Source organism: Aotus nancymaae, unplaced genomic scaffold, assembly GCF_030222135.1.
Source record: "Aotus nancymaae isolate 86718 unplaced genomic scaffold, 86718_ANA_hifiasm-v0.15.2.pri h1tg000040l, whole genome shotgun sequence".
In the NCBI taxonomy this organism is placed as follows: domain Eukaryota; kingdom Metazoa; phylum Chordata; class Mammalia; order Primates; family Aotidae; genus Aotus; species Aotus nancymaae.
The window spans coordinates 125,307,182-125,591,099 of NW_026988454.1; the positions used below are offsets into that span (position 1 = coordinate 125,307,182).

Genomic DNA, 283,918 nt, shown 5'->3' on the forward strand with positions numbered 1-283,918 from the left:
TGCTTCCCTTTTTGAAAGCATTTGTGATCTGTTTAAGATCAAAGAAGAGAAGGGAGGGAATTTGTGTTTGGGAAACTCATGAGGTGCCAGGTACTTTCTCGTATTATTCCATGAATCCACTCTGAAGAGCTGCGGACAGGGCATCACAGTGCCCATCTCATAAATGAGTCCATTTCATAGATGGAGGTACCGCATCTGCTGGTGAGCCTTGGCAGGGCTGAGCTAGGAGTCTGCTCTCTCCCCCTGTTGTACTCTTAATTCACACAGGGATGGTTTCCCTACCATTCTTTTTTCCCTCCTCCCTCCAGCTGAAAAAATATGGAAACTGGTTTTCAAGCCAGGACGAGTCACTGTGTGACTTTGGTGACTTCCTTTTCTGAGCCTTCGTTTTTCCATCTGTAGAATGAGAGGGCCAGACTTCTCATTCTAACTCCATCTAGTTTAAACCTCTAAGATTTTATGATGGTATTTTTCTCCCAGGGAGCTCCGAGCACATCCTCATCTAATTGGAATCTCATACCAACTCTGGAAGGAATGGTAATATGGTTATATTATTATCCCCATTTTTAAGCTGGAGGAAGAGACCAGAGAACCTGGCACTCTGTTGCAAACCTCCCCCTCCCCTGCCAACAGCCGGCCCCTTCAGCAGGCCAGCTGCCTCCAAGGGGCTGTCAGCTCCCGAAGCCTGACACCTGAGCCTCACTGGACTCCTGACAGAATTATCAGAGAACTGGGGAACAAATACTTCCCGTAATCGGGGCAATGGTGCTTAGCCAGAGGTGGAGGAAGCAAGATGTGAAGTGTGTCTGATGAGCTCCTCTCCCAGTGTAGGGTCAGAACTAATAAAACGCAAGGAAATCACAGCGGGCTGCTGGAGATGTGAGCCGGCGAGCCCTGGGGGCAGGGCCACCGGGACTTAAGCTTCCACAAGAAGCCAGGCTTGTGGCATTTTCTGCACGTTTCAGTTACCTTTGGCAGCCAGGCAGGCAAATACAAGCAGCTTGGCATGAAAATGAATTTAGAGCTTAAAAGAAAAAAAGTGTTTCACCCTTGGTGCCTTCTCAGGCTGCCCCGGTACAGGTACAGCCAGGGGAGGCAGGTGCCAAGGAACAGTGGTGACCAAGAATCTCAGGGCTAGAGTGAAATGTCAGCCCCATTCCCCTCCCACACACTGGCCTCAGGGAGGGAAGGGCAGAGTCCTGCAGCCTGAGCCGACCCTCACAGCCGCTGGAGCAGGAGAGAAAGGAGAGGCCGCCCACGTGAAAATCAGCTGCTCCATCTCTCGCCCTCGATGACAATCAGGAAGTCATCAAGCGCTGGGAGGCTGAGACTTCAGGGTGGACCTAGTTTGCTTTTAAGTGTCCGAAGAAATGTGAGGATTCATTTTCCATTTTCTAAGATGCTCAAACAAGAGGAAATGGGTTTACAATGAATGGAGAGAGAGAGTTCAGGAGGCCTAAGAGTAGACTGGCTGGCTGGGAGGGTGATGTACTTAAATGAAATTAAACCCAACACAAAGAAAGAGAAAGGGGCTGAGGCTGAGGCTGGGAAAGGCCAGGCTGTGGAGAACCAGGGTAAGAAGGCCCAGTCCCTCCCTCCAGGGCACATCCCCTGCCAAGGGAGAAAGGAGAAACGGACCCACCAAAGTTAAGTGTTTGGGTGTTCAGTGGAAAAAGAAACTCAGTAGGACGGGGAGAATCCAGGCTAGCTTCTTGGAAGAGATGGTACCTGAAAGATGGGTAGGACTTGGGCCAGGCAGAGAGGAAACGGCAGGAGGAAAGGCCCAGGAGCAACCAAATGGGGCCGGTTCCAGTTGGATATGCCCTGTAGTGTGGGTGGGGCAGTGAAACGTCACTTTGGTCTTCCTTGTGCCAAATGACACAGATGGCACATCTCTGCTTATCAATCAACAGGAAGTTAAGGCAACCCATCCCCCCTTGAAGGAGCTGAGGTGAAGGAAGAAAAGATCCAGGAGACTGATTCTAATCAGTGTGCCTCTGAGCTCTTGGGTCTAATTGCTGCTTATGGGCAAAACAACCTTGAGTGAATTTCTTGCCTTCTCTAGGCCTCAGTTCCCAGATCTGTAAAATCTGGGTGAGTTGGATTATCTTTTAAAGTCCTTTGCAGGACGGAGGCCTCTAATCCTGTGACTGACAATATTAAGCTAAATATTGGGTTAAATGTGTATGAGGGTAGGGGGTGGGGGAGGTTACACACTGGGATGTCTACTCTTGGACATAGTGAAGAGTGGCAGGGTCAAGGCCTGGGCACAGATCCTGTGGTGCTGGGCTAGGCACCGCAGACATGTGAGGGGCTCAGACCTGGGCCTGGGCCGTGCAGAGGCTGAGGCTCTTGGACAGGCCCCTGAGCCAGGCCGGGGAGCAGAGGCACTGCCTAAAGGAGCAAAGACAGCAGCTTTGGACACGCATAGCTCGAGGTTTACATCTGTCTCTGCCACTGACCTGTGTGAACTTGGGCAAATTAAATCACTGAACTACTTTGGGCTTTAATTTCCTTATCTGAGAGATGGAGCAAATCATTTCCTAGAACATAAACTCGAAATTCACGCAGTAACCCCATTGGACTGAGCTTCTAAGGAGACTGCATCTCCCTCATCTCTCTGTCTCTCCTGGTGACCTATGCACAGCACATGGTATAGAGGAATATTGTTTTGTTAAGTCGGACAGTGAGCTTATTGTGAAGATTAAATATGTGATGAAGGCCAGGCGCAGTGGTTCACACCTGTAATCCCAGCACTTTGGGAGGCAGAGGCAGGAGGACTGCTTGAGGCCAGGAGTATAAGACCAACCTGTGAGACTTTGTCTTTAAAACATTAAATTGAATTTTTTTTTTTGAGTTGGAGTTTTGCTCTTGTTGCCCACACTGGAGTGCTATGGCACGATCCTGACTCACTGCAACCTCCGCGTCCCAGGTTCAAGCAATTCTCCTGCCTCAACCTCCTGAGTAGCTGGGATTACAGCATGTGCTACCATGACCAGCTAATTTTTTTGTATTTTTAGTAGAGACAGGGTTTCACCAGGTTAGCCAGGCTGGTCCTGAACTCCTGACCTCAGGCGATCCACCTGCCTCGGTCTCTCAAAGTGTTGGGATTACAGGTGTGAACCACCGCACCTGGCCAACATTAAATTAAATTTAAAAAATAAAAAATAAATGTGTGACGGATATTAAATTCTTACATGTTTATTAGATGGTGGATCCTCAGTAAACACGTAAGAATCCCTTCCCTTCTCTGTGGTATTGGCCAAGGGGCCCAGAAAATCACAATGTGATAGTTGTCAAACAACAACTGAACAGCTGAATTTATGACAGATGCCGAACAAATGTTTGCTGGGTGGGGGATAGATAAGATGCATGTGGTGGAGGAGATTCAGGCCCTGTCTGAGACTGACACGTGGTCACCAGACTGACACGTGGACGGAGTCAGTGTTTCGGAGGCCAGTGGTGAACTTGGACTCAGTCATCTCACAAACTGGGCACCTACCATGTGTCAGGCCCTGCCCTAAGGGCTTGGGATGCAACAGTGAACAAGACAAAGTCCTTGCCTGTAGAAAGTTTCTATCCTAGTGAGGGAAACAGACAAGGATCATGCTACGAAGAAAAATAAAGGAACATAAGGGGAATGAGACCAACAAGGTTCTATGTTGGGTAGAGTGGCCAGGAAAGCCTCCTCAAGGAGAGGGCATTGAGGCAGAGACCTGAGGGGTCCGAGGGACCCGGGGCGAGCGCTCCAGGCTGAGGGAGTAGCAAGTAGAAAGACCCTGATTCAGGTGTCCACAGGGCCAGTGAGGGGCCAGTGTGGCTGGAGTGGAGTCAGTAGAGGGAGAGAGGAGATGAAGTCAGAGAGGTCATGGGGCAGGCTAGGGACCAGAGCCCGAAGCTCAGCAAGTCCTTTTCCACAGAGTGAGATGGGAGCCAGGGGAGGGTCTTAAGCAGAGGAGCGACACGGCCTGACCTTGGTTTAAAGTGGGTCCCCTGGTTGCTGTGAAGGTTCTGGTCTCTAGACTAAGCGCAGGGGACCTCCCTCACTTGGAGAAGCAGGAGTGACTGGAAGGAAGAGGAGGGCAAGAGAAGTGAGCAGTGAGCCTCAGCCCACCAGGTTGCAGACAGATGCCAGGGCCGGGCAGCGTGGAGGGGTGGGTCCTGAGGGCAGAAAGGGCTACTGGGCTGGCTGCAGGAGGGCCCTGGGGCTTCTTCCCCAAATGGAACATGGACTGAGCTAGCCGGCGCTGTGACACGGGGTGAGGTGGAAGGGATGGGCAGCATGGGCTCTGGCTGGGATGGTGGGGCATTAAGCAGGGAGGCTGCCCCCCTTCCAGCAGGAATGAGGGACTGGCGACATGGAGAGTCCCATGGCTGGCTTCTCGCCTCTTCCTCTACCCCAACAGAACATAGTCTCTTGCCATGCCTTTGGAGACAGGTCCTCATTGCTCTTGGGTACCTGGCCTCACTGTTATTCATGGAGCTTCTTTTCAAGGGAAGTCAGATGACCTTGAGTCCGTCACTCCTCCTCTTTAAGCTTTTCAGTAAAAGAAGGGGTTTAACCTGGATGTTCTCCAACCAAGCCCCTTCTAGGATTTCTATTAGTGGATGGAATCAGACACTGCATCTCCCCTGCCTCTCTACTGCTGTGACGGTTTCAAGTTCCCGCCATGCCGTAGTGGCGCACGGTGTTTAGTGCACAAGGGCACCCAGCCGAGGGCGTGAGTGGGGCTCAGTCCAGCCCACATTCTTCCCAGCAAACCGTGTGCCCTGCCTCACTTAAAGTTGCATTTACCCAGAGTAAAGAATCCTTTTTCTAGTTTGTTCTAGGTGCAGTACGCAGCCCCACTTGCATGTTCCATGCATAAGCGAGCTTCAGCTCTTCTGTGCCCTTTTCTCTCACCATCCCCAGCCTCACACAGGGGAGAGGAGGGCAGCATTTACAAGTAGTGCTTCGGGAGGGGTGAGGGGACAGCAGCTGTCTCTTCTGTGAGGAGCTCTGCCTCCTAAGGCCGGCTTCCTCTCCTTATCGATGCTGTGAGTTGCCTCTCAAAATTGCTCTGCCGTCATTAACACCGTGGATTAGGTCAGAAGAGAGCATGTTTGCAGCCTTGGATGGCAAAGGCAAAACGCTGATGCCGGTTATTCCAGATCTTCTGGGCATGGCCCATTCCGTGCTTTACGTTCTTAATCAGAGGGACGAGCGGTAGTTACGTGGTGGGTGAGCTGGGGCCATGGTTGTTTCTAATCTGGCTGCCAGGCGCAGACAGCACGTCTACAGCACGTCTACAGCACCTGCCAGCTCACCCACTGACTTGCCTGGACATCACAAGTGACCGGGGTTACTCGGCACTGACACATCTCTCAAAGGAGAAACAACTCCTCCAGCAGCAGCATCTGCGGGGCTGCTTTTGAACCATCAGCAATTCATCTGAGCAAGGGCTGGGAGCATTTTTCCCCTGGGCTTGATCAGTAAGTTGCTTTTTGTTGGTGGTGGTGGTGGTTATTGAGACGGAGTCTCGCTCTGTTGCCCAGGCTGGAGTACACTGGTGCAATCTCAGCTCACTGCAACCTCTGCCTCCCAGGTTCAAGTGATTCTCCTTCTTCAGCCTCCTGAGTACCTTGGATTGCAGGCCTGTGCCACCATGCCTGGCTAATTTTCTTGTATTTTTAGTAGAGACGGGATTTCACCACATTGGCCAGGCTGGTCTCAAACTCCTAACCTCAGGTGATCCGCCCAACTCAGCCTCCTAAAGTGCTGGGATTACAGATGTGAGGCACTGAGCCCAGCTCCTGATCAGTGTTTTATGTTCTGGTTGGCCATGCAGTGGGAGAGTGTCCTTCAGACCACCCCTCGTCCAGTGTCCCCTTCTGAAAAGGCTCTGTGTCCAGCGGAGGCTGTGGCCTTCTATCATGGCCCCTTGCCTCCTGGCCTCATATTCTACCTCCACCAACCCTGACACTGTGCTCCAGTCACACTACAGTCCCCTACCATAGATCTTTGGCCCTTCCTCATGCTAGTCCTCTGCCAGGAATGCCTGTGCAGCTTTGTCCTCCAGGCAGAAGTTCACCATCTGTAGCAGCCACTGCCTTGCCAGTGCCCACGCAGCCCCTCACTTTTCCCACTTCAGTGTGCTCCAGTCCCAGGCCCGACTGCATTTCTTTGCCCAAGGCTTTCTCTGGCTTCTGGAACTTGCATTGCCTCTCTGTGCTGTTTAGGCCAGAAGTGCCAGGAAATTAATATCTTCCAGAAGCAGCCCTCAGCCACTGAGCCAATGACTGGCAGAAGTTGGTATCAACATATCCCAGGCTGAGTGGCTCATGCCTATAATCCCAGCACTTGGGAGGCCAAGGCAGATGGATCACCTGAGGTCAGGAGTTCTAGACCAGCCTGACCAACATGGTGAAACGTCGACTCTACTAAAATATGAAAATTAGCCAGGTGTGGTGGCGTGTACCTGTAAGCCTAGCTACTCAGGAGGCTGAGTCAGGAGAATCACTTGAACCCGGGAGGCAGAGGTTGCAGTGAGCTGAGATTGCACCACTGCACTCCAGCCTGGGCAACAGAACAAGATTCTGTCTCAAAAAAAACAAAACAAATCAAAACAAAACAAAACACATATCCTAGCTTCCTCACCCCTCTGTCACCCTAAGTTTGAAGTGCATTCTACGATCTCCCAGAGTTCTGCAGCAGGACTATACCCTCGTTGCCTATAGCGATGACTGGCTTGACAAAGCACCTTTTATTGTCTACCTTCCCTTCCCCATCTCACCCCTGCCCACAGAATGGATTAATGACCTTGTGAAAGGCATTACCTCTGAGCTAGGCCCCTTTTTGCCCTTCTGCCTTCCATCACGTGAGGACACAGTATGTGCTCGTCTGGAGGACACAGCAACAAGGACCATCTTGGAAGCAGAGACCTGGCCTTCACCAGACACCATACCTGCTGGCACCTTGATCTTGAACTTCTCAGCCTCTAGAACTGTGTGAAATACATTTGTACTATTTATAAATTACCCAGGCTGAAGTATTATGTTATAGCAGCAGGAACAGACCAAGACACCTCCCACTCACATACAAATCTTTGTCTCAGGGTTCTTCTAGGTGAAGCAAACTTCTAAGACATCACCTCAATCTCAATGTCCATCTTAGTATCACTTCCTTTTTGCATTTTCCCCTGACCCTCCCTTCCCATTCCTGGGGCAGAACTGTTGATCACTCTTCTCTCTTCCCACAGCCCTTTTACTTACTTATTTTGAGACAGAGTCTCGTTCTGTTGCCCAGGCTGGAATGCAGTGGCATGATCTTGGCTCGCTGCAACCTCTGCCTCCCGGGTTCAAGCAATTCTCCTGCCTCAGCCTCCCGAGTAGCTGGTATTACAGATGCCTGCCACCACGCCTGGCTAATTTTTTTATATTTTTGGTAGAGACGGGGTTTCACCATGTTGGCCAGGCTGGTCTCGAACTCCTGACCTCAAGTGATCCTCCCGCCCCGGCCTCCCAAAGTGCTGGGATTACAGACACGAGCCATCACACGCGGCCTCCCAGAGCCCTTTCTACCTACCTCAACAGCATTCTTCATACCGCACTGTGGTTTAGCTGTCTGCATATCCTGGGGCCCCCACTAGCCTGGGAACTCTTTGGTGATAGATATTATGTCTTTGCCTTTTTATTCTCTGAGCCTAGGACTGCACCTAGCACACAGCACGTATCCTATATATACATTTTTTTTCTTTTCGTTTTCTCTTTTTTTTTTCTTTGTCAAATAGCCAGCAGTGAAAGGGTAATAACTAAAAGGGAATGGAGTGACACAGACAAGTGTCTACATTTTTCTAGAAAGAGACCCTGGAACTGCTACTCCAAATGCTGTCACTTTGCAAGCTTACTGGGTAGAACTTCAATCTTACTGCTCACCTGCTCAACAACCTGCAATGGCTCCCTATTGTTGCTTTTCCCAACAAGGCCTCATTTCACAGATGGCTTTCCATCATCTGGCCCTATCCTAAGAGAGAGTGAAGCCTCTTGCTCAGAGTCAGCCTTTGGTCTCAACTACCTTGTTTCACATTCTCACTCTGCCAGTCCCCAGCTGGGTGATGATGAGTAAGTTACTTAGCCTCTCTGGGCACTGACTTCCTTACTTATTAAATGTAGATGATACTAGGTTGGTGCAAAGTAACTGCAGTTTTTCCCATTAAAAGTAATAATATCTCGCTCACATAATTATTTTGAGATTTTAAAATCATGAGTGGTCCCTGTGAATATGCTACAAAGCACTATAAAATGGTAATTTTATAGTATGTGACTAATATCTCAGAAAAAATATATATAAGCATGGTGTCTGGTCCAGATCTTTGAAAATGAAATGATGCTAATTATTGTTATGAACAAGGTTTCCTAAGGGCTCTAGCACTGGGTCAGGCACACAGTAGATGATCAGCAAATACTCATGGAATTAATGGAGAACATATTCCACAAGTATGATTTGGGCATTGTCTATGCCAGGTATGTGGGGAATGGGGAACACAGAGATTCCGAGTTCAGTTTTGCATCCTCAGAAAGGGAGGACAGAATTATTCTCTGTGGAGTGGGGCCTCCGGACCCAGCTGTGCCTGGCTGTTCAGGGGAATTACAGCTTCTGCCCCTTGCTGCTTGTTTCAGGAGGCAGAACCGAGTCCAGCTGATTCTGAGCCAAGGGTAAATTGTCCCAGGCGGAGGAATGTGTTCTTCTTGTATTTATCTCTGACTGACAGTATCTGATGTTCTGGGAATTGACTTCAAACAGAATCCGGAGGAGCCCCTTATCGTCCCGCTGCCACAGGCAAGGCCCAGAAGGCGCAGCTCCGCCCAGCCCAGCACCAGGTTTTTGGCTTCCCCACCCACCCGAGGCACGGCGGCTTCGATGTGCCAGGCGGTGGGTAAGGAAGTGGAGGCTCTAGCTCGGCACAGCTTAGGCTGAGGCTGAGGAGGGGCTAGAGTCAAGTCTACGTGTGCAGTCTCACTCAGGGAGACGCCTCTGCGCTGCAACCTCAGGCCCGGAAGGGCAAGGCTGGGCTAGGGTGGGGGGTCGTAGGGGGCTTGGCTGAGGAGAGGACTGCAGGAGAGGTGTCCCAACTCTCCTCTCGCTCCCCAGGCACACAGCACGCGCCTACTTGGTGATGGTTGCAGAGAAACCCAGGGAACTCGGGCCGATCTCCCAGTCTGGTTGCCACCAGAATGGGTGGCAGGAGCTTCTAGACCCGGAGGCTGGCTCAGTCGGGTGGTCACGACGGGCGGGGGAGTGGAAGGGCGCTGGCGCGTGGTTTCGGCAGCCGACTTGGCGAGGCCACGGCTGGCGGGAACCGCAGGCTGGGGGAGGCGCCCATGCACGACCCTACGTGAGCCACTGGGAAACCGAAGTGCTCCCTCCTGGCACTGGGGTCCCCCACACACTTCCCCAGAAGGACGTGTAGGATCTGTTTCTGGACTGAGACCTGCCCCCGAGTTGGGCGCACACTTAGCAGAGATCCTCCTTCCCAAACCCCTGGGAGGGGATCTTTTATGCACATCTCTCTCCCACTTGTGCCCCCTCTCCGCCCTGCATGGACCCTTCTCAAACAGGGGCCCCTTGGTTCCCATAACCCTCTCTCTCCCCAGGATGGAGACCCCTGATGCGAGATAAGGGTGGTGAGTGGGGGCGGGCGCACAGGAAGACGCGCGCGACCAGGACCACCTCCTGCTGTCACCCGCCGCGTCCCCAGCATCTGGACCGCGTCCCCCAGCCCGCCACGCAAGCACGCGCACACACACACACACACACACACACACACACACACACACACACACGCTCACACTCACCCAGCGCGCAGACCCCGCCCGCGGCCCCGCCCCGGCCCCTGCGGGCGCCCCCTCTGGCGCTCCTGGGTGGCGGGAGGCTGCGGCTTCGGGCAGATTTGATTTTCCCGCAGCCGGGGCGCCCCGGAGCCGAAGCCCGAGCCGAGGAGGTGGCGCTGGCAGCCGCGTCCCAGCCCCGTCGCCGCCGGCGCCGAGACCCAGGGAGAGGCGGCGCAGACCCGGCGCTCCGGGCTCCGCGCTGCCCGCGCCCCGCCACCCCCGCCGGCAGCGCCCCATCCGGCGCCTTCCGCCCCCTACGCCCCTCTCCCTGTCTCCTGCATCCCCTCTACCCCTGCCCACAGACGCGCGTCTGTCTCCCGTTGCCCCTCTCCACGACTCCGCGCTTCCCTCCCGGCGCCCTCTCCCCGCGCCCCTCTCCCCGCACCTCTCTCCCCGCGCCCCTCTCCGCCTTCCCCGCTGTGTCCCCTCTCCCTGGGCTCCTCGCGCTTCCCCGCTGGGCCCCTAGCCTCCTCGCGGCGTCACCCGAGCCCCCTCCTCGATCCGCGGCCCCCGCTCCCTCCGCCCTCTTCCCTCTCTCACTTCCCACGCCCCCACTTCGCGCTCCTCTCTCCTCCCCTTGCCGCCCAGCCCTGGCTCTGGAGTTGGGGGAGAGCCCAGGGCTCCAGTCGCTCCGGAGGAGGCTTGAATCGCGCAGGGATTGACTAATTTGGGGTGGGGGTGCGGTGGGCGATGGAGCAGCCTGAGGACATGGCGTCGCTGAGCGAGTTCGACTCCTTGGCGGGCAGCATCCCGGCCACCAAGGTGGAGATCACCGTGTCCTGCAGGTGAGCCTCCCGCTGGCCGGGTCCCCTTGCCCCGGCCCTGGACGCAGAGTCCCGCGGACCCTGCCGCTTCGATACTAAACCTCCGCGCGCCCCCTTCCCAGAGTGTCCTGGTCTCCAGGACGCGCCCCAGCTGATCTGCCAAAAGCCCCTGTCCAGCTGTGGGTGGCGACTGCAGAATAGGAAGCCAGGCTGGGGTCATATCCCAGAAAGTTTGCGCTCCAGGCTGTTGCTTCGAGGAGATATGAAGACACAAGAACAGGGGTCCAGGCACCCAAGAGGGGAGAGGGAGTTGGTAAAAGGCTATACTACAGTCTCTGCTCAAGCTGTCTCTGATCACACCATCCCCAAATCACGAAGTGAGCGATTTGCCCACATCCCTCCCAGGCTTGTCCAGCCTCTCCCTTCTGTGCCCTCCTCTCTTCTCTCTTTGCCTCTTCTCTGCCCCAGCATCCTGATCCTCCACTCCCCACTCTCCCCCTACCCCACCGTCATAGAACCCAGGATTTTAAAGCCTTCCTTCATTTCCAACAACAACGAAATCGACTCCTGGAAAAGGATCAGATTGACTCATTCATACTGAGGTGTGGATACATGATAACAACTTAAAGTGGCACCATTAAAAAATAACTTGGGTCAAAAATCTTAAGCCAAAGGAATAGAATACTGTGAAATTGTAGAATCCAACAGAAGAGGAGGGGGAATTTTTTTTTGGGCTACCACGCCCCAATCTTTATTCATGTCACACAGTGTTTAGGGGTAGCTTCTCTGTCTAAGAGCTGGGTCTGCCCCAGGTTCTCCTAGCTCAGGGAAGCTTGCCTCAGGCGGTAAGAGGGTACGGGTGGCAAGGGGGGATTTTCCCCCAGTGCAGTCTCTCTGTGGCTGGCCGGAGATCATGTGCCACAGCGCAAGCATCACCCACTTTGAGGTTCCCCCACAGATGCCATGCCCCCTGCCCCAAATAACCGACCTCATTTCTGGAGCCCTTACTGTGCCCTTGTTCCAAATCACCCATTTCATCCTCTTCCAGGTGGTTCTTTGGTCAGACCCTTCCTGAGAGGTGACCTTGTGGCCCCTCAAGCCCTGTATTACAAAGTTGTGGGATTGGTGAGGTGTAGGTAGAGCCAGAGAGGCTGGGCAGGGACTTGAAAGAGGGAGGGATTCAGGGCAACTTTCTCTTGAAGACTTGGGGGTAAGTGGGAGTGAAAGCGGTCTGGTTGAACATAGCCGCCCCCCGAGCCAGGCCCTCTGAGGGCTCCTGTGATTTTCCCAGGTCCCACACACCATGTTGTCAAGATAAGCTCCCAACGCCATTTACATCTTGTCATTACTCTGCTGGGAGCTTCCTGATGGCCCGTTAGTTCCAGTCTCACCTCCTCAGCCATCAGAAGCAACATGGCCTCCCCTCCCTTCTGCATGCACGTCCCTGCGCCTGGCGCTCCCTCCCAGCCTTCAATCATGCCTGTCGTCTTTAGTTGTCTTGGGATCCTTCCCACCTCCAAGCCTCTGAACAGACCATTCCCCATTCAGATTCCACTCCTTCTTTATCTCTGCAAGTTCGTGGGCCCCTGCTCCTGAAAAGCCTGGCCTCATGCTCCCCACTTCTAGGCATCCTCTCACCCAGGAGACACACAGCTGAGATCACTGTCTTCTGTGTTCGCTGGGCCCTGGGTACTCAGCCTGGGCCACAGGGTCACTCACATACTGAGGATGAAACCTCTTGAGACATCTCAGGTGTGTAGATGTCCTCCCTCCCCTCTCAAAGCAACTGTGTAAGCATTTGAGGGCAGGGATTCCCACCCCGAGTCAGACCCACGCACCCTCTACTCCAGTGGAGAGGAAAGGAGATGAAGGGCAGATATGGTCGCTTTGGAGTCAGACACCTTGAAATAGAATCTCTGCTTCACCACTTGGGGCAAACTTGAAGCCTCAGTTTCCCCCACCTGTCAGGTACAAACAATGAGCAGCATGTACTCACAAAAACCTGTTCACCAAGGTAGCTCATGTGCTTGGAACAGTGCCTGGCACTTGCCAAATACCGTAAGAGGAATTAACTTGCAGGAGTGGAGGAGCATGAAGCACCTAGCGTGCTACTTTGCACAGGCTTGGCGCACAGTAGGTGCTCAATAAGCTACAATGATCACCCTAAGGCAGCAGCATCTGGTCCCTCAGGACTCAAACCCTCTTGCATAAGAGGCCTTCCTGGGGGATGTGGTTCTGGGACTGACCCTGGGTCAGTTCCCTCTCAGAGGACATGATCCATGAGCTGAGGAAGGCCTGACTTAGGCCCTGCTCCTGTTCTCCAGAAAACCAGAGGTGGGGGGAGTGGGTTTGCTGGGGAGGGATAAGGAGGGAGCAGTCACTTAGAACAGAAGGAAGGTGAGAAAACAGTCTGGGTGGCCTTGAAATTGTAGATGCATCTCTTTGCCTTAGCCAGGCCCAACTATTCAGGTTCTAGAACACAGAGAGAGAGAGAGGAGGAGGAAAAGGAGGAGGAGAGGAGCACAGGGAGGAGGAAGAGACGCAAAGAGTGGCTTTCTCCAGCATGTTCTTCACTCCATGGTCACCAGTTAGAGTCAAGTCTCTCCCCTCTGCACCCAGTGCTCAGCAATGTCTGGGCTGAGGAGAGGAGGCTACGGCATGCCCTGCCCTGGGCATCTAAGAGACACCTGCTGGTGGGCACAGAACAGTGGGGCAGGCAGAGGGGCTGGCAAGGTGAGAACTCCAGAGGGTCTCAGGATGGGCAGCTGGGGTAGAGGGGCCAGTGCTTCAGGGAAGATTATGAGTTGCCGCCTCTGGCTCCCAGAAACACTTGTTTCCACTTGCCTTTCACCTCACGAGGGGGCCTACCACTCCCTGCAGCCCCAGGACCCTTCTGCTCTGTGCCTAGCAGGTGATCTGACATGCTCATCCTAGGGCTCAGCTAGCTAAGCAAAGCTGCCTGGCGGAGGGGCACATCTGAGTCAGGGCACATCTGAATCAGAGCACAGGGCCACCATGGGGCTGAGTCTCTGCTGAAGGCAAATGACACTGTGGGATGGATAGGTTCAGGCCCCTGCTTCAGGCAGAGTATACTATGCTCCCAAGTAATTATTTTTACAAAGCCTTTGGTTATTTGGCACAGTGGTTATGAATGTGAGCTCTGGCATCTGTCTCCTTGGTTTCAAATCCCAGCTCTGTTCCTGTGACTTTGGGTAAGCTACTTAACCGATCTGTGCCTCAGTTTCCTCATCTGTAAAGGAAGTATAATGATCTTTATCCATTATGAGGCTTAAATGAACTAATCCATGAATAGCAGTTGATGTTGGTGCTTATTTAACATCTGGAAGTTAATAAAAATCTGCCTCTATAACTGGCTCCCAGGGTCTGCGTGTGTCCTGGAGATTTGATCAATCTAGAGATTCTTTTTTTTTTTTTTGAGACAGAGTTTTTGTTCTGTTGCCCAGGCTGGAATGCTAGAGTGCAATGGCGTGATCTTAGCTCATTGCAACCTCCGCCTTTGGGGTTCAAGCAATTCTTCTGCCTTAGCTGGGATTACAGGTGCCTGCCTCTACACAGGGCCAATTTTTATATTTTTATTAGACACAAGGTTTCACCACGTTGGCCAGGCTGGTCTCAAACTCTTGACCTCAGGCGATCCACCCGCCTGGGCCTCCCAAAGTGCTAGGATTACAGGCACAAGCCACTGTGCCCAGCTAATCTGGAGATTCTTAAGGGTTGTTTTGGGAGTGAGTAGGGCAGATGGTTTGTGGAACTAGATACCAGTAGACATTGTGACAAATGTGACTTTAAAGACTCTCCTTCCTTCAGGCAAGAGCTCTTCCTTCCTCTGATGGCCTGTTCTAGACCCTTCCTGATTCTGTGAGCCACCCTGCAGAACCAATCAAAACTTACCTGTCTGATGTTCCATTCTCCAAAGGCCCCACTATTTTTCAGGTCTCTATGCAGGGATCTGGTCCAGCATCTTGGTTAGAAAGAATGATTTGCATTTTTTACATAACAGGAAACCTTTGCACTTGCGCAGGGTCCTGCTGGAGAAGCGATGCACAGTTCCAAATGGTGGGCTCCCAAGATCCAGGGAAGATGGGGTGGGACCAGTCTGGAAGCAGCCAATTGGTCCTGCTGGCTACCCTCTCCCCACCAGCTGGTATGGGGCTGGTGGGCAGTTGTTGTTCTGCCCCAGAGATATTGTTTTCTGCTGTCTGTTCGGGTTGGTGTTTTGCTGCCCTGGAGCCCAAGACGCAGCCCAGCTCAGGAGCTGTGCCCTGGGCCTCTCAGAAGGGGTGTGAACAGCTCTGAGTGCTCTCTTCTGACAGGCAGGGAGAGGGTGGTTTGGGGGAGGGAGGAGCCTGGAGGAGGGTGGCAGCTGTCAAAGCCAGTGCTGGGAAAAGATGTCCATTTAACCATTGAATACACCAAGGTACTCAGGTGAGTGGAGCTAGGGGAATAAACAGTGGTATTTACTGAGTGCCTACTGCATGCTAGGCACTTTACATCCGTATTAGGATGAACCATGTACAATTCCTATACTCAACTTTTTTTTTTTTTTTTTAGACGGAGTCTTAGTCACCTGGGCTGAAGTGCAGTGGCATGATCTCAGTTCACTGCAACCTCTGCCTCCTGGGTTCAAGTGATTCTCCTGCCTTAGCCTCCCAAGTACCTGGGATTACAGGCATGCACCATCATGCCAGGCTGATTTTTGTATTTTTACTGGAGATGGGGTTTCACCATGTGGCCAGGCTGGTCTCAAACTGCTGACCTGAGGTGATCCGCCCACTTTGGCCTCCCAAAGTGCTGAGATTATAGGCATGAGCCACCACACCCACCCAGCCCATCTGTTTTTAACCTATTCAAATAAATAACACTTTTTCTTTTTCTTGTATTTTCTTTCCTTCTTTCTTTCTTTCCTCCTTTTTATCTCTCTTTCTTTCCTTCCTTCCTATTTTTTTTTTTTTTTTTGAGATAGAGTCTCTCTCTGTCGCCTAGGCTGGAGTGCAGTGGCAGTCATAGCTCAATGCAGCCTCCAACTCTTGGGCTCAAGCAATCCTCCTGCCTTAGCCTCCTGAGTTGCTAGGACTACAGGCACACACACCACCACACCTAGCTAATTTTTCTATTATTTATTTTTTTTTGGTAGAGATGGGGTCTTACTTGGTTGCCCAGGCTGATTGTCTGATCTCAAACTCCTCCAGCCTGTGCCTCTCAAAGTACTGGGATTACAGGTGTGAGCTACCTGGCCTCCCATAATACTTTTATATGATTCAAACTAAGATTATTGTATTAGTTCTCAATTGCTGTGTGACAAATTACCACGACCCTAGCAGCTTCAAACTACAGCCATTTCTCATTTCCTAGTGTCTGTAGGTCAGAAGTCCACGCATGACATAAACTGACTTTTCTGCTCAGGGCCTCACTAGACTGGAATCAGGGTGTTGGCAGGTCTGTGGTCTTATCCGAGGCTCTGAGTCCTCTTCTAAGCTCGCTGGTGGGTGGCAGACTTCAATTTCTTGCAGCAGAGAGATTAAAGTTCTGTTTTCTTGCTGGTTATTTGACCAGAGTGACTCTCAGCTCCTAGAGGCTGTTCCCAGGCCCTAGCCACGTGGCCCCCTCACAGCACGGCAGCTCACTTCTTAAAGGCCAGGAGGAGATTCTCTCTCCAATCTGCTATGACAGAGTATTATGTAAAGTAACTATAATCACAAGAGTGAATATCTAATTGCCTTTGTCATACATCATAACCTAATCGCGTGAGTGACTAACCTATCGTAGTCTCAGGTCCCGCCCACTCTCAAGGGGAGAGGATTATACAGATGTGTAAGGCAGGAGGCTGGAATCTTGAAGGCCATCTTATATTTCTGCCAATCACAATTACTATGTCTTTTAAACTGAGATAGATAGTAGTATTTTCTCTTTTTGCTGATTAGGAAATTGAGGCTCAGAAATGTTAAGGGACCTCCCCAAGGTTACACAGTGAGTACATTTTGGAGACAGGTATCCAAATTCTATTCCCTCAGACTTCAAGGCCTTGAGGGCTTCTTGAGATTGGAGGTTGGGTTCTCCAGGAGGATAGTGATAGAGGCCTAAGTACCAACTATGGTAAGTGTGACCAAAATGTAGGCCATCTCTCCCCAGGGATGGGAGAGGCCTTCCTTGCTAAGGAATGCCACTGGTTCTAAGCAGCAAACCCAGAACTAGAAGCTGGCCTTCTATGCCATCTGGACCATATAATAGTAGCTTGCCATACCTCTTCTCCCAGCTCACAGTTCACCCTGTGCAGACTCAAGGCAATCACTGGAGATGCCCTACCCTTGGGAAGAAAGGCTAGGGAGGAGGCCGGGGATTAGGCTGGAACGCTCTGGGGCAGGGAGGAGTCAGGTTTGGGTAGGAATGATTCAGCTGTAGGTAACAGAAAATCTGACTGGTGATGGCTTAAACCTGAAATGCATTTATTTTTCTCAGATCACAGTGAGTCTGAAGGTAGGTTATCTCAGGGCTACTTTGTCAGCTCACTTTATCATCAAGGACCCAGTTGTCTTTCTACTTTGCTATCATCTTAGCAGTAGGCCTCGTTGTTACAAAATGGCTGCCCCTGCTTCAGGCATCACAACCGAATCCAAAGACAGGAAGCTAGGCATGAGGCCAGAGGCCTCTCTTTAAAAAGTTCTTTTCACCAGAAAAGTACAATCCTTTCCAAAATTCTCTCAGTAACTTTCCTTTCTATTTCAGGGGCCAAAGATGGGTCTCATGTGCACTCCTAGACTAGGGACAGGGGGCCACCTTCCCTGATTTCAGGGAGTCATCATCAGATCCGAACAATGTGGATTCTGTCAGCAGGAAGAGAGTGGGAGGGTAATGCTTGCTGGATGGGCAGCCATGGAGTCTATGGGGCCATTTGGAAAGCAAGGAGGCTTTCCAAGAGCCTAGAATTTGCATCTCTGAGGCCTGCTCCTCAGATTTTCCTGCAGTCAGTGGACAGCCAGTGTTAGGTGACTGATTCTCCAAGCACAGCTTGGTTGGACCCCTAACTGCCTCTCTTTCTGCCGGTTTGCCAGCCAAGAATATGAAGGCTTAGTGTGGCCAGGTGAGGTGGCTCATGCCTGTAATCCCAGCACTTTGGGAGTCCAAGGGGGGGTGGACCCCTAGGACAGGAGTTCAAGACCAGCCTGGCCAAGATGGCAGACTTCCCATTTTAGTAGAGACAACCCTGTCTCTACTAAAAATGCAAAATTTAGCTGGGAGTGGTGATAGGTGCCTGTAATCCCAGCTACTAGGGAGGCTGAGGCAGGAGAATCACTTGAACCCAGGAGTCAGAGATTGCAGTGAGACAAGATCGTGCCACTGCACTCCAGCCTGGGCAACAGAGCGAGACTCCATCTCAAAAAGAAAAAAAGGCTTAGTGTGATTTCAAAACACTGAAAGGTGCTTCAGTCCCCAAAGGTCTCTTCTGCTGGCCTCGCACAGATCTCACAGTAACAACAGGACAGCTTTACACCTTTGGATACGGAAGAATGCTGGGCAGGACACTGAAAGTCAGTGGCACTCCTGGCTTATCGTCTCTGGGACCCTGTCCAGATTGTTTAAGTTCTCCAATCTCAGTTTCTCCATTTGTAAACCGGTGGAAAATACTGGTCCTGTCCACATCCTCTGTCTTCGTTGTTCTGAAGAGATTAAGTCTGTGACATTCCATATAAACTGCAATGTGCTAAATCGACTTAATCATGGTAATAGGTACTAATAACTGAACACGACTGACACATTCAATTATTTGATAACTGATATTGATCTTCATTTGCTATTGAGAGGCTTTTTTGGGGGAGTAGGGGATGGAGTCTCACTCTGTCACCCAGACTGGAATGCAGTGGCGTGATCTTGGCTCACCGCAACCTCCGCCTCCTGGATTCAAGCGATTCTCCTGCCTCAGCCTCCCAAGTAGCTGGGATTGCAGGTGTGTACCATCACGCTCAGCTAATTTTTGTATTTTTAGTAGAGACAGGGTTTCACTATGTTGGCCAGGCTGGACTCGAACTCCTGACTTCAAGTGATCCACCGCCTTGGCCTCCCAAAATTCTGGGATTGCAGGCGTGAGCCACCATGCCCAGCTGAGACGTTTTTCTGTGCTGGGCACAGTTCTAAGTGCTAGGGATATAGTGGTGAACAAGGCAGACAAACTCTTCCCTCATTGAACCTACATGGGAGTGCGGGTGGAATATAGATAAATAGACACATTTTTAATCAAGCAAGTAATGTCTGATAGGAATAAGTGCTCTGTAAATAAGTTTGTGGCTGTTGGGGATGCTTTAGGTCCAAAGGGAGGATGTGGAAGGAGGGTGATTAAGATAGAACAGCAAGTGCAAAGGCCCTGTGGTAAAAGGCCTTGGTATGCTTGCAAGACTGCAGGGAGACCCGCGTGGCTGGAGCGTGTGGGAGATGAGGAGGGGAGGAGGGTGAGGCCAGAGAGGAAATGGGGGCTGCAGGTCACGGCTTTGTCGACCGTGCTAAGGAGTTTGATTCTAATGGCAGTTGGGGGCCCTGGTGTTAAACAGGAGTTCTGATTGAAGCTTTAAAAATAATTCTGGGCTGAGTGCAGTGGCTCAAGCCTGTAATCCCAGCACTTTGGGAGGCCGAGGCAGGTGGATAACCTGAGGTCAGGAGTTTGACACCAGCCTGGTCAACATGGTGAAACCCCGTTTCTACTAAAAATAGAAAAATTAGCCAGGCGTGGTGGCAGGTGCTTGTAATCCCAGCTACTCAGGAGGCTGAGGCAGGAGAATCACTTGAACTCAGGAGGCGGAAGTTGCAGTGAGCTGAGTTCGCACCACTGCACTCCAGCCTAGGCAATAGAGAGAGACCCCATCTCAAAATAATAATAATAATAATAATAATAATAAAGAAAATAAAAAGAATTCTTGTCACCATGAAGAGAAGGGACTGGTGAGGGTGGAGGGAGGCAGGCATGGAAGCACATTGCTAGACAGAAGGCCACTGAGACCCCCAAGTGAGAGGATACTGGTGGTGTCATTCAGAGGAATGGACAGATTTTGAGTGTATTTTGAAGGAGAAACATTTAAGATTTGATGAATGGGACAGGAGGGGGAATAAGGGAAAGAGAGGAATTGAGTGTGCTTCCTACATTTTTGTTTGAAGCTGGTGACTTCACAGCAACTACACAGGCAGTATGTGACCCCATGCCCAGATGAGGAAGCTGAGGTGAAGTGGCTTGTCTAGGCCACATGTGGCCATGTGGGGACTCCAGCATCTGAGGCCAGAGCTCCTGCTCTCTTCCCTTGGCCACATAGCATGGGAGGGACAATTATTACAATAATTAATAACAATAAAAATGCAAATTGCCCCAGGAAGGAGAGCTCTTTAAGCCATGTGAAAATTGCTTTTTAGACCTCAGTGAGGTTGCTTGGCAGGGAGACAGGGAATGCGGGTAAGGAACAGGATCTGAAAGGGGAGATGGGCATGTGCCAGGGGCTGGGTGCCAAGGTCCCTCTCCTCCTAGCTCCCGCCCTGCTTTCCTCGGATTGCTTCTGCCTGTTAGGTCTGGAGCCGGGCAGGAGGAGATGGGAAACCCTCCGGTCCTTCTCTCCAGTCATTTGTTTGGGAGCAGCTCCGAGAGGCTGAGGATGGGAAATAGGAGAGTGAGGAAAAGAGGTAGCAATGCTGGCCCAGATGAGGCTTTGGGACACCTTGGCTTTGGTAGCACAAGCACTCCCCAGGGCACCTTTAAATGAGCATGAACTCCAGAGTTCAAATCTCTGCATACTTCTTGGCAAGCGGGTGACGCCAGGCACATCACTCAGCCTCAGTGGCCTTGCCTGTAGAATGGGAGCAAAGTCTACTTTCTGGCATTGATATGGAGGGTAAATGGAGTGTCACAGGCTAAGTACATAACAAAGGACTTGGCACAGATCTTATACTTGATGTATGTCACCTCTCTCCCACCCCACTTGCCAGATGTTTGTGTTGAATTCCTCCATACAGAAATGGAGGGATGCTGGTCGGTACCTCAGGGGCTTCTGTGGGACCATCAGGATTCCTGTTTCCTTTTTTTTTTTTTTTTTGCAATTCCTACACTCAACTTTTTTTTTTTTTCTCTGTCGCCCAGCCTGGAATGCAGTGGTGCAATCTTGGCTCACTGCAACCTCTGCTTCCCAGGTTCAAGCAATTCTCCTGTCTCAGCCTCCTGAGTAGCTGGGACTACAGGCACCCACCACCATGCCCAACTAATTTTTGTAGTTTTAGTAGAGACACGGTGTCACCATATTGGTCAAGCTGGTCTTGAACTCCTGACCTCAGATGATCCACCCACCTCGGCCTTCCAAAGTGCTGGGATTACAGGCATGAGCCACTGCGCCCAGCCTCCTGTTTCCTTTATTTATGTATGTATTTATTTTTGAGATAGAGTCTCGCTCTGTCACCCAGGCTGGAGTGCAGTGGTGTGATCATGGCTCACTGCAGCCTCGACCTCCTGGGCTCAAGTGATCTTCCCACCCCAGCCTCTCGAGTAGCTGGGACTACAGAGGCACACCACCACACCCAGCTAATTTCATTTATTTTTTGTAGAGACAGGGTCTCCCTATGTTGCCCATGCTGATCTCAAACTCCTGGCCTCAAGCTATCCTCCTGTCTCAGCCTCCCAAAGTGTTGGGATTATAGGTGTGAGCCACCGGGCCCACTCTGGATTCCTGTTTCTACCTGACCTTGGCTTTCCTGTCCCCACTCTCTCCTCGAGGAAGGATGTATAACCAGTGGGCAGTGGTGAGAAAGGGCATGTAGGGCTTGGGTCCTGCTAAAGCCAAGCTTTAGGGAGCAGAGCGGGGAGAAGGTGGAGCAGTCCTAGGTGCCATTTCATTCTCCACAGGCCTTTACTGAGCACTTATTATATGCCAGGCACTGCATTGCAACTTACTATGTGCCAGGCACTGCTCTAACTGCTTTGTATACGTGAACTCTAGTCATCTCAGGAAACTTCTGGGAGGGTGGGGCTGTTATTACCCCTTCTTTACAAATGGGAATACTGATGCACGGAGAAGCTAAGTGACATGCCAGAGGTCATACAGTAAGTAAGGGACACAGCTGCGTGTCAGATCCAGAGATGAAGCTCCACGTCTACACTCTCAACGTCCCCATTTTTCACCCAAGGTTGGAGGGATGCTTAGGGCAAGTTGTTGGGAAGAAGATAAGCCATCTTTTCTTGACCTTTTTAGCCTCATGAATGTCTTTGGGTATCTAATGAGAGCTCTCCAAAAGAATGTATCCATATATGTGGTATCTATCTATACCAATATGCCATACTTTGCTTACAGTTTTGGGGCTCCACGACCTCCATTATGGGTCCTGCTCCAGGAACATGTGTTTCTTTCTGTGCTGCAGCCAAAGCCTTTGCCCAGTGCATTGATGCAGCATTTATGGGCTTTGTTTAGAGACAACCAGGGATGTGTGATGGTCAGTTCACCCAGCATCTCAGCTCAGGAGCAACAGGTCTCCTTTCTGACTGAGGATTCCTGGAGGCAGAGGCTGTGTCTCCTGGTCAGCCAGGGCTCCCTGAGGGCAGGGTTGTGTCTCCCTCTCAGACTGCTACACATGAGCCTCTACCCACACCTCACGTTTTTGTTTTGGTCTGTGTTGTTGTTGTTTTAGAGATGGGATCTCACTATGTTGCCCAGGCTAGACGCGAACTCCTGAGCTCAAGCGATCCTCCCTCCTTGGCCTCCCGAGTAGCTAGGACTACATGTGCCCAGCTTCTTTCTTAAGCCCCCCAGATGGCAGGTGTTACCCTGTGGTCCCTCCTTTAGCACCTGCCAGGGGCTCTCATTTTGCCCTTCCAGGGATTTCTGTCCTTGCTGGGGCCTTGGAGACTTCTGACCTCCCAGCCCAGTGAATGACCATTTTCTCACTGCCACTGGATTGGAAATGCTTCCTCAAGGGTAAGCAGGGAGGAAGTGGGGCTCTTGGCTCTGCTTCCTTGGCCTTGATTTAAGGAACAAAAGAAGCCAAGCTCCAGGCTGCTGTGCAGACAGCGAAAGGGTTGTATGCTTTTTTTGAAAAAAAAAAAAAAAAAAAAGAATATGTATTTCCTGTTTAAAAAAAAAAAAAAGATTTCTCTTTGTGCTCTCCAAAGACAGAAAGCAGAGAAAAAGTACTTGTGGTCTGGTCTCGTCTGTACGCTCGTGGCTCGGGCCCTTCTTCAGGGCAGGAGACCCGGTTTCCTCCCTAGGCTTTTGTCTGTATGCCTGTGGGCAAGTGACTCACTGCCCCCGAGCCTGGAAGTCCTCAGTGGGTCAGGGTGAGGATCAATGGGGAAGGCGCTTTACCTTGAAGAACCTGCTGGTGCTGCATGTGTGTGTGTTGTTGTCTGTGACTTTACAGTGGGGGAAACTGAGGCCCTAAGAGATGATGTCTCAATATGCGGTATTTGGACAGCTGCCATCAGAGACATAATGGGGGACATCTCGGGGGCACTTGTTTAGACACGGCTTCTGGAGCCCTGCTTCAGACCTACACAACCAGACTCTGGGAACAGCCCAAGGGACTGCCATTTTACACCCAGGGGCAGGAGTGAGCCCCAGAAGTGCACAGCCCATTGTTCATAGGGTGAAGCCACCCCTCCAAAGCCAAGAGAGGAGGCTTACCAGGCCCTGAGGCTTCTGTTTAGACAGGTTGTTAGGGAGAGGGATGGATGGAGGCAAGTGTGGACAAGGTGAGGGATCAGAGAGGGTGTATGGCGCAGGGACCTAGGCGAGGGACAGAGGGTCCTCAAGGCTGAGAGGGGGAATGGAAGGGAGACTGATGAGGGCTGAGCTGGGGAAGGGATTCAGAAGGGAACCCTGGGAGTATGGTGGGGGTAGGCTTCTCCCTTGGACCTGAAAGGGTGGGGGGCTTGTGCTGTGCTTGTCACCAAGTGCTCTGAGCATCCACTGAGAGAGTGACGGCTCTGCTCAGTCCCGGGCCTAGGACAGCTGACCTTTCTGACAAGGCTGACTAGTCCCAGGGGCTCCACATATCGAATCTCCACAGCAACCCTGAACTATTTTTACCCTCACTTTACAGATGGGGAGACTGAGGCACAAGGAGGGCAAGCCACCCTCTCAGAGTCAGGATGTGAACTTAGCTTGTCTGACCGCAGAGCCCATGCACTTAACTACTACACGCCACAGCTGAGAGCAAGTGCAAGGGGCTGTTCCTGGGCTTGACTGTGCACCACCCAGGTGGGGAGACGCAGGCTGCACTCCCCCATCTGGCCATTCTTTCATCCATCCAGCTTGCCAGGCCACTGCTCTGACTCAGGTGCTAGGCTGGTCTGTGGCAGCGGGGGAACCCTGCCGTGGAGGCACGTACAGCCATTGTGAGAGACAGATACACCCATGATTTTGCAACCGAGCATGTACAGAGTATGTAACGGAGTCCTCCAAATCAGAGGCTTGCACACTCAGGGGAGAGGAGAGGAAGTAGCTGTCCATCAGTGTTCAGGAAAGGCAAAACTGAGGAAGGACAGAATGATCTGGAAGGATGGCAAGAATAATTTCAGCAGAGTGGAGGAGAGAGGGTTTGCTTTATCCTTGGGTGCTACTTGTCAGGGTGACCCATGTTTTAGGACTCAGTGAGGGTCCTGAGGTCACTGGGCAAGGAGTCAAGTGGTTAGAATCTATTTCTTAGTCTAGCTGTGTGCCTCTAGCCCAGCTGGGAAGTGGGCAGGGTCAGGAAAAGACTCGTCTACTTGTCTTTGAGGATAAGACCTCTCCCTCCCACCACCCGTAACGCACGTGCACACACACACACACACACACAAAAAAAACGTATCTAGACTGAAATCCAGGGTCTCACTCTCTTTCTCCCTAACTTGGATATGACCAGACCCAAGATCTAGAGCCACACTTGGAGGAGACCCAGACCTTGGAGGGGTCAAATGTTGCTCCTCCGCGTCTCACATTCCTGATTGGTAAAGGATTTGGAAAAGGTGACTCTGAGGTCCTTTCAAGCTTGAATATTGGAGGATTTTATGGAATTCCTGAATTTCATGACAGAATTCAAAGATAAACGTAAAGCGCTTGCTTCAGTAGAGAAGTCCCCTCCTCCTGATCACTTTTAGCTCCTCGCTGTGCCTCAGGTTCCACCACTGTAGAGTCATCTTTGGTGTTAAGACATTTGTCCTTTGTTTAAATCGAGATAGACACTCCTACCCCCAAACTTAGCACACTTCAGGATGAGAAAGTCACCCAGGGATGTCAGCCCACCTGGGTGTGAATGATCATATGTAGAAGTGGTGTCTTATGTAGCCCCTGCTGCCTACTTTCCAGAGCTGCCTTGTGGGTCATTTCATCTGATGCTGTCTGTGGAGGGCTGGGAGGTTTATCAGATGGTTTCCAAAGTGACAGCTGGCTGGGACTGGGTCTGGTCTGGTGGAGGGGCTGGTGGAGGCCGGGAGAGGGGTGGTTGCCTGTGGGGCAAGGGAGGGCCAGCTAGGGGTGGCTGCCTTTGGGGAGTGTCCCCTGGATGTAGAGACTGGAGTCGGGAGGGGTGACAGTTCTCCAGGGACTGGTTTCCTGAAGCTGTTTGGAAATGCCTCTCTTGGGGGCATCTCTGGGAATCTACTCAGGGACTGGAGCTGTGGGGATTCATGAATGCGACGTTCTGTGTATCTTTGTCGGGTTTTGGTATCAGAATAATGCTGGCCTCATAGAATAAGTTGGGGAGAAATCTCTTATCCCCAATTTTTTGGAGTTGTTTCTGTCAAAATGGTACCAGCTCTGCATGATACTTCCGGTAGAATTTGGCTGTGAATCCGTCTGAGCCTTGGCTTCCCCAGGCACCGCAGGACGCACGTGTGGGCCTCAGGCTGCTCGTCTGCCTGTTGGTTGATCTTTGGCTCCCACCTTAGGGTGCGGGGCATGGGTGGTAGGGTTGATTATGGGGTCAAGTTGCCTGACAGGCTGTCACTGCTGAGGGCTTTGATGACAGTGACTCAGGGTAAGGCCTCCTTCTAGACCTTTCTGTCTCTACCACTGCTTGCTGTGGGCCACGGCTGCCCTTCGCCTCTCCCTGGTCTTTCGTCTCCCCGTCATGGAGGAGAAAGAAGAACAGATCCTCCTCAGGGCCTCATTTAGCTCTGACATTTGTTCTGTTCTGTTTTGTTGTTGCTGTTGCTGCTGCTGTTTTGAGAAAGACTGGAGTGCAGTGGCGCGATCTCAGCTCACTGCAACCTCGGCCTCCCTGGTTCAAGTGATCCTCCTGCCTCGGGCTCCCAAGCAGTTGGGATTACAGGTGCACACCACCATGCTGGGATAATTTTCGTATTTTTAATAGAGATGGGTTTCACCATGTTGGCCAAGCTGGTCTCGAACTCCTGACCTCAAGTGATCCACCCACCTCGGCCTCCCAAAGTGCTGAGATTATAGGCCTGGCCTAGCTCTGACATTTGAAGTTGACTTTCAGGAAGCAACACAGACCCGTGTTGACTGTTTCTTTTCTCTGGAAAAGCAGTTCAAGGGGCAGAGGCACCTGTGGGGGTTTGTGGGAGTGGAGAAGGAAGGTGACAAGATCCCTTGGGACCTCTGGGCAGGAAGTGGGACAAGGCTGAGATGGTTGGGAAAAGAACCAAGACTTGAGGGCAGTGTTGACAGGGGCGGTGCACAGGCGGGAAGGGCTTGCCTGGCAGCTCGCCGGGGGAGCAGGAGGGAAGACCTGGTCAGCACGGGATGCGGTCATGGGTAGGTCTCCTGGTGACCCCTGGGACTCAGTCCCACTGGGACTTCTGAGAGACTGTAGAGCAGAGCTGTCCCAGGGTGAGTGAAGAAGCTGAGCAGTTAGCCCCCCAGCCCCTTCCTGTGGGTTAAGTGCCGCCCTTGGGTGCATAAACTTTCTGGCACTTGCAGACGGCCTGACCTGCCTGAGAATGCCCTCAGGAGAGAAACAGACGCAAGAGGAAACCATGGGTGTGTACAGGAACTGTGAGGGCTGAGGGGATACAGGCAGGGCATCAACAGCCTTCAAGACTGGTACTACCATTGTACAGATAAGGAAGCAGAGACTCAGAGAGGTTGAATCACTTCCCAGCCAGAGACTGAGTTTCCCCTGGACTGTGTGGCTTCCTGATGGTGGGAGATCACTGTGGAATGAGGAATACCAGATGTGCAGGACGTAGCCTGCCCATCCTTCCCATCTCTCCCCTCCACTTCCACATCTGTGCCCAAGACCAAACTTGCAGGGCAGCATGAGAATCGGGAGCTCATATTTGTAAAACGGCACACCACCTGACCCATCACCAGGGTTCGATGAGTGGGAGCCTTCATTGCATGGAGGTAGGGCAAAGGGAGCTTAGCACCTGTTGAAAGACCATTCTGGGCTGGACTTACGCCTGTAATCCCAGCACTTTGGGAGGCCGAGGCGGGCGAATCACAATGTCAGGAGTTCAAGACCAGCCTGGCCAACATGGTGAAACCCATCTCTACTAAAAATACAAAAAATTAGCCGGGCGTGGTGGCAGGCGCCTGTAATCCCAGCTACTCAGGAGGCTGAGGCAGGAGAATCGCTTGAGCCCAGGAGGTGGTGGTTGCAGTGAACCAAGATCACGCCACTGCACTCCAGCCCTGGCAACAGAGCGAGACTCTGCCTCAAAAAAAAAAAAAAAAAAGGAAAAGAAGAAAGATCATTCTGTCCCGAAATGTTGCGTCCATCATCTTGCTGCAGTGCCTTCCAGTCTGATTATCAGGACCATGTGTTAGCCCTGGTCTTGACCGCAGATGGGCCTTGTCCAAATGAGTCTTCTTCCCCTGGGAGGTGTCATTCAATAATCCATCAGCACAGATGAGGCCATCGAATAAACTGGCTGGAAGTAGAGCCTTAAGAAAATGGGAGACTAGATGGATATGCTTTGATTGCTTTATTTTGTTTTCTTGAGATGCAGAGAAGTGATCAAACGAGAGCTTCTAGAAAGGGCTAAGATATTGGGCAGTTTGGGAAATTGCCCGATGGTGAGTGGCTGCGTAACACAGGGCACCAGGGCACCTTCCCGGAGTGGGAGAGCTCGTGGTGATGGTGGGGGTGGGAGGTAGGGAGCTCTACACACCTTAGGCAAGTGAGCTGAAGAACCTCCAGGGCCTGCCCAATGCCTGGCTTTTAATGAAGCCTAATAAATGATTGTGGAACTGTTTTGCCTGAGGCCAGGCCAAAGGCAGCCTCCTGGTCTCAGTAACAGCCTGAATCCCCTGAGGTCGCCTCCTCTCAGCTGGCTGTACTAACCCCTCCTTTCTCTCCCTGTTTCAGGAACCTTTTGGACAAAGACATGTTTTCCAAGTCCGACCCACGTAAGTCCTGCTCTGACAATAAGAACGGTAACAATAACAGCGACAACACTGTGATTAATTATGGCAGCAATGCTTGAGCCCTTACTGAGCGCTAACCATGTGCCAGGCGCCGTTCCAAGTGTGTCAAGCCTGTTTAATGTTTCACCCATAGTGTCTGAGAAAGATAACCGCGGGGGTTTGACCCTTCCCAGCCCACATGCTTGTGAAGCCTTGACACAACTGAGCAGTTTGGGAGGGGTTGGGGGTCTGGGGCCACAGGGTCGCAGATAAACCAGTATACCTAAGAGCTCCAACTGGCTGTAATCTGGTGGGATGAACACTGATTTTGGAGTCCAGGTTCTAGCCTCGAGCAGTGCCACTCAAGTGTGTAACCTGGATGGATCTTTGGCCTCCTCTGAGCCTCAGTTTTCCCATCTGTAAATGGGGCTGATGATAATCAGAGGCTTCAAGAGACTGCTTTGGGCTGTAAAAGCAAAGCGGGTTTCTGATGCTCTACCCCACTACACCTCCACCTGTCCTCCGTCACGCCCACCTGTCTACCTGTCTCACACTTCTGACCCTTGCTGTGGCCTAGAAGCGAATGGTCCTGACCGTCCTCCTAAAGGTTGCCCCTTCCAGGCACACCTAGTCTCCCTTCTCCAAGGTAACCCCTCTGAATTGGTGCATCTAGAACACTGTCTGAGCTTGGGGGGCCAGATTCCTAGACTCACTCACCAAGATCTCAGCCACCCCAGGAGACCCCCTCTACCCCTATCAGATCCAACAGTGCCACCCAGGCCAGATCCGCTGAGGCGCCTGCCCATCCAGGACCCTTTCCATCTGGGACCCCTCCTTCCTCTTGGCTGGAGGTATTAATCCATTGTTTCTCCTCTCCCTGCAGTGTGCGTCATGTATACCCAAGGGATGGAGAACAAGCAGTGGCGGGAGGTAGGTGCAGCCCCTTCCCACACCAGAAACACCAGCCTGTTCCTGTCTGTCTGCCTGTCTCTAATTCTGGGGCAGTTTCCCTGACATGATTCTAACTGCAGCATCTAAGCCCCACTGAAGGCTAGCAAGGTGTGCAAAGCATGCAGCCCTATCCCTGTTGTTGGATGAAGAGATTGAAGATGGAGGGGATGGTTCTTGCCCTCGGGGAACCCCAGTCTGGGGAGAGACATGGCCCCATCCTCAGGGAGCCCCAGTCCCAGGGAGATGCAGAAGGAGTCCAGGCCCATTGAGACCGTGTCTGCGGGCTGGAGGCATGAGTGCAGCTTGTAGAACCGTGCCTCCTCCACCGCCACCTTCCCTCCCGGGGTTTCTGACTAAGGTGAGCATGGCTTCAGTTAGGCGGTTTCCCTGCTCAGAAAACTTTGTTGACTCCCTTCTGCATTGAATCAATTCCCAGCTCCAAAACCGCCCTGGCTTCCAAAACCCACCCCAACCCAGGATGACGCCCTTTTCCAGCCTCATCTCATTTCCAATCCCAATCCCTCCCCACCCCCACTCCACGTGCCTTTTGTCCCTTGTAATAGGGAGTAGGAGGAGAGGGCTGACTTGAAGGGCCATTTCCAAGAATGGCAGGGACATTATAAGTGAATGGGATCTCCTAGATACCCTCACTCTATTCCCCACCCTGCCGCCAGAGGGATCCTGGTAAAACCCAGGTCAAATTCTGTCTCTTTTCTGCTCAGAGCCCTCCTGTGGCTCCCATCGTGCAAAAGCACTTTCCCTTTATGGACCCCTCCAGGCTCCACATGTTGTGACTTCCTTTCCCTGTTGACCTATTCTGCTGCTGGGCCCCTCCCCACCCACTCCAGTCACTCGACCCCTCCTGCCTCAGGGCCTTTTCACCTGTTCTTCTTCCTGGAATGCTCTTTTCCCCATGGCTTTGTGGCCCTTCCATGCCTCCCTAAGGTTTTAACTCAGATGTCACCCTGCGGAGGCCTCCTCTGGGCACCCTGTCTGGCATTCCAACCTTCCCACACTTCTTATTCCCCTTAACTGCTTTTTATTTTCTCCCTATCACTTTTTCTCATTTCCCACACTCTGGTTTACTTATTATATATATATATATATTTTTTTTTTTTTTTTTTCTCTGAGACAAGGTCTTGCTCTGTCGCCCAGGCTGGAGTGCAATGGTGTGATCACGACTCACTGCAGCCTCAAACTCCTGGTCTCAAACGATCCTCCTGCTTCCGCTTGGGTAGTTAGGACTGCAGGCACGCTCAGCCATGCCTGGCTAATTAAAAAAAAATTTTTTTTTTTTTGTAGAGATGAGGTGTCAGTATGTGTCTAGGCTGGTCTGGAACTCCTGGGCTCAAGCAATCCTCCTGCCTTTGCCTCCGAAAGTGCTGGGATTACAGGCACATGCCAACATGCCAGGCTACTTATTTATCTTGTTTGTCATGTGTCAGCTCCATGAGGGCAGAGATTTTCATCTGCTTTATTCACTATGACATTCTGAGCACCTAGAACAGTCCAGCACACAGCAAGTGCTTAATACATGGTTGTTTGAAAAATGAATGGATTTGGAAAAGGAGCTGGGCCTACAGAGGCTGACTAGGCCGTGGTGGCTGTTGCCACATTGCTCCCTCTGCCTCCTCCCTCCCTCTCTGAGCTCTTGTGGGAGAATGTTTTCAGGTGGAAAGAGGAAAGGGGGGAACTGGGTCAGGGTGAGGGGTCCTGGGAGCCTCTAGCTCCTGTCTGAACAACAAAAGAAGTTATCCCTCCTTTCTCTTGGAGAAGAGGGTCTGGCTGAGCAAGGACAAGGTGAAAGTCCAGGAGGTGAGGAGCCAAGGGAGGAATGTTGTTTTCTTCCATGGTGGGGAGGTGGGGCGTGCTTGCTGGGCAGCAGAGCCAAAGCTGGCTTCCCGGAGCCTTCATGGCTGCCTGAGCTGGCTGGAGATTGTGCTTGCTCTGGGTGATCAGAAGAGGCACCAGACTGGTGGGAGAGGGGGATTTGCCCAAAGCTGTGGCCCTATTGGCCTTGGCAGCCCCACCCCATGCCTGTCTCCACTGAAACCTGGGAGGGAGGCTGGTGGGCTCTGGTTAGAGACTCCGCTTGGGGTCTCCACCTAAAAAGGGGTTGGAGGCAGCTGTGAAGAGCAGAAGGATGCAGGTTTGTCCCCAGGGTCCAAGGAAAGGGGAAGGGAGGGGGACAGTGCACAAAATGACCGATGCCGAGAGCCTGAGGGTGAGGAGGCCTTCCTGGACTTAATGAAGATGTAATAAAGTCGGAGTTACACTTCCGTAACCCAGACTTCATTAGTGAATTTCGCTTCCTCGTTGTTGGTGGACTGGCCGAAGCCATCGCCCTCTGTCCGCAGTCCCCAGACTTGCTGGAACCAAGAGGCTGAAGGGGGTGAATTTTATTCATGAAACGTGGGAAATTCATCTGTAAAACAAAGAAAAAGAAAGAAAGAAAACATATGTCGGCCAGGCTCAGTGGCTTATGCCTGTAATCCCAGCACTTTGGGAGGCCAAGGCAAGCGGATCACTTGAGCTCAGGAGTTTGAGACCAGTCTGGACAACATGGAGAAACCCTGTCTCTGCTAAAAATACAAAAATTAGCCTGGCATGGTGGTGCACGCTTATAGTTCCAGCTACTTGGGAGGCTGAGGCAGGAGAATCACTCGAATCCAGGAGGTGGAGGTTGCAGTGAGCCAAGATTGCGTCACTGTACTCTAGCCTGGGTGACAGAGCGAGACCCTGTCTCAGAAAAAAACAAAAACAAAAACAAAAAAACATGTGGGAAATATTTCCACAGGGGCTGGGCTAAAGTTTACTAGTCCACCCTGCCCAAGAGTCTAAGCCCATTCAAGCGTAAACCAGATTGCTAGGGAAATGTTTAGTCTGCTTAAGTGAACGAATTACTTTTGAGGCCTTTTGGCTATGCTTCACAGAAACCGGGAACGTGTTAATGTCTTCGTGATTCATGAAGGAAAGTCTGGAAGGGCTCTTCAGAAGGGCACTGCTTGGCAGGCCATTAATTACATTCTGTAATTGAGTGTTGTCTCCATTTGGTTGAGGGTTCCTGATTGTCCAAGTCACCTCTTGTTGCTACATCCACCTCCGGGTGGAGTAGAGGGAAGACAGGTGGCCTTGGTGTGGAATACACCTGTGTTGCTCCTGGCTCCAGCCCTTTCTGGAGTGGGACCTAGAGCAAGTTACTTAACCTCTCTGCACCTCGGTTTCCCCATCTGACATCTGGGGGTAACTCCTACCTTGTAGGTGAGGGTGAAAGGAGATGACGGAAGTATAAAGTGCCTTGGTTCATGGTCAGTGCTTAGTAAATATTCACTATACAGCATCATCCAAAGTGTTTGGGGCCTTGTTGGCCACTCTTCCCATCTCAGTTAATATTTGCAACAGGAAGCACTTAGAAGTGCCAGGCAATGTACCGGGGGCTGGGGAAGAAAGGGAGATGGGTCGAAAGAACAGAGCATCGCCAAATGTATAAACTAGAACTAGATTTGCAGCCTGGGAGGGGATGTGCATGTGCATGAACAATCCTAACAAGAAACAAAGAGAAGAGAAATATGAATGGAAGAAAATGGAAGTTCAGGGGAGGGAAAGTTGCAGCTGGAAGGCCACCTTCAACTAAAGCATGTTGACAGGTCATTTGGAATTTTAAAATGGAATTTGAGGCCAAACACAAGCCATTTGCCTGGGGTGCATGATATGGAGCGGAGGATTTGTGGGTTGGAAGAAGCTTTCAAGATCATCTGGCTCAACCTCCTCCTCCTACAGAGCAGGGCAGGACTGGCCTCAGCTTGTGGAGTAGCTGAGTTGCGCTGGATTTCAGGTTTCAGTGATGTGGGAAGACATAACCGGGGGCCCAGTAGCGTCCTGCATTGTTGAGGGATGTAATAAAGAGGTGGATGGGGTTCAATGAAATCAATGAAGGATGGTGAGTCTCAAGGGTAGCAATAGGAGGGAGCCATTAATACTCCAGGCCTGGGGCTGAAGGGGAGTCCTGGTTTCTGGAACCCGGAGAGACTTCCAAACAGGACCAGGAGCCCCAGTGGAGGGACATGCTCAACTCAGGCAACCTCACTCTCTTCCCACTCTCCCATCTCCTGCTGGTGCCTCCCACTGGTGGAACCTCATAGGAGACCTAGGGCCAACAGACCATTGGGGAAGTCCATCCAGGTCAGCCTCTCTGTGCACAGAGCAGTGTGGGGAAGGACTGGGAGTGAGACCAGAGGGGCCAACGGAGGCCGTCCAGCACAGACAGAGGAGCATGGCTGCTGTTCAGGATGTGAGGCTGGCAGGATACAGGAAGAGTCAATACAGGGACATCAGGCTGAGGACAGCTGCAGTTGTAGAGTGAGAATGTCAGAGCAGGAGGGTCCAGAGAGATCAAGGAGGCTGACCTCATTTATGAGAGGTGAGCAGGACCAGTGCCCAGACTCCAGGAGTGAAGATGGCAGAGCTCACCCACACGGGGCACCCCTAGGGCACGTGCTATTTCACACAACTTTTTCTGGAGAAAGGAAGATGCATTTAAACATACTGGGGATGGCCTGCCCAACATGTGAAACCCCGTCTCTACTGAAAATACAATAATTAGCCTGGCATGATGGTGCACACCTGTGGTCCCAGCTACTTGGGAGGCTGAGGCAGGAGAATCGCTTGAACCCAGGAGACAGAGGTTGCAGCGAGCCTAGATTGCGCCACTGAACTCCAGCCTGGGCAACAAAGCAAGACCCTGTCTGGAAAACAAACAAACATACCGGGGATGGGAGAGGGGCTGTACTTCCTTGCCTGATTCTCTGTGTGGCCCACAGAGAAAAGTATCAGGAATGGAGATTAAAGAAGAATCCAGATTGTCTCTATGGAACTGCCCCTGGGATAGAAGACTGCTCTTGCAAGCAAACAGGAGCCAATTCCCATCACTCCTCCATCTAGTTCATTGCCCTTCAGGAACAAATCACCTCTCTGTTACCAGAATCTTGGCCGAGAAATAATAATCCTGTGATGAGGGGGAGTCAAGTGCAGGCACAGCACTCTCTCCGGACGTGGGGTTTGCACAAGGCTGCAGATGAGCCAATCCAGGGAGGGATGAAATCTGCTCTTGTGGCCCCCAGCTGCCGGCTTTCAGCTGGTTTTAACCATTTTGGTCATTGTTATGCCTTCTGAGAAAGCTCCATCTTCCCAGCACCTAAATCTGTCACCACATTTCATGAAAATTGACTCGAGATGTAATTTTAGCCCAGAAAATCAAGCACTGTTTGCATCAAGGCCTGCCAGGGCCTTCTGCATGTCCTAGGGAAGGCAGGATGGCCAGGTGAGAAGAGTCCCAGAAATGCTGTCACTGGGAAGAGGGACATGATAGGGAACCCCTCTAGGTTCCCTATTTGAAAAGTGGGTGTGGAGATCCTGCCTGTCTCTTCCCTCACCAGGCAGCTGTCTTGGCTGAAGGCCTCTTGGAAAGGGATGAGAATCTCAGAATCTTAGGGTGTCCAGGAGATCGCCACATACCACTGCAGGCACGTGGCCCCAGCCACCACGCCACATGTCCCTGCCAAAGCGCTCAGTCTGTTTTTTGAGCAACCTTAGCCTATTTAACATTTTACCAGCAGCTGAGACTGATGGTTCATCTCTAAATATTCTGAATGATCTTCCTCGGGGCAACTTGACACGTGAGCATGTGTTGGGCTCTGTCTGAGTCTGTTCAGGCTGCTATGACAAAAATACCATAAACTGGGTGGCTTATAACCAACAGAAATTTATTTCACACAGTTCTCGAGGTCAGGAAGTCCAACATGAAGACACCAGCAAATTCAGTGTCTGGTGAGGGCCAGTTCCATCTTGCTGTGTCCTCACATGCCGGGAGGGATGAACACTCTCTAATCCCATTCATGAGAGCTCTGCCCTCCTGACCTACGCACCTCCCCAAAGCCTCACCTCTAAATACCATCACAGTGGGACAAGAATTTCAACATGAATTTCGGAGGGACACAGCGGACACCTACAATGTGCTGCGGGATGAATGCTGGGGATGCAAAGGGGGACCAGACACTGCATACAACCAGAGGACCTCACTTTCAGCTCAGGGAGGTGATAGCAAAAGCAGTAACGATAATAGCAAACACATGACAGTAATGTGCCAGACACTATTCTTTTTTTTTTTTTTTTTTTGAGACAGAGTGCTCGCTAGCCCAGGCTGAGTCTAGCCCAGGCTGGAGTGCAATGGTACAATCTTGGCTCACTGCAAAGTTCGCCTCCCAGGTTCAAGGGATTCTCCTAACTTAGCCTCCCAAGTTGCTGAGATTACAGGGATGCACCACCATACCCGACTAATTTGTATTTTTAGTAGAGACAGGATTTCACCATGTTGGTCAGGCTAATCTTGAACTCCTGACCTCAAGTGATCCACCCACCTTGGCCTCCCATAGTGCTGGGATTACAAGCATGAGCCACCATGCCCGGCCATAGACGCTTTTCTAAATACTTTACATGTACTAACTCAATTAATCCTCACAACAATCTGATGAAGGAGGTATTTTTACTATTGGTTGCATTTGACAGAGGAGGAAACTGAGGCTTTTTACATCACTGTTTCCTGTCTCTTTACCAACCCGAGCAACTCCTCCGGGACAGCACGTGTCCGCATCATCCCCTTCGGCAGCCCAGAGCATCACGGGCTGGCTCTCTCCACACAGGGGCTTGCACTAGATCATCACGCTTCTCCCTGCTGGCCTCTGCATTCTGTGTGTCTGCTTCTGAGGATTACACATCTAGCGACATTCTCTAGTATCCCACTGATCTTTTGGCAGGTGTTTTGACTTAATTCATATTGAATTTGGGGATTTCTGTGTCTTTCTCCATGAGCTGCTGTCCAAAGAGCAGTGCCAAGTTCCCCACCTCGGTCTTGGCAGAGTTTTTGAACCTAAATCTGTGATTTCACATTTATCGCCATCACGCGTCATTCGTTGGATTCAGGCTGTTGTTACAGTTTATGGTGATCATGTTGAATTACGATTGTACATTCAGCATATTGGTTATGCCTCCTGGTCCTGGGTCAGCTGCAGTCCTCATCCACACAGGTGACAAGGAGTTGAATGGGATGGAGTGCTGTGTTCCTCCACTAGAGACCTTTTCCCAGATTGACCTCGGTTTTTTTTTTTTTTTTTTTTTTTTTTTGTGAGATGGAGTTTCACTCTTGTTACCCAGGCTGGAGTGCAATGGCGCGATCTCGGCTCACCTCAACCTCCGCCTCCTGGGTTCAAGTAATTCTCCTGCCTCAGCCTCCTGAGTAGCTGGGATTACAGGCACGCGCCACCATTCCCAGCTAATTTTTTGTATTTTTGGTAGAGACGGGGTTTCACCATGTTGACCAGGATGGTCTCGATTTCTTGACCTCGTGATCCACCCGTCTCAGCCTCCCAAAGTGCTGGGATTACAGGCGTTTTTTTAATTGACCTTTGGCGTAGGCCGTTCAGCCACCTATGCTCTGTATTTTCCCATCTGGTCCCTAAAGATATCATGAATAACAGTCAAATGCATTGTCAGATAAGACCTGAACTTGATGTCCAAAACCCTGGGTTTTCATGCCAGCTCTATATTTACTAACTGAGTGACCTAGGTAAGTTATGTATCCTCTTGAATCTCAGCTTACTAATCTATAAAATGGAGCTAAGAGACCTTCATGGGTCAACTAACTAAGGTAATGCTTGTGAAAATGCCCAGAAATATTAATTGCGATCTACCATTGGCCCGGGCTCTCCATCACAGTGGGAAGGGCCACCTTTGGAGATGCTGTGAACTAAGCCAGTCTTGGTTGTACTGGAGCTGAGTCCTGAGTGGTGCCATGCATCATTTTGGGGGGCATGGTGTTCCAGATAGAGGGAACAGCAAGTGCAAAGGCCCTGAGGGGGGAACAAGCTTACTGCATTTCAAGGACAAAAAGAAGGCTGGTGTAGGTTGAGTGGTGTGAACAATGAAGACAGTGGGCAATACGGTCACAGAAGTCATCAGGTTCAATCCCTTAGGGCTTCAGAGGCCATATAAAGAATTCGATACTGATCTAAGTGTGATGCGAAGCTCTATGAAGGTTTTATTTTGTTTTGTTTGAGATGGAGTTTTGCTCTGTCACCCAGGCTGAAGTGCAGTGGCTCGATCTCGGCTCACTGAAACCTCTGCCTCCTAGGTTCAAGCAGTTCTCCTGCCTCAGCCTCCCAAGTAGCTGGGACTACAGGCGTGCCACCATGCCAGGCTAATTTTTGTATTTTTAGTAGAGGCAGGGTTTTACCATGTTGGCCAGGCTGGTCTCGAACTCCTGACCTCAAGTGATCCTCATGCCTTGGTCTCCCAAAGTGCTGGGATTACAGGTGTAAGCCACCATGCCGGGCTTATTTGAGGAGGGGAGTGATGCAGCCTGGTTTATGTTTCAGAAAAACAGCCCTGGCCACCATGTGCAGAGTGGACTGCAGGGAATTTGCAGCCTTGTGGAGGTTTTGGAATGAGACTGTGGTGGGCAAGGACACTGGGGATCCAGTTGGTTCAATGCTAAGAGTTTACATCTGAAATCAGATAACCCTCTGCCTGCCAGGCCTTGAGCCCAATTTAGGATCCCTGGTGACCTGGCCTTGGTTATTCCACATAGACAGTTACCTAAAGATATAAAGGAATGAGTGGACCCTTTGTATCGCTAAAGCACAAAGCGGAAAGCAGTCCTCTCTAAGAGGTAGACTGCAAGGCAAGCTTGGGGTTGGCTTTCTGGACTCTCCCTTTTTGCAGAGAAGAGTCTGCCTCTGCAAAGAGAGGTCCCTCCTGAGCCTTAGGTCACTTGGAAAGCCTTTAGTAGCCTTTGCTCTTGTCATGCAGCTGAATTTCCAGGGCTCTGACTCCCTGTGATCAGGGGTAGGCAGCTCTGGACTATAGCTTTACTTTGGGGACCAGATGAGTCTATGGGCACCTACTCACAGTCAACCTGCTTTGGCAAGTGAGGTGCTATCAGGGATGTCCCTTCGAATCCTGACTGCCACTTTCCTTAACCTCTCTGAGCCTTAGTTTCTTTCATCAGTAAAATGGGATCCCAATGTCTGCTTAGTGGACTGTGGTAGGGACCACATGGCAGAATCACTTAGCAGTGTCTGCCTGTGCTCAGAACTTGTAAATATTATTTTTATCATTATACAGTACCATCAGGCAAGCTGTGAAGAGGCTCTATCCCCTTTCCTGCCCCCGCTTAAACAAGAGGGTGATTGACATGCCTCCTACCCTGTACAGTCTCCACGTCAGCAGCACCCCATTTTCTCCCTTGGCCCTCACCACACCCAGATGAGGAAGCAGAGGTCAGAGGGATCCTGGCTTCGCCCAGCAACTCAGTTGGAAAGTGGCAGAGCCAGGACGTGCATGTGGTTTTCTGAGTCTGGGTCCCTGGTCTTCTCCTCTTGCCTAGGCCACTGACTTTCAAAGTGACCTTTTCTTGTTTGTCTGTTTATTTGTTTGTTTTTGAGACGGAGTCTTCCTCTGTTGCCCAGGCTGGAGTACAGTACCACTATCTGGGCTCACTGCAACCTCCACCTCCCAGGTTCAAGCAATTTTTTTGCCTCAGCCTCCTGAGTAGCTGGGATTACAGGTGCACGCCACCACCCCCAGCTAATTTTTGAATTTTTAGTAGAGATGGGGTTTCACCATGTTGGCCAGGATGGTCTCAAACTCCTGAGCTCAAGTGATCCGCTAGCCTCAGCCTTCCAAAGTGCTGGAATTACAGACATGAGCCACCACGCCCAGCCCAAAGTGCACCTTTCTATCCCCAGGATTTGAGGGTGGTAGCTCAAGGACCAACTGTGAATGTGTGTGTAGCTCCTGCCTCCCTTTCCTCTTCAAGCAGAGGTGTTTAATGTATTGCAGTTATTTCTGTGTAATACATTAGACACAAGCCTGAGATTTCATTTGAAGAAAGGAGTTGGCTTTTCTAGTAAACCCTGAGTTCTAGGCCAGGTCCCCTGGTGGCTGCTGGATCTATTTGCTTTTCAGTGTTAGTGTCCAGGTGCACTTTACAGTTGTGGCTGAGCTGTTGAAAGTGTGCACTCCAAAGTCAAGTTTAAAAATGGGCCCACCACTTGCCCAGTTGCGGAATCTTGGGTGAGTGCTTAGGCTCACAAGCCTGCTGTGAGGAGTAAATGAGCTTTCAAGCAAAGTGCCTGGCCCGCAGAAAAAGCTCAATAATGCCTCTTCTTATGAGAAGCCCTAAGTGAGAAACTTATGCTTTATCTGGAGGAAGGAACCATTGACAGTATCATCTCAGACATCATGATGCCATTTGGCAGGAGCTGTCAATGTTTTGGGGTGGCCTGGGGGACAAGTGGTCCCAGGCCCCCTTGATGATGCTTAGCTTCCTTTAGGGTGGGGCCTGCTCAGGTGGGAGGCAGGCGGTGGAGAGTGTTTTGCTGGCAGCTTGGCATCCAGGGCTTATCTGTAAAGGCCATTCCCCCAGGAGCCGGGATGATTTAACAGATTATCTAGAACAATGACTAATTAGGAACTAAGCTTTCTGGCAGGAAGTCTTTCATTATAAGTTTGGCAAAGTTTCATAGCCTGCGCTGGTCTCTGGGCTCGATAGGGAGGCTTCTCCGTCCAGGCCTGAGAACGGGGAGGCCTTCTGAGCCTAGGCTCCCCTAACTTAGGCCCCCATCTCCACCTCTGCCCTGCCTCACCTGGAAGACTTAACAAAACAGGCAGCCATTTGGGAGGTCACCAGGCCAAAGAAACCAAAGGTAACAAGGTCCTGGCTCATTCCTGTGATTTTAGGCAAGCCCCATCTCTCTCTGGGCCTGGTTTTCCTCACCGCAACAAGGAGGAGTGGCCACAGAATTCTAGACTCCTTCAGTGACAGAACCAGAGAGAACTTTCCAGACCCAAGATGGTAGCAGATGGTACGGCCAGATCCTCCGTTCCCCTCCGGATCCCCAGGCTCTCCTTTCCTGTGCGGAGATCTCAGGCTGCTCTTCCCAGCCACCGGGCGCCCACCTGGCTCCTGTTCCCAGGGCCAGCCTTGGAAAGCACATTCACCCTTTCCATTTCTTTTCTTTTCTTTCTTTTCTTTTTTTCTTTTTTTTTTTTTTTTTGATACCCAGGCTGGAGTGCAATGGCGCGATCTCGGCTCACCGCGACTTCCGCCTCCTGGGTTCAGGCAATTCTCCTGCCTCAGCCTCCTCAGTAGCTGGGATCACAGGCATGCGCCACCATGCCCAGCTAATTTTTTTTGTATTTTTAGTAGAGACGGGGTTTCACCATGTTGACCAGGATGGTCTCGATCTCTTGACCTCGTGATCCACCCGCCTCGGCCTCCCAAAGTGCTGGGATTACAAGCGTGAGCCACCGCGCCCAGTCCCACTTTCCATTTCTATTTGAATCAGGTAGCTTTCTGGCCTCTAATTTTAATGCATGACACTGGTGAACATGAGTCACGAGGGGTCAGGGCTGGGCTCTGCAGCGAGGCTTTTAGAATACCCAGTTAAGGAGCCATCAGTAAAATATGAAAAGCACAGGGGGAGCTACGGCTGGGGAAGGTGAGCAGCTTGTGAGGTTGAGAGCAGTCTGTCAGCTCCAAACTCCAGTCCCACCGGCACAGCCCTTGGGGCGTTGCAGCTGGGGGACGGCTCGGAAGCTCCATCCAGCTATAATTTGTAAAAAGGCAAGAGCTGCCTAAATCCAGGGCCGTGAAGATTGTTCAGGCTTCGAGAGCTGCCCACTCATGCCTGAGGTCGGGGCCGCAGACGCTCTGCCTTCTTCACTCCTGGGAGTCCTGGCTCTTCCTCGCCCTTCCTCGCTCCCAGGGCTTGCCTCTGGGAGAGCTCCTCTGGCCTCCAAGAGCTCCATGGCTTCATCGGTAAAGTGGGGGTGATCATAATTTCATCACCACGGGGTCATTGGAGGGGTTAAATGAGATCGTGGATGTGCGGAAGTGTTTTGAAGATGAGAAGCCAGGATGCCAATTGGAAGGAGGAGGAGGATCCGGTGGAAGAAAGAAACCTGAGTAGGGGCGTCCACAGGCTTCTGGGTGGACCAGGGCTCCACTCAGCGCTGGGAGCTCCACCTGACTGGGGTACCCGTCAGCATCTGTTTCCTAATTAGCTATGCAATCGTGGTCAGAACAGCCCCCCTCCCACCTTCTCTGCCTTTGTTTTCTCGTTGGTTAATGGAGAAGATTTGGTTCCTTCCAGCTCTAAAATCAGGTCCTAGATCAGTGTGAGTTTTTTTGGTTGTTATTTTGGGTTTTTGTTGTGGATGTTGTTTGTTTTTGAGACAGGGTCTGGCTCTGTCGCCCAGGCTGGAGTACAGTGGCATGATCACCGCTCACTACAGCCTCAGCCTCCTGGGCTCAGTCCACCCTTCTGCCTCAGCCTCCCGATTAGCTGGGACTACAGATGTGTGCTTCCACGCTTGGCTAATTTTCTTGTATTTTGTAGGGATGGGGTCTCACTATGTTGCTCAGGTTGATCTTGAACTCCTAGGTTCAAACGATCCTCCTGCCTCACAAAGTGCTGGCCCAACTTGTTAATCAACATTTTTAAAAGGAAATCACGGGAGAGTCGAGGACTCTCTATCTCTTTCTCTTTCTCTCTCTCTCTCCTTCCCTCCCTCTCTCTCCTCTCTCTATGTGTGTAGGGGCTGCAAGGGAAAAGGATAGAGGCTGGGCAGGGTGTCACGTCAGGGATACTCACTTTTTGACCTAATCTACAGGTCCACTCAGACCTGCCGGAAGTGTTCACAAGGGAGCAGGCACAGTGAGCCTGGAAGTTCAGTGACTGTGCTGGGGAGTAGAGAAACTACAGGAATGAAAACTGGGTCAGACCTAGTCCCGGCCTCCATTTGCAGTATAAGCTTCTTACTGATTAGTAACTATATCAACTTCTTATTGATTTGAAGCCAGCCTGCCTGGGTTTGAATCCTGTTCCTGTCACCTACTAGCTGTGTGACCTTGGGCAAGTCTCTCAGTCTCTCTGACGCTTATCTTAATTTACCTAACTGTAAAGTGGGGATAATAACAGTTCTGCCTCAGAGGTTGTTGTGAAGCTTAAACGAATGACTAGATGGATAATGACACTTCGTGCCTGGCACGCAGTAGGGCTCCGTGAGGGTTACTATCGGTGTTGAAGACCACTCTGCAGCAAACCTTGCCTGCAATGCTTCCTGCATGTCCCTTCCATCTTCCCCCTGGAGGAAGGAATGATTTACTGTTTTAGCAACAGGGAGGTGCATCCTCTCAGGAGTGTCTCAGGCAGATGGGCCCACGCTGGCCCTGGGCCCCAGTGTCCTGCAGCCATGGGCATTTGTGGGGAGCTGACCCAGGTGCTGGGAGGTGTCCTTGTGCTGTCTGTGGTCGCTGCCTCCCAGCTGGTGGGTGATGAGGAGGAAGAAGGGGCCCAGATTTTAGAAATCTGGAAGCAACTGAGAGAGCGCCTCTTCCTGGGCTGCCTTTCTGCACATCCTAGTCCATGAGCAGGGCTGAGCAGGCGGACCTCTCTCCCTTACTTCCACCACGTGGCTCCCATGTCCAAGGGCTCCTCCTGCGTTCCACTTCCTTCCCTGCGGGTGGCCACGGTGAGTTTCTTCTCTAGGCCCCAGGTCTCTAAGAAATCTTAGGTTTTCTGCTGCCTTTTTTCTAACAGAGGCCTGGGGTACTAAGGACCCTGGTGTTGGGGGAAGCCTGTCAGGAGGGTAGGACCTGGATCTTGATGGAGAAGTTGGTTTGTTCAAGCAAAGGGCCAGCCCTGCATTTGCCTCCTATCTCACCCCACATGCAGAAGATATCTAGAGAGGAACCACGGAGAGCTGGGGCTTTCGGGAGACCCCTTTAGATGGAGGACAGAAACCCTCTCAGGTGTGGAAGGTGAGCAGGGAAGAGTGGGAACTGAATAGGAAATGTTAGTGGTAGGACTGGGAGCATCTTAGAGATAAAGCTGAGATTCAAAGCTTGGGAGATGAACACACTTCCTGGGTGGCTGGACCAGAGTTAGGGATGTAGAAAGAACCGGAGGGTGGGATTGCTCATGTACAGAGCATGTTTTATGTCCCAGGCTCTCATATTATGTAAATCAAATCATTTAGGCCTCCAACAACCCCATAACATGTAGATAAATTGCCATTCCCATTTTACAGAAGAGGCAACTGAGGCACGGGGAGGTAAAGGCATGTATTTGCCCAAGATCATATAACCAGGGAGTAGCAAAGCCAAAATTTGAACCCAGAAGCCTGGCTGCAGACTCTGCACTATTAACTACTTCAGTTTACTGCTTTATGTGGGAAACCTAAGATCTGTCTTCAAAGCTAGTACCAGTGATTTTTTTTTTTTTTTTTTTTTTGAGAGAAAGTCTCGCGCTGTCGCCAGGCTGGAGTGCAGTGGCACGATCTCAGCTCACTGCAACTTCTGCCTCCCGGGTTCAACGATTCTCCTGCCTCAGCCTCCCACGTAACTGGGACTACAGGCACGTGCCACCACGCCTGGCTAATTTTTTGTGTGTGTATTTTTATTAGAGATGCAGTTTCACCATGTTGGCCAAAATAGTCTCGATCTCCTGACCTCATGATTTGCCTGCCTTGGCCTCCCAAAGTGCTAGGATTACAGGCATCAGCCACAGTGCCCAGCCAAGGACCAGTGATTCTTAAAGTTTTTGAAGACATACTTCTCTTTGAGAAACTGATATAAACCTTGGCTGTTCTCCACAGAAAATGCAGACATGTACAGACATTTGCATTCAATTTCAGGATGTCACAAACCCACATAAAGCCCAGGTTAGGAGCCTCAAACCCTGACTCTAATTTAGGAATTTTTCTTCCATGGCACCTCACTCTGGCACCTTTGTGGATGCGGCCAGGATGGCCACTTTCTACAATGTGGAGGAGGCTGAGGTGGGGGGGCCAAGGCCCCTGAGAGCCCCCACTGAGGCTCGTCAGTGGGACAGCAGTGCTGAGACCCCTCATCCCAAAGAGCTGGCACAGGACATTGGTATCTTGTCTGTGTGATCAGGAGTCATGCACTTTCTTGGTGGCATGAATGTCACACAGTGGAGTCTGAGCAGAATAGGGTGGGGGCAGGGGCTGTCTTGATTTGTGTTCAGTTGAGTTGGAAATTGTATGTGTGTGAATGTGTTTGTGAGAAATAAATTATATCAGTGAGGGTTCCAGCAGGAAAGCGAAACTCAGAGGGCTTAACTGGAGAGATTTTACTGGAGGGATTTCTCTCAAAGGTGTGGATGAGCTTGGGGAAATCCACAAGGAATAGAGCACCACCTGGAAACTTGCAACAGCAGGGAGCTGATTCCGCCCGGGCTGGCCACGGTGGTGGGGGAGGCAATGCTGTTTTCCGAGTGGGAGATGGAGGGCCTGCCTGGTGGGGGCTGTGGTCCTGGAGGGAAGCAGACCCTCCTGGAACCATGGTGCTGAGGCTGGGCAGGAGTGGGAAGAAATACCCCAACCTTTGTCTCTTCCCAGCTCCCATCTGCCAGTGTCTCCCACTGGCCAAACCCCACTGGAAGCCCCTGGGTGAGGAAACGATACTGAGGCTGTTCAAAGGGAACCGATCTCCTGTAGGATGAAGATTGGAGCTAGGGCGGGCAGCAGGCAGCAGCAGGAGACTCCCCAGCCTCCAAATCAGCCCAGGCCCAACCACCAACCCCAAGAGCCCCCTCCAGGCTGGGAGGCCCGTGTCTTGACAGAGGCTGGCCCCTCCTGGCCTCGTAGTTGGATGTGGGGCAGGAAGACCTTGCTTGCCCAGCCTGGGCTCCCAACCTCAGCCCTGCTCTGGGCTTCGTCCCTCTAAGGGCAGTTTGGCGACACTGCTGCCCACCTGCCCCATACATCCCGGCTCTCCTGTGTAGCGGAGCCCCAGGGAGTCACCTAATTTAGTCCCCAAAGAAGTTTCAAGTCTGCCCCCACTTAGAGGGTCTCGCTGGAACTGATGGTATGTAATTAATGCTGCTTGATTGATATTCATGGAGCTTAGTCATGGAGGTTTTAGCAGCCCTTGGGAGCATCTTTTGGGGCATGTCAGAAGCTTTTTCCACTGGGTTTTGTTGCCAGGGAGAGAGCCTTTCAGAAGGCAAATTCCCTCATTTCCAGGCTTCCTTCTCATTTGTACTTTTTCTTTCCTTCTGCTCAGTAGGAGGCCATCTCAGCCCGGGGGTCAGGGACGTCCCCTGTCACCTTCCCTGTCACTCAGCCTCCTGCCCAATTTTCATCCCCCAGCCTCCCCAGTGCACACTTGCCCACCTTTCCTAGCAATTCTCTAGGGCTCTGTGCACCCCGTCCTGCACGCAGGTTTCTGGGCATTCTTCAGCCTTTGTTCATCAGAATTCCCATGCTTAGTGTTTGGTGGTCCATGCCTCAGGCTGTGAGCAGTGTGAGGATCCCCCACTCCCAGCATCCTCAGAGGCCAAAGTGTGGACAGAGGGGCTCAGAATGGCTTGGAAGCATGGACAGGCACGCCTCAGGAGCTGGCCGAATGAACAGGGCTGGCGGCACTCCGTATTACGGGTGGCGAGGGGTTAACCCCCGCTGCTCCTTCCCTACGCAGGATTTGCTGCACAGCAGCTAGATTGCATGCCTTCCTGTGGTTCCCAGTGCTCGGGTGCTAACATCTCATCTCTCCAAGTCCCTTCTGGCTTGAAAACTCTGTAAGTCTATGTAGAATGAAATACAGCAGCCAAATTGATTTTTTTCCCCAACGTCTCTTCAGTTGTGTTCCTGCCATCATTAATGGGGTGTAAATTGGGTCTGACAGGACCTGGTGGCTTCTCAGACTTTAAAACCCAAGTTTTAGCATTTTTCCCCCTTTGTTATTCGTTCAAGTAATGAAGGCCATAAAACATCTTCAGTAAGTCCCCAGATTGGGGATTTTGCGGTTGTTTGTGATCTGCATGCCTTAACTACCTCTGAGTCTTAGTAATCTGTCACTGACCATGCGCCCCCTTTCCTGCTCTAGGAGATATTGGGGGTGGGCTTGGAGTTCCCCTCCATGTCTTGTTTCCAGGGGAACTCCATTTTCTTCTTAGGCAGAATAAATCTCTAGGGTATTCCCCTCTATTGAAGCTTCAAGTGCCATTTTAAAAGCAGCCTTGTCATCTCCCTTAATGGGTGTTTTCCTTGGAGCCTATGCTGGGGGTGGGGCGGGGTGGGGAGGGAAGCTGTAGAAAGAATGCCTGCTCCTGGCCTGGGGTTTATCTAAAATCCTGCAAGAGGGATGCTTGGAGGTTGTTCAAGGAGGAGGGCAATGTATTGAGAGGAAGGAAGGAAGTCCCTTCCTTAAGGGAGGATTTTTCTCAAACCTGGGTGTTTACCTGGAATATTTGGCAGGAAAGCCATTAAGAGACATGTTCCTTTTGTCTGAAGGAAGGAGATATGAATTAAGAATTCGAGCAGGAGAGGAGAATGCAGGAACTCTTTCAGAATACGGGTTATGCGTTGTAAAATTGTTATTGAATTTAGGGGGCGGGACGGGAACCCAGTCTCATTCAATTTGCTGTCCTCTCTGTTGCTTGACGCATACTGGGACTGGTATAAATGCCTGTGAAGTAAACTTCATCTTTATTTGATTTTCATAATGCTTGATGACTCCTCGCATTTAGATGCAGTACAAATATAATGGGCTTTGGAATTAGATATACCTGGGTTTAGGTCCCAGCTCTGCCTTGCTGTGTGATTTTGGGCAAGTTACTTAATCTCTCTGATTCTCAGTTTCCTCATTTGTACAATGGGTAATAACTCGCAGGATTTTTGTGAGAATTGAATGAGACAACATAACGATCCACTTAACCTACTGAGCATTCAGTAGGGGCTCAGTAAATGTTAGTTTTCTTCCTTCCTCCTGCTGTAGTCTCATTCATTAGTGGTTCTCAACTCCATCTGCACATTACAGTCACCTAGGGAACTTTCAAAAAGCACAGTTGTTCAGGCCCTATCCGCTGGGATTTGGATTTAATTGGTCTGTGGTGTGGCTTGAGCATGGGTATTTTTAAAAGGCACCTGTTCAAGTGTATATTTTTTAAAACGGTAAAATCATGACTGCCATACAAGTATAAAATTGGCATGACAAATATTGATTATCAAAGCTTGCTAATTAATGAGGAAACCAGTAAGATGTTACAACCAGTCCAAATAATTCAAACAACATGCACATATAGGCGATCAGGAATGCTAAAATGAATTTACACATGGATGCAAAGTTGGTCAGTATCCATACGGCACAAAATGTCTAAAACCGCTCCTGGTGCATTGTGTGTGTTCAATAAACAGTAGCTGTGATGATCTAAGCCTGCGACTGTGTATTAAACACTGTGTTAAGTCCTGGGCTGCAAAGATGTGGAGAGCTTGAATTCTCCTGCTGCTCGAGAAGCTCACAGGCTAGAGGGGTAGAAGGAGACTCAGTAGATCGTGCTCAGGCCACGCAGTAAGTGAAGCCTTAGAGATGCACAAGGACTACGGGCACACACAGGAGGGGCAAGGGATTGGAGAACAGGATGTCCAGGGAGCTGAGGCTCCAAGCATTGGGAATTGGTACATGTTGCGGGGCCATTCGGAGGCTGCCTTGGTAGTCGAGGTGAGAAAGTGATGAGGCCGGATCAAGGCCACAGCAGAGGAAGAGATTTAGCAGATGAGATTGATTGGAGCATGAGACTGACTCGCCAAGGGAGTGACGGACAAGAAGATGCCAAATCTAGTGCTCTTCAGATGATTCCTCTCCTGCTCAAATTTGAGCAGGAGAGGAGAATGCAGGAACTCTCCAGTGAGTCGGAGTCTTTCTCTGTCACCCAGGCTGGAGTGCAGTGGTGTCATCTCAGCTCTCTGCAAACTCCACCTCCTGGGTTTAAGCGATTCTTCTGCCTTAGCCTCCTGAATATCTGGGACTATAGGTATGTGCCATCACGCCCAGCTCATTTTTTGTATTTTTTTTAGTAGAGATGGGGTTTCACCATGTTGGCCAGGGTGGTCTCAAACTCCTGACTTCGCTCTGCTGCCTCAGCCTCCCAAAGTGCTGGGATTACAGACGTGAGCCACCGTGCCTGGCTGCATCATAACCATTTTTAAGTGTATACAGTTCAGTAGAGTTACAAATGTATTTGTATTGTTGTGAAACAGGTCTCTAGAAAGTTTTCATCTTGCAAAACTGAAACCTTATACCCATTAAACAATTCCCCTAAGCCCCTCCACCTTGCCCCTGGGCACTGCCAATCTACTTTCTGCGTCAATGAATTTGTCCACTTTAGATACCTCCTATAAGTGGACTCATACATGATCTGTCCTACTGTGACTGGCTGATTTCACTTAACATAATGTCCTCAAGGTTCATCCGTGTTGTAGCACATGACAGGATTTCCTTCCTTTTCTTCAGGCTGAATGATAGTCTATTGCAAATGCAGTGGTTTTAAACTTCACCTCTTAGCCCCTAGCCCCTTTCTGAAACAAAAATTTTGCTCCACATGTCTACTGTATGGAGCAGATATAAAAGAGAGCTGCTTGATGGGATGGTTGGCCTGCAATCATGCCCACTCTGCCCTCCTCTATGGCCTATGGAGCCTCCGAGGAACTTGGATTCCAGTGGATCACCGCCCAGTCCAGTGCTTCTCAAAGTGGAGTCCCCAGACCCACAGCATCAGCATCACCCAAGAACTTTTAAAATGCACAGTCACAGGCTCCACTCTAGACCTACTGAGTCAGAGCCTCTGGAGTGAGGCCCTCCACAATCTGTATTTTACTGAGTCTTCTAGGTGATTCTGATGCCCAAAGATGGGGAGTGACTTAGCCTAAAGTCATTTGCAAAGTTGACTGAGATTCAATTATTGAGTGCCTATTATGTACAAAACTCTAGAATATCAGCTCTAAGGGAAACCAAGACAATTAAGTCTCCGAATTAGTTAGCTATTGCTGAGGAACAAATAACCCCAGGGTTTAGTGGTTTAAACAGCAGGCAGGAATCTGAGTGCAGCTTTGCTGGGTCCTCTGGTTTAGGGTTTCTCACAAGGTCACAATGAGGGTGTTGTCTGGCTTTTCAATCATCTCAACGTTCTACTGGGCTAGATTTGCTTGCAAACTCACCCAGTGGTCGTTGGCAGGATTTAATTCTTATGGATGGGTGGACTGACAGCCACTGCTCATCACGGGTGTTAGCCCTCCTTTCCTTGCCACCCTCTTCATCAGGCAGCTCACAACAGGGCAACTGGTTTTATCAAAGTGGGCAAGCAAGACAGAGCAAGAGAGGGTGCCCAGACAGAAGTCATACTTGTTTATAACATAACCTAGGAAGTGACATCCTATGACTTGTGTGATATTCTGTTCAGTACAAGAGTGTCACTAGATCCAGCCCATGTTCAAGAGGAGGTGATCACAAAGCCTATGAATACCAAAAGGTGGGGATCTTTTAGGAGGTGGCCTCCTACAGTTCCTGCCTCTGCCCTTGTGTTCGCAATTGGAGAATTGAATAAGTACACCCCTAATTATGGAATCAGTTCTCAGAACGGTGGTCATGGAGTGGGCACAAGTTCGGTGGGGGCTCAGAGAAATAAAACTCTCTGGTTGGAGGAATCAAGAAGGCTTCCTGGAGGAGGTGGCATTTACGCTAGGCCTTAAAGGAATGAGGATATGCCACTGGCAGAGACGGGGAGGCCAGGTGAAGGAAAGGGCCCGCTCAGGTCAGCTTGCATGGATGTGGGGAGAAGTCGTGTGGGTTGGAGCCATCCTGAACATGGCTTCCACTGTCAGATGGAAGAACTCATGCCTTGATTGGGAGGGGATGGAGGTCAGGAGTCCGGAGAGGCAGAGCTTTCATAATTGCAGGAACCAGGACTAAGGGGCCCTGAGCTCAGTGCTCTCCCCTGCCCCACCAGTCCTACCCCACCGGCCCCACCCTGAGGTTCACACTCCATCTTCTCTTGCAGTTCGGGCGCACTGAAGTCATCGACAACACGCTCAATCCCGACTTCGTGCGCAAGTTCATTGTGGATTACTTCTTCGAGGAGAAGCAGAACCTCCGTTTTGATCTGTAAGTGGAAGATGGTGCTGAAGATGCAGCCACGTGGGAAGGAAGGCTGCTGGGAGGGGGGACCACAGGCCTGCGGTTGAGGGAGGTGGGAGGAGCTGAGATAGTAGCAGGAGCCCAGGGTTGGCCTGGGATAGAAGTGATAATTAGCTGAAGTCCATCTGCACCCTTACCAGGAGAGATGGAAAGGGGGAGGAGGAGAGAGAACAATGACCCTCACCCCAGTTTGTCTCAGTTAAGTTGGCCGTTGGGCAAGCTGCTTGGTGCTGGGGGATGTCCGTTGAAGAAAGATCCTGAAGGCAACTCTTGGCTGGGCCTCTGGGAGCCCTTTTCTCCCCTAGTAACCGGGAGGTACCCACTGACTGCTTCCTCTGTCCAAGCGTGTTCTGGGAGATGGTCCCCTGCAGCCTCCCCTCCTGCTGAGGTGGCCTGACTGATGGGGCTCAGGCATCTGGCGTCCATCAGAAAATGAGAGTCCCCTTCTCCTGACACTGAAGATCAGGGTGGGATTTCAGGCTTGGTGAACAGGCAGGGGAGTTTGTGGTGGTGTTTTTATGGGGTATGGAATGGTTTAAAAAGCCTTTGCCCCACAGAAGAGTGGTCAGAGTAGGAAAGAAGGGGCTTTGGGACCTTAGGGAACAAAGGAAAGAACGCAGTGGAAGGAAATGGCTTTGGAGGGGGTGATGGGAGGCCTTGAGGCTGAGGAGAGTCAACACAGCCCATTGTAGAGAAGTCACCTGGTGACATTTTGGAGAGGGCTGATAAGAGAGTGACCAAGCCTCAGCAGGAGTCATCTGGGCCTGGCATGGCTGTTTGGCTGTGGAGCTGCCAGTGGGTGGGTGGGAGATGCTGGGGGAAGGTTGCAGGTGAGCAGGCCCCAGGTGAGGGGAGGAGCCCAGCTGCAGCATCACCCTACCTACAGCCAGCTGACGGCGTTAATGCCTCCCTCCTTCTTGAGTGACCAAGCCCAAGGGCAAGCTGGGCAGGCCTGGGTAAGGTGAGGCCGTAAGGGAAGGTCAGAAGCCAGGTATTAGCTAGAGCAAAGATGGGGAACTCTGCAAGTGAAAGGAGTGAAAGGTAAGGTGGCTCGGCCACCTGTGACCCAGCCAGGGTGACAGAGCTCACTGATTTAATTTTTTTCCATTTTTAATGAGGTATAACATATATACAATGAAGTGCGTAAATTTTAGTGCCTACTCCATGATCCATTTTTACATCCATTTCCACCCCTCTGCCCATCACCCAGACCAAGGACAGAACATGTCCAGCACCCAGAAGGCTCCCTTTCATGCCCTCCAACCATTACTCCTAGTAATAGTCACTGTGTTGGGACCTGTGTTTTGGGGGACAGGGGCCCTGACTCAACTTGAGAATGTAGGCAGGGTTGGGAGGAACACCTGCAGCTGCCTTCATCATTTCTCTGTGTTCCCTGCAGATACGACGTTGACTCTAAGAGTCCTGATTTATCCAAACACGTGAGTTCTGCCAGTGACTGTTCAGCGATTCCATCGTTTCTGAAGTGCTGTCCTCTGGCTAGGCCAGGGGCTTTGCTGTGATGGAACGTTTGTCTGATGCTGTGTCCTGTCATTTTGGGGCCCTCACGCTTCCAGGGGTTGGGCATTGGGGGAGGTGGGGTAGCTGTGAGCAGAGCGAGTGACACTGGTCTCTTTTGTTCACTGGATATGCAGGATTTCCTGGGCCAGGCCTTCTGCACGCTTGGAGAGATTGTGGGGTCCCCTGGGAGCCGCCTGGAGAAGCCTCTCACGTGAGTGTCTGGGTTGCTTTCCCAGTGGTAGACCAACTTCCTGCCCACTCTGCTGGGGGCTGACTCAGGGTGAGGGCTGACTATGACTGGCATCTGCAGGGTTGTTAGGAATAAAGAGACCCCATGCCTCCTGCTCTCACCATGGGGCTTCTAACCCAGGTATTTCAGGGGAACCCAGGCTAGGTTATTAGACCCCATCCTCCTGGGAAGGCCCAAGGCACCATCTAGTCTATTCCCACACTGACCCCATCATAGTGCCCAGACAGGGGAAGTGACTTGCCCAAGGACACACAGCTAGAAGTGGGAGAGCTGGTATTTGAACCCAGGGCTCTACTCACATAGCATATTCCTAAAATTGTTCACAGCTTGTAGGCCAGAGCTGGGTACAGTGAGGCCCCTCCCATCTTATCCTGTCCCTGACAGTCTGCATTATAGGACCTTAATTTGCTTTTAGGGAAAGGCTGTCACTCTGAAGCAGACTCTGGAATGAGGAATCCTAAGGCTTCACACTATGGAGCCTGAGGGTATCTTCAGGGGTCAGCTACGGCTGGCTAGGTGTTGAGGGTGGCCTCTCTTGTCCCTATTTCTCAGGAAGTCCCAGAGGCAGGACCCTTGCCCTTGCCTGTATAAACGATTCTCACCTTTCCCTACACTGGGGAACACTGGTCACCATTCTTTGATGTCCATGTTTCTCTGGATGGCCACCCTCGCACTTTGCATTTGAATAAACTAATTTAACTGGATCCTGAGCCTTTTGATTATTTTAGATTGACACTCATGGGCAGGACCCAGGAAAGAGAGGCCTGCAGACTGGGACAGGCATCCCGGCCATAGGGCAGAGAGGCCAGAAAAGGGAGCTCACTAGTCCCTTGATTGCTTCTGCCAAGTTCCCACTGGACGCTGTCCCCTCACCATGACCAATTACTGCAGTGTAAACCGGGCACGGTGGCTCAGGCCTGTAATCCCAACACTTTGGGGGAGGCCAAGGCGGGCAGATTGCCTGAGCTCAGGAGTTCAAGACCGGCCTGGCCAACACGGTGAAACCCTGTCTCTACTAAAAATACAAAAAAAAAACAGCCATGTGTGGTGGTGCACACCTGTAGTCCCAGCAACTTGGGAGGCTGAGGCATGAGAATCACGTGAACCCAGGAGGTTGCAATGAGCTGAGATTGCACTACTGTACTCCAGCCTGGGCAACAGAGCGAGACTGTCTAGTAATAATAGTAATAACTGCAGGGTGTGTGTGTGACTGTGTGTGTGTGTATGTGTGATCTCTCTTCCAGATCCTTGCCCGTGACCTCCCAGTAACTCGTGGTAACTTCAGGGCCCTTGGAAATGTCTCCTTGCCCCCCAAAAGGTCTCATTTCTGGGTTCCTAGAAAATAATGAAAATAGCTGTCATTCATTGAGAACAAGGGGAAAATCCCTGTTTGGGGGTCCTCTGTAGCTGATAGAATTTGAGGGCCTCTTGAAAAAAAGTTTACAAAATTTACATTCATATTTGCTAGGCCCCTCCCTCTTAGGACATATTTCTAACACTTTTCATTTGTCATTTTATATTCTTTCTCTAGGAACATCTGCCTCTATGCCCACTTCAGTGTTAACCACGTGCTAAGTACGGCACACCCATTAGCATCCGCTCTTTCCAGCAGCACCCCCACCCATGGCTTTACCTGAATTGCCAGGTTGGAGATGCCCTGAGAGGAAAGTGTCTGTGCTTCCCACTTCCCAGATGCCTGGGTCTAAAGCCACTAGTCATTTTGGTCTGTTTCCTGACTGCTGTCACCTGCTCCGCCGTTGGTGACAGGGAACACCTTCTAGGCTTGGGGGAGTACTGAGAGAGATTCCCTATGGCAATGGCTTTTGAAACTGAGCCTTAAAGGACAAGCAAGATCTAAAATACAGAGGTTGGCAGAACATGGTGGCTCGCGCCTGTAATCCCAGCACTTTGGGAGGCCGAAGTGGGCAGATCACCTGAGGTCAGGAGTTGTTTGAGACCAGCCTGGCCAACATGGCGAAAACCCATCTCTACTAAAAATACAAAAATTAATCTGGCATGGTGGTGCATGCCTGTAGTCCCAGCTACTAGGGAAGCTGAGGCAGGACAATCGCTTGAACCTGGGAGGTGGAGGTTGCAGTGAGCTGAGATCACACCAATGCACTCTAGCCTGGGTGACAGAACCAGACTCCATCTCAAAAATTAAATTAAATTAAATTAAATACAGAGGTTGATGGCAATGTTGGAGGAGGAGGTGGATCTTTTACCCGCATCGAAGGTTTCATGTGTCTAAGTGTAGCTGCCTTCCTGACTAAACCCTGTGAGCAGCTCCTGTTTATTGAGCATCTATTTTGGGCCAGGCATGAGGGCCAGTGGTGTTTTGCTTGTGCTAGTTTGCTGGGGCCATTGTGGCAAATACCACAAATTGAGTGGCTTAAATAACAGAAATTTATTTTCTCACAATTCTGGAGACTAGGCGTCGAAGATTAAGATGTCAGCAGAGTTCGTTTCTTCTGAGGAAGTCTGTCTTCTTTCTCGTCCCTGTGTCTTCACGTTGTCGTCTCTCTGTGCACGTCTGTGTCCTCATCACCTCTTCTTATAAGGAGACCAGTCATTGGATTAGGGCCCACTGCCGTAACCTCCTTTTACCTTTTTTTTTTTTTGGAGATGGAGTCTTGCTCTGTTGCCCAGGCTGGAGTGCATGGCACAATCTCAGCTCACCGCAACCTCCGCCTCCTGGGTTCAAGCAATTCTCCTGCCTCAGCTTCCCGAGTAGCTGGGATTACAGGCACCTGCCACCATGCCCAGCTAATTTTGTGTTTTTAGTAGAGATGGAGTTTCTCCATGTTGGTCATGCTGGTTTCGAACTCCCTACCTCAGGTGATCTGCCCGCCTCGGCTTCCCAAAGTGCTGGGATTACAGGCGTGAGCCACTGCACCCGGCCTCATTTTACCTTAATTACCTCCTTAAAGACCCTATCTCCAAATACCGTCACCTTCTGAGGTCCTGGAGATTAAGATTTCAATACACGTATTTTGGGGGACACAGTTCAGCCCATACCATGATCTCATGTGATTCTTCCAGCAGTCTCCCCATCTCACAGTCTGGATGGGGAAGCTGGAAAGGGAGAGCCGGGGTTCCCAAAGTGCAGCAGGCACCAGTGTCACCACAGATTGCTGGGCTCCACCCTGCAGAGTGTCTGCTCCCGTGGGTATGTGGGTCCGGGCTGGGCCTGAGAATTTACATTCCCATTAGTAACACATTCCCAGGACATGCTGGTGCTGCTGGTCTGGGCATCCCACCTTGAGAACCACTGAGGGAGAGGAACTTGCCCAGAAGAAGGACTGCACTTGCTCTGGCAGGTGGCTTTGATCCTGTTTGAATGACTTCCGGAGCAGCCGCTTGTCTCCAAGCATCCAGATGCCAAGTGCTCTGGCCTGTCTGCATGGGGGTGCCCAGCTCATGGCATGCTCTCTCTGCCCCTCTCTCTCCGCAGGATAGGCGCATTCAGCCTGAATTCCAGGACGGGCAAACCCATGCCAGCCGTGTCCAATGGGTAGGTCACCAGATATCTCTGCCCTGGAGTCCTTAGACATTCAGCCAGCTCTGCAAAGGGGGCTTCAGAGTCTGGGCCTCATCCCTGCTCCCACCACTGTGAATTTTACCCCAATCCGGGGATATAGAGTCCTGGATTCCTCCTTAGGCACCCAGGTGCTTTGGGCACTGGACAGAGCTCCCCACTCAGCAGCTGGCCCCTCCCCCATCCCAGTTAGAGCTTGGGCATCTCAAGCCCCAGTGCCTCCTGGGACTTCAGGGAGCAGGGTGAGCCTTACAGGTGGGGGATGTTTTCTAGGAATCAGCGGGGCTGGGCACTCTCCGTTCCCTTCCTCTTTCCCTGGCCTGGCTTCTCTCAGCCCCAACCCCCACCCTTCTCTCCCCCTCTTTCCTCCCCTCTCTTTATCCACGCCCCTCTGTTCCCCTCCCTTGTTTTGGCTGCTGGATGTCCGCCTCCTCCTCACCGCAGAGCAGATCCAGCTGAATCCCCACTTTTCACGCTTGCTCGTTTGCTCGCCAGCTGTGGTGGGCCAGCCTCGCTCCGCCACCCTGAGCATCTGGTTTCGGTTGCCCTCATGCAAATGTGGGCAACGCAGATCCTCCCCCTCCTTCTCTCTCCTTTCCTGGTTGGGGAGTTCCCACCCTGGCTTCTTTCTCACGCCCACTCGCCCACTTGGGCTGGGGGCGGGGGAATGCAGGGCAGGGGGCCTCTGCAGAAGGGCATTTTGTTGGGGTCCGCAGAGCTCCCCTGGCCTTCCCTGAGGGCTCTCAGGAATTGCGGCTGCAGCCGCTGGATATGCCCCTGCACCAGCTGCAGGTGGGGAAGGGGCCTGCAGGGGGCCCGGGAGAGTGTGGATGCTAATTCACCGGGAGAGTAGAGAAGCAGCAACTGGGGAGGCAGCCGGAGTCAGACAGAGATGCAGAGACAGGGAGGGAGAAAGAGAAAGGGAGGCCAAGCAGGTGGGAGCAGGTTGGGGCTGGAGAGGAGGGAAAGAAGGATCGGAAATAGAAGAAGGACTCAGAGGCAAAGAGAGGAACAGATGGAGAAGCACAGGGCGGAGGAGGCCAGCGTGGAGGATTCTGTCTCCTGGGCAAACAAATCATGTCTTTACTACCATGGAGGACCAGACCAGGGGGTGGGGAAAAGCTTTGAGGTACTCAGCTCAGCTGCCCAAGTCTAGGGGGACAAGCTGGCAGGCACTGTCCCTGTCCCCTGTGCATGGCAGCAGATGCCCCAGATGTGGCCCCTGCTCTGCTCACCTCATTTGGAGAGATCTGGGCTGTCCCGTCAGTTCCCCAGGGCCGGCTCCCCTTCCTCCCCTGCCTCCTCTGTTTGAGAGCCTCTCCCTCCAAGAGCTGGTGCTGGGAAGAGCTCCATCAGTGGTTCTCAAAGTGTGTTCCACAGACAGAATGTTGGTGGCCCTGGGGCTGGACTGAGGTGTGAGGCTGGATTTTACCAGCATTGCACAATTGTGAAGCAAAGGGTGTGGCAGGGGGATGCTGCTCACTGCAGGCCTTCTCTGTGCCAAGCGCTGTATGTGTATATTAGTAAAGTGGATGCTACAGTCACACTCATACAGGGGTGAAAACTGAGGCTCAGAGAGGTACAGGAATGAGCCCAAAGTCACAGAGCTGCTGGACAACCGATTTTCCTCTCCCTCCCGGTGGCCCCTGGCTACCCTGGGACTCCCCCACCTCCGGCTTAGTCCCGAACATCAGAGTGGGCCGGGCTGGTGCCTGAAGGAGGGGGTCCCATCTAACCAGGGGAAGAGGTGATTTACGTCCCCTGGGTGGAGCCGCAGCCCAGAATCTTGCCCTCCCGGAGGGGTGTGTGCTGGGGTGGACTGACTTCACGGACCTTGACCTGGTTGCCCATTTCGCTGGGGAGCTGTACAGTCGGCTGGGATCTCTCACCCCAAGGGAGACCCCAGCCAAGGCATTCAAGGGGAGGTAGCCATGGGAGAGAGCCTGGGCAAGCTGCCAGTGAGGGTCCACCAGCCCTCCTGCCTTCCTCCTTCCCGTGACGTATCAGAGTGGCTCAGAGCTGCACTGTCCCGGGGCTCTGGGGGTCAGCCGTGTGTGAAGTGGGGTGGCTAGCCCATGAGGTTTTTTGCCCACAGAAGTGGTCTTTGGATGGAAAGTTTGAGAACCACTGGTCTGGAAGCCTCCGGGTGAGTCTGGATGCTTTTCCGATTCTAGGACTTTCACTGCAGGCACAACCCTTCCTGGTGGGCTCTCGGGGAGCAGGGGGTGGGGCAGCTCCAGGCCTGGGGACCCGGCCCCAGGAAGCAGTGCACGAGGCCACACTGCCACAAGGATTTCAGGAGACTCTGTCTTCTCAGGGACTTTGGGGCAGGTCTGCTGGATGGTAGGGGGAGGGGGTGGATGGGCAGTGGGCTGATTGAGGGAGTGTTCAGGTTTATGGCTCTGTCTTTGTCTGGCTTTCCATTCTTTCATCTTCTCCTCTCCCAGTGGAGTCCCAGGGAAGAAATGTGGCACCATCGTCCTGTCCGCTGAGGAGCTCAGCAACTGTAGGGTGAGTGGCAGAGGACTCAGGCACAGGATGAGGTCGAAGTGGGCGGTGATGGCGGTGACAGAGTGCAAGCTGGCCTCCCTGAGACCCTGGAGGGAACTGAGGATAGACAGGGCTCCTGATGCTGACCTGGCTGTCACAGAATTCTACAACATCAGAGCTAGTGGGTGTTTTCCCTTTTTATAGCTGAGCAGACTGAGGCCCAGAGAGGAGAAGGAACTCACCCACAGTCAGCAGCAGAGCCCAGCTGAGCCCGGTCCCCTGGCTCCCATGCCAGGCCTCCCTCCCTCCCCCCCATCACAGCCTCCACTCACGTGTCCTTCAGCCAAGACCGCCTTGGCATCAACACTGTGGCAGCAAAGGGACCTTTTCAGCCTTGAAGGGAGCCTGGGTGCTTGACATTTAACTGTCATTTTTCACTTTCATCTCTGGAGTCCGCTGACGCCATGCACGGAGTGGATGGAGTGTGTGTGTGCGTGCGCGTGCATGTGTTGGAAGAAGTCTGCAGTCCCAGGCAGCCCTTGGTTTGCTTCTTCTGTAGGAATGTGGGGGCGCAGGAGATGGGGACAGCTGAGCACACCAAGAAGGGGCTCAGGAGACCTCATGGTCAATCATAATGATAAAGGATCATAATGGTGATGATCAGTATTTGTCAAATAATGGGCGCTTTATGTAAGTTATCACTGCTCCTGACAATCATCCTGAGAGGTGGGTACTAAAATGTTACTCCCATTCTATGGCTGAGGAAATTGAGGCTCAGAGAGGCAACATACCCTGCTCAAGGATGATAAGCAGCAGAGTCGTGATTCTAATCCAGGTCAGCCTGATTCTAAGATCTGGGCTCAGCCCCGAAACCACCACTATCTAACCTAAGAGTGACTCTTAGGTTAAATGGGGGATACAGCGGGGAAAGTGGTGGGGCTTGGGGAGGAGAGGAGGAGGCTGGGACAGATGCAGGGACGGGCAGGGTGCAAGCGTAAACAGAGCCTGGGCTACAGCTTCCCATGGGGCTGGGAGGGGTGACCAGGAGAAACAAGATTTTCCTACCTTCCTGGGAAGTCAGTGCTATGGATCAGCTATTGATCAATATTTACCATACTAGAAATTGAAACAGAATTTTTTAAAATGTATTTATTAATTCCTTTGATAATAACAATAGTTGAACCCATTATGGGTCAACATAAATCACAGCTATTTTAAAAAACAATAACTCACAATAGTCATTTGGTGAGAAGAGTGGCCTTGTTTTACATTTTTGCAAATCTCTTTAATGTGTGACTTCATGGAAGACATCTGGATTCTCATAGCTGCTTCTGTAGTCAATCTGTTGTGAAATCTCTGTCAGATAACCTCCGGAAAACTCTTCATCTTAGCGTCATGATGAAAACAGTTTTGGCCGGGCATGGTGGCTCACGCCTGTAATCCTAGCACTTTGGGAGGCCGAGGCAGGTGGATCACGAGGTCAGGACTTCAAGACCAGCCTGGCCAAGATGGTGAAACCCCATCTCAACTAAAAATACAAAAAAAAATTAGCTGGGTATGGTGGCACATGCCTGTAATCCCAGATACTTGGGAGGTGGAGGCAGAGAATTACTTGAACCCAGGAGGCGGAGGTTGCAGTGAGCCGAGATCGAGCCACTGCACTTCAGCCTGGGTGACAGAGAGAGACTGTCTCAAAAAAAAAAAAGAAAGAAAAGAAAATAGTTTTGAGCCCTACAAATCCCCTGGGGCTCCGGGTCCATACTTTGAGAACTGCAGGTATAGAGATATAACAGTGTTAGAGAACATTAATTGAGTCATTATTTTGGTCCGTACACTGTGCTAAGTGGCTTACATGTATTGACTTATTTATCCGATGTATTATAATATATAATGTAGTATGATGTGTTATAATAGCTGATGAATTACGGTCCCCATTAATTTTCCTCACTTTTATAGATAAGGAAACTGAGGCACAGAGAGGTTAAGTGACCTGTACAGGGTCACACAGTCACTGAGTAGAAGAGATTTAACACTGGGCAATTTGGTTCTAAGAACCAAGGTCTTCCACCAGTGGGCTGTGGTGTTACAAACTCTGTTTTCAAGAGCTTCCAGTGGAAGAATAAGACACGTGAACACAGACTCGATAGGACAGGGCAGCATAGAGATGACCAGAGGAATTCATATGCAACTGCTCATTCTGGCTGCTCTGCTCATCTACATATCTCAGTGGATCTGAAGGCACTTGACGGCGGGATTGAACCCCACCCACTGTGCACGCCCAGGGCAGGACTCAGGGTGCAGGAGGTGCTCCGAGGACCTACCACGAATAGGTGACTGAATGTGTAGGAAGCACAGACCGAGTGTTCAGCACCAGGTGATGAAGAAAACCACACATGGGTTGGCTGAGGATCTGGACGCCACTGGGGTTCAGACAAGGGAGGGAAGTCAGTTGCCCCGTGGAATAGAGCTGGTGCGGTCCCCAGAGCCTCATTTTCCACCTGTAGCTTGGCGCTGATAGGGTGGCGGTGAGAATTAAAGGAGTTCATGAACATGAGTGTGGCCAACAGATGCCTAGGAAAGGGTGCATCTGAATTCCTTGAACCTAAATTCAGTGTTTCCCCAAGCTTCTAGCCCAGCTGGTGACTTCCCCCCTAGTTTATAACTAAATAAAGTCATATAAGTGAAAGTGCTTTGAAAATTCTAACAATCTAGACAATGCTGATGGCCATTACTGGTCTAGCATTCCGGCGGTTGGTAAGCAGTCCTCTTGTTTAATACCTATCAGGTGTTAAACCCTCCCTCTTCCTCCTTCTTCCCCAACCCTCCCTACTCCTTCACCCAGGGATGGCAGCAGTTTCCTTGATTTAAGCTGTTCCAGCACCAGGGGTCTATGTCGGGGGCGGACAGCGCCCTCCCTTCCTCCTGAGATTGTCAGCTCCTTTTCTTCTGGGGCATCTTTAGCTGAGTTCTGTCTCTCCCTAGAATCCTTGCGAGGAAAAGAGACTAATTCCCAGCATCTGGCTGAATTAAAATAATTACATCAGAACAGCTTTGCTTCGTCTTTCCAGCTCAGCATTCAGTGGGAGGATCAAAGGAAGAGGGTGGGGTCTGAGAACTGATTTTTCACCAGAGCAGGGCTTCCTGCTCAAATGAATACATTTTGCGAAGTAGACAAACCCTCTCTCCATCCATGGGGACAGTGTGGGCTGGTGGGAACCGGCAAAGGATTAGAGTGGACTCCAGCCTATCACCAGCATAGTGTGACAGGTTATGGAAAAGCCTGGTTCATCTGGAATTTAAATGCCAAGGAAGTTCCCACAATCAGAGTTTGATCCAAATACTATCGGATGGTACTTGATGTTGACCGTGATGAGGTTGGTCTCCCGAAGGGCCTTCTGAATCACTCAAGATTCAGTTCTGCTCAGCAGTAAAACGATTGTTCCTGCCGGGAACACTGGCCAACATTTGTTTACCAAGACTCTCTTATTTAGACTTATTTAATTCTGACCGCAGGGCTTGGGGGCTGGGGAACTGGGTAGGTGTGAGTGACCCTGTTTTACAGATGTGGAGAAATTAGTGGCCTGCCTAAGATTGCTGGGATTCTATCTCAGGCCTTGGACTCCTCATCCTCAGAGTCTTTCCCTCACCCATGGAGTCTCGGGCCCTCACGGTGCAGGGAACAGTCACCGACCTTCTATTCCTCGTGGGGCCCAGTTGCCCTCAGCAGGCAGGCTGGCTTTGAGCAGTGGAGGCTGGGGTTCACGCCTGCAATCTCAGCACTTTGAGAGGCTGAGCAAGGCATGAGAATAGCTTGAACTCAAGAGTTGAGACCAGCCTGGACATCACAGAGAGACCCCCCCACACCCCACGACCATCTCTACAAAAAAATTTTTTTTTGAGACAGAGTCTTGCTCTGTCATCCAGGCTGGAGTGCAGTGGTGAGATCTAGGCTCACTGCAGCTTCTACCTCCTGGGTTCAAACAATTCAACTGTCTCAACCTCCTGACTAGCTGGGATTACAGGCACCTGCCACCACACCCAGCTAATTTTTGTATTTTTAGTAGAGACGGGGTTTCACCATGTTGGCCAGGATGGTCTCAAACTCTTGAACTCAGGTGATCCTCCCGCCTCAGCCTCCCAAAGTGTTAGGATTATAGACATGAGCCACCGCGCCCAGCTGTACAAAAATATTTTAAAATTTAGTAGGGCAGGGTGGTACGTGTCTGTGGTCCCAGCTACTCAGGAGGCTGGGGCAAGAGAATCACTTGAGCTTGGGAGGTCAAGGCTGCAGTGAGCCATGATTGGATCACTGCACTGAAGCCTGGGGGACAGAGTGAGACCGTGTCTCAAAAAAAAAGAAAAAGAAAAAAAGAAAAAGAAAAGTAGAGGCTGTCGTCGATACAGAGGGTTAGATAACTCTTTGCCCTCCACTTCCCAGCCCCTTGTGTCCCCCTAGACCTGTCAGCCACCAGACCGCCTTGCTCTGGAGTCCAACTTCCCCGCTCAGGATAGTACGTCCTTCCCACCTCCTAGTCAGGTCCCTCCACACGACTGGCTGGCCAAGCCAGGATGGTGGTGGTGGTCATGGAGGAGGCAATGATGAAGGAGGAAGGGTGTGCCTCATCTCTCTTAAGCAAAGAGAGTTGGAACTTCACACCATGACTGGCCCTGGGGCCCTCCCCACCCCTTAGATGTCACCAGCTGGCTCATGTATTCATTCATTTCAGTTCAGAAAATGTGCTTTGACTGAGTCCCTGCTCTCTCAGAATTTTTTTTTCTTGAGATAGAGTCTCGCTTGTTGCCCAGGCTGGAGTGCAGTGGCTCAATCTCAGCTCACTGCAACCTCTGCCTCCTGGGTTCAAGCAATTCTCCTGCCTCAGCCTCCCAAATGGCTGGGACTACAGACACCCACCACCACACCCGGCTAATTTTTATATTTTTAGTAGAGACAGGGTTTCACCATTTTGGCCTGGCTGGTCTCAAACTCCTGACTTTGGAATCCACCTGCCTCAGCCTCCCAAAGTGCTGGGATTACAGGTGTCAGCCATCATGCCCAGCCTCTCGCCCAGAATTTTTAATTTAGTGTGAGAGATGGAAATGCCAGCCAGCAATCACGCTACAGCAGCAGTCCTCAGCCCTGTCAGATGCAGTGCCTCTTCTTACAACAACTCTTTTATCACACTTTTGACTATCCTGAAGGAAAATGTGTAGATACTATGTAATATGCCACTATATACAGACAGGTGGCAGAATGAGCTCTTGTAGTTACCTGGGGAAGATTAGTCCAGGCAGAGAAAACAGCCTGTGCAAAGGCCCTGGGGCAGGAGGGAGTGATGGATGATGAGTCGGAAAGATGAGACTGTAGGTAGCGATGGTGAGAGTCGGGACCAGATTGTATGGGATCTCATAGCAGGAGAACAAAGCAGCCTTGACCCCAACACAATCGAAACTTTCATTGTTCTAAAGGCAAGAGGGAAGAGCCATGGGAGGGAGGGAGAAGGAAGAGTCAAGTGAAGTGGCAGAGGTGGTGAAGGTTTTCTGAGACTTGGAAGGATGCAGGTTAATAGGCAGGAAAGATGCGTGTTGTGGCTGAGACTGATATGAGCATACTGTGTTACCAGCATTCAAGCATCACCCTTCCTTAAGGTTAGTTTGAAATTTTTTGGTCTTAGAAATAATTTATCTTGCTTTAAAAAGCCAAAACGGAACAAACGCATTTTTCCTAATGCTAAAAAAATTAACATGTTCATTATGGACAAGTTGGAAAATACAGAAAAATATAAATAGCATGGAAAAAATCACCCAGAGATCATCGCTATTGACATTTTGATGTGTTCCCTCCAAGGCTTTCTTTCTGAGTGTCCATGTACATAATTTTTCTTATAATTGATAAAGTATGGTATCCAGTTTTACAGGCTGCCTTTCCGATATCATTATACACTTTTAGAAAACATGTATTTAATGGCTGTGTGTTATTTCTCTATTGTATGGATGGGCTATAATTGATCGAAGCTGTTCTTTTATAGGAAACAATGTAAACAATACTGTAGTGAACATCCTCGTATGCAAATTGTTCTGTTTTTCTTTGGAACTTCAGTTGATGGATTTTGGTTAGTAGCCCAGAAACACAAGCTCAATGAGTGGGAGGGGAAACGGTCAGTCTGGGGTTTTCAGCCTCTGAATGACCAAATCAACAGATGCACAACTGATTGGATTGTTTGGGAAGTCGGTCATTAAGACAACAAAGAAAAGCCAGCTTGGCCTCACCGTGGTTATTAGAATCTATGCAGAAAGACAGGCCCAGTCTCTCAGACCAGCTTCTGTACCCACCATCTGTGTATGAATAACCTCCGGCCTGTGGGGTCTTCGCTGACATCAGGGGTCTCCTGCTTCTGCCATCCCATCCCATGAGCCCAGCTCCAGCCTCCTCTTCCTAAAGGCCCTCCTCACAGAATCACCCCCAGCTCCAGGTGTGTTTCCTCCAGCTGGAGTGCTGAATTTCAGAGTTGGGGCTAATGATTCCTTTTCTTTTTCATCGATGTCTTCTTTTTTTCTAACTAAAAAAGACAATATGTGAGATCTAGGAGATTTGGAAAATCCAGTGCATTTTAAGGAGAAGACAATTAAAGTGCCATGGCTCTACCATCTATCTAAAAGTGCTTCTTTTTATTTCTTATTTTTGAGACGGCCCTGTCACCCAGGCTGGAGTACAGTGGCATGGTTTCGGCTTCCTGCAACCTCCACTTCCGGGTTCAAGCGATTCTCCTGCCCTCAACCTCCTGAGTAGCTGGGATTACAGGTGTGCACCACCACGCCTGTATTTTCAGTAGAGATGGGATTTCACCAATTTTGTATTTTTAGTAGTGATGGGGTTTCACCAATTTGGCCAGGCTGGTTTTGAACTCCTGACCTCAAGTGATCTGCCCGCCTCGGTCTCCCAAAATGCTGAGATTGCAGCCATGAGCCACAGTTCCTGACCTAAATTTTTTAAATTGTTATTTTTTTTAGAGATAGAGGGGACCTCACTATGTTGTCCAGGCTGGTCTTGAACTCCTGGCCTCAAGCAATCCTCCTGCCTCAGCCTTCTGAGTAGCTGGGATTCCAGGTGTGAGCCATTGTTCCTGGCTTTAAAAGTGCTTCTTAAGGCATGTAAGTGGTAGGGCACGGTAGTTAAGAACTTGGGCTCAGGATCCAGACCAAAAGCCATTGCTTACCAGCTATGTGGCCCGGGACAAGTTACTTTTCTGTGCCTCTGCTTTATTTAAAATTGTCATATCCTGTTTATTACAGCTTCTGCATTGATCTTGATTTTTCAAATGTCACATTAAAAATTTTTTTGATCACTGAGATTTGGGGCTCCCTTTAAATTTTGCACTCCCCTCTTGTTCTGAATCTGGAAGCTGCCAGTGAGACCCAACAGCCTTTTTCTGTTCTCCCCCTACTGGGGGTTGCTTCCCAGTCCCCGGCCTTCAGCCCACCTGCTGACCTCTGGGTCTGACCTCTAACCTTCCTTCATAGCCCCCTTCAGGGCAAGGAGGGCTGAGCTGCCAGAGCAGGCCAGGCCACCCTGGAGAGCAAGGCTGTTCGCTGTAGTCTCCCCAGCGGCCCCATTAACATGTGGAGGGATGCAAATGGAGGCAGTCTTGATGTTTTAGAAGAACTTAATATGTTTTTTAAAAAGATAGGGTGAAAGACAGAAATTGCAGGAAATTATATATTGTAGGAGCTGCTTTATCTTCTCCGTGATTGATTCCAGTGATGCTTCTGGTGGGAATGGCATTTCTTTTTTTCTTAACCCTCTCTCTCTCTCTCTTTTTTTTTTTTGTTGAGATGGAGTTGCCCAGGCTGGAGTGCAGTGGCATGATCATGGCTCACTGCAACCTCCATGTCACGGGCTCAATCCTTCCACCTCAGCCTCCTGAGTAGCTGGGACTACAGGCACGTACCACCACACCTGGTTATTTTTATGTATTTTTAGTAGATAAGGGGTTTCACCATGTTGTCCAGGCTGGTCTCGAACTCCTGAGCTCAAGCAGTCCTCCCACCTCGACCTCCCAAAGTGCTGAAATTACAGGTGTGTGCCACCATGCCTGGCCAAGGGAACGGCATTTTATGTGCTCAGAGAGCACTGCTCTGAGGCTGAGGCTGTCAAACAGCTGAATCTCTGACCCTCAGCCAGAATTTGCTGCTCTGTTACCCTGCTGGCCTTGTCCATCTTACTGCCTCTTTCCCCAGCCTCTTCTTGGGTTCACAAATATATCAAGGGGTTGAACTATTCACAAGCTCCCACTTGTTCCTCTGACTGTAAACAAAAGGCAGAGACCTTCCGAAGCACAGCCCCCAGGCGGTTAGTTACACACTCTTTGTCTCAAGGACTTCCCTGTGGCATGGATACCCATTAGGGAGGAACCTTGCCTTCGCTTCAACCTAGAAATTTCTCTGAAGGTCTGTTTTATCCCCCTCGGATTCTGCAATGGTGCAACAATACAGATAATCACAATGGGCTTTTGGCGAATGTTCCTGGGTCTAGATTGTGTTAGGGAGGGCGGATAAGGCTAAGGAACAAAATCAGCCACCAACCCCAGCAATGCTTCACTTATCTGCCATCAGGGTTGCAGGGAGGAAGTGTCACACACTGGCGGATTTTTACAGTTAGCTGAATTTCAGAGCCAGTCTTCTTTTTTTTTTTTTTTTTTTTTTTAATTTTAACTAGTTTGCACAGAGGCCTTTCTTAAATGGACTTCACACTTCTCTGACTCCTCAAACTGAGGTTAGAACGTAATTAAACTTATCTTGATGATTTGAGGTCATCATTTGGAATCTCAGTTAATAATCTTTGGAGCCAGACTGTCTTGTTCTCATCTCAGCTCCTCTTACTAGCTGTGTGACTTCAGGCAAGGGTGTCAACCTCTCTGTGCTTTGGTTTCCTCATCTTTAAAATGGAATAATAGCCAGGTGTGGTGGCTCACGTCTGTAATTCCAGCACTTTGGGAGGCTGAGGTGGGCAGATTGCTTGAGCTCAGGTGTTCAAGACCAGCCTGGGCAACAAAATTTAAAAATTAAAAACCTAGCTGTCATGGGTTTAAAATTTTTTTTAATTAAAAAAAATTAAAAACCTAGCTGGGCATGGGGCATGGTGGCACACACCTGTGGTCTCAGCTTTTCAGTAGGCTGAGGTGGGAAGATCGCTTGAGTCCAGGAGGTTGAGGCTGCAGTGAGTGGAAATCGCACCACTGCACTCCAACCTGGGTGACAGAGAGAGAGAGAAAAAAAAACCCTGTATCAAAAACAAAAAAGGAATCATAACAGTGCCTCCCTAATAGGGTTGTTGAAAAGATTCAATAAATTAACACATATGACATTATATCTACCTACTACAGCAGTTACAAGGTAGAACCATATATATTTTTTTTGCTTTTAGTGTAAGTTTATGGGTATATGCACAGGTTTGTTACATAGGTTAACTTGTGTTAGGGAGGTTCGTTGTACAGATTATTTCATCACCCAGGTATTAAGCCTAGAACCCATTAGTTATTTTTCCTGATCCTCTCCCTCCTCCCACCCTCCACCCCCTACCCTCCGATAGACCCCAGTATGTGTTTCCCTCTATATGTCCTTGTGGGTAGAACCATATTATATTGTCATTTTCATAGGCAAACAACAGCTGATTAATGGCAATTTCATATGATTCACCCCAGTGCAGGTGGCACTCTGCAAGGGTTACCTCCTGCTCTGTGTGAGGCACTGTGGACCTGGATGTAACATAGGCCATCTCCTTTTGCCTTCTCCACAGGCTCACAAGGGGGCGCTATCTTCTACGTTACCCAGCCTCAGAGAGGTTAAGTTACCCACCTGGGGCCACTCAGCAGGGAGGTGGCAGAGCTAGGATTCCAACCAAGTCATGCTTGGCTCCTTTGTGCCCTTTGTTTTTTCTCTCTGTGTTTTGTTTTCGGTTTTTGTTTATATTATTATTATTTTTAAAGACAGAGTCTCGCTTTTGCCACCTAGGCTGGAGTGCAGTGGCGCAATCTCGGCTCACTGCAACCTCTGCCTTCCAGGTTCTAGCATTTCTCCTGCCTCAGCCTCCTGAGTAGCTGGGATTACAGGCATGAGCCACCATGTCCGGCTAATTTTGTATTTTTAGAAGAGATGGGGTTTTGTCGTGTTGGTCAGGTTGGTTTTGAACCCCTGAACTCAGGTGATCCACCCACCTCGACCTCCCAAAGTGCTGGGATTACAGGTGTGAGCCCCATGCCCGGCCCTTTGTGCTGTTTATTGCTGTCGGGTGCTGGGTTGAGGCAGCAGCCCTCCCAGGGGAGCACTGAATGTCCCTGGAACTTATGACCTGTCAAGTTCTTTTATTTTTTTTTCTAATATTTCTCCCCATTCCTGATCTCACAGGGCCCAAGGGGTTACTGGGAAGCAAAGCTAAGAGCTGTTGCCTCTGGACTTCGTGGCCTCTGTTTTGGTTGTTTCAAGTGTGTGCGTTTTATAGTCAATCAGTGCAGGCTGAGCAGGTCCTGGGTGGCTTGCCTGTGTTAATTCAGATGAGAGTGTCACTCGGGCGACCTCCAGATTCGGGCGAAGTCATGATGATGACAACCAAACCCTGGCTGGGGCTGGGAAGGCTGGGGGGGGGTCTTGGCTTTCCACACTGTCCCCTGAGTGCCAGCGCTCCCCACAAGAGATGGCTATTTCAGTGTTCCCCATGTGGCATTGACTGCTCAGCTTAAAAGGACTGTGGTGGTCATCCCATTCAGCGCTCCGCAGACAAGGAAGCTGAGGCTCCGAGAGCTCCAGGGACCTGCTCGAGGCTATGCAGAGCCAGGACTGGAGCCGTGAGTTCTGAGTTCCCTGCTGGGGCCATCCCTGCTGCTCTCCTGGGCAGAGTCTGGGCCTCTCTTGGTGGTTTTCTGATGCCACTGTGGGTCACCTCTGTGGGAAGGAGACAGGGCCGGCTTCCCCGGTATGTGGTCTGTGTAGTCACACAGGGACCTGTGCTTGGTTTAATGCTCTGCCGTCACTATCTTGAATCTCCTGATTGTTTTTGAACAGAGGGCCCCACGTTTTCCCTTTGCACTGGGCCTCCCCAATGTATAGAGCCAGATGGTAGCCCATCAAGTCCTGGGCCACGTCCCTTTCCCAGGCCATGGATGGGAGTCCCTAGGGGGCATTTAAAGTGCTCCTTCTGGCCGGGTGCAGTGGCTCACGCCTGTAATCCCAGCACTTTGGGAGGTTGAGGTCGGTGGATCACCTGAGGTCAGGAGTTCAAGACCAGCCTGACCAAAGGGTGAAACCTTGTCTCTACTAAAAATACAAAAATTGGCCGGGCGCGGTGGCTCACGCCTATAATCCCAGCACTTTGGGAGGCCGAGGTGGGTGGATCACGAGGTCAAGAGATCGAGACCATCCTGGTCAACAAGGTGAAACCCCATCTCTACTAAAAGTACAAAAATTAGCTGGGCATGGTGGCATGCACCTATAGTCCCAGCTACTCGGGAGGCTGAGGCAGGAGAATTGCTTGAACCCAGGAGGCGGAGGTTGCAGTGAGCCAAGATCGCGCCATTGCACTCCAGTCTGGGTAACAACAGCAAAAAACTCCCTCTCAAAAAAAAAAAAAAAAAATACAAAAATTAGCTGGGCGTGGTGGTGGGCACCTGTATTCCCAGGAGGCTAGGGCAGGAAAATTGCTCAAACCTGGGAGGCAGAGGTTGCAGTGAGCCAAGATCAAGCCATTGCACTCCAACCTGGGCAACAAGAGCGAAACTCCGTCTCAAAAACAAAAAAGCCATTATTACCTGGGCACCTCCTTATGCAGGTCATTCTGTTTCTAGCACTGCCCATCCTTAGAGCCTCTTCCCTATCCCAGGGTAACCAGAATGCAGCCCCTCCCTGCCCATGCAGGCCCAGAGTCTGAACAAATCAGCCGATTCTAAAGAAAACAGGGAAGTGGAGAAATGTAATTTGCTCTCTCTCAGCGGGGCAGAGTGGTATACTGGAAGAGGCATGACTTTGAAATTAGTTTATTTATGTGTGAATTTCTGCTCTGCCAGTTACCAGCTGGTGATCTCAGGCAGGTCACCTAACTTCTCTGACCTCCAGCTTCCTCGTTTGTAAAAAGTAACAAAGGATTATTTTGAGGACTAAATATGATAAGGGGTGTAAAGTGCTGAGCTCAGTGACTGTCCCGCTCAGATGGCATCCAATAAATGTTGAATGAATGAGCGAGTGAATGAATGAAGGGAGGCTGTGTTTGTTGTCATCAGATGTCCCCAAGGGAAGGCATGTGGGGTGTTGGATGTGGGTGTGGGACAGGGACAGAGGTCACACACACTGTGGCTGGGTGGGGAAACAGGTGTTCACATATGATAATAGCTCACATGCACACAGCGCTCTACGCCTGTTAACTCACTTTATCCTCACAAGCCTGTGAGGTTGGCACTGCCATTACCCCCATTTCACAGGTAGGAAAACTGAGCACACGGAGGGTGAATCACTTGTCCTAGGTCATGCAGCTAAGGAGGGATGGGACTGAAGCAGGCAGCCTGATTCCAGCAGCCATATTCCTAACCATTATACCACCGTAGCCACCGCTCAGCCTTTTCACTGAGTCCTTTGGCCTCTTGGGATTTCTGTCGTCTTCTCTGCCACCGTTTGGTCCTCAGTGGGCTGTGGGTGACTCATCTCAAGACACTAAGAGGAAGTAGGCTGTGTGAGGGAGCGGAGTGACCCCAAAAGCAGGGCAAGTCCTGGGGTCTGGACAACAGAGCCCTGAGCTCAGCCGCTTTGAAGCTGATTTGTCCGGATGCAGAGCTTTCAAGCTGCAGAGGCCACACGGGAGGGGTGAAGAGGATGATGGGGACATCTCTGCCCAGTGCCGCGTTGGCCCCAGCAGGCTGAGGGGCTGAGGGGTCCAGAGATCCTCACCAGGGCCTAGACACCTTCTCTGTACTCACTGTGTGTTGGGTCAGCTGGGGCAGGGAGCAGGGCAGGGGAGTCAGCAGGTGGGCTCTGCTTGGTGAACTTGGGGAAGCCATTCCCTCTTCTGAGCCTTTGGCTTCTTAGCTGTGAAATGGTCCACAGTCCCCACTGTATCCACCTGAGAATGTTGGGTGAGCCTCTCATGAGTTGGTGGGTGTGAAAATGATGCTGAATCTGAAACTTTAGGAACCACACATAGGTGTGAGGGACTAAGGCAATGAGGCCAGAGAGAGGGCTTTGGGGCTCACAGATCAAGCTCAGAGTGGCCTTGGGTTTGCTATGTCACCTTTTGGAGGCACTCAGCGAAAGTGTAATGAAATCACGTGTGTTCACATCCAGCAGGGCATTGCCACGTGCCTCGCTCTGCTGAGCACGTCACACCCTTGATCTTACTTAGTCCTCATGACAACCCCACAGATGTGTGCTGTCATCAGCCCCATGTTCTGGAGGGGAAACTGAGGCTCCAAGAGGTCACCTACCTTGCCCAAGTTCACACAGAGAAAGTGTCAGAGCTAGGATTCAAACTGGGGCAGCTGTAGACTCCGCCTGCTTCCCACCCAACTGGTCTGCTAGACCATTTGGGGGTGGGGGGGCTGTTTGAGGAAGGAATACGGGCCTGGGGCTCAGTCAGTGCTTTCCAGCCAGGGCTACACCTGGACCCCTCATGCCTGTCAGGGTCCGGAGCTGCGCTGTCACCTTCTCCTGCCTCATGCTCTGTTCTCCCTCCCTCCCACCAGGATGTCGCCACCATGCAGTTCTGTGCCAATAAGCTGGACAAGAAAGACTTCTTTGGGAAATCTGACCCCTTCTTGGTATTCTACAGAAGCAACGAGGATGGAACGTGAGTTTTCTGGTGGCACTTGTGCACTGCACCTTCTGATCCCTTCTGGAGTCAAGGATGGATGGGTTGTGGTGACTTGCCGGGCAGGGTGGGCTTGGGTCCATCTCCTTCTGCTCTAGAGAGGGCAAGGGCGCTGGGTGGAAGTCTGGGGCCCCTAGGTAGTGCCCTGGCCACCTAGGTGTGGTCAGTGGGAGGCAGGGGCAGCCTCTAAGCCGGCGGTGCCATTCTGTGGGTCTCAGTGATGGTACTGAGTGGTGGGGGCTAGGCATGTGGAGGGTGGGGGAAGTAAGCAAAAACAGGGCTAGGGCAGGAATAGGGGGCCAGTCCCTCAGGGATACCTCTGGAAACTCCTTCATTCTACACAAATCAGCCCTGTCTCCAAGCCCAGTCCCCTATCCCCACAGCCCTGTCAGCATCCCCTGGCCTGGCCCCTACTGCTGCCCACACGACAGGGCCCAATCTGGACCTTATCCCCTGCCTGGCCCCGCACTCTGCCGTAGGCTTCATCTGAAACTGCAGACTGAAGCCTCTATTTCCTCCTCTCTTCTCCCCAGTCTAGAAGCCAGCCGCAGTAAGATGGAAGCATACACAACACGCTGGCAAATGTAGGTCAGCAATCTATGCAGGGAGACAGGTTCTGGGCGGGACGTCTGGGCACCTAGGTCCTCCCCAGCAGCCTCTTGTGTGACCCGGGGCAAGTGAAGCCCCCTCTCTGGGCCTGTTTTCTCATCCATAAAATGAACCAGTTGGATTGCGTGGTCTTCACGGTCTCTTTAAGCACCACAGTTCTGGGAGGCTGTGGCCACTTACAGGCTGGGATTCTGCAGAATGAGAAAGTGATGGGGCCACGGAGGTTAATTAGAGAAGCGCTGCTGGAGAAGGGGAACTTGGGCTTTGATGGAGAGGAAGAAGATGGGTCCCTGCGGTGGGGGTGGGGGAGCAGGGAAGAATGAAGGGCTGGAGAAGGGAGAAACGTTTGGGCAAAGCAAGAGTGCCCAGAAGGCAGAAGGACCTTCCCCCAATTCCCTTTGAAAGAGTGTGTGTGTGTGTGTGTGTGTGTGTGTGTGTGTGTGTTGGGGGGCAGGGGAGTAGCGAGGAGGAGGTGTGTTTCAGTTCAAGGGATAAGTGATTTTTAAATCACGTACAAAACAAGGGAAATTAGGTATGATCATTTGCATGACAAAAGGATTCTTTGTCTCACCAAAGGACTCCCAGAAGGATTTCTTTAAATAATTTTTGTTGACTTTGACTTGACTTGATGTCGGGGAGGAAAAGACCTGAATATTGTTCCCTGGGTGTCCACGCAGGCCCCCTCCAGAGAGGCAGAGCCAGGGTCAAGCTAAGCTGGGCTTGTCTGGCTGGGGCCCACTGGGAGGAGAGGGATCTGGGAGCAGGAGAGGGGTGCGCTGTAAAAGGTGTTTGGGAAAGATTGCTCTTGCCTAGCCAGCAAGCGAGCAAGCATTGTGTAGGATGGGCGGGGAGGGTGTGGGGAGAGGGAGAGCCTCGTGACTGACGCGATGAACAGGTGGGAGGTGCCACCAGCTCCCACCCTGGAGCTGTGCCGTGGAGATGCAGGGGGAGGAAGTGGGGAGGGGAGAAAGGGGGCAAAAGGACAATGAGGGGACCTCACTCAGCAGGACTTGGATGGGGACCGAAGTCAGAGCCCTCTCCCTGGCAGTGGAGCCAAGAGAACCCAGAGTGTTTGCAGAGCAGCTGGGGAGCTGGTCCGATCAGACCAGAGAGGTCGTGGGAGTTTATTTGGGGGCAAGTTTCATTCGAAGTACGAGCCAGAGCATCCTGGGGGCAAGGAGACACTGATCCCTCATAGGGGATCCCATGGGGCACTGGAGAAACTGATCCGGAGGCCCCCCTAGAGGTGGGCCAGTATCTGGCCCCTGTGAAAGGGCAATGGCTGTGCTGGTAAGAACAGGGTGGTCACCTGAGGTTTGGGGGAAAAGACTGGAAGGCTTGGGGAGATACCTCCAGTTAAGAGGAAGGTTAGTGAGGCAGCCAGGAGAGGGAACTGTCACACCAGCCACTGGAGGAGGAACAAGGAAAGGAGGCACCTGCCGTGCCCCTGGAGCTGCACCTGATCACTTAGAACACCTGGTCATGCTTGGCTCTCACTCGAGAGGAGGGAAAGGGAGAAGTCAGTGGTTTCAGAGGTGGGAGGCTGCAGAGGGTCCACAGGGGTCTGTGTGACTGTGGGGGGGTGGTCTTTGGAGCCCAGCAGGGCTTCTGCACACTATCACCCTCCCTCCCTCCGGGACAACCCATTCCCTACTCCTTGTGGTCCCTCTAGCTCCCCTTCCCCCACTGCCCCAGCCTCCTCTTCCTGCCCCACCTTCCTGCCCCAGCCATGGGCAGCTGTGGCCCCTCCTGCCCCCATCCCCATTCCGGTCCTCGCCACCAGCTCTGGGGTGTGTGAGGAGGTCTCCCACATGCATCTCCACACTCCAGTGGGTGGGCGAGAAGGAGCAGAGAAGAGAAACACTAAGCCATGGTGACAGAATGACATTTTGACTTGAAAATTGCCAGAGAAGAAATGACACCGGCTGTGTGGGTATGGGCGGAGCCCAGGCACTTATTCTGGTGACCTTTCCAAGCAGGGATGTAGCTGGGGCGGTGGTGGGAGATCTCAGAGAGACGCCTCTGCCCCCAGCTCAGCCCTGCTAGTGGCCGCCCGTCCATGTGGCAGGGCTGGCTTCCAGGATGGGGCCAGCCAGGCATGGTGTGGGGCATGGGCAGGGACACCAGATTAGGGCCCATCCGGAATAAGTCAATTTTGTACTTTTAGTTTGCAAAGCAGGTTCATGGATTCAGACTGGAAAAGCAGAAAGGGTCTTAGAGATCATCTAAGTCAGGGGCTTTAATTTCATTGGATTGACATTCCAGTGAAAGCCATGGAAAGTCACCCCCAAGAAATACATTGATTCATTTAAAAAGAATTATTGAATACCTGTGAAGTGCCAGGCACTGTTCTAGGCACTAGGGATGTGCCAGTGATTAAAAAAAGACAAAAATCCTTGCTCTTATGGAACTTACGTTTTAGTGACAGATCATGAGCAGAATAAATAAGGAAAAAAATAGACTATATCAAAATGTCAAATGGTGACAAATGAAATAGGGAAAAAAAAGTCTGGGAGGAGTCTAGGGGATGTGCGAGGCAGGAGACCAGGCAGTTGTCAATTTTAGATATGGTAGTCAGGGGAGGTTTCATGGAGATGGCGTTCGAAGGTAGTGAGGAGTGAGTCATAAAGATGGAAATGGGGGAGAGAATATTCCAGGCCAGGGGAGCAGCAGCACAAACAACCCATACACCAAATTTCTCCCACTGTTTCAGGGGTTCATAGACCCCTGAAGTTCATCCATTCATCCTTCTGTGGATTGCAGATGGAGAATCTTTGATAGAGGGTAACTGCCTGGGTTTACAGGTGAGGAGCTGGAGGCCGAGAGAGGGAAGAGCTTGCTCAGGGTCGCACAGCGAGACGGCCCCAGAGCAGGGGCTAGAACCCAGGGCTCCTGACACCCTGGGACTTGTCCCCACTACCGGGTCCTCGCCCGCTACAGGAACCCTTTCTGCAGCGTCACCAGCAAATGACCGTCTAGTATTAGCTTGGCTGCTGTTAGCGACGGACAGCTCATCACCTTTTGAAGGCATCGTTTCCATTGTCTGGGAACCAGAGATGTGAACCAGCTGACTCCTCTGTTGACCTGCACCGCCTCCCGTGGGTTTGGGCCTGACACCCTTTCCCTTTCTTCTTCTTCACCAGGTTCACCATTTGCCACAAGACCGAGGTCATGAAGAACACCCTAAACCCAGTCTGGCAAACTTTCTCCATTCCCGTGAGAGCCCTCTGCAACGGCGACTATGATCGGTGAGATAAGAAAATGTCCTTTCTTCTTTCCTTCTGCTCCTGGGCCCTCCCCAAGCACAGGTGAGGGAGGCCCCATTCATATTGACTCGGTCAGTCCCATCAATAGGAACGAGGCCTTCTGGAGTTGTGCAGTGGGGTGTGCTGCACAGGTAAGCCTCCCCACTCTTCCCCTGCTGTACCCTGCAATGTCTGCCTCTTCACCGCCTCACACCCTCCCCTCCCCACCTGCCCCACCTCTCTCCTCTCTGTCTGGCATCCCCACTGGTGGGAAACTCTCAAGAGGATGGGAAGTGCCCAGGATTCCAGGGAAACCCAGATGGGTGTCCCGGGTGCCCAAACCTGGAGCTCAGCAGCTTGTCGTTTCATTGTTCCCAGTGGAGGAGCAGATGGCAGCAGGGAAGTGGGGTGTTGACGCAGGCAGAGGCAGCTGGTCCCGACTCCTGGCCAACGGACTCTGGGGAGTCAAAATCCTGGGGACACATCCTGCCAGCCTAGTTACCGTAAACAAATGGGGTAGGCGTGGGGTGCAAAGAGCTTCTGGGATTTCTTTCTATTTTTTTTTTTTTAGACAGGGTCTCGCTCAGTCACCCAGGCTGGAGTGCAGTGGCAGTGGCGCCATCACAGCTCACTGCAGCCCGGACCTCCCAGGCTCAAGTGGTCCTCTCACCCCCACCTCCTGAGTAGCTGGGACTACAAGCACCTACCACCACACCCAGCTAATTTTTTTTTTGTTTTGAGACAGAGTCTTATTCTGTGGCCCAGACTGGACTGCAGTGGCACGATTCCAGTTCACTGCAGCCTCTGTCTCCTGGGCTCAAGCAATCCTCCTGCCTCAGCCTCCCAAGTAGCTGGTACCATAACCATGCACCAACACGCCCAGCTAATTTTTCGTGTTTTTGGTGGAGATGGGGTTTCACCACGTTGCCCAGCTAAATTTTTTGCTTCAGCATATGCCTGCTTTTATTACATGTTAGCTATCATCATCATCATTTGAGTGTAGATTGTTGAGTGCAGATACCAGATATCTGGTTGCTAATCCTGACTCTGTGACCAAAAAGCATCATCCATCTGGGCAGTCTTTGACCTGTCTGAGCCTGAGTTTCCTTATCTGTAAAATGGGAGTTAAAATGTCTGCTCGCTATACAGGACTGCATTGATGCTTACAGGACACAGCCTGTATAACGAGGCTCTGGTGTGCATAAAATACCAAATTTGGTGGGGCGAAGGGCTCACACCTGTAATCCCAGTGCTTTGGGAGGCCAAGGTGGGCAGATCACAATGTCAGGAGTTCGAGACCAGCGGTGAAACCCCATCTCTACCAAAAATACAAAAATTAGCCAGATGTGGTGTGTCCTTATAGTCCCAGCTACTTAGGAGGCTGAGGCAGGAGACTTACTGGAACCCAGGAGGTGGAGGGTGCAGTGAGCCGAGATTGTGCCACAAAAACACAAACAAATGAAAAACAAATTCAGCATCTCATTCACAAATATTTAGGGAACCCCTGTCATGTACCAGCCACTGTGCTAGATGCTAGGAAATTAGCAGGGAACAAACCTGTGATCTTCACTCTCCACCTAACCTCATGGAGTTTACAGGCCAGTAGGGGAGGCAGACATTAATCCAACAATCACACAAGGAAACATGTAATGATACATCGTAGCAAGTGCCGGGGGAGAGTGGGGCCACCCAAAATGGGAACTGGGAGACTGTGTTGGTCTCTGTTGAGTCAGGAGAACCCACCCCCGTCTCCTGGTGATTGCTGTAGCTCAGGTGGGTGAGGTGGTGGGGGACTCATGGGCAGGGCTCTCTGGACAGCCAAGAAAGCTGGGCCTCTTCTGGCTGCTTCGACAGGAGCACTGGGGTGTCGAAACAGACACCTCGAGTCAGGCGTGGTGGCTCACGCCTGCAATCCCAACGCTGGGAGGCTGAGATGGACTTGAATCCAGGAGTTCAAGACCAGCCTGGGTAATATAGCAAGACCCCCATCTGTACAAAAAAATTAAAAATTAAATTAAAAAAATTAAAACATTAAAAAAAATTAGCTGGGCATGATGGCATACATGTGTGGACCCAGCTACTCGGGCGGCTGAAGTGAAAGGATCACTTGAGCCCACAAGTTCAAGGCTGCAGTGGGCTGTGATCACACCACTGCACTCCAGCCTGGGATGCTGTCTCAAAAAAAGAAAAAGAGAAAACCTTGAAAAACAAGCAAAAAGAACAGAACCCTTGGGGCAGCTAGAAGCCTGACCAGGCATGTTGGGGGCATGACAAGCAGATGAAAGGCCTCCCGCCCCCCGTTTCCCTTCAAAGAAACCCCCAGGCTGCCAGTTTGAGACATGAGCTTGCTCTTTTTCCTGCGTCTTGGCTGGGACAGAAAAGCCACAATCTGTTCCACAGGTGGTCATTGAGCGCCTCCTGTGTCCCAGCGTGGCGCCTCTGACTGTGTGGCATTTAAGCCAAGGGAGTCTCGTTCCCATCTTTAGGGAGCCTGTAATCTGACCACAGGGAACGCAGATGTCCACATGTATTTTAGACAGATAAATAAGTGTGCAAAACAAGCCTGGGAACAAAGACTGTCTCAGTGCTCCAGTCAAGCAAGCCTCTGTTACATGTCCAGCTGGCTCCTTGGGCTTCGAGCATGGGTGAGGAGATGCGAGGACAGGCTGCTTGGAGCAGTGAGTTCTAAGAAGGCCCAGGAAAGGCTGGAAAGTCCAGGTGGAGGCGGGGGGTATCCTGAGGACAGGGCATGGGAATAAAGAGAGGTAGAGACAAAGTAAGAGGAAATTGAAGGTAGGGGGATGGGAGAGTGTAGCAATTGAAGTCTCACAGGGCAGAAGGAATTGGGGATCCCTGGCACAACTGCCCTGAAGTTGCTGGGGGCCCAACTGACTCCCCATAACCCTGTATCTCTAGGGAGGGGCTCCCAGGGTTGTGGAAGCCAGCTTTGTCAGGGACAGTGAAAGGGGCAACAGGGCTCAGAGGCCATTGGGCCATTGGAGGAGGTGGGTATTTATTTGGTGGTGGGGGCAGGCTCCCACCTCCCCCTCTGAGGGAGAGCCTAGCCCCATCTCCCTCCAGGATGGCTCTTCCCCGTGTCCAGGAACAGATCTGCCATGACATGACTGACAATAGTGTTAATCAAGGAGGCCAGGCGTGTCATTCTGGCTCCGTGAGCGATCAGGCCTCTCCCCCACACGCCCCCAGCCCTAGTGAAACCCATGTACTCAACAGCCTCTCAGGAGTGCCAGCATCGGAAGGCCCTCCAGGGCAGGCAGGGGAAGGTCCTGTGCAGGAAAATGAGGCCACTGTCCCCTCCTTCCAAGACACCTCTGGGAGCTTCACAGAACATAGACAGTTTAATCCAGCGGCCATGTCTTCTAAGCCAGTCAGGCCCCAGGCGCTGTGTTGGGTGCTGTGGGGGCCTATTGAGCCTCCCTCTTAGGTTGCTCCCAGGCCAGTGGGGAGACAGACAGGTCATAATAACAGTGAAGACTCCTGTAGCACTTAACCACGGGCCAGGCCCTGTTCTAAATGCTTTATGTATAGGAGCTAATTTAATCCTCCCAACAATCAGCTCGTCGGAAAGAGGTACTGATGCTACCCACATTGTACAGGTGAGGAGACAGAGAGAGGCCCTGAGAAAGTAACTTTTCAGTGTCTTGCTGCCCGCCGATGGTAAAACCAGGATTTGGACCCCTGGAGGCAGGCTCCAATTCTGTGTTGTTAATCCCTATGCTCTGATGCCAAATAGCCAAGACACGGCATGACAGGGCTGTGACCAGGGTACCTCTGGGGGAGGCTTACTAATGAGTGCCTGCTTCAGGGGTCTGGGGCAGGTCTGCCTTCTGATTAAAGTGGGGAAACTGGGTTGGTTTTAGTCCTCAAAGCATTAAAGGTCCTTCTGGCTTTAATACCAGGTAACTCAAGAGGGGAGAGGAGAGGGGAATAGCAAGAAGGAAGAGGGAGACCCAAAAGGCCTTGACACCTGCCTGGTAAGGAGTGAGAGAAAGGAAGGGATAACGGTTCCGCGTCTGAGGGCAGGAAGAGGTGGCACCACAGACAGAAATGGGCAGTGTGATCCGGAGCCAGATTCTTACACACCCAGATTTGTGTTAGGCAGTTCTTTTCACAGCCTACCCGCAACCCCGTTCAAAAAAAAGTTATCCTTCTTAAGTTGTAAAGATTATGTTTGCTGTTTGAAGCTGAGTTGCTGCCGTTGAGAGGTTGGGGAAAGAGAGGTAAACATGGCTTTAGCCACATTGAGAGGAGGCAGCTGTGGACCAGGCGCAGCTAAAGCGGGAGGGGGACAGCAGTCTGCGGGTCCCCAGGAGGGGAGTGGCCAGAGATCTGGTGCCCTGGGTGGCCCTGTGGGGGATGCCAGAGGCCAGGAGCAAGAAAGAAGAAGAGATGGTCAGAGGGAGAGGAGGGAACTAAGGAGGGCAGCACGGTCAGGGAGCATCCCCACTCCTGTAGAGAGAAGAGGTATAGGAGGGTGAGAACAGAGGGGCCTGACGAGAAGGGCAGTGTTCTTGGAATGATGGGTGTCGAAGCCAGGTAATATGATTACAATTACTGAGGACTTAGGACATGGACCAAGTTGTATTCTAATTGGTTTAAATACATTATCTTATTTTCTGAATTTAAATTTCCACAATAACCCTAGGAGCTAGGTACAAGTGCTGTGCCCATTTTATGAGGGAAATAGAGGAGAAGATACTATATAACTTGCCAGAGCAAGGAGAAGCCACGTTTCCTTTCTGTTGAAATTGCCTCTGGCCTGGCCCTCTGGCCTGGAGTCTCCCTGCCTTTGCTGTGTGTCCAGTCCACACAAGGCCAAACCTGAGTGAGCCAGCTGAGCAGAGCTGAAGTCACAGCAAGTAGCATCAGGGTCAGAGCCAATCCAGCCTTCCAGTGGGGTAAAGTGGGGTGACGACAAGAAGCCCTTCCCCTGCCTTCCTGGAATCTGCCCTACTGTCTTAATCGTTCTGTGACTTGAGGATGTGTCCCTGTTAAAACCGTAGTGGTCTGGGTCAGTCTGCCGTCACTCACACCCTGAGGCCGAATGAGTGGATTTTAAGAGGGTGTTAAGTGTGTGGAGTCCTCACCTGGAGAGAGGAGAGGAGTCGCCGCAGCTTGCCACTTCTGCCTGGCACCCTTGATGTGTGAGTTGCTTCTCTTTTGCATCCGGCCACAGATGAGCTCCCAGGAGGGCCAGGCACCCTACCAGGCACCTCTGCAGATGGCCTTGATGAGGGGCGTCTCCCCATTCTCGGTTTGCACACGCGGAAGCTGAGGCTCAGACAGGAGGCACAGTCACTGCGGCACTGCCTGATGCACAGTGCAAGCTGGGGGCCGAGGTAGTTGCCAGTCTCCCTGCCAGCCTCAGCTGAGGCCCTGAAGCTCCATTTCCTGAAGAGTTGAGGGTTGGACTGACTGAGTCCATTTAAGGCAAAACCCCTCAGGGCCTGTCAGCCCTCGAGACTTGTAAGCAGCAGGGAAACTTTCCCCCTGCCAGGCAGAGGCTCATTAGGAGGCAGACCTTGCAACTCAGCTTGGAGGAGACTATAGATAGAGCTGGTTGGTGTGCAGTGGGGGCAGCCTGGCATTTTGGCTGGTGACCTTCATCCCTGCTGGCTTGACCAGGCTCATACACATCTGGCTCTGTCATTGCAGCCCTGGGTGTCCAGAGGCCCAGGTCACTGACTCCTGGCATCACCACTGACCAGCTGTGTGACTCCGGGAAAGCCACATACTCTGGGCCTTCTTTTGTGATTTGGTAGGATGAAGGTTTTGTTACCTGCACAGCCCATTTGGTAAAGTTGTTAGGAGCTCTGAGTCAGCCGACAAATATGTATACAGCACCTGATAGAGGCTAGGTGCTATTCTGGAAGCAGAAGGTACAGCAGTAAACAAACAAAAAGCCCTGCCCTCATGGAGCTGATCTTTTCAAGAAGCATGGGAATTATTTGGGAGACAGGAGCTTGGATAAAGGAATTGAGTGTTTTAGACAGAAACAGAGCAACGTGTATCCAGTGCTGACTGCATTTGAATATAGTTTACTTCCACAGCAACTCCAAAGTGGGTGTGATTTTTCTCAATTTGGAAAGGACTGGGGTGTCCAAGGGTTAAGCCAGTTGCTCAGGGCAATAGACCTAGTACCTGGAAAAGCTGGGACGGCCACCCAGGCTGCTCACCCCAGAGCTGAAGGCCTCCCCTGTCCAACTTGCTGCCTCCTAGATTAGGCCTCTGTGTTCTGAGCCTTTTTATGCCAGATAAGATGTTCATTTTGTGGGCTGCAGAAGCCCATTTCCTTTTCCCCCACCCCAATAAGCCTGTTCTCTTGGGTGCTGGCCCTAGAAGTCACAGTCAGCCTGACCGCAGCTTTGGTTGGCCCTGTGCTAAGGGATTGGGAGCCAAGGCCAGCAGGTGGCAAGTGGCATCTGCAGTGACTTCGGGCAGCCCAGCCAGGGTGGACAGGCACAGAGCTGTGAATATGGCTGGGCACAGTGGCTCATGCCTGTAATCCCAGCATTTTCAGAGGCCAAGATGGACGGATCACTTGAGGTCAGGAGTTTGAGAACAGTCTGGCCACCATGGTGAAACCCAGTCTCTACTAAAAATACAAAAATTAGCTAGATGTGGTGGCATGCACCTGTAATCCCAACTGCTCAGGAGACTGAGGCAGGAGAATCACTTGAACCCAGGAGGCAGAGGTTGCAGTGAGCTGAGATCGTGCCACTGCACTCCAGCTTGGGTGATAAAGTGACTCCATCTCAAAAAAATAAGAACCGTGAATAGAGTAGTGAAAGCCCTATTTGTCTTCTCCCCATGACCTTCCCCATGTCTCTGGGCAATATTTCTCTCACTTTCTTCTCTCCCAAGGCTGGAGTTGCAGCCCCTGAGCTAATCCGACCCCTAGGCTGCTGCAGTCCCTGGGGCCTTGATGGAGGCCAGGCTGAGTTTGCACAGGCATCTCACACTCAGTGGTCTCAACCTGGGCTGCAAGTTCAAATCCCCTGGGGAGCTTTTCACAATCCGCATGCCCAGGTTGTACTCCACACCAACCGATCATGAATCTCTTGAGTGAAACATCGGTGTCAGTACTTCTAAAGCTTCTCGAGGGGATTCCAAAGTGCAACCAAGTTTGAAAACTAGTGCTGTCCTCTAGAGAAGGTCAGTGGCTCTGCCTGCACGTTAGAATCCATTAGAGAACTTTTCAAAACTACCCAGGCCTGAGTCTTATCCAGACCAATTAAATCAGACCCTCTGGCCTATGATTAAACATTTCCCAGCCGGGCGTGGTGGCTCATGCCTATAATCCCAGCACTTTGCTAGGCCAAGGCAGGCAGATCACAAGGTCAGGAGTTCGAGACCAGCCTGGCCAACATGGTGAAACCCCATGTGTACTAAAAATACAAAAATTAGCTGAGTGTGGCAGTGGGTGCCTGTGATCCCAGCTACTCGGGAGGCTGAGGCAAGAGAATCACTTGAACCCGGCAGGTGGAGGTTACAGTGAGCTGAGATTGTGCCATTGCACACCAACCTGGGTGACAGAGCAAGACTCCGCCTCAAAAAAAAAAAATTTCCCCAGTGATTTTGTGGCTATCCAGGGCTGTCACCACGACTGGGGTCCTTCTCCAGCTTCTGAGCATGTGGCTGTCACCAATCTAGTCACCTAGTGTTGGTAGTCAGAGGAGAGATATTTCTTGCTGGGATCTCTGAAGGTCCCCTGCAGAGCTTAAGGATCTGGGGAAGGACTGGGAGGCCACTAGGCAGGGGTAGAGAGACTTCAGCCTTGTGGGGCCATGACTGGAATCCTGGACTGGGAGTCAGGGACTTGGTCTTGTTTTGGCTCAGACCTTCAGCTGGGTGACTCTGGGCAGGTCACTGGAGGCCCTTAAGGCTCAATTTTCCCATCTGACAGTGGGGTGGAGGTCATCACTCCAGAACACACACAGCAGTCACTAGGGAAGCCTTGAAAACAGATTCCTGCGTCTTGCCCAGAGCTGGGCCCCGGATTCTGTGTCTGGAAAGCTGCCACTGATTTGGCCAGGTGGTCAGGCTTGAATCAGGAGTTGCAGAGCCCAAGTACCTAGGAGCAAGTGTCCCCTGATTTAAGTAAATTTCATATGAAAAACTATGGGGGGGGGGGCGTGGTGGCTCACGCCCATAATCCCAGCACTTTGGGAGGCTGAGGCGGTCGGATCATCTGAGGTCGGGAGTTCAAGATCAGCCTTGCCAACATGGTGAAACCCCGTCTCTACTAAAAATACGAATATTAGCCAGGGTGGTGGTGCGTGCCTGTAGTCCCAGCTACTCGGGAGGGTGAGGCAGGAGAAACACTTGAACCTGGGAGGTGGAGCGTGCAGTGAGCCAAGATGGCACCATTTGCACTCCAGCCTGGGCAACAGAGCAAGACTCCATCTCAAAAAAGAAAGAAAGAAAGAAAGAAAGAAACAACCTATCAGAGCTCAGCCACATGATGAAGTAGAGAAGGAGGTGTTTTTGTAGAGACCCTCCCGTGTGGCCGGCAGGCTTTACTAACTTGTTCTTGCAGCTGTTCTGCAAGGCCATTATTACCCCTCCTTTCAGTGGTGGTTTATGGCTCAGGGAGATTCAGTCACATCTCCAGGTCCCCTAGCAAGGGGCCCAGGTCCAAGCCTAGGGCCGTCCTGGTCTTTCCAGCTCATCAGCCCACCTTCAGGGGCTTAGCTGTTTTTTCCCTTTCCACAGTAATTCACCTCAAAGAGACATAGTTTTTTGTTCTTCACAAGAATTTAAAGGAATCCTTTAAATGGTGGGCTTCTATGCCTGCCCCATTGTACAGGAGTTCTGGCTTACAGAAATCCAGCCTGTGCACAACCTACTGGGTATTCCGTTATTCGGAACAGTTTCTGCCCTGCCGTAGATTCGCCCCCTACCCCGATCCCGAGGAGGCTCATCTGAAAGGAGACAGCGCCTCCTCCTGGGGGGCCATAGAAGCCTAAGGCTGACTCCTGGCAGGACTGAGATGGGCGAAGTGGTGGGATGTGAACAGAGACAGGCCCAGGTAGCTGCCTCTGTGCGCCCCACTAAGAACTGAAGGCTGGAGACCCCAGCTCCCAGGCCCTTCCCACCTCCCCAGACCTGACCCTGCTGTGGGTCCCTGGCAGCTCCCCTGTCCCTGGGCATCCCTGGAGGACCGAGCAGCTGGCACCAAGAGTTAACCACAACCCTCCACCTCCCTCCTCCCAGCTCTGGTCCGCTAGCCTGTTGCCATGGGAACGTGGCTAAAAATAAAATGGGCTCTCAAAGCCCATCCGCATGCATAGGAGTCAAAACAAGCTAATTAAAGCAGCCAGGCTAGAATATGAGGATAATTACACCCTCACTCAGGAGCCAGTCGTGGGGACGGAAAAGCTCAGCAGGCCATCCCCGAGCCAGGGCCCTGGGCTCACCCCTGACACGCAGGGCTGGCTCCCACCCCAAAGCCCTCAGACCCTCCCCAAGCAGTTCTGTTCCCCTCCTCTCCGCCCTGCCAAGACCTGAGATCCAGGGAGTGTCACACTCCTGCTCTCCCGGCGCCTCCACCCCTGGTAAATCCACAGCATGGCTCCATGCTGGCTGGGGCTTATGCCTCTTCTGCAGGGGCCAAGAAGAAGGTGGGGTGAGCTGAAGTCTGCAGCTGTTTTTCCCACATCCTCCTTGAAATTCTGGGAGGTCCCTACACAGCCCTAGCTGGCTGGTTCCTAAGGCCTTTCCTAAAAGGCCTCAAGAGCGATCCTTGTCTTCAGGCCACTGCCTCCCCACCCAGGCCCCAGAGGGAGTCCTGGCCTCCCCTTCTGGTCCAGGAACATGGAGAGGGCCCCATCCTCAGCCATGTGGGTGTGGGGTTGGGCCCATCCGAGCAAGGGCCTTTGTTTTGCAGGACCATCAAGGTGGAGGTGTACGACTGGGATCGGGACGGCAGGTAAGCGGGCAGGAGGGCAGGGCGAGAAGGTGAGTGGTGATGGGGACAGCCACTGGGAAGGGGGTTGGGCCCTCCCTCCCATGGGGAGAGCTGTGACCAGGCTCCCACCTACAGCTCTGTGGGTGACGGAGCCTGGGTTTGTGTGTCGAGGGAGGGGTCTTCTGCCGCAGTAGCTCCTCCCTATCCAGCTCCATGGAGGCACCAGAGGACCTCTGGCCTGCAGGATACAGTGCCAGGGGCATCAGAGGCCTCTTTGCTCCCAAATAGCTGCCCAGGGACCAGCCAGTACCCGCAATCTCCCCACGTGGGGCAGAATTTAGGGCTTTCTGAAGAGCGCATGTTCTAGGGCACAGACACCAGTGGCCCTCAACATTCATGGACACATTTTCTGTGTGAAGCTTCGGGCTAAGCATTGTGGGGTGGCCGAGGCGCAGAGGAGAGAGGAGCCCAGCCCTGAGAGACTCCCCACAATCTATCGGGGAGGCCAGTTGTACCCCTACAGCCCTCAGCTCATCGGAGGAGCTGTTTGCAGAGAGCCAGGACTGAGGGAATGGGCTGTAGGGGGTGAGCTAGGAGCGTGCGTGGACTCAGGGGCCGTGAGACAGTGCCTGCGTAGGGCTGTGCCTGGCTGCTGGGAGCGTGCTTCCCACTCAGGGTCTCTGGGAGGCCAGAACTGCTGGAAATCCATAGACAGGACAAGAGCCAACCTCTCGGAGCTTCAGTCCAGAACCCTCCCTGGCTTCTACGTGTCGGTTGAGCCAAATCCAAATATGTCAACCTGACTTTTGTGACCTCTCCTTTCTGTGGCACTATCAAGGAGTGACTTAGGAGGACTTCACAGTTCCCCAGTGTCCGCTGGTACCTTCCAAGACTGTGACTGGGACAGGGGGTTTGTCTCATCGTATGTTAAGTGCTATGCAAATGCAGCTCCAGGTGAGGCCCATGCCCCCTTCCAAGGAACTCGCCTTCCCCTGAGACCAACCATCCTGCAAGAAACTCCAGAGCTGCTCTGCCCTCCCTTCCTTGCCTCTCAGCGACCTCACAGTCAGCTTCATGTTTCCACCTGTAATTTGCCTCGTCTTACCCTGTGTTCCTGTATTTCTTTGCTTGGAATAGTCTCCTCTTCTGTGCCAGTTGAGGACAGTCACCAGATGCCACTGGGTCCCACCATGAAGTTGCTCACAGTCAGAATGCTGAGAGCTGTAAATATGTAGACATGATACAGTGTAGGCTCACAGAGGAGGGGGAGGGCCCCAGGGACACCTCTTGGGCATCAGTCTCTGGCTGGATGCCCCAGGCCAGCACACTGACCACGGCCCTCTGACAGTGACCTGGAAAGTTAAAGGAGGCAACCCCGGGGTCAGTGAAAGTTCTGCTTTGTACCAGTCTTGGCCGTGTTGGACGTAAACACTCCAGAAGGTGTGGGCACTGCAGAAAACACTTCCAGCTGCCCAGCTGGACATCGCTCTCATTGTGTTTTTAAAAGCATCTTGTTAGAGAAGGGTTTAATGAACACCTTTAAGCCCATTACCTGAATTTAACATTTGTTACATTTTATATTTGCTTCATCTATGTTTTGCTAATATAGCTTAAATTATAGACATCATGGCACTTTACCGCTAAATACTTCATTGGAAATGTCTAAAAAATAAGGGCACTTGGGAGGCTGAGGCGGGTTGATCACGAGATCAAGAGATCGAGACCATCCTGGTCAACATGGTGAAACCCCGTCTCTAGTAAAAATACAAAAAAAATTAGCTGGGCGTGGTGGCGCGTGCCTGTAATCCCAGCTACTCAGGAGGCTGAGGCAGGAGAATTGCCTGAACCCAGGAGGCGGAGGTTGCAGTGAGCCAAGATCGCGCCATTGCACTCCAGCCTGGGTAACAAGAGCGAAACTCTGTCTCAAAAATAATAATAATAATAATAATAATAAGGGCATTTTCCCACTTTACCACAAATGCCATTATCATACAGGACACGTTGAACTATATTCTTTTTTTTTTTTTGAGGTGGAGTCTCGCTCTGTCGCCCAGGCTGGAATACAGTGGCATGATCTCAGCTCATTGCAACCTCCACCTCCTGGGTTCAGGCGATTCTCCTGCCTCAGCCTCCAGAGTAGCTGGGATAATAGGCGTGCGACACCACACCTGGTTAATTGTATTTTAAATAGGGACCAGGTTTCACCTTATTGGCCAGGCTGGTCTCGAACTCCTGACCTCAGTCAGTCCGCCCGCCTTGGCCTTCCAAAGTGCTGGGATTATAGGCATGAGCCTCCGTGCCTGGCTACAATATTCTTAAATACCACTCACTATTCATTTCATATTCAAATTTCCCCAGTTGTCCCCCAAATACCCTTGTTCAAACAGGGATCCAAGTAGAAGTGGGCGTTGCTCTTCTAGGGCTCTTTTCTTTATTGGGTGAAAATTGGGTTTCTTGTTCTGTGTGCAACACTGGGCTCTCTTCCCAGGGACCCATCCTGTCTGCTGGCGTGTGACCCTGGAGTGGAGTCCTGGGTAGAACTGGGAGCCAGAGAAATGGATGAGTGCAAGGCTGGGGCAGGGCAGGGCAGAGCACAGCCTGGCCTTGGTCTCAGCTGCAGTCTTCCCTTGCAGTCATGACTTCATTGGAGAGTTCACCACTAGTTACCGGGAGCTGGCCCGTGGGCAGAGCCAATTCAACATCTATGAGGTGAGGTGGGCACCCGAAATCTGGGGTTTGCGCTGCTAAGTGGCCCAGTCACTGAGACCTATAGTGAGCCATGTACTGGGCTGGGGGCTTTGCGTGTTTTCCTGTGAGGTAGGTGTTATTGTCCCATTCTACCGTTAAGGAGACCAAGTCTTGGAGAAGTATGAGAACTTGCCCGAAGTTCCACTGTTCCGTACATTGCAAAATCAAGACACAAACAACCCAGACTTGGCTGATTCCAAATTGTTGAGTTATAGTGCCTCCATAAAGAGCATTTCCCACAAGCGAGAGAGATAGGCGCACGGGGGACCAGTATAAGAAGGTTCTGGCTTGAGACCTGAGGTCCTGAGTTCAAGGTGGCCCTCTGCTTTCAATCAGAACAGTTTCAGGGCCTGCTGAGTATCTTACCTGTTTCAGAATGAAAACTTCAGGAGAATGAGGTCTGGATACCTTCCTTGCTCCAGCCCCAGAGCTGGAGAGCCTTGGACAAGGCACCTCTAGAGATACAATAGTAGCATTTGCCCTCAAGGGACAATCTCTGTTGCTGAACTTTTGTGAGTGTGTGTGAGTGTGTGTGTGTATGTGTCTGTGTGTTCTCCTTTTTGTTTGAGACAGGGTCTCACTCTGTTGCCCTGGCTCACTGCAGCCCGATCTCCCAGGCTCCCACCTCAGCCTCCCAAGTAGCTGGGGCCACAAGCGTGCACCACCATGCCCGACTAATGTTTTAAATTTCTTAAAGAGATGGGATCTCGCTATGTTGCCCAGGCTGTTCTTGACCTCCTGGGCTCCGGTGATCCTCCTGCCGTGGCCTCCCAAAGTGCTGGGATTACAGGCATGAGCCACCACGTCGCACCGTGAGCTCTCCCTCTTGCAGTTCCCTCCCCACCTTCCACATCTAGCTAAGTCCTGCTCTTCTGGGAGGGCTTCCCAGCCACTCTCGTCCCTGTGCTTTCTTTCTCATCTGAACTTCCACAGATGTCATGGTTCACGCCAAACCCACTTAAGGGTAGATACTTATAACCCAAATAACTGCCTGGGTTCATATCCTGACTCTACCACTTACTAGCTATGTGACTTTGGCTAAGTCCCTGAACCAATCTGTGCCATGCAAACTGAAAATTAAATAAGTTACTGGAGCAATGCCTGGCCCAGAGGTCAGCACTGTCTTCTGTCATCATCTGCTGAGCACCGTGTGCCCAGAGACTCACATTTTACAACCATCCTACCATCCTGGCGCCGTCCTCACTCTAGCAGCCACTCAGCCAGCCAAGTTGAAGAGCTGGCTTTGAGTTCCATCACTGAATCCAAATCCCATGTTACCTCCACTCCCTTGCCCTGTATCTTGGTTCTGAGTGGGCAGGTCTTGTGTCCCAAGTAGACTTCCCAAGGGCCCTTTCTGTTGCCTCCTCTCACTGGCCAGGGCACTGCCAGGCACACCTTAGGTGCCTGTTACACATTCGCATGCTGAATGAGATTGAACATGGCTATTGTGAAGACGGAGTGTGGATTAATTTATTTGAAAAGGCTTTAATACAGTATATTGCTTCGTTTTCTGCATCTGCAAAGAGAGAAGCTGTCTTTGTCCCCCCTCCCCCACCCCACCCCAGGCAACTCCACCGTTCTCTGGCCTCCTTTGAAGAGGTTTTAGGGAGGTGAAGGGAAGGGGTCAGATTGCCTGGAGCTTGGCTTCTAAAGGTGCTTGACAGGCCCAGGAGGAGCTGTTTCTCTCAGGCTATGAGCAGAAAGCATTCGATTGACTTGTTTTCTCAGTTGTTGATCTCTGCTTCTTTGTAATCAACAAGAGAAACTGCCACACTGGGAGGCAGAAGCACTGTCTTCACACATCGGAAGGCCATCAGGTGGACAGGAGCTCGGCTCTGGCAGTCCCAGGAGGAGGCCAGTTTGGGGCAGGAAGGCCTTGCTAGAATCAGAACTGCCGGAAGAGGGAAGAGGCTTCAGCTAGTTAAGACCCATGCCTCGGGCCCTGGCGTCGCTCTGGTGTCACACTCCCATGTCCAGCTGTCTGCTGGCCCCTCCTGGGGCTCAACCTTCCAAAACTGAATGCCTTGGCTCAACCTCCCTCAGCACTCCCCTCCTCCTGGCAGCCAGGCTTCATCTCGAATATTCCCATCACGGGGGCTCAGGGCACCTTGGGAGTCGTACCTCGGAAGTCCCCATCCCTCACTCCATATCCAGTCCACAACCGAACACTGCCCTTCTACCACCTACGTTTTCCGGCATCGTTCCCTTCATCTCAGTGCCCCACCACCAAGCTTATCATCTCCCCAGCATGGGGCTTTGCCACAGCCTCCTCACAGCTTCCTTGCTTCCTTCTGTCCCTTGCCCAGTAACCAGAGTACTCCACCAAAATGGTGATCTGACCACATCGCTCCCCTGCTTAAAACCTGTCTCGGGCATTCCACCCACCACCTCAGCCTGGTTCACTCACGGGAGGTGGGGGGAGATATCAAAAGATGCTCCCACCCCAGCTGAGATCCACTGACCCTCAGGGTGAAGTCCAAGCTCTTTCATTCAGGATGCTGTTTCCCCAGCCAGCCACCTGCAATCTGTGTGTGCATGTTTTTTGTTTGCTTGGTTTTTTTGAGGTGGAGTCTCATTCTCACCCAGGCTGGAGTGCAGTGGCATAATCTCGGCTCACTGCAACCTCCGCCTCCACCTCCGCCTCCGGGCTCTAGCTATCCTCCCACCTCAGTCTCCCAAGTGGCTGGGACCACAGGCACACATCACCACCCTGGCTAATTTCTTTGTATTTTTGGTAGAGACAGGGTTTTGCCATGTTACCCAGGCTGGCCTCCGACTCCTGAGCTCAGGCGAGCCACCCGCCTCCGCTTCCCAAAGCCCTGGGATTTTAGGGGTGAGCTGTGCATATAAATAGAAACACACATCACATGCCTTTGGGGGCCCCTGGAGCTGGCCCCTGCCCCTTCCCTCTGCCAGTTCCCACTTTCAGCCCGTTCTGCCACCTGAAGCTCTCTGAACCTCCGTGCTGTCTCAACCTCCAGCTCGATTCACATGGGTGCCTTCACCTGGAACTCCCTCCTGTCTTCTCCTGGGTAGGAGCTGTTGGTCCGCGGAGCCTCCATGTGGCTGTTCCCCTCCAGGAAGTTGTGTCCACCTGCACACTCGCTCCATCCCAGAACCTGGGGCAACACTTCTCAGTGCTCCTGGGGTCCCCTCTGGCTATTTCCTGTTTGTGACACTACCCACCCCCTCAAAGACCCTGAGGTCCTCAGGGTGGGGGCTGTGTTGCACTCGCTGCTGCATCCTCAGAGCCAGCACGGCTCCTGGGCCCTAAAAGCCCCTCATTTCTTCCCACTATCCCACTGTGCACAGGAGGGCGGACTCCAGAACTGTTCTGTTCCTGCTTCACCATGAAGGAGAGGGAAGGGAGGTGGCTTAGCGACGGCGCGGCTTCTGGGCTGGCCCCTAGGTGGCACTGGCCCCCTGCATGGGACTCACCATGGCAGGGCGGGAGAGGCTGACGCTGGGGGCATGAAACCTCAGGGATCTGAGAACAGAGCATTGCTTTAACACTAAAGTAGTTATATTGGAGAGTGGAAATGTGGAATACAGGCCAATTTAAAGATAACATAGAAGGCTTAGAAGAAACGTGCTTGTAGCCAAATCTTTGGTTACACTCAGGACTCCGGGTTCCTTCTCCTCAGCTGGGAGAGCTGGAGCAAAAGTTTGAGATGCTCTCCATTCCCATAGTTCAACACACTCAAGGGACAGATTGGGAAACTGAGGCACTGTGCAGCACTGGGCCTGCCATTTTGCCTTCATCTTAACAACTTGCCTAGTAAGCTGTTTTTCCATGAACGTGTCTGTGAGCACCGCACCATCGGGGTAGCCCCATGGAGGGGGCGTCCTCCAGTACTGAAGAGAGTGCTCTCGTCTCTCCCAGGCTCTTTCACCATCTCACCCAGGCCCTCGGTTTCTACCTGCACAGCTTGCCAGCTCCCCCACGTGAACTTCCCACCTGTGCCCCAAACCCAGCTCCTGCTTCCTTCTGTGTCTACCTGGTCACCCCAATCCCTCCCTCTCTCAAACCACTGTAGCCACCCCCAGGGCCCAAGAGGCATGGTCACTTCTTGACAGTGCTGTTCTCACCGTAGCTGAGCGCCTGTCCCAATATCCCCAAGTCCTCATGCCTCTCAGATGGACTAGTGGTAGCAGTGATGATAGTAGTAGCAATTTTTAAAAACAATGACTGAGACTGCATGTGGTGGCTGCACCTCCCAGCACTCGGGGAGGCTGAGGCAGGAGGATCACTTGAGCCCAAGAGTTTAAGACCAGCCTGGGTAACATGGTAAAAGCCTATCTCTACCAAAAAAAAAAAAAATAGCCAGGCATGGTGGCATGTGCCTGTGGTCCCAGCTACCTGGGAGGATTGCTTGAGCCCAGGAGGTCAAGGCTGCAATGAGCTATGATCCCACCAGTGCACTCCAGCCTGGGCAATAGAGCAAGACCCTGTTTAAGAAAAAAGCAACAGATTCTTTGACCCTGTTTAAGAAAAAAGCAACAGACTCTTTTAGATAATACTTACTATGTTGCTCATATAGGCCCATTTAATCCTCAAACCTTTCTGGGAGGCAGGTACTTTTAATTCCCATTTTACAGATGAGGAGACTGAGGCACACTGAGGCTAAGTAACCTGCCTGAGGTCACACAGCAATTATTAGGTGACAGAACCAGGCAAATATTTCCTGGATGTGCCTCCTCCTCCCCTCATACTCACCTCTACCAGGCCCCAGCATCCTAGATCCTGCTCTGATTTTGTCTCCTACCAGCTTGGGGGTCATCAGAGTTCCCTGCAGGCCTCTGGGTGACATTTATACATTTTTCACTGGGCATTCAAAGCTTTCCTCCAGCCCGCCCAACTTACTCTTCCACCCTTTGGTTCTGCCATCAAACTGGGTCTGGGTTCTGTGCATTTTTCCCACAGCATTTTCTCTGACATCCATCTTTCCCTGCCCAGAGCCTTCCTGTCCCTCTAAGTCTGCCTTCAAGACTGCCCGCTCCAGGGAGCCTTTGCTGACACTCCCACCTAGAGCGGTCTTTCCTTCCTCCAACTCCCCTGATACTTCCGTGATCCCCCTTTTTCCATGGCCCTTGTCACTTTTTGCTCTGAGGACGTATCTTCTCTCTCCAACAGAAGTGATGATTCCAAGGGAGAAGAAATATGTGTTTCCACCCACTCCATAACTATGTTTCGAAGGGATGTGTTTGTATCTGTTATCAAGGTGGCACCCAAGTATGCACCACTGGCCTGGGGGCAGGAAACCAGGTTTCTAATCCTGTCACTACCCAGATGGCTGTGTGACCTTAGGCAAATCACTTGTCTCTGTGCTTTAGTTTCCTTCTTTCAGGAAATAGATAGCGATACTCAGACAGAAGGGACCACAGTAAAGATTGGCTGACGGGCTCTGCGGGAGCAAAGACAGGGAAAAGGGAAATGAGTTCACCAGAAACTGACAGGCCGCACAGGAGGTGTGAAAATTGCCTCACTTTGTTTGATGGGACATTAGGGAAAAGTGCCTAGACTCCCCTTGTTAAAAACAAAACAGGCCGGGCGCGGTGGCTCACACCTGTAATCCCAACACTTTGGGAGGCTGAGGCGGGTGGATCACGAGGTCAAGAGATCGAGACCATCCTGGTCAACATGGTGAAACCCCGTCTCTACTAAAAATACAAAAAATTAGCTGGGCATGGTGGCGCGTGCCTGTAATCCCACCTACTCAAGAGGCTGAGGCAGGAGAATTGCCTGAACCCAGGAGGCGGAGGTTGCGGTGAGCCGAGATCGCGCCATTGCACTCCAGCCTGGGTAACAAGAGTGAAACTCCGTCTCAAAAAAAAAAAAACAAAGAAAAAGTGAGGAGGGTCAAATGAAAATACAAATACAGTAAGTGCAGAAGTCTCGTGGGGGTGCCTGGGGGCCGGGCGGCTCTCGTCACTCAGCCCACTCTCGGCCTTGACTCTACTGGCATTTGGGACTGTACCACTCTGTGCTGTGGGAGGCTGTCCTGTATACTGTGGGGTTTTTAGCAGCATCCCTGGCCTCTATCCACTCCCTCAGTTGGGAAAACCAAAACTGTCTCCAGACGTTACCAAATGTTGCTGGGGGTAAAATCGCCCCTGACTGAGACCGCCGAGTTAGCCACGAACAAGCCCATTCTGAGCACCTACTCTGAGCTATCTGACCCAGGTCTGGTTTGGAAGTTTAAGTTTATACTCCAAGAATAGCTAAGGAGGTTCTTGCTGCTAAGTAAGAGGGGTGGTGATAGACAGGGAGCCTCAGAGGCCCCTGGAAGCCCTTGGTTGATGGTGGGACCCTGGGTCTGATCGGAGAATCCAGTTGTGTAAACCAGACTCAATACCAGTCTCCCACAAAACCTCCCTAAACCCTACTGTCCTGGCCGCTGTGGCCTTCACACCCACACTCTAATGGGGCTGGGCTAGGACCACACCCAGGGGTGAGTGGAAGCCCTCAGGACCCAGCCCTGACTCCCTGGAAGCACACCTTACCTGGTAACTGGTTTTTCCTGCAGGTGGTAAACCCAAAAAAGAAAATGAAGAAAAAGAAATACGTGAATTCTGGCACAGTGAGTAGCCACCCCCTCTCTGCTGCCAGGTGTAGACATTCTGAGCCCCAAGCTAGGTCTGGTATCAGGGAGGCCCGTGCGTCTGTGTGTGTGCACGGCCAGAGTATGGGAATCAGACGTGGAAGAAGGATGGATGGGGTGGGGAGGGGTGGGGCAGATGGAGCAACAGCCGGGGGAGGGAGTTGACTTGGAGACCACACAACAGGCACTGGCTGCATCTAGCATGAGGAATCACAGAAACACCCACGGGACTTCCTGCAGGAAGGAAGAGGAAGGGAAGGCGTATTTATTGGGCCCCTCCTTTGGGAAATTCCCCATGTAGGTGCTTTTCACAGGTTGTTGCCCTGAGAGGCAGATATTATCATCCCCTAGTCATGAAAGAGGAAACCAAGGCTGCAAGCAGGAAGGTGACTCAGCCAAGGTCACACAGCTAGAAGGTGGAGGAGCTGGGAGTCAGCATGACATCTCACTCCAGAGCTGGCAGCTGCTACGGGCACTGCCCCTGCTCAACCGTGACCTTCCAGGGATGACACACTGGCCCAGTGGCTTCTGGCGATTGGTCCTCAGAACATTCATACGTTTATTCAACAAATATTTACTGAGTGCTGCTTTGTGCCAGGCACTTATTTTCAGATACAGCTGGAAAGAAGACAGACCCAAATCCCTGGTGCTTATACTCTAGTGGGGGGAGACAGAGAACACACACACACACACACAGAGACACCTGTGCGTGTCAGTTGATTATGCATGCTATGCGAAAAGTATAAAGGGTAAAGGGACAGGCAATGGAGGAAGTACTGAGGCTACTAGGGAAAGGGAATTCCAGCATTCCTGCTGTAGAGAATAACATGTGCAAAGGCCCTGGGGTGGAGCTCACAGTGCATTTCTAATACGAGCCACTGTCTTTTTGGGGGCAGACACACCCAAGTTCATCCTCTCTGTGTTCCTTCCTCACTCTAGAGGCCCATGGCTAGTGCAGCCAAGTCTAGTCATTTGAGTCAGGCAGACTGCATCTCCAGACCTAGACGAGGTCTTCAGGAGCTCTGGGGTTCCTTTGAAGAGCCTCATTTTCTCTGTCTGTCAAGTGGGACTAATAAATCATTCTTACCTTGTCACTGCACAGGGTGGCTGTGACAGACACATGGGAGATGCAGGCTTGTGAACTGTGAAATGACTCTGCTCATTCAAGGGGAACTGAACACCACCTTTTTTGATTTGATTGTAACCGCTTAGCACATTGGGGCTTGGAGTCATATTTCCTTTGTCCAAGGCTGCGGTGTTTCTTAGTGGGGATGCTGTCAGCATTTGGGAGGAAAATTCTTCACGTCGCAGGATGTTTCGCACCCCTGGCCGCTGCCCATAGCTACCAGTAGAGCCCCCAGTCATTATGAGAACCCCCCAAACTCTCCCACACTTTCCCAAATTCCTCTAGGGAAGGTAGCACCTTCCCCAGCTGGGAATAAGAAGATTCAAAAACCACTAATCTCATCCAGCCTTCTTACTTTAGAGATGAAGGAGCTGTGACCTAAAGAGGGCATGCGATTTGTCCCAGGTCACACAGTGAGTTAGAGACACAGCGGGCCTAGGCCCAAGTCTCCTGACTTTTCTCCAACATTTCCTCATCTTCACCACTAACAAATCACCCAGGATGCAAGAAAGCTTATTAAAATACAGATGTCCAGGCCAGTTCCCTGGGATTCCACTTTAGGAGGCCCAGGAATCTGTGTTTAGTGCTTTTTTTTTCTTTTTGAGATGGAGTTTCCTTCTTGTTGTCCAGGCTGGAGTGCAATGGTGCAACCTCGGCTCCCTGCAACCTCCATCTCCCGGGTTCAATCGATTCTCCTGCCTCAGTCTCCCTAGTAGCTGGGATTACAGGCAGATGCCACGACGCCAAGCTAATTTTTGTATTTTTAGTAGAGACGAGTTTTCACCATGTTGGTCAAGACTGGTTTCAAACTCCTGACCTCAGGTGATCCGCCCATCTCGGCCTCCCAAAGTGCTGGGATTACAGGCGTGAGGCCACTTCACCCAGCCTGTTTAGTGCTTTTCATAACTTACTTATGGTGCACAGAATCCTCTGGGGATCTGTTGAAATGCCAACAATCTGCATTTCTGCATTTCTGCCTGGCATCAACGTGATGCTGATGCTGCTAGTCTAGGGACACTATACGTTGAGTAGGGGAAAGTCTGCTTTCACCCTGCAAGTCCCTGGGTGAATCACATCGTCAGGGCAGTTAGGGCATTGCTTCATTCTGGGGGTTAGAATGGGGAGTGGTCAACTTGGCTGCAGATTAGACTTACGTGAAAAGCTAACAAAAGATCTCTGAAACTTTCATGAAGCCCCAGAAACTCTGCTATTATGGGTCTGGGCTGCAGGATGATCTAAGAGCTCCCCAGGGCATCTCATGATCATCAGTCAGGGTTGAAGCCACGCCATGGTCCACGCCTAGTGAATCTGAGCTGCCACACTTGGAAGGAAGCCCATGGTTCATCCAGCTGCCTAACACCTTAACCACAGTAGGTGGGTGTCTTACTGCCAAGTAAGGGTGGTGGTCTCACCTGGCCCTCCCAGTGAGCCTATAAAAATGGCTGAATCTGCAGGAATCAGGGGCTCCCAAACTACTAGAGAGGAGTTGTTGTCTTACACAGGTAAAAGGTCAGGTCCTCTGCCCTAATTGCCTCATTTAATTGCTTTAGGATGTCAGGCTTTCATTTGTCTCCTTGATTCTAAATTGTTATGATAATGAGCTGCCAGGTACCTGCTTGTCTTGGTAAAGCCAATGCTAACATTGCCAGGGTATAGGTGAAAAGGCTCTGCTTGGGGGAGGGCGCCTGGGGTGGTCAGTTACCTCTGGGGAAAGGATGGACTGTTTACAAGGGAAGGTCTTGGGTCTGAGAGGGATGAGGTGGGACCAGTAAGATTTAAGATAAGCACAGCCCAAAGAGGCACATTTCAGGACCAGTAGCTCAAGGCACAGGGAAGCGTGAAGCTTGTAGGCATTGGGAGGTTGTTAGGCCTGTGTTGAGGGGGGGGCCCTTGCCCTCCACACCCCACCCTAGGGCCCTGGGGCTGGAGAGTCACTGCCCACTTAGAGGAAACTAATGCCTTTGGCTTGGAGCCCTGCTCCACTGACAGAGATGGGACCTTTCCATTAAGGTTAAGCGTGTGCAGGCTCTGAAGTCTGACACACCCTGGTTTCAGATCTCTCTGCCCTGGCAGTGTCCTTGGGCACATTGCATCACCTCTTTGAGTTTCAGTTCCCTTGGCTATAAAGTGGGGATAAGAATAGTACTTCGTGGGGTGGTGTGGGCAGAGCATGCAATGATGCATGCAAAACTGCACGTGCAGAGGGTTCTGTCTCCGCTGGCCCCACGCTCCCCACTGACCAAGCTCCCTTTTGTTTTCAAGGTCACCCTGCTTTCCTTTGCTGTGGAGTCAGAATGCACCTTCCTTGACTACATCAAAGGAGGGTGAGAAGAGATACAGACAATTTCGTGGGCCTTGGGGAGAGGGCAAGGGCCCCACACACTGACAGGACCAGCTCTGGCCCCACGCTGGCCTCCTTGAAGGCCTGGTTGAAGGCTGTGGTGCTGAGCTCTGAGCAAACCCTGGTGTCTGGGCTGAGACAACTCGCCCAGAGCCCTGCATGTCCCCAGATCCCAAGCAGCTTGGAGGGAACTCCTGAGCCAAGGAGGCTGGCCTGGGTCATGTCAGGTCTCCATGCAGACACACGACCTGAAGCTGATGGGGACTCCCTGGCAGAGAGCCAAGGGTTTGGGGAGGTGGAAAGAACCCTGGAATAGGAGTCAGGAGGCGCAGGCTCTAGGCCTCTCTTGGCCATTAATTTTCTGGATTCCTTTGGGCAAGTCCTTTTCCCTCTCTGGGTATCAGTTTCCTCCTCTGTACACAAAGAGAACGGAGTAGGTAAGTGTTAAGGTTCCTTCCAGCTCGGAGCTTCCGACACCTCTGATCTGTCTGGTTGGGGGAGGGGACAGTGATTAACCTGCTCACTGTCATCAGGGCCCTGTAAGGGCAGCAGGATTGGGAATAAGCCAGGGGTTGGTTCTGGGGCCAGCAGATGGTCAAACACGAGTTTAAGGAGCAGAAGGAACCAGCAGGGACAGTGTCTAGGCCCAGACAGATAGGGGAGCCAGGAGGCCCCAGCCAGCAGCTCATGGAAAGAGCCTGACTGTAAGGGTAGAGCCTGCCCAGCGTGCTCCCTGCCAGGATAGGTGCCAGGTCAGGGCGTGGGCAGCCAGGAGCCCTCAGGTGAGTGACTGCACCTGTCTGGAAAGGAGACAAGCAGGAGCAGCTGCCAAAGGTTCATCCCAGCCAAGCGGGCCCTCGGCTTCTCCCTCTGCCCTGGAGAACCAGGGGCCTGGGAAGCCACACTCACTTTCCCATGACACCACTCCCTGCTGCCTTGAAATTTCAGTCTCAAGGCCGCAAGCTCTCCTCCTGCCCGCTGAGCACACGCCCTGCCTCCAGTCACCCAGGGGCTCCTCTGCCCCTAGCTGCCCCTCCTCTGAGCCAACGCCAGACCCCGCCCTTGTACTCTTCCCCCATCAAAACTGCTTCTCTCTCGGTCCCATTAAGCAGCCACCCCTTACAGTCCATAGCACCTGGTAACTCTCCTGTCTTACTGCCTGGAGTCCTCTGCATGCTCTGCCCCCAGCCAGCAGAAGATGGGAAAGAGGGTGGGGATGACTGTCTGTGGCCAGCAGTCATCCTGTTTATTTTTATTTTTTTGAGACAGAGTCTCACTGTGTCACCCAGGCTGGAGTGCAGTGGTGCAGTCTCGGCTCACTGCAACCTCCGCCTCCCAGGTTCAAGCAATTCTCCTGCCTCAGCCTCCCAAGTAGAGTAGCTGGGGCTACAGGCAGGTGCCACCATGCCCGGCTAATTTTTGTATTTTTAGTACAGATAGGCTTTCACCATGTTGGCCAGGATGGTCTCGAACTCCTGACCTCAGCTGATCTGCCTGCCTCGGCCTCCCAAAGTGCTGGGATTACAGGCGTGAGCCACCACGCCCGGCCCATCGTATTTATTTTTCTCATTTGCTTAGTGCCCCCAACTTACAGAACACAGTGGGTAGGATCAGGACAGTTATCCCCATTTTACAGAACGTGCCTGAAGCCACACGCCTAGATGGGGCAGGGTTCCTTCCTTCATAACATGCTGCATTTCAATCTGTAGTAATGAATCACTCTAGCCTGCCTGACTTGCTGTTAGCAGGTGGGGTGGGATAAAAATGGAGACCGATGAGTTAAAGGACTAGGTGCTGTGAGGTTTCATCGAAAAGGAGCCCCCAGAGGTTGAGCAAAGCTGGCAAAGCTGATGCTGCTGGTACTGGGCAGGTTACAGCCCCAGAGCCAGCCCTCTCTTTAAACTCTCCAGAAGGCTGGGCGTGGTGGCTCATGCCTGTAATCCCAGCACTTTGGGAGGCCGAGGCAGGTGGATCATGAGGTCAAGAGATCGAGACCATCCTGGCCAACATGGAGAAACCCCGTCTCTACTAAAAATAGCAAAATTAGCTGGGAGTGATGGCGCATGCCTGTAGTCCCAGCTGCTCGGGAGACTGAGGCAGGAGAATCACTTGCACCCGAGGCAGAGGTTGCAGTGAACCAAGATCGCAACACTGCATTCCAGTCTGGTGACAGAGTGAGACTCTGTTTCAGAAAAACAAACAAACAAAAAAACAAATCTCTGGAGAGCCTGAGTGAGGCAGCTGGCTCCAGGGACTGAAAGCCTGGCATGCATGCCCAGGCAGAAGCTGATGTCTAGGGACCCTCTCCTCCCTGGCCTCCCTCATCTGCCCACCTGGACCCAAGAGGAAGGGTATGAGTACCTTGGCCCCACTGTCAAGAGGAGGAGCTGATTGCTCAGCAGCCTGTGTTGTACCCTTAAGCAGAAGAGACTGGCTGCTGTGAGTAATTTCCCCACAAGAGTATCTGCTGCCCAGTTGCTTCCTTTCCTGAGGCTTTTCAGAACCCAGAGCAGGGGAGGACTAGTTAGAGTAAGGTCTGCCTTTCCTCTCATCCTGTATTTGGAAGAGCCAGTCCAACAATGCCCCTCAGGTATAGTCCGGCAGGCCAGAATCATCTTCCCAAGAGTGGCCCTGGGAGCAGGACTTTGACCCTCCAAATGTCTCCCTACTTCTAACAAAGACGTGCGTTTTGTATTCCACACTGAAGGATGACAGTGAACAGGAGATGAATATGGTAGATCAACTGCTGTAATACATAATTCCCTAAACTCAAGCCTTAATACAAATAAGGGTCTTTTTTCATCTATGGGTTGGTTGGCAGGGTTGGGTGGGGAGATGATCCACACAGTCATTCAGGGACCCAGGCTCTTGCTAGCTCGTGGCTCCTTCTATCCTACTGCCTAGAGTCCTCTGGATGCTCTGCCCGCAGCCAGCAGAAGAGGAAAAGAGGGTGGGGATGGCTGTCTGTGGCCAACAGACCTTGGCTTGGGTCTCCTGCTAACCATGTCCTTGACATTTTCCTTGGGGTGAGTGTTCCATAAGCAGCAGCTCAGCTGTGACCAGGTGGTTTCTGATAGGGACCTACTGCTAAATGCACGTGAGGTGAGGCCTACCTCATCTTACATCATGCACAGCCCCAACTGAGAATTACTAGAACAGAGTTTCCCTGAGTGTGCTTCCAGCCTCCTGTCCTCAGAATCCCTGGATGAAGGCAATGGACGTTTGTTCAAGAGGCAGATTCTGGGTGCCACTCCAGAGCAACTCAATTCGCATTTCTGGGGTAGAGCCTGGAATCTTCTTAAGCAAGCACCTGTGGTGATTCTATGCTCACTGCTGCATGAGAACTGTAAGATTAGACTTTATCAGGTAGTCGTGTCTGTGAGCTTTGCTCTGTCTGGACCTGACACAGAACCTAGAACAAGCCCTCAGAGAATCTTAACCCTGAATCTGAATCCTCAAAACCTTTTTATTATAGAAAATTTCAAACATGTGCAAATGTGGAGAAAAGGTATAATCAATCCCCCAAGTACCCTTCACCCAACTTCAGCCATCACCACGTCATAGCCAATCTTGTTTTATGCCCTCTCCCCTTCATCCAGTCATTTATTATTCTTTGTTATTTTAGTGGGTTTTTTTTTCAAGGTCTCACTATATTGTTCAGGGTGGCCTTGAACTCCTAGGCTCAATCGATACTCCCACCTCAGCCTCCCAATATCTGATTTGAAGCAAATCCCAGCTATCATATTTATCCCCAAATGCTGTAGCATGTCTCTCTAAAACATAAGGACTATCTCTCTGTAAAACATGACCGCAATACCATAACCACACCTAAAAAATGAACAGTTCCTTAATACAAAATATCTAGTGAGTGTTCACATCTCCCCAATTATCTTATAAAGTTTTAAAATTCGTTTGTTTGAATTAGAAATCCAGGCAAGAGCTATATGCTGTGATTGGTGGGTTGGTCTCTTAATTCTCTTTTCATCTGTTCATTCCCCCAACCACCTGAATGGCTTGCTAACACAGATTCCTGTACCCCACCAAGAAAGTAATATTTAGTCAGATATGGTGACTCACACCTGTAATCCCAGCACTTTGGGAGGCTGAGGCAGGAGGATTGCTTTTGCCCAGTGGGGCCAGGGTGGCAGCCAGAGCCCAGCACTGTCCCCCATCCCACAGCACTGCCTCCCTCCAGGTGACTCCCCTGCTGTTCTCCCTCTTCTAGGACCCAGATCAACTTCACTGTGGCCATTGATTTCACCGCCTCCAATGGTGAGTTGGGGGATGGGCAGAGGAGCAGGGTGGGAGGAGAGGGCTTTTAAGGGTTGTGGTGTCTAGCACTGGCTGAGAGCCACGATCCTCATACTCTCTGGCCTCTTCCTCACCAAAGAGGAGGTATCTAGGTCTGGAGGACGAAAGATACAACCAAGATGGCAAAGGTAATCCCACATTGGACCACTGACATAAATCTGGGCTCTGAACCACAGCCCCGCCCTTGAGGAACACCCAGTCTCCCGGGGGATGGGATTGTGGGATTTTGTGTACTCTGGGTCTATGGAGAGCCCTGGAGGAGAGATGTTTCCCTGGGTTCAAATCCCAGCTCCTCTGTGCAGTCCACTCCACAGGCTGGAGTGAGAACCAGAGCCAAGACGGAGCCCTGTGGTCCTCAGGGAGGCAGGATCCAGCCCAGGGACCCCAGTCTTTATCTGGCTGGACTTATCTGTCCTGGCTTCCTTCCTTCCCAATTTCTCCAGTGTCAGCCTGTGGCTGAGTCACTAGGAGCAATCACAATGCCAGATTTTACACGATTAGAAACATCACAACCTTCCTTGGGCTCTGGACTCTATTAGGGGTGCTCAATGCTCATTTTTGTGCCAACCAAAAATGCACAGGTCTTGCCCTCCACAGGTGCCAGGAACCCGTCTTATGGCTGTAGGCACCAGCATCGTAGAGCACTGGGCGGTCAGAGCTGGGAGGGGCCTTAGCAACAGTTAACACTGAGGGTAGTGATCATAATAGCGGTAGCACCTGTGTAATACTCACATCAATCCTATGAAATGGGAACGATTATTGCTCTGATTTTACAGGTGAAGAGACTAAGGCTAAGATTAAGGAACTTACCCAGGATCACACAGCTAGAAGGAGGTAGACGGGATCGGTACCTTGGCAATCTGTGCTGCTGCCTCCCATCAATGAACAAATAAGTTAAATACAGACTATATTAGGCTGGGCATGGTGGCTCACGCCTGTAATCCCAGAACTTTGGGAGGCTGAGGCGGGTGGATCATGAGGTCAGAAGTTCAAGACCAGCCTGGCCAAGATGGTGAACCCTTGTCTCTACTAAAAACATAAAAATTAGCCAGGCACGGTGGCAGGTGCCTGTAGTCCCAGCTACTCAGGAGGCTGAGGCAGGAGAATCACTTGAACCCAGGTGGCAGAGGTTGCAGTGAGCGAGATCACGCCACTGCACTCCAGCCTGGGCAATAGAGTGAGACTCCGTTTCAAAAAAGAAAAAAAAATACAGACTCTATTAGCAGCAATGAGGGCTCTGGGGGAAAATCAAGCCAGGAAGAAGGATAGGAAGGGTTGGGGGAGGCTGTAATTTTTAACAGGCTGCTTGGAGAAGATGACACTTGAGCAGAGACCTGAAGAGGCAAGGGAGCCTCTGGGTCATGTGGGCACCTGGGGAAAAGTGTCCCAGGGGGAGGGCACAGCCATCGCCAAGGTCCTGAGGTGGGAGTGGCGAGGGGCTGGTAAGGCTGAGACTGGCGAGTGACAGGGAGGAGGTCGATGACCTGGAGGCCAGATCATGCGTGCGTTGCAGGCTCTCGTGAGGACTGTGGGCTTCATTTTGGGGGAGGCAGAAGCCTTGAGCGTTTTGGGCAGAGGAGAGGCATGATCTCTCTGAGGCTGACAGGCTCAGTCACTGCTGTGCTGGGTATGAGCTGTAGGCACAAGGGCGGAAGGAAGCGGGGAGATCAGTCAGGAGACTGCTGCGTCCTATAAGCAAGAGGGTGGTGGTGTGGGAAGGGGAGAGGAGCAGGAGGGATTCTGGATCTGTTTTGCTGAGGGATTGAATCTGGGGTATGAGAAAAAGAGAGGCGTCAAGGATTAATAAAGTTAGGGGTGCCCTTGGACACCCCCTTCTTCATTCTGAACCCGGGGTGGCTTGGAGGGTCCAGATGAGCAAAGGTTCCCATGTCCTGTGTTACAGGGAACCCCTCGCAGTCCACGTCCCTGCACTACATGAGCCCCTACCAGCTGAACGCCTACGCGCTGGCGCTCACCGCCGTCGGAGAGATCATCCAGCACTATGACAGCGACAAGATGTTCCCGGCCCTGGGCTTTGGGGCCAAGCTGCCCCCGGACGGCAGGGTGTCCCACGAGTTCCCGCTGGTAGGAGGTCCAGCTGGTGGGAAAGAGGACTGACCAGGCTGGGGGTGTGGTGACAATCTGGGGGTGGGGTACATTTCCCTTCTTCTGAGCCCAGGGACTTAAGGCTCAGCCTCTGTGGTGGTAGACTGCCTGCTGTGTGTAGGGGGGCTCCAGAAACCCACTCCCTGCCCTACTCACAGATGCTGCCCCTCCACATCAGAAGCTGCCTGCCCACAGCTGACTCTGGCCTCCTCATTCCTGACAAGACGAAGGTGGAGGTGGAGGCGAGCTGTGGCTGACCTAACCCTCAGGGCCCCAGAAAAGCGGACAAGGGGGTTTGGGTTGGGTGTGAGCAACTTCAGGGACTCCCCAAAGCTCCCTGAGTCAGGGCTGAGATGGGATGAGGTGGATCCCCGGGGCGATGTGGAGCGTGCCGTCATCTGGGCATCCCGTGTGGAGATGACTGCGCAGGCCGCCCCTTTCCCAGGCTCCCATGAACTGGAGACACTCAGGCACAGCAGACGTCCCTCCCATGCCTGGGGGTGCAAGGCACTGTGCTGGGTCCAGTATGCATGTGATGGATCAGCCACAGGACCTTCCTGAGGTGCTCAGACCCAGTAGTCATTTTAGTGCAGAGTGGGTTTGCCTGAGGTTCCCTGAGGGAAGGAGCCAGGGATCTCGGGGCATCTCTGAACAGGTACAGGGAGCGGGGCACGGTGCAGGCTTGGACCGAGTTCACCCGAAGCATGCACCGCTTCAGGATTGGCCCTGGGACCTCCCTCCCCTGCCTGCCACCCCACACCAGAGAAGAGCTGGGGGAGCCCAGGCCTGCTGGCCTCCCCACCTGTGCTCTGTTCCCACACATATTGTACCCTAGTCCCTTCCTGGGCTCAGCCTCCCCGCCCTCTGTCCCTTAGAATGGCAACCAGGAGAACCCCTCGTGCTGTGGCATCGACGGCATCCTGGAGGCCTACCACCGCAGCCTGCGCACTGTGCAGCTCTACGGCCCCACCAACTTCGCCCCCGTGGTCACCCACGTGGCCAGGTGAGTGCCACTGCCACCACCTCCAGGCGCTCACAAGGCTCTGTTCTATACTGCCTGCCTCTGGGTGACGGGAAGGAGTGTCTCTTTCCACACACTTGCCTTTCGGGGAGGCCTGACCCTGAAGAGATTCCCCTCTGAGCTGTCACCCCCCACAAAGTGTTCAGGGTCCTTGTTTAGGGGGGAATGTGCCCAGAGACCCCTCGGACAGACCTCAGCCTGCACTGCCCCACCCAGGAACGCGGCGGCGGTGCAGGATGGCTCCCAGTACTCCGTGCTGCTCATCATCACCGACGGGGTCATCTCGGACATGGCGCAGACCAAGGAGGCCATCGTCAACGTAAGCAAGGAGTGTGCAGTGGGGGGGGCAGTTGGAGGGGTGTCTTCCTCCCCCTTAGGGGGATCCTGGGGGTGTGCCCACCTCCTTAACTTTAGGGAAATGCTTGGTGGTGACTTGGGTGTGGCTTCTCCTTTCCCTCCCTCACTGGGCCCCACTGTCCTCACCCACCTCCTGGCTTCTGGCTGCAGAGCCCAGTGCTGGATAGTGGATTCTGGAGGGTGGAAGGGGTGCCTGGATCATGAGAGACATAATCATGGGAGAAGGAGCTCTGTTCCCACCTTGTAGTAGTCACACTGCGTCATCTACTCCCTCTAGACCCGGAGCGCTCCCTCATTAACTCATCTCTAGGGCTGACTCCCCCTTCCCCAGGCCACCTGGCCAGGTGGAGGGAGTGGGAGGGGAGTTGGGGAAGCGCAGGAACATGGCTCCCCGAGCCGGTGGTCTCCCTGTAAGAGGGGAGGGGGTGACTCACTAAAGCAGACCTATGACCCATTCCCCCGCCACCCTCCCTCCCTCCTCCAGGCCACCGCAGCCTAGATTCCCTCCTCTTTATTTCTGAGTGCCCCTCCCTCTCCCTCCCCCTTTTCTGTGTTCCTCTGTCTCTCCATGTTCACTCTCATTTCTTTCCTGCTCCCCACCCCTTGTTGTCCTTCCCCTGATCTCTCCTTCCTTTTAACTGGGTTCCAAATGGGTCCAACCTTCCCCTACCCTCCATGCTGTCTCCCAGGCTGCCAAGCTCCCCATGTCCATCATTATCGTCGGCGTGGGCCAGGCAGAGTTCGATGGTGAGTCCAGCCGCGGCCCTCCCCTTCTTTCCTACGCTAGCCATCCTCCCCACCCCACACTAGATGTTTCCCCAGAGGCTCCAGGCCCCTGGGAATGACCCCTCCCAAAAGAGTGAGAGCTGCCGCCTGGGGGTGTCTGGGTGAGTGTGCAGAGCGTGGGGTGTGTTTGTTTGCACAGGGAGGGGTGTGTCGGGTCAGGGTGTGCACCCACACCCACATCCCAAGGCTGTGGGGAGGAGGCTTCAAGTCACTCCTTTCTACTCCCGGCCTGGGAGTCTGGGGAGGGTAGGGAGCTGAGGCACTGGGCTCGAAGTCAGAGGCTCACCTGATAGGGCTCCTCCTGGCTCCTGGCCTCATTTCCTCATCTCTTACACGGGGCAAGAGCCAACGGTCTCCGCCCCAGATTGGCCTGGGATGGAAGGACAAGTTCGCTGTTCTGTCAGCCCCAGAGGTCCACAGTTAATCTCATCCTCCCCCCATGACACCCCTCCTCTCACAGCCATGGTGGAGCTGGATGGCGACGACGTGCGGATCTCCTCCCGGGGCAAGCTGGCTGAACGCGACATTGTCCAGGTGAAGCCCAGGCCCTGCCTGCCCCACAGGGAATTCAGGAGCCCCTCTAGCCAGGTGGACCTCACAGCCCCTTGGGGGCTTCCTTGGGGAAGGGCCAGGAGGGAGGCACTGGGAGCCCCAAATGGCCCGGCCACCACGGAAGGGAGCAGGAGTCAGTCCTCGGCCTTGCTGCACTCCTGGCTGGGTCCCTCCCTGTCATGTCTGGGATACACATCTAACATTGTGGTGCCCAGCCAAAGGCCAGAACCCTCTGCCAGCCCTTCCTCGGCCCCCAGATTTCTGTGGTCAGCCTCGTTCTGTTTTTTTCCTGCCCCTTTTGAAGCGCAAGGCAGTGTCTTCAGCGTTGCTGCATCCTTCTCCACGAATGGGCACTGCTTGGTTAACTGATCAATGCTAGGATCTCCATGAAGGATGCAAATATAATGAGCAGAAAGATCTTTGTCCTTAGGGAATTCCCATGCAGTCACGTGGAAGAGCACACCCTCCAAAAGCACTTCCCCCCTCGTCCCCTGCAGATGAGGCCTTAGTGCTTAGGAGATGAAGAAGACAAAGCTGACATCCTCCATACCCCCTTGGTTTAAAAATTGGGGACCAGTATCCCAGGTGTGGAGACCAAACATAGGGGGCTGGAAACCGGAGCAAGGACAGCCTGGGAGGTGGGACCGACCCGTGCCAAGGTCTGGAGGCAGGGGTGAGCCGGAGGCACTCAGGATGGAGGGCACTCCCTGGGAAGAAGCCCGATGGGCCTGGCATTAGGTGTTGGCCTGATTAGCCCCAGAGAGAAAAGGGATGAAGAGAGGCCAGAGAGAGAGGGCCCTGCTGGACAGGTGGAAGGAGACCCAGGAGGCGCGTGCCCCAGAAGTCAGGGGATTCAGTTGGCGTTTCAGAAGCAGCTGCTCCGTGCCTGTGCTTAGTGCCGAGGTGGAGGAATCTTGCTCAGTGGTGTATCCTGGCGTGGAACAGGGCTCAGTATTTGTCGAGTGAATGAAAGAATAGTGACTATGACTATAGTCACTCGCAAATGCAGGGAGCTGGGGAATACAGGCCCTCACGTAATTCACAAAGGCGGGGGATTGAGTGAAGTGGGCAGAGGCTGGGAGGAGGGTGGGAATGCAACCCCAGGCCTGGAGATTTTGGGGGCCAGGGTCCCGCAGGAGGCACCACCTGACCCTGCCCTCCCGATTACCAGTTCGTGCCCTTCCGGGACTACGTGGACCGCACAGGCAACCACGTGCTGAGCATGGCCCGCCTGGCCCGAGACGTGCTGGCAGAGATCCCCGACCAGCTGGTGTCCTACATGAAGGCACAGGGCATCCGCCCTCGCCCCCCACCCGCCGCACCAACCCACTCGCCCACACAGTCCCCAGCCCGCACGCCCCCTGCTTCCCCTCTGCACACGCACATCTGAACCTGGTCTCAGCAGGCAGGTGGCTGGGGCCTGTGAGAGACCAGACCAACAGGAGGCCTGGCCCCCAGACTCCTGCAGTTGGCCTGCCCGGCCTTTGGGACATCTGTGTGCCTGGGAGACTGCCATGGGGTGGGGCTTCTGGAGACCCCTCCTCAATTTCCTGGCCTCGCTTACTGCCCAAACCCAGGGAAATCCTGGGTATGGGTGACAGAGGGGTCCACAGGGTTCAGGGACCCAGCTCTTCTCTTCTTCCCCAGTACCTGGCTTTAACTCAGCCAGGAAGGTGTAAACAATCAGGGTGATTGGGGTCCCTATCACCCACCCCTGGCCATCCTATTTGCTTACCTGTCACCTTGAAGCCTGGGCTCGACCTCCTCCAGCCCCCCATCTACGTCCCATCCTCCCATGGCGTCTCCTCCAATCCCTGACCCCTGCCCTGTGGTCTACCTGTGCCCGATTTCCAGCGAACCCTAGGAGGCTGATGACGGGTTTGCAGGAAGGCCTGAACATGTGCCCCCTCCCAGGGACAATGGATGCATCAGGAGCCCCGGGGACCTATGGGGTGCTGTAGTCATGGACCATAGGCCACGTGATGGGCCTGAAGTGGAGGCTGCTCAGCACAGAGCCCTTTCTGGTCCTCTTGAGCTCAGTACGATGCAGGTTCTAGACACACAGATCCACGGGCCTTTCCCTGGTGTGGGCCCACAGGCACTTCCATGGTTGACTCCTAGCTTCAGGAATCCCCTCCTCCCTGCAGAGGCTTCCCAGGGCCCTGGGTGCCCACACCTCTGCCCACCTGGAGGCCTGGGCAAGGAGTGGCTCACTATGAGGCTAGTGAGACAGGAGTCCTGTCTCGTGAGGCTATCCCATGAGGCTAGGAGACAATGGTCGCGGGTTGGAGCCCTGCCTCCCTCCACTGCCTAATGTGGGAACCCAAGCAAGGCCCTTCTACCTTTTGGGCCTCAGTTTCCATGTTTGTATAACAAGAGGATTGACCAGATGGCCCCAGGTTTTCTTTTAGGTCTGACATCCTGAGGGTCATTCATCCCATGCCCACGTCCCCCCATCCCACTCCTAACCGATGCAACCCTTTACCCGAGGCCACCTTGGCTTTTGGGTCACCCTGTTCCATCCCATCACCCCAAATGCACCCTAGTCCTTCAGCCTTGGGCTCTGGCATCTGAGCCCAAGCTCCTGCCCCTGCTATGGGAAAGATGGGCAAGAAGGGGCTTTCCCTCCTGGGCCCACCCAGCCGCCCAGCCTTTGCCCACTCGGGTAGCAGGTCATGCATGCCAGTCCCCGTTGCTGCATGGAGCTCCTCAGCCCTCTGCCCTCTCCACGCCCGGTGGAGACGAGGCCCCCGTCTTCCGCCTGCCTCCGCTTTCCCCTGTCACGCATGGTGGTGGTGTTCCTATGGTGTCTGGTTCTGTGCCCGTCTCTGAGACAGTCTCTGTGTGGAATTTGCCTTAAACTAAAGCAAATTTGGTTCTTTTAGTAAAGCACAATGTGTTTCTTCTCTGAAAAATAGCACGGATGCTGCTGTTAGACAGAGTCCAGGTTCTCCTCTGTGGCTTCCTTCGATTCTGTGGTTCAGCGGGATTTACAAGCAAAGGCCACGTGCCACACTCTGTGCTAGGCATGGAGGATGCAGCCGTGAACAAAACACAGGCCCTGTCCCTGCATGGAGCTTACAACACACGCATAAATAATATGGGAGAAACACAGTGGACATATAAACAAATAGGCTAATCACATAATTTCAGGTGGCGGCAAGAGTTCTAAAGAGACATTGGGCTGGGTATGGTGGCTTACGCCTGTAATCCCAGCACTTTGGGAGGCCGAGGTGGCTGGATTACAAGGTCAAGAGATCGAGACATCCTGACCAACATGGTGAATCCCTGTCTCTAATAAAAATAGAAAAATTAGCCAGGTGTGGTGGGAGGCACCTGTAGTCCCAGCTACTTGGGAGGCTGAGGCAGGAGAATAGCTTGAACCCAGGAGGCGGAGGTTGCAGTGAGCTGAGATCATACCACTGCACTCTAGCCTGGGCGACAGAGCAAGACTATCTCAAAAAAAAAAAAAGAGAGAGAGACGTGAGGGAGAAGGAGGGTGATATTTTAGATAAGGTGGTGGGAGAGGGCCTCTCTGAGGAGATCATGGTTGAGGTGAGCCCCCAGGAAGTGAGACAGGGAGCCCCGCTGATAATCTGGGGGAATGGGGCTCTAAGTAGAGGGACCAGCAGGTGCAAAGGCCCTGTGGTGGGAGCATGCCCAATGGTGTGTTTGCAGGAGGGCGAGGCCAGTGTGACTGGAGCTGAGGGCAGGAAGTGAAAGTGCTAGAGATAGGGTTGGAGAGTGAAGAAGCCAGAATCCATGGGCCGTTAGGCCATGATGAGGCCTTTGGCATTTACTGAGTGAAATGAGAAGCCATTGAGGAGGTGAGAGAAGTCATCAGAATCTCCTCTAAAATAAATGGATTGCTTTATTGCATTTGATCGCTCGTTCACTCATCCCCCAACAAGTATTCACCAAATATCAGTGCCAGGCCCCACTCAAGTATCGGAGACGAGGCTGGAGACGCGCACACAGAACTGCACTCTTGGGGGTGCCCCTGCTCAGGGGCAGTGAGCGAGGAAAGCCTACAACAATTGGGCACTGATGCCAAGCCATCAGGAGGGGCTGAGTGATCTGTGGCCACCAGAGTAACTGTGCCATGAGGAGTCCTGCAGCCCCTGCACAATGGGGTCGTCACCACCACCCCTGCCCTTGCAGGGTCATCGCTTGACCAGAGTGATGAGTACAGATGGTTGCACGTGACGGATGTGACATACACCCAGGACCCACTGCATCGTAGGTGCCCAAGAAACACTGCTTTCCTCTTGTCCCTCTTCACGTATCAATCCCTGTGGCCTTCAGGGACCAGGATCACAGCAAAAGGGGATTTCTCCCTTCTCCGGGCAGGTTTGTTCCCAGATTAGCCCTCCAGGCGGCCATTCCCACCCTGGACATCACATGAAATTTAGAACTAATTAGACCGAAGTTTGGGACCTGTCTCCTCCTGATGATTTTGTAGTAAATGGGTGCTGATTCACGGCTGTCCCTATAATTACATGCCCCTGTGACTTACATTCTGATACGCTTTGAGTGGGAACAGGGTGGGGTCACAGCTTGGAAGGAGGGAAGTTCCCATAACCGGCAGCTCCTGTCACCTCACCACAGGCGCCGTGGGAAAGTGTCAGGAGAGGGTGCCTGCCCGGCAGGGGGACTGAGGCATAGAGCCACTGCCAGGGGCAGGATGGGACACCAAGAGCATCTTTCCCGTGCCTGGCACTGCTGCATCTAGGTGTGTGCCACAGATCGCTGGTTCCCTGGCATGGAGTTAGGGAACCTGCCTGCCGTGAGCCCCTCTCTGAGAGTCTCAGTGGCCTTTTGGGTATTCAAGTCTCTGATAAGTCCTACAGCAAAGAGACCAGTTTGATTTGGTTCAACCCAATGTTTCCTCAAGCTTTGTACCACAGAGTAGGACGGGGGGTGTGTGTGTGTGTTTCACTGGTAACACCATCACCAACAAAACACATCACCAAGCAAAACACACACCAAGTTGTCTTGGGAATTTCAGTAGAGACAATCTCCCAGGTTTCCAGGCCAACACAGAAGCCTGAGGCCTTCCCTGAGCAGGCCGGAGGGAGGGCATGGAGGGTGGGAAAGATGGGACCTCGAATTGGGCTCTGGGGAGAAGAAAAGCCCCTCTGCCCTCCTCTTGTCCACTCACCTCAAATGCCCCTGAATAAAAATAATAATAGTAGCAATGACCAGCATGCATATGCACTTACTAAGCATCCTTCTAAGACATGTGTTTAGCAAATTCATCTTCATAACAACCCTGTGAGAAAAGTACGTACTCTCATCATCCCATTTTCCAGATGAGAACACTGAGACAGCGCATAAGGGCTTTCCTTGCTCAAGATCACACAATTAGAGAGCAGTGGAGCCTACAGGTGTCTGAGCCTGAAGGTGGAATTGGAAGATCCACCCAGTTACCTAGAGATGTGAGCTCTAGCTGAGCCATTTCGTTGCTTTGTGACCTTGGTTGGGCCATCTGCCCTCTGGATCTCAGTCTCTCCACTGATAAAATAGAGGGGGTGGGCTCTCAGGTCCCTAAGGGTCTTCTCATCTCCCTTGAATCTCAGCCCCTCTATTAGCCTATACTCTTAGACCCCCCCCCTCAGTCCCCACGGGCCTCCTGGGGCCCTGTCATGGCCAGGCTGGACAGTCGCCATAACTGAGGCCACCACTCCCACACCTCTGGGCTGCCTGGCCATCATCAGCCTGCAGAAGAGGTCCCTGAGTCGTGCCCGGAAGGGGCAGGAGAGGTAGAAGTAGAGGATAGGGCTGACAGCGCAATTGGAGTAGGCCAGGATGGTGCAGAGGCTGGAGGCCACAAAGGCAGCTGGTGAGGCAGGCAGGTGGTCCATGGGTGCCACGTAGCCCAGCACCCACATCAGCAGGGCCCCCACATCAGCACAAAAACCACCAGCACCACAAGGATGAGCCCTGTGTTCTCTTGGTGCTCCTGGATGCTCTCCCGCACAGGGCCTCAGGGCTGTGTCCACAGGAGCCAGCCCACGTGGCTGAAAGAGCAGCCCAGCCCCAGCATGCATGGCAGGAAGGCCAGGGCTCCCAGCAGGCTGAAGTAGCAGGAGGTCCCAGCAGGGCTCAGGAGCAAGAGGCAGGCCCAGGTCTCAGGAGCCCCCGCTGTCTCCTCCTCCACTGCCACCTGCTGGAACAGCCAGTTGGGCAGGGATGCAGTAAGGCCCAGGGCCCACACGGCCCCACAGAGCAGTAAGCGGGTGCCCCAGCTGGCTGGGAAGGCCACGTTAGGCCGGGCCACAGCCATGTGGCACAGAAGAGCTGTGGCCACCATGCTGTAGAAGGTGCAGAACATGGTGGCTGTCTTGGTGGCCTGGCTAATGCAGATGGCAGGGCCCAGCCACCAGTCGTGCTGCAGGAAGCTCAGCAGCAGCACGGGCACCACACAGGCCACGAAGAGCAGGTCAGAGAGTGTGATGTTCATCATGAGGCTGTGGGTCAGGGCGTGGAGCGGGTGGGGGATGCCCGGGCCCCAGTCCACCGCCAGCAGCATGAGCCCATTAGCTGCCAGCCCCACCAGCAGGACAGGGCCACAGACCCCAGCAAAGATGAGTCAGAGCAGTCACTCAGGGGTGGCCGTGAGCTGGGTGATGAACGTGGCATTTGGCTGCATTCTCCTGTTTCAGATACACAAGGGCAAAGTAGAAACCAGCCAATACCAAAGGCCGCCTTCCCCGTTCCTGCTGAGCCTCCTGTTTTCACAGACCCCTGCATGTAGTGGGCCCGGATACGTGCTTAACCTCGGCACACACTAGTCCCTGCAAACCTCATTTGAACCCAGGACACGGACTCCATCTGTACCCTGGGTTCAAATCCTGCCTCTGCTACTTACTAGCTTCAGTACCGGGAGAGCTATTTATTTATTTATTTATTTATTTATTTATTTAGAGATGGAGTCTCATTCTATCACCCAGGCTAGGGCATGATCGTGACTCACTGCAACCTCCACCTCCCGGGTTCAAGCAATTCTCATGCCTCGGCCTCCCAAAGTGCTGGGATTACAGGCGTGACCCACTGCATCTGGCCCCTGGGAGAGTTACTTAATGTTTCTCTACCTCAATTTCCTCAGCTGTAAGAAAGCAAGGAAATAAAAGAAATAAAACAGATGTCAATAGTAACTGTCATAAGTGGTAAGACTCGGGTAATTTTCATTTTCTTCTTTAAAATTTATTTCAAAATTTCTGCAAGGAATACACATTATGCTTTCATAATCTGATAAATATATATGTACATACACACATATGTATCTAGTTTTTGGCAAAACCCTGCCCTGTGAAACAAGCAGGTTTAATGTGAGGTTCAAATGGGAAAGTGGGTCTGAAAGGGCTTTGAGAAGGTGTGAATCCCCTCCTAGTGGTTCCCAAGCTTCTTGGGACCACCTGGGGAGTTTCACAAATACGGAAGCCCGGGTCCCATCCCCAGAGACATGATGCAGTTGGTCTGGGCTTTGGCATTTTTGAAAGATCCCAGATAGACTGGGTGCAGTGGCCCAGGCCTGTAATCCCAGCACTTTGGGAGGCCGAGGCGGGCAGATCACGAGGTCAAGAGATCGAGATTATTATGGCCAACATGATTAAATCCCGTCTCTACTAAAAATACAAAAATTATCTGGGCATGGTGGTGCGCACCTGTAGTCCCAGCTACTCGGGAGGCTGAGGCAGGAGAATCGCTTGAACCTGGGGGCGGAGATTGCAGTGAGTCGAGAGTGCGCCACCATACTCCAACCTGGCCACAGAGTGAGACTCCATCTCAAAAGAAAAAAAAATTTAAAAGGAAAGATCCCAGATAATTCTAAGAGCAAACCAGCTTGGGAATCACTGCCCTCTAGGTTGCGCTGTGCAGGCCCCTGGCAGGGTCGGGGGAGTCTGCACCCAGCAGTCAGACCTTTCTCCTCATCCCCACTCTGTCGCACATGTCAAGGTCAGAGTCCTCCCAAGAGTCTGACTGGGAGGACTCTGGCTGGAAGATGGGATGTAGACATCCTAGAGTCAGCCCAGTGGCTGACGTCACCACTGGCCACCCTGTAGGCCAGGCCAAGGCCCCAGAACTTTAGCTGGAGAGAGGCTTGCCTGCCAACTCAGTACATATTTCCTGAGCATTTGCTTTGGACCAGATTCTGGGAATCCAGCAGCAAACAAGACACGGCAGAGGAGTTCTCATTGGAGTTATCCCCGACTTTTCTCCCACACTGCGGTGGGGGCTGAAGACACCTTTCTCCTGCAGGCTCAAAGCCAGCTTTGAAGGAGTCTCTGAGTCCTTCCTGCAGAGCCCCAGCCTGGGGGACTTAGCTTGGTCTCTGGGGTCCCAGGGCAGCAGCATGCCTGAGGGCAGCTGGGGAGCGACTGGAGAGGGGGCCGCTGTGAATTCTGATGCCGGCCACCCTCCCGGTCCCACCAGCTCCAGGGACTGCAGGAGGAGGGGAAATGAAGGACCTGTCCAAACACCCCAGCTGCCCTGGATGAAAGCTGTCATCCAGCCACTTTCCTGGCATTTGTCACTGCCTTTTCGTCTCTTTTTCCTGGTCCACACCCACCAATGATGTGGACTATTACTGGAGAGGAATTGGCAGGGAGCAATACAAGGCTTGAGGGACCTGGCCCCTGCCCCTGATTCCCTGAAGCATCCACATCTTCCTGTAAGCAGTTGCATAACTTCAGGGTTAAGTCTGCGGGTATCGGGAGCTTGGGTTTAACACCGGCTCCAGCACTTACTCGCTACGTGACTGTGGACAAGCTACTCAGCCTCCCTATGCAGTACTCTCCTCTTCTGTAAGATGGGGAGAACACACCCGATGGTGTGAGGACTAAATGAAATAACACGAGCTAAGCGCTCAGAACGGTGCCTGGCGCACAGTAGGCACTGGGTAAAGGAGGGCTGTCATTCTGCCCCTGATCACCCTCAGTTCCAGCAAGCTCTCTTCTCTTAGAGCTTCTGCCCAACCTTCATTCTATCTCCCTGCCCTCCCTTCTCATTCCACAGCCTGAGTCTCGTCAGCCCACTCCTTTTCTTAAGGGTGGCTCTTTTTCTTAATCAGACTCTGGCTAAGCCTAAGCCAGAGCCGCCTTGGCTGACATGCCCCAAGAATTCACCACTTGCCTGGAAGTTCACTCTGAAGTCTACCTGGAGTTTCTCCTGCTGCTGTCATTGCCTGCTTTGTGCTGCTCTGAGGTTCCTGGGTCCTGTTCCCCAGCTTGTGAGCCCTTTGGCAGTAGGAAAGGCTGCTGGTTCTTGCACTGCTGTGCCCTGCCCAGCAGGTGGATCCGACCCGAGAAAGCTGAGAGGGTTCTGGGCAGTGTGAAGTCTCTCCCAGAGCTCCATCTCCTGGGAGCCTGAGCTGCCTGAGGCCAGAGCAGTACTGAGATGAGAGGGGGAAGCCTGGGGGCCACTCCGGTACTGGGCCCCCAAAGGACAGGGGCTATGTCTTATGTCTGCTGGACTGCCTCTCCCAGGAATCACACCCTGCCTACCTGCCTCATTAACTCCCTGGCCCACAGACAGAGATGTTGGTGCTTGCCCCAGAGAAAGAGCCATTAGCAACTTCAGGACCTGTTTCCCATCCTCACCCAGGGCCAGCATCACTCACTCCAGCCCACACCCCTCTCTCTCTCTCTCTCTCTGAGCATGCCACTGCCCAGAAACTGCTCAGTTCAGGGGTAAAACTGTGGGCTGCGGGAGAGGGCCCGAGACAGGAGAAGACGTTGGGGTAAAGAAGGATCAGCGAAGGGCCCAGTAAAAGAATCAGCTGGACCAGGCCAGGTGTGGTGGCCCACGCCTGTAATCCCAGCACTTTGGGAGGCCAAGGCATGTGGATCACGAGGTCAGCATGACCAACATGGTGAAACCCCATCTCTACTAAAAATACAGAAGTTAGCTGGGCATGGTGCCATGTGCCTGTAATCTCCACTACTCAGGAGGCTGAGGCAGGAGAATCACTTGAACCTGGGAGGCGGAGGTTGCAGTGAGCTGAGATTGCACCATTGTACTCCAGCCTGGGCAACAGAGCGAGGCTCTGTCTCAAAAAAAAAAAAAAAAAAAATCAGCTGGACCATGGGAATCGTCCACATGGAGTCTGGAGGTTGGATGGGGTCCCTTGAGGGCATCTAATCTAACCTTGGTGGCTTCGGATGCTAGGATCTTCTTCCTCATCTTTTGCCAGGCATCACCTGGCTTCTGCTTGTGCGCCTCTGGTGATGGAAGGCTCACTGCTGCTGAGACATTCCTTGCAGAACTGAGAAGAGGGATTGGGGCCAGGTCCTAAGACTGTGTGATTCAACAGCCCCTTGTCACTTCCTCTTTCTCCTTCGTTCTCTCTCTCTCTCTGTATCTCTATTCCTTGTACTGTCTTTGCTTGTCCCTCTATGAAAAAGGGGTTTCTGTTGATTCAGCCAGGAAATTCCCCAGTACCTGAAGGATTACAAAATACCAAACTCAGGCTGGGCACAGTGGCTCACGTCTGTCATCCCAGCACTTTGGGAGGCTAAGGAGAGAGGATCCCTTGAGCTCAGGAGTTTGAGACCAGCCTAGGCAACATAGCAAGACCTTGTCTTTGCAAATAACTAAAAAGCTAGCCAGGTGTGGTGGCGTGTGCCTGTGGTCCCAGCTACTTGGGAGACTGAGGTGGGAGGATAGCTTGAGCCCAGACAGTGAGGCTGCAGTGGACGGTGATCGCGCCAGTGCACTCCAGCCTGGGCAACAGAGAAAGACCGTGTTTCAAAAAACAGACAAACAAACTCAGCACCTGGCACATGTTGTACATTCAATTCGTGGTGATGGGAAGATGTGACAGACATACAAACAGACCACGGACGATGGGTCGGCAGTCTCTCTAAGACTCTAAGGCAAGCTCTCTGAGGGCACTGGAAACCCCAGTCTAGCTGATAAGGTGTATCCACCATTCAGAAGGTGACTATTATGGAATTCTGGAAACTTCTGCAAATGCTCCAAAGAGGAGTGTGTGAATGATTCTGAGTCTAGGTTCCCCAGCTGCCTGGAGCCCCCAGCCACACCCTAGCTGCCCCTCAAATGCATCGAGAGACTGACAACTGAGGGTAAAGTCCTGTGCTTGGGGACACCGTGGCATTAGAGCAGGGGCCAGGACACCTGAATGTGACCCCTGGGAGATGTGATTTGGATCATGGGAAAAGGGAGTGAGGTTGGGGCTCTGGAAGACAGGAGGGCATCAGGGCATAGCAGGGGCCTTCGGAACATTATTCAGGGACTAAAGATGAATGCGAGTCCTGCCTTCCTCGAGGCAGCTTATAGTCTTACATTGAAGTTTTTGCCACCTCGGCCTGCTTTCTGGTTCTCTTTTCTATCAAACTTTGGCCACTCCCACTAAGTCCCACAGATGATTCACCACAGCTCTACTCAAATGCGACATATGAGGGCATCGATGCTAAAGATTCACCTTGAGCCCCAAGAATTGTCTATATTCCTTTCTAGGGCAAAAGGGTAAACTCCTTGTCCCCATATACAATTTACTGTCAGGTCCTCAAGGTATACCTTCAGCGAAGTTGATCACCTTCCTTTCTTCCCATGACAATTACTGCTGTGAAGTTATTTAAGTTGGGAATGAATTACAAACAGAAGTCACAGGAGTCTAGTAATCCAGGCAAGGAACCAAGGGAGTTGTCCTAAGGAACTCTAAAGGTAAGGAATCCTAACACACCCTTAGCACTCCCCATGCCATGTATCTCCACCTTGCCATCTGCCTTGCTCCTTTCCTTTCCACAATGCCACCTCAAGTGCCACCTCTTATTAAAGGTCCCATCCAACTCAGAGGGAAGAGCTGGAGAGGTACTTCCATGTACCAATGAACAGAATTGTTCAGGAAATGCCCAGAGGCCCAGAAACAAGTAGCCTGAGAGCAAGGCTGGGCAAGGAGAAGAGAGGAGCCCTCTGCCCCCAACCATAAGCCCAGCACTGGTAACTAGCACAGCTGTCTACTGCTACAGAGGGCCGGAGCATGGAGAAACCTTCTCGCACAGGCATAGAGGGCCAGTTGAGATGGACGGGAACGAAGAGGAAAAAAACCCTCTGGCACCATAGGCACAAAAGGCAGATGCATGGGAAAAACTGGAAGCAATTAAAGTACCAGCAGCATCAAAAAGCCACCAGCCAATTCAGCATCTGACTAGACTGACTCACCACCCCACGCCTCTATACATATGGTAGCCCACTTGCAAGTATTTCATTCTATTTTGTTCATAATAGCTGGTGCACAAAAGTTAACAGAAAGCCTATCGTAAAGAGATAGATCAACTCAGGGATCCCTCAGATGCTGCAAACTGGCAGGGACTTTGAAATTAAAAAATTACCACAAACAGTGGACAACATGCATCGATAGGGAATTCAGAGAAATGAAAACTAAGTTGGAAAAGCGGAAGAGCTAGAAGAGATGCTATCAAAAGAAGTCTTCAAGTGTCTCAACACTGGACATAGCTGAGAAGCTCATCAGTAAACCTGAAGATCAATAGAAATCCAAACCTAAAAGAAAAATAGAATTAAAAGAAATGCTACAAACCAGAATTGATGAGGTATAGAACGGTATGTACAATGGTATCTCATGATTTAACATTACTGGGGCCCAAGAAGGAAGAGCAAAGAGGCAAGAGATATTTGATAGAAAGGCAAAGGTGGGGGGGGGGGGGGGTTCTGCTTTCTGCTCAGTTTTGCTGTAAGCCAAAACTTCTCTAAAGAAAAGATGTATATGAAGAGATAGAAAGGCTGAGAACTACCAAAACTAAAACCTCTCTGATCCTATAACCCTCAACACCACAAGCAGACACTCAATCTTATAAATTTAGCATGATCCCGAACTCCAAGTGCTTTTTCCTAGAAATTAATGAGTTGGCTTTAAAGTTTATGAGGAAAATTGCAGGGACAAAGCCAGCTAATGCCCTGAACAGTGAGTTAAAGGCATGTGCTACCCGATCAAGACTTACTTAGTAATCGAGACTCCCAAGACAGAATGAAGAACCCAGGGTAGACTCGAATATCAAGTTTGAAATAGTTGCCCTAGCAAAGCAGGGCAAGGGTAGGAGGGAGGTGAGGACAGGAATGCTCAGATGAGTAAGGCAGGCCACTATTCATATGGGGTGAAACCTTGAGTACGGATTCTGCCTCTCACTGTGTACAATGTGTGTATCAACGCCAGATTAAAGGTTTAGATGTAGAACCAGCTCACTCTATGTTGTCTTTTATTTTACATTTGGGTAAATAAAGCCAAAATGTGCCTTTGACAAATTGAGCTAAAGGCAATTAAGATACAGGGAACTTTGTCCTGCTTTTAGGACCAGGTGGCAGGCAGAGATTTGTGCAGTCAGAAGGTCTTTCCACCCTTTCCCCTATGTCCACTTGAAGATAAGATGGTAGTCTCCGTTTACAGCAGACATCAGCTCACACTATGCCAGCAAGATTTGAAAACAGACTTTACTCCTTCCCAGTTTTCCTGCCTTTGGCAGCCTGGCACTGCTTCTCATTGTCTTGCCACTTCTAAAATTTACTGTTCATGGAAGATTTTCATCAGTCAGGACTCTAAGACACCACTTGAGTCACTTTTTAACTGACGTTTGTTCCATGTGATGTACACTGCACGTGTTAAACTTCTCTTACTAATCTGTCTTGTTACACACGTTTGACCCAGTCACAAACTTATGAGGGTGAAGAAGATTATGCTTTTTCTCCTTTAGGGGAGAAGAAATCTTTTGTTAGGTAAAAAGCATACATTTAAAGGCGTAATTGATTACCACTAAAAGAGCATGTTGATTTGGGAGACGGCATACACTATTCTTGGCTTTTTAATCCCATTTTAATGAGTGCAAAGTTGAATGTACCAGCCTCAGGAGTGTTGCCTTAATGGATTTCTTGGGTCCTTGAAATTGTCAGTTTCAAGTGGGGCCCAAAGAAATAAAGTAGTAAGAGCTATGCTGTATTACAAAATTCAGGCCATATTAACAAATTAGAGGTATCAAGGGCAGATAACCTTTTTTTTTTGGTCTTTGGTAAGCCCCAATAGACTTGGCAGCACATGTCTCTAAGGTTCTGAGTAAGATTATACCATCTACAACAGAAAAGCAGTCCCTGGGTTGCTACTGGGTCCTTGCAGAGTCTGAGTACTGATTACAGAGTATTGGAAGCCTGGAGCTACCAGGCAAGGAATTGATCACACCCATTGAGTCATGAAGCTGGGTGACTACAGCAGCTTTCTACCTTGTAATGCTAACAGACCACTTGAGAGCACCCAAGCAAGTCTGGAGGGCATGTTATTTCTTTTAATCTCCAAAGTGGAGAGAGGTGGGGAATAGAGGAAATATAAATCTGTTCTCCCCATCATGTGGAGCTCAGCTAGATTTGATAGCTATCTGGGATTTAGAGTTGTTTATCTCTGCGTCTACTTGTCACTAAACCAAGTTTCTAGGGCTTTATCTTCCTACAACGGATCTAAGTGGTATTGCCCTTGAGAACTCAAGCTTATCCTCCAATAGCAAGCTCCTCCTATAGCCAACCTTCCTGTCCCGAAAGCCTCAAACTCCTTAGAGGCAGGATACATTGCCACCATTCCAACTCTAGCAGAAGAGCCTTTGGAGTTTGGTGGCTTGAGCTGCAGTTTTCTAACATGGCACATCAAGGATATCAACGCAATACTTAGAAGCATCAACGGCTCGTTAGATGCCCTTCTATGCAGAGCATTAACAGGCTAGAAAGTGGTCCTAAAGGAAGAAGGAAGAAAAGTACATTTAAGTGCCTATTTACAAGAAGTAAATTCAAGTGGTCCTATCCCTTAACAGCTCTTCTAGTCACTGAAAGCAGTCAAGAAAGTTATTGGTATTTCCATTTGACCCAGCCATCCCATTACTGGGTATATACCCAAAGGATTATAAATTCTGCTATAAAGACACATGCACATGTATGTTTATTGCAGCACTATTCACAATAGCAAAGACTTGGAACCAACCCCAAAGCCCATCAATGATAGACTGAATAAAGAAAATGTGGCACATGTACACCATGGAATACTATGCAACCATAACAGGGATGTTTTCATGTTCTTTGCAGGGATGTGGATGAAGCTGGAAACCATTCTCAGAAAGCTAACGCAGGAACTAACACAGGAAGAGAAAGCCAAATACCGCATGTTCTCACTCCTAAGTGGGAGTTGAACAATAAAAACATAGGCACAGGGAGGGCAACATCACATACTGGGGCCTGTCAGAAGGTAGGGGCAAGGGGAGGAAAAGCATTAGGGTAAATACCTAATGTAGATGACAGGTTGATGGGTGAAGCCACCATAGCACATGTATACCTATGTAACGAAACCTGCATGTTCTGCCCATGTATCCCAGAACTTGAAGTATGAAAAAGTGATAGTGGTGTGTATAGGCATCTTTAAAGATGGCACCAGACTCTAGATTCCCCACAGTATAAAATGTGGGCCTTTAACACAGGGCAGGGTGATTAACGCAAGTGTGACAGGCTCTATCTATGACCAACTTGGACTTCTACCTGGGGCTCAGTTAAACGAATGCATTTACTCCGGAAGTCCGAGCATACTAACTTCCTGCTAAACTTTGGCCATCTTGTTCGTGACAGCTGAAATGAAAGCTCATTTTGATGCAGCTTCCATGTTAGGCTTTTTCTTTACCTGCAGAGCTAAGCAGAATATTCTGGACTCCGAATGCTTCAGCCATTAGTCCCTTTGTCTCGGGTTTTGGTGGTGCTGTCTCTACCACATGGAGAGCCAATTTGCCATGTGTGAAACCTGCTTTTGCAAGGCTCTTTCGTGAGGAAAGCAATCCAAGCATCATATCTTAAGTTCATCATATTTGGAACAAGCATGGCTTTCCTGAGAGTTTCATGAAGCATAAAAACATGTATGTCAGGTTTGTCCAGGAACTTTTAATATGTATTATATATAGATAACAGGACAACCAGCCTGACAGTGAAAATTGTGATTTAGTAATATGCCACCACTAGACTATGCTTAAACCCTGTTTTTATTTTCTTCATTTTAAAGTCTAAGTACTTTCATGAAACACATGGACAGTTGTTATATACTATTCATGTTTTCCAAGTCAGCATTTGTGTTCTATTCTAATTGTGTAAATTATAACTGGTATATATACACCTCTTCACGTTACACTTTTCAACCAAGTTTTTATGGTTAATGTTCTACCTACAGGCTATACTGTGATTTATTCAATAGAAGAATATTTAGTATCTTGTTTTTCTAAGCTATAGGTACAACTTAATAGCTTTCTTATATTTGGTTATTATAGCTAAATAAGTAAATAAATAAATAAACGGAATACTGTATTCAAAAGATAAAGGAAGAACTCAAGCCAAAAGAAAAAGAACTCATGGAACAGAAGACTATTTCTATGAGGGCTTTGCACTACAGAAAGATGTAACATATTTTTCTGATGGGCTTTCTGGATGCTGTTTTACTAGTCCTGAGTCTGGGGAGTGTAATACCCTCCACCCCCACATCTCACAGATGGAGCAGCCACCCAGTTATCAATGCTCCCCTTGTGTCTGAACCTATTTCCCATCTCCACCAATCCCAAGCAGTGTAATCCCGCATTGTGTGTGCTGCCGTCTTTCAGGTGGGGGCAACTCTTGGGGGCCAACCCCTGTGGCTGCAGTTGGTTCACTTTTATCTTGTTGGCGACCACTGGATGCACAGAGAGGATGGGAACCTCTATGGGCTTGTGCCAGTCCTCACTCTCCTCCCGACTAGAGCTCTCCACGGGGTCCCAGGATGGCTTAGTCATGAAAGCGCTGACTCATTGATGCGGCAGCTGACAACTCTTCAAACGGGCTGCCTGACAAGCCAGGGTTTGTAGAATTTGTATATTCTATTAAAAAACCTTCAGCTTACAGATGATAAGACACAGATTGAGTTGAAAGGGCAGACTGTAAAGCTATCTTATCTTGTATTTTAACTAAGAATGAAATCAAGACTTAAACAATGCCATACAAATTTAAGGGTTAGAATACTAGATAGACTGGCTGAAGACCAAATTTCTGGTGGTGTCTTGAAATCCCTACTATTTTTATTTTTAACAAATTAAAAGAGGACAGGCACTGTGGTTCACACATGGAATTCCAGCACTTTGGAAGGTCGAGGCAGGTGGACTTGTCCTTTTTTAAGTGTTGTGTCACATGATGTTCAGTAATTTTTTTAAAATAAAAATAATTGGGGCCAGGTTGGTGGCTCATATCTGTAATCCCAGCACTGTGGGAGGCCAAGGCAGGAGGCTCACTTGAGGCCAGGAGTTCAAAACCAGCCTGGTCAACATAATGAGACTCTGTCTCTACAACAACAAAATAATTGTTTTTAATTAGCTGGGCATGGTGGCATGTACCTGTAGTCCCAGTTATTCAGGAAGCTGAGGTGGGAGGATTACTTGAGCTTGTGATGTCAAGACTGCTGTGAGCTGTGATGGCACTACTGCACTCCAACCTAAGTGACAGAGTGAGACTCTGTCTCAAAAGAATAAAATAAAATTAAAAAAAATAAATAAAAATAAAAATTTACTGAGCGTGCTGATGCATGCCTGTAGTTCCAGCTACTCAGGCTGAGGTGAGAGGATCTCTTAAGCCCAAAAGTTGAAGGCTGCAGTGAGTCGTGATCATGCCACTGCACTCCAGCTTCAGTAACAGAGCAAGACCCTATCTCAAAAAAATAAATAAGTGAATAATAGGACCTGATGATGCTTGTAATGACTTTTCTTTTTCTTTTATATCTATCATCTTGTCTCTGATTTTTTTTTCCTTGGGGATATTCACACTTTCCACTAAGCCCTGGTTTTGAACTCCTGGCCTCAAGCTCAGGATTTCAAGACCAGCCTGGGCAACGCAGTGAGACCTTGTCTCTACTAAAAATAAAAAAATTAGCCAGGCATGGTGGCATGTGCCTGTAGTCCCAGGTAATTGGGAGGTTAAGGAGGGAGGATCACTTGAGCCAAGGAGGTCAAGATAGCAGTGAGCCATGATTATGCCACCGCACTCCAGCTTGGGCAACAGAGCAAGACCTTGTCTCAGGGAAAAAAAGAAAAGACTTAAAAATATCTTTCCACACTTCATTAACTATATTTTTGTTTCCTTATTCTTTTTTCTTATTAGTTGAGAGTTTTTTTAATTGATACATGACATCTGTACATATGTATGGGGTGCATGTGATGTTCTGATGCTTGCATACAATGTATAGTGATCAATCATGGTAACTGGGATATTCCTTACCTCAGACATTTATAATTTCTTTTTTTCTCCCTGTTTAGTACTTCCTTCAGTAGCTCTTGTAAGGCACGAACATTTGTAATTTCTTTGTGTTGAGAACGTTTCAGATCTTCTCTGCTAGCTATTTTAAAATATATAATAAATTATTTTTAACTATAGCAACCCTACTGTGCTATTGAACACTAGAACTTATTCTTTCTATCTAACTGCATGTTTGTACCCATTACAAACAGATATCTCTTCGGTATACTGATTTTCTTTTCTTTGGATAGGTACGCAGTAGTGGGGTTGCTGGGTTGTGTGGCAGTTCTATTTTTAGCTCTTTGAGAAACTTCCATACAGTTTTCCATAATGGCTGTCCTAATTTATATTCCCACTCTCAGTGCACAAGTTTCCTTTTCTCTGCATCTTGGCCAGCATTTATCTTTTGTCTTTTTGATAGCAGTGATTCTAACTGGGGTAAGATGATAGCTCATTGGGGTTTTGATTTGCATTTTCCAGATGATTAGTAATGTTGAGCATTTTTTCATATACCTGCTTGTTTCTTAGATTTAATTGATTACTTTTTTTTCTTTTGAGACAGGGTCTCTCTGTTGCCCAGGCTGGAGTGCAGTGGTGTGATCACGGCTCACTGCGGCCTTGTCCTCCAGGGCTCAAGTGGTCCTCCCATATCAGCTTCCCAAGTGCTAGGACTACAGAAATGCACCACCACACTTGGCTAATGTTTTATTTTATTGTAGAGACAGGATTTGGCCATGTTGCCCAGGCTGGTCTTGAACTCTTGGCCTCAAATGATCCTCCTGCCTCTGCCTCTCAAGTGCTGGGGTTACAGGCATGCGCCACAGCACCCAGCCTACTTTGTAACATAACTTATTTCTACTGTTTTTTAGCAGTGCTTTAGGTGGCTAATACCTTAATACTTATTTTGACATTATTATGAAAACAAGTTGAGTTTCAAGCAATCATTTTATTAGTGAACACATAAATACACTGGGAATTTTCCGAATGGTATTCTTTTTTTTTTTTTTTTTAAGGCGAGTCTCACTCTGTCCCCCAGCCTGGAGTGTAGTGGCACAATCTCTGCACATTGTAACCTCCACCTCACAAGTTCAAGCGATTCTCCTGCCTCAGCCTCCTGAGTAGCTGGGACTACAGGTGCGCACCACCATGCCTGGCTAAGTTTTTTTTTTGTATTTCACCATGTTGGTCAGGCTGGTCTTGAATTCCCAACCTCAGGTGATCCGCCCACCTTGGCCTCCAAAGTGCTTGGATTACAGGCATGAACCACCATGCCCGGCCATAGCCAGGCCTAATTTACACTCCTCCCAACAGTGTGAAAGCATCCTCTCTAGCATCTGCGATTCCTCAAGGATCTAGAACTAGAAATACCATTTGACCCAGCAATCCCACTACTAGGTATAATACCCAAAGGATTATAAATTATTCTACTATAGAGACACATGCACACTTATGTTTATTGCAGCACTGTTTGCAATAGCAAAGATTTGGAACCAATCCAAATGCCCATTGATGATAGACTGGATAAAGAAAATGTGGCACATATATACAATGGAATACTATGCAGCTATTAAAAAAGGATGAGTTTATGTCCTTTGCAGGGACATGGATTAACCTAAAAACCACCATTCTCAGCAAAAGAACACAAGAACCGAAAACCAAACACTGCATGTTCTCACTCATAAGTGGGTGTTGAACAATGAGAACACATGGATACAGGGAGGGGAACATCACACACTGGGGCCTGTCAGTGGGGGTGGGGGTCTGGGGAGGGATAGCATTAGAAGAAATACCTAATGTAGATGACAGGTTGATGGGTGCAGCAAACCACCATGGCATGTGTATACCCATGTAAGAAACCTGCACATTCTGCACATGTACCCCAGAACATAAAATATAATAATAATAAAATAATAATAAAAAGGCTGGGTGGAGTGGCTCACACCTGTAATCCCAACACTTTGGAAGGCTGAGGCGGATGGATCATGAGGTCAGGAGTTCAAGACCAGCCTGACCAACATGGTGAAACCTCATCTTTCCTAAAAATACAAAAATTGTCCAGGCAAGGTGGCACGCGCCTGTAGTCCCAGCTACTTTGGCTGAGGCCAAAGAATCACTTGAACCCAGGAGGTGGAGGTTGCAGTGAGTCAAGATCATGCCACTGCACTCTAGCCTGGGTGACAGAGTGAGACTCCATCTCAAAAAAGAAATTAACTCCCTGTCTGGGAGAGTTGTGTTGGGGTCACATTTAATGTAAAGCTAATGAAGCTTACACTTTAGGCCCCTCCTTTGCATGGGACCTATCAAAATAAATAATCAAATCATGAAAAAAAAATTAGCCTGGCCTGTTAGTGCATGCCTGTAATCCCAGCTACTCAGGAGGTTGAGGCACGAGAATCGCTTGCACCCTGTAGGTGGAGGTTGCAGTGAACCAAGATCGTGCCACTTCACTCTAGCCTGGGCGAGAGCAAAAGCTCTATCTCAAAAAAAAAAAAAAAAAAAATCCGATATCATCAATAAAGGAGGGTAACTTCTATGGTGGGTGCTGGGCACTAGATGTATTTTACAGGAAAATAAATGTCAAGAAAAGGGCACCATAAGATATAAAAAGAAGAGAACATAGAGGGAAACTGGAGTTTGTGATTCTGACATCTGTCCCATTTCAACTGCTCAAATCTGATCATGGTGAATTTGAAAGCATTATCTTTTTTCTGATGCTTGAACATTTCACTGCAATGGTGCCTGCTAAAAGGCGCCAGGCGCGCGCGCCAGTCGGGCGTGCTGGGGCGCGCGGCGCGAGCGCGGGGAGGCGGAGGGAGGCCGAGGGGTGGAAGCCGGCGGCGGCCGAGCGGGGTCAGTTCTCTGTAGTGTTTGCCAATGTTGGAGCCGTCTGCAAAGTGTCCCCGGCAAGAAGGTAAATACCCCTCATCTGGGGCGCCCGGGAGACCCCGACTTCTGCCCCGCCGGCGGAGGAGGCACAGGGCGCTGGGGGGGCCCTGCAGGTCCGCAGCGCGGCGAACCCGGAGAACAGCGGCCCCCTGCCCTCCCTCCCCCGGCTCTCTCGGGGCAGCAGCGGGAGGGGAGACCGGCGGGGGAGGGAGGACCGGGAGGCGAAGCAGTTGGGGTGGGGGGCATATGTGGCGGAGGGCGTGGGACGACAAGGTGTCCTGAGGGGAGGAGCCGGGAAGAAGGCGAGGAGGCCGGGCAAAATGGGGGTGCAGAGGTGGGGGAGGCAGGAGCGCGGCTGCGGGCGCGCGGGGCCGGGGGTCTTGGGGACTAGGGCGGTTACGGCCGGAAGAGGGGACGGCGAGTGCAGCCGCGGTGTGGCCGTTAGGGAGGGGGAGCACCTGGGGGAGGACCGGGGAGGGCGACCCGGGAAGGATCTGCGGGGAATGGACCTGGGGGTGCTGGAGGCGGAGCGACGGGGCTGGGGCGCGCCGGGGGGTGGCGGCGGCGGCTATTTCTGTAGAATGGGTGAGTGGTAAAGACGTAACTTTCGGAAATGGAGAAGGTAGGTGGGGCCGAGGGGACAAAATATATCCTGTGACGGGCAAGTTCTGCTGTGGTTCTTACGAACTTTTCAACAAATAATATGAATATAAAAAAAATCTGAGATAGTCATCAAGCTTTTAAATATACAGACAATCCAGAAATTGAGGATTACTGTTTAGGTTCTAGAAGATACAGTCTGCCAAATGGTTTTTGTTTTCTTTTTCCTTTGTGCCTACCCTTCTCTTTACTCCTATTATCTCCTTTTGTTTTAGACACGTTCGGTGCTGGGTATCTGATCATTTATGTGTACAGATCATAGTAGAGGGAAAACTCTAGATATTGCAAAATTGAATTCTCTATTAGATTGCATAGTTTGAGACATGCACAGTGTGATTATTCACACTTAAATATATTTGTGTCCCTTATAGGACACAAAAGCCCTTGACTTTTTACAGGAAAAATAAGAAGGCAAATATTTTATTTTTCACAACGCTGATGCTTAAAAAATTAAAAAAAAAAAAGGCAGGTCTTTTATAATTTGGTATATAGTGAAGAAAATAGGACTTTGAGCCAGAGTGAACTGGGTTTTAATCCTAGCAGTGTGACTGTAGGCAAATAACCAAACCTGTAGAAAAATGGAGATAATGCCTCCATCCCAAGATGATGAGAATTAAATGAGTTAGTGTAAAAATGGCAAAATGTGGTACCTCACATATAAAATTGGTGTCTGATGTTAGTTTCCTTTTTTTTTTTTCCTGGCCTGTGGCGTTTATTTCCACTAGAATAGTTTGTGGAGTAAGACTTAATGTTTTCCTTACATAAAAGCAGTGTTTTGGGGTACCTACTTTAAAAAATCAAAATGAAAAACACTTTAAAAAGCTCTTTAAGGGACCCTATGACCTTTTTAGAGTAAGAAGCATTGAATTGATAGTTTTGTAGCAGTTTGTAGTCTAAGAATAGGGATAGTTTATTTTGTTTTGCTTTTCATGTTTTCAAATAAGGCATTTAAGTGAGAATTGCCTATCAACTGTAGGATGGGTGCTGATATAAAAAAATTATAAATGTTAGTTTAATAACTGCAATTTTATAAAGCAGTTTCATTATGGGGGATTAAATAGATTTTTTTGTACAGCTTTTAATTTCTCAGATGGGCAAAATGTAATTCATATTTAAAGTACGACTTATATCAGCAGTACATTGCAGTTACAGGTTGGATCATTAATTCTTCATGAGGATCACATCTTCCCCAGTTTGTAGTGCCCTCTCCCCGTAAACTGCCCTGCCTCTTTTCATTTAGTAGTTTGGAATCTGGTATTGCCTGTCCTAATATGCCTGACCAGATCACTGTAGGGCATTTTTGGGACACATGGATACATTTCTCTGAAAGTACTTAGTTGTCATTGGAATCAACTGTAGCTGGAAACTTTTTTCATAGAGGAAGTAGCTTTTTATTATTATTGTTTTTTAATTTTTTTTTTTTTTTTTTTGAGACGGAGTTTCGCTTTTGTTACCCAGGCTGGAGTGCAATGGCGCATTCTCGGCTCACCGCAACCTCCGCCTCCTGGGTTCAGGCAATTCTCCTGCCTCAGCCTCCTGAGTAGCTGGGATTACAGGCACGTGCCACCATGCCCAGCTAATTTTTTGTATTTTTAGTAGAGACGGGGTTTCACCATGTTGGCCAGGCTGGCCTCGAACTCCTGACCTCAGGTGATCCACCCACCTTCACCTCCCAAAGTGCTGGGATTACAGGTGTGAGCCACCATACCTGGCCAAGGAGATGGATTTTAGCCATAGGTATTATAAAACTGCTCTACAGTTTTTTGATATGTCTTGATATTTTATCAAATTGTTTAAAATATATGACAGTAGACCGGGCATGTCTTTAAAGTAGAAACAGAGTCTTTCAGATGTACCATTGTGGGCATTCTGAATTGTCCATGGTATTATTACAAATTACAATTTCTAAATTGATATAAATCTAATATAACTGGTTTGATTAAAAAAGTATAATTTTCAGAATGTTAACCAGTTATGGAGTGCTGCGGTAGACATATGAGTTTCATGTGTTTTAATTTATACAGCTCTTTATATTGTAAAGGAAAGCTTTACAGAATATTTAAAGTGTATGGTCAATTCTATGTTCATAAAGTTTTCGTTTCTGTTACTTCATGGAATATCTTCTATATATCAGAAGATTAGAAATTTCAGGCCGGGCCTGTTGGCTCACGCCTGTAATCCTGGCACTTTGGGAGGCCCAGGCAGGCGGATCACCTGAGGTCAGGAGTTTGAGACCAGCCTGGCCAACATGGTGAAACCCCATCTCTACTAAAAATACAAAAATTAGCTGGGCCTGGTGGTGTGCACCTATATTCCCAGCTACTTGGGAGGCCGAGGCAGGAGAATCGCTTGAGCCTGGGAGGTGGGGGTTGCAGTGAGCTGAGATTGAGCCGTTGCACCCCAGCCTGGGTAACAAGGTGAGACTCTGTCTCAAAAAATAAACAGAAGATTAGAACTTTCAAAAAGGTACCCCAGTATCTTGCTGTGCTTACTTCTTGGAATCAGCCACCAGTGTTAGCAGCCTCTAATACTGAATAAATACATACAAGTGTGTAGATAAGCACTTGTAACTTTAAAAGCTTATATACTAATAAAGACAAAAGGGAGTTTTTCAAAGTTGGTGAGTACCTAATTAATAATGATAAATGCTATTTTTTTTTTTGAAACAGAGTCTTGCTCCGACACTCAGGCTGGAGTGCAGTGGCACCATTTCAGCTTGCTACAACCTTGGCCTCTCAGGTTCAAGTGATTCTCCAAACTCAGCCTCCTGAGGAGCTGGGATTACAGGCATGCGTTGCCATACCCAGATAATATTTGTATTTTTAGTAGAGACAGGGTTTCACCATGTTGGCCAGGCTGATCTCGAACTCCTGACCTTGTGATCTGCCTCCAGAGTGCTGAGATTACAAGTGTGAGCCACTGTACTCAACCAGTGATGTTAAATTCTGGAAAGCAAGGGACACTAAATCACTGAGATGCTTTTAGTGGTCGTTCACACTTTACCTTTCAAATGAACTGTTTTCAGTTAAAAAAAGATGATTGGTTGTGTTTGTATTTTTAGTTATAGTTAGTGTTTTTAATGAGATGCTCCATTCCTATTGAAAACGTGTATTTTAACACCACATGACGAATGCTACACTTTTTAAAACCTCATTTTTTGAATTGAAAATGTAACTGTTTTAAGTTTTATAATTTGCCACTTTGAAGTTCTAATGTTACTCATTTGCTTATGTTGAACAGGGATTTTTTTTTTTTTTTTTTTTTTTTTTTCCTATCCAAATGTAAATTGGTATCTAAAGCACCGTAGGAGTATTGAATGATAGAGTTGGATAGGATTGTCTTATTTATTGTTGCATAACACACTGCACCAGAATTTAAGGACATTATCTTACAGTTACTGTGAGCTAGAAATCGGGGTGCAGGTTAGCTGGGTGCCTGTAGCTTATAAAAGAGGTGGTAGTCAAGCTGTCAGTTGAGGCTGCAGTTGCATCTGGAGGCTTTACTGGTGGAAGAGCTGTTTCCAAACTAATTCATGTGGCTCTTGTAGGGTTGAGTTTCTTGGGGCTCCTGGACTGAAGAAATCAATTTTGGATAGCTATTGGCCAGAGGCTTTTCTCAGTTCTTTGCCATGAGGGCCTCTCCAAAGGGCACCACAATTTAGCATCTGCTTCGCTCTGAGCCAATGAGTGAGAGAAGGTGATACCCAAGAATTTTTATAACCTAATCTTGGAAGTGGCATCTCATTATTTCTGCTGTGTTATATTTGTTAGAGGCTGACTACCACAAGGACTTTAGCTTACTTTTTAAAGATTCAAGAAAAAAAAGACAGAAAAAGAAGAACTCAAAAGATACACAAAGTAATTTGACCAAGGCTCAGAAGGTAATCTCCTGAAGAACTTTGACTAAAACTGAAATTCACCAGTACCCAGGCCTTGTGCTCTTTATACAGCATCCCATTCTTATAGGAAATGTGAAAGTAATTAGAAAAGAAATAAAAATTGATGCAGATACTGAGGACACTATTGTAAGAAAAATATTAAAGTTTTGAAAGTCATTTTGAATTGACTCCAGTTTGTCATCTTGAAAAAGTGGTAGCCAAATAGTGTGTGTTTGTGTATGTGTGTGTGTACTTACAAAACATTTGCTTCTAAGAGAAAGTTCAGCATTAAAATTTAACAGCATAAAAGTTTCTACACAAGTGATTAGGTGTAGCCCTTGTGCTGTGTATCACAACTGTGTTGTTGCTTTGTAGATAATTTTTTGGGGAGAGGTCTGTACATAATTTATGTTTTATATAAACGTTTTTTTCATTATAAGATCCCATGATATATTTGTTTATAATTTGGACTTTCCTTCCTGTCATTGGTGTCTGTTTTTAAATTACATGTAAAAGAGATTCACCATGTAAAAGAAATATAACCAAGGAAAAGGGTTCAGGCCCAGAAGGAAGTAAACTCAAATGTACCAATAGTCATGATGGTGACTTTTTCAGAAAATTTTATGTGAAAATTTTTTTGAGATGGAGTCTTACTCTGTAGCCCATGCTGGAGTGCAGAGGTTGGATCTTGGCTCACTGCAACATCCACCTCCTGGGTTCAAGCGATTCTCTTGCCTCAGCCTCCAGAGTACCTGGGATTACAGGCGGGCACCACCCATGCCTGGCTAATTTTTGTATTTTTAGTAGAGGCAGGGTTTTCACTATGTTGGCCAGGCTGGTCTCAAACTCCTGACCTCAAATAATCCACCCACCTCAGCCTCCCAAAGTGCTGGGATTACAGGTGTGAGCCACCATGCCTGACCTGAAATTTTAATATGCGTACTATTTTTATACCAATGATAACAGACAAAATGACAGAGAAAAAAATATTCAGCAAGATGATTGTACTATATGCTTGTTTCCATACCATCTAAGAGAATACTTGTGGTGTTGCATCTTCTTTAGGATTAATTTATCATATAGAAGATGAGAAGAAAGCTGTTTAAAACATGGCTGCAAAAAGGGGTGTATACGTTAAATATTAAATTTCAGATTTGTTTTTTAACAGCTTCACTTTGGTTGGGATTGTCTTAGAAGTCTAGAAGCAGAAGGGGCTTTGTTCAGATCTGTACTGTCCAGTATGGTGGCCACTAGTGACATGTGCTTATTTAAGTTAACATAAAAGAAAAACATGTATTTTCTTGATTGCTCTGGCCACATTTCAAGTGCTCAGTAGCCACATGTGGCTAATGACTACCAGATTGGACAGTGCAAGTATAGAACATTTTTATCGTCATAGAAAGTTCTATGCAGATCTGGATAAATTACTTTTATACTTGATTTTGATCAAGGGCATGTGTTTAAAATACCAGTCATTGAGATTATCAACTAAGTTGAACTTTCTTTCTTTCTTTTCGTTTTCCAGTTATTGGAGCCGTGAGGGATACAGCAGTTTGGTCAATATTGTCTCAACATGCTTCAAATAAATCGGGTGAGTTTGTGTTAAGGCATTTTTCATGCTTACATGGTGCTTTGGCCATAAATTATGGAACATTTTAACTCAGCTTTTCTTTTCTGTAACTGTAACTTGACTCATCACTTTTTAAAGCAGTTACGTACTATATAATCATCATTGGAAGCTGTGTAGGGCAGGTTGTTTAAGGATTAGAATGATTTTCTGAAAGTTGATAACTTCTGGGTGTGCAAGGTAGAAGGTTTGTCTGTTCTTGATGTCACATCCCTTTAGGACTTGTTGATGTGTTCAGAATGCTTATGATCATGATATAGCTTCAGTAGGTGGCAGTTCTGCAGACTCAAAGGATTTTTAGTGACGAATCTTGTGAAGTAGTTGTATCTGTGTTAAAAAAAAAGAAAAGGTTCATTTTCCAGGTCACTGAAAAATGCTAGAAGGAATTGCTCTGATAAACTACAGCATGTAATACCTGAGGCTCCCTGAAAGAAGTGTTTTTCCTAGTTCTTGGTGTTTCTCCAAGAACTTTATATATTTAATTTTACCTTTCCCATTGAATAGAACATTGTATTGTAACTATAGTGTTAGAAAATACTTTTGGCCAGGCTGGGTGGCTCACACCTATAGTCCCAGCACTTTGGGAGGTGAGGTGGGAGGATCTCTTGAGCCCAGGAGTTTGAGCCAGACTGGGCACATAGCGAGATCCTCTCCCCGCTAAAAAAAACAAAAAAACAAGGAAGCAGACGAAATGCTTTATTTCTTTTGAGTGCAAATCCAGAGAGAAGTAATTAAAAAATTTTTTTTCTATGATTAAGCAAGTAATCTCGGCTGGGTGTGGTGGCTCATGCCTGTATTCCCAGCATTTTGGGAGACCGAGGTGGGTGGATCACCTGAGGTCAGGAGTTCAAGACCAGCCTGGCCAACATGGTGAAACCCTGTCTCTATTAAAAATACAAACAAATCAGCCGGTCATGGAGGTGCACGCCTGTAATCCCAGCTACTTAGGAGGCTAAGGTAGGAGAATTGCTTGAACGCAGGAGGTGGAGGTTGAAATGAGCTGAGATTGCACCAGTGTACTCCAGCCTGGGTTACAGAGTAAGACTCTGTAAACAGCATCCCATGCTATTTCTAAGCTAATGGTTTCTAAGCTTATACTTCTGAGTTCCAAACTCATGTAGCATTTACTATCTCGATCTCTTGGATGTCTTTATACATCTTAGACTTGATGTGTGCCCAAGAAATAATCTTAGTGCTTCAGTTATACTAGACCGTTTCATTTCCTAGATTGGGTAAGGTTCCAGCTGCAGGGCTTTGCACAGATTTCCTCTGCCTGGACCTCTCTTCCCCTTCCCTGTGTTTGGCTTACTTGACTGCAGTCCTACTATATGCTCTCATAGCACCCTGCCCTTTTGTTTAATAACATAATGACGTTTGCAGTTGTAGTCAAATATGTAATTATTTGTTTTAACATGTGTCTCCCTTGCTAGACAGTATGTTTCATGAAGACAGACAGTGACTATGCTTGTTTACGCTTGCATCCCCAGGTCCTAGAATAAACAATGTAAATAGTTTTCATGTATTTATTTGTTGGGTGTATGAGCGTATGAATGGTGCTAGAGTTGTCACTAAAGCAAGGAGATATTTTCAACAGTACCTACGAAATGATGTTGTCAGTTTTGGTATTGTATGCTGCTTGTGTTACACAAATGCAACTAACTCTCCCTCATGTAAAGTTGTTAACTTAGTTTTCTCCTCTACTGGAAACTTTCCTTATGCAACAAAAATTGCTTTCATCAAAAGTGTTACTAATTAAAGAAATTGTAGAGCTGTCCTGTGCTTAATGCTTCCTGTTTCCTCACAGCTGCTATCAAATCCCAGTGGAGGCATTATGAGACTTGATTCGCAAACTGTTATAGGTGTGAATTTGCCATTAAATAACTTTCCACGGATACCTGCTATTAATTATTTGGTTGCAGTTAAATAATTTTTCATATTCTGCCACAGACATTGGAAATGATCATTCATTTTATGCCAGCTAACTTCATTGAAAATTATAGTTTGTGGATTAATCCTAATGAGGATTTACTAACTGGCTGTGTTGCAGGTCATGTTGAAATAGGCATTGCAGACAGTTCCTGGGTAATGTTCTACATGGCCATAAGCAATTCCCTGGATATTGGCTAGAAATTGTACCCAGTGCCTGGGGATATACATTCTTAGCTTGTACAGGTTTTGTATAACTTATCCAAAATGCTTGGGACTAGAAGTGTTTTGGATTTCAGATTTTTTTTTTTTGACTTTGGAATTTTGCCTACTGGCTGAGTATCCCTAATCCAAAAATTCCATATTCAAAATGCTCCAATGAGCATTTCCTTTGCGCATTATGTTGGTACTCAAGAACTTTGAAATCTTGAAGATTTTGGATTTCAGATTTTTGGATTTGAGATGCTCAACCTGTAGCAGATGTGTAGTCCTAGAAAAACTTAAGAGACCCCCTCTTGTTATTGACTCTCAATTGTCATCCCCCAAATTGTTCAAGTCTGAGATAACGAGTTTCTCTTCAGCTAAACATAGAGTTGAATTCTTAAACTCATGAGTGATTTTTAAATCTTACTTTCTCAGCAGCCGCTTTCTCATAACAGTGAGGGTTTTCAAGGTAAATGTATAAAAGAGCCAGGTGTGGTGGCTCATGCCTGTAATCCCAACACTTTGGGAGGCTGAGGCAAGAGGATTGCTTGAACCCAAGATTTTGAGACCAACTTGGGCAACATAGTAGGACCCTATCTCTACAAAAAAAAAAAAAAAAAAAAAAAATTTAGATATGGTGGCACATACCTGTAGTCTCAGCTACTTGGAAGGCTGAGGTGGGAGGATCACTTGAGCCTGGGAGGCTGAGGCTGCAGTGAACTGTGATAGTGCCACTGTGGCACTCCAGCCTGGGTAACAGAATGAGACCCTAGGCATGCAAAGGGGGTTTAAGTTGATACTCAACTTGAAACAGTTGAGATTTTTACTATGTGATTTTTCAACATCGTCTGTAGGATTAGTACTACATTTTTATTTGGGAAGTCTTTTGTTTTGTTAAAATACCTGAATTACGTGCTTTTTTAGTCATAACAGATTCTTCCATATGTATTACTAAAACTAATTAAAAACTAGGCTATTGAATACTAAGTTATCTGATATTAACTTTGCCTGACTTTAGTATTATCATGGAACATGGACGTTCCGTGCTCTAATAGTGTCACTGTTCCGCCTTTAAATTGTGATCTTAGTTGTTGTTTTGCCTTTTAAGAATGTGTGTTATTATTATCTATGTGCAACCTGTGCTTACTGTAGAAAATTAGGTGTGATAGATAAGAAAAAAAAGAAAAAAATCGCAAAAACTTCCACTTCTTTTACAGAGATGTTACCGTTAACAAAATGTTACCGTTAACATTTTGGGGTGTATACTTCTAGATTTTTTTTCTATGCAGGTATGTTTTTATGTGAATATGTTATTTCTTAAAAACTAGGATTATACAGTATGTACTGTTTTTGAAGTGATTTAATAATTATTAGTTTGGATGTGCTAAAATTTATTTAACCAAGCCCTTATTGTTGGACAGGTTTTTATTGTAGTTAGTGCCATAGTGAATTTTTTTAGTTCTTTAGTAGTGATTTCTGAGACTTTGGTGCATCCATCATCCAAGCAGTGTACACTGTACCCAATGTGTAGTTTTTTATACCTCAAAGTCCACTATATCATTCTTATGCCATTACATCCTCATAAGCTTAGCTCCCAGGTATGAGTGGGAACATACGATGTTTGGTTTTTCCATTCCAGAGTTAACTTCAATTAGGATAGATTCCTACTTCCATCTAGGTTGCTGTGAATGCCATTAAGAAATAATGACTTTAAACCTCTTTTCTCTGTTTAGTGAAAACTATAAACCTATAGATGATAAGCAGAAGTCAACCTAAAGGAGAAAAAAAAGTTGCAAAAAAAAAAAAAACAAAAAATCAAGGCACATCATAATCAAATAGCTTAAAATTGGTGGTATTGAAATAAAATGTTGTTGTTGTTGTTGAGACAGGGTCTTGCTTTGTCTCCCAGGCTGGAGTACAGTGGCACTATCATGGCTAACTGCAGCCTCGACCTCCCAGGCTGAAGCAGTCCTTCCACCTCAGCCTGTCAAGTAGCTGGGACTACAGGCATGCACCACCATACCTGGATAATTATTGTATATTTTGTTGAGTAGGGGTTTCGCCATGTTGCTCAGGTTGGTCTCCCAAAGTGTTGGGATTACAGGTGTGAGCCACTATGCCCAGCGAATTTTTGTATTTTTAGTTGAGATGGGGTTTCACTGTGTTGGCCAGGCTGGTCTTGAACTCCTGACCTCAAGAAATCCACTCACCTCTGCCTCCCAAAGTGTTGGGGTTACAGGCATGAGCCACCATGCCTGGCCCATTTTTAACTTCTTAAAAAGATAATTGACTAAAACACAAATACTAACAATGCTTTGAGGGCTTATACATAGAAATTAATTGATGTCAGTAGCATAAAGAATGGGGTAAGGGGAAATATAGAATTTTTAGGTGCTTATATCATATATGAAGTGGTATGACATTTGAAGGTAGGCTGTGTATGTTTTAGAACCATTCTTATACAACAAAATAAAAATAGTAAGCCTATGTAGGATATAAAATGGATACTAAAAAATAGTCCAAAAGAAGATAGACAAAGATGAAAAAAATAAGCAAATAACAGGACAAAAATAGAGCAAAACAGTAGATGTAAATCTAGTAATATTGATAGTTATAATAAATATAAATGACTTAAACACTCAATTTAAAAAGCAAAGATTGTCAGATTATATAAAAAAGCAAGACTCAAGTACAGATGCTCCTTGACTTATGATGGTGTTAGGTCCTGTTAAACCCATTGTAAGTTGAAAATAGTCGAAATATATTTAAAACTCATAATTGATTGGGCATGATGCCTGTAATCCCAGCACTTTGGGAAGCCAAGGCTGGCAGATCATTTGAACCTAGGAGTTCAAGAGCAGCCTGGACAGCATGGTGAAAACCCATCTCTACAAAAAATATAAAAATTAGCTGGATGTGTTGGTGTGCACAGCTACATACCTCAAGGAACCCACAGTCTGCTAAGAGAAACAGACATGTGAATAAAGAGCTGTGAAATGAAGCTGTACATTTTATCAGACAAAAACATGCAAATAAAACAGAAGAGGAGTAAATTAGGGTAGGAAATTGTTTAGAAGGGGGCTTAGCTGAATTGTTCTATAAATTTCATGAGAAATGCCCATCACGGAAGATGGTATTTCATACTAGATTCATTGTTAATTATCTAAATTAGCTGCACTGCACATTATCCAATATAACTCAACCGATCAACAAAGTTTCACCTGGAGAAATTTCTGAAATGTTATTTTAATACATCTTGGTTTAAGTTAGTATCTTTTCCGTAGGTTGACTGGAGAGGATCAAGGGTAGATGTGAAATGACCAAGAGTCAGGTAATTCTAGGAGTTCAAGCGAGAGAAAATGGTGACTTGCACAGGCCATCCAGGAAGTCAGATGAACCAGATTGAGGGGAGAAAGGGGCAGAGGTAACAGGTCAAGGGTGACTCTTGGGTGTCTGGTTTGCACAGGCTAATGAATGGTGCTGACATTGTTGCAAGGAGGAACTTTAGAAAGGGACCAGGATTTTTCCACTATTTTTCCTGTAGGGATACGTAAGTAGAGAGTGAAATGTGGAAGCAGTGAAGTTTGGTTTTGAATATGCTGAATGTGAGGCAAAGCAATGCAGGTGGAGATGTCAAGTAGGCAGCTGGATGTAGGGGCTGGAAAATTAAGGGTGAGGTCTGGAATAGAGAATTCAGTTGCTGAGCATTCTGTGTTTCGGTAGCAATTGCATCCACGGACATATGTGAAATCAGATGGGAAGGTAGTGTGGGGTTAGAGTAAAACCTAGACTGATACTCAGGGCAAATTTATCATTTTATTCTACACAAGGGAAATTAACCTGCAAATAACTCAGGAAAAATACTCATGAAGATGAGGGGAGCCCAGGCATGGTTAGAATTAGCACCCATTAGTTCTGGCTCTTCATACGGTCCTTCTTCCATTAAAATGCAATGGTCTTGCTTAGTCTTTGATCACTTCATATACTTTCTATAGTGTACACTCCCTCTGAGAGAGAGAGAGAGAGAGAGGTGTGTGTGTGTGTGTGTGTGTGTGTGTGTGTGTGTGTGAGAGAGAGATATGGTTAGGCTTTTTGTCCCCAGCCAAATCTCATCTTGAATTATAATTCCCATAATCCCAATAATCCTCAAGTGTCAAGGGAGAGACCAGGTAGAGGTAATTGGATCATGAGGGCAGCTTCCTGCATGCTATTCTCATGATACTGAGTGAGATCTCATGAAATCTGATGGTTTTCTAAGTGTCTAGTAGTTCCTCCTGCATTCATTCTCCATCCTGCCACTTTGTGAAGAAGGTGCCTTGCTTCCCCTTTGCCTTTGTCATGATTTTAAGTTTCCTGAGTCCTCCCAGCCATGGGGAACTGTGTCAATTAAACCTCTTTCCTTTATAAACTACCCAATCTCAGGCTGGATTGCTGTACCTCATATATAGGAAGTGGCATGTTCAGTGATATTGCTAATTATAGTTATGTAGATGCAGCTGTATGGTTTAACACTTACATGAAAGTTATATGAATTTGCGTAAAGAAACCTTTAGTTTTAAGTTGATATCTTTAGCTATCTTAGATGTTAAAACTAAGTGATGTATCTGGACTGTATACTCAACAATAAAACGGAAAAAACAAGTGATACATCCAAAAACTTGGATGAATCTCAAGGGAGTTATGCTGAGTGAAGAAAAGCCAGTCTCAAGAGGTGACATACTGATTCCATTTATATAACACTCTCAAAATAACAAAATGACTGAGATGGAGAACAGTTAGTGGTTGTCAGGGATTCAGGAGAGGGACAGTGAGAGAGGTGGCTATGATTATGAGAAGGCAGCCGGAGCGGGAGGGGTGGATGCTTGTGATGGAAGTGTTTTGTATCTTGACTATGGTGGTAATCACATGAATCTACATACAGGGCTGGGCGCAGTGGCTCATGCCTATAATCCAAGCACTTTGTGAGGCTGAGGAGGGAGGATCACTTGAGCCCCGGAGTTTGACACCAGCCTGGCAACATAGTGAGACCCCATCTCTATTTCAAACAACTACAAAAAAAGAATCTACACACATGATAACATTGCGCAGGACCAAATACATACTTTGTGTCAGGGCACCTATAACCTTTCAGGGGCAATCTTACTGGCCTTTTCCCACAAAGTCCTCTAAAGATGATCAATATATGCTTCAGATCAACTTTTCACACTATGCAGAGAAGCCACTTCTTCATTGAAAAGAAAAACAAAACTCTTTTGATAAACCACAATCTCTAGCTTAAATGGGCTTGGAAATCACATAAGGAAATAAAAAGCTAACATACAGCTACTGGTATTTTTGTCTCTCTGTATTTTGTAAGTTAAGATAAAAGATAAATCAAATCTTCCTAGCTTAAATTAGGTCAAATCAGAAGGAATAAAGCAGATTATGTAACAAACACTTGCTCCTGACACCTGCAGTGTCTAAAAACATTAGGAATGTTTTAATTCAATTCAGAAGAAGCACAACTACAAACAAATACACGACTTTTTGCAAAAGGCCATTTTGTGATAAAGTACATACGTATAGTGTTCATGGTTTATTTGAAGTGCTAGATTGTCTCTGGCTGAATCCTCTATTGCTTTAAAAGGTCTTTCAACGCAACTCCGGCACTGTTATCAGGTAACACTGGCAAAGGTGTAAATGTGGGCCAAACATCTGAGATGGGTTTCAAGAGGTGATGCCGGGGCTCACCAGATCCAAGTCCCCAAGTCCAGCTAGGTTAACAAGAGGAACAGCTGCTGAGCCAGGAGCCAAAAATGGATTTACATCTGTTCTTTTACCAGACCTGGATTCTGCTGTATCTTTAAAACTTTCTGGTGCATTTGTATCTAGTGTTCTCCTTCCCGGTGAATCTAGAGGTTTCATATCATGAACAGAAAGCTTTGGTGGTGGAACAGATGAATGAGATTCTGTTTCTAGAAATTTAACAGAAAGTTCTGAAAAAGAACTATGAAGCACAGATTGCTGAATTGATTTCAAAGGTGTGTTGGGAACAATTTCTGATCCTCCTCCAAGCCACCCAGTCATCCACCTGGTAACCCCGCCCTAATTGTCATGAAACAACTGCTCCATCTCCCCCCTTCTCACACCCAGGATGCTCCCCATCAACCGTAACACTTCATGACGCAGATTTTTCGGTGCCTGGAAATGACCGATGAAGAGGTTTCTCATTAGGACTTTGTCCACGTTTCCTTCTGAGGTGTTTGCTAAGTTCATCAATTTCTTTTGTACATCATCCAGCTTTTCTGATTGGATCTCATTTTGTTTTCTAAGTTCTTCAATTTGTTCTTTAAGTCTTGATGCTGAATCCAGTGCAGCATTTGCTACATCCAAATGTTCCTGTAATGATAACACTTTTCTTTCCAGATGTTCCTCCTTTTTCTTCCATTCAGCTCTAAGATGTATGTGCTTTTCTAGCTCAGCAGAACGGGTATAAGAATCTTCTGATTCTAGAAGATGATTATGCAATCTCTCTAGCTCCTGGTTTGACCAAAATTTGTTGTCACGTAAATGTTGAAGCTCAATCTGTAGGGCAGTGTTTTCCATTTGCTTTTGTTTCAGGGACAACATGACTTGGTCTCTCTCCTGTTGAAACACAGCTGTCTTCTCCTGCATTAATTTAACTGCCTTTACGAGCTGATTTAACTCCTTAATCTTGCCCTGTTCTTTTTCTTTTGATAGCTCTTCAAAAGCAAGCGCCTTCTCCTTCATTGAATGGCACTCAAACTCTTTTTCTTGCATCATCATAGAAAACTTCACGTTGGTCTCTTGCAATGCTTGATATTCTGTTTCCTTTTCTCTGGATGTTTCTACTATGTTTTCACTTTCTCCTTTTAGTTTGCCAATGTCCGTCACTAGAATTAATATTTTCTCCTTCAGGTTTGTGACTCCCTGCCTCAAAAGTTTGTTTTCATTTACTTTGTTAGTGAGTTTTTTATTGGAAGAAAGTAATTGATTACTTTTGGCTTTGATTAAAATATCTTTTCCCTTAAGTAACATTTGCAAAACATCTTGTTTCTCCTTTAGCTGCTTAATTTGTGAATCAGTTTTTTCGTGTTCTTTTCTTTCTAGCTCTGAGGTGGCAGCAATTGAATCAGACAATCTCTGATTATTTGCCTGGAGCGTTCTAATTGTTGCATCTTTTTGCTGTAGTGCTTTTCCGAGCTCTTCCAGCTCTTGCTGTAGCAATTCAGAAGATTCATTCAGTACCTCAGACTTACTTGCTGTAAGCGACTCTGCTGACTGGGGAGTCAGCAATGATGCTGAAGACAGCTGGGGTGAAATAATACCAAGTTTTCCTAAAAGAAGATCCTTGGTATTGCAGAGCTCCCCAATGCTGTGCTGAAGTTGTGCTAATTCCTGCCTCAAATTTTTGAATTTGGTTTCGTTCTGCTCATAACTTTGGATCAGGCCAGTATAGTCCACTTGTAATTTAGAATTATTGTCACTGTCAACCAAAACTTGTGCCTGAAGTTGGTGAAGTTCTTCCTGAAGCTGGGTGGACTCACGTTGCGTATTTTGTACTGTGGTCATCACCTGCTGTTTCCACTCTTCCATTTCCTTTACTTGCTGTTTTAACTTGCCACGTTCCTGTAAGAGCTCCTCAAATTGATTACTATTAACACCTCCAACCTCATTACCAGTGCTGGATGTTCGTAAAACTGCCAATAAGGTCTGACATTTTTGATTTAGTGCATCTGTTTTGATGTCTTTCTCTCGAATGATACGTGATAAATTCTGAACAGTTTCTCTAAACATATCTTGGCAACTACTTTCAAATCTAGTGGACAAGTTTTTATTTTCATCTTGCAGTTTGATGAGAGCTGCTTCTTTGGCAGCAACTCTGTCCATCATTTTGTGATATTTTCTTTTTAGATCGTTATTTTCCCTAATCTTCTCATTCAAAACAGTGAAAAGCTGTTCTCTTTCCATAGCATAGGGCTGCAGTCGCTGTTGAAGGTAAACAACATCTTGATTACAGGAAGCTGAAGGCATTCTAGCCTGAAGAGCTTGTATCTCCAAATCTTTCTGCTGAATGATCTGAGGTGGTTTACCAACTTCATCTTTGGACAGCTGATCAATCGGTTTAGTTAAAGCTGTATTCTTTTCATTTATAAGTTTAATCTCCAGTTCTCGCGCTTTGATTCCTTTCACTAATCTTTCCGTTTCAGCTTTAGATAAATCATGCTCTTCACTTCCATTTTTTAAATTAAGGCTCTGCACTTTGGTTTCTTGAAAAACATCAGAGTTATCTGTTTGAATCTTCTGCTTTTCTTTGTAAAACTGGGTTTTCATTGGTTCAGTTGTTTCTTGCAAACACTTAACTTGCTCATTGTTCTCCAAACAGAGCTGGGTGTGCGTGGCGTGCCTTTGCTCATGCTGGTGTCTCAACTCATCCATGTCCTTCTGCTCTTGTAAAGACTGAAGTAGTTGCATCTTACTCTGGTTTTGATCTTCAGTTATCTTTGGATCGTGTTCAGTTTCCTCTTCAAGATGATCCTTGATCATGTTCAGTTGAGATACCTCAGATTCTAGTTCAGTAACACTATCAAGGGTTTTTGGATCAGCCACAGGTGCAGTTCGACTCTGTTGTTTCCCAAACCATTCCAGTTTTTCTTGCAGATGATTATTTTCTTCTTTCATGGATCCAAGACTTCTGTCCCTTTCCCGTATGGTCTGTCCTAAAATGTCATGTTTTCTTAAGGCCTGAGAATATTTATCCAACTCCTCTTGCAACTTTGAACTATTTTCTTGAAGGTTTTCAATAACAATTTCTGTCTCGTTTAAAAGTTGTGTCATTTGCTTCTGCTCTTCTAGACTAGATGACAAAATGTCCTTAATTTCTTCATGATCAATATCCATTTGTCCAATATGCTTTTTGAGTTCTGCTATTTCAATGTCTTTCTTTTGATTGAGTTTAATTAAATGCTCATGTTCCAGCTGCAAGGCAGAGGTATTCAAGTTACATGCATTTGACAATTCTTCAATGGTTTTCTCATGCTTGTTTGCTTCTTCCAATAGCTTCTTTTTAGCCTGACACAATTCTGCTTCTATCTCTCCTTTTTCCATTTTTAGAGTCTCCACAATGGTGTTGTTTTCAAGAGAAAGCTGATTGCTATTAGCAATACATTCTTCCAGCTGATGCCTCACATCTTCACATGCTGAAACTAACTTTTCATTTTCCATTTTGACATCAAAAGCAACTTTCTTCAAATTTTCATTGAGCTGCTCTAATTCTGAAAGACTTTGCTTTAAGTTTCTGACTTCGGCTTCTTTTTCTTTAATTAAGTTGTCCTTAAAATTACTACTAGAGTCTTGATTTAAAGAGTGAGTTAACTCATTCCTGACTCTAGAAAGCTCCTCGTCATTTTGTCTAATATGCTCTTTAAGTTCCACATTCTCCTTCTGGATGCTTACGTTATTTTTTTGTGATTTATTTAGCTGATCTTCTAAATCTTCTATTTTGTCCTCAAGTTTCTGCTTGGTTAAATGTAAATCATTTATGGCCATTTCACTTTGAAGTAATGTTTGTTTTTGCACATCTAACTCTTTAGTAATGTCCATTTTATCATCTTCAAGTTGATGGACTTTCTCTTTTTCATCATTTAGATCTTGCTTCAGTTTACTGATGATGAAATCTCCTTCAGTTTGTTGTTTTGATAGCTGATCTTTTATCAAAAGCATGTGCATTTTAGAATCTTGATTCTCTCTGTCCAATTTTTCTATCTTAGCTATCAGGATTTTCTTTTCACTAATACTCTGATTGAGTTCTTGTTCCTTTGCTTCCAAATTAAGTCTTAAATTATATAATTCTGAATCCAAACTTACGTCTCTTGTAGCTGTATTTTTGATTAGTTCATATTCATTGTTTGATTTTAAAAGTGATATCTGAAGTTCTTCTTTTTCTTGACTCAGCAATGACTTCTCTTTTTCTAGGTCTTCAATATGCATTTTAAGTTTCAGATTGTCTTCAACAAGACTGTCATCCTGGTTTAAACTACTCAGTCTCATTATTTCATTTTTGGCATCAGACAGTGCTTGTCGTAGTCTGAACACTTCTTCCACTGATGCACTCTGTGCCGTAATTCTTTCCTTTTCTGTCACAGTATCACTTTGCTTCATACCATAGGGCTGCAATTCACTACACTCCAATTTCAAGTTTTCACATTCTTCTATTACTTGTATCTTTTCCACATTTAGCTGTTCTTGTTCTTTCGTCAACATATCTCTATCATTTTCTGCAGAAGATAATTTTTTATTTATATCTTTTATTTTATCCTCACGTTCTTCAATTTTTTTGGTAGACTCCACTTTTTCTGTTTGTAGAAATTGAATAGTTTTTTGCATCTCATAGATTTTAGAGTGATCGGTTTCTGTAGCTCCAAGGCCACCTTGTTGTAACAGATTTGTGAGTTCTTCAATTCGTTTTTCATAGTCACTTAATTCTGCTTGATGTCGTTGACTTTTTTCTGTCAATTTCTGTTGGTACACATTCTGCAGTACTGACATTTCATGTTGATGGTCGTCTATTTCCTGACTTTGTTTCTGTTTCAGTTCCTTAATGATATTTTGTGGTTTGTTTATTTCTCTTTGAGCAGAGCTGTGTGTTCTTCGTGCTGTTGAAGTGTGATCAATATCCCTCCAATAGACAACTTCAGATTTAAGTCCTGGAACTTCATTTGACAATCGGTTTATCTGTTGCTGGGATGTAATTACAACATTAGAGTCCATGTCATCATCATGGAAAGCTGAAGGATGATGACTAATCCCATAAGTGAAAAAAGATGCAGTGGTTGCTGGTACACCGCCAGCTCCTGAAGGTACTGACTGAGCAGCCGACTGCAGTTTCAGCCTCTGGTCCTGGAGCACAGTATGTCTGGCTTTAGGATGGTGGATTTTTACCTCTTTTTGTTGAAGTTGATTTTGGTAACTTGTAAATCGGTGTCTCAGTTGAAGCTCTGATGCTTCATGTTTCTCTTGTAGATCAGTACAGAGTTTCTTACACCTTTTATTCTCTGATGTCAAGATTTCATGAATGTCTTCAATTTCGTTTGTCATAAAATCAGGTAATTCTGCTTCCACTTCCTCCGTGCTCCCAGTCAGCATAAACTTTGTAAAGCTTGAAATCTGGCCAGTCAGGGAAGCCGGGCTGCCCCTGACTTGACCCAGAGACTGGTCCCGTCCGAAGCCGAGGCCCCCAAACCAGGACGACATCGCGGTGAGTTTAGTGGCCGACTTGGTCCACTCGGAAAAAAAGACATTTAGCACCGTCGGACGATCCGACCAAATATCCTTGAACGCCTCCCTTCACAAGATGAGTTCAAGTGCGCAGGATTCCGTAACAAAGCGGGGTTCCCAGGCAACGTGGGCTCCAGGTTCTGCTGAGGAACACAGAGGCCTGGCCTGGCCTGGCCTAGGACTTTACCAGGGGCCCTCCTCTAGTGATGCTGTCACCCACGCGGGGCCTTCTGCTCATTCCCACCATCCAGATTGGGCCAGTTCTACTTCTGCTTTAGTGACTCTCCCCAGCTCCCTGGGGCAATTCCTGCCAACTCACCAGCCACCATGACACTCGCCAACAATTTTCTTTTTAAGTTTGGGATACATGTGCAGAATGTATTTCACTTCTTGAGGCTGGCTTTTTTTCACTCAGCATAACTCCCTTGAGATTTTTATTGTTGAGCATATACTCCAGATAGATCACTTAGTTTTAACAGCTAAGATATCTATTTAAAGATATCATCTTTAAACTAAACGTTTCCTTACATAAATTCATACAACTTTCATGTAAGTGTTAAACCATAAGCTGCACCTACATAAGTATACTTAGCAACATCACTGAACGTGCCACTTCCTGATATATGAGGTACAGCAATCCAAGAGTTAACTATTCTCATGATGGTGGCCACTGAGGGCAGTGAAACCACTTTGATAGCACAAGTACCCAGATGTCTGAAACTTAAGAGACTATTTCTTTAATTTTTTAATAAACCCATCATAAAAAAGTCCTGACTTGAGACTTAACTGTATCTGGATGTTCATATTTTTATTAGTTGTTGAACTTGTACATTTAAAAAGACATTTCTTGCAAATTTTATAAATTGTAATATGCCTTTAAAATAGAAACGTTTATAGAACAAAGAAAGATGAAAAATGAAATAAATTCAAATATGTAAATAGGTCTGGCTCAGGCCAGAACTAAATTTGGTTGTTTGCAAGTTTTGCTGTGATGAACTGTAGTTTCTAATATATTTGGAAGACTGGAAGTCTTAATTACATGTTGAGGGATGAAACAAGATGTTTTGCAAAAGTTATTTAAGGGAAAAGACATCTTAATTAAAGCCAAGAGTGATCAATTACTGTCTTCCAATGAAAACATATACAAAGATAAACCATATTTTGGGCCATAAAGCACTTTTTTTTTTTTTTTTTGGAGATGGGGTTTTGCTTTGTTGTCCATGCTGTAGTGAAGTGGTACCACGATGGGTCATTACAGCCTTGACCTCCTGGGCTCAAATAGTCCTCCCATTTCAGCTTCCCAAGTAGCTAGAACTACAGATGTGTGCCACTACACCCAGCTAATATTCCTTTTTTTTTTTTTTTTTTTTGTAGTGTTGGGATCTTACTGTGTTGCCCAGGCTGGTCTAAAACTCCTGAGTTCAGGTGATCCTTCTGCCTCTGCCTCCCAAACTCCTAGGATTATAGGCATGAGCCACTGTGCCTGGCCATGAAACAAGTCTTAAATGAATTCAAAAGGGTTCAAGTCATTAAAAAATGATATCTGATTACCATGGAATTAGGTATCATTAACAGAAAGATTCTTGAGAAATCTGAAATATTTGGAAATTTAAAAATACAAGTAATCTATGGTTTAAAAGAAGGAAAGGTAAATTAAAAAATATTTTAAACTAAATGACAACAGCAATACAACATTAGAAGATATTACTAAAATAGTATTTAGGGATAAATTTGTAGCACCAAATGTATATATTTTGAAAGGAGAGTGAACTCAGATAACTCAAATGACTTCAGCTTCCATCATAAGAAAACAGAAAAACGAGATCATCCTGGTCAACATGGTGAAACCCTGTCTCTACTAAAAATACAAAAAAATAGCTGGGCATGGTGGCGCGTGCCTGTAATCCCAGCTACTCAGGAGGCTGAGGCAGGATAATTGCCTGAACCCAGGAGGCAGAGGTTACGGTGAGCCGAGATCGCGCCATTGCACTCCAGCCTGGGTAACGAGCGAAACTCCATCTCAAAAAAAAAAAAAAAAACAAAGAAAAAGTGAGGAGGGTCGAATGAAAATACAAATACAGTAAGTGCGGAAGTCTTGTGGGGGTGCCTGGGGGCCGGGCTGCTCTCGTCACTCAGCCCACTCTCGGCCTTGACTCTACTGGCATTTGGGACTGTACCACTCTGTGCTGTGGGAGGCTGTCCTGTATACTGTGGGGTTTTTAGCAGCATCCCTGGCCTCTATCCACTCCCTCAGTTGGGAAAACCAAAACTGTCTCCAGACGTTACCAAATGTTGCTGGGGGTAAAATCGCCCCTGACTGAGACCGCCGAGTTAGCCACGAACAAGCCCATTCTGAGCACCTACTCTGAGCTATCTGACCCAGGTCTGGTTTGGAAGTTTAAGTTTATACTCCAAGAATAGCTAAGGAGGTTCTTGCTGCTAAGTAAGAGGGGTGGTGATAGACAGGGAGCCTCAGAGGCCCCTGGAAGCCCTTGGTTGATGGTGGGACCCTGGGTCTGATCGGAGAATCCAGTTGTGTAAACCAGACTCAATACCAGTCTCCCACAAAACCTCCCTAAACCCTACTGTCCTGGCCGCTGTGGCCTTCACACCCACACTCTAATGGGGCTGGGCTAGGACCACACCCAGGGGTGAGTGGAAGCCCTCAGGACCCAGCCCTGACTCCCTGGAAGCACACCTTACCTGGTAACTGGTTTTTCCTGCAGGTGGTAAACCCGAAAAAGAAAATGAAGAAAAAGAAATATGTGAATTCTGGCACAGTGAGTAGCCACCCCCTCTCTGCTGCCAGGTGTAGACATTCTGAGCCCCAAGCTAGGTCTGGTATCAGGGAGGCCCGTGCGTCTGTGTGTGTGCACGGCCAGAGTATGGGAATCAGACGTGGAAGAAGGATGGATGGGGTGGGGAGGGGTGGGGCAGATGGAGCAACAGCCGGGGGAGGGAGTTGACTTGGAGACCACACAACAGGCACTGGCTGCATCTAGCATGAGGAATCACAGAAACACCCACGGGACTTCCTGCAGGAAGGAAGAGGAAGGGAAGGCGTATTTATTGGGCCCCTCCTCTGGGAAATTCCCCATGTAGGTGCTTTTCACAGGTTGTTGCCCTGAGAGGCAGATATTATCATCCCCTAGTCATGAAAGAGGAAACCAAGGCTGCAAGCAGGAAGGTGACTCAGCCAAGGTCACACAGCTAGAAGGTGGAGGAGCTGGGAGTCAGCATGACATCTCACTCCAGAGCTGGCAGCTGCTACGGGCACTGCCCCTGCTCAACCGTGACCTTCCGGGGATGACACACTGGCCCAGTGGCTTCTGGCGATTGGTCTTCAGAACATTCATACGTTTATTCAACAAATATTTACTGAGTGCTGCTTTGTGCCAGGCACTTATTTTCAGATACAGCTGGAAAGAAGACAGACCCAAATCCCTGGTGCTTATACTCTAGTGGGGGGAGACAGAGAACACACACACACACACACAGAGACACCTGTGCGTGTCAGTTGATTATGCATGCTATGCGAAAAGTATAAAGGGTAAAGGGACAGGCAATGGAGGAAGTACTGAGGCTACTAGGGAAAGGGAATTCCAGCATTCCTGCTGTAGAGAATAACATGTGCAAAGGCCCTGGGGTGGAGCTCACAGTGCATTTCTAATACGAGCCACTGTCTTTTTGGGGGCAGACACACCCAAGTTCATCCTCTCTGTGTTCCTTCCTCACTCTAGAGGCCCATGGCTAGTGCAGCCAAGTCTAGTCATTTGAGTCAGGCAGACTGCATCTCCAGACCTAGACGAGGTCTTCAGGAGCTCTGGGGTTCCTTTGAAGAGCCTCATTTTCTCTGTCTGTCAAGTGGGACTAATAAATCATTCTTACCTTGTCACTGCACAGGGTGGCTGTGACAGACACATGGGAGATGCAGGCTTGTGAACTGTGAAATGACTCTGCTCATTCAAGGGGAACTGAACACCACCTTTTTTGATTTGATTGTAACCGCTTAGCACATTGGGGCTTGGAGTCATATTTCCTTTGTCCAAGGCTGCGGTGTTTCTTAGTGGGGATGCTGTCAGCATTTGGGAGGAAAATTCTTCATGTCGCAGGATGTTTCGCACCCCTGGCCACTGCCCATAGCTACCAGTAGAGCCCCCAGTCATTATGAGAACCCCCCAAACTCTCCCACACTTTCCCAAATTCCTCTAGGGAAGGTAGCACCTTCCCCAGCTGGGAATAAGAAGATTCAAAAACCACTAATCTCATCCAGCCTTCTTACTTTAGAGATGAAGGAGCTGTGACCTAAAGAGGGCATGCGATTTGTCCCAGGTCACACAGTGAGTTAGAGACACAGCGGGCCTAGGCCCAAGTCTCTTGACTTTTCTCCAACATTTCCTCATCTTCACCACTAACAAATCACCCAGGATGCAAGAAAGCTTATTAAAATACAGATGTCCAGGCCAGTTCCCTGGGATTCCACTTTAGGAGGCCCAGGAATCTGTGTTTAGTGCTTTTTTTTTCTTTTTGAGATGGAGTTTCCTTCTTGTTGTCCAGGCTGGAGTGCAATGGTGCAACCTCGGCTCCCTGCAACCTCCATCTCCCGGGTTCAATCGATTCTCCTGCCTCAGTCTCCCTAGTAGCTGGGATTACAGGCAGATGCCACGACGCCAAGCTAATTTTTGTATTTTTAGTAGAGACGAGTTTTCACCATGTTGGTCAAGACTGGTTTCAAACTCCTGACCTCAGGTGATCCGCCCATCTCGGCCTCCCAAAGTGCTGGGATTACAGGCGTGAGCCACTTCACCCAGCCTGTTTAGTGCTTTTCATAACTTACTTATGGTGCGCAGAATCCTCTGGGGATCTGTTGAAATACCAACAATCTGCATTTCTGCATTTCTGCCTGGCATCAACGTGATGCTGATGCTGCTAGTCTAGGGACACTATACGTTGAGTAGGGGAAAGTCTGCTTTCACCCTGCAAGTCCCTGGGTGAATCATATCGTCAGGGCAGTTAGGGCATTGCTTCATCCTGGGGGTTAGAATGGGGAGTGGTCAACTTGGCTGCAGATTAGACTTACGTGAAAAGCTAACAAAAGATCTCTGAAACTTTCATGAAGCCCCAGAAACTCTGCTATTATGGGTCTGGGCTGCAGGATGATCTAAGAGCTCCCCAGGGCATCTCATGATCATCAGTCAGGGTTGAAGCCACGCCATGGTCCACGCCTAGTGAATCTGAGCTGCCACACTTGGAAGGAAGCCCATGGTTCATCCAGGTGCCTAACACCTTAACCACAGTAGGTGGGTGTCTTACTGCCAAGTAAGGGTGGTGGTCTCACCTGGCCCTCCCAGTGAGCCTATAAAAATGGCTGAATCTGCAGGAATCAGGGGCTCCCAAACTACTAGAGAGGAGTTGTTGTCTTACACAGGTAAAAGGTCAGGTCCTCTGCCCTAATTGCCTCATTTAATTGCTTTAGGATGTCAGGCTTTCATTTGTCTCCTTGATTCTAAATTGTTATGATAATGAGCTGCCAGGTACCTGCTTGTCTTGGTAAAGCCAATGCTAACATTGCCAGGGTATAGGTGAAAAGGCTCTGCTTGGGGGAGGGCGCCTGGGGTGGTCAGTTACCTCTGGGGAAAGGATGGACTGTTTACAAGGGAAGGTCTTGGGTCTGAGAGGGATGAGGTGGGACCAGTAAGATTTAAGATAAGCACAGCCTAAAGAGGCACATTTCAGGACCAGTAGCTCAAGGCACAGGGAAGCGTGAAGCTTGTAGTCATTGGGAGGTTGTTAGGCCTGTGTTGAGGGGGGGGCCCTTGCCCTCCACACCCCACCCTAGGGCCCTGGGGCTGGAGAGTCACTGCCCACTTAGAGGAAACTAATGCCCTTGGCTTGGAGCCCTGCTCCACTGACAGAGATGGGACCTTTCCATTAAGGTTAAGCGTGTGCAGGCTCTGAAGTCTGACACACCCTGGTTTCAGATCTCTCTGCCCTGGCAGTGTCCTTGGGCACATTGCATCACCTCTTTGAGTTTCAGTTCCCTTGGCTATGAAGTGGGGATAAGAATAGTACTTCGTGGGGTGGTGTGGGCAGAGCATGCAATGATGCATGCAAAACTGCACGTGAAGAGGGTTCTGTCTCCGCTGGCCCCACGCTCCCCACTGACCAAGCTCCCTTTTGTTTTCAAGGTCACCCTGCTTTCCTTTGCTGTGGAGTCAGAATGCACCTTCCTTGACTACATCAAAGGAGGGTGGGAAGAGATAGAGACAATTTCGTGGGCCTTGGGGAGAGGGCAAGGGCCCCACACACTGACAGGACCAGCTCTGGCCCCACGCTGGCCTCCTTGAAGGCCTGGTTGAAGGCTGTGGTGCTGAGCTCTGAGCAAACCCTAGTGTCTGGGCTGAGACAACTCGCCCAGAGCCCTGCATGTCCCAGGATCCCAAGCAGCTTGGAGGGAACTCCTGAGCCAAGGAGGCTGGCCTGGGTCATGTCAGGTCTCCATGCAGACACACGACCTGAAGCTGATGGGGACTCCCTGGCAGAGAGCCAAGGGTTTGGGGAGGTGCAAAGAACCCTGGAATAGGAGTCAGGAGGCGCAGGCTCTAGGCCTCTCTTGGCCATTAATTTTCTGGATTCCTTTGGGCAAGTCCTTTTCCCTCTCTGGGTATCAGTTTCCTCCTCTGTACACAAAGAGAACGGAGTAGGTAAGTGTTAAGGTTCCTTCCAGCTCGGAGCTTCCGACACCTCTGATCTGTCTGGTTGGGGGAGGGGACAGTGATTAACCTGCTCACTGTTATCAGGGCCCTGTAAGGGCAGCAGGATTGGGAATAAGCCAGGGGTTGGTTCTGGGGCCAGCAGATGGTCAAACACGAGTTTAAGGAGCAGAAGGAACCAGCAGGGACAGTGTCTAGGCCCAGACAGATAGGGGAGCCAGGAGGCCCCAGCCAGCAGCTCATGGAAAGAGCCTGACTGTAAGGGTAGAGCCTGCCCAGCGTGCTCCCTGCCAGGATAGGTGCCAGGTCAGGGCGTGGGCAGCCAGGAGCCCTCAGGTGAGTGACTGCACCTGTCTGGAAAGGAGACAAGCAGGAGCAGCTGCCAAAGGTTCATCCCAGCCAAGCGGGCCCTCGGCTTCTCCCTCTGCCCTGGAGAACCAGGGGCCTGGGAAGCCACACTCACTTTCCCATGACACCACTCCCTGCTGCCTTGAAATTTCAGTCTCAAGGCCACAAGCTCTCCTCCTGCCCGCTGAGCACACGCCCTGCCTCCAGTCACCCAGGGGCTCCTCTGCCCCTAGCTGCCCCTCCTCTGAGCCAACGCCAGACCCCGCCCTTGTACTCTTCCCCCATCAAAACTGCTTCTCTCTCGGTCCCATTAAGCAGCCACCCCTTACAGTCCATAGCACCTGGTAACTCTCCTGTCTTACTGCCTGGAGTCCTCTGCATGCTCTGCCCCCAGCCAGCAGAAGATGGGAAAGAGGGTGGGGATGACTGTCTGTGGCCAGCAGTCATCCTGTTTATTTTTATTTTTTTGAGACAGAGTCTCACTGTGTCACCCAGGCTGGAGTGCAGTGGTGCAGTCTCGGCTCACTGCAACCTCCGCCTCCCAGGTTCAAACAATTCTCCTGCCTCAGCCTCCCGAGTAGAGTAGCTGGGGCTACAGGCAGGTGCCACCATGCCCGGCTAATTTTTGTATTTTTAGTACAGATGGGCTTTCACCATGTTGGCCAGGATGGTCTCGAACTCCTGACCTCAGCTGATCTGCCTGCCTCGGCCTCCCAAAGTGCTGGGATTACAGGCGTGAGCCACCGCGCCCGGCCCATCGTATTTATTTTTCTCATTTGCTTAGTGCCCCCAACTTACAGAACACGGTGGGTAGGATCAGGACAGTTATCCCCATTTTACAGAACGTGCCTGAAGCCACACGCCTAGATGGTGGCAGGGTTCCTTCCCTCATAACATGCTGCATTTCACTCTGTAGTAATGAATCACTCTAGCCTGCCTGACTTGCTGTTAGCAGGTGGGGTGGGATAAAAATGGAGACCGATGAGTTAAAGGACTAGGTGCTGTGAGGTTTCATCGAAAAGGAGCCCCCAGAGGCTGAGCAAAGCTGGCAAAGCTGATGCTGCTGGTACTGGGCAGGTTACAGCCCTAAAGCCAGCCCTCTCTTTAAACTCTCCAGAAGGCTGGGCGTGGTGGCTCATGCCTGTAATCCCAGCACTTTGGGAGGCCAAGGCAGGTGGATCATGAGGTCAAGAGATCGAGACCATCCTGGCCAACATGGAGAAACCCCGTCTCTACTAAAAATAGCAAAATTAGCTGGGAGTGATGGCTCATGCCTGTAGTCCCAGCTGCTTGGGAGGCTGAGGCAGGAGAATCACTTGCACCCGAGGCAGAGGTTGCAGTGAACCAAGATCGCAACACTGCATTCCAGTCTGGTGACAGAGTGAGACTCTGTTTCAGAAAAACAAACAAACAAAAAAACAAATCTCTGGAGAGCCTGGGTGAGGCAGCTGGCTCCAGGGACTGAAAGCCTGGCATGCATGCCCAGGCAGAAGCTGATGTCTAGGGACCCTCTCCTCCCTGACCTCCCTCATCTGCCCACCTGGACCCAAGAGGAAGGGTATGAGTACCTTGGCCCCACTGTCAAGAGGAGGAGCTGATTGCTCAGCAGCCTGTGTTGTACCCTTAAGCAGAAGAGACTGGCTGCTGTGAGTAATTTTCCCACAAGAGTATCTGCTGCCCAGTTGCTTCCTTTCCTGAGGCTTTTCAGAACCCAGAGCAGGGGAGGACTAGTTAGAGTAAGGCCTGCCTTTCCTCTCACCCTGTATTTGGAAGAGCCAGTCCAACAATGCCCCTCAGGTATAGTCCGGCAGGCCAGAATCATCTTCCCAAGAGTGGCCCTGGGAGCAGGACTTTGACCCTCCAAATGTCTCCCTACTTCTAACAAAGACGTGCGTTCTGTATTCCACACTGAAGGATGACAGTGAACAGGAGATGAATATGGTAGATCAACTGCTGTAATACATAATTCCCTAAACTCAAGCCTTAATACAAATAAGGGTCTTTTTTTCATCTATGGGTTGGCAGGGTTGGGTGGGGAGATGATCCACACAGTCATTCAGGGACCCAGGCTCTTGCTAGCTCGTGGCTCCTTCTATCCTACTGCCTAGAGTCCTCTGGATGCTCTGCCCGCAGCCAGCAGAAGAGGAAAAGAGGGTGGGGATGGCTGTCTGTAGCCAACAGACCTTGGCTTGGGTCTCCTGCTAACCATGTCCTTGACATTTTCCTTGGGGTGAGTATTCCATAAGCAGCAGCTCAGCTGTGACCAGGTGGTTTCTGATAGGGACCTACTGCTAAATGCACGTGAGGTGAGGCCTACCTCATCTTACATCATGCACAGCCCCAACTGAGAATTACTAGAACAGAGTTTCCCTGAGTGTGCTTCCAGCCTCCTGTCCTCAGAATCCCTGGATGAAGGCAATGGACGTTTGTTCAAGAGGCAGATTCTGGGTGCCACTCCAGAGCAACTCAATTCGCATTTCTGGGGTGGAGCCTGGAATCTTCTTAAGCAAGCACCTGTGGTGATTCTATGCTCACTGCTGCATGAGAACTGTAAGATTAGACTTTATCAGGTAGTCGTGTCTGTGAGCTTTGCTCTGTCTGGACCTGACACAGAACCTAGAACAAGCCCTCAGAGAATCTTAACCCTGAATCTGAATCCTCAAAACCTTTTTATTATAGAAAATTTCAAACGTGTGCAAATGTGGAGAAAAGGTATAATCAATCCCCCAAGTACCCTTCACCCAACTTCAGCCATCACCACGTCATAGCCAATCTTGTTTTATGCCCTCTCCCCTTCATCCAGTCATTTATTATTCTTTGTTATTTTAGTGGGGTTTTTTTTAAGGTCTCACTATATTGTTCAGGGTGGCCTTGAACTCCTAGGCTCAATCGATACTCCCACCTCAGCCTCCCAATATCTGATTTGAAGCAAATCCCAGCTATCATATTTTATCCCCAAATGCTGTAGCATGTCTCTCTAAAACATAAGGACTATCTCTTTGTAAAACATGACCGCAATACCATAACCACACCTAAAAAATGAACAGTTCCTTAATACAAAATATCTAGTGAGTGTTCACATCTCCCCAATTATCTTATAAAGTTTTAAAATTCATTTGTTTGAATTAGAAATCCAGGCAAGAGCTATATGCTGTGATTGGTGGGTTGGTCTCTTAATTCTCTTTTCATCTGTTCATTCCCCCAACCACCTGAATGGCTTGCTAACACAGATTCCTGTACCCCACCAAGAAAGTAATATTTAGTCAGATATGGTGACTCACACCTGTAATCCCAGCACTTTGGGAGGCTGAGGCAGGAGGATTGCTTTTGCCCAGGAGTTCAAGACCAGGCTGGCCAACATAATGAGATCTCATCTCTACAAAAAGAAAAAAAAAGCTAGCCAGGTGTGGTGGTGTGTGCCTGTGGTTCCAGCTACTCAGGAGGCTGAGGTGGGAAGATTGCTTGAGCCCAGGAGGTTGAGGCTGAAGTGAGCTGTGATCACGACATTGTGTTTCAGCCTGGGTGACAGAGGGAGACCACTTTTCAAAAAAAAAAAAGAAAGAGGCTCTAAGATTCAGGAGAGCTAGATGGAGACTGAGAGGCCCAGAATGTTCCCAGGAGATAGTGCTGTTGCTGACTCTGATAGGGCATCTACAGAGTTTCCCAAAGACTGGATTTTGCTGGCCGCATCTCCTGTGGTGTCATTTAATGTGTTCCTCTGTTCCCTGTATTTCATGTAAACCGACCAGATAGCTCTGGAACCTCAATCAGAATCAGGTTCAATTTTTTGGTAAGACAACTTCATGGGTGGTATTTTATTCTTTCTTTAGGAGATGCATAATGTCTTTTTGACTCTTTCTTTTGTCAAATGAATTTTCATCCTGCATCTCACTTTGAGCCAGCAATCCAATGAGACCCAATCTCACCCACCCTACTCAGGCGGACCCGGGGGTAGGGTTTGTGGAGGAAATGAGTGATCACAGCCACATGCCCACACAGAACACAATCATCTTCAAAGTGCTTTCCTACTGCCTAACTCTTCTGATGCTCATTAATTCTTTTAGAGGGGTATAGCTGGCATTACTGTCCCAGCTCTCCAGAACTGGAAAGAGATGAGTGACTTCACCAAGGCTACATATCTGGCGAGCAGTGGGGCCAGGGTGGCAGCCAGAGCCCAGCACTGTCCCCCGTCCCACAGCACTGCCTCCCTCCAGGTGACTCCCCTGCTGTTCTCCCTCTTCTAGGACCCAGATCAACTTCACTGTGGCCATTGATTTTACCGCCTCCAATGGTGAGTTGGGGGATGGGCAGAGGAGCAGGGTGGGAGGAGAGGGCTTTTAAGGGTTGTGGTGTCTGGCACTGGCTGGGAGCCACGATCCTCATACTCTCTGGCCTCTTCCTCACCAAAGAGGAGGTATCTAGGTCTGGAGGATGAAAGATACAACCAAGATGGCAAAGGTAATCCCACATTGGACCACTGACATAAATCTGGGCTCTGAACCACAGCCCCGCCCTTGAGGAACACCCAGTCTCCCGGGGGATGGGATTGTGGGATTTTGTATACTCTGGGTCTATGGAGAACCCTGGAGGAGAGATGTTTCCTTGGGTTCAAATCCCAGCTCCTCTGTGCAGTCCACTCCACAGGCTGGAGTGAGAACCAGAGCCAAGACGGAGCCCTGTGGTCCTCAGGGAGGCAGGATCCAGCCCAGGGACCCCAGTCCTTATCTGGCTGGATTTATCTGTCCTGGCTTCCTTCCTTCTTCCCAATTTCTCCAGTGTCAGCCTGTGGCTGAGTCACTAGGAGCAATCACAATGCCAGATTTTACACGATTAGAAACATCACAACCTTCCTTGGGCTCTGGACTCTATTAGGGGTGCTCAATGCTCATTTTTGTGCCAACCAAAAATGCCCAGGTCTTGTCCTCCACAGGTGCCAGGAACCCGTCTTATGGCTGTAGGCACAAGCATCGTAGAGCACTGGGCGGTCAGAGCTGGGAGGGGCCTTAGCAACAGTTAACACTGAGGGTAGTGATCATAATAGCGGTAGCACCTGTGTAATACTCACATCAATCCTATGAAATGGGAACGATTATTGCTCTGATTCTACAGGTGAAGAGACTAAGGCTAAGATTAAGGAACTTACCCAGGATCACACAGCTAGAAGGAGGTAGACGGGATCGGTACCTTGGCAATCTGTGCTGCTGCCTCCCATCAATGAACAAATAAGTTAAATACAGACTATATTAGGCTGGGCATGGTGGCTCACGCCTGTAATCCCAGAACTTTGGGAGGCTGAGGCGGGTGGATCATGAGGTCAGAAGTTCAAGACCAGCCTGGCCAAGATGGTGAACCCTTGTCTCTACTAAAAACATAAAAATTAGCCAGGCACGGTGGCAGGTGCCTGTAGTCCCAGCTACTCAGGAGGCTGAGGCAGGAGAATCACTTGAACCCAGGTGGCAGAGGTTGCAGTGAGCGAGATCACGCCACTGCACTCCAGCCTGGGCAATAGAGTGAGACTCCGTTTCAAAAAAAAAAAAAAAAATACAGACTCTATTAGCAGCAATGAGGGCTCTGGGGGAAAGTCAGGCCAGGAAGAAGGATAGGAAGGGTTGGGGGAGGCTGTAATTTTTAACAGGCTGCTTGGAGAAGATGACACTGAGGAGTGACACTTGAGCAGAGACCTGAAGAGGCAAGGGAGCCTCTGGGCCATGTGGGCACCTGGGGAAAAGTGTCCCAGGGGAAGGGCACAGCCATCGCCAAGGTCCTGAGGTGGGAGTGGCGAGGGGCTGGTAAGGCTGGGACTGGCGAGTGACAGGGAGGAGGTCGATGACCTGGAGGCCAGATCATGCGTGCATTGCAGGCTCTCGTGAGGACTGTGGGCTTCATTTTGGGGGAGGCGGAAGCCTTGAGCGTTTTGGGCAGAGGAGAGGCATGATCTCTCTGAGGCTGACAGGCTCAGTCACTGCTGTGCTGGGTATGAGCTGTAGGCACAAGGGCGGAAGGAAGCGGGGAGATCAGTCAGGAGACTGCTGCGTCCTATAAGCCAGAGGGTGGTGGTGTGGGAAGGGGAGAGGAGCAGGAGGGACTCTGGATCTGTTTTGCTGAGGGATTGAATCTGGGGTATGAGAAAAAGAGAGGCGTCAAGGATTAATAAAGTTAGGGGTGCCCTTGGACACCCCCTTCTTCATTCTGAACCCGGGGTGGCTTGGAGGGTCCAGATGAGCAAAGGTTCCCATGTCCTGTGTTACAGGGAACCCCTCGCAGTCCACGTCCCTGCACTACATGAGCCCCTACCAGCTGAATGCCTACGCGCTGGCGCTCACCGCCGTCGGAAAGATCATCCAGCACTATGACAGCGACAAGATGTTCCCGGCCCTGGGCTTTGGGGCCAAGCTGCCCCCGGACGGCAGGGTGTCCCACGAGTTCCCGCTGGTAGGAGGTCCAGCTGGTGGGAAAGAGGACTGACCAGGCTGGGGGTGTGGTGACAATCTGGGGGTGGGGTACATTTCCCTTCTTCTGAGCCCAGGGACTTAAGGCTCAGCCTCTGTGGTGGTAGACTGCCTGCTGTGTGTAGGGGGGCTCCAGAAACCCACTCCCTGCCCTGCTCACAGATGCTGCCCCTCCACATCAGAAGCTGCCTGCCCACAGCTGACTCTGGCCTCCTCATTCCTGACAAGACGAAGGTGGAGGTGGAGGCAAGCTGTGGCTGACCTAACCCTCAGGGCCCCAGAAAAGCGGACAAGCGGGTGTGGGTTGGGTATGAGCAACTTCAGGGACTCCCCAAAGCTCCCTGAGTCAGGGCTGAGATGGGATGAGGTGGATCCCCGGGGCGATGTGGAGCGTGCCGTCATCTGGGCATCCCGTGTGGAGATGACTGCGCAGGCCGCCCCTTTCCCAGGCTCCCATGAACTGGAGACACTCAGGCACAGCAGACGTCCCTCCCATGCCTGGGGGTGCAAGGCACTGTGCTGGGTCCAGTATGCATGTGATGGATCAGCCACAGGACCTTCCTGAGGTGCTCAGACCCAGTAGTCATTTTAGTGCAGAGTGGGTTTGCCTGAGGTTCCCTGAGGGAAGGAGCCAGGGATCTCGGGGCATCTCTGAACAGGTACAGGGAGCGGGGCACGGTGCAGGCTTGGACCAAGCTCACCCGAAGCATGCACTGCTTCAGGATGGGCCCTGGGACCTCCCTCCCCTGCCTGCCACCCCACACCAGAGAAGAGCTGGGAGAGCCCAGGCCTGCTGGCCTCCCCACCTGTGCTCTGTTCCCACACATATTGTACCCTAGTCCCTTCCTGGGCTCAGCCTCCCCGCCCTCTGTCCCTTAGAATGGCAACCAGGAGAACCCCTCGTGCTGTGGCATCGACGGCATCCTGGAGGCCTACCACCGCAGCCTGCGCCCTGTGCAGCTCTACGGCCCCACCAACTTCGCCCCCGTGGTCACCCACGTGGCCAGGTGAGTGCCACTGCCACCACCTCCAGGCGCTCACAAGGCTCTGTTCTATACTGCCTGCCTCTGGGTGGCGGGAAGGAGTGTCTCTTTCCACACACTTGCCTTTCGGGGAGGCCTGACCCTGAAGAGATTCTCCCCTGAGCTGTCACCCCCCACAAAGTGTTCGGGGTCCTTGTTTAGGGGGGAATGTGCCCAGAGACCCCTCGGACAGACCTCAGCCTGCACTGCCCCACCCAGGAACGCGGCGGCGGTGCAGGATGGCTCCCAGTACTCCGTGCTGCTCATCATTACCGACGGGGTCATCTCGGACATGGCGCAGACCAAGGAGGCCATCGTCAACGTAAGCAAGGAGTGTGCGGTGGGGGAGGCAGTTGGAGGGGTGTCTTCCTCCCCCTTAGGGGGATCCTGGGGGTGTGCCCACCTCCTTAACTTTAGGGAAATGCTTGGTGGTGACTTGGGTGTGGCCTCTCCTTTCCCTCCCTCACTGGGCCCCACTGTCCTCACCCACCTCCTGGCTTCTGGCTGCAGAGCCCAGTGCTGGATAGTGGATTCTGGAGGGTGGAAGGGGTGCCTGGATCATGAGAGACATGATCATGGGAGAAGGAGCTCTGTTCCCACCTCGTAGTAGTCACACTGCGTCATCTACTCCCTCTAGACCCGGAGCGCTCCCTCATTAACTCATCTCTAGGGCTGACTCCCCCTTCCCCAGGCCACCTGGCCAGGTGGAGGGAGTGGGAGGGGAGTTGGGGAAGCGCAGGAACATGGCTCCCCGAGCCGGTGGTCTCCCTGTAAGAGGGGAGGGGGTGACTCACTAAAGCAGACCTATGACCCATTCCCCCCGCCACCCTCCCTCCCTCCTCCAGGCCACCGCAGCCTAGATTCCCTCCTCTTTATTTCTGAGTGCCCCTCCCTCTCCCTCCCCCTTTTCTGTGTTCCTCTGTCTCTCCATGTTCACTCTCATTTCTTTCCTGCTCCCCACCCCTTGTTGTCCTTCCCCTGATCTCTCCTTCCTTTTAACTGGGTTCCAAATGGGTCCAACCTTCCCCTACCCTCCATGCTGTCTCCCAGGCTGCCAAGCTCCCCATGTCCATCATTATCGTCGGCGTGGGCCAGGCAGAGTTCGATGGTGAGTCCAGCCGCGGCCCTCCCCTTCTTTCCTACGCTAGCCATCCTCCCCACCCCACACTAGATGTTTCCCCAGAGGCTCCAGGCCCCTGGGAATGACCCCTCCCAAAAGAGTGAGAGCTGCCGCCTGGGGGTGTCTGGGTGAGTGTGCAGAGCGTGGGGTGTGTTTGTTTGCACAAGGAGGGGTGTGTCGGGTCAGGGTGTGCACCCACACCCACATCCCAAGGCTGTGGGGAGGAGGCTTCAAGTCACTCCTTTCTACTCCCGGCCTGGGAGTCTGGGGAGGGTAGGGAGCTGAGGCACTGGGCTCGAAGTCAGAGGCTCACCTGATGGGGCTCCTCCTGGCTCCTGGCCTCATTTCCTCATCTCTTACACGGGGCAAGAGCCAACGGTCTCCGCCCCAGATTGGCCTGGGATGGAAGGACAAGTCCGCTGTTCTGTCAGCCCCAGAGGTCCACAGTTAATCTCATCCTCCCCCCATGACACCCCTCCTCTCACAGCCATGGTGGAGCTGGATGGCGACGACGTGCGGATCTCCTCCCGGGGCAAGCTGGCTGAACGCGACATTGTCCAGGTGAAGCCCAGGCCCTGCCTGCCCCACAGGGAATTCAGGAGCCACTCTAGCCAGGTGGACCTCACAGCCCCTTGGGGGCTTCCTTGGGGAAGGGCCAGGAGGGAGGCACTGGGAGCCCCAAAGTGGCCGGGCCACCACGGAAGGGAGCAGGAGTCAGTCCTCGGCCTTGCTGCACTCCGGGCTGGGCCCCTCCCTGTCATGTCTGGGATACACATCTAACATTGTGGTGCCCAGCCAAAGGCCAGAACCCTCTGCCAGCCCTTCCTCGGCCCCCAGATCTCTGTGGTCAGCCTCGTTCTGTTTTTTTCCTGCCCCTTTTGAAGCGCAAGGCAGTGTCTTCAGCGTTGCTGCATCCTTCTCCACGAATGGGCACTGCTTGGTTAACTGATCAATGCTAGGATCTCCATGAAGGATGCAAATATAATGAGCAGAAAGATCTTTGTCCTTAGGGAATTCCCATGCAGTCACGTGGAAGAATGCACCCTGCAAAAGCACTTCCCACCTCGTGCCCTGCAGATGAGGCCTTAGTGCTTAGGAGATGAAGAAGACAAAGCTGATATCCTCCATACCCCCTTGGTTTAAAAATTGGGGACCAGTATCCCAGGTGTGGAGACCAAACATAGGGGACTGGAAACCGGAGCAAGGACAGCCTGGGAGGTGGGACCGGCCCGTGCCAAGGTCTGGAGGCAGGGGTGAGCCGGAGGCACTCAGGATGCAGGGCACTCCCTGGGAAGAAGCCCGATGGGCCTGGCATTAGGTGTTGGCCTGATTAGCCCCAGAGAGAAAAGGGATGAAGAGAGGCCAGAGAGAGAGGGCCCTGCTGGACAGGTGGAAGGAGACCCAGGAGGCGCGTGCCCCAGAAGTCAGGGGATTCAGTTGGCGTTTCAGAAGCAGCTGCTCCGTGCCTGTGCTTAGTGCCGAGGTGGAGGAATCTTGCTCAGTGGTGTATCCTGGCGTGGAACAGGGCTCAGTATTTGTCGAGTGAATGAAAGAATAGTGACTATGACTATAGTCACTCCCAAATGCAGGGAGCTGGGGAATACAGGCCCTCACGTAATTCACAAAGGCGGGGGATTGAGTGAAGTGAGCAGAGGCTGGGAGGAGGGTGGGAATGCAACCCCAGGCCTGGAGATTTTGTGGGCCAGGGTCCCGCAGGAGGCACCACCTGACCCTGCCCTCCCGATTACCAGTTCGTGCCCTTCCGGGACTACGTGGACCGCACAGGCAACCACGTGCTGAGCATGGCCCGCCTGGCCCGAGACGTGCTGGCAGAGATCCCCGACCAGCTGGTGTCCTACATGAAGGCACAGGGCATCCGCCCTCACCCCCCACCCGCCGCACCAACCCACTCGCCCACACAGTCCCCAGCCCGCACGCCCCCTGCTTCCCCTCTGCACACGCACATCTGAACCTGGTCTCAGCAGGCAGGTGGCTGGGGCCTGTGAGAGACCAGGCCAACAGGAGGCCTGGCCCCCAGACTCCCTGCAGTTGGCCTGCCCGGCCTTTGGGACATCTGTGTGCCTGGGAGACTGCCATGGGGTGGGGCTTCTGGAGACCCCTCCTCAATTTCCTGGCCTCGCTTACTGCCCAAACCCAGGGAAATCCTGGGTATGGGTGACAGAGGGGTCCACAGGGTTCAGGGACCCAGCTCTTCTCTTCTTCCCCAGTACCTGGCTTTAACTCAGCCAGGAAGGTGTAAACAATCAGGGTGATTGGGGTCCCTGTCACCCACCCCTGGCCATCCTATTTGCTTACCTGTCACCTTGAAGCCTGGGCTCGATCTCCTCCAGCCCCCCATCTACGTCCCATCCTCCCATGGCGTCTCCTCCAATCCCTGACCCCTGCCCTGTGGTCTACCTGTGCCCGATTTCCAGCGAACCCCAGGAGGCTGATGACGGGTTTGCAGGAAGGCCTGAACATGTGCCCCCTCCCAGGGACACTGGATGCATCAGGAGCCCCGGGGACCTATGGGGTGCTGTAGTCATGGACCGTAGGCCACGTGATGGGCCTGAAGTGGAGGCTGCTCAGCACAGAGCCCTTTCTGGTCCTCTTGAGCTCAGTACGATGCAGGTTCTAGACACACAGACCCACAGGCACTTCCATGGTTGACTCCTAGCTTCAGGAATCCCCTCCTCCCTGCAGAGGCTTCCCAGGGCCCTGGATGCCCACACCTCTGCCCACCTGGAGGCCTGGGCAAGGAGTGGCTCACTATGAGGCTAGTGAGACAGGAGTCCTGTCTCGTGAGGCTATCCCATGAGGCTAGGAGACAATAGTCGCGGGTTGGAGCCCTGCCTCCCTCCACTGCCTAATGTGGGAACCCAAGCAAGTCCCTTCTACCTTTTGGGCCTCAGTTTCCAGGTCTGTATAACAAGAGTATTGACCAGATGGCCCCAGGTTTTCTTTTAGGTCTGACATCCTGAGGGTCATTCATCCCATGCCCACGTCCCCCCATCCCACTCCTAACCGATGCAACCCTTTACCGGAGGCCACCTTGGCTTTTGGGTCACCCTGTTCCATCCCATCACCCCAAATGCACCCTAGTCCTTCAGCCTTGGGCTCTGGCATCTGAGCCCAAGCTCCTGCCCCTGCTGTGGGAAAGGTGGGCAAGAAGGGGCTTTCCTTCCTGGGCCCACCCAGCCACCCAGCCTTTGCCCACTGGGGCAGCAGGTCATGCATGCCAGTCCCCGTTGCCGCATGGAGCTCCTCAGCCCTCTGCCCTCTCCACGCCCGGTGGAGACGAGGCCCCCGTCTTCCGCCTGCCTCCGCTTTCCCCTGTCACGCATGGTGGTGGTGTTCCTATGGTGTCTGGTTCTGTGCCCGTCTCTGAGACAGTCTCTGTGTGGAATTTGCCTTAAACTAAAGCAAATTTGGTTCTTTTAGTAAAGCACAATGTGTTTCTTTCTTCTCTGAAAAATAGCACAGATGCTGCTGTTAGACAGAGTCCAGGTTCTCCTCTGTGGCTTCCTTCGATTCTGCGGTTCAGCGGGATTTACAAGCAAAGGCCACGTGCCACACTCTGTGCTAGGCATGGAGGATGCGGCCGTGAACAAAACACAGGCCCTGTCCCTGCATGGAGCTTACAACACACGCATAAATAATATGGGAGAAACACAGTGGACATATAAACAAATAGGCTAATCACATAATTTCAGGTGGCGGCAAGAGTTCTAAAGAGACATTGGGCTGGGTACGGTGGCTTACGCCTGTAATCCCAGCACTTTGGGAGGCCGAGGTGGCTGGATCACGAGGTCAAGAGATCGAGACATCCTGACCAACATGGTGAATCCCTGTCTCTAATAAAAATAGAAAAATTAGCCAGGTGTGGTGGGAGGCACCTGTAGTCCCAGCTACTTGGGAGGCTGAGGCAGGAGAATAGCTTGAACCCAGGAGGCGGAGGTTGCAGTGAGCTGAGATCATACCACTGCACTCTAGCCTGGGCGACAGAGCAAGAGTATCTCAAAAAAAAAAAAAAAGAGAGAGAGCGACGTGAGGGAGAAGGAGGGTGATATTTTAGATAAGGTGGTGGGAGAGGGCCTCTCTGAGGAGATCGTGGTTGAGGTGAGCCCCCAGGAAGTGAGACAGGGAGCCCCGCTGATAATCTGGGGGAATGGGGCTCTAAGTAGAGGGATCAGCAGGTGCAAAGGCCCTGTGGTAGGAGCATGCCCAATGGTGTGTTTGCAGGAGGGCGAGGCCGGTGTGGCTGGAGCTGAGGGCAGGAAGTGAAAGTGCTAGAGATAGGGTTGGAGAGTGAAGAAGCCAGAATCCATGGGCCGTTAGGCCATGATGAGGCCTTTGGCATTTACTGAGTGAAATGAGAAGCCATTGAAGAGGTGAGAGAAGTCATCAGAATCTCCTCTAAAATAAATGGATTGCTTTATTGCATTTGATCGCTCGTTCACTCATCCCCCAACAAGTATTCACCAAATATCAGTGCCAGGCCCCACTCAGGTATCGGAGACGAGGCTGGAGACGCGCACACAGAACTGCACTCTTGGGGGTGCCCCTGCTCAGGGGCAGTGAGCGAGGAAAGCCTACAACAATTGGGCACTGATGCCAAGCCATCAGGAGGGGCTGAGTGATCTGTGGCCACCAGAGTAACTGTGCCATGAGGAGTCCTGCAGCCCCTGCACAATGGGGTCGTCACCACCACCCCTGCCCTTGCAGGGTCATCGCTTGACCAGAGTGATGAGTACAGATGGTTGCACGTGACAGATGTGACATACATCCAGGACCCACTGCATTGTAGGTGCCCAAGAAACACTGCTTTCCTCTTGTCCCTCTTCACGTATCAATCCCTGTGGCCCTCAGGGACCAGGATCACAGCAAAAGGGGATTTCTCCCTTCTCCGGGCAGGTTTGTTCCCAGATTAGCCCTCCAGGCGGCCATTCCCACCCTGGACATCACATGAAATTTAGAACTAATTAGACCGAAGTTTGAGACCTGTCTCCTCCTGATGATTTTGTAGTAAATGGGTGCTGATTCACGGCTGTCCCTATAATTACATGCCCCTGTGACTTACATTCTGATACGTTTTGAGTGGGAACAGGGTGAGGTCACAGCTTGGAAGGAGGGAAGTTCCCATAACCGGCAGCTCCTGTCACCTCACCACAGGCACCGTGGGAAAGTGTCAGGAGAGGGTACCTGCCCGGCAGGGGGACTGAGGCATAGAGCCACTGCCAGGGGCAGGATGGGACACCAAGAGCATCTTTCCCGTGCCCGGCACTGCTGCATCTAGGTGTGTGCCACAGATCGCTGGTTCCCTGGCATGGAGTTAGGGAACCTGCCTGCCGTGAGCCCCTCTCTGAGAGTCTCAGTGGCCTTTTGGGTATTCAAGTCTCTGATAAGTCCTACAGCAAAGAGACCAGTTTGATTTGGTTCAACCCAATGTTTCCTCAAGCTTTGTACCACAGAGTAGAACGGGGTGTGTGTGTGTGTTTCACTGGTAACACCATCACCAACAAAACACATCACCAAGCAAAACACACACCAAGTTGTCTTGGGAATTTCAGTAGAGACAATCTCCCAGGTTTCCAGGCCAACACAGAAGCCTGAGGCCTTCCCTGAGCAGGCCGGAGGGAGGGCATGGAGGGTGGGAAAGATGGGACCTCGAATTGGGCTCTGGGGAGAAGAAAAGCCCCTCTGCCCTCCTCTTGTCCACTCACCTCAAATGCCCCTGAATAAAAATAATAATAGTAGCAATGACCAGCATGCATATGCACTTACTAAGCATCCTTCTAAGACATGTGTTTAGCAAATTCATCTTCATAACAACCCTGTGAGAAAAGTACGTACTCTCATCATCCCATTTTCCAGATGAGAACACTGAGACAGCGCATAAGGGCTTTCCTTGCTCAAGATCACACAATTAGAGAGCAGTGGAGCCTACAGGTATCTGAGCCTGAAGGTGGAGTGGGAAGATCCACCCAGTTACCTAGAGATGTGAGCTCTAGCTGAGCCATTTCGTTGCTTTGTGACCTTGGTTGGGCCATCTGCCCTCTGGATCTCAGTCTCTCCACTGATAAAATAGAGGGGGTGGGCTCTCAGGTCCCTAAGGGTCTTCTCATCTCCCTTGAATCTCAGCCCCTCTATTAGCCTATACTCTTAGACCCCCCCCCTCAGGCCCCACGGGCCTCCTGGGGCCCTGTCATGGCCAGGCTGGACAGTCGCCATAACTGAGGCCACCACTCCCACACCTCTGGGCTGCCTGGCCATCATCAGCCTGCAGAAGAGGTCCCTGAGTCGTGCCCGGAAGGGGCAGGAGAGGTAGAAGTAGAGGATAGGGCTGACAGCGCAATTGGAGTAGGCCAGGATGGTGCAGAGGCTGGAGGCCACAAAGGCAGCTGGTGAGGCAGGCAGGTGGTCCATGGGTGCCACGTAGCCCAGCACCCACATCAGCAGGGCCCCCACATCAGCACAAAAACCACCAGCACCACAAGGATGAGCCCTGTGTTCTCTTGGTGCTCCTGGATGCTCTCCCGCACAGGGCCTCAGGGCTGTGTCCACAGGAGCCAGCCCACGTGGCTGAAAGAGCAGCCCAGCCCCAGCATGCATGGCAGGAAGGCCAGGGCTCCCAGCAGGCTGAAGTAGCAGGAGGTCCCAGCAGGGCTCAGGAGCAAGAGGCAGGCCCAGGTCTCAGGAGCCCCCGCTGTCTCCTCCTCCACTGCCACCTGCTGGAACAGCCAGTTGGGCAGGGATGCAGTAAGGCCCAGGGCCCACACGGCCCCACAGAGCAGTAAGCGGGTGCCCCAGCTGGCTGGGAAGGCCACGTTAGGCCGGGCCACAGCCATGTGGCACAGAAGAGCTGTGGCCACCATGCTGTAGAAGGTGCAGAACATGGTGGCTGTCTTGGTGGCCTGGCTAATGCAGATGGCAGGGCCCAGCCACCAGTCGTGCTGCAGGAAGCTCAGCAGCAGCACGGGCACCACACAGGCCACGAAGAGCAGGTCAGAGAGTGTGATGTTCATCATGAGGCTGTGGGTCAGGGCGTGGAGCGGGTGGGGGATGCCCGGGCCCCAGTCCACCGCCAGCAGCATGAGCCCATTAGCTGCCAGCCCCACCAGCAGGACAGGGCCACAGACCCCAGCAAAGATGAGTCAGAGCAGTCACTCAGGGGTGGCCGTGAGCTGGGTGATGAACGTGGCATTTGGCTGCATTCTCCTGTTTCAGATACACAAGGGCAAAGTAGAAACCAGCCAATACCAAAGGCCGCCTTCCCCGTTCCTGCTGAGCCTCCTGTTTTCACAGACCCCTGCATGTAGTGGGCCCGGATACGTGCTTAACCTCGGCACACACTAGTCCCTGCAAACCTCATTTGAACCCAGGGCACAGACTCCATCTGTACCCTGGGTTCAAATCCTGCCTCTGCTACTTACTAGCTTCAGTACCGGGAGAGCTATTTATTTATTTATTTATTTATTTATTTAGAGATGGAGTCTCATTCTATCACCCAGGCTAGGGCATGATCTTGACTCACTGCAACCTCCACCTCCTGGGTTCAAGCAATTCTCATGCCTCGGCCTCCCAAAGTGCTGGGATTACAGGCGTGACCCACTGCATCTGGCCCCTGGGAGAGTTACTTAATGTTTCTCTACCTCAATTTCCTCAGCTGTAAGAAAGCAAGGAAATAAAAGAAATAAAACAGATGTCAATAGTAACTGTCATAAGTGGTAAGACTCGGGTAATTTTCATTTTCTTCTTTAAAATTTATTTCAAAATTTCTGCAGGGAATACACATTATGCTTTCATAATCTGATAAATATATATGTACATACACACATATGTATCTAGTTTTTGGCAAAACCCTGCCCTGTGAAACAAGCAGGTTTAATGTGAGGTTCAAATGGGAAAGTGGGTCTGAAAGGGCTTTGAGAAGGTGTGAATCCCCTCCTAGTGGTTCCCAAGCTTCTTGGGACCACCTGGGGAGTTTTACAAATACGGAAGCCCGGGTCCCATCCCCAGAGACATGATGCAGTTGGTCTGGGCTTTGGCATTTTTGAAAGATCCCAGATAGACTGGGTGCAGTGGCCCAGGCCTGTAATCCCAGCACTTTGGGAGGCCGAGGCGGGCAGATCACGAGGTCAAGAGATCGAGATTATTATGGCCAACATGATTAAACCCCGTCTCTACTAAAAATACAAAAATTATCTGGGCATGGTGGTGCGCACCTGTAGTCCCAGCTACTCGGGAGGCTGAGGCAGGAGAATCACTTGAACCTGGGGGCGGAGATTGCAGTGAGTCGAGAGTGCGCCACCATACTCCAACCTGGCCACAGAGTGAGACTCCATCTCAAAAGAAAAAAAAATTTAAAAGGAAAGATCCCAGATAATTCTAAGAGCAAACCAGCTTGGGAATCACTGCCCTCTAGGTTGCGCTGTGCAGGCCCCTGGCAGGGTCGGGGGAGTCTGCACCCAGCAGTCAGACCTTTCTCCTCATCCCCACTCTGTCGCACATGTCAAGGTCAGAGTCCTCCCAAGAGTCTGACTGGGAGGACTCTGGCTGGAAGATGGGATGTAGACATCCTAGAGTCAGCCCAGTGGCTGACGTCACCACTGGCCACCCTGCAGGCCAGGCCAAGGCCCCAGAACTTTAGCTGGAGAGAGGCTTGCCTGCCAACTCAGTACATATTTCCTGAGCATTTGCTTTGGACCAGATTCTGGGAATCCAGCAGCAAACAAGACACGGCAGAGGAGTTCTCATTGGAGTTATCCCCGACTTTTCTCCCACACTGCGGTGGGGGCTGAAGACACCTTTCTCCTGCAGGCTCAAAGCCAGCTTTGAAGGAGTCTCTGAGTCCTTCCTGCAGAGCCCCAGCCTGGGGGACTTAGCTTGGTCTCTGGGGTCCCAGGGCAGCAGCATGCCTGAGGGCAGCTGGGGAGCGACTGGAGAGGGGGCCGCTGTGAATTCTGATGCCGGCCACCCTCCCGGTCCCACCAGCTCCAGGGACTGCAGGAGGAGGGGAAATGAAGGACCTGTCCAAACACCCCAGCTGCCCTGGATGAAAGCTGTCATCCAGCCACTTTCCTGGCATTTGTCACTGCCTTTTCGTCTCTTTTTCCTGGTCCACACCCACCAATGATGTGGACTATTACTGGAGAGGAATTGGCAGGGAGCAATACAAGGCTTGAGGGACCTGGCCCCTGCCCCTGATTCCCTGAAGCATCCACATCTTCCTGTAAGCAGTTGCATAACTTCAGGGTTAAGTCTGCGGGTATCGGGAGCTTGGGTTTAACACCGGCTCCAGCACTTACTCGCTACGTGACTGTGGACAAGCTACTCAGCCTCCCTATGCAGTACTCTCCTCTTCTGTAAGATGGGGAGAACACACCCGATGGTGTGAGGACTAAATGAAATAACACGAGCTAAGCGCTCAGAACGGTGCCTGGCGCACAGTAGGCACTGGGTAAAGGAGGGCTGTCATTCTGCCCCTGATCACCCTCAGTTCCAGCAAGCTCTCTTCTCTTAGAGCTTCTGCCCAACCTTCATTCTATCTCCCTGCCCTCCCTTCTCATTCCACAGCCTGAGTCTCGTCAGCCCACTCCTTTTCTTAAGGGTGGCTCTTTTTCTTAATCAGACTCTGGCTAAGCCTAAGCCAGAGCCGCCTTGGCTGACATGCCCCAAGAATTCACCACTTGCCTGGAAGTTCACCCTGAAGTCTACCTGGAGTTTCTCCTGCTGCTGTCATTGCCTGCTTTGTGCTGCTCTGAGGTTCCTGGGTCCTGTTCCCCAGCTTGTGAGCCCTTTGGCAGTAGGAAAGGCTGCTGGTTCTTGCACTGCTGTGCCCTGCCCAGCAGGTGGATCCGACCCGAGAAAGCTGAGAGGGTTCTGGGCAGTGTGAAGTCTCTCCCAGAGCTCCATCTCCTGGGAGCCTGAGCTGCCTGAGGCCAGAGCAGTACTGAGACGAGAGGGGGAAGCCTGGGGGCCACTCCGGTACTGGGCCCCCAAAGGACAGGGGCTATGTCTTATGTCTGCTGGACTGCCTCTCCCAGGAATCACACCCTGCCTACCTGCCTCATTAACTCCCTGGCCCACAGACAGAGATGTTGGTGCTTGCCCCAGAGAAAGAGCCATTAGCAACTTCAGGACCTGTTTCCCATCCTCACCCAGGGCCAGCATCACTCACTCCAGCCCACACCCCTCTCTCTCTCTCTCTCTCTGAGCATGCCACTGCCCAGAAACTGCTCAGTTCAGGGGCAAGACTGTGGGCTGCGGGAGAGGACCCGAGACAGGAGAAGATGTTGGGGTAAAGAAGGATCAGCGAAGGGCCCAGTAAAAGAATCAGCTGGACCAGGCCAGGTGTGGTGGCCCACGCCTGTAATCCCAGCACTTTGGAGCCCAAGGCATGTGGATCACGAGGTCAGCATGACCAACATGGTGAAACCCCATCTCTACTAAAAATACAGAAGTTAGCTGGGCATGGTGCCATATGCCTGTAATCTCCACTACTCAGGAGGCTGAGGCAGGAGAATCACTTGAACCTGGGAGGCGGAGGTTGCAGTGAGCTGAGATTGCACCATTGTACTCCAGCCTGGGCAACAGAGCAAGGCTCTGTCTCGAAAAAAAAAAAAAAAAAAAAAAAATCAGCTGGACCATGGGAATCGTCCACATGGAGTCTGGAGGTTGGATGGGGTCCCTTGAGGGCATCTAATCTAACCTTGGTGGCTTCGGATGCTAGGATCTTTTTCCTCATCTTTTGCCAGGCATCACCTGGCTTCTGCTTGTGCGCCTCTGGTGATGGAAGGCTCACTGCTGCTGAGACATTCCTTGCAGAACTGAGAAGAGGGATTGGGGCCAGGTCCTAAGACTGTGTGATTCAACAGCCCCTTGTCACTTCCTCTTTCTCCTTCGTTCTCTCTCTGTATCTCTATTCCTTGTACTGTCTTTGCTTGTCCCTCTATGAAAAAGGGGTTTCTGTTGATTCAGCCAGGAAATTCCCCAGTACCTGAAGGATTACAAAATACCAAACTCAGGCTGGGCACAGTGGCTCACGTCTGTCATCCCAGCACTTTGGGAGGCTAAGGAGAGAGGATCCCTTGAGCTCAGGAGTTTGAGACCAGCCTAGGCAACATAGCAAGACCTTGTCTTTGCAAATAACTAAAAAGCTAGCCAGGTGTGGTGGCGTGTGCCTGTGGTCCCAGCTACTTGGGAGACTGAGGTGGAAGGATAGCTTGAGCCCAGACAGTGAGGCTGCAGTGGACGGTGATCGCGCCAGTGCACTCCAGCCTGGGCAACAGAGAAAGACCGTGTTTCAAAAAACAGACAAACAAACTCAGCACCTGGCACATGTTGTACATTCAATTCGTGGTGATGGGAAGATGTGACAGACATACAAACAGACCACGGACGATGGGTCGGCAGTCTCTCTAAGACTCTAAGGCAAGCTCTCTGAGGGCACTGGAAACCCCAGCCTAGCTGATAAGGTGTATCCACCATTCAGAAGGTGACTATTATGGAATTCTGGAAACTTCTGCAAATGCTCCAAAGAGGAGTGTGTGAATGATTCTGAGTCTAGGTTCCCCAGCTGCTTGGAGCCCCCAGCCACACCCTAGCTGCCCCTCAAATGCATCGAGAGACTGACAACTGAGGGTAAAGTCCTGTGCTTGGGGACACCGTGGCATTAGAGCAGGGGCCAGGACACCTGAATGTGACCCCTGGGAGATGTGATTTGGATCATGGGAAAAGGGAGTGAGGTTGGGGCTCTGGAAGACAGGAGGGCATCAGGGCATAGCAGGGGCCTTCGGAACATTATTCAGGGACTAAAGATGAATGCGAGTCCTGCCTTCCTCTAGGCAGCTTATATTCTTACATTGAAGTTTTTGCCACCTCGGCCTGCTTTCTGGTTCTCTTTTCTATCAAACTTTGGCCATTCCCACTAAGTCCCACAGATGATTCACCACAGCTCTACTCAAATGCGACATATGAGGGCATCGATGCTAAAGATTCACCTTGAGCCCCAAGAATTGTCTATATTCCTTTCTAGGGCAAAAGGGTAAACTCCTTGTCCCCATATACAATTTACTGTCAGGTCCTCAAGGTATACCTTCAGCAAAGTTGATCACCTTCCTTTCTTCCCATGACAATTACTGCTGTGAAGTTATTTAAGTTGGGAATGAATTACAAACAGAAGTCACAGGAGTCTAGTAATCCAGGCAAGGAACCAAGGGAGTTGTCCTAAGGAACTCTAAAGGTAAGGAATCCTAACACACCCTTAGCACCCCCATGCCATGTATCTCCACCTTGCCATCTGCCTTGCTCCTTTCCTTTCCACAATGCCACCTCAAGTGCCACCTCTTATTAAAGGTCCCATCCAACTCAGAGGGAAGAGCTGGAGAGGTACTTCCATGTACCAATGAACAGAATTGTTCAGGAAATGCCCAGAGGCCCAGAAACAAGTAGCCTGAGAGCAAGGCTGGGCAAGGAGAAGAGAGGAGCCCTCTGCCCCCAACCATAAGCCCAGCACTGGTAACTAGCACAGCTGTCTACTGCTACAGAGGGCCGGAGCATGGAGAAACCTTCTCGCACAGGCATAGAGGGCCAGTTGAGATGGACAGGAACGAAGAGGAAAAAAACCCTCTGGCACCATAGGCACAAAAGGCAGATGCATGGGAAAAACTGGAAGCAATTAAAGTACCAGCAGCATCAAAAAGCCACCAGCCAATTCAGCATCTGACTAGACTGACTCACCACCCCACGCCTCTATACATATGGTAGCCCACTTGCAAGTATTTCATTCTATTTTGTTCATAATAGCTGGTGCACAAAAGTTAACAGAAAGCCTATCGTAAAGAGATAGATCAACTCAGGGATCCCTCAGATGCTGCAAACTGGCAGGGACTTTGAAATTAAAAAATTACCACAAACAGTGGGCAACATGCATCGATAGGGAATTCAGAGAAATGAAAACTAAGTTGGAAAAGCAGAAGAGCTAGAAGAGATGCTATCAAAAGAAGTCTTCAAGTGTCTCAACACTGGACATAGCTGAGAAGCTCATCAGTAAACCTGAAGATCAATAGAAATCCAAACCTAAAAGAAAAATAGAATTAAAAGAAATGCTACAAACCAGAATTGATGAGGTATAGAACGGTATGTACAATGGTATCTCATGATTTAACATTACTGGGGCCCAAGAAGGAAGAGCAAGGAGGCAAGAGATATTTGATAGAAAGGCAAAGGTGGGGGTGGGGGTTCTGCTTTCTGCTCAGTTTTGCTGTAAGCCAAAACTTCTCTAAAGAAAAGATGTATATGAAGAGATAGAAAGGCTGAGAACTACCAAAACTAAAACCTCTCTGATCCTATAACCCTCAACACCACAAGCAGACACTCAATCTTATAGATTTAGCATGATCCCGAACTCCAAGTGCTTTTTCATAGAAATTAATGAGTTGGCTTTAAAGTTTATGAGGAAAATTGCAGGGACAAAGCCAGCTAATGCCCTGAACAGTGAGTTAAAGGCATGTGCTACCCGATCAAGACTTACTTAGTAATCGAGACTCCCAAGACAGAATGAAGAACCCAGGGTAGACTCGAACATCAAGTTTGAAATAGTTGCCCTAGCAAAGCAGGGCAAGGGTAGGAGGGAGGTGAGGACAGGAATGCTCAGATGAGTAAGGCAGGCCACTATTCATATGGGGTGAAACCTTGAGTACGGATTCTGCCTCTCACTGTGTACAATGTGTGTATCAACGCCAGATTAAAGGTTTAGATGTAGAACCAGCTCACTCTATGTTGTCTTTTATTTTACATTTGGGTAAATAAAGCCAAAATGTGCCTTTGACAAATTGAGCTAAAGGCAATTAAGATACAGGGAACTTTGTCCTGCTTTTAGGACCAGGTGGCAGGCAGAGATTTGTGCAGTCAGAAGGTCTTTCCACCCTTTCCCCTATGTCCACTTGAAGATAAGATGGTAGTCTCCGTTTACAGCAGACATCAGCTCACACTATGCCAGCAAGATTTGAAAACAGACTTTACTCCTTCCCAGTTTTCCTGCCTTTGGCAGCCTGGCACTGCTTCTCATTGTCTTGCCACTTCTAAAATTTACTGTTCATGGAAGATTTTCATCAGCCAGGACTCTAAGCCACCACTTGAGTCACTTTTTAACTGACGTTTGTTCCATGTGATGTACACTGCACGTGTTAAACTTCTCTTACTAATCTGTCTTGTTACACACGTTTGTCCTAGTCACAAACTTATGAGGGTGAAGAAGATTATGCTTTTTCTCCTTTAGGGGAGAAGAAATCTTTTGTTAGGTAAAAAGCATACATTTAAAGGCGTAATTGATTACCACTAAAAGAGCATGTTGATTTGGGAGACGGCATACACTATTCTTGGCTTTTTAATCCCATTTTAATGAGTGCAAAGTTGAATGTACCAGCCTCAGGAGTGTTGCCTTAATGGATTTCTTGGGTCCTTGAAATTGTCAGTTTCAAGTGGGGTCCAAAGAAATAAGGTAGTAAGACCTATGCTGTATTACAAAATTCAGGCCATATTAACAAATTAGAGGTATCAAGGGCAGATAACCTTTTTTTTTTGGTCTTTGGTAAGCCCCAATAGACTTGGCAGCACATGTCTCTAAGGTTCTGAGTAAGATTATACCATCTACAACAGAAAAGCAGTCCCTGGGTTGCTACTGGGTCCTTGCAGAGTCTGAGTACTGATTACAGAGTATTGGAAGCCTGGAGCTACCAGGCAAGGAATTGATCACACCCATTGAGTCATGAAGCTGGGTGACTACAGCAGCTTTCTACCTTGTAATGCTAACAGACCACTCGAGAGCACCCAAGCAAGTCTGGAGGGCATGTTATTTCTTTTAATCTCCAAAGTGGAGAGAGGTGGGGAATAGAGGAAATGTAAATCTGTTCTCCCCATCATGTGGAGCTCAGCTAGATTTGATAGCTATCTGGGATTTAGAGTTGTTTATCTCTGCGTCTACTTGTCACTAAACCAAGTTTCTAGGGCTTTATTTCCTACAACAGATCTAAGTGGTATTGCCCTTGAGAACTCAAGCTTATCCTCCAATAGCAAGCTCCTCCTATAGCCAACCTTCCTGTCCCGAAAGCCTCAAACTCCTTAGAGGCAGGATACATTGCCACCATTCCAACTCTAGCAGAAGAGCCTTTGGAGTTTGGTGGCTTGAGCTGCAGTTTTCTAACATGGCACATCAAGGATATCAACGCAATACTTAGAAGCATCAACGGCTCGTTAGATGCCCTTCTATGCAGAGCATTAACAGGCTAGAAAGTGGTCCTAAAGGAAGAAGGAAGAAAAGTACGTTTAAGTGCCTATTTACAAGAAGTAAATTCAAGTGGTCCTATCCCTTAACAGCTCTTCTTCAAGAAAGTTATTGGTATTTCCATTTGACCCAGCCATCCCATTACTGGGTATATACCCAAAGGATTATAAATTCTGCTATAAAGACACATGCACATGTATGTTTATTGCAGCACTATTCACAATAGCAAAGACTTGGAACCAACCCCAAAGCCCATCAATGATAGACTGAATAAAGAAAATGTGGCACATGTACACCGTGGAATACTATGCAACCATAACAGGGATGTTTTCATGTTCTTTGCAGGGATGTGGATGAAGCTGGAAGCCATTCTCAGAAAGCTAACGCAGGAACTAACACAGGAAGAGAAAGCCAAATACCGCATGTTCTCACTCCTAAGTGGAAGTTGAACAATAAAAACATAGGCACAGGGAGGGCAACGTCACATACTGGGGCCTGTCAGAAGGTAGGGGCAAGGGGAGGAAAAGCATTAGGGTAAATACCTAATGTAGATGACAGGTTGATGGGTGAAGCCACCATAGCACATGTATACCTATGTAACGAAACCTGCATGTTCTGCCCATGTATCCCAGAACTTGAAGTATGAAAAAAAATGATAGTGGTGTGTATAGGCATCTTTAAAGATGGCACCAGACTCTAGATTCCCCACAGTATAAAATGTGGGCCTTTAACACAGGGCAGGGTGATTAACGCAAGTGTGACAGGCTCTATCTATGACCAACTTGGACTTCTACCTGGGGCTCAGTTAAACGAATGCATTTACTCCGGAAGTCCGAGCATACTAACTTCCTGCTAAACTTTGGCCATCTTGTTCGTGACAGCTGAAATGAAAGCTCATTTTGATGCAGCTTCCATGTTAGGCTTTTTCTTTACCTGCAGAGCTAAGCAGAATATTCTGGACTCCGAATGCTTCAGCCATTAGTCCCTTTGTCATGGGTTTTGGTGGTGCTGTCTCTACCACATGGAGAGCCAATTTGCCATGTGTGAAACCTGCTTTTGCAAGGCTCTTTCGTGAGGAAAGCAATCCAAGCATCATATCTTAAGTTCATCATATTTGGAACAAGCATGGCTTTCCTGAGAGTTTCATGAAGCATAAAAACATGTATGTCAGGTTTGTCCAGGAACTTTTAATATGTATTATATATAGATAACAGGACAGCCGGCCTGACAGTGAAAATTGTGATTTAGTAATATGCCACCACTAGACTATGCTTAAACCCTGTTTTTATTTTCTTCATTTTAAAGTCCAAGTACTTTCATGAAATACATGGACAGTTGTTATATACTATTCATGTTTTCCAAGTCAGCATTTGTGTTCTATTCTAATTGTGTAAATTATAACTGGTATATATACACCTCTTCACGTTACGCTTTTCAACCAAGTTTTTATGGTTAATGTTCTACCTACAGGCTATACTGTGATTTACTCAATAGAAGAATATTTAGTATCTTGTTTTTCTAAGCTATAGGTACAACTTAATAGCTTTCTTATATTTGGTTATTATAGCTAAATAAGTAAATAAATAAATAAACGGAATACTGTATTCAAAAGATAAAGGAAGAACTCAAGCCAAAAGAAAAAGAACTCATGGAACAGAAGACTATTTCTATGAGGGCTTTGCACTACAGAAAGATGTAACGTATTTTTCTGATGGGTTTTCTGGATGCTGTTTTACTAGTCCTGAGTCTGGGGAGTATAATACCCTCCACCCCCACATCTCACAGATGGAGCAGCCACCCAGTTATCAATGCTCTCCTTGTGTCTGAACCTATTTCCCATCTCCACCAATCCCAAGCAGTGTAATCCCGCATTGTGTGTGCTGCCGTCTTTCAGGTGGGGGCAACTCTTGGGGGCCAACCCCTGTGGCTGCAGTTGGTTCACTTTTATCTTGTCGGCGACCACTGGATGCACAGAGAGGATGGGAACCTCTATGGGCTTGTGCCAGTCCTCACTCTCCTCCCGAGCTCTCCACGGGGTCCCAGGATGGCTTAGTCATGAAAGCGCTGACTCATTGATGCGGCAGCTGACAACTCTTCAAACGGGCTGCCTGACAAGCCAGGGTTTGTAGAATTTGTATATTCTATTAAAAAACCTTCGGCTTACAGATGATAAGACACAGATTGAGTTGAAAGGGCAGACTGTAAGGCTATCTTATCTTGTATTTTAACTAAGAATGAAATCAAGACTTAATGCCATACAAGTTTAAGGGTTAAAATACTAGATAGACTGGCTGAAGACCAAATTTCTGGTGGTGTCTTGAAATCCCTACTATTTTTATTTTTAACAAATTAAAAGAGGACAGGCACTGTGGTTCACACATGGAATTCCAGCACTTTGGAAGGTCGAGGCAGGTGGACTTGTCCTTTTTTAAGTGTTATGTCACATGATGTTCAGTAATTTTTTTAAAATAAAAATAATTGGGGCCAGGTTGGTGGCTCATATCTGTAATCCCAGCACTGTGGGAGGCCAAGGCAGGAGGATCACTTGAGGCCAGGAGTTCAAAACCAGCCTGGTCAACATAATGAGACTCTGTCTCTACAACAACAAAATAATTGTTTTTAATTAGCTGGGCATGGTGGCATGTACCTGTAGTCCCAGTTATTCAGGAAGCTGAGGTGGGAGGATTACTTGAGCTTGGGATGTCAAGACTGCTGTGAGCTGTGATGGCACCACTGCACTCCAACCTAAGTGACAGAGCGAGACTCTGTCTCAAAAGAATAAAATAAAATTAAAAAAAATAAATAAAAATAAAAATTTACTGAGCGTGGTGGTGCATGCCTGTAGTTCCAGCTACTCAGGCTGAGGTGAGAGGATCTCTTAAGCCCAAAAGTTGAAGGCTGCAGTGAGTCGTGATCATGCCACTGCACTCCAGCCTCAGTAACAGAGCAAGACCCTATCTCAAAAAAATAAATAAGTGAATAATAGGACCTGATGATGCTTGTAATGACTTTTCTTTTTCTTTTCTGTCTATCATCTTGTCTCTGATTTTTTTTTCCTTGGGGATATTCACACTTTCCACTAAGCCCTGGTTTTGAACTCCTGGCCTCAAGCTCAGGATTTCAAGACCAGCCTGGGCAACACAGTGAGACCTTGTCTCTACTAAAAATAAAAAAATTAGCCAGGCATGGTGGCATGTGCCTGTAGTCCCAGGTAATTGGGAGGTTAAGGAGGGAGGATCACTTGAGCCAAGGAGGTCAAGATAGCAGTGAGCCATGATTGTGCCATCGCACTCCAGCTTGGGCAACACAGCAAGACCTTGTCTCAGGGAAAAAAAGAAAAGACTTAAAAATATCTTTCCACACTTCATTAACTATATTTTTGTTTCCTTATTCTTTTTTCTTATTAGTTGAGAGTTTTTTTAATTGATACATGATATCTGTACATATGTATGGGGTGCATGTGATGTTCTGATGCTTGCATACAATGTATAGTGATCAATCATGGTAACTGGGATATTCATTACCTCAGACATTTATAATTTCTTTTTTTCTCCTTGTTTAGTACTTCCTTCAGTAGCTCTTGTAAGGCACGAACATTTGTAATTTCTTTGTGTTGAGAACATTTCAGATCTTCTCTGCTAGCTATTTTAAAATATATAATAAATTATTTTTAACTATAGCAACCCTACTGTGCTATTGAACACTAGAACTTATTCTTTCTATCTAACTGCATGTTTGTACCCATTACAAACAGATATCTCTTCGGTATACTGATTTTCTTTTCTTTGGATAGGTACGCAGTAGTGGGGTTGCTGGGTTGTGTGGCAGTTCTATTTTTAGCTCTTTGAGAAACTTCCATACAGTTTTCCATAATGGCTGTCCTAATTTATATTCCCACTCTCAGTGCACAAGTTTCCTTTTCTCTGCATCTTGGCCAGCATTTATCTTTTGTCTTTTTGATAGCAGTGATTCTAACTGGGGTAAGATGATAGCTCATTGGGGTTTTGATTTGCATTTTCCAGATGATTAGTAATGTTGAGCATTTTTTCATATACCTGCTTGTTTCTTATATTTAATTGATTACTTTTTTTTTCTTTTGAGACAGGGTCTCTCTGTTGCCCAGGCTGGAGTGCAGTGGTGTGATCACGGCTCACTGCGGCCTTGTCCTCCAGGGCTCAAGTAATCCTCCCATATCAGCTTCCCAAGTGCTAGGACTACAGAAATGCACCACCACACTTGGCTAATGTTTTATTTTATTGTAGAGACAGGATTTGGCCATGTTGCCCAGGCTGGTCTTGAACTCTTGGCCTCAAATGATCCTCCTGCCTCTGCCTCTCAAGTGCTGGGGTTACAGGCATGCGCCAACAGCACCCAGCCTACTTTGTAACATAACTTATTTCTACTGTTTTTTAGCAGTGCTTTAGGTGGCTAATACCTTAATACTTATTTTGACATTATTATGAAAACAAGTTGAGTTTCAAGCAATCATTTTATTAGTGAACACATAAATACACTGGGAATTTTCCGAATGGTATTCTTTCTTTTTTTTTTTTAAGACGAGTCTCACTCTGTCCCCCAGCCTGGAGTGTAGTGGCACAATCTCTGCTCATTGTAACCTCCACCTCACAAGTTCAAGCGATTCTCCTGCCTCAGCCTCCTGAGTAGCTGGGACTACAGGTGCGCACCACCATGCCTGGCTAAGTTTTTTTTTTTGTATTTCACCATGTTGGTCAGGCTGGTCTTGAATTCCCAACCTCAGGTGATCCGCCCACCTTGGCCTCCAAAGTGCTTGGATTACAGGCATGAACCACCAAGCCCGGCCATAGCCTGGCCTAATTTACACTCCTCCCAACAGTGTAAAAGCATCCTCTCTAGCATCTGCGATTCCTCAAGGATCTAGAACTAGAAATACCATTTGACCCAGCAATCCCACTACTAGGTATAATACCCAAAGGATTATAAATTATTCTACTATAGAGACACATGCACACGTATGTTTATTGCAGCACTGTTTGCAATAGCAAAGATTTGGAACCAATCCAAATGCCCATTGATGATAGACTGGATAAAGAAAATGTGGCACATATATACAATGGAATACTATGCAGCTATTAAAAAAGGATGAGTTTATGTCCTTTGCAGGGACATGGATTAACCTAAAAACCACCATTCTCAGCAAAAGAACACAAGAACAGAAAACCAAACACTGCATGTTCTCACTCATAAGTGGGTGTTGAACAATGAGAACACATGGATACAGGGAGGGGAACATCACACACTGGGGCCTGTCAGTGGGGGTGGGGGTCTGGGGAGGGATAGCATTAGAAGAAATACCTAATGTAGATGACAGGTTGATGGGTGCAGCAAACCACCATGGCATGTGTATACCCATGTAAGAAACCTGCACATTCTGCACATGTACCCCAGAACATAAAATATAATAATAATAAAATAATAATAAAAAGGCTGGGTGGAGTGGCTCACACCTGTAATCCCAGCACTTTGGAAGGCTGAGGCGGATGGATCATGAGGTCAGGAGTTCAAGACCAGCCTGACCAACATGGTGAAACCTCATCTTTCCTAAAAATACAAAAATTGTCCAGGCAAGGTGGCACGCGCCTGTAGTCCCAGCTACTTTGGCTGAGGCCAAAGAATCACTTGAACCCAGGAGGTGGAGGTTGCAGTGAGTCAAGATCATGCCACTGCACTCTAGCCTGGGTGACAGAGTGAGACTCCATCTCAAAAAAGAAATTAACTCCCTGTCTGGGAGAGTTGTGTTGGGGTCACATTTAATGTAAAGCTAATGAAGCTTACACTTTAGGCCCCTCCTTTGCATGGGACCTATCAAAATAAATAATCAAATCATGAAAAAAAAATTAGCCTGGCCTGTTAGTGCATGCCTGTAATCCCAGCTACTCAGGAGGTTGAGGCATGAGAATCGCTTGCACCCCGTAGGTGGAGGTTGCAGTGAACCAAGATCGTGCCACTTCACTCTAGCCTGGGCGAGAGCAAAAGCTCTATCTCAAAAAAAAAAAAAAAATCCGATATCATCAATAAAGGAGGGTAACTTCTATGGTGGGTGCTGGGCACTAGATGTATTTTACAGGAAAATAAATGTCAAGAAAAGGGCATCTTAAGATATAAAAAGAAGAGAACATAGAGGGAAACTGGAGTTTGTGATTCTGACATCTGTCCCATTTCAACTGCTCAAATCTGATCATGGTGAATTTGAAAGCATTATCCTTTTTCCTGATGCTTGAACATTTCACTGCAATGGTGCCTGCTAAAAGGCGCCAGGCGCGCGCGCCAGTCGGGCGTGCTGGGGCGCGCGGCGCGAGCGCGGGGAGGCGGAGGGAGGCCGAGGGGTGGAAGCCGGCGGCGGCCGCCGAGCGGGGTCAGTTCTCTGTAGTGTTTGCCAATGTTGGAGCCGTCTGCAAAGTGTCCCCGGCAAGAAGGTAAATACCCCTCATCTGGGGCGCCCGGGAGACCCCGACTTCTGCCCCGCCGGCGGAGGAGGCACAGGGCGCTGGGGGGGCCCTGCAGGTCCGCAGCGCGGCGAACCCGGAGAACAGCGGCCCCCTCCCCTCCCTCCCCCGGCTCTCTCGGGGCAGCAGCGGGAGGGGAGACCGGCGAGGGAGGTAGGACCGGGAGGCGAAGCAGTTGGGGTGGGGGGCATATGTGGCGGAGGGCGTGGGACGACACAGGTGTCCTGAGGGGAGGAGCCGGGAAGAAGGCGAGGAGGCCGGGCAAAATGGGGGTGCAGAGGTTGGGGAGGCGGGAGCGCGGCTGCGGGCGCGGGAGGCCGGGGGTCTTGGGGACTAGGGTGGTTACGGCCGGAAGAGGGGACGGCGAGTGCAGCCGCGGTGTGGCCGTTAGGGAGGGGGAGCACCTGAGGGAGGACCGAGGAGGGCGACCCGGGAAGGATCTGCGGGGAATGGGCCTGGGGGTGCTGGAGGCGGAGCGACGGGGCTGGGGCGCGCCGGGGGGTGGCGGCGGCGGCTATTTCTGTAGAATGGGTGAGTGGTAAAGACGTAACTTTCGGAAATGGAGAAGGTAGGTGAGGCCGAAGGGACAAAATATATCCTGTGACGGGCAAGTTCTGCTGTGGTTCTTACGAACTTTTCAACAAATAATATGAATATAAAAAAAATCTGAGATAGTCATCAAGCTTTTAAATATACAGACAATCCAGAAATTGAGGATTCCTGTTTAGGTTCTAGAAGATATAGTCTGCCAAATGGTTTTTGTTTTCTTTTTCCTTTGTGCCTACCCTTCTCTTTACTCCTATTATCTCCTTTTGTTTTAGACACGTTCGGTGCTGGGTATCTGATCATTTATGTGTACAGATCATAGTAGAGGGAAAACTCTAGATATTGCAAAATTGAATTCTCTATTAGATTGCATAGTTTGAGACATGCACAGTGTGATTATTCACACTTAAATATATTTGTGTCCCTTATAGGACACAAAAGCCCTTGACTTTTTACAGGAAAAATAAGAAGGCAAATATTTTATTTTTCACAACGCTGATGCTTAAAAAATGAAAAAAAAAAAAAAAAAAAGGCAGGTCTTTTATAATTTGGTATATAGTGAAGAAAATAGGACTTTGAGCCAGAGTGAACTGGGTTTTAATCCTAGCAGTGTGACTGTAGGCAAATAACCAAACCTGTAGAAAAATGGAGATAATGCCTCCATCCCAAGATGATGAGAATTAAATGAGTTAATGTAAAAATGGCAAAATGTGGTACCTCACATATAAAATTGGTGTCTGATGTTAGTTTCCTTTTTTTTTTTTTTTCCTGGCCTGTGGCGTTTATTTCCACTAGAATAGTTTGTGGAGTAAGACTTAATATTTTCCTTACATAAAAGCAGTGCTTTGGGGTACCTACTTTAAAAAATCAAAATGAAAAACACTTTAAAAAGCTCTTTAAGGGACCCTTTGACCTTTTTAGAGTAAGAAGCATTGAATTGATAGTTTTGTAGCAGTTTGTAGTCTAAGAATAGGGATAGTTTATTTTGTTTTGCTTTTCATGTTTTCAAATAAGGCATTTAAGTGAGAATTGCCTGTCAACTGTAGGATGGGTGCTGATATAAAAAAATTATAAATGTTAGTTTAATAACTGCAATTTTATAAAGCAGTTTCATTATGGGGGATTAAATAGATTTTTTTGTACAGCTTTTAATTTCTCAGATGGGCAAAATATAATTCATATTTAAAGTACGACTTATATCAGCAGTACATTGCAGTTACAGGTTGGATCATTAATTCTTCATGAGGAGCACATCTTCCCCAGTTTGTAGTGCCCTCTCCCCGTAAACTGCCCTGCCTCTTTTCATTTAGTAGTTTGGAATCTGGTATTGCCTGTCCTAATATGCCTGACCGGATCACTGTAGGGCATTTTTGGGACACATGGATACATTTCTCTGAAAGTACTTAGTTGTCATTGGAATCAACTGTAGCTGGAAACTTTTTTCATAGAGGAAGTAGCTTTTTATTATTATTGTTTTTTAATTTTTTTTTTTTTTTTGAGACGCAGTTTCGCTTTTGTTACCCAGGCTGGAGTGCAATGGCGCATTCTCGGCTCACCGCAACCTCCGCCTCCTGGGTTCAGGCAATTCTCCTGCCTCAGCCTCCTGAGTAGCTGGGATTACAGGCACGTGCCACCATGCCCAGCTAATTTTTTGTATTTTTAGTAGAGACGGGGTTTCACCATGTTGGCCAGGCTGGCCTCGAACTCCTGACCTCAGGTGATCCACCCACCTTCACCTCCCAAAGTGCTGGGATTACAGGTGTGAGCCACCATGCCTGGCCAAGGAGATGGATTTTAACCATAGGTATTATAAAACTGCTCTACAGTTTTTTGATATTTCTTGATATTTTATCAAATTGTTTAAAATATATGACAGTAGACCGGGCATGTCTTTAAAGTAGAAACAGAGTCTTTCAGATGTACCATTGTGGGCATTCTGAATTGTCCATGGTATTATTACAAATTACAATTTCTAAATTGATATAAATCTAATATAACTGGTTTGATTAAAAAAGTATAATTTTCAGAATGTTAGCCAGTTATGGAGTGCTGCGGTAGACATATGAGTTTCATGTGTTTTAATTTATACAGCTCTTTATATTGTAAAGGAAAGCTTTACAGAATATTTAAAGTGTATGGTCAATTCTATGTTCATAAAGTTTTCGTTTCTGTTACTTCATGGAATATCTTCTATATATCAGAAGATTAGAAATTTCAGGCCGGGCCTGTTGGCTCACGCCTGTAATCCTGGCACTTTGGGAGGCCCAGGCAGGCGGATCACCTGAGGTCAGGAGTTTGAGACCAGCCTGGCCAACATGGTGAAACCCCATCTCTACTAAAAATACAAAAATTAGCTGGGCCTGGTGGTGTGCACCTATATTCCCAGCTACTTGGGAGGCCGAGGCAGGAGAATCGCTTGAGCCTGGGAGGTGGGGGTTGCAGTGAGCTGAGATTGAGCCGTTGCACCCCAGCCTGGGTAACAAGGTGAGACTCTGTCTCAAAAAATAAACAGAAGATTAGAACTTTCAAAAAGGTACCCCAGTATCTTGCTGTGCTTACTTCTTGGAATCAGCCACCAGTGTTAGCAGCCTCTAATACTGAATAAATACATACAAGTGTGTAGATAAGCACTTGTAACTTTAAAAGCTTATATACTAATAAAGACAAAAGGGAGTTTTTCAAAGTTGGTGAGTACCTAATTAATAATGATAAATGCTATTTTTTTTTTTGAAACAGAGTCTTGCTCCGACACTCAGGCTGGAGTGCAGTGGCACCATTTCAGCTTGCTACAACCTTGGCCTCTCAGGTTCAAGTGATTCTCCAAACTCAGCCTCCTGAGGAGCTGGGATTACAGGCATGCGTTGCCATACCCAGATAATATTTGTATTTTTAGTAGAGACAGGGTTTCACCATGTTGGCCAGGCTGATCTCGAACTCCTGACCTTGTGATCTGCCTCCAGAGTGCTGAGATTACAAGTGTGAGCCACTGTACTCAACCAGTGATGTTAAATTCTGGAAAGCAAGGGACACTAAATCACTGAGATGCTTTTAGTGGTCGTTCACACTTTACCTTTCAAATGAACTGTTTTCAGTTAAAAAAAGATGATTGGTTGTGTTTGTATTTTTAGTTATAGTTAGTGTTTTTAATGAGATGCTCCATTCCTATTGAAAACGTGTATTTTAACACCACATGACGAATGCTACACTTTTTAAAACCTCATTTTTTGAATTGAAAATGTAACTGTTTTAAGTTTTATAATTTGCCACTTTGAAGTTCTAATGTTACTCATTTGCTTATGTTGAACAGGGATTTTTTTTTTTTTTTTTTTTTTGCCTATCCAAATGTAAATTGGTATCTAAAGCACCGTAGGAGTATTGAATGATAGAGTTGGATAGGATTGTCTTATTTATTGTTGCATAACACACTGCACCAGAATTTAAGGACATTATCTTACAGTTACTGTGAGCTAGAAATCGGGGTGCAGGTTAGCTGGGTGCCTGTAGCTTATAAAAGAGGTGGTAGTCAAGCTGTCAGTTGAGGCTGCAGTTGCATCTGGAGGCTTTACTGGTGGAAGAGCTGTTTCCAAACTAATTCATGTGGCTCTTGTAGGGTTGAGTTTCTTGGGGCTCTTGGACTGAAGAAATCAATTTTGGATAGCTATTGGCCAGAGGCTTTTCTCAGTTCTTTGCCATGAGGGCCTCTCCAAAGGGCACCACAATTTAGCATCTGCTTCGCTCTGAGCAAATGAGTGAGAGAAGGTGATACCCAAGAATTTTTATAACCTAATCTTGGAAGTGGCATCTCATTATTTCTGCTGTATTATATTTGTTAGAGGCTGCCTACCACAAGGACTTTAGCTTACTTTTTAAAGATTCAAGAAAAAAAAGACAGAAAAAGAAGAACTCAAAAGATACACAAAGTAATTTGACCAAGGCTCAGAAGGTAATCTCCTGAAGAACTTTGACTAAAACTGAAATTCACCAGTACCCAGGCCTTGTGCTCTTTATACAGCATTCCATTCTTATAGGAAATGTGAAAGTAATTAGAAAAGAAATAAAAATTGATGCAGATACTGAGGACACTATTGTAAGAAAAATATTAAAGTTTTGAAAGTCATTTTGAATTGACTCCAGTTTGTCATCTTGAAAAAGTGGTAGCCAAATAGTGTGTGTTTGTGTATGTGTGTGTGTACTTACAAAACATTTGCTTCTAAGAGAAAGTTCAGCATTAAAATTTAACAGCATAAAAGTTTCTACACAAGTGATTAGGTGTAGCCCTTGTGCTGTGTATCACAACTGTGTTGTTGCTTTGTAGATAATTTTTTGGGGAGAGGTCTGTACATAATTTATGTTTTATATAAACGTTTTTTTCATTATAAGATCCCATGATATATTTATTTATAATTTGGACTTTCCTTCCTGTCATTGGTATCTGTTTTTAAATTACATGTAAAAGAGATTCACCATGTAAAAGAAATATAACCAAGGAAAAGGGTTCAGGCCCAGAAGGAAGTAAACTCAAATGTAACAATAGTCATGATGGTGACTTTTTCAGAAAATTTTATGTGAAAATTTTTTTGAGATGGAGTCTTACTCTGTAGCCCATGCTGGAGTGCAGTGGTTGGATCTTGGCTCACTGCAACATCCACCTCCTGGGTTCAAGCGATTCTCTTGCCTCAGCCTCCAGAGTACCTGGGATTACAGGCGGGCATCACCCATGCCTGGCTAATTTTTGTATTTTTAGTAGAGGCAGGGTTTTCACTATGTTGGCCAGGCTGGTCTCAAACTCCTGACCTCAAATAATCCACCCACCTCAGCCTCCCAAAGTGCTGGGATTACAGGTGTGAGCCACCATGCCTGACCTGAAATTTTAATATGCGTACTATTTTTATACCAATGATAACAGACAAAATGACAGAGAAAAAAATATTCAGCAAGATGATTGTACTATATGCTTGTTTCCATACCATCTAAGAGAATACTTGTGGTGTTGCATCTTCTTTAGGATTAATTTATCATATAGAAGATGAGAAGAAAGCTGTTTAAAACATGGCTGCAAAAAGGGGTGTATACGTTAAATATTAAATTTCAGATTTGTTTTTTAACAGCTTCACTTTGGTTGGGATTGTCTTAGAAGTCTAGAAGCAGAAGGGGCTTTGTTCAGATCTGTACTGTCCAGTATGGTGGCCACTAGTGACATGTGCTTATTTAAGTTAACATAAAAGAAAAACATGTATTTTCTTGATTGCTCTGGCCACATTTCAAGTGCTCAGTAGCCACATGTGGCTAATGACTACCAGATTGGACAGTGCAAGTATAGAACATTTTTATCGTCGTAGAAAGTTCTATGCAGATCTGGATAAATTACTTTTATACTTGATTTTGATCAAGGGCATGTGTTTAAAATACCAGTCATTGAGATTATCAACTAAGTTGAACTTTCTTTCTTTCTTTTCGTTTTCCAGTTATTGGAGCCGTGAGGGATACAGCAGTTTGGTCAATAGTGTCTCAACATGCTTCAAATCAATCGGGTGAGTTTGTGTTAAGGCATTTTTCATGCTTACATGGTGCTTTGGCCATAAATTATGGAACGTTTTAACTCAGCTTTTCTTTTCTGTAACTGTAACTTGACTCATCACTTTTTAAAGCAGTTACGTACTATATAATCATCATTGGAAGCTGTGTAGGGCAGGTTGTTTAAGGATTAGAATGATTTTCTGAAAGTTGATAACTTCTGGGTGTGCAAGGTAGAAGGTTTGTCTGTTCTTGATGTCACATCCCTTTAGGACTTGTTGATGTGTTCAGAATGCTTATGATCATGATATAGCTTCAGTAGGTGGCAGTTCTGCAGACTCAAAGGATTTTTAGTGACGAATCTTGTGAAGTAGTTGTATCTGTGTTAAAAAAAAGAAAAGGTTCATTTTCCAGGTCACTGAAAAATGCTAGAAGGAAGTGCTCTGATAAACTACAGCATGTAATACCTGAGGCTCCCTGAAAGAAGTGTTTTTCCTAGTTCTTGGTGTTTCTCCAAGAACTTTATATATTTAATTTTACCTTTCCCATTGAATAGAACATTGTATTGTAACTATAGTGTTAGAAAATACTTTTGGCCAGGCTGGGTGGCTCACACCTATAGTCCCAGCACTTTGGGAGGTGAGGTGGGAGGATCTCTTGAGCCCAGGAGTTTGAGCCAGACTGGGCACATAGCGAGATCCTCTCCCCGCTAAAAAAAACAAAAAAACAAGGAAGCAGACGAAATGCTTTATTTCTTTTGAGTGCAAATCCAGAGAGAAGTAATTAAAAATTTTTTTTTCTATGATTAAGAAAGTAATCTCGGCTGGGTGTGGTGGCTCATGCCTGTATTCCCAGCATTTTGGGAGACCGAGGTGGGTGGATCACCTGAGGTCAGGAGTTCAAGACCAGCCTGGCCAACATGGTGAAACCCTGTCTCTACTAAAAATACAAACAAATCAGCCGGTCATGGAGGTGCACGCCTGTAATCCCAGCTACTTAGGAGGCTAAGGTAGGAGAATTGCTTGAACGCAGGAGGTGGAGGTTGAAATGAGCTGAGATTGCACCAGTGTACTCCAGCCTGGGTTACAGAGTAAGACTCTGTAAACAGCATCCCATGCTATTTCTAAGCTAATGGTTTCTAAGCTTATACTTCTGAGTTCCAAACTCATGTAGCATTTACTATCTCGATCTCTTGGATGTCTTTATACATCTTAGACTTGATGTGTGCCCAAGAAATAATCTTAGTGCTTCAGTTATACTAGACCGTTTCATTTCCTAGATTGGGTAAGGTTCCAGCTGCAGGGCTTTGCACAGATTTCCTCTGCCTGGACCTCTCTTCCCCTCCCCTGTGTTTGGCTTACTTGACTGCAGTCCTACTATATGCTCTCATAGCACCCTGCCCTTTTGTTTAATAACATAATGACGTTTGCAGTTGTAGTCAAATATGTAATTATTTGTTTTAACATGTGTCTCCCTTGCTAGACAGTATGTTTCATGAAGACAGACAGTGACTATGCTTGTTTACGCTTGCATCCCCAGGTCCTAGAATAAACAATGTAAATAGTTTTCATGTATTTATTTGTTGGGTGTATGAGCGTATGAATGGTGCTAGAGTTGTCACTAAAGCAAGGAGATATTTATTTTCAACAGTACCTACGAAATGATGTTGTCAGTTTTGGTATTGTATGCTGCTTGTGTTACACAAATGCAACTAACTCTCCCTCATGTAAAGTTGTTAACTTAGTTTTCTCCTCTACTGGAAACTTTCCTTATGCAACAAAAATTGCTTTCATCAAAAGTGTTACTAATTAAAGAAATTGTAGAGCTGTCCTGTGCTTAATGCTTCCTGTTTCCTCACAGCTGCTATCAAATCCCAGTGGAGGCATTATGAGACTTGATTCGCAAACTGTTATAGGTGTGAATTTGCCATTAAATAACTTTCCACGGATACCTGCTATTAATTATTTGGTTGCAGTTAAATAATTTTTCATATTCTGCCACAGACATTGGAAATGATCATTCATTTTATGCCAGCTAACTTCATTGAAAATTATAGTTTATGGATTAATCCTAATGAGGATTTACTAACTGGCTGTGTTGCAGGTCATGTTGAAATAGGCATTGCAGACAGTTCCTGGGTAATGTTCTACATGGCCATAAGCAATTCCCTGGATATTGGCTAGAAATTGTACCCAGTGCCTGGGGATATACATTCTTAGCTTGTACAGGTTTTGTATAACTTATCCAAAATGCTTGGGACTAGAAGTGTTTTGGATTTCAGATTTTTTTTTTTTGACTTTGGAATTTTGCCTACTGGCTGAGTATCCCTAATCCAAAAATTCCATATTCAAAATGCTCCAATGAGCATTTCCTTTGCGCATTATGTTGGTACTCAAGAACTTTGAAATCTTGAAGATTTTGGATTTCAGATTTTTGGATTTGAGATGCTCAACCTGTAGCAGATGTGTAGTCCTAGAAAAACTTAAGAGACCCCCTCTTGTTATTGACTCTCAATTGTCATCCCCCAAATTGTTCAAGTCTGAGATAACGAGTTTCTCTTCAGCTAAACATAGAGTTGAATTCTTAAACTCATGAGTGATTTTTAAATCTTACTTTCTCAGCAGCCGCTTTCTCATAACAGTGAGGGTTTTCAAGGTAAATGTATAAAAGAGCCAGGTGTGGTGGCTCATGCCTGTAATCCCAACACTTTGGGAGGCTGAGGCAAGAGGATTGCTTGAACCCAAGATTTTGAGACCAACTTGGGCAACATAGTAGGACCCTATCTCTACAAAAAAAAAAAAAAAAAAAAAAAAAATTTAGATATGGTGGCACATACCTGTAGTCTCAGCTACTTGGAAGGCTGAGGTGGGAGGATCACTTGAGCCTGGGAGGCTGAGGCTGCAGTGAACTGTGATAGTGCCACTGTGGCACTCCAGCCTGGGTAACAGAATGAGACCCTAGGCATGCAAAGGGGGTTTAAGTTGATACTCAACTTGAAACAGTTGAGATTTTTACTATGTGATTTTTCAACATCGTCTGTAGGATTAGTACTACATTTTTATTTGGGAAGTCTTTTGTTTTGTTAAAATACCTGAATTACGTGCTTTTTTAGTCATAACAGATTCTTCCATATGTATTACTAAAACTAATTAAAAACTAGGCTATTGAATACTAAGTTATGTGATATTAACTTTGCCTGACTTTAGTATTATCATGGAACATGGACGTTCCGTGCTCTAATAGTGGCACTGTTCCGCCTTTAAATTGTGGTCTTAGTTGTTGTTTTGCCTTTTAAGAATGTGTGTTATTATTATCTATGTGCAACCTGTGCTTACTATAGAAAATTAGGTGTGATAGATAAGAAAAAAAAGAAAAAAATCGCAAAAACTTCCACTTCTTTTACAGAGATGTTACCGGTAACAAAATGTTACCGTTAACATTTTGGGGTGTATACTTCTAGATTTTTTTTCTATGCAGGTATGTTTTTATGTGAATATGCTATTTCTTAAAAACTAGGATTAGACAGTATGTACTGTTTTTGAAGTGATTTAATAATTATTAGTTTGGATGTGCTAAAATTTATTTAACCAAGCCCTTATTGTTGGACAGGTTTTTATTGTAGTTAGTGCCATAGTGAATTTTTTTAGTTCTTTAGTAGTGATTTCTGAGACTTTGGTGCATCCATCATCCAAGCAGTGTACACTGTACCCAATGTGTAGTTTTTTATACCTCAAAGTCCACTATATCATTCTTATGCCATTACATCCTCATAAGCTTAGCTCCCAGGTATGAGTGGGAACATACGATGTTTGGTTTTTCCATTCCAGAGTTAACTTCAATTAGGATAGATTCCTACTTCCATCTAGGTTGCTGTGAATGCCATTAAGAAATAATGACTTTAAACCTCTTTTCTCTGTTTAGTGAAAACTATAAACCTATAGATGATAAGCAGAAGTCAACCTAAAGGAGAAAAAAATGTTGCAAAAAAAAAAAACAACAAAAAACCAAGGCACATCATAATCAAATAGCTTAAAATTGGTGGTATTGAAATAAAATGTTGTTGTTGTTGTTGAGACAGGGTCTTGCTTTGTCTCCCAGGCTGGAGTACAGTGGCACTATCATGGCTAACTGCAGCCTCGACCTCCCAGGCTGAAGCAGTCCTTCCACCTCAGCCTGTCAAGTAGCTGGGACTACAGGCATGCACCACCATACCTGGATAATTATTGTATATTTTGTTGAGTAGGGGTTTCGCCATGTTGCTCAGGTTGGTCTCCCAAAGTGTTGGGATTACAGGTGTGAGCCACTATGCCCAGCTAATTTTTGTATTTTTAGTTGAGATGGGGTTTCACTGTGTTGGCCAGGCTGGTCTTGAACTCCTGACCTCAAGAAATCCACTCACCTCTGCCTCCCAAAGTGTTGGGGTTACAGGCCTGAGCCACCATGCCTGGCCCATTTTTAACTTCTTAAAAAGATAATTGACTAAAACACAAATACTAACAATGCTTTGAGGGCTTATACATAGAAATTAATTGATGTCAGTAGCATAAAGAATGGGGTAAGGGGAAATATAGAATTTTTAGGTGCTTATATCATATATGAAGTGGTATGACATTTGAAGGTAGGCTGTGTATGTTTTAGAACCATTCTTATACAACAAAATAAAAATAGTAAGCCTATGTAGGATATAAAATGGATACTAAAAAATAGTCCAAAAGAAGATAGACAAAGATGAAAAAAATAAGCAAATAACAGGACAAAAATAGAGCAAAACAGTAGATGTAAATCTAGTAATATTGATAGTTATAATAAATATAAATGACTTAAACACTCAATTTAAAAAGCAAAGATTGTCAGATTATATAAAAAAGCAAGACTCAAGTACAGATGCTCCTTGACTTATGATGGTGTTAGGTCCTGTTAAACCCATTGTAAGTTGAAAATAGTCGAAATATATTTAAAACTCATAATTGATTGGGCATGATGCCTGTAATCCCAGCACTTTGGGAAGCCAAGGCTGGCAGATCATTTGAACCTAGGAGTTCAAGAGCAGCCTGGACAGCATGGTGAAAACCCATCTCTACAAAAAATATAAAAATTAGCTGGATGTGTTGGTGTGGACAGCTACATACCTCAAGGAACCCATAGTCTGCTAAGAGAAACAGACATGTGAATAAAGAGCTGTGAAATGAAGCTGTACATTTTATCAGACAAAAACATGCAAATAAAACAGAAGAGGAGTAAATTAGGGTAGGAAATTGTTTAGAAGGGGGCTTAGCTGAATTGTTCTATAAATTTCATGAGAAATGCCCATCACGGAAGATGGTATTTCATACTAGATTCATTGTTAATTATCTAAATTAGCTGCACTGCACATTATCCAATATAACTCAACCGATCAACAAAGTTTCACCTGGAGAAATTTCTGAAATGTTATTTTAATACATCTTGGTTTAAGTTAGTATCTTTTCCGTAGGTTGACTGGAGAGGATCAAGGGTAGATGTGAAATGACCAAGAGTCAGGTAATTCTAGGAGTTCAAGCGAGAGAAAATGGTGACTTGCACAGGCCATCCAGGAAGTCAGATGAACCAGATTGAGGGGAGAAAGGGGCAGAGGTAACAGGTCAAGGGTGACTCTTGGGTGGCTGGTTTGCACAGGCTAATGAATGGTGCTGACATTGTTGCAAGGAGGAACTTTAGAAAGGGACCAGGATTTTTCCACTATTTTTCCTGTAGGGATACGTAAGTAGAGAGTGAAATGTGGAAGCAGTGAAGTTTGGTTTTGAATATGCTGAATGTGAGGCAAAGCAATGCAGGTGGAGATGTCAAGTAGGCAGCTGGATGTAGGGGCTGGAAAATTAAGGGTGAGGTCTGGAATAGAGAATTCAGTTGCTGAGCATTCTGTGTTTAGGTAGCAATTGCATCCACGGACATATGTGAAATCAGATGGGAAGGTAGTGTGGGGTTAGAGTAAAACCTAGACTGATACTCAGGGCAAATTTATCATTTTATTCTACACAAGGGAAATTAACCTGCAAATAACTCAGGAAAAATACTCATGAAGATGAGGGGAGCCCAGGCATGGTTAGAATTAGCACCCATTAGTTCTGGCTCTTCATACGGTCCTTCTTCCATTAAAATGCAATGGTCTTGCTTAGTCTTTGATCACTTCATATACTTTCTATAGTGTACACTCCCTCTGAGAGAGAGAGAGAGAGAGAGAGAGAGGTGTGTGTGTGTGTGTGTGTGTGTGAGAGAGAGAGAGAGAGATATGGTTAGGCTTTTTGTCCCCAGCCAAATCTCATCTTGAATTATAATTCCCATAATCCCAATAATCCTCAAGTGTCAAGGGAGAGACCAGGTAGAGGTAATTGGATCATGAGGGCAGCTTCCTGCATGCTATTCTCATGATACTGAGTGAGATCTCATGAAATCTGATGGTTTTCTAAGTGTCTAGTGGTTCCTCCTGCATTCATTCTCCATCCTGCCACTTTGTGAAGAAGGTGCCTTGCTTCCCCTTTGCCTTTGTCATGATTGTAAGTTTCCTGAGTCCTCCCAGCCATGGGGAACTGTGTCAATTAAACCTCTTTCCTTTATAAACTACCCAATCTCAGGCTGGATTGCTGTACCTCATATATAGGAAGTGGCATGTTCAGTGATATTGCTAATTATAGTTATGTAGATGCAGCTGTATGGTTTAACACTTACATGAAAGTTGTATGAATTTGCGTAAAGAAACCTTTAGTTTTAAGTTGATATCTTTAGCTATCTTAGATGTTAAAACTAAGTGATGTATCTGGACTGTATACTCAACAATAAAACGGAAAAAACAAGTGATACATCCAAAAACTTGGATGGATCTGAAGAGAGTTATGCTGAGTGAAGAAAAGCCAGTCTCAAGAGGTGACATACTGATTCCATTTATATAACACTCTCAAAATAACAAAATGACTGAGATGGAGAACAGTTAGTGGTTGTCAGGGATTCAGGAGAGGGACAGTGAGAGAGGTGGCTATGATTAGGAGAGGGCAGCCGGAGCGGGAGGGGTGGATGCTTGTGATGGAAGTGTTTTGTATCTTGACTATGGTGGTAATCACATGAACCTACATACAGGGCTGGGCTCATGCCTATAATCCAAGCACTTTGTGAGGCTGAGGAGGGAGGATCACTTGAGCCCCGGAGTTTGACACCAGCCTGGCAACATAGTGAGACCCCATCTCTATTTCAAACAACTACAAAAAAAGAATCTACACACATGATAACATTGCACAGGACCAAATACGTACTTTGTGTCAGGGCACCTATAACCTTTCAGGGGCAATCTTACTGGCCTTTTCCCACAAAGTCCTCTAAAGATGATCAATATATGCTTCAGATCAACTTTTCACACTATGCAGAGAAGCCACTTCTTCATTGAAAAGAAAAACAAAACTCTTTTGATAAACCACAATCTCTAGCTTAAATGGGCTTGGAAATCACATAAGGAAATAAAAAGCTAACATATAGCTACTGGTATTTTTGTCTCTCTGTATTTTGTAAGTTAAGATAAAAGATAAATCAAATCTTCCTAGCTTAAATTAGGTCAAATCAGAAGGAATAAAGCAGATTATGTAACAAACACTTGCTCCTGACACCTGCAGTGTCTAAAAACATTAGGAATGTTTTAATTCAATTCAGAAGAAGCACAACTACAAACAAATACATGACTTTTTGCAAAAGGCCATTTTGTGATAAAGTACATACGTATAGTGTTCACGGTTTATTTGAAGTGCTAGATTGTCTCTGGCTGAATCCTCTATTGCTTTAAAAGGTCTTTCAACGCAACTCCAGCACGGTTATCAGGTAACACTGGCAAAGGTGTAAATGTGGGCCAAACATCTGAGATGGGTTTCAAAAGGTGATGCCGGGGCTCACCAGGTCCAAGTCCCCAAGTCCAGCTAGGTTAACAAGAGGAACAGCTGCTGAGCCAGGAGCCAAAAATGGATTTACATCTGTTCTTTTACCAGACCTGGATTCTGCTGTATCTTTAAAACTTTCTGGTGCATTTGTATCTAGTGTTCTCCTTCCCGGTGAATCTAGAGGTTTCATATCATGAACAGAAAGCTTTGGTGGTGGAACAGATGAATGAGATTCTGTTTCTAGAAATTTAACAGAAAGTTCTGAAAAAGAACTATGAAGCACAGATTGCTGAATTGATTTCAAAGGTGTGTTGGGAACAATTTCTGATCCTCCTCCAAGCCACCCAGTCATCCACCTGGTAACCCCGCCCTAATTGTCATGAAACAACTGCTCCATCTCCCCCCTTCTCACACCCAGGATGCTCCCCATCAACCGTAACACTTCATGACGCAGATTTTTCGGTGCCTGGAAATGACCGATGAAGAGGTTTCTCATTAGGACTTTGTCCACGTTTCCTTCTGAGGTGTTTGCTAAGTTCATCAATTTCTTTTGTACATCATCCAGCTTTTCTGATTGGATCTCATTTTGTTTTCTAAGTTCTTCAATTTGTTCTTTAAGTCTTGATGCTGAATCCAGTGCAGCATTTGCTACATCCAAATGTTCCTGTAATGATAACACTTTTCTTTCCAGATGTTCCTCCTTTTTCTTCCATTCAGCTCTAAGATGTATGTGCTTTTCTAGCTCAGCAGAACGGGTATAAGAATCTTCTGATTCTAGAAGATGATTATGCAATCTCTCTAGCTCCTGGTTTGACCAAAATTTGTTGTCACGTAAATGTTGAAGCTCAATCTGTAGGGCAGTGTTTTCCATTTGCTTTTGTTTCAGGGACAACATGACTTGGTCTCTCTCCTGTTGAAACACAGCTGTCTTCTCCTGCATTAATTTAACTGCCTTTACGAGCTGATTTAACTCCTTAATCTTGCCCTGTTCTTTTTCTTTTGATAGCTCTTCAAAAGCAAGCGCCTTCTCCTTCATTGAATGGCACTCAAACTCTTTTTCTTGCATCATCATAGAAAACTTCACGTTGGTCTCTTGCAATGCTTGATATTCTGTTTCCTTTTCTCTGGATGTTTCTACTATGTTTTCACTTTCTCCTTTTAGTTTGCCAATGTCCGTCACTAGAATTAATATTTTCTCCTTCAGGTTTGTGACTCCCTGCCTCAAAAGTTTGTTTTCATTTACTTTGTTAGTGAGTTTTTTATTGGAAGAAAGTAATTGATTACTTTTGGCTTTGATTAAAATATCTTTTCCCTTAAGTAACATTTGCAAAACATCTTGTTTCTCCTTTAGCTGCTTAATTTGTGAATCAGTTTTTTCGTGTTCTTTTCTTTCTAGCTCTGAGGTGGCAGCAATTGAATCAGACAATCTCTGATTATTTGCCTGGAGCGTTCTAATTGTTGCATCTTTTTGCTGTAGTGCTTTTCCGAGCTCTTCCAGCTCTTGCTGTAGCAATTCAGAAGATTCATTCAGTACCTCAGACTTACTTGCTGTAAGCGACTCTGCTGACTGGGGAGTCAGCAATGATGCTGAAGACAGCTGGGGTGAAATAATACCAAGTTTTCCTAAAAGAAGATCCTTGGTATTGCAGAGCTCCCCAATGCTGTGCTGAAGTTGTGCTAATTCCTGCCTCAAATTTTTGAATTTGGTTTCGTTCTGCTCATAACTTTGGATCAGGCCAGTATAGTCCACTTGTAATTTAGAATTATTGTCACTGTCAACCAAAACTTGTGCCTGAAGTTGGTGAAGTTCTTCCTGAAGCTGGGTGGACTCACGTTGCGCATTTTGTACTGTGGTCATCACCTGCTGTTTCCACTCTTCCATTTCCTTTACTTGCTGTTTTAACTTGCCACGTTCCTGTAAGAGCTCCTCAAATTGATTACTATTAACACCTCCAACCTCATTACCAGTGCTGGATGTTCGTAAAACTGCCAATAAGGTCTGACATTTCTGATTTAGTGCATCTGTTTTGATGTCTTTCTCTCTAATGATACGTGATAAATTCTGAACAGTTTCTCTAAACATATCTTGGCAACTACTTTCAAATCTAGTGGACAAGTTTTTATTTTCATCTTGCAGTTTGATGAGAGCTGCTTCTTTGGCAGCAACTCTGTCCATCATTTTGTGATATTTTCTTTTTAGATCGTTATTTTCCCTAATCTTCTTATTCAAAACAGTGAAAAGCTGTTCTCTTTCCATAGCATAGGGCTGCAGTCGCTGTTGAAGGTAAACAACATCTTGATTACAGGAAGCTGAAGGCATTCTAGCCTGAAGAGCTTGTATCTCCAAATCTTTCTGCTGAATGATCTGAGGTGGTTTACCAACTTCATCTTTGGACAACTGATCAATCGGTTTAGTTAAAGCTGTATTCTTTTCATTTATAAGTTTAATCTCCAGTTCTCGCTCTTTGATTCCTTTCACTAATCTTTCCGTTTCAGCTTTAGATAAATCATGCTCTTCACTTCCATTTTTTAAATTAAGGCTCTGCACTTTGGTTTCTTGAAAAACATCAGAGTTATCTGTTTGAATCTTCTGCTTTTCTTTGTAAAACTGGGTTTTCATTGGTTCAGTTGTTTCTTGCAAACACTTAACTTGCTCATTGTTCTCCAAACAGAGCTGGGTGTGCGTGGCGTGCCTTTGCTCATGCTGGTGTCTCAACTCATCCATGTCCTTCTGCTCTTGTAAAGACTGAAGTAGTTGCATCTTACTCTGGTTTTGATCTTCAGTTATCTTTGGATCGTGTTCAGTTTCCTCTTCAAGATGATCCTTGATCATGTTCAGTTGAGATACCTCAGATTCTAGTTCAGTAACACTATCAAGGGTTTTTGGATCAGCCACAGGTGCAGTTCGACTCTGCTGTTCCCCAAACCATTCCAGTTTTTCTTGCAGATGATTATTTTCTTCTTTCATGGATCCAAGACTTCTGTCCCTTTCCCGTATGGTCTGTCCTAAAATGTCATGTTTTCTTAAGGCCTGAGAATATTTATCCAACTCCTCTTGCAACTTTGAACTATTTTCTTGAAGGTTTTCAATAACAATTTCTGTCTCGTTTAAAAGTTGTGTCATTTGCTTCTGCTCTTCTAGACTAGATGACAAAATGTCCTTAATTTCTTCATGATCAATATCCATTTGTCCAATATGCTTTTTGAGTTCTGCTATTTCAATGTCTTTCTTTTGATTGAGTTTAATTAAATGCTCATGTTCCAGCTGCAAGGCAGAGGTATTCAAGTTACATGCATTTGACAATTCTTCAATGGTTTTCTCATGCTTGTTTGCTTCTTCCAATAGCTTCTTTTTAGCCTGACACAATTCTGCTTCTATCTCTCCTTTTTCCATTTTTAGAGTCTCCACAATGGTGTTGTTTTCAAGAGAAAGCTGATTGCTATTAGCAATACATTCTTCCAGCTGATGCCTCACATCTTCACATGCTGAAACTAACTTTTCATTTTCCATTTTGACATCAAAAGCAACTTTCTTCAAATTTTCATTGAGCTGCTCTAATTCTGAAAGACTTTGCTTTAAGTTCCTGACTTCGGCTTCTTTTTCTTTAATTAAGTTGTCCTTAAAATTACTACTAGAGTCTTGATTTAAAGAGTGAGTTAACTCATTCCTGACTCTAGAAAGCTCCTCGTCATTTTGTCTAATATGCTCTTTAAGTTCCACATTCTCCTTCTGGATGCTTACGTTATTTTTTTGTGATTTATTTAGCTGATCTTCTAAATCTTCTATTTTGTCCTCAAGTTTCTGCTTGGTTAAATGTAAATCATTTATGGCCATTTCACTTTGAAGTAATGTTTGTTTTTGCACATCTAACTCTTTAGTAATGTCCATTTTATCATCTTCAAGTTGATGGACTTTCTCTTTTTCATCATTTAGATCTTGCTTCAGTTTACTGATGATGAAATCTCCTTCAGTTTGTTGTTTTGATAGCTGATCTTTTATCAAAAGCATGTGCATTTTAGAATCTTGATTCTCTCTGTCCAATTTTTCTATCTTAGCTATCAGGATTTTCTTTTCACTAATACTCTGATTGAGTTCTTGTTCCTTTGCTTCCAAATTAAGTCTTAAATTATATAATTCTGAATCCAAACTTACGTCTCTTGTAGCTGTACTTTTGATTAGTTCATATTCATTGTTTGATTTTAAAAGTGATATCTGAAGTTCTTCTTTTTCTTGACTCAGCAATGACTTCTCTTTTTCTAGGTCTTCAATATGCATTTTAAGTTTCAGATTGTCTTCAACAAGACTGACATCCTGGTTTAAACTACTCAGTCTCATTATTTCATTTTTGGCATCAGACAGTGCTTGTCGTAGTCTGAACACTTCTTGCACTGATGCACTCTGTGCCGTAATTCTTTCCTTTTCTGTCACAGTATCACTTTGCTTCATACCATAGGGCTGCAATTCACTACACTCCAATTTCAAGTTTTCACATTCTTCTATTACTTGTATCTTTTCCACATTTAGCTGTTCTTGTTCTTTCGTCAACATATCTCTATCATTTTCTGCAGAAGATAATTTTTTATTTATATCTTTTATTTTATCCTCACGTTCTTCAATTTTTTTGGTAGACTCCACTTTTTCTGTTTGTAGAAATTGAATAGTTTTTTGCATCTCATAGATTTTGGAGTGATCGGTTTCTGTAGCTCCAAGGCCACCTTGTTGTAACAGATTTGTGAGTTCTTCAATTCGTTTTTCATAGTCACTTAATTCTGCTTGATGTCGTTGACTTTTTTCTGTCAATTTCTGTTGGTACACATTCTGCAGTACTGACATTTCATGTTGATGGTCGTCTATTTCCTGACTTTGTTTCTGTTTCAGTTCCTTAATGATATTTTGTGGTTTGTTTATTTCTCTTTGAGCAGAGCTGTGTGTTCTTCGTGCTGTTGAAGTGTGATCAATATCCCTCCAATAGACAACTTCAGATTTAAGTCCTGGAACTTCATTTGACAATCGGTTTATCTGTTGCTGGGATGTAATTACAACATTAGAGTCCATGTCATCATCATGGAAAGCTGAAGGATGATGACTAATCCCATAAGTGAAAAAAGATGCAGTGGTTGCTGGTACACCGCCAGCTCCTGAAGGTACTGACTGAGCAGCCGACTGCAGTTTCAGCCTCTGGTCCTGGAGCACAGTATGTCTGGCTTTAGGATGGTGGATTTTTACCTCTTTTTGTTGAAGTTGATTTTGGTAACTTGTAAATCGGTGTCTCAGTTGAAGCTCTGATGCTTCATGTTTCTCTTGTAGATCAGTACAGAGTTTCTTACACCTTTTATTCTCTGATGTCAAGATTTCATGAATGTCTTCAATTTCGTTTGTCATAAAATCAGGTAATTCTGCTTCCACTTCCTCCGTGCTCCCAGTCAGCATAAACTTTGTAAAGCTTGAAATCTGGCCAGTCAGGGAAGCCGGGCTGCCCCTGACTTGACCCAGAGACTGGTCCCGTCCGAAGCCGAGGCCCCCAAACCAGGACGACATCGCGGTGAGTTTAGTGGCCGACTTGGTCCACTCGGAAAAAAAGACATTTAGCACCGTCGGACGATCCGACCAAATATCCTTGAACGCCTCCCTTCACAAGATGAGTTCAAGTGCGCAGGATTCCGTAACAAAGCGGGGTTCCCAGGCAACGTGGGCGCCAGGTTCTGCTGAGGAACACAGAGGCCTGGCCTGGCCTGGCCTAGGACTTTACCAGGGGCCCTCCTCTAGTGATGCTGTCACCCACGCGGGGCCTTCTGCTCATTCCCACCATCCAGATTGGGCCAGTTCTACTTCTGCTTTAGTGACTCTCCCCAGCTCCCTGGGGCAATTCCTGCCAACTCACCAGCCACCATGACACTCGCCAACAATTTTCTTTTTAAGTTTGGGATACATGTGCAGAATGTATTTCACTTCTTGAGGCTGGCTTTTTTTCACTCAGCATAACTCCCTTGAGATTTTTATTGTTGAGCATATACTCCAGATATATCACTTAGTTTTAACAGCTAAGATATCTATTTAAAGTTATTTAAGGGAAAAGACATCTTAATTAAAGCCAAAAGTGATCAATTACTGTCTTCCAATGAAAACATATACAAAGATAAACCACATTTTGGGCCATAAAGCACTTTTTTTTTTTTTTTGTGGAGATGGGGTTTTGCTTTGTTGTCCATGCTGTAGTGAAGTGGTACCACGATGGGTCATTACAGCCTTGACCTCCTGGGCTCAAATAGTCCTCCCATTTCAGCTTCCCAAGTAGCTAGAACTACAGATGTGTGCCACTACACCCAGCTAATATTCCTTTTTTTTTTTTTTTTTGTAGTGTTGGGATCTTACTGTGTTGCCCAGGCTGGTCTAAAACTCCTGAGTTCAGGTGATCCTTCTGCCTCTGCCTCCCAAACTCCTAGGATTATAGGCATGAGCCACTGTGCCTGGCCATGAAACAAGTCTTAAATGAATTCAAAAGGGTTCAAGTCATTAAAAAATGATATCTGATTACCATGGAATTAGGTATCATTAACAGAAAGATTCTTGAGAAATCTCAAATATTTGGAAATTTAAAAATACAAGTAATCTATGGTTTAAAAGAAGGAAAGGTAAATTAAAAAATATTTTGAACTAAATGACAACAGCAATACAACATTAGAAGATATTACTAAAATAGTATTTAGGGATAAATTTGTAGCACCAAATGTATATATTTTGAAAGGAGAGTGAACTCAGATAACTCAAATGACTTCAGCTTCCATCATAAGAAAACAGAAAAACGAGATCATCCTGGTCAACATGGTGAAACCCTGTCTCTACTAAAAATACAAAAAAATAGCTGGGCATGGTGGCACGTGCCTGTAATCCCAGCTACTCAGGAGGCTGAGGCAGGAGAATTGCCTGAACCCAGGAGGCAGAGGTTACGGTGAGCCGAGATCGCGCCATTGCACTCCAGCCTGGGTAACGAGCGAAACTCCATCTCAAAAAAAAAAAAAAAAACAAAGAAAAAGTGAGGAGGGTCGAATGAAAATACAAATACAGTAAGTGCGGAAGTCTCGTGGGGGTGCCTGGGGGCCGGGCGGCTCTCGTCACTCAGCCCACTCTTGGCCTTGACTCTACTGGCATTTGGGACTGTACCACTCTGTGCTGTGGGAGGCTGTCCTGTATACTGTGGGGTTTTTAGCAGCATCCCTGGCCTCTATCCACTCCCTCAGTTGGGAAAACCAAAACTGTCTCCAGACATTACCAAATGTTGCTGGGGGTAAAATCGCCCCTGACTGAGACCGCCGAGTTAGCCACGAACAAGCCCATTCTGAGCACCTACTCTGAGCTATCTGACCCAGGTCTGGTTTGGAAGTTAAAGTTTATACTCCAAGAATAGCTAAGGAGGTTCTTGCTGCTAAGTAAGAGGGGTGGTGATAGACAGGGAGCCTCAGAGGCCCCTGGAAGCCCTTGGTTGATGGTGGGACCCTGGGTCTGATCGGAGAATCCAGTTGTGTAAACCAGACTCAATACCAGTCTCCCACAAAACCTCCCTAAACCCTACTGTCCTGGCCGCTGTGGTCTTCACACCCACACTCTAATGGGGCTGGGCTAGGACCACACCCAGGGGTGAGTGGAAGCCCTCAGGACCCAGCCCTGACTCCCTGGAAGCACACCTTACCTGGTAACTGGTTTTTCCTGCAGGTGGTAAACCCGAAAAAGAAAATGAAGAAAAAGAAATATGTGAATTCTGGCACAGTGAGTAGCCACCCCCTCTCTGCTGCCAGGTGTAGACATTCTGAGCCCCAAGCTAGGTCTGGTATCAGGGAGGCCCGTGCGTCTGTGTGTGTGCACGGCCAGAGTATGGGAATCAGACGTGGAAGAAGGATGGATGGGGTGGGGAGGGGTGGGGCAGATGGAGCAACAGCCGGGGGAGGGAGTTGACTTGGAGACCACACAACAGGCACTGGCTGCATCTAGCATGAGGAATCACAGAAACACCCACGGGACTTCCTGCAGGAAGGAAGAGGAAGGGAAGGCGTATTTATTGGGCCCCTCCTCTGGGAAATTCCCCATGTAGGTGCTTTTCACAGGTTGTTGCCCTGAGAGGCAGATATTATCATCCCCTAGTCATGAAAGAGGAAACCAAGGCTGCAAGCAGGAAGGTGACTCAGCCAAGGTCACACAGCTAGAAGGTGGAGGAGCTGGGAGTCAGCATGACATCTCACTCCAGAGCTGGCAGCTGCTACGGGCACTGCCCCTGCTCAACCGTGACCTTCCGGGGATGACACACTGGCCCAGTGGCTTCTGGCGATTGGTCTTCAGAACATTCATACGTTTATTCAACAAATATTTACTGAGTGCTGCTTTGTGCCAGGCACTTATTTTCAGATACAGCTGGAAAGAAGACAGACCCAAATCCCTGGTGCTTATACTCTAGTGGGGGGAGACAGAGAACACACACACACACACACAGAGACACCTGTGCGTGTCAGTTGATTATGCATGCTATGCGAAAAGTATAAAGGGTAAAGGGACAGGCAATGGAGGAAGTACTGAGGCTACTAGGGAAAGGGAATTCCAGCATTCCTGCTGTAGAGAATAGCATGTGCAAAGGCCCTGGGGTGGAGCTCACAGTGCATTTCTAATACGAGCCACTGTCTTTTTGGGGGCAGACACACCCAAGTTCATCCTCTCTGTGTTCCTTCCTCACTCTAGAGGCCCATGGCTAGTGCAGCCAAGTCTAGTCATTTGAATCAGGCAGACTGCATCTCCAGACCTAGACGAGGTCTTCAGGAGCTCTGGGGTTCCTTTGAAGAGCCTCATTTTCTCTGTCTGTCAAGTGGGACTAATAAATCATTCTTACCTTGTCACTGCACAGGGTGGCTGTGACAGACACATGGGAGATGCAGGCTTGTGAACTGTGAAATGACTCTGCTCATTCAAGGGGAACTGAACACCACCTTTTTTGATTTGATTGTAACCGCTTAGCACATTGGGGCTTGGAGTCATATTTCCTTTGTCCAAGGCTGCGGTGTTTCTTAGTGGGGATGCTGTCAGCATTTGGGAGGAAAATTCTTCACGTCGCAGGATGTTTCGCACCCCTGGCCGCTGCCCATAGCTACCAGTAGAGCCCCCAGTCATTATGAGAACCCCCCAAACTCTCCCACACTTTCCCAAATTCCTCTAGGGAAGGTAGCACCTTCCCCAGCTGGGAATAAGAAGATTCAAAAACCACTAATCTCATCCAGCCTTCTTACTTTAGAGATGAAGGAGCTGTGACCTAAAGAGGGCATGCGATTTGTCCCAGGTCACACAGTGAGTTAGAGACACAGCGGGCCTAGGCCCAAGTCTCTTGACTTTTCTCCAACATTTCCTCATCTTCACCACTAACAAATCACCCAGGATGCAAGAAAGCTTATTAAAATACAGATGTCCAGGCCAGTTCCCTGGGATTCCACTTTAGGAGGCCCAGGAATCTGTGTTTAGTGCTTTTTTTTTCTTTTTGAGATGGAGTTTCCTTCTTGTTGTCCAGGCTGGAGTGCAATGGTGCAACCTCGGCTCCCTGCAACCTCCATCTCCCGGGTTCAATCGATTCTCCTGCCTCAGTCTCCCTAGTAGCTGGGATTACAGGCAGATGCCACGACGCCAAGCTAATTTTTGTATTTTTAGTAGAGACGAGTTTTCACCATGTTGGTCAAGACTGGTTTCAAACTCCTGACCTCAGGTGATCCGCCCATCTCGGCCTCCCAAAGTGCTGGGATTACAGGCGTGAGCCACTTCACCCAGCCTGTTTAGTGCTTTTCATAACTTACTTATGGTGCGCAGAATCCTCTGGGGATCTGTTGAAATACCAACAATCTGCATTTCTGCATTTCTGCCTGGCATCAACGTGATGCTGATGCTGCTAGTCTAGGGACACTATACGTTGAGTAGGGGAAAGTCTGCTTTCACCCTGCAAGTCCCTGGGTGAATCATATCGTCAGGGCAGTTAGGGCATTGCTTCATCCTGGGGGTTAGAATGGGGAGTGGTCAACTTGGCTGCAGATTAGACTTACGTGAAAAGCTAACAAAAGATCTCTGAAACTTTCATGAAGCCCCAGAAACTCTGCTATTATGGGTCTGGGCTGCAGGATGATCTAAGAGCTCCCCAGGGCATCTCATGATCATCAGTCAGGGTTGAAGCCACGCCATGGTCCACGCCTAGTGAATCTGAGCTGCCACACTTGGAAGGAAGCCCATGGTTCATCCAGGTGCCTAACACCTTAACCACAGTAGGTGGGTGTCTTACTGCCAAGTAAGGGTGGTGGTCTCACCTGGCCCTCCCAGTGAGCCTATAAAATTGGCTGAATCTGCAGGAATCAGGGGCTCCCAAACTACTAGAGAGGAGTTGTTGTCTTACACAGGTAAAAGGTCAGGTCCTCTGCCCTAATTGCCTCATTTAATTGCTTTAGGATGTCAGGCTTTCATTTGTCTCCTTGATTCTAAATTGTTATGATAATGAGCTGCCAGGTACCTGCTTGTCTTGGTAAAGCCAATGCTAACATTGCCAGGGTATAGGTGAAAAGGCTCTGCTTGGGGGAGGGCGCCTGGGGTGGTCAGTTACCTCTGGGGAAAGGATGGACTGTTTACAAGGGAAGGTCTTGGGTCTGAGAGGGATGATGTGGGACCAGTAAGATTTAAGATAAGCACAGCCCAAAGAGGCACATTTCAGGACCAGTAGCTCAAGGCACAGGGAAGCGTGAAGCTTGTAGGCATTGGGAGGTTGTTAGGCCTGTGTTAAGGGGGGGGCCCTTGCCCTCCACACCCCACCCTAGGGCCCTGGGGCTGGAGAGTCACTGCCCACTTAGAGGAAACTAATGCCCTTGGCTTGGAGCCCTGCTCCACTGACAGAGATGGGACCTTTCCATTAAGGTTAAGCGTGTGCAGGCTCTGAAGTCTGACACACCCTGGTTTCAGATCTCTCTGCCCTGGCAGTGTCCTTGGGCACATTGCATCACCTCTTTGAGTTTCAGTTCCCTTGGCTATGAAGTGGGGATAAGAATAGTACTTCGTGGGGTGGTGTGGGCAGAGCATGCAATGATGCATGCAAAACTGCACGTGCAGAGGGTTCTGTCTCCGCTGGCCCCACGCTCCCCACTGACCAAGCTCCCTTTTGTTTTCAAGGTCACCCTGCTTTCCTTTGCTGTGGAGTCAGAATGCACCTTCCTTGACTACATCAAAGGAGGGTGGGAAGAGATACAGACAATTTCGTGGGCCTTGGGGAGAGGGCAAGGGCCCCACACACTGACAGGACCAGCTCTGGCCCCACGCTGGCCTCCTTGAAGGCCTGGTTGAAGGCTGTGGTGCTGAGCTCTGAGCAAACCCTAGTGTCTGGGCTGAGACAACTCGCCCAGAGCCCTGCATGTCCCAGGATCCCAAGCAGCTTGGAGGGAACTCCTGAGCCAAGGAGGCTGGCCTGGGTCATGTCAGGTCTCCATGCAGACACACGACCTGAAGCTGATGGGGACTCCCTGGCAGAGATCCAAGGGTTTGGGGAGGTGGAAAGAACCCTGGAATAGGAGTCAGGAGGCGCAGGCTCTAGGCCTCTCTTGGCCATTAATTTTCTGGATTCCTTTGGGCAAGTCCTTTTCCCTCTCTGGGTATCAGTTTCCTCCTCTGTACACAAAGAGAACGGAGTAGGTAAGTGTTAAGGTTCCTTCCAGCTCGGAGCTTCCGACACCTCTGATCTGTCTGGTTGGGGGAGGGGACAGTGATTAACCTGCTCACTGTCATCAGGGCCCTGTAAGGGCAGCAGGATTGGGAATAAACCAGGGGTTGGTTCTGGGGCCAGCAGATGGTCAAACACGAGTTTAAGGAGCAGAAGGAACCAGCAGGGACAGTGTCTAGGCCCAGACAGATAGGGGAGCCAGGAGGCCCCAGCCAGCAGCTCATGGAAAGAGCCTGACTGTAAGGGTAGAGCCTGCCCAGCGTGCTCCCTGCCAGGATAGGTGCCAGGTCAGGGCGTGGGCAGCCAGGAGCCCTCAGGTGAGTGACTGCACCTGTCTGGAAAGGAGACAAGCAGGAGCAGCTGCCAAAGGTTCATCCCAGCCAAGCGGGCCCTCGGCTTCTCCCTCTGCCCTGGAGAACCAGGGGCCTGGGAAGCCACACTCACTTTCCCATGACACCACTCCCTGCTGCCTTGAAATTTCAGTCTCAAGGCCGCAAGCTCTCCTCCTGCCCGCTGAGCACACGCCCTGCCTCCAGTCACCCAGGGGCTCCTCTGCCCCTAGCTGCCCCTCCTCTGAGCCAACGCCAGACCCCGCCCTTGTACTCTTCCCCCATCAAAACTGCTTCTCTCTCGGTCCCATTAAGCAGCCACCCCTTACAGTCCATAGCACCTGGTAACTCTCCTGTCTTACTGCCTGGAGTCCTCTGCATGCTCTGCCCCCAGCCAGCAGAAGATGGGAAAGAGGGTGGGGATGACTGTCTGTGGCCAGCAGTCATCCTGTTTATTTTTATTTTTTTGAGACAGAGTCTCACTGTGTCACCCAGGCTGGAGTGCAGTGGTGCAGTCTCGGCTCACTGCAACCTCCGCCTCCCAGGTTCAAGCAATTCTCCTGCCTCAGCCTCCCGAGTAGAGTAGCTGGGGCTACAGGCAGGTGCCACCATGCCCGGCTAATTTTTGTATTTTTAGTACAGATGGGCTTTCACCATGTTGGCCAGGATGGTCTCGAACTCCTGACCTCAGCTGATCTGCCTGCCTCGGCCTCCCAAAGTGCTGGGATTACAGGCGTGAGCCACCGCGTCCGGCCCATCGTATTTATTTTTCTCATTTGCTTAGTGCCCCCAACTTACAGAACACGGTGGGTAGGATCAGGACAGTTATCCCCATTTTACAGAACGTGCCTGAAGCCACACGCCTAGATGGTGGCAGGGTTCCTTCCCTCATAACATGCTGCATTTCACTCTGTAGTAATGAATCACTCTAGCCTGCCTGACTTGCTGTTAGCAGGTGGGGTGGGATAAAAATGGAGACCGATGAGTTAAAGGACTAGGTGCTGTGAGGTTTCATCGAAAAGGAGCCCCCAGAGGCTGAGCAAAGCTGGCAAAGCTGATGCTGCTGGTACTGGGCAGGTTACAGCCCCAAAGCCAGCCCTCTCTTTAAACTCTCCAGAAGGCTGGGCGTGGTGGCTCATGCCTGTAATCCCAGCACTTTGGGAGGCCAAGGCAGGTGGATCATGAGGTCAAGAGATCGAGACCATCCTGGCCAACATGGAGAAACCCCGTCTCTACTAAAAATAGCAAAATTAGCTGGGAGTGATGGCTCATGCCTGTAGTCCCAGCTGCTTGGGAGGCTGAGGCAGGAGAATCACTTGCACCCGAGGCAGAGGTTGCAGTGAACCAAGATCGCAACACTGCATTCCAGTCTGGTGACAGAGTGAGACTCTGTTTCAGAAAAACAAACAAACAAAAAAACAAATCTCTGGAGAGCCTGAGTGAGGCAGCTGGCTCCAGGGACTGAAAGCCTGGCATGCATGCCCAGGCAGAAGCTGATGTCTAGGGACCCTCTCCTCCCTGACCTCCCTCATCTGCCCACCTGGACCCAAGAGGAAGGGTATGAGTACCTTGGCCCCACTGTCAAGAGGAGGAGCTGATTGCTCAGCAGCCTGTGTTGTACCCTTAAGCAGAAGAGACTGGCTGCTGTGAGTAATTTTCCCACAAGAGTATCTGCTGCCCAGTTGCTTCCTTTCCTGAGGCTTTTCAGAACCCAGAGCAGGGGAGGACTAGTTAGAGTAAGGCCTGCCTTTCCTCTCACCCTGTATTTGGAAGAGCCAGTCCAACAATGCCCCTCAGGTATAGTCCGGCAGGCCAGAATCATTTTCCCAAGAGTGGCCCTGGGAGCAGGACTTTGACCCTCCAAATGTCTCCCTACTTCTAACAAAGACGTGCGTTCTGTATTCCACACTGAAGGATGACAGTGAACAGGAGATGAATATGGTAGATCAACTGCTGTAATACATAATTCCCTAAACTCAAGCCTTAATACAAATAAGGGTCTTTTTTTCATCTATGGGTTGGCAGGGTTGGGTGGGGAGATGATCCACACAGTCATTCAGGGACCCAGGCTCTTGCTAGCTCTGGCTCCTTCTATCCTACTGCCTAGAGTCCTCTGGATGCTCTGCCTGCAGCCAGCAGAAGAGGAAAAGAGGGTGGGGATGGCTGTCTGTAGCCAACAGACCTTGGCTTGGGTCTCCTGCTAACCATGTCCTTGACATTTTCCTTGGGGTGAGTGTTCCATAAGCAGCAGCTCAGCTGTGACCAGGTGGTTTCTGATAGGGACCTACTGCTAAATGCACGTGAGGTGAGGCCTACCTCATCTTACATCATGCACAGCCCCAACTGAGAATTACTAGAACAGAGTTTCCCTGAGTGTGCTTCCAGCCTCCTGTCCTCAGAATCCCTGGATGAAGGCAATGGACGTTTGTTCAAGAGGCAGATTCTGGGTGCCACTCCAGACCAACTCAATTCGCATTTCTGGGGTGGAGCCTGGAATCTTCTTAAGCAAGCACCTGTGGTGATTCTATGCTCACTGCTGCATGAGAACTGTAAGATTAGACTTTATCAGGTAGTCGTGTCTGTGAGCTTTGCTCTGTCTGGACCTGACACAGAACCTAGAACAAGCCCTCAGAGAATCTTAACCCTGAATCTGAATCCTCAAAACCTTTTTATTATAGAAAATTTCAAACATGTGCAAATGTGGAGAAAAGGTATAATCAATCCCCCAAGTACCCTTCACCCAACTTCAGCCATCACCACGTCATAGCCAATCTTGTTTTATGCCCTCTCCCCTTCATCCAGTCATTTATTATTCTTTGTTATTTTAGTGGGTTTTTTTTTAAGGTCTCACTATATTGTTCAGGGTGGCCTTGAACTCCTAGGCTCAATCGATACTCCCACCTCAGCCTCCCAATATCTGATTTGAAGCAAATCCCAGCTATCATATTTTATCCCCAAATGCTGTAGCATGTCTCTCTAAAACATAAGGACTATCTCTCTGTAAAACATGACCGCAATACCATAACCACACCTAAAAAATGAACAGTTCCTTAATACAAAATATCTAGTGAGTGTTCACATCTCCCCAGTTATCTTATAAAGTTTTAAAATTCGTTTGTTTGAATTAGAAATCCAGGCAAGAGCTATATGCTGTGATTGGTGGGTTGGTCTCTTAATTCTCTTTTCATCTGTTCATTCCCCCAACCACCTGAATGGCTTGCTAACACAGATTCCTGTACCCCACCAAGAAAGTAATATTTAGTCAGATATGGTGACTCACACCTGTAATCCCAGCACTTTGGGAGGCTGAGGCAGGAGGATTGCTTTTGCCCAGGAGTTCAAGACCAGGCTGGCCAACATAATGAGATCTCATCTCTACAAAAAGAAAAAAAAAGCTAGCCAGGTGTGGTGGTGTGTGCCTGTGGTTCCAGCTACTCAGGAGGCTGAGGTGGGAAGATTGCTTGAGCCCAGGAGGTTGAGGCTGAAGTGAGCTGTGATCACGACATTGTGTTTCAGCCTGGGTGACAGAGGGAGACCACTTTTCAAAAAAAAAAAAAAAGAAAGAGGCTCTAAGATTCAGGAGAGCTAGATGGAGACTGAGAGGCCCAGAATGTTCCCAGGAGATAGTGCTGTTGCTGACTCTGATAGGGCATCTACAGAGTTTCCCAAAGACTGGATTTTGCTGGCCGCATCTCCTGTGGTGTCATTTAATGTGTTCCTCTGTTCCCTGTATTTCATGTAAACCGACCAGATAGCTCTGGAACCTCAATCAGAATCAGGTTCAATTTTTTGGTAAGACAACTTCATGGGTGGTATTTTATTCTTTCTTTAGGAGATGCATAATGTCTTTTTGACTCTTTCTTTTGTCAAATGAATTTTCATCCTGCATCTCACTTTGAGCCAGCAATCCAATGAGACCCAATCTCACCCACCCTACTCAGGCGGACCCGGGGGTAGGGTTTGTGGAGGAAATGAGTGATCACAGCCACATGCCCACACAGAACACAATCATCTTCAAAGTGCTTTCCTACTGCCTAACTCTTCTGATGCTCATTAATTCTTTTAGAGGGGTATAGCTGGCATTACTGTCCCAGCTCTCCAGAACTGGAAAGAGATGAGTGACTTCACCAAGGCTACATATCTGGCGAGCAGTGGGGCCAGGGTGGCAGCCAGAGCCCAGCACTGTCCCCCGTCCCACAGCACTGCCTCCCTCCAGGTGACTCCCCTGCTGTTCTCCCTCTTCTAGGACCCAGATCAACTTCACTGTGGCCATTGATTTTACCGCCTCCAATGGTGAGTTGGGGGATGGGCAGAGGAGCAGGGTGGGAGGAGAGGGCTTTTAAGGGTTGTGGTGTCTGGCACTGGCTGGGAGCCACGATCCTCATACTCTCTGGCCTCTTCCTCACCAAAGAGGAGGTATCTAGGTCTGGAGGACGAAAGATACAACCAAGATGGCAAAGGTAATCCCACATTGGACCACTGGCATAAATCTGGGCTCTGAACCACAGCCCCGCCCTTGAGGAACACCCAGTCTCCCGGGGGATGGGATTGTGGGATTTTGTATACTCTGGGTCTATGGAGAACCCTGGAGGAGAGATGTTTCCTTGGGTTCAAATCCCAGCTCCTCTGTGCAGTCCACTCCACAGGCTGGAGTGAGAACCAGAGCCAAGACGGAGCCCTGTGGTCCTCAGGGAGGCAGGATCCAGCCCAGGGACCCCAGTCCTTATCTGGCTGGATTTATCTGTCCTGGCTTCCTTCCTTCTTCCCAATTTCTCCAGTGTCAGCCTGTGGCTGAGTCACTAGGAGCAATCACAATGCCAGATTTTACACGATTAGAAACATCACAACCTTCCTTGGGCTCTGGACTCTATTAGGGGTGCTCAATGCTCATTTTTGTGCCAACCAAAAATGCCCAGGTCTTGTCCTCCACAGGTGCCAGGAACCCGTCTTATGGCTGTAGGCACAAGCATCGTAGAGCACTGGGCGGTCAGAGCTGGGAGGGGCCTTAGCAACAGTTAACACTGAGGGTAGTGATCATAATAGCAGTAGCACCTGTGTAATACTCACATCAATCCTATGAAATGGGAACGATTATTGCTCTGATTTTACAGGTGAAGAGACTAAGGCTAAGATTAAGGAACTTACCCAGGATCACACAGCTAGAAGGAGGTAGACGGGATCGGTACCTTGGCAATCTGTGCTGCTGCCTCCCATCAATGAACAAATAAGTTAAATACAGACTATATTAGGCTGGGCATGGTGGCTCACGCCTGTAATCCCAGAACTTTGGGAGGCTGAGGCGGGTGGATCATGAGGTCAGAAGTTCAAGACCAGCCTGGCCAAGATGGTGAACCCTTGTCTCTACTAAAAACATAAAAATTAGCCAGGCACGGTGGCAGGTGCCTGTAGTCCCAGCTACTCAGGAGGCTGAGGCAGGAGAATCACTTGAACCCAGGTGGCAGAGGTTGCAGTGAGCGAGATCACGCCACTGCACTCCAGCCTGGGCAATAGAGTGAGACTCCGTTTCAAAAAAAAAAAAAAAAATACAGACTCTATTAGCAGCAATGAGGGCTCTGGGGGAAAATCAAGCCAGGAAGAAGGATAGGAAGGGTTGGGGGAGGCTGTAATTTTTAACAGGCTGCTTGGAGAAGATGACACTGAGGAGTGACACTTGAGCAGAGACCTGAAGAGGCAAGGGAGCCTCTGGGCCATGTGGGCACCTGGGGAAAAGTGTCCCAGGGGGAGGGCACAGCCATCGCCAAGGTCCTGAGGTGGGAGTGGCGAGGGGCTGGTAAGGCTGGGACTGGCGAGTGACAGGGAGGAGGTCGATGACCTGGAGGCCAGATCACGCGTGCATTGCAGGCTCTCGTGAGGACTGTGGGCTTCATTTTGGGGGAGGCGGAAGCCTTGAGCGTTTTGGGCAGAGGAGAGGCATGATCTCTCTGAGGCTGACAGGCTCAGTCACTGCTGTGCTGGGTATGAGCTGTAGGCACAAGGGCGGAAGGAAGCGGGGAGATCAGTCAGGAGACTGCTGCGTCCTATAAGCCAGAGGGTGGTGGTGTGGGAAGGGGAGAGGAGCAGGAGGGATTCTGGATCTGTTTTGCTGAGGGATTGAATCTGGGGTATGAGAAAAAGAGAGGCGTCAAGGATTAATAAAGTTAGGGGTGCCCTTGGACACCCCCTTCTTCATTCTGAACCCGGGGTGGCTTGGAGGGTCCAGATGAGCAAAGGTTCCCATGTCCTGTGTTACAGGGAACCCCTCGCAGTCCACGTCCCTGCACTACATGAGCCCCTACCAGCTGAACGCCTACGCGCTGGCGCTCACCGCCGTCGGAGAGATCATCCAGCACTATGACAGCGACAAGATGTTCCCGGCCCTGGGCTTTGGGGCCAAGCTGCCCCCGGACGGCAGGGTGTCCCACGAGTTCCCGCTGGTAGGAGGTCCAGCTGGTGCGAAAGAGGACTGACCAGGCTGGGGGTGTGGTGACAATCTGGGGGTGGGGTACATTTCCCTTCTTCTGAGCCCAGGGACTTAAGGCTCAGCCTCTGTGGTGGTAGACTGCCTGCTGTGTGTAGGGGGGCTCCAGAAACCCACTCCCTGCCCTGCTCACAGATGCTGCCCCTCCACATCAGAAGCTGCCTGCCCACAGCTGACTCTGGCCTCCTCATTCCTGACAAGACGAAGGTGGAGGTGGAGGCGAGCTGTGGCTGACCTAACCCTCAGGGCCCCAGAAAAGCGGACAAGGGGGTGTGGGTTGGGTATGAGCAACTTCAGGGACTCCCCAAAGCTCCCTGAGTCAGGGCTGAGATGGGATGAGGTGGATCCCCGGGGCGATGTGGAGCGTGCCGTCATCTGGGCATCCCGTGTGGAGATGACTGCGCAGGCCGCCCCTTTCCCAGGCTCCCATGAACTGGAGACACTCAGGCACAGCAGACGTCCCTCCCATGCCTGGGGGTGCAAGGCACTGTGCTGGGTCCAGTATGCATGTGATGGATCAGCCACAGGACCTTCCTGAGGTGCTCAGACCCAGTAGTCATTTTAGTGCAGAGTGGGTTTGCCTGAGGTTCCCTGAGGGAAGGAGCCAGGGATCTCGGGGCATCTCTGAACAGGTACAGGGAGCGGGGCACGGTGCAGGCTTGGACCAAGCTCACCCGAAGCATGCACTGCTTCAGGATGGGCCCTGGGACCTCCCTCCCCTGCCTGCCACCCCACACCAGAGAAGAGCTGGGGGAGCCCAGGCCTGCTGGCCTCCCCAGCTGTGCTCCGTTCCCACACATATTGTACCCTAGTCCCTTCCTGGGCTCAGCCTCCCCGCCCCGTGTCCCTTAGAATGGCAACCAGGAGAACCCCTCGTGCTGTGGCATCGACGGCATCCTGGAGGCCTACCACCGCAGCCTGCGCACTGTGCAGCTCTACGGCCCCACCAACTTCGCCCCCGTGGTCACCCACGTGGCCAGGTGAGTGCCACTGCCACCACCTCCAGGCGCTCACAAGGCTCTGTTCTATACTGCCTGCCTCTGGGTGACGGGAAGGAGTGTCTCTTTCCACACACTTGCCTTTCGGGGAGGCCTGACCCTGAAGAGATTCTCCCCTGAGCTGTCACCCCCCACAAAGTGTTCAGGGTCCTTGTTTAGGGGGGAATGTGCCCAGAGACCCCTCGGACAGACCTCAGCCTGCACTGCCCCACCCAGGAACGCGGCGGCGGTGCAGGATGGCTCCCAGTACTCCGTGCTGCTCATCATCACCGACGGGGTCATCTCGGACATGGCGCAGACCAAGGAGGCCATCGTCAACGTAAGCAAGGAGTGTGCGGTGGGGGAGGCAGTTGGAGGGGTGTCTTCCTCCCCCTTAGGGGGATCCTGGGGGTGTGCCCACCTCCTTAACTTTAGGGAAATGCTTGGTGGTGACTTGGGTGTGGCTTCTCCTTTCCCTCCCTCACTGGGCCCCACTGTCCTCACCCACCTCCTGGCTTCTGGCTGCAGAGCCCAGTGCTGGATAGTGGATTCTGGAGGGTGGAAGGGGTGCCTGGATCATGAGAGACATAATCATGGGAGAAGGAGCTCTGTTCCCACCTCGTAGTAGTCACACTGCGTCATCTACTCCCTCTAGACCTGGAGCGCTCCCTCATTAACTTATCTCTAGGGCTGATTCCCCCTTCCCCAGGCCACCTGGCCAGGTGGAGGGAGTGGGAGGGGAGTTGGGGAAGCGCAGGAACATGGCTCCCCGAGCCGGTGGTCTCCCTGTAAGAGGGGAGGGGGTGACTCACTAAAGCAGACCTATGACCCATTCCCCCCGCCACCCTCCCTCCCTCCTCCAGGCCACCGCAGCCTAGATTCCCTCCTCTTTATTTCTGAGTGCCCCTCCCTCTCCCTCCCCCTTTTCTGTGTTCCTCTGTCTCTCCATGTTCACTCTCATTTCTTTCCTGCTCCCCACCCCTTGTTGTCCTTCCCCTGATCTCTCCTTCCTTTTAACTGGGTTCCAAATGGGTCCAACCTTCCCCTACCCTCCATGCTGTCTCCCAGGCTGCCAAGCTCCCCATGTCCATCATTATCGTCGGCGTGGGCCAGGCAGAGTTCGATGGTGAGTCCAGCCGCGGCCCTCCCCTTCTTTCCTACGCTAGCCATCCTCCCCACCCCACACTAGATGTTTCCCCAGAGGCTCCAGGCCCCTGGGAATGACCCCTCCCAAAAGAGTGAGAGCTGCCGCCTGGGGGTGTCTGGGTGAGTGTGCAGAGTGTGGGGTGTGTTTGTTTGCACAGGGAGGGGTGTGTCGGGTCAGGGTGTGCACCCACACCCACATCCCAAGGCTGTGGGGAGGAGGCTTCAAGTCACTCCTTTCTACTCCCGGCCTGGGAGTCTGGGGAGGGTAGGGAGCTGAGGCACTGGGCTCGAAGTCAGAGGCTCACCTGATGGGGCTCCTCCTGGCTCCTGGCCTCATTTCCTCATCTCTTACACGGGGCAAGAGCCAACGGTCTCCGCCCCAGATTGGCCTGGGATGGAAGGACAAGTCCGCTGTTCTGTCAGCCCCAGAGGTCCACAGTTAATCTCATCCTCCCCCCATGACACCCCTCCTCTCACAGCCATGGTGGAGCTGGATGGCGACGACGTGCGGATCTCCTCCCGGGGCAAGCTGGCTGAACGCGACATTGTCCAGGTGAAGCCCAGGCCCTGCCTGCCCCACAGGGAATTCAGGAGCCCCTCTAGCCAGGTGGACCTCACAGCCCCTTGGGGGCTTCCTTGGGGAAGGGCCAGGAGGGAGGCACTGGGAGCCCCAAAGTGGCCCGGCCACCACGGAAGGGAGCAGGAGTCAGTCCTCGGCCTTGCTGCACTCCGGGCTGGGCCCCTCCCTGTCATGTCTGGGATACACATCTAACATTGTGGTGCCCAGCCAAAGGCCAGAACCCTCTGCCAGCCCTTCCTCGGCCCCCAGATCTCTGTGGTCAGCCTCGTTCTGTTTTTTTCCTGCCCCTTTTGAAGCGCAAGGCAGTGTCTTCAGCGTTGCTGCATCCTTCTCCACAAATGGGCACTGCTTGGTTAACTGATCAATGCTAGGATCTCCATGAAGGATGCAAATATAATGAGCAGAAAGATCTTTGTCCTTAGGGAATTCCCATGCAGTCACATGGAAGAGCACACCCTCCAAAAGCACTTCCCCCCTCGTCCCCTGCAGATGAGGCCTTAGTGCTTAGGAGATGAAGAAGACAAAGCTGACATCCTCCATACCCCCTTGGTTTAAAAATTGGGGACCAGTATCCCAGGTGTGGAGACCAAACATAGGGGGCTGGAAACTGGAGCAAGGACAGCCTGGGAGGTGGGACCGACCCGTGCCAAGGTCTGGAGGCAGGGGTGAGCCGGAGGCACTCAGGATGGAGGGCACTCCCTGGGAAGAAGCCCGATGGGCCTGGCATTAGGTGTTGGCCTGATTAGCCCCAGAGAGAAAAGGGATGAAGAGAGGCCAGAGAGAGAGGGCCCTGCTGGACAGGTGGAAGGAGACCCAGGAGGTGCGTGCCCCAGAAGTCAGGGGATTCAGTTGGCGTTTCAGAAGCAGCTGCTCCGTGCCTGTGCTTAGTGCCGAGGTGGAGGAATCTTGCTCAGTGGTGTATCCTGGCGTGGAACAGGGCTCAGTATTTGTCGAGTGAATGAAAGAATAGTGACTATGACTATAGTCACTCCCAAATGCAGGGAGCTGGGGAATACAGGCCCTCACATAATTCACAAAGGCGGGGGATTGAGTGAAGTAAGAAGAGGCTGGGAGGAGGGTGGGAATGCAACCCCAGGCCTGGAGATTTTGGGGGCCAGGGTCCCGCAGGAGGCACCACCTGACCCTGCCCTCCCGATTACCAGTTCGTGCCCTTCCGGGACTACGTGGACCGCACAGGCAACCACGTGCTGAGCATGGCCCGCCTGGCCCGAGACGTGCTGGCAGAGATCCCCGACCAGCTGGTGTCCTACATGAAGGCACAGGGCATCCGCCCTCGCCCCCCACCCGCCGCACCAACCCGCTCGCCTACACAGTCCCCAGCCCGCACGCCCCCTGCTTCCCCTCTGCACACGCACATCTGAACCTGGTCTCAGCAGGCAGGTGGCTGGGGCCTGTGAGAGACCAGGCCAACAGGAGGCCTGGCCCCCAGACTCCTGCAGTTGGCCTGCCCGGCCTTTGGGACATCTGTGTGCCTGGGAGACTGCCATGGGGTGGGGCTTCTGGAGACCCCTCCTCAATTTCCTGGCCTCGCTTACTGCCCAAACCCAGGGAAATCCTGGGTATGGGTGACAGAGGGGTCCACAGGGTTCAGGGACCCAGCTCTTCTCTTCTTCCCCAGTACCTGGCTTTAGCTCAGCCAGGAAGGTGTAAACAATCAGGGTGATTGGGGTCCCTATCACCCACCCCTGGCCATCCTATTTGCTTACCTGTCACCTTGAAGCCTGGGCTCAACCTCCTCCAGCCCCCCATCTACGTCCCATCCTCCCATGGCGTCTCCTCCAATCCCTGACCCCTGCCCTGTGGTCTACCTGTGCCCGATTTCCAGCGAACCCCAGGAGGCTGATGACGGGTTTGCAGGAAGGCCTGAACATGTGCCCCCTCCCAGGGACAATGGATGCATCAGGAGCCCCGGGGACCTATGGGGTGCTGTAGTCATGGACCATAGGCCACGTGATGGGCCTGAAGTGGAGGCTGCTCAGCACAGAGCCCTTTCTGGTCCTCTTGAGCTCAGTACGATGCAGGTTCTAGACACACAGACCTACAGGCACTTCCATGGTTGACTCCTAGCTTCAGGAATCCCCTCCTCCCTGCAGAGGCTTCCCAGGGCCCTGGGTGCCCACACCTCTGCCCACCTGGAGGCCTGGGTAAGGAGTGGCTCACTATGAGGCTAGTGAGACAGGAGTCCTGTCTCGTGAGGCTATCCCATGAGGCTAGGAGACAATGGTCGCAGGTTGGAGCCCTGCCTCCCTCCACTGCCTAATGTGGGAACCCAAGCAAGGCCCTTCTACCTTTTGGGCCTCAGTTTCCATGTTTGTATAACAAGAGGATTGACCAGATGGCCCCAGGTTTTCTTTTAGGTCTGACATCCTGAGGGTCATTCATCCCATGCCCACGTCCCCCCATCCCACTCCTAACCGATGCAACCCTTTACCCGAGGCCACCTTGGCTTTTGGGTCACCCTGTTCCATCCCATCACCCCAAATGCACCCTAGTCCTTCAGCCTTGGGCTCTGGCATCTGAGCCCAAGCTCCTGCCCCTGCTATGGGAAAGATGGGCAAGAAGGGGCTTTCCCTCCTGGGCCCACCCAGCCGCCCAGCCTTTGCCCACTCGGGTAGCAGGTCATGCATGCCAGTCCCCGTTGCTGCATGGAGCTCCTCAGCCCTCTGCCCTCTCCACGCCCGGTGGAGACGAGGCCCCCGTCTTCCGCCTGCCTCCGCTTTCCCCTGTCGCGCATGGTGGTGGTGTTCCTATGGTGTCTGGTTCTGTGCCCGTCTCTGAGACAGTCTCTGTGTGGAATTTGCCTTAAACTAAAGCAAATTTGGTTCTTTTAGTAAAGCACAATGTGTTTCTTCTCTGAAAAATAGCACGGATGCTGCTGTTAGACAGAGTCCAGGTTCTCCTCTGTGGCTTCCTTCGATTCTGTGGTTCAGCGGGATTTACAAGCAAAGGCCACGTGCCACACTCTGTGCTAGGCATGGAGGATGCAGCCGTGAACAAAACACAGGCCCTGTCCCTGCATGGAGCTTACAACACACGCATAAATAATATGGGAGAAACACAGTGGACATATAAACAAATAGGCTAATCACATAATTTCAGGTGGCGGCAAGAGTTCTAAAGAGACATTGGGCTGGGTATGGTGGCTTACGCCTGTAATCCCAGCACTTTGGGAGGCCGAGGTGGCTGGATTACAAGGTCAAGAGATCGAGACATCCTGACCAACATGGTGAATCCCTGTCTCTAATAAAAATAGAAAAATTAGCCAGGTGTGGTGGGAGGCACCTGTAGTCCCAGCTACTTGGGAGGCTGAGGCAGGAGAATAGCTTGAACCCAGGAGGCGGAGGTTGCAGTGAGCTGAGATCATACCACTGCACTCTAGCCTGGGCGACAGAGCAAGACTATCTCAAAAAAAAAAAAAGAGAGAGAGACGTGAGGGAGAAGGAGGGTGATATTTTAGATAAGGTGGTGGGAGAGGGCCTCTCTGAGGAGATCATGGTTGAGGTGAGCCCCCAGGAAGTGAGACAGGGAGCCCCGCTGATAATCTGGGGGAATGGGGCTCTAAGTAGAGGGACCAGCAGGTGCAAAGGCCCTGTGGTGGGAGCATGCCCAATGGTGTGTTTGCAGGAGGGCGAGGCCAGTGTGACTGGAGCTGAGGGCAGGAAGTGAAAGTGCTAGAGATAGGGTTGGAGAGTGAAGAAGCCAGAATCCATGGGCCGTTAGGCCATGATGAGGCCTTTGGCATTTACTGAGTGAAATGAGAAGCCATTGAGGAGGTGAGAGAAGTCATCAGAATCTCCTCTAAAATAAATGGATTGCTTTATTGCATTTGATCGCTCGTTCACTCATCCCCCAACAAGTATTCACCAAATATCAGTGCCAGGCCCCACTCAAGTATCGGAGACGAGGCTGGAGACGCGCACACAGAACTGCACTCTTGGGGGTGCCCCTGCTCAGGGGCAGTGAGCGAGGAAAGCCTACAACAATTGGGCACTGATGCCAAGCCATCAGGAGGGGCTGAGTGATCTGTGGCCACCAGAGTAACTGTGCCATGAGGAGTCCTGCAGCCCCTGCACAATGGGGTCGTCACCACCACCCCTGCCCTTGCAGGGTCATCGCTTGACCAGAGTGATGAGTACAGATGGTTGCACGTGACGGATGTGACATACACCCAGGACCCACTGCATCGTAGGTGCCCAAGAAACACTGCTTTCCTCTTGTCCCTCTTCACGTATCAATCCCTGTGGCCTTCAGGGACCAGGATCACAGCAAAAGGGGATTTCTCCCTTCTCCGGGCAGGTTTGTTCCCAGATTAGCCCTCCAGGCGGCCATTCCCACCCTGGACATCACATGAAATTTAGAACTAATTAGACCGAAGTTTGGGACCTGTCTCCTCCTGATGATTTTGTAGTAAATGGGTGCTGATTCACGGCTGTCCCTATAATTACATGCCCCTGTGACTTACATTCTGATACGCTTTGAGTGGGAACAGGGTGGGGTCACAGCTTGGAAGGAGGGAAGTTCCCATAACCGGCAGCTCCTGTCACCTCACCACAGGCGCCGTGGGAAAGTGTCAGGAGAGGGTGCCTGCCCGGCAGGGGGACTGAGGCATAGAGCCACTGCCAGGGGCAGGATGGGACACCAAGAGCATCTTTCCCGTGCCTGGCACTGCTGCATCTAGGTGTGTGCCACAGATCGCTGGTTCCCTGGCATGGAGTTAGGGAACCTGCCTGCCGTGAGCCCCTCTCTGAGAGTCTCAGTGGCCTTTTGGGTATTCAAGTCTCTGATAAGTCCTACAGCAAAGAGACCAGTTTGATTTGGTTCAACCCAATGTTTCCTCAAGCTTTGTACCACAGAGTAGGACGGGGTGTGTGTGTGTGTGTTTCACTGGTAACACCATCACCAACAAAACACATCACCAAGCAAAACACACACCAAGTTGTCTTGGGAATTTCAGTAGAGACAATCTCCCAGGTTTCCAGGCCAACACAGAAGCCTGAGGCCTTCCCTGAGCAGGCCGGAGGGAGGGCATGGAGGGTGGGAAAGATGGGACCTCGAATTGGGCTCTGGGGAGAAGAAAAGCCCCTCTGCCCTCCTCTTGTCCACTCACCTCAAATGCCCCTGAATAAAAATAATAATAGTAGCAATGACCAGCATGCATATGCACTTACTAAGCATCCTTCTAAGACATGTGTTTAGCAAATTCATCTTCATAACAACCCTGTGAGAAAAGTACGTACTCTCATCATCCCATTTTCCAGATGAGAACACTGAGACACAGCGCATAAGGGCTTTCCTTGCTCAAGATCACACAATTAGAGAGCAGTGGAGCCTACAGGTATCTGAGCCTGAAGGTGGAGTGGGAAGATCCACCCAGTTACCTAGAGATGTGAGCTCTAGCTGAGCCATTTCGTTGCTTTGTGACCTTGGTTGGGCCATCTGCCCTCTGGATCTCAGTCTCTCCACTGATAAAATAGAGGGGGTGGGCTCTCAGGTCCCTAAGGGTCTTCTCATCTCCCTTGAATCTCAGCCCCTCTATTAGCCTATACTCCTAGACTGCTCCCCCGCTCAGGCCCCACGGGCCTCCTGGGGCCCTGTCATGGCCAGGCTGGACAGTCGCCATAACTGAGGTCACCACTCCCACACCTCTGGGCTGCCTGGCCATCATCAGCCTGCAGAAGAGGTCCCTGAGTCGTGCCCGGAAGGGGCAGGAGAGGTAGAAGTAGAGGATAGGGCTGACAGCGCAATTGGAGTAGGCCAGGATGGTGCAGAGGCTGGAGGCCACAAAGGCAGCTGGTGAGGCAGGCAGGTGGTCCATGGCTGCCACGTAGCCCAGCACGGAGCAGGGCCCCCACATCAGCACAAAAACCACCAGCACCACAAGGATGAGCCCTGTGTTCTCTTGGTGCTCCTGGATGCTCTCCCGCACAGGGCCTCAGGGCTGTGTCCACAGGAGCCAGCCCACGTGGCTGAAAGAGCAGCCCAGTCCCAGCATGCATGGCAGGAAGGCCAGGGCTCCCAGCAGGCTGAAGTAGCAGGAGGTCCCAGCAGGGCTCAGGAGCAAGAGGCAGGCCCAGGTCTCAGGAGCCCCCCGCTGTCTCCTCCTCCACTGCCACCTGCTGGAACAGCCAGTTGGGCAGGGATGCAGTAAGGCCCAGGACCCACACGGCCCCACAGAGCAGTAAGCGGGTGCCCCAGCTGGCTGGGAAGGCCACGTTAGGCCGGGCCACAGCCATGTGGCACAGAAGAGCTGTGGCCACCATGCTGTAGAAGGTGCAGAACATGGTGGCTGTGTTGATGGCCTGGCTAATGCAGATGGCAGGGCCCAGCCACCAGTCGTGCTGCAGGAAGCTCAGCAGCAGCACGGGCACCACACAGGCCACGAAGAGCAGGTCAGAGAGTGTGATGTTCATCATGAGGCTGTGGGTCAGGGCGTGGAGCGGGTGGGGGATGCCCGGGCCCCAGTCCACCGCCAGCAGCATGAGCCCATTAGCTGCCAGCCCCACCAGCAGGACAGGGCCACAGACCCCAGCAAAGATGAGTCAGAGCAGTCACTCAGGGGTGGCCGTGAGCTGGGTGATGAACGTGGCATTTGGCTGCATTCTCCTGTTTCAGATACACAAGGGCAAAGTAGAAACCAGCCAATACCAAAGGCCGCCTTCCCCATTCCTGCTGAGCCTCCTGTTTTCACAGACCCCTGCATGTAGTGGGCCCGGATACGTGCTTAACCTCGGCACACACTAGTCCCTGCAAACCTCATTTGAACCCAGGGCACGGACTCCATCTGTACCCTGGGTTCAAATCCTGCCTCTGCTACTTACTAGCTTCAGTACCGGGAGAGCTATTTATTTATTTATTTATTTATTTATTTATTTAGAGATGGAGTCTCATTCTATCACCCAGGCTAGGGCATGATCTTGACTCACTGCAACCTCCACCTCCTGGGTTCAAGCAATTCTCATGCCTCGGCCTCCCAAAGTGCTGGGATTACAGGCGTGACCCACTGCATCTGGCCCCTAGGAGAGTTACTTAATGTTTCTCTACCTCAATTTCCTCAGCTGTAAGAAAGCAAGGAAATAAAAGAAATAAAACAGATGTCAATAGTAACTGTCATAAGTGGTAAGACTCGGGTAATTTTCATTTTCTTCTTTAAAATTTATTTCAAAATTTCTGCAGGGAATACACATTATGCTTTCATAATCTGATAAATATATATGTACATACACACATATGTATCTAGTTTTTGGCAAAACCCTGCCCTGTGAAACAAGCAGGTTTAATGTGAGGTTCAAATGGGAAAGTGGGTCTGAAAGGGCTTTGAGAAGGTGTGAATCCCCTCCTAGTGGTTCCCAAGCTTCTTGGGACCACCTGGGGAGTTTCACAAATACGGAAGCCCGGGTCCCATCCCCAGAGACATGATGCAGTTGATCTGGGCTTTGGCATTTTTGAAAGATCCCAGATAGACTGGGTGCAGTGTAATCCCAGCACTTTGGGAGGCCGAGGCGGGCAGATCACGAGGTCAAGAGATCGAGATTATTATGGCCAACATGATTAAACCCCGTCTCTACTAAAAATACAAAAATTATCTGGGCATGGTGGTGCGCACCTGTAGTCCCAGCTACTCGGGAGGCTGAGGCAGGAGAATCGCTTGAACCTGGGGGCGGAGATTGCAGTGAGTCGAGAGTGCGCCACCATACTCCAACCTGGCCACAGAGTGAGACTCCATCTCAAAAGAAAGAAAAATTTAAAAGGAAAGATCCCAGATAATTCTAAGAGCAAACCAGCTTGGGAATCACTGCCCTCTAGGTTGCGCTGTGCAGGCCCCTGGCAGGGTGGGGGGAGTCTGCACCCAGCAGTCAGACCTTTCTCCTCATCCCCACTCTGTCGCACATGTCAAGGTCAGAGTCCTCCCAAGAGTCTGACTGGGAGGACTCTGGCTGGAAGATGGGATGTAGACATCCTAGAGTCAGCCCAGTGGCTGACGTCACCACTGGCCACCCTGCAGGCCAGGCCAAGGCCCCAGAACTTTAGCTGGAGAGAGGCTTGCCTGCCAACTCAGTACATATTTCCTGAGCATTTGCTTTGGATCAGATTCTGGGAATCCAGCAGCAAACAAGACACGGCAGAGGAGTTCTCATTGGAGTTATCCCCGACTTTTCTCCCACACTGCGGTGGGGGCTGAAGACACCTTTCTCCTGCAGGCTCAAAGCCAGCTTTGAAGGAGTCTCTGAGTCCTTCCTGCAGAGCCCCAGCCTGGGGGACTTAGCTTGGTCTCTGGGGTCCCAGGGCAGCAGCATGCCTTGAGGGCAGCTGGGGAGCGACTGGAGAGGGGGCCGCTGTGAATTCTGATGCCGGCCACCCTCCCGGTCCCACCAGCTCCAGGGACTGCAGGAGGAGGGGAAATGAAGGACCTGTCCAAACACCCCAGCTGCCCTGGATGAAAGCTGTCATCCAGCCACTTTCCTGGCATTTGTCACTGCCTTTTCGTCTCTTTTTCCTGGTCCACACCCACCAATGATGTGGACTATTACTGGAGAGGAATTGGCAGGGAGCAATACAAGGCTTGAGGGACCTGGCCCCTGCCCCTGATTCCCTGAAGCATCCACATCTTCCTGTAAGCAGTTGCATAACTTCAGGGTTAAGTCTGCGGGTATCGGGAGCTTGGGTTTAACACCGGCTCCAGCACTTACTCGCTACGTGACTGTGGACAAGCTACTCAGCCTCCCTATGCAGTACTCTCCTCTTCTGTAAGATGGGGAGAACACACCCGATGGTGTGAGGACTAAATGAAATAACACGAGCTAAGCGCTCAGAACGGTGCCTGGCGCACAGTAGGCACTGGGTAAAGGAGGGCTGTCATTCTGCCCCTGATCACCCTCAGTTCCAGCAAGCTCTCTTCTCTTAGAGCTTCTGCCCAACCTTCATTCTATCTCCCTGCCCTCCCTTCTCATTCCACAGCCTGAGTCTCGTCAGCCCACTCCTTTTCTTAAGGGTGGCTCTTTTTCTTAATCAGACTCTGGCTAAGCCTAAGCCAGAGCCGCCTTGGCTGACATGCCCCAAGAATTCACCACTTGCCTGGAAGTTCACTCTGAAGTCTACCTGGAGTTTCTCCTGCTGCTGTCATTGCCTGCTTTGTGCTGCTCTGAGGTTCCTGGGTCCTGTTCCCCAGCTTGTGAGCCCTTTGGCAGTAGGAAAGGCTGCTGGTTCTTGCACTGCTGTGCCCTGCCCAGCAGGTGGATCCGACCCGAGAAAGCTGAGAGGGTTCTGGGCAGTGTGAAGTCTCTCCCAGAGCTCCATCTCCTGGGAGCCTGAGCTGCCTGAGGCCAGAGCAGTACTGAGATGAGAGGGGGAGGCCTGGGGGCCACTCCGGTACTGGGCCCCCAAAGGACAGGGGCTATGTCTTATGTCTGCTGGACTGCCTCTCCCAGGAATCACACCCTGCCTACCTGCCTCATTAACTCCCTGGCCCACAGACAGAGATGTTGGTGCTTGCCCCAGAGAAAGAGCCATTAGCAACTTCAGGACCTGTTTCCCATCCTCACCCAGGGCCAGCATCACTCACTCCAGCCCACACCCCTCTCTCTCTCTCTCTCTCTGAGCATGCCACTGCCCAGAAACTGCTCAGTTCAGGGGTAAAACTGTGGGCTGCGGGAGAGGGCCCGAGACAGGAGAAGACGTTGGGGTAAAGAAGGATCAGCGAAGGGCCCAGTAAAAGAATCAGCTGGACCAGGCCAGGTGTGGTGGCCCACGCCTGTAATCCCAGCACTTTGGGAGGCCAAGGCATGTGGATCACGAGGTCAGCATGACCAACATGGTGAAACCCCGTCTCTACTAAAAATACAGAAGTTAGCTGGGCATGGTGCCATGTGCCTGTAATCTCCACTACTCAGGAGGCTGAGGCAGGAGAATCACTTGAACCTGGAAGGCGGAGGTTGCAGTGAGCTGAGATTGCACCATTGTACTCCAGCCTGGGCAACAGAGCGAGGCTCTGTCTCAAAAAAAAAAAAAAAAAAAAAAAATCAGCTGGACCATGGGAATCGTCCACATGGAGTCTGGAGGTTGGATGGGGTCCCTTGAGGGCATCTAATCTAACCTTGGTGGCTTCGGATGCTAGGATCTTCTTCCTCATCTTTTGCCAGGCATCACCTGGCTTCTGCTTGTGCGCCTCTGGTGATGGAAGGCTCACTGCTGCTGAGACATTCCTTGCAGAACTGAGAAGAGGGATTGGGGCCAGATCCTAAGACTGTGTGATTCAACAGCCCCTTGTCACTTCCTCTTTCTCCTTCGTTCTCTCTCTCTCTATCTATCTCTATTCCTTGTACTGTCTTTGCTTGTCCCTCTATGTAAAAGGGGTTTCTGTTGATTCAGCCAGGAAATTCCCCAGTACCTGAAGGATTACAAAATACCAAACTCAGGCTGGGCACAGTGGCTCACGTCTGTCATCCCAGCACTTTGGGAGGCTAAGGAGAGAGGATCCCTTGAGCTCAGGAGTTTGAGACCAGCCTAGGCAACATAGCAAGACCTTGTCTTTGCAAATAACTAAAAAGCTAGCCAGGTGTGGTGGCGTGTGCCTGTGGTCCCAGCTACTTGGGAGACTGAGGTGGGAGGATAGCTTGAGCCCAGACAGTGAGGCTGCAGTGGACGGTGATCGCGCCAGTGCACTCCAGCCTGGGCAACAGAGAAAGACCGTGTTTCAAAAAACAGACAAACAAACTCAGCACCTGGCACATGTTGTACATTCAATTCGTGGTGATGGGAAGATGTGACAGACATACAAACAGACCACGGACGATGGGTCGGCAGTCTCTCTAAGACTCTAAGGCAAGCTCTCTGAGGGCACTGGAAACCCCAGCCTAGCTGATAAGGTGTATCCACCATTCAGAAGGTGACTATTATGGAATTCTGGAAACTTCTGCAAATGCTCCAAAGAGGAGTGTGTGAATGATTCTGAGTCTAGGTTCCCCAGCTGCTTGGAGCCCCCAGCCACACCCTAGCTGCCCCTCAAATGCATCGAGAGACTGACAACTGAGGGTAAAGTCCTGTGCTTAGGGACATCGTGGCATTAGAGCAGGGGCCAGGACACCTGAATGTGACCCCTGGGAGATGTGATTTGGATCATGGGAAAAGGGAGTGAGGTTGGGGCTCTGGAAGACAGGAGGGCATCAGGGCATAGCAGGGGCCTTCGGAACATTATTCAGGGACTAAAGATGAATGCGAGTCCTGCCTTCCTCGAGGCAGCTTATATTCTTACATTGAAGTTTTTGCCACCTCGGCCTGCTTTCTGGTTCTCTTTTCTATCAAACTTTGGCCACTCCCACTAAGTCCCACAGATGATTCACCACAGCTCTACTCAAATGCGACATATGAGGGCATCGATGCTAAAGATTCACCTTGAGCCCCAAGAATTGTCTATATTCCTTTCTAGGGCAAAAGGGTAAACTCCTTGTCCCCATATACAATTTACTGTCAGGTCCTCAAGGTATACCTTCAGCAAAGTTGATCACCTTCCTTTCTTCCCATGACAATTATTGCTGTGAAGTTATTTAAGTTGGGAATGAATTACAAACAGAAGTCACAGGAGTCTAGTAATCCAGGCAAGGAACCAAGGGAGTTGTCCTAAGGAACTCTAAAGGTAAGGAATCCTAACACACCCTTAGCACCCCCCATGCCATGTATCTCCACCTTGCCATCTGCCTTGCTCCTTTCCTTTCCACAATGCCACCTCAAGTGCCACCTCTTAAGGTCCCATCCAACTCAGAGGGAAGAGCTGGAGAGGTACTTCCATGTACCAATGAACAGAATTGTTCAGGAAATGCCCAGAGGCCCAGAAACAAGTAGCCTGAGAGCAAGGCTGGGCAAGGAGAAGAGAGGAGCCCTCTGCCCCCAACCATAAGCCCAGCACTGGTAACTAGCACAGCTGTCTACTGCTACAGAGGGCCGGAGCATGGAGAAACCTTCTCGCACAGGCATAGAGGGCCAGTTGAGATGGACGGGAACGAAGAGGAAAAAAACCCTCTGGCACCATAGGCACAAAAGGCAGATGCATGGGAAAAACTGGAAGCAATTAAAGTACCAGCAGCATCAAAAAGCCACCAGCCAATTCAGCATCTGACTAGACTGACTCACCACCCCACGCCTCTATACATATGGTAGCCCACTTGCAAGTATTTCATTCTATTTTGTTCATAATAGCTGGTGCACAAAAGTTAACAGAAAGCCTATCGTAAAGAGATAGATCAACTCAGGGATCCCTCAGATGCTGCAAACTGGCAGGGACTTTGAAATTAAAAAATTACCACAAACAGTGGGCAACATGCATCGATAGGGAATTCAGAGAAATGAAAACTAAGTTGGAAAAGCGGAAGAGCTAGAAGAGATGCTATCAAAAGAAGTCTTCAAGTGTCTCAACACTGGACATAGCTGAGTAGCTCATCAGTAAACCTGAAGATCAATAGAAATCCAAACCTAAAAGAAAAATAGAATTGAAAGAAATGCTACAAACCAGAATTGATGAGGTATAGAACGGTATGTACAATGGTATCTCATGATTTAACATTACTGGGGCCCAAGAAGGAAGAGCAAGGAGGCAAGAGATATTTGATAGAAAGGCAAAGGTGGGGGGGGGGGTTCTGCTTTCTTGCTCAGTTTTGCTGTAAGCCAAAACTTCTCTAAAGAAAAGATGTATATGAAGAGATAGAAAGGCTGAGAACTACCAAAACTAAAACCTCTCTGATCCTATAACCCTCAACACCACAAGCAGACACTCAATCTTATAAATTTAGCATGATCCCAAACTCCAAGTGCTTTTTCATAGAAATTAATGAGTTGGCTTTAAAGTTTATGAGGAAAATTGCAGGGACAAAGCCAGCTAATGCCCTGAACAGTGAGTTAAAGGCATGTGCTACCCGATCAAGACTTACTTAGTAATCGAGACTCCCAAGACAGAATGAAGAACCCAGGGTAGACTCGAATATCAAGTTTGAAATAGTTGCCCTAGCAAAGCAGGGCAAGGGTAGGAGGGAGGTGAGGACAGGAATGCTCAGATGAGTAAGGCAGGCCACTATTCATATGGGGTGAAACCTTGAGAACGGATTCTGCCTCTCACTGTGTACAATGTGTGTATCAACGCCAGATTAAAGGTTTAGATGTAGAACCAGCTCACTCTATGTTGTCTTTTATTTTACATTTGGGTAAATAAAGCCAAAATGTGCCTTTGACAAATTGAGCTAAAGGCAATTAAGATACAGGGAACTTTGTCCTGCTTTTAGGACCAGGTGGCAGGCAGAGATTTGTGCAGTCAGAAGGTCTTTCCACCCTTTCCCCTATGTCCACTTGAAGATAAGATGGTAGTCTCCGTTTACAGCAGACATCAGCTCACACTATGCCAGCAAGATTTGAAAACAGACTTTACTCCTTCCCAGTTTTCCTGCCTTTGGCAGCCTGGCACTGCTTCTCATTGTCTTGCCACTTCTAAAATTTACTGTTCATGGAAGATTTTCATCAGCCAGGACTCTAAGCCACCACTTGAGTCACTTTTTAACTGACGTTTGTTCCATGTGATGTACACTGCACGTGTTAAACTTCTCTTACTAATCTGTCTTGTTACACACGTTTGACCCAGTCACAAACTTATGAGGGTGAAGAAGATTATGCTTTTTCTCCTTTAGGGGAGAAGAAATCTTTTGTTAGGTAAAAAGCATACATCTAAAGGCGTAATTGATTACCACTAAAAGAGCATGTTGATTTGGAAGACGGCATACACTATTCTTGGCTTTTTAATCCCATTTTAATGAGTGCAAAGTTGAATGTACCAGCCTCAGGAGTGTTGCCTTAATGGATTTCTTGGGTCCTTGAAATTGTCAGTTTCAAGTGGGGCCCAAAGAAATAAAGTAGTAAGAGCTATGCTGTATTACAAAATTCAGGCCATATTAACAAATTAGAGGTATCAAGGGCAGATAACCTTTTTTTTTTGGTCTTTGGTAAGCCCCAATAGACTTGGCAGCACATGTCTCTAAGGTTCTGAGTAAGATTATACCATCTACAACAGAAAAGCAGTCCCTGGGTTGCTACTGGGTCCTTGCAGAGTCTGAGTACTGATTACAGAGTATTGGAAGCCTGGAGCTACCAGGCAAGGAATTGATCACACCCATTGAGTCATGAAGCTGGGTGACTACAGCAGCTTTCTACCTTGTAATGCTAACAGACCACTTGAGAGCACCCAAGCAAGTCTGGAGGGCATGTTATTTCTTTTAATCTCCAAAGTGGAGAGAGGTGGGGAATAGAGGAAATGTAAATCTGTTCTCCCCATCATGTGGAACTCAGCTAGATTTGATAGCTATCTGGGATTTAGAGTTGTTTATCTCTGCGTCTACTTGTCACTAAACCAAGTTTCTAGGGCTTTATCTTCCTACCAGGGATCTAAGTGGTATTGCCCTTGAGAACTCAAGCTTATCCTCCAATAGCAAGCTCCTCCTATAGCCAACCTTCCTGTCCCGAAAGCCTCAAACTCCTTAGAGGCAGGATACATTGCCACCATTCCAACTCTAGCAGAAGAGCCTTTGGAGTTTGGTGGCTTGAGCTGCAGTTTTCTAACATGGCACATCAAGGATATCAACGCAATACTTAGAAGCATCAACGGCTCGTTAGATGCCCTTCTATGCAGAGCATTAACAGGCTAGAAAGTGGTCCTAAAGGAAGAAGGAAGAAAAGTACGTTTAAGTGCCTATTTACAAGAAGTAAATTCAAGTGGTCCTATCCCTTAACAGCTCTTCTAGTCACTGAAAGCAGTCAAGAAAGTTATTGGTATTTCCATTTGACCCAGCCATCCCATTACTGGGTATATACCCAAAGGATTATAAATTCTGCTATAAAGACACATGCACATGTATGTTTATTGCAGCACTATTCACAATAGCAAAGACTTGGAACCAACCCCAAAGCCCATCAATGATAGACTGAATAAAGAAAATGTGGCACATGTACACCATGGAATACTATGCAACCATAACAGGGATGTTTTCATGTTCTTTGCAGGGATGTGGATGAAGCTGGAAACCATTCTCAGAAAGCTAACACAGGAACTAACACAGGAAGAGAAAGCCAAATACCGCATGTTCTCACTCCTAAGTGGGAGTTGAACAATAAAAACATAGGCACAGGGAGGGCAACATCACATACTGGGGCCTGTCAGAAGGTAGGGGCAAGGGGAGGAAAAGCATTAGGGTAAATACCTAATGTAGATGACAGGTTGATGGGTGAAGCCACCATAGCACATGTATACCTATGTAACGAAACCTGCATGTTCTGCCCATGTATCCCAGAACTTGAAGTATGAAAAAAAATGATAGTGGTGTGTATAGGCATCTTCAAAGATGGCACCAGACTCTAGATTCCCCACAGTATAAAATGTGGGCCTTTAACACAGGGCAGGGTGATTAACGCAAGTGTGACAGGCTCTATCTATGACCAACTTGGACTTCTACCTGGGGCTCAGTTAAACGAATGCATTTACTCTGGAAGTCCGAGCATACTAACTTCCTGCTAAACTTTGGCCATCTTGTTCGTGACAGCTGAAATGAAAGCTCATTTTGATGCAGCTTCCATGTTAGGCTTTTTCTTTACCTGCAGAGCTAAGCAGAATATTCTGGACTCCGAATGCTTCAGCCATTAGTCCCTTTGTCATGGGTTTTGGTGGTGCTGTCTCTACCACATGGAGAGCCAATTTGCCATGTGTGAAACCTGCTTTTGCAAGGCTCTTTCGTGAGGAAGGCAATCCAAGCGTCATATCTTAAGTTCATCATATTTGGAACAAGCATGGATTTCCTGAGAGTTTCATGAAGCATAAAAACATGTATGTCAGGTTTGTCCAGGAACTTTTAATATGCATTATATATAGATAACAGGACAGCCAGCCTGACAGTGAAAATTGTGATTTAGTAATATGCCACCACTAGACTATGCTTAAACCCTGTTTTTATTTTCTTCATTTTAAAGTTCAAGTACTTTCATGAAATACATGGACAGTTGTTATATACTATTCATGTTTTCCAAGTCAGCATTTGTGTTCTATTCTAATTGTGTAAATTATAACTGGTATATATACACCTGTTCACGTTACGCTTTTCAACCAAGTTTTTATGGTTAATGTTCTACCTGCAGGCTATACTGTGATTTACTCAATAGAAGAATATTTAGTATCTTGTTTTTCTAAGCTATAGGTACAACTTAATAGCTTTCTTATATTTGGTTATTATAGCTAAATAAATAAATAAATGGAATACTGTATTCAAAAGATAAAGGAAGAACTCAAGCCAAAAGAAAAAGAACTCATGGAACAGAAGACTATTTCTATGAGGGCTTTGCACTACAGAAAGATGTAACATATTTTTCTGATGGGCTTTCTGGATGCTGTTTTACTAGTCCTGAGTCTGGGGAGTGTAATACCCTCCACCCCCACATCTCACAGATGGAGCAGCCACCCAGTTATCAATGCTCTCCTTGTGTCTGAACCTATTTCCCATCTCCACCAATCCCAAGCAGTGTAATCCCGCATTGTGTGTGCTGCCGTCTTTCAGGTGGGGGCAAGTCTTGGGGGCCAACCCCTGTGGCTGCAGTTGGTTCACTTTTATCTTGTTGGCGACCACTGGATGCACAGAGAGGATGGGAACCTCTATGGGCTTGTGCCAGTCCTCACTCTCCTCCCTACTAGAGCTCTCCATGGGGTCCCAGGATGGCTTAGTCATGAAAGCGCTAACTCATTGACGCGGCAGCTGACAACTCTTCAAACGGGCTGCCTGAGAAGCCAGGGTTTGTAGAATTTGTATATTCTATTAAAAAACCTTCAGCTTACAGATGATAAGACACAGATTGAGTTGAAAGGGCAGACTGTAAAGCTATCTTATCTTGTATTTTAACTAAGAATGAAATCAAGACTTAATGCCATACAAATTTAAGGGTTAGAATACTAGATAGACTGGCTGAAGACCAAATTTCTGGTGGTGTCTTGAAATCCCTACTATTTTTATTTTTAACAAATTAAAAGAGGACAGGCACTGTGGTTCACACATGGAATTCCAGCACTTTGGAAGGTCGAGGCAGGTGGACTTGTCCTTTTTTAAGTGTTATGTCACATGATGTTCAGTAATTTTTTTAAAATAAAAATAATTGGGGCCAGGTTGGTGGCTCATATCTGTAATCCCAGCACTGTGGGAGGCCAAGGCAGGAGGATCACTTGAGGCCAGGAGTTCAAAACCAGCCTGGTCAACATAATGAGACTCTGTCTCTACAACAACAAAATAATTGTTATTAATTAGCTGGGCATGGTGGCATGTACCTGTAGTCCCAGTTATTCAGGAAGCTGAGGTAGGAGGATTACTTGAGCTTGTGATGTCAAGATTGCTGTGAGCTGTGATGGCACTACTGCACTCCAACCTAAGTGACAGAGCGAGACTCTGTCTCAAAAGAATAAAATAAAATTAAAAAAAATAAATAAAAATAAAAATTTACTGAGCGTGGTGGTGCATGCCTGTAGTTCCAGCTACTCAGGCTGAGGTGAGAGGATCTCTTAAGCCCAAAAGTTGAAGGCTGCAGTGAGTCGTGATCGTGCCACTGCACTCCAGCCTCAGTAACAGAGCAAGACCCTATCTCAAAAAAATAAATAAGTGAATAATAGGACCTGATGATGCTTGTAATGACTTTTCTTTTTCTTTTATATCTATCATCTTGTCTCTGATTTTTTTTTTCCTTGGGGATATTCACACTTTCCACTAAGCCCTGGTTTTGAACTCCTGGCCTCAAGCTCAGGATTTCAAGACCAGCCTGGACAATGCAGTGAGACCTTGTCTCTACTAAAAATAAAAAAAATTAGCCAGGCATGGTGGCATGTGCCTGTAGTCCCAGGTAATTGGGAGGTTAAGGAGGGAGGATCACTTGAGCCAAGGAGGTCAAGATAGCAGTGAGCCATGATTGTGCCACCGCACTCCAGCTTGGGCAACAGAGCAAGACCTTGTCTCAGGGAAAAAAAGAAAAGACTTAAAAATATCTTTCCACACTTCATTAACTATATTTTTGTTTCCTTATTCTTTTTTCTTATTAGTTGAGAGTTTTTTTAATTGATACATGATATCTGTACATATGTATGGGGTGCATGTGATATTCTGATGCTTGCATACAATGTATAGTGATCAATCATGGTAACTGGGATATTCATTACCTCAGACATTTATAATTTCTTTTTTTCTCCCTGTTTAGTACTTCCTTCAGTAGCTCTTGTAAGGCACGAACATTTGTAATTTCTTTGTGTTGAGAACGTTTCAGATCTTCTCTGCTAGCTATTTTAAAATATATAATAAATTATTTTTAACTATAGCAACCCTACTGTGCTATTGAACACTAGAACTTATTCTTTCTATCTAACTGCATGTTTGTACCCATTACAAACAGATATCTCTTCGGTATACTGATTTTCTTTTCTTTGGATAGGTACGCAGTAGTGGGGTTGCTGGGTTGTGTGGCAGTTCTATTTTTAGCTCTTTGAGAAACTTCCATACAGTTTTCCATAATGGCTGTCCTAATTTATATTCCCACTCTCAGTGCACAAGTTTCCTTTTCTCTGCATCTTGGCCAGCATTTATCTTTTGTCTTTTTGATAGCAGTCATTCTAACTGGGGTAAGATGATAGCTCATTGGGGTTTTGATTTGCATTTTCCAGATGATTAGTAATGTTGAGCATTTTTTCATATACCTGCTTGTTTCTTAGATTTAATTGATTACTTTTTTTTCTTTTGAGACAGGGTCTCTCTGTTGCCCAGGCTGGAGTGCAGTGGTGTGATCACGGCTCACTGCGGCCTTGTCCTCCAGGGCTCAAGTGGTCCTCCCATATCAGCTTCCCAAGTGCTAGGACTACAGAAATGCACCACCACACTTGGCTAATGTTTTATTTTATTGTAGAGACAGGATTTGGCCATGTTGCCCAGGCTGGTCTTGAACTCTTGGCCTCAAATGATCCTCCTGCCTCTGCCTCTCAAGTGCTGGGGTTACAGGCATGCGCCACAGCACCCAGCCTACTTTGTAACATAACTTATTTCTACTGTTTTTTAGCAGTGCTTTAGGTGGCTAATACCTTAATACTTATTTTGACATTATTATGAAAACAAGTTGAGTTTCAAGCAATCATTTTATTAGTGAACACATAAATACACTGGGAATTTTCCGAATGGTATTCTTTTTTTTTTTTTTTAAGGCGAGTCTCACTCTGTCCCCCAGCCTGGAGTGTAGTGGCACAATCTCTGCTCATTGTAACCTCCACCTCACAAGTTCAAGCGATTCTCCTGCCTCAGCCTCCTGAGTAGCTGGGACTACAGGTGCGCACCACCATGCCTGGCTAAGTTTTTTTTTTGTATTTCACCATGTTGGTCAGGCTGGTCTTGAATTCCCAACCTCAGGTGATCCGCCCACCTTGGCCTCCAAAGTGCTTGGATTACAGGCATGAACCACCATGCCCGGCCATAGCCAGGCCTAATTTACACTCCTCCCAACAGTGTGAAAGCATCCTCTCTAGCATCTGCGATTCCTCAAGGATCTAGAACTAGAAATACCATTTGACCCAGCAATCCCACTACTAGGTATAATACCCAAAGGATTATAAATTATTCTACTATAGAGACACATGCACACGTATGTTTATTGCAGCACTGTTTGCAATAGCAAAGATTTGGAACCAATCCAAATGCCCATTGATGATAGACTGGATAAAGAAAATGTGGCACATATATACAATGGAATACTATGCAGCTATTAAAAAAGGATGAGTTTATGTCCTTTGCAGGGACATGGATTAACCTAAAAACCACCATTCTCAGCAAAAGAACACAAGAACCGAAAACCAAACACTGCATGTTCTCACTCATAAGTGGGTGTTGAACAATGAGAACACATGGATACAGGGAGGGGAACATCACACACTGGGGCCTGTCAGTGGGGGTGGGGGTCTGGGGAGGGATAGCATTAGAAGAAATACCTAATGTAGATGACAGGTTGATGGGTGCAGCAAACCACCATGGCATGTGTATACCCATGTAAGAAACCTGCACATTCTGCACATGTACCCCAGAACATAAAATATAATAATAATAAAATAATAATAAAAAGGCTGGGTGGAGTGGCTCACACCTGTAATCCCAACACTTTGGAAGGCTGAGGCGGATGGATCATGAGGTCAGGAGTTCAAGACCAGCCTGACCAACATGGTGAAACCTCATCTTTACTAAAAATACAAAAATTGTCCAGGCAAGGTGGCACGCGCCTGTAGTCCCAGCTACTTTGGCTGAGGCCAAAGAATCACTTGAACCCAGGAGGTGGAGGTTGCAGTGAGTCAAGATCATGCCACTGCACTCTAGCCTGGGTGACAGAGTGAGACTCCATCTCAAAAAAGAAATTAACTCCCTGTCTGGGAGAGTTGTGTTGGGGTCACATTTAATGTAAAGCTAATGAAGCTTACACTTTAGGCCCCTCCTTTGCATGGGACCTATCAAAATAAATAATCAAATCATGAAAAAAAAATTAGCCTGGCCTGTTAGTGCATGCCTGTAATCCCAGCTACTCAGGAGGTTGAGGCATGAGAATCGCTTGCACCCTGTAGGTGGAGGTTGCAGTGAACCAAGATCGTGCCACTTCACTCTAGCCTGGGCGAGAGCAAAAGCTCTATCTCAAAAAAAAAAAAAAAAAATCCGATATCATCAATAAAGGAGGGTAACTTCTATGGTGGGTGCTGGGCACTAGATGTATTTTACAGGAAAATAAATGTCAAGAAAAGGGCACCATAAGATATAAAAAGAAGAGAACATAGAGGGAAACTGGAGTTTGTGATTCTGACATCTGTCCCATTTCAACTGCTCAAATCTGATCATGGTGAATTTGAAAGCATTATCTTTTTTCTGATGCTTGAACATTTCACTGCAATGGTGCCTGCTAAAAGGCGCCAGGCGCGCGCGCCAGTCGGGCGTGCTGGGGCGCGCGGCGCGAGCGCGGGGAGGCGGAGGGAGGCCGAGGGGTGGAAGCCGGCGGCGGCCGCCGAGCGGGGTCAGTTCTCTGTAGTGTTTGCCAATGTTGGAGCCGTCTGCAAAGTGTCCCCGGCAAGAAGGTAAATACCCCTCATCTGGGGCGCCCGGGAGACCCCGACTTCTGCCCCGCCGGCGGAGGAGGCACAGGGCGCTGGGGGGGCCCTGCAGGTCCGCAGCGCGGCGAACCCGGAGAACAGCGGCCCCCTGCCCTCCCTCCCCCGGCTCTCTCGGGGCAGCAGCGGGAGGGGAGACCGGCGAGGGAGGGAGGACCGGGAGGCGAAGCAGTTGGGGTGGGGGGCATATGTGGCGGAGGGCGTGGGACGACAAGGTGTCCTGAGGGGAGGAGCCGGGAAGAAGGCGAGGAGGCCGGGCAAAATGGGGGTGCAGAGGTTGGGGAGGCGGGAGCGCGGCTGCGGGCGCGGGAGGCCGGGGGTCTTGGGGACTAGGGCGGTTACGGCCGGAAGAGGGGACGGCGAGTGCAGCCGCGGTGTGGCCGTTAGGGAGGGGGAGCACCTGGGGGAGGACCGGGGAGGGCGACCCGGGAAGGATCTGCGGGGAATGGGCCTGGGGGTGCTGGAGGCGGAGCGACGGGGCTGGGGCGCGCCGGGGGGTGGCGGCGGCGGCTATTTCTGTAGAATGGGTGAGTGGTAAAGACGTAACTTTCGGAAATGGAGAAGGTAGGTGGGGCCGAGGGGACAAAATATATCCTGTGACGGGCAAGTTCTGCTGTGGTTCTTACGAACTTTTCAACAAATAATATGAATATAAAAAAAATCTGAGATAGTCATCAAGCTTTTAAATATACAGACAATCCAGAAATTGAGGATTACTGTTTAGGTTCTAGAAGATATAGTCTGCCAAATGGTTTTTGTTTTCTTTTTCCTTTGTGCCTACCCTTCTCTTTACTCCTATTATCTCCTTTTGTTTTAGACACGTTCGGTGCTGGGTATCTGATCATTTATGTGTACAGATCATAGTAGAGGGAAAACTCTAGATATTGCAAAATTGAATTCTCTATTAGATTGCATAGTTTGAGACATGCACAGTGTGATTATTCACACTTAAATATATTTGTGTCCCTTATAGGACACAAAAGCCCTTGACTTTTTACAGGAAAAATAAGAAGGCAAATATTTTATTTTTCACAACGCTGATGCTTAAAAAATGAAAAAAAAAAAGGCAGGTCTTTTATAATTTGGTATATAGTGAAGAAAATAGGACTTTGAGCCAGAGTGAACTGGGTTTTAATCCTAGCAGTGTGACTGTAGGCAAATAACCAAACCTGTAGAAAAATGGAGATAATGCCTCCATCCCAAGATGATGAGAATTAAATGAGTTAGTGTAAAAATGGCAAAATGTGGTACCTCACATATAAAATTGGTGTCTGATATTAGTTTCCTTTTTTTTTTTTCCTGGCCTGTGGCGTTTATTTCCACTAGAATAGTTTGTGGAGTAAGACTTAATGTTTTCCTTACATAAAAGCAGTGTTTTGGGGTACCTACTTTAAAAAATCAAAATGAAAAACACTTTAAAAAGCTCTTTAAGGGACCCTATGACCTTTTTAGAGTAAGAAGCATTGAATTGATAGTTTTGTAGCAGTTTGTAGTCTAAGAATAGGGATAGTTTATTTTGTTTTGCTTTTCATGTTTTCAAATAAGGCATTTAAGTGAGAATTGCCTGTCAACTGTAGGATGGGTGCTGATATAAAAAAATTATAAATGTTAGTTTAATAACTGCAATTTTATAAAGCAGTTTCATTATGGGGGATTAAATAGATTTTTTTGTACAGCTTTTAATTTCTCAGATGGGCAAAATGTAATTCATATTTAAAGTACGACTTATATCAGCAGTACATTGCAGTTACAGGTTGGATCATTAATTCTTCATGAGGATCACATCTTCCCCAGTTTGTAGTGCCCTCTCCCCGTAAACTGCCCTGCCTCTTTTCATTTAGTAGTTTGGAATCTGGTATTGCCTGTCCTAATATGCCTGACCGGATCACTGTAGGGCATTTTTGGGACACATGGATACATTTCTCTGAAAGTACTTAGTTGTCATTGGAATCAACTGTAGCTGGAAACTTTTTTCATAGAGGAAGTAGCTTTTTATTATTATTGTTTTTTAATTTTTTTTTTTTTTTTTTGAGACGGAGTTTCGCTTTTGTTACCCAGGCTGGAGTGCAATGGCGCATTCTCGGCTCACCGCAACCTCCGCCTCCTGGGTTCAGGCAATTCTCCTGCCTCAGCCTCCTGAGTAGCTGGGATTACAGGCACGTGCCACCATGCCCAGCTAATTTTTTGTATTTTTAGTAGAGACGGGGTTTCACCATGTTGGCCAGGCTGGCCTCGAACTCCTGACCTCAGGTGATCCACCCACCTTCACCTCCCAAAGTGCTGGGATTACAGGTGTGAGCCACCATACCTGGCCAAGGAGATGGATTTTAGCCATAGGTATTATAAAACTGCTCTACAGTTTTTTGATATGTCTTGATATTTTATCAAATTGTTTAAAATATATGACAGTAGACCGGGCATGTCTTTAAAGTAGAAACAGAGTCTTTCAGATGTACCATTGTGGGCATTCTGAATTGTCCATGGTATTATTACAAATTACAATTTCTAAATTGATATAAATCTAATATAACTGGTTTGATTAAAAAAGTATAATTTTCAGAATGTTAGCCAGTTATGGAGTGCTGCGGTAGACATATGAGTTTCATGTGTTTTAATTTATACAGCTCTTTATATTGTAAAGGAAAGCTTTACAGAATATTTAAAGTGTATGGTCAATTCTATGTTCATAAAGTTTTCGTTTCTGTTACTTCATGGAATATCTTCTATATATCAGAAGATTAGAAATTTCAGGCCGGGCCTGTTGGCTCACGCCTGTAATCCTGGCACTTTGGGAGGCCCAGGCAGGCGGATCACCTGAGGTCAGGAGTTTGAGACCAGCCTGGCCAACATGGTGAAACCCCATCTCTACTAAAAATACAAAAATTAGCTGGGCCTGGTGGTGTGCACCTATATTCCCAGCTACTTGGGAGGCCGAGGCAGGAGAATCGCTTGAGCCTGGGAGGTGGGGGTTGCAGTGAGCTGAGATTGAGCCGTTGCACCCCAGCCTGGGTAACAAGGTGAGACTCTGTCTCAAAAAATAAACAGAAGATTAGAACTTTCAAAAAGGTACCCCACTATCTTGCTGTGCTTACTTCTTGGAATCAGCCACCAGTGTTAGCAGCCTCTAATACTGAATAAATACATACAAGTGTGTAGATAAGCACTTGTAACTTTAAAAGCTTATATACTAATAAAGACAAAAGGGAGTTTTTCAAAGTTGGTGAGTACCTAATTAATAATGATAAATGCTATTTTTTTTTTTTGAAACAGAGTCTTGCTCCGACACTCAGGCTGGAGTGCAGTGGCACCATCTCAGCTTGCTACAACCTTGGCCTCTCAGGTTCAAGTGATTCTCCAAACTCAGCCTCCTGAGGAGCTGGGATTACAGGCATGCGTTGCCATACCCAGATAATATTTGTATTTTTAGTAGAGACAGGGTTTCACCATGTTGGCCAGGCTGATCTCGAACTCCTGACCTTGTGATCTGCCTCCAGAGTGCTGAGATTACAAGTGTGAGCCACTGTACTCAACCAGTGATGTTAAATTCTGGAAAGCAAGGGACACTAAATCACTGAGATGCTTTTAGTGGTCGTTCACACTTTACCTTTCAAATGAACTGTTTTCAGTTAAAAAAAGATGATTGGTTGTGTTTGTATTTTTAGTTATAGTTAGTGTTTTTAATGAGATGCTCCATTCCTATTGAAAACGTGTATTTTAACACCACATGACGAATGCTACACTTTTTAAAACCTCATTTTTTGAATTGAAAATGTAACTGTTTTAAGTTTTATAATTTGCCACTTTGAAGTTCTAATGTTACTCATTTGCTTATGTTGAACAGGGATTTTTTTTTTTTTTTTTTTTTTTTTTTTTTTTGCCTATCCAAATGTAAATTGGTATCTAAAGCACCGTAGGAGTATTGAATGATAGAGTTGGATAGGATTGTCTTATTTATTGTTGCATAACACACTGCACCAGAATTTAAGGACATTATCTTACAGTTACTGTGAGCTAGAAATCGGGGTGCAGGTTAGCTGGGTGCCTGTAGCTTATAAAAGAGGTGGTAGTCAAGCTGTCAGTTGAGGCTGCAGTTGCATCTGGAGGCTTTACTGGTGGAAGAGCTGTTTCCAAACTAATTCATGTGGCTCTTGTAGGGTTGAGTTTCTTGGGGCTCTTGGACTGAAGAAATCAATTTTGGATAGCTATTGGCCAGAGGCTTTTCTCAGTTCTTTGCCATGAGGGCCTCTCCAAAGGGCACCACAATTTAGCATCTGCTTCGCTCTGAGCCAATGAGTGAGAGAAGGTGATACCCAAGAATTTTTATAACCTAATCTTGGAAGTGGCATCTCATTATTTCTGCTGTGTTATATTTGTTAGAGGCTGCCTACCACAAGGACTTTAGCTTACTTTTTAAAGATTCAAGAAAAAAAAGACAGAAAAAGAAGAACTCAAAAGATACACAAAGTAATTTGACCAAGGCTCAGAAGGTAATCTCCTGAAGAACTTCGACTAAAACTGAAATTCACCAGTACCCAGGCCTTGTGCTCTTTATACAGCATCCCATTCTTATAGGAAATGTGAAAGTAATTAGAAAAGAAATAAAAATTGATGCAGATACTGAGGACACTATTGTAAGAAAAATATTAAAGTTTTGAAAGTCATTTTGAATTGACTCCAGTTTGTCATCTTGAAAAAGTGGTAGCCAAATAGTGTGTGTTTGTGTATGTGTGTGTGTACTTACAAAACATTTGCTTCTAAGAGAAAGTTCAGCATTAAAATTTAACAGCATAAAAGTTTCTACACAAGTGATTAGGTGTATCCCTTTTGCTGTGTATCACAACTGTGTTGTTGCTTTGTAGATAATTTTTTGGGGAGAGGTCTGTACATAATTTATGTTTTATATAAACGTTTTTTTCATTATAAGATCCCATGATATATTTATTTATAATTTGGACTTTCCTTCCTGTCATTGGTATCTGTTTTTAAATTACATGTAAAAGAGATTCACCATGTAAAAGAAATATAACCAAGGAAAAGGGTTCAGGCCCAGAAGGAAGTAAACTCAAATGTAACAATAGTCATGATGGTGACTTTTTCAGAAAATTGTATGTGAAAATTTTTTTGAGATGGAGTCTTACTCTGTAGCCCATGCTGGAGTGCAGAGGTTGGATCTTGGCTCACTGCAACATCCACCTCCTGGGTTCAAGCGATTCTCTTGCCTCAGCCTCCAGAGTACCTGGGATTACAGGCGGGCACCACCCATGCCTGGCTAATTTTTGTATTTTTAGTAGAGGCAGGGTTTTCACTATGTTGGCCAGGCTGGTCTCAAACTCCTGACCTCAAATAATCCACCCACCTCAGCCTCCCAAAGTGCTGGGATTACAGGTGTGAGCCACCATGCCTGACCTGAAATTTTAATATGCGTACTATTTTTATACCAATGATAACAGACAAAATGACAGAGAAAAAAATATTCAGCAAGATGATTGTACTATATGCTTGTTTCCATACCATCTAAGAGAATACTTGTGGTGTTGCATCTTCTTTAGGATTAATTTATCATATAGAAGATGAGAAGAAAGCTGTTTAAAACATGGCTGCAAAAAGGGGTGTATACGTTAAATATTAAATTTCAGATTTGTTTTTTAACAGCTTCACTTTGGTTGGGATTGTCTTAGAAGTCTAGAAGCAGAAGGGGCTTTGTTCAGATCTGTACTGTCCAGTATGGTGGCCACTAGTGACATGTGCTTATTTAAGTTAACATAAAAGAAAAACATGTATTTTCTTGATTGCTCTGGCCACATTTCAAGTGCTCAGTAGCCACATGTGGCTAATGACTACCAGATTGGACAGTGCAAGTATAGAACATTTTTATCGTCGTAGAAAGTTCTATGCAGATCTGGATAAATTACTTTTATACTTGATTTTGATCAAGGGCATGTGTTTAAAATACCAGTCATTGAGATTATCAACTAAGTTGAACTTTCTTTCTTTCTTTTCGTTTTCCAGTTATTGGAGCCGTGAGGGATACAGCAGTTTGGTCAATAGTGTCTCAACATGCTTCAAATAAATCGGGTGAGTTTGTGTTAAGGCATTTTTCATGCTTACATGGTGCTTTGGCCATAAATTATGGAACGTTTTAACTCAGCTTTTCTTTTCTGTAACTCTAACTTGACTCATCACTTTTTAAAGCAGTTACGTACTATATAATCATCATTGGAAGCTGTGTAGGGCAGGTTGTTTAAGGATTAGAATGATTTTCTGAAAGTTGATAACTTCTGGGTGTGCAAGGTAGAAGGTTTGTCTGTTCTTGATGTCACATCCCTTTAGGACTTGTTGATGTGTTCAGAATGCTTATGATCATGATATAGCTTCAGTAGGTGGCAGTTCTGCAGACTCAAAGGATTTTTAGTGACGAATCTTGTGAAGTAGTTGTATCTGTGTTAAAAAAAAGAAAAGGTTCATTTTCCAGGTCACTGAAAAATGCTAGAAGGAAGTGCTCTGATAAACTACAGCATGTAATACCTGAGGCTCCCTGAAAGAAGTGTTTTTCCTAGTTCTTGGTGTTTCTCCAAGAACTTTATATATTTAATTTTACCTTTCCCATTGAATAGAACATTGTATTGTAACTATAGTGTTAGAAAATACTTTTGGCCAGGCTGGGTGGCTCACACCTATAGTCCCAGCACTTTGGGAGGTGAGGTGGGAGGATCTCTTGAGCCCAGGAGTTTGAGCCAGACTGGGCACATAGCGAGATCCTCTCCCCGCTAAAAAAAACAAAAAAACAAGGAAGCAGACGAAATGCTTTATTTCTTTTGAGTGCAAATCCAGAGAGAAGTAATTAAAAATTTTTTTTTCTATGATTAAGAAAGTAATCTCGGCTGGGTGTGGTGGCTCATGCCTGTATTCCCAGCATTTTGGGAGACCGAGGTGGGTGGATCACCTGAGGTCAGGAGTTCAAGACCAGCCTGGCCAACATGGTGAAACCCTGTCTCTATTAAAAATACAAACAAATCAGCCGGTCATGGAGGTGCACGCCTGTAATCCCAGCTACTTAGGAGGCTAAGGTAGGAGAATTGCTTGAACGCAGGAGGTGGAGGTTGAAATGAGCTGAGATTGCACCAGTGTACTCCAGCCTGGGTTACAGAGTAAGACTCTGTAAACAGCATCCCATGCTATTTCTAAGCTAATGGTTTCTAAGCTTATACTTCTGAGTTCCAAACTCATGTAGCATTTACTATCTCGATCTCTTGGATGTCTTTATACATCTTAGACTTGATGTGTGCCCAAGAAATAATCTTAGTGCTTCAGTTATACTAGACCGTTTCATTTCCTAGATTGGGTAAGGTTCCAGCTGCAGGGCTTTGCACAGATTTCCTCTGCCTGGACCTCTCTTCCCCTCCCCTGTGTTTGGCTTACTTGACTGCAGTCCTACTATATGCTCTCATAGCACCCTGCCCTTTTGTTTAATAACATAATGACGTTTGCAGTTGTAGTCAAATATGTAATTATTTGTTTTAACATGTGTCTCCCTTGCTAGACAGTATGTTTCATGAAGACAGACAGTGACTATGCTTGTTTACGCTTGCATCCCCAGGTCCTAGAATAAACAATGTAAATAGTTTTCATATATTTATTTGTTGGGTGTATGAGCGTATGAATGGTGCTAGAGTTGTCACTAAAGCAAGGAGATATTTATTTTCAACAGTACCTACGAAATGATGTTGTCAGTTTTGGTATTGTATGCTGCTTGTGTTACACAAATGCAACTAACTCTCCCTCATGTAAAGTTGTTAACTTAGTTTTCTCCTCTACTGGAAACTTTCCTTATGCAACAAAAATTGCTTTCATCAAAAGTGTTACTAATTAAAGAAATTGTAGAGCTGTCCTGTGCTTAATGCTTCCTGTTTCCTCACAGCTGCTATCAAATCCCAGTGGAGGCATTATGAGACTTGATTCGCAAACTGTTATAGGTGTGAATTTGCCATTAAATAACTTTCCACGGATACCTGCTATTAATTATTTGGTTGCAGTTAAATAATTTTTCATATTCTGCCACAGACATTGGAAATGATCATTCATTTTATGCCAGCTAACTTCATTGAAAATTATAGTTTATGGATTAATCCTAATGAGGATTTACTAACTGGCTGTGTTGCAGGTCATGTTGAAATAGGCATTGCAGACAGTTCCTGGGTAATGTTCTACATGGCCGTAAGCAATTCCCTGGATATTGGCTAGAAATTGTACCCAGTGCCTGGGGATATACATTCTTAGCTTGTACAGGTTTTGTATAACTTATCCAAAATGCTTGGGACTAGAAGTGTTTTGGATTTCAGATTTTTTTTTTTTGACTTTGGAATTTTGCCTACTGGCTGAGTATCCCTAATCCAAAAATTCCATATTCAAAATGCTCCAATGAGCATTTCCTTTGCGCATTATGTTGGTACTCAAGAACTTTGAAATCTTGAAGATTTTGGATTTCAGATTTTTGGATTTGAGATGCTCAACCTGTAGCAGATGTGTAGTCCTAGAAAAACTTAAGAGACCCCCTCTTGTTATTGACTCTCAATTGTCATCCCCCAAATTGTTCAAGTCTGAGATAACGAGTTTCTCTTCAGCTAAACATAGAGTTGAATTCTTAAACTCATGAGTGATTTTTAAATCTTACTTTCTCAGCAGCCGCTTTCTCATAACAGTGAGGGTTTTCAAGGTAAATGTATAAAAGAGCCAGGTGTGGTGGCTCATGCCTGTAATCCCAACACTTTGGGAGGCTGAGGCAAGAGGATTGCTTGAACCCAAGATTTTGAGACCAACTTGGGCAACATAGTAGGACCCTATCTCTACAAAAAAAAAAAAAAAAAAAAAAAAAAAATTTAGATATGGTGGCACATACCTGTAGTCTCAGCTACTTGGAAGGCTGAGGTGGGAGGATCACTTGAGCCTGGGAGGCTGAGGCTGCAGTGAACTGTGATAGTGCCACTGTGGCACTCCAGCCTGGGTAACAGAATGAGACCCTAGGCATGCAAAGGGGGTTTAAGTTGATACTCAACTTGAAACAGTTGAGATTTTTACTATGTGATTTTTCAACATCGTCTGTAGGATTAGTACTACATTTTTATTTGGGAAGTCTTTTGTTTTGTTAAAATACCTGAATTACGTGCTTTTTTAGTCATAACAGATTCTTCCATATGTATTACTAAAACTAATTAAAAACTAGGCTATTGAATACTAAGTTATGTGATATTAACTTTGCCTGACTTTAGTATTATCATGGAACATGGACGTTCCGTGCTCTAATAGTGGCACTGTTCCGCCTTTAAATTGTGATCTTAGTTGTTGTTTTGCCTTTTAAGAATGTGTGTTATTATTATCTATGTGCAACCTGTGCTTACTGTAGAAAATTAGGTGTGATAGATAAGAAAAAAAAGAAAAAAATCGCAAAAACTTCCACTTCTTTTACAGAGATGTTACCGGTAACAAAATGTTACCGTTAACATTTTGGGGTGTATACTTCTAGATTTTTTTTCTGTGCAGGTATGTTTTTATGTGAATATGTTATTTCTTAAAAACTAGGATTAGACAGTATGTACTGTTTTTGAAGTGATTTAATAATTATTAGTTTGGATGTGCTAAAATTTATTTAACCAAGCCCTTATTGTTGGACAGGTTTTTATTGTAGTTAGTGCCATAGTGAATTTTTTTAGTTCTTTAGTAGTGATTTCTGAGATTTTGGTGCATCCATCATCCAAGCAGTGTACACTGTACCCAATGTGTAGTTTTTTATACCTCAAAGTCCACTATATCATTCTTATGCCATTACATCCTCATAAGCTTAGCTCCCAGGTATGAGTGGGAACATATGATGTTTGGTTTTTCCATTCCAGAGTTAACTTCAATTAGGATAGATTCCTAATTCCATCTAGGTTGCTGTGAATGCCATTAAGAAATAATGACTTTAAACCTCTTTTCTCTGTTTAGTGAAAACTATAAACCTATAGATGATAAGCAGAAGTCAACCTAAAGGAGAAAAAAAAGTTGCAAAAAAAAAAAAAAACAAACAAAAAACCAAGGCACATCATAATCAAATAGCTTAAAATTGGTGGTATTGAAATAAAATGTTGTTGTTGTTGTTGAGACAGGGTCTTGCTTTGTCTCCCAGGCTGGAGTACAGTGGCACTATCATGGCTAACTGCAGCCTCGACCTCCCAGGCTGAAGCAGTCCTTCCACCTCAGCCTGTCAAGTAGCTGGGACTACAGGCATGCACCACCATACCTGGATAATTATTGTATATTTTGTTGAGTAGGGGTTTCGCCATGTTGCTCAGGTTGGTCTCCCAAAGTGTTGGGATTACAGGTGTGAGCCACTATGCCCAGCTAATTTTTGTATTTTTAGTTGAGATGGGGTTTCACTGTGTTGGCCAGGCTGGTCTTGAACTCCTGACCTCAAGAAATCCACTCACCTCTGCCTCCCAAAGTGTTGGGGTTACAGGCCTGAGCCACCATGCCTGGCCCATTTTTAACTTCTTAAAAAGATAATTGACTAAAACACAAATACTAACAATGCTTTGAGGGCTTATACATAGAAATTAATTGATGTCAGTAGCATAAAGAATGGGGTAAGGGGAAATATAGAATTTTTAGGTGCTTATATCATATATGAAGTGGTATGACATTTGAAGGTAGGCTGTGTATGTTTTAGAACCATTCTTATACAACAAAATAAAAATAGTAAGCCTATGTAGGATATAAAATGGATACTAAAAAATAGTCCAAAAGAAGATAGACAAAGATGAAAAAAATAAGCAAATAACAGGACAAAAATAGAGCAAAACAGTAGATGTAAATCTAGTAATATTGATAGTTATAATAAATATAAATGACTTAAACACTCAATTTAAAAAGCAAAGATTGTCAGATTATATAAAAAAGCAAGACTCAAGTACAGATGCTCCTTGACTTATGATGGTGTTAGGTCCTGTTAAACCCATTGTAAGTTGAAAATAGTCGAAATATATTTAAAACTCATAATTGATTGGGCATGATGCCTGTAATCCCAGCACTTTGGGAAGCCAAGGCTGGCAGATCATTTGAACCTAGGAGTTCAAGAGCAGCCTGGACAGCATGGTGAAAACCCATCTCTACAAAAAATATAAAAATTAGCTGGATGTGTTGGTGTGCACAGCTACATACCTCAAGGAACCCACAGTCTGCTAAGAGAAACAGACATGTGAATAAAGAGCTGTGAAATGAAGCTGTACATTTTATCAGACAAAAACATGCAAATAAAACAGAAGAGGAGTAAATTAGGGTAGGAAATTGTTTAGAAGGGGGCTTAGCTGAATTGTTCTATAAATTTCATGAGAAATGCCCATCACGGAAGATGGTATTTCATACTAGATTCATTGTTAATTATCTAAATTAGCTGCACTGCACATTATCCAATATAACTCAACCGATCAACAAAGTTTCACCTGGAGAAATTTCTGAAATGTTATTTTAATACATCTTGTTTTAAGTTAGTATCTTTTCCGTAGGTTGACTGGAGAGGATCAAGGGTAGATGTGAAATGACCAAGAGTCAGGTAATTCTAGGAGTTCAAGCGAGAGAAAATGGTGACTTGCACAGGCCATCCAGGAAGTCAGATGAACCAGATTGAGGGGAGAAAGGGGCAGAGGTAACAGGTCAAGGGTGACTCTTGGGTGGCTGGTTTGCACAGGCTAATGAATGGTGCTGACATTGTTGCAAGGAGGAACTTTAGAAAGGGACCAGGATTTTTCCACTATTTTTCCTGTAGGGATACGTAAGTAGAGAGTGAAATGTGGAAGCAGTGAAGTTTGGTTTTGAATATGCTGAATGTGAGGCAAAGCAATGCAGGTGGAGATGTCAAGTAGGCAGCTGGATGTAGGGGCTGGAAAATTAAGGGTGAGGTCTGGAATAGAGAATTCAGTTGCTGAGCATTCTGTGTTTAGGTAGCAATTGCATCCACGGACATATGTGAAATCAGATGGGAAGGTAGTGTGGGGTTAGAGTAAAACCTAGACTGATACTCAGGGCAAATTTATCATTTTATTCTACACAAGGGAAATTAACCTGCAAATAACTCAGGAAAAATACTCATGAAGATGAGGGGAGCCCAGGCATGGTTAGAATTAGCATCCATTAGTTCTGGCTCTTCATATGGTCCTTCTTCCATTAAAATGCAATGGTCTTGCTTAGTCTTTGATCACTTCATATACTTTCTATAGTGTACACTCCCTCTGAGAGAGAGAGAGAGAGAGAGAGAGAGGTGTGTGTGTGTGTGTGTGTGTGTGTGTGTGTGTGTGTGTGTGAGAGAGAGATATGGTTAGGCTTTTTGTCCCCAGCCAAATCTCATCTTGAATTATAATTCCCATAATCCCAATAATCCTCAAGTGTCAAGGGAGAGACCAGGTAGAGGTAATTGGATCATGAGGGCAGCTTCCTGCATGCTATTCTCATGATACTGAGTGAGATCTCATGAAATCTGATGGTTTTCTAAGTGTCTAGTAGTTCCTCCTGCATTCATTCTCCATCCTGCCACTTTGTGAAGAAGGTGCCTTGCTTCCCCTTTGCCTTTGTCATGATTGTAAGTTTCCTGAGTCCTCCCAGCCATGGGGAACTGTGTCAATTAAACCTCTTTCCTTTATAAACTACCCAATCTCAGGCTGGATTGCTGTACCTCATCTATAGGAAGTGGCATGTTCAGTGATATTGCTAATTATAGTTATGTAGATGCAGCTGTATGGTTTAACACTTACATGAAAGTTGTATGAATTTGCGTAAAGAAACCTTTAGTTTTAAGTTGATATCTTTAGATATCTTAGATGTTAAAACTAAGTGATGTATCTGGACTGTATACTCAACAATAAAACGGAAAAAACAAGTGATACATCCAAAAACTTGGATGAATCTCAAGGGAGTTATGCTGAGTGAAGAAAAGCCAGTCTCAAGAGGTGACATACTGATTCCATTTATATAACACTCTCAAAATAACAAAATGACTGAGATGGAGAACAGTTAGTGGTTGTCAGGGATTCAGGAGAGGGACAGTGAGAGAGGTGGCTATGATTATGAGAGGGCAGCCGGAGCGGGAGGGGTGGATGCTTGTGATGGAAGTGTTTTGTATCTTGACTATGGTGGTAATCACATGAATCTACATACAGGGCTGGGCGCAGTGGCTCATGCCTATAATCCAAGCACTTTGTGAGGCTGAGGAGGGAGGATCACTTGAGCCCCGGAGTTTGACACCAGCCTGGCAACATAGTGAGACCCCATCTCTATTTCAAACAACTACAAAAAAAGAATCTACACACATGATAACATTGCACAGGACCAAATACATACTTTGTGTCAGGGCACCTATAACCTTTCAGGGGCAATCTTACTGGCCTTTTCCCACAAAGTCCTCTAAAGATGATCAATATATGCTTCAGATCAACTTTTCACACTATGCAGAGAAGCCACTTCTTCATTGAAAAGAAAAACAAAACTCTTTTGATAAACCACAATCTCTAGCTTAAATGGGCTTGGAAATCACATAAGGAAATAAAAAGCTAACATACAGCTACTGGTATTTTTGTCTCTCTGTATTTTGTAAGTTAAGATAAAAGATAAATCAAATCTTCCTAGCTTAAATTAGGTCAAATCAGAAGGAATAAAGCAGATTATGTAACAAACACTTGCTCCTGACACCTGCAGTGTCTAAAAACATTAGGAATGTTTTAATTCAATTCAGAAGAAGCACAACTACAAACAAATACACGACTTTTTGCAAAAGGCCATTTTGTGATAAAGTACATACGTATAGTGTTCACGGTTTATTTGAAGTGCTAGATTGTCTCTGGCTGAATCCTCTATTGCTTTAAAAGGTCTTTCAACGCAACTCCAGCACAGTTATCAGGTAACACTGGCAAAGGTGTAAATGTGGGCCAAACATCTGAGATGGGTTTCAAAAGGTGATGCCGGGGCTCACCAGGTCCAAGTCCCCAAGTCCAGCTAGGTTAACAAGAGGAACAGCTGCTGAGCCAGGAGCCAAAAATGGATTTACATCTGTTCTTTTACCAGACCTGGATTCTGCTGTATCTTTAAAACTTTCTGGTGCATTTGTATCTAGTGTTCTCCTTCCCGGTGAATCTAGAGGTTTCATATCATGAACAGAAAGCTTTGGTGGTAGAACAGATGAATGAGATTCTGTTTCTAGAAATTTAACAGAAAGTTCTGAAAAAGAACTATGAAGCACAGATTGCTGAATTGATTTCAAAGGTGTGTTGAGAACAATTTCTGATCCTCCTCCAAGCCACCCAGTCATCCACCTGGTAACCCCGCCCTAATTGTCATGAAACAACTGCTCCATCTCCCCCCTTCTCACACCCAGGATGCTCCCCATCAACCGTAACACTTCATGACGCAGATTTTTCGGTGCCTGGAAATGACCGATGAAGAGGTTTCTCATTAGGACTTTGTCCACGTTTCCTTCTGAGGTGTTTGCTAAGTTCATCAATTTCTTTTGTACATCATCCAGCTTTTCTGATTGGATCTCATTTTGTTTTCTAAGTTCTTCAATTTGTTCTTTAAGTCTTGATGCTGAATCCAGTGCAGCATTTGCTACATCCAAATGTTCCTGTAATGATAACACTTTTCTTTCCAGATGTTCCTCCTTTTTCTTCCATTCAGCTCTAAGATGTATGTGCTTTTCTAGCTCAGCAGAACGGGTATAAGAATCTTCTGATTCTAGAAGATGATTATGCAATCTCTCTAGCTCCTGGTTTGACCAAAATTTGTTGTCACGTAAATGTTGAAGCTCAATCTGTAGGGCAGTGTTTTCCATTTGCTTTTGTTTCAGGGACAACATGACTTGGTCTCTCTCCTGTTGAAACACGGCTGTCTTCTCCTGCATTAATTTAACTGCCTTTATGAGCTGATTTAACTCCTTAATCTTGCCCTGTTCTTTTTCTTTTGATAGCTCTTCAAAAGCAAGCGCCTTCTCCTTCATTGAATGGCACTCAAACTCTTTTTCTTGCATCATCATAGAAAACTTCACGTTGGTCTCTTGCAATGCTTGATATTCTGTTTCCTTTTCTCTGGATGTTTCTACTATGTTTTCACTTTCTCCTTTTAGTTTGCCAATGTCCGTCACTAGAATTAATATTTTCTCCTTCAGGTTTGTGACTCCCTGCCTCAAAAGTTTGTTTTCATTTACTTTGTTAGTGAGTTTTTTATTGGAAGAAAGTAATTGATTACTTTTGGCTTTGATTAAAATATCTTTTCCCTTAAGTAACATTTGCAAAACATCTTGTTTCTCCTTTAGCTGCTTAATTTGTGAATCAGTTTTTTCGTGTTCTTTTCTTTCTAGCTCTGAGGTGGCAGCAATTGAATCAGACAATCTCTGATTATTTGCCTGGAGCGTTCTAATTGTTGCATCTTTTTGCTGTAGTGCTTTTCCGAGCTCTTCCAGCTCTTGCTGTAGCAATTCAGAAGATTCATTCAATACCTCAGACTTACTTGCTGTAAGCGACTCTGCTGACTGGGGAGTCAGCAATGATGCTGAAGACAGCTGGGGTGAAATAACACCAAGTTTTCCTAAAAGAAGATCCTTGGTATTGCAGAGCTCCCCAATGCTGTGCTGAAGTTGTGCTAATTCCTGCCTCAAATTTTTGAATTTGGTTTCGTTCTGCTCATAACTTTGGATCAGGCCAGTATAGTCCACTTGTAATTTAGAATTATTGTCACTGTCAACCAAAACTTGTGCCTGAAGTTGGTGAAGTTCTTCCTGAAACTGGGCGGACTCACGTTGCGTATTTTGTACTGTGGTCATCACCTGCTGTTTCCACTCTTCCATTTCCTTTACTTGCTGTTTTAACTTGCCACGTTCCTGTAAGAGCTCCTCAAATTGATTACTATTAACACCTCCAACCTCATTACCAGTGCTGGATGTTCGTAAAACTGCCAATAAGGTCTGACATTTTTGATTTAGTGCATCTGTTTTGATGTCTTTCTCTCGAATGATACGTGATAAATTCTGAACAGTTTCTCTAAACATATCTTGGCAACTACTTTCAAATCTAGTGGACAAGTTTTTATTTTCATCTTGCAGTTTGATGAGAGCTGCTTCTTTGGCAGCAACTCTGTCCATCATTTTGTGATATTTTCTTTTTAGATCGTTATTTTCCCTAATCTTCTCATTCAAAACAGTGAAAAGCTGTTCTCTTTCCATAGCATAGGGCTGCAGTCGCTGTTGAAGGTAAACAACATCTTGATTACAGGAAGCTGAAGGCATTCTAGCCTGAAGAGCTTGTATCTCCAAATCTTTCTGCTGAATGATCTGAGGTGGTTTACCAACTTCATCTTTGGACAGCTGATCAATCGGTTTAGTTAAAGCTGTATTCTTTTCATTTATAAGTTTAATCTCCAGTTCTCGCGCTTTGATTCCTTTCACTAATCTTTCCGTTTCAGCTTTAGATAAATCATGCTCTTCACTTCCATTTTTTAAATTAAGGCTCTGCACTTTGGTTTCTTGAAAAACATCAGAGTTATCTGTTTGAATCTTCTGCTTTTCTTTGTAAAACTGGGTTTTCATTGGTTCAGTTGTTTCTTGCAAACACTTAACTTGCTCATTGTTCTCCAAACAGAGCTGGGTGTGCGTGGCGTGCCTTTGCTCATGCTGGTGTCTCAACTCATCCATGTCCTTCTGCTCTTGTAAAGACTGAAGTAGTTGCATCTTACTCTGGTTTTGATCTTCAGTTATCTTTGGATCGTGTTCAGTTTCCTCTTCAAGATGATCCTTGATCATGTTCAGTTGAGATACCTCAGATTCTAGTTCAGTAACACTATCAAGGGTTTTTGGATCAGCCACAGGTGCAGTTCGACTCTGCTGTTCCCCGAACCATTCCAGTTTTTCTTGCAGATGATTATTTTCTTCTTTCATGGATCCAAGACTTCTGTCCCTTTCCCGTATGGTCTGTCCTAAAATGTCATGTTTTCTTAAGGCCTGAGAATATTTATCCAACTCCTCTTGCAACTTCGAACTATTTTCTTGAAGGTTTTCAATAACAATTTCTGTCTCGTTTAAAAGTTGTGTCATTTGCTTCTGCTCTTCTAGACTAGATGACAAAATGTCCTTAATTTCTTCATGATCAATATCCATTTGTCCAATATGCTTTTTGAGTTCTGCTATTTCAATGTCTTTCTTTTGATTGAGTTTAATTAAATGCTCATGTTCCAGCTGCAAGGCAGAGGTATTCAAGTTACATGCATTTGACAATTCTTCAATGGTTTTCTCATGCTTGTTTGCTTCTTCCGATAGCTTCTTTTTAGCCTGACACAATTCTGCTTCTATCTCTCCTTTTTCCATTTTTAGAGTCTCCACAATGGTGTTGTTTTCAAGAGAAAGCTGATTGCTATTAGCAATACATTCTTCCAGCTGATGCCTCACATCTTCACATGCTGAAACTAACTTTTCATTTTCCATTTTGACATCAAAAGCAACTTTCTTCAAATTTTCATTGAGCTGCTCTAATTCTGAAAGACTTTGCTTTAAGTTCCTGACTTCGGCTTCTTTTTCTTTAATTAAGTTGTCCTTAAAATTACTACTAGAGTCTTGATTTAAAGAGTGAGTTAACTCATTCCTGACTCTAGAAAGCTCCTCGTCATTTTGTCTAATATACTCTTTAAGTTCCACATTCTCCTTCTGGATGCTTACGTTATTTTTTTGTGATTTATTTAGCTGATCTTCTAAATCTTCTATTTTGTCCTCAAGTTTCTGCTTGGTTAAATGTAAATCATTTATGGCCATTTCACTTTGAAGTAATGTTTGTTTTTGCACATCTAACTCTTTAGTAATGTCCATTTTATCATCTTCAAGTTGATGGACTTTCTCTTTTTCATCATTTAGATCTTGCTTCAGTTTACTGATGATGAAATCTCCTTCAGTTTGTTGTTTTGATAGCTGATCTTTTATCAAAAGCATGTGCATTTTAGAATCTTGATTCTCTCTGTCCAATTTTTCTATCTTAGCTATCAGGATTTTCTTTTCACTAATACTCTGATTGAGTTCTTGTTCCTTTGCTTCCAAATTAAGTCTTAAATTATATAATTCTGAATCCAAACTTACGTCTCTTGTAGCTGTACTTTTGATTAGTTCATATTCATTGTTTGATTTTAAAAGTGATATCTGAAGTTCTTCTTTTTCTTGACTCAGCAATGACTTCTCTTTTTCTAGGTCTTCAATATGCATTTTAAGTTTCAGATTGTCTTCAACAAGACTGTCATCCTGGTTTAAACTACTCAGTCTCATTATTTCATTTTTGGCATCAGACAGTGCTTGTCGTAGTCTGAACACTTCTTCCACTGATGCACTCTGTGCCGTAATTCTTTCCTTTTCTGTCACAGTATCACTTTGCTTCATACCATAGGGCTGCAATTCACTACACTCCAATTTCAAGTTTTCACATTCTTCTATTACTTGTATCTTTTCCACATTTAGCTGTTCTTGTTCTTTCGTCAACATATCTCTATCATTTTCTGCAGAAGATAATTTTTTATTTATATCTTTTATTTTATCCTCACGTTCTTCAATTTTTTTGGTAGACTCCACTTTTTCTGTTTGTAGAAATTGAATAGTTTTTTGCATCTCATAGATTTTGGAGTGATCGGTTTCTGTAGCTCCAAGGCCACCTTGTTGTAACAGATTTGTGAGTTCTTCAATTCGTTTTTCATAGTCACTTAATTCTGCTTGATGTCGTTGACTTTTTTCTGTCAATTTCTGTTGGTACACATTCTGCAGTACTGACATTTCATGTTGATGGTCGTCTATTTCCTGACTTTGTTTCTGTTTCAGTTCCTTAATGATATTTTGTGGTTTGTTTATTTCTCTTTGAGCAGAGCTGTGTGTTCTTCGTGCTGTTGAAGTGTGATCAATATCCCTCCAATAGACAACTTCAGATTTAAGTCCTGGAACTTCATTTGACAATCGGTTTATCTGTTGCTGGGATGTAATTACAACATTAGAGTCCATGTCATCATCATGGAAAGCTGAAGGATGATGACTAATCCCATAAGTGAAAAAAGATGCAGTGGTTGCTGGTACACCGCCAGCTCCTGAAGGTACTGACTGAGCAGCCGACTGCAGTTTCAGCCTCTGGTCCTGGAGCACAGTATGTCTGGCTTTAGGATGGTGGATTTTTACCTCTTTTTGTTGAAGTTGATTTTGGTAACTTGTAAATCGGTGTCTCAGTTGAAGCTCTGATGCTTCATGTTTCTCTTGTAGATCAGTACAGAGTTTCTTACACCTTTTATTCTCTGATGTCAAGATTTCATGAATGTCTTCAATTTCGTTTGTCATAAAATCAGGTAATTCTGCTTCCACTTCCTCCGTGCTCCCAGTCAGCATAAACTTTGTAAAGCTTGAAATCTGGCCAGTCAGGGAAGCCGGGCTGCCCCTGACTTGACCCAGAGACTGGTCCCGTCCGAAGCCGAGGCCCCCAAACCAGGACGACATCGCGGTGAGTTTAGTGGCCGACTTGGTCCACTCGGAAAAAAAGACATTTAGCACCGTCGGACGATCCGACCAAATATCCTTGAACGCCTCCCTTCACAAGATGAGTTCAAGTGCGCAGGATTCCGTAACAAAGCGGGGTTCCCAGGCAACGTGGGCTCCAGGTTCTGCTGAGGAACACAGAGGCCTGGCCTGGCCTGGCCTAGGACTTTACCAGGGGCCCTCCTCTAGTGATGCTGTCACCCACGCGGGGCCTTCTGCTCATTCCCACCATCCAGATTGGGCCAGTTCTACTTCTGCTTTAGTGACTCTCCCCAGCTCCCTGGGGCAATTCCTGCCAACTCATCAGCCACCATGACACTCGCCAACAATTTTCTTTTTAAGTTTGGGATACATGTGCAGAATGTATTTCACTTCTTGAGGCTGGCTTTTTTTCACTCAGCATAACTCCCTTGAGATTTTTATTGTTGAGCATATACTCCAGATAGATCACTTAGTTTTAACAGCTAAGATATCTATTTAAAGATATCATCTTTAAACTAAACGTTTCCTTACATAAATTCATACAACTTTCATGTAAGTGTTAAACCATAAGCTGCACCTACATAAGTATACTTAGCAACATCACTGAACGTGCCACTTCCTGATATATGAGGTACAGCAATCCAAGAGTTAACTATTCTCATGATGGTGGCCACTGAGGGCAGTGAAACCACTTTGATAGCACAAGTACCCAGATGTCTGAAACTTAAGAGACTATTTCTTTAATTTTTTAATAAACCCATCATAAAAATGTCCTGACTTGAGACTTAACTGTATCTGGATGTTCATATTTTTATTAGTTGTTGAACTTGTACATTTAAAAAGACATTTCTTGCAAATTTTGTAAATTGTAATATGCCTTTAAAATAGAAACGTTTATAGAACAAAGAAAGATGAAAAATGAAATAAATTCAAATATGTAAATAGGTCTGGCTCAGGCCAGAACTAAATTTGGTTGTTTGCAAGTTTTGCTGTGATGAACTGTAGTTTCTAATATGTTTGGAAGACTGGAAGTCTTAATTACATGTTGAGGGATGAAACAAGATGTTTTGCAAAAGTTATTTAAGGGAAAAGACATCTTAATTAAAGCCAAGAGTGATCAATTACTGTCTTCCAATGAAAACATATACAAAGATAAACCATATTTTGGGCCATAAAGCACTTTTTTTTTTTTTTTGGTGGAGATGGGGTTTTGCTTTGTTGTCCATGCTGTAGTGAAGTGGTACCACGATGGGTCATTACAGCCTTGACCTCCTGGGCTCAAATAGTCCTCCCATTTCAGCTTCCCAAGTAGGTAGAACTACAGATGTGTGCCACTACACCCAGCTAATATTCCTTTTTTTTTTTTTTTTTTTTTGTAGTGTTGGGATCTTACTGTGTTGCCCAGGCTGGTCTAAAACTCCTGAGTTCAGGTGATCCTTCTGCCTCTGCCTCCCAAACTCCTAGGATTATAGGCATGAGCCACTGTGCCTGGCCATGAAACAAGTCTTAAATGAATTCAAAAGGGTTCAAGTCATTAAAAAATGATATCTGATTACCATGGAATTAGGTATCATTAACAGAAAGATTCTTGAGAAATCTCAAATATTTGGAAATTTAAAAATACAAGTAATCTATGGTTTAAAAGAAGGAAAGGTAAATTAAAAAATATTTTGAACTAAATGACAACAGCAATACAACATTAGAAGATATTACTAAAATAGTATTTAGGGATAAATTTGTAGCACCAAATGTATATATTTTGAAAGGAGAGTGAACTCAGATAACTCAAATGACTTCAGCTTCCATCATAAGAAAACAGAAAAACGAGATCATCCTGGTCAACATGGTGAAACCCTGTCTCTACTAAAAATACAAAAAAATAGCTGGGCATGGTGGCGCGTGCCTGTAATCCCAGCTACTCAGGAGGCTGAGGCAGGAGAATTGCCTGAACCCAGGAGGCAGAGGTTACGGTGAGCCGAGATCGTGCCATTGCACTCCAGCCTGGGTAACGAGCGAAACTCCATCTCAAAAAAAAAAAAAAACAAAGAAAAAGTGAGGAGGGTTGAATGAAAATACAAATACAGTAAGTGCGGAAGTCTCGTGGGGGTGCCTGGGGGCCGGGCGGCTCTCGTCACTCAGCCCACTCTCGGCCTTGACTCTACTGGCATTTGGGACTGTACCACTCTGTGCTGTGGGAGGCTGTCCTGTATACTGTGGGGTTTTTAGCAGCATCCCTGGCCTCTACCCACTCCCTCAGTTGGGAAAACCAAAACTGTCTCCAGACATTACCAAATGTTGCTGGGGGTAAAATCGCCCCTGACTGAGACCGCCGAGTTAGCCACGAACAAGCCCATTCTGAGCACCTACTCTGAGCTATCTGACCCAGGTCTGGTTTGGAAGTTAAAGTTTATACTCCAAGAATAGCTAAGGAGGTTCTTGCTGCTAAGTAAGAGGGGTGGTGATAGACAGGGAGCCTCAGAGGCCCCTGGAAGCCCTTGGTTGATGGTGGGACCCTGGGTCTGATCGGAGAATCCAGTTGTGTAAACCAGACTCAATACCAGTCTCCCACAAAACCTCCCTAAACCCTACTGTCCTGGCCGCTGTGGTCTTCACACCCACACTCTAATGGGGCTGGGCTAGGACCACACCCAGGGGTGAGTGGAAGCCCTCAGGACCCAGCCCTGACTCCCTGGAAGCACACCTTACCTGGTAACTGGTTTTTCCTGCAGGTGGTAAACCCGAAAAAGAAAATGAAAAAAAGAAATACGTGAATTCTGGCACAGTGAGTAGCCACCCCCTCTCTGCTGCCAAGTGTAGACATTCTGAGCCCCAAGCTAGGTCTGGTATCAGGGAGGCCCGTGCGTCTGTGTGTGTGCACGGCCACAGTATGGGAATCAGACGTGGAAGAAGGATGGATGGGGTGGGGAGGGGTGGGGCAGATGGAGCAACAGCCGGGGGAGGGAGTTGACTTGGAGACCACACAACAGGCACTGGCTGCATCTAGCATGAGGAATCACAGAAACACCCACGGGACTTCCTGCAGGAAGGAAGAGGAAGGGAAGGCGTATTTATTGGGCCCCTCCTCTGGGAAATTCCCCATGTAGGTGCTTTTCACAGGTTGTTGCCCTGAGAGGCAGATATTATCATCCCCTAGTCATGAAAGAGGAAACCAAGGCTGCAAGCAGGAAGGTGACTCAGCCAAGGTCACACAGCTAGAAGGTGGAGGAGCTGGGAGTCAGCATGACATCTCACTCCAGAGCTGGCAGCTGCTACGGGCACTGCCCCTGCTCAACCGTGACCTTCCGGGGATGACACACTGGCCCAGTGGCTTCTGGCGATTGGTCTTCAGAACATACATACGTTTATTCAACAAATATTTACTGAGTGCTGCTTTGTGCCAGGCACTTATTTTCAGATACAGCTGGAAAGAAGACAGACCCAAATCCCTGGTGCTTATACTCTAGTGGGGGGAGACAGAGAACACACACACACACACACAGAGACACCTGTGCGTGTCAGTTGATTATGCATGCTATGGGAAAAGTATAAAGGGTAAAGGGACAGGCAATGGAGGAAGTACTGAGGCTACTAGGGAAAGGGAATTCCAGCATTCCTGCTGTAGAGAATAGCATGTGCAAAGGCCCTGGGGTGGAGCTCACAGTGCATTTCTAATACGAGCCACTGTCTTTTTGGGGGCAGACACACCCAAGTTCATCCTCTCTGTGTTCCTTCCTCACTCTAGAGGCCCATGGCTAGTGCAGCCAAGTCTAGTCATTTGAGTCAGGCAGACTGCATCTCCAGACCTAGACGAGGTCTTCAGGAGCTCTGGGGTTCCTTTGAAGAGCCTCATTTTCTCTGTCTGTCAAGTGGGACTAATAAATCATTCTTACCTTGTCACTGCACAGGGTGGCTGTGACAGACACATGGGAGATGCAGGCTTGTGAACTGTGAAATGACTCTGCTCATTCAAGGGGAACTGAACACCACCTTTTTTGATTTGATTGTAACCGCTTAGCACATTGGGGCTTGGAGTCATATTTCCTTTGTCCAAGGCTGCGGTGTTTCTTAGTGGGGATGCTGTCAGCATTTGGGAGGAAAATTCTTCACGTCGCAGGATGTTTCGCACCCCTGGCCGCTGCCCATAGCTACCAGTAGAGCCCCCAGTCATTATGAGAACCCCCCAAACTCTCCCACACTTTCCCAAATTCCTCTAGGGAAGGTAGCACCTTCCCCAGCTGGGAATAAGAAGATTCAAAAACCACTAATCTCATCCAGCCTTCTTACTTTAGAGATGAAGGAGCTGTGACCTAAAGAGGGCATGCGATTTGTCCCAGGTCACACAGTGAGTTAGAGACACAGCGGGCCTAGGCCCAAGTCTCTTGACTTTTCTCCAACATTTCCTCATCTTCACCACTAACAAATCACCCAGGATGCAAGAAAGCTTATTAAAATACAGATGTCCAGGCCAGTTCCCTGGGATTCCACTTTAGGAGGCCCAGGAATCTGTGTTTAGTGCTTTTTTTTTCTTTTTGAGATGGAGTTTCCTTCTTGTTGTCCAGGCTGGAGTGCAATGGTGCAACCTCGGCTCCCTGCAACCTCCATCTCCCGGGTTCAATAGATTCTCCTGCCTCAGTCTCCCTAGTAGCTGGGATTACAGGCAGATGCCACGACGCCAAGCTAATTTTTGTATTTTTAGTAGAGACGGGTTTTCACCATGTTGGTCAAGACTGGTTTCAAACTCCTGACCTCAGGTGATCCGCCCATCTCGGCCTCCCAAAGTGCTGGGATTACAGGCGTGAGCCACTTCACCCAGCCTGTTTAGTGCTTTTCATAACTTACTTATGGTGCGCAGAATCCTCTGGGGATCTGTTGAAATACCAACAATCTGCATTTCTGCATTTCTGCCTAGCATCAACGTGATGCTGATGCTGCTAGTCTAGGGACACTATACGTTGAGTAGGGGAAAGTCTGCTTTCACCCTGCAAGTCCCTGGGTGAATCATATCGTCAGGGCAGTTAGGGCATTGCTTCATCCTGGGGGTTAGAATGGGGAGTGGTCAACTTGGCTGCAGATTAGACTTATGTGAAAAGCTAACAAAAGATCTCTGAAACTTTCATGAAGCCCCAGAAACTCTGCTATTATGGGTCTGGGCTGCAGGATGATCTAAGAGCTCCCCAGGGCATCTCATGATCATCAGTCAGGGTTGAAGCCACGCCATGGTCCACGCCTAGTGAATCTGAGCTGCCACACTTGGAAGGAAGCCCATGGTTCATCCAGGTGCCTAACACCTTAACCACAGTAGGTGGGTGTCTTACTGCCAAGTAAGGGTGGTGGTCTCACCTGGCCCTCCCAGTGAGCCTATAAAATTGGCTGAATCTGCAGGAATCAGGGGCTCCCAAACTACTAGAGAGGAGTTGTTGTCTTACACAGGTAAAAGGTCAGGTCCTCTGCCCTAATTGCCTCATTTAATTGCTTTAGGATGTCAGGCTTTCATTTGTCTCCTTGATTCTAAATTGTTATGATAATGAGCTGCCAGGTACCTGCTTGTCTTGGTAAAGCCAATGCTAACATTGCCAGGGTATAGGTGAAAAGGCTCTGCTTGGGGGAGGGCGCCTGGGGTGGTCAGTTACCTCTGGGGAAAGGATGGACTGTTTACAAGGGAAGGTCTTGGGTCTGAGAGGGATGAGGTGGGACCAGTAAGATTTAAGATAAGCACAGCCCAAAGAGGCACATTTCAGGACCAGTAGCTCAAGGCACAGGGAAGCGTGAAGCTTGTAGGCATTGGGAGGTTGTTAGGCCTGTGTTGAGGGGGGGGCCCTTGCCCTCCACACCCCACCCTAGGGCCCTGGGGCTGGAGAGTCACTGCCCACTTAGAGGAAACTAATGCCCTTGGCTTGGAGCCCTGCTCCACTGACAGAGATGGGACCTTTCCATTAAGGTTAAGCGTGTGCAGGCTCTGAAGTCTGACACACCCTGGTTTCAGATCTCTCTGCCCTGGCAGTGTCCTTGGGCACATTGCATCACCTCTTTGAGTTTCAGTTCCCTTGGCTATGAAGTGGGGATAAGAATAGTACTTCGTGGGGTGGTGTGGGCAGAGCATGCAATGATGCATGCAAAACTGCACGTGCAGAGGGTTCTGTCTCCGCTGGCCCCACGCTCCCCACTGACCAAGCTCCCTTTTGTTTTCAAGGTCACCCTGCTTTCCTTTGCTGTGGAGTCAGAATGCACCTTCCTTGACTACATCAAAGGAGGGTGGGAAGAGATACAGACAATTTCGTGGGCCTTGGGGAGAGGGCAAGGGCCCCACACACTGACAGGACCAGCTCTGGCCCCACGCTGGCCTCCTTGAAGGCCTGGTTGAAGGCTGTGGTGCTGAGCTCTGAGCAAACCCTAGTGTCTGGGCTGAGACAACTCGCCCAGAGCCCTGCATGTCCCAGGATCCCAAGCAGCTTGGAGGGAACTCCTGAGCCAAGGAGGCTGGCCTGGGTCATGTCAGGTCTCCATGCAGACACAGGACCTGAAGCTGATGGGGACTCCCTGGCAGAGAGCCAAGGGTTTGGGGAGGTGGAAAGAACCCTGGAATAGGAGTCAGGAGGCGCAGGCTCTAGGCCTCTCTTGGCCATTAATTTTCTGGATTCCTTTGGGCAAGTCCTTTTCCCTCTCTGGGTATCAGTTTCCTCCTCTGTACACAAAGAGAACGGAGTAGGTAAGTGTTAAGGTTCCTTCCAGCTCGGAGCTTCCGACACCTCTGATCTGTCTGGTTGGGGGAGGGGACAGTGATTAACCTGCTCACTGTCATCAGGGCCCTGTAAGGGCAGCAGGATTGGGAATAAGCCAGGGGTTGGTTCTGGGGCCAGCAGATGGTCAAACACGAGTTTAAGGAGCAGAAGGAACCAGCAGGGACAGTGTCTAGGCCCAGACAGATAGGGGAGCCAGGAGGCCCCAGCCAGCAGCTCATGGAAAGAGCCTGACTGTAAGGGTAGAGCCTGCCCAGCGTGCTCCCTGCCAGGATAGGTGCCAGGTCAGGGCGTGGGCAGCCAGGAGCCCTCAGGTGAGTGACTGCACCTGTCTGGAAAGGAGACAAGCAGGAGCAGCTGCCAAAGGTTCATCCCAGCCAAGCGGGCCCTCGGCTTCTCCCTCTGCCCTGGAGAACCAGGGGCCTGGGAAGCCACACTCACTTTCCCATGACACCACTCCCTGCTGCCTTGAAATTTCAGTCTCAAGGCCGCAAGCTCTCCTCCTGCCCGCTGAGCACACGCCCTGCCTCCAGTCACCCAGGGGCTCCTCTGCCCCTAGCTGCCCCTCCTCTGAGCCAACGCCAGACCCCGCCCTTGTACTCTTCCCCCATCAAAACTGCTTCTCTCTCGGTCCCATTAAGCAGCCACCCCTTACAGTCCATAGCACCTGGTAACTCTCCTGTCTTACTGCCTGGAGTCCTCTGCATGCTCTGCCCCCAGCCAGCAGAAGATGGGAAAGAGGGTGGGGATGACTGTCTGTGGCCAGCAGTCATCCTGTTTATTTTTATTTTTTTGAGACAGAGTCTCACTGTGTCACCCAGGCTGGAGTGCAGTGGTGCAGTCTCGGCTCACTGCAACCTCCGCCTCCCAGGTTCAAGCAATTCTCCTGCCTCAGCCTCCCGAGTAGAGTAGCTGGGGCTACAGGCAGGTGCCACCATGCCCGACTAATTTTTGTATTTTTAGTACAGATGGGCTTTCACCATGTTGGCCAGGATGGTCTCGAACTCCTGACCTCAGCTGATCTGCCTGCCTCGGCCTCCCAAAGTGCTGGGATTACAGGCGTGAGCCACCGCGTCCGGCCCATCGTATTTATTTTTCTCATTTGCTTAGTGCCCCCAACTTACAGAACACGGTGGGTAGGATCAGGACAGTTATCCCCATTTTACAGAACGTGCCTGAAGCCACACGCCTAGATGGTGGCAGGGTTCCTTCCCTCATAACATGCTGCATTTCACTCTGTAGTAATGAATCACTCTAGCCTGCCTGACTTGCTGTTAGCAGGTGGGGTGGGATAAAAATGGAGACCGATGAGTTAAAGGACTAGGTGCTGTGAGGTTTCATCGAAAAGGAGCCCCCAGAGGTTGAGCAAAGCTGGCAAAGCTGATGCTGCTGGTACTGGGCAGGTTACAGCCCCAAAGCCAGCCCTCTCTTTAAACTCTCCAGAAGGCTGGGCGTGGTGGCTCATGCCTGTAATCCCAGCACTTTGCGAGGCCAAGGCAGGTGGATCATGAGGTCAAGAGATCGAGACCATCCTGGCCAACATGGAGAAACCCCGTCTCTACTAAAAATAGCAAAATTAGCTGGGAGTGATGGCTCATGCCTGTAGTCCCAGCTGCTTGGGAGGCTGAGGCAGGAGAATCACTTGCACCCGAGGCAGAGGTTGCAGTGAACCAAGATCGCAACACTGCATTCCAGTCTGGTGACAGAGTGAGACTCTGTTTCAGAAAAACAAACAAACAAAAAAACAAATCTCTGGAGAGCCTGGGTGAGGCAGCTGGCTCCAGGGACTGAAAGCCTGGCATGCATGCCCAGGCAGAAGCTGATGTCTAGGGACCCTCTCCTCCCTGACCTCCCTCATCTGCCCACCTGGACCCAAGAGGAAGGGTATGAGTACCTTGGCCCCACTGTCAAGAGGAGGAGCTGATTGCTCAGCAGCCTGTGTTGTACCCTTAAGCAGAAGAGACTGGCTGCTGTGAGTAATTTTCCCACAAGAGTATCTGCTGCCCAGTTGCTTCCTTTCCTGAGGCTTTTCAGAACCCAGAGCAGGGGAGGACTAGTTAGAGTAAGGCCTGCCTTTCCTCTCACCCTGTATTTGGAAGAGCCAGTCCAACAATGCCCCTCAGGTATAGTCCGGCAGGCCAGAATCATCTTCCCAAGAGTGGCCCTGGGAGCAGGACTTTGACCCTCCAAATGTCTCCCTACTTCTAACAAAGACGTGCGTTCTGTATTCCACACTGAAGGATGACAGTGAACAGGAGATGAATATGGTAGATCAACTGCTGTAATACATAATTCCCTAAACTCAAGCCTTAATACAAATAAGGGTCTTTTTTTCATCTATGGGTTGGCAGGGTTGGGTGGGGAGATGATCCACACAGTCATTCAGGGACCCAGGCTCTTGCTAGCTCGTGGCTCCTTCTATCCTACTGCCTAGAGTCCTCTGGATGCTCTGCCCGCAGCCAGCAGAAGAGGAAAAGAGGGTGGGGATGGCTGTCTGTGGCCAACAGACCTTGGCTTGGGTCTCCTGCTAACCATGTCCTTGACATTTTCCTTGGGGTGAGTGTTCCATAAGCAGCAGCTCAGCTGTGACCAGGTGGTTTCTGATAGGGACCTACTGCTAAATGCACGTGAGGTGAGGCCTACCTCATCATACATCATGCACAGCCCCAACTGAGAATTACTAGAACAGAGTTTCCCTGAGTGTGCTTCCAGCCTCCTGTCCTCAGAATCCCTGGATGAAGGCAATGGACGTTTGTTCAAGAGGCAGATTCTGGGTGCCACTCCAGACCAACTCAATTCGCATTTCTGGGGTGGAGCCTGGAATCTTCTTAAGCAAGCACCTGTGGTGATTCTATGCTCACTGCTGCATGAGAACTGTAAGATTAGACTTTATCAGGTAGTCGTGTCTGTGAGCTTTGCTCTGTCTGGACCTGACACAGAACCTAGAACAAGCCCTCAGAGAATCTTAACCCTGAATCTGAATCCTCAAAACCTTTTTATTATAGAAAATTTCAAACGTGCAAATGTGGAGAAAAGGTATAATCAATCCCCCAAGTACCCTTCACCCAACTTCAGCCATCACCACGTCATAGCCAATCTTGTTTTATGCCCTCTCCCCTTCATCCAGTCATTTATTATTCTTTGTTATTTTAGTGGGTTTTTTTTTAAGGTCTCACTATATTGTTCAGGGTGGCCTTGAACTCCTAGGCTCAATCGATACTCCCACCTCAGCCTCCCAATATCTGATTTGAAGCAAATCCCAGCTATCATATTTTATTCCCAAATGCTGTAGCATGTCTCTCTAAAACATAAGGACTATCTCTTTGTAAAACATGACCGCAATACCATAACCACACCTAAAAAATGAACAGTTCCTTAATACAAAATATCTAGTGAGTGTTCACATCTCCCCAATTATCTTATAAAGTTTTAAAATTCATTTGTTTGAATTAGAAATCCAGGCAAGAGCTATATGCTGTGATTGGTGGGTTGGTCTCTTAATTCTCTTTTCATCTGTTCATTCCCCCAACCACCTGAATGGCTTGCTAGCACAGATTCCTGTACCCCACCAAGAAAGTAATATTTAGTCAGATATGGTGACTCACACCTGTAATCCCAGCACTTTGGGAGGCTGAGGCAGGAGGATTGCTTTTGCCCAGGAGTTCAAGACCAGGCTGGCCAACATAATGAGATCTCATCTCTACAAAAAGAAAAAAAAAGCTAGCCAGGTGTGGTGGTGTGTGCCTGTGGTTCCAGCTACTCAGGAGGCTGAGGTGGGAAGATTGCTTGAGCCCAGGAGGTTGAGGCTGAAGTGAGCTGTGATCACGACATTGTGTTTCAGCCTGGGTGACAGAGGGAGACCACTTTTCAAAAAAAAAAAAAGAAAGAGGCTCTAAGATTCAGGAGAGCTAGATGGAGACTGAGAGGCCCAGAATGTTCCCAGGAGATAGTGCTGTTGCTGACTCTGATAGGGCATCTACAGAGTTTCCCAAAGACTGGATTTTGCTGGCCGCATCTCCTGTGGTGTCATTTAATGTGTTCCTCTGTTCCCTGTATTTCATGTAAACCGACCAGATAGCTCTGGAACCTCAATCAGAATCAGGTTCAATTTTTTGGTAAGACAACTTCATGGGTGGTATTTTATTCTTTCTTTAGGAGATGCATAATGTCTTTTTGACTCTTTCTTTTGTCAAATGAATTTTCATCCTGCATCTCACTTTGAGCCAGCAATCCAATGAGACCCAATCTCACCCACCCTACTCAGGCGGACCCAGAGGTAGGGTTTGTGGAGGAAATGAGTGATCACAGCCACATGCCCACACAGAACACAATCATCTTCAAAGTGCTTTCCTACTGCCTAACTCTTCTGATGCTCATTAATTCTTTTAGAGGGGTATAGCTGGCATTACTGTCCCAGCTCTCCAGAACTGGAAAGAGATGAGTGACTTCACCAAGGCTACATATCTGGCGAGCAGTGGGGCCAGGGTGGCAGCCAGAGCCCAGCACTGTCCCCCGTCCCACAGCACTGCCTCCCTCCAGGTGACTCCCCTGCTGTTCTCCCTCTTCTAGGACCCAGATCAACTTCACTGTGGCCATTGATTTTACCGCCTCCAATGGTGAGTTGGGGGATGGGCAGAGGAGCAGGGTGGGAGGAGAGGGCTTTTAAGGGTTGTGGTGTCTGGCACTGGCTGGGAGCCACGATCCTCATACTCTCTGGCCTCTTCCTCACCAAAGAGGAGGTATCTAGGTCTGGAGGACGAAAGATACAACCAAGATGGCAAAGGTAATCCCACATTGGACCACTGACATAAATCTGGGCTCTGAACCACAGCCCCGCCCTTGAGGAACACCCAGTCTCCCGGGGGATGGGATTGTGGGATTTTGTATACTCTGGGTCTATGGAGAACCCTGGAGGAGAGATGTTTCCTTGGGTTCAAATCCCAGCTCCTCTGTGCAGTCCACTCCACAGGCTGGAGTGAGAACCAGAGCCAAGACGGAGCCCTGTGGTCCTCAGGGAGGCAGGATCCAGCCCAGGGACCCCAGTCCTTATCTGGCTGGATTTATCTGTCCTGGCTTCCTTCCTTCTTCCCAATTTCTCCAGTGTCAGCCTGTGGCTGAGTCACTAGGAGCAATCACAATGCCAGATTTTACACGATTAGAAACATCACAACCTTCCTTGGGCTCTGGACTCTATTAGGGGTGCTCAATGCTCATTTTTGTGCCAACCAAAAATGCCCAGGTCTTGTCCTCCACAGGTGCCAGGAACCCGTCTTATGGCTGTAGGCACAAGCATCGTAGAGCACTGGGCGGTCAGAGCTGGGAGGGGCCTTAGCAACAGTTAACACTGAGGGTAGTGATCATAATAGCGGTAGCACCTGTGTAATACTCACATCAATCCTATGAAATGGGAACGATTATTGCTCTGATTCTACAGGTGAAGAGACTAAGGCTAAGATTAAGGAACTTACCCAGGATCACACAGCTAGAAGGAGGTAGACGGGATCGGTACCTTGGCAATCTGTGCTGCTGCCTCCCATCAATGAACAAATAAGTTAAATACAGACTATATTAGGCTGGGCATGGTGGCTCACGCCTGTAATCCCAGAACTTTGGGAGGCTGAGGCGGGTGGATCATGAGGTCAGAAGTTCAAGACCAGCCTGGCCAAGATGGTGAACCCTTGTCTCTACTAAAAACATAAAAATTAGCCAGGCACGGTGGCAGGTGCCTGTAGTCCCAGCTACTCAGGAGGCTGAGGCAGGAGAATCACTTGAACCCAGGTGGCAGAGGTTGCAGTGAGCGAGATCACGCCACTGCACTCCAGCCTGGGCAATAGAGTGAGACTCCGTTTCAAAAAAAAAAAAAAAATACAGACTCTATTAGCAGCAATGAGGGCTCTGGGGGAAAATCAGGCCAGGAAGAAGGATAGGAAGGGTTGGGGGAGGCTGTAATTTTTAACAGGCTGCTTGGAGAAGATGACACTGAGGAGTGACACTTGAGCAGAGACCTGAAGAGGCAAGGGAGCCTCTGGGCCATGTGGGCACCTGGGGAAAAGTGTCCCAGGGGGAGGGCACAGCCATCGCCAAGGTCCTGAGGTGGGAGTGGCGAGGGGCTGGTAAGGCTGGGACTGGCGAGTGACAGGGAGGAGGTCGATGACCTGGAGGCCAGATCACGCGTGCATTGCAGGCTCTCGTGAGGACTGTGGGCTTCATTTTGGGGGAGGCGGAAGCCTTGAGCGTTTTGGGCAGAGGAGAGGCATGATCTCTCTGAGGCTGACAGGCTCAGTCACTGCTGTGCTGGGTATGAGCTGTAGGCACAAGGGCGGAAGGAAGCGGGGAGATCAGTCAGGAGACTGCTGCATCCTATAAGCCAGAGGGTGGTGGTGTGGGAAGGGGAGAGGAGCAGGAGGGATTCTGGATCTGTTTTGCTGAGGGATTGAATCTGGGGTATGAGAAAAAGAGAGGCGTCAAGGATTAATAAAGTTAGGGGTGCCCTTGGACACCCCCTTCTTCATTCTGAACCCGGGGTGGCTTGGAGGGTCCAGATGAGCAAAGGTTCCCATGTCCTGTGTTACAGGGAACCCCTCGCAGTCCACGTCCCTGCACTACATGAGCCCCTACCAGCTGAACGCCTACGCGCTGGCGCTCACCGCCGTCGGAGAGATCATCCAGCACTATGACAGCGACAAGATGTTCCCGGCCCTGGGCTTTGGGGCCAAGCTGCCCCCGGACGGCAGGGTGTCCCACGAGTTCCCGCTGGTAGGAGGTCCAGCTGGTGGGAAAGAGGACTGACCAGGCTGGGGGTGTGGTGACAATCTGGGGGTGGGGTACATTTCCCTTCTTCTGAGCCCAGGGACTTAAGGCTCAGCCTCTGTGGTGGTAGACTGCCTGCTGTGTGTAGGGGGGCTCCAGAAACCCACTCCCTGCCCTGCTCACAGATGCTGCCCCTCCACATCAGAAGCTGCCTGCCCACAGCTGACTCTGGCCTCCTCATTCCTGACAAGACGAAGGTGGAGGTGGAGGCGAGCTGTGGCTGACCTAACCCTCAGGGCCCCAGAAAAGCGGACAAGGGGGTGTGGGTTGGGTGTGAGCAACTTCAGGGACTCCCCAAAGCTCCCTGAGTCAGGGCTGAGATGGGATGAGGTGGATCCCCGGGGCGATGTGGAGCGTGCCGTCATCTGGGCATCCCGTGTGGAGATGACTGCGCAGGCCGCCCCTTTCCCAGGCTCCCATGAACTGGAGACACTCAGGCACAGCAGACGTCCCTCCCATGCCTGGGGGTGCAAGGCACTGTGCTGGGTCCAGTATGCATGCGATGGATCAGCCACAGGACCTTCCTGAGGTGCTCAGACCCAGTAGTCATTTTAGTGCAGAGTGGGTTTGCCTGAGGTTCCCTGAGGGAAGGAGCCAGGGATCTCGGGGCATCTCTGAACAGGTACAGGGAGCGGGGCACGGTGCAGGCTTGGACCAAGCTCACCCGAAGCATGCACTGCTTCAGGATGGGCCCTGGGACCTCCCTCCCCTGCCTGCCACCCCACACCAGAGAAGAGCTGGGGGAGCCCAGGCCTGCTGGCCTCCCCAGCTGTGCTCCGTTCCCACACATATTGTACCCTAGTCCCTTCCTGGGCTCAGCCTCCCCGCCCTCTGTCCCTTAGAATGGCAACCAGGAGAACCCCTCGTGCTGTGGCATCGACGGCATCCTGGAGGCCTACCACCGCAGCCTGCGCACTGTGCAGCTCTACGGCCCCACCAACTTCGCCCCCGTGGTCACCCACGTGGCCAGGTGAGTGCCACTGCCACCACCTCCAGGCGCTCACAAGGCTCTGTTCTATACTGCCTGCCTCTGGGTGGCGGGAAGGAGTGTCTCTTTCCACACACTTGCCTTTCGGGGAGGCCTGACCCTGAAGAGATTCTCCCCTGAGCTGTCACCCCCCACAAAGTGTTCGGGGTCCTTGTTTAGGGGGGAATGTGCCCAGAGACCCCTCGGACAGACCTCAGCCTGCACTGCCCCACCCAGGAACGCGGCGGCGGTGCAGGATGGCTCCCAGTACTCCGTGCTGCTCATCATCACCGACGGGGTCATCTCGGACATGGCGCAGACCAAGGAGGCCATCGTCAACGTAAGCAAGGAGTGTGCGGTGGGGGAGGCAGTTGGAGGGGTGTCTTCCTCCCCCTTAGGGGGATCCTGGGGGTGTGCCCACCTCCTTAACTTTAGGGAAATGCTTGGTGGTGACTTGGGTGTGGCTTCTCCTTTCCCTCCCTCACTGGGCCCCACTGTCCTCACCCACCTCCTGGCTTCTGGCTGCAGAGCCCAGTGCTGGATAGTGGATTCTGGAGGGTGGAAGGGGTGCCTGGATCATGAGAGACATAATCATGGGAGAAGGAGCTCTGTTCCCACCTCGTAGTAGTCACACTGCGTCATCTACTCCCTCTAGACCCGGAGCGCTCCCTCATTAACTCATCTCTAGGGCTGACTCCCCCTTCCCCAGGCCACCTGGCCAGGTGGAGGGAGTGGGAGGGGAGTTGGGGAAGCGCAGGAACATGGCTCCCCGAGCCGGTGGTCTCCCTGTAAGAGGGGAGGGGGTGACTCACTAAAGCAGACCTATGACCCATTCCCCCCGCCACCCTCCCTCCCTCCTCCAGGCCACCGCAGCCTAGATTCCCTCCTCTTTATTTCTGAGTGCCCCTCCCTCTCCCTCCCCCTTTTCTGTGTTCCTCTGTCTCTCCATGTTCACTCTCATTTCTTTCCTGCTCCCCACCCCTTGTTGTCCTTCCCCTGATCTCTCCTTCCTTTTAACTGGGTTCCAAATGGGTCCCACCTTCCCCTACCCTCCATGCTGTCTCCCAGGCTGCCAAGCTCCCCATGTCCATCATTATCGTCGGCGTGGGCCAGGCAGAGTTCGATGGTGAGTCCAGCCGCGGCCCTCCCCTTCTTTCCTACGTTAGCCATCCTCCCCACCCCACACTAGATGTTTCCCCAGAGGCTCCAGGCCCCTGGGAATGACCCCTCCCAAAAGAGTGAGAGCTGCCACCTGGGGGTGTCTGGGTGAGTGTGCAGAGTGTGGGGTGTGTTTGTTTGCACAGGGAGGGGTGTGTCGGGTCAGGGTGTGCACCCACACCCACATCCCAAGGCTGTGGGAAGGAGGCTTCAAGTCACTCCTTTCTACTCCCGGCCTGGGAGTCTGGGGAGGGTAGGGAGCTGAGGCACTGGGCTCAAAGTCAGAGGCTCACCTGATGGGGCTCCTCCTGGCTCCTGGCCTCATTTCCTCATCTCTTACACGGGGCAAGAGCCAACGGTCTCCGCCCCAGATTGGCCTGGGATGGAAGGACAAGTCCGCTGTTCTGTCAGCCCCAGAGGTCCACAGTTAATCTCATCCTCCCCCCATGACACCCCTCCTCTCACAGCCATGGTGGAGCTGGATGGCGACGACGTGCGGATCTCCTCCCGGGGCAAGCTGGCTGAACGCGACATTGTCCAGGTGAAGCCCAGGCCCTGCCTGCCCCACAGGGAATTCAGGAGCCCCTCTAGCCAGGTGGACCTCACAGCCCCTTGGGGGCTTCCTTGGGGAAGGGCCAGGAGGGAGGCACTGGGAGCCCCAAAGTGGCCCGGCCACCACGGAAGGGAGCAGGAGTCAGTCCTCGGCCTTGCTGCACTCCTGGCTGGGCCCCTCCCTGTCATGTCTGGGATACACATCTAACATTGTGGTGCCCAGCCAAAGGCCAGAACCCTCTGCCAGCCCTTCCTCGGCCCCCAGATCTCTGTGGTCAGCCTCGTTCTGTTTTTTTCCTGCCCCTTTTGAAGCGCAAGGCAGTGTCTTCAGCGTTGCTGCATCCTTCTCCACAAATGGGCACTGCTTGGTTAACTGATCAATGCTAGGATCTCCATGAAGGATGCAAATATAATGAGCAGAAAGATCTTTGTCCTTAGGGAATTCCCATGCAGTCACATGGAAGAGCACACCCTCCAAAAGCACTTCCCCCCTCGTCCCCTGCAGATGAGGCCTTAGTGCTTAGGAGATGAAGAAGACAAAGCTGACATCCTCCATACCCCCTTGGTTTAAAAATTGGGGACCAGTATCCCAGGTGTGGAGACCAAACATAGGGGGCTGGAAACTGGAGCAAGGACAGCCTGGGAGGTGGGACCGACCCGTGCCAAGGTCTGGAGGCAGGGGTGAGCCGGAGGCACTCAGGATGGAGGGCACTCCCTGGGAAGAAGCCCGATGGGCCTGGCATTAGGTGTTGGCCTGATTAGCCCCAGAGAGAAAAGGGATGAAGAGAGGCCAGAGAGAGAGGGCCCTGCTGGACAGGTGGAAGGAGACCCAGGAGGCGCGTGCCCCAGAAGTCAGGGGATTCAGTTGGCGTTTCAGAAGCAGCTGCTCCGTGCCTGTGCTTAGTGCCGAGGTGGAGGAATCTTGCTCAGTGGTGTATCCTGGCGTGGAACAGGGCTCAGTATTTGTCGAGTGAATGAAAGAATAGTGACTATGACTATAGTCACTCCCAAATGCAGGGAGCTGGGGAATACAGGCCCTCACATAATTCACAAAGGCGGGGGATTGAGTGAAGTAAGAAGAGTCTGGGAGGAGGGTGGGAATGCAACCCCAGGCCTGGAGATTTTGGGGGCCAGGGTCCCGCAGGAGGCACCACCTGACCCTGCCCTCCCGATTACCAGTTCGTGCCCTTCCGGGACTACGTGGACCGCACAGGCAACCACGTGCTGAGCATGGCCTGCCTGGCCCGAGGCGTGCTGGCAGAGATCCCCGACCAGCTGGTGTCCTACATGAAGGCACAGGGCATCCGCCCTCGCCCCCCACCCGCCGCACCAACCCACTCGCCTACACAGTCCCCAGCCCGCACGCCCCCTGCTTCCCCTCTGCACACGCACATCTGAACCTGGTCTCAGCAGGCAGGTGGCTGGGGCCTGTGAGAGACCAGGCCAACAGGAGGCCTGGCCCCCAGACTCCTGCAGTTGGCCTGCCCGGCCTTTGGGACATCTGTGTGCCTGGGAGACTGCCATGGGGTGGGGCTTCTGGAGACCCCTCCTCAATTTCCTGGCCTCGCTTACTGCCCAAACCCAGGGAAATCCTGGGTATGGGTGACAGAGGGGTCCACAGGGTTCAGGGACCCAGCTCTTCTCTTCTTCCCCAGTACCTGGCTTTAGCTCAGCCAGGAAGGTGTAAACAATCAGGGTGATTGGGGTCCCTATCACCCACCCCTGGCCATCCTATTTGCTTACCTGTCACCTTGAAGCCTGGGCTCGACCTCCTCCAGCCCCCCATCTACGTCCCATCCTCCCATGGCGTCTCCTCCAATCCCTGACCCCTGCCCTGTGGTCTACCTGTGCCCGATTTCCAGCGAACCCCAGGAGGCTGATGACGGGTTTGCAGGAAGGCCTGAACATGTGCCCCCTCCCAGGGACAATGGATGCATCAGGAGCCCCGGGGACCTATGGGGTGCTGTAGTCATGGACCATAGGCCACGTGATGGGCCTGAAGTGGAGGCTGCTCAGCACAGAGCCCTTTCTGGTCCTCTTGAGCTCAGTACGATGCAGGTTCTAGACACACAGACCCACAGGCACTTCCATGGTTGACTCCTAGCTTCAGGAATCCCCTCCTCCCTGCAGAGGCTTCCCAGGGCCCTGGGTGCCCACACCTCTGCCCACCTGGAGGCCTGGGCAAGGAGTGGCTCACTATGAGGCTAGTGAGACAGGAGTCCTGTCTCGTGAGGCTATCCCATGAGGCTAGGAGACAATGGTCGCGGGTTGGAGCCCTGCCTCCCTCCACTGCCTAATGTGGGAACCCAAGCAAGGCCCTTCTACCTTTTGGGCCTCAGTTTCCATGTTTGTATAACAAGAGGATTGACCAGATGGCCCCAGGTTTTCTTTTAGGTCTGACATCCTGAGGGTCATTCATCCCATGCCCACGTCCCCCCATCCCACTCCTAACCGATGCAACCCTTTACCCGAGGCCACCTTGGCTTTTGGGTCACCCTGTTCCATCCCATCACCCCAAATGCACCCTAGTCCTTCAGCCTTGGGCTCTGGCATCTGAGCCCAAGCTCCTGCCCCTGCTATGGGAAAGATGGGCAAGAAGGGGCTTTCCCTCCTGGGCCCACCCAGCCGCCCAGCCTTTGCCCACTCGGGTAGCAGGTCATGCATGCCAGTCCCCGTTGCTGCATGGAGCTCCTCAGCCCTCTGCCCTCTCCACGCCCGGTGGAGACGAGGCCCCCGTCTTCCGCCTGCCTCTGCTTTCCCCTGTCGCGCATGGTGGTGGTGTTCCTATGGTGTCTGGTTCTGTGCCCGTCTCTGAGACAGTCTCTGTGTGGAATTTGCCTTAAACTAAAGCAAATTTGGTTCTTTTAGTAAAGCACAATGTGTTTCTTCTCTGAAAAATAGCACGGATGCTGCTGTTAGACAGAGTCCAGGTTCTCCTCTGTGGCTTCCTTCAATTCTGCGGTTCAGCGGGATTTACAAGCAAAGGCCACGTGCCACACTCTGTGCTAGGCATGGAGGATGCAGCCGTGAACAAAACACAGGCCCTGTCCCTGCATGGAGCTTACAACACACGCATAAATAATATGGGAGAAACACAGTGGACATATAAACAAATAGGCTAATCACATAATTTCAGGTGGCGGCAAGAGTTCTAAAGAGACATTGGGCTGGGTACGGTGGCTTACGCCTGTAATCCCAGCACTTTGGGAGGCCAAGGTGGCTGGATCACAAGGTCAAGAGATCGAGACATCCTGACCAACATGGTGAATCCCTGTCTCTAATAAAAATAGAAAAATCAGCCAGGTGTGGTGGGAGGCACCTGTAGTCCCAGCTACTTGGGAGGCTGAGGCAGGAGAATAGCTTGAACCCAGGAGGCGGAGGTTGCAGTGAACTGAGATCATACCACTGCACTCTAGCCTGGGCGACAGAGCAAGACTATCTCAAAAAAAAAAAAAAAGAGAGAGAGACGTGAGGGAGAAGGAGGGTGATATTTTAGATAAGGTGGTGGGAGAGGGCCTCTCTGAGGAGATCATGGTTGAGGTGAGCCCCCAGGAAGTGAGACAGGGAGCCCCGCTGATAATCTGGGGGAATGGGGCTCTAAGTAGAGGGACCAGCAGGTGCAAAGGCCTTGTGGTAGGAGCATGCCCAATGGTGTGTTTGCAGGAGGGCGAGGCCGGTGTGGCTGGAGCTGAGCGCAGGAAGTGAAAGTGCTAGAGATAGGGTTGGAGAGTGAAGAAGCCAGAATCCATGGGCCGTTAGGCCATGATGAGGCCTTTGGCATTTACTGAGTGAAATGAGAAGCCATTGAGGAGGTGAGAGAAGTCATCAGAATCTCCTCTAAAATAAATGGATTGCTTTATTGCATTTGATCGCTCGTTCACTCATCCCCCAACAAGTATTCACCAAATATCAGTGCCAGGCCCCACTCAGGTATCGGAGACGAGGCTGGAGACGCGCACACAGAACTGCACTCTTGGGGGTGCCCCTGCTCAGGGGCAGTGAGCGAGGAAAGCCTACAACAATTGGGCACTGATGCCAAGCCATCAGGAGGGGCTGAGTGATCTGTGGCCACCAGAGTAACTGTGCCATGAGGAGTCCTGCAGCCCCTGCACAATGGGGTCGTCACCACCACCCCTGCCCTTGCAGGGTCATCGCTTGACCAGAGTGATGAGTACAGATGGTTGCACGTGACGGATGTGACATACACCCAGGACCCACTGCATCGTAGGTGCCCAAGAAACACTGCTTTCCTCTTGTCCCTCTTCACGTATCAATCCCTGTGGCCCTCAGGGACCAGGATCACAGCAAAAGGGGATTTCTCCCTTCTCCAGGCAGGTTTGTTCCCAGATTAGCCCTCCAGGCGGCCATTCCCACCCTGGACATCACATGAAATTTAGAACTAATTAGACCGAAGTTTGGGACCTGTCTCCTCCTGATGATTTTGTAGTAAATGGGTGCTGATTCACGGCTGTCCCTATAATTACATGCCCCTGTGACTTACATTCTGATACGCTTTGAGTGGGAACAGGGTGGGGTCACAGCTTGGAAGGAGGGAAGTTCCCATAACCGGCAGCTCCTGTCACCTCACCACAGGCGCCGTGGGAAAGTGTCAGGAGAGGGTGCCTGCCCGGCAGGGGGACTGAGGCATAGAGCCACTGCCAGGGGCAGGATGGGACACCAAGAGCATCTTTCCCGTGCCTGGCACTGCTGCATCTAGGTGTGTGCCACAGATCGCTGGTTCCCTGGCATGGAGTTAGGGAACCTGCCTGCCATGAGCCCCTCTCTGAGAGTCTCAGTGGCCTTTTGGGTATTCAAGTCTCTGAAAAGTCCTACAGCAAAGAGACCAGTTTGATTTGGTTCAACCCAATGTTTCTCAAGCTTTGTACCACAGAGTAGGATGGGTGTGTGTGTGTGTGTGTGTGTGTGTGTGTGTGTGTGTGTGTTTCACTGGTAACACCATCACCAACAAAACACATCGCCAAGCAAAACACACACCAAGTTGTCTTGGGAATTTCAGTAGAGACAATCTCCCAGGTTTCCAGGCCAACACAGAAGCCTGAGGCCTTCCTTGAGCAGGCCGGAGGGAGGGCATGGAGGGTGGGAAAGATGGGACCTCGAATTGGGCTCTGGGGAGAAGTAAAGCCCCTCTGCCCTCCTCTTGTCCACTCACCTCAAATGCCCCTGAATAAAAATAATAATAGTAGCAATGACCAGCATGCATATGCACTTACTAAGCATCCTTCTAAGACATGTGTTTAGCCAATTCATCTTCATAACAACCCTGTGAGAAAAGTACGTACTCTCATCATCCCATTTTCCAGATGAGAACACTGAGACACAGCGCATAAGGGCTTTCCTTGCTCAAGATCACACAATTAGAGAGCAGTGGAGCCTACAGGTGTCTGAGCCTGAAGGTGGAATTGGAAGATCCACCCAGTTACCTAGAGATGTGAGCTCTAGCTGAGCCATTTCGTTGCTTTGTGACCTTGGTTGGGCCATCTGCCCTCTGGATCTCAGTCTCTCCACTGATAAAATAGAGGGGGTGGGCTCTCAGGTCCCTAAGGGTCTTCTCATCTCCCTTGAATCTCAGCCCCTCTATTAGCCTATACTCTTAGACCCCCCCCCCCAGGCCCCACAGGCCTCCTGGGGCCCTGTCATGGCCAGGCTGGACAGTCGCCATAACTGAGGCCACCACTCCCACACCTCTGGGCTGCCTGGCCATCATCAGCCTGCAGAAGAGGTCCCTGAGTCGTGCCCGGAAGGGGCAGGAGAGGTAGAAGTAGAGGATAGGGCTGACAGCGCAATTGGAGTAGGCCAGGATGGTGCAGAGGCTGGAGGCCACAAAGGCAGCTGGTGAGGCAGGCAGGTGGTCCATGGCTGCCACGTAGCCCAGCACCCACATCAGCAGGGCCCCCACATCAGCACAAAAACCACCAGCACCACAAGGATGAGCCCTGTGTTCTCTTGGTGCTCCTGGATGCTCTCCCGCACAGGGCCTCAGGGCTGTGTCCACAGGAGCCAGCCCACGTGGCTGAAAGAGCAGCCCAGCCCCAGCATGCATGGCAGGAAGGCCAGGGCTCCCAGCAGGCTGAAGTAGCAGGAGGTCCCAGCAGGGCTCAGGAGCAAGAGGCAGGCCCAGGTCTCAGGAGCCCCCCGCTGTCTCCTCCTCCACTGCCACCTGCTGGAACAGCCAGTTGGGCAGGGATGCAGTAAGGCCCAGGGCCCACACGGCCCCACAGAGCAGTAAGCGGGTGCCCCAGCTGGCTG

General features: G+C 48.7%; 8 protein-coding genes, 1 long non-coding RNA gene and 2 pseudogenes across 22 annotated transcripts; 5 read left to right on the forward strand and 6 right to left on the reverse strand.

Moving 5' to 3' along the window:
• The first annotated feature begins 9,925 nt into the window (after window positions 1-9,925).
• Window positions 9,926-161,450, forward strand: LOC105725320 (copine-5). 7 transcript variants are annotated; one of them, XM_012464301.3, is made up of 22 exons: window positions 9,926-10,655; window positions 27,921-27,961; window positions 28,842-28,888; window positions 49,828-49,931; window positions 51,364-51,403; window positions 51,617-51,693; window positions 55,187-55,246; window positions 57,366-57,416; window positions 57,718-57,781; window positions 71,479-71,582; window positions 75,356-75,460; window positions 85,368-85,409; window positions 88,022-88,097; window positions 94,664-94,717; window positions 98,127-98,188; window positions 102,431-102,477; window positions 104,420-104,601; window positions 105,498-105,625; window positions 105,860-105,962; window positions 106,690-106,747; window positions 107,247-107,320; window positions 108,510-111,778. In XM_012464301.3, exons 1-22 carry the CDS (start codon window positions 10,561-10,563, stop codon window positions 108,726-108,728), a joined length of 1,833 nt encoding a protein of 610 aa, XP_012319724.2. In that variant the 5' UTR covers window positions 9,926-10,560; the 3' UTR covers window positions 108,729-111,778. The 7 variants fall into 7 exon arrangements, with proteins under 7 accessions (XP_012319724.2, XP_021521191.1, XP_064217168.1 ...); XM_012464302.3 differs by having other exon boundaries at window positions 10,426-10,655; window positions 57,369-57,416; XM_012464303.3 differs by lacking the exon at window positions 57,366-57,416 and having other exon boundaries at window positions 10,427-10,655.
• On the reverse strand, window positions 142,360-148,144 carry LOC135268379 (thyroid receptor-interacting protein 11-like). Its single transcript, XM_064361095.1, is given in 2 exon segments — window positions 142,360-142,561; window positions 142,564-148,144. Coding segments are annotated over 2 exon segments (5,640 nt in total). The 5' UTR covers window positions 148,072-148,144; the 3' UTR covers window positions 142,360-142,429.
• On the forward strand, window positions 161,439-165,761 carry LOC135268380 (copine-5-like). Its single transcript, XM_064361099.1, has 6 exons — window positions 161,439-161,588; window positions 162,485-162,612; window positions 162,847-162,949; window positions 163,678-163,735; window positions 164,235-164,308; window positions 165,499-165,761. The coding sequence occupies exons 1-6, from the start codon at window positions 161,439-161,441 to the stop codon at window positions 165,715-165,717; spliced, it is 732 nt and encodes a 243-aa protein (XP_064217169.1). The 3' UTR covers window positions 165,718-165,761.
• Window positions 165,762-170,295: 4,534 nt separating this feature from the next.
• LOC135268316 (pyroglutamylated RF-amide peptide receptor-like) lies at window positions 170,296-170,841 on the reverse strand. Its single transcript, XM_064360445.1, has one exon. It carries the CDS (start codon window positions 170,839-170,841, stop codon window positions 170,296-170,298), a length of 546 nt encoding a protein of 181 aa, XP_064216515.1.
• A 14,567-nt stretch (window positions 170,842-185,408) lies between these two features.
• Window positions 185,409-195,638, forward strand: LOC135268381 (uncharacterized). Its single transcript, XR_010336731.1, has 2 exons — window positions 185,409-185,488; window positions 191,530-195,638. It is a non-coding gene; the product is annotated as an uncharacterized LOC135268381 (long non-coding RNA).
• Window positions 195,639-199,299: 3,661 nt separating this feature from the next.
• On the reverse strand, window positions 199,300-205,085 carry LOC135268382 (thyroid receptor-interacting protein 11-like). The gene is given in 2 exon segments (XM_064361100.1): window positions 199,300-199,502; window positions 199,505-205,085. Coding segments are annotated over 2 exon segments (5,640 nt in total). The 5' UTR covers window positions 205,013-205,085; the 3' UTR covers window positions 199,300-199,370.
• LOC135268383 (copine-5-like) lies at window positions 203,981-222,751 on the forward strand. Of its 4 annotated transcripts, XM_064361101.1 has the most exons (11): window positions 203,981-205,016; window positions 205,833-206,538; window positions 207,185-207,238; window positions 210,647-210,708; window positions 215,766-215,812; window positions 217,772-217,953; window positions 218,850-218,977; window positions 219,212-219,314; window positions 220,043-220,100; window positions 220,600-220,673; window positions 221,864-222,751. In XM_064361101.1, exons 3-11 carry the CDS (start codon window positions 207,206-207,208, stop codon window positions 222,080-222,082), a joined length of 906 nt encoding a protein of 301 aa, XP_064217171.1. In that variant the 5' UTR covers window positions 203,981-205,016; window positions 205,833-206,538; window positions 207,185-207,205; the 3' UTR covers window positions 222,083-222,751. The 4 variants fall into 4 exon arrangements, with proteins under 4 accessions (XP_064217171.1, XP_064217173.1, XP_064217172.1 ...); XM_064361103.1 differs by lacking the exon at window positions 210,647-210,708; XM_064361102.1 differs by lacking the exon at window positions 205,833-206,538.
• Window positions 222,752-226,269: 3,518 nt separating this feature from the next.
• LOC135268284 (allatostatin-A receptor-like) lies at window positions 226,270-227,320 on the reverse strand (annotated as a pseudogene).
• A 14,448-nt stretch (window positions 227,321-241,768) lies between these two features.
• LOC135268095 (copine-5-like) lies at window positions 241,769-280,584 on the forward strand. Of its 5 annotated transcripts, none has more exons than XM_064361106.1 (11): window positions 241,769-241,857; window positions 247,900-247,965; window positions 264,157-264,209; window positions 267,618-267,679; window positions 272,734-272,780; window positions 274,739-274,920; window positions 275,817-275,944; window positions 276,179-276,281; window positions 277,010-277,067; window positions 277,567-277,640; window positions 278,831-280,584. In XM_064361106.1, exons 1-11 carry the CDS (start codon window positions 241,821-241,823, stop codon window positions 279,047-279,049), a joined length of 1,029 nt encoding a protein of 342 aa, XP_064217176.1. In that variant the 5' UTR covers window positions 241,769-241,820; the 3' UTR covers window positions 279,050-280,584. The 5 variants fall into 5 exon arrangements, with proteins under 5 accessions (XP_064217176.1, XP_064217177.1, XP_064217180.1 ...); XM_064361110.1 differs by lacking the exon at window positions 241,769-241,857 and adding an exon at window positions 242,413-242,454; XM_064361107.1 differs by lacking the exons at window positions 264,157-264,209; window positions 267,618-267,679 and having other exon boundaries at window positions 241,834-241,857.
• Window positions 255,694-261,479, reverse strand: LOC135268384 (thyroid receptor-interacting protein 11-like). Its single transcript, XM_064361105.1, is given in 2 exon segments — window positions 255,694-255,896; window positions 255,899-261,479. Coding segments are annotated over 2 exon segments (5,640 nt in total). The 5' UTR covers window positions 261,407-261,479; the 3' UTR covers window positions 255,694-255,764.
• Window positions 280,585-283,552: 2,968 nt separating the features above from the next.
• The window catches only part of LOC105725319 (pyroglutamylated RF-amide peptide receptor-like), a 763-nt pseudogene continuing 397 nt past the window's right edge, over window positions 283,553-283,918 (reverse strand).

Coding starts and splice junctions, on each gene's coding strand:
- LOC105725320 (XM_012464301.3), top strand. CDS start 10,561: ATGGAGCAGCCTGAGGACATGGCGTCGCTGAGCGAGTTCGACTCCTTG. Junction 75,461..85,367: donor TGCAACGGCGACTATGATCG/GTGAGATAAGAA, acceptor TTTGTTTTGCAG/GACCATCAAGGTGGAGGTGT. Junction 102,478..104,419: donor TGATTTCACCGCCTCCAATG/GTGAGTTGGGGG, acceptor CCTGTGTTACAG/GGAACCCCTCGCAGTCCACG.
- LOC135268380 (XM_064361099.1), top strand. CDS start 161,439: ATGAGCCCCTACCAGCTGAATGCCTACGCGCTGGCGCTCACCGCCGTC. Junction 162,950..163,677: donor CCAAGGAGGCCATCGTCAAC/GTAAGCAAGGAG, acceptor GCTGTCTCCCAG/GCTGCCAAGCTCCCCATGTC. Junction 163,736..164,234: donor GGGCCAGGCAGAGTTCGATG/GTGAGTCCAGCC, acceptor CTCCTCTCACAG/CCATGGTGGAGCTGGATGGC.
- LOC135268316 (XM_064360445.1), bottom strand. CDS start 170,841: ATGCTGCTGGCGGTGGACTGGGGCCCGGGCATCCCCCACCCGCTCCAC.
- LOC135268383 (XM_064361101.1), top strand. CDS start 207,206: ATGAAGAAAAAGAAATATGTGAATTCTGGCACA. Junction 217,954..218,849: donor TGTCCCACGAGTTCCCGCTG/GTAGGAGGTCCA, acceptor CGTGTCCCTTAG/AATGGCAACCAGGAGAACCC. Junction 220,674..221,863: donor CTGAACGCGACATTGTCCAG/GTGAAGCCCAGG, acceptor CCCGATTACCAG/TTCGTGCCCTTCCGGGACTA.
- LOC135268095 (XM_064361106.1), top strand. CDS start 241,821: ATGTTGGAGCCGTCTGCAAAGTGTCCCCGGCAAGAAG. Junction 276,282..277,009: donor CCAAGGAGGCCATCGTCAAC/GTAAGCAAGGAG, acceptor GCTGTCTCCCAG/GCTGCCAAGCTCCCCATGTC. Junction 277,641..278,830: donor CTGAACGCGACATTGTCCAG/GTGAAGCCCAGG, acceptor CCCGATTACCAG/TTCGTGCCCTTCCGGGACTA.